Source organism: Heterodontus francisci, chromosome 19 (genome assembly GCF_036365525.1).
Source record: "Heterodontus francisci isolate sHetFra1 chromosome 19, sHetFra1.hap1, whole genome shotgun sequence".
Taxonomy (NCBI): domain Eukaryota; kingdom Metazoa; phylum Chordata; class Chondrichthyes; order Heterodontiformes; family Heterodontidae; genus Heterodontus; species Heterodontus francisci.
The window spans coordinates 77,761,884-78,050,241 of record NC_090389.1 but is presented as its reverse complement, the minus strand read 5'-3'; the positions used below and the strand labels follow the sequence as shown (position 1 = coordinate 78,050,241).

General features: G+C 43.9%; 2 protein-coding genes across 5 annotated transcripts; both read right to left on the bottom strand.

Annotated features, from left to right (window-relative positions):
- Nucleotides 1-70,259: 70,259 nt before the first annotated feature.
- mst1rb (macrophage stimulating 1 receptor b) lies at nucleotides 70,260-201,528 on the bottom strand. Of its 3 annotated transcripts, XM_068052055.1 has the most exons (22): nucleotides 201,232-201,528; nucleotides 187,335-187,359; nucleotides 183,695-185,183; nucleotides 155,306-155,473; nucleotides 139,879-139,995; nucleotides 137,567-137,737; nucleotides 133,002-133,162; nucleotides 117,867-118,005; nucleotides 108,891-109,027; nucleotides 105,758-105,928; nucleotides 101,726-101,819; nucleotides 100,532-100,747; nucleotides 98,559-98,702; nucleotides 97,042-97,198; nucleotides 93,719-93,805; nucleotides 90,987-91,190; nucleotides 83,849-83,929; nucleotides 80,962-81,143; nucleotides 78,209-78,318; nucleotides 76,301-76,466; nucleotides 74,357-74,493; nucleotides 70,260-71,543 (listed from the first exon to the last, which is right to left on the bottom strand). In XM_068052055.1, exons 3-22 carry the CDS (start codon nucleotides 184,898-184,900, stop codon nucleotides 71,336-71,338), a joined length of 4,056 nt encoding a protein of 1,351 aa, XP_067908156.1. In that variant the 5' UTR covers nucleotides 184,901-185,183; nucleotides 187,335-187,359; nucleotides 201,232-201,528; the 3' UTR covers nucleotides 70,260-71,335. The 3 variants fall into 3 exon arrangements, with proteins under 3 accessions (XP_067908156.1, XP_067908155.1, XP_067908157.1); XM_068052054.1 differs by lacking the exon at nucleotides 187,335-187,359; XM_068052056.1 differs by lacking the exon at nucleotides 187,335-187,359 and having other exon boundaries at nucleotides 201,448-201,516.
- Nucleotides 201,529-208,007: 6,479 nt separating this feature from the next.
- mon1a (MON1 secretory trafficking family member A) lies at nucleotides 208,008-239,404 on the bottom strand. Of its 2 annotated transcripts, none has more exons than XM_068052052.1 (6): nucleotides 239,187-239,404; nucleotides 228,164-228,309; nucleotides 221,132-221,584; nucleotides 219,733-220,498; nucleotides 217,704-217,851; nucleotides 208,008-211,839 (listed from the first exon to the last, which is right to left on the bottom strand). In XM_068052052.1, exons 2-6 carry the CDS (start codon nucleotides 228,288-228,290, stop codon nucleotides 211,699-211,701), a joined length of 1,635 nt encoding a protein of 544 aa, XP_067908153.1. In that variant the 5' UTR covers nucleotides 228,291-228,309; nucleotides 239,187-239,404; the 3' UTR covers nucleotides 208,008-211,698. The 2 variants fall into 2 exon arrangements, with proteins under 2 accessions (XP_067908153.1, XP_067908154.1); XM_068052053.1 differs by lacking the exon at nucleotides 239,187-239,404 and adding an exon at nucleotides 233,098-233,184.
- Between the last annotated feature and the right edge of the window lie 48,954 nt (nucleotides 239,405-288,358).

Genomic DNA, 288,358 nt, shown 5'->3' with positions numbered 1-288,358 from the left:
GCAATCTTTATACCCATTTAAAACTGGATGATGCTTACCACACCAGTTGTCCTTAGTCGTCCCTGTCCTTGGGTATTTTCCTGCATACCCATAGTGTACACAAGCTGTTGCACATGCGTTGGGCTCAGAAAACCCTTCTGGTCACTCATGGGGCGTTTGTTCCGCTGGGATGACATCGGGAGGTTCTTGCAGGCAGGGAGGTTTGGACTGTCCTCTGCTGGTGGTGTCTTTCCCCTCTGTTCCTCCTCAAGGGCATTTCTGCTCTCGGCTCCCCGGTGCTGGATTGCGCTGGACGCCTCGCTGCTCTCGGTCTCCCGGAGCTGGGGTGCACTGGGCATCTCACTGGGTTCAGCGCTTTGGGGTTGGGGCGCACTACGTCCATCACAGTTTTCAGTGCCCCGGAGCTGGGGGGGCTTTCTCTTCCAGCTCCTTTGCATTCTGCCGCTTCTTTTACATGTGCTGTCTTTCCGGCCCTTCCTCGTCCGATGAGCAGCAGCTACCGTAGTCTGTCTCAGATGGTAGCCTCCTCTGGCCACTGCTTTGGGTGGTGACCTGTTCCTTTTTTTGAACCTTCTTCTTTGTGGTTTTCTTTTGGGCTACTTGCCAGTCATCCGATTGTCCCACTGCTGCCTCCTCCTCCATGGATTCTGTCTGTTGAGGAGGAGTTTCTGGGCATGCGGTAGGTTTTGGGTCGTTGGTTGCAGCAGCCTCCCCTTTCCTCTCCTTCTCAGATGGATTTTCCTCACTGCGGGGAGGATTGCTGGTTTCCTTCGCAGCGCGAGGCGCATTCACCGTTCCTTCCTCCAGCCTTTCCTTGGACCTTGCCACCTGTGCATAGCTGAGGCATTGTTTGGGGTAGGTCTTGTAGAGGTGGCCTGTCCCACCACACAGGTTGCAGCACTTACTCTGCTTACAGTCCTTTGTGAGATGGCCTTCCTGTTTTCAGTTCTTGCAGACAACTGTGCTGCGGTTGGCCGCCACATGACCAGATTTGCCACAGTTCCGACAAACTCTGGGCTGCCCCACACACACCAAGAAGCCTCAACTTCCCCCGATAGCAAAGCTGGAGGGAGGATGGGTGATGGCTCCATTGGCATCAACCTTCAAGGTCACCTTGACCTGCTGCTTTCTGGTCCAAATCCCAAAGGGGTCGTTGACCTCAGTGTTGCTGCCGGCCACCTCGACATACCTGGCAAGGAATGTGAGCACATCCACAACAGGAACGTGGGGGTTGTAGAGGTGGATTATCACCACTTGGTTCCATTGCGATGGAGGCGTGAAGTGCGGCTCCACTGTGAGGATCGACAGCGGCGCCTGGTTTCTTCTCTCCTTGAACATCTGCAGGAACTTGATGCATCCTGCCACGTTCTTGAATGTCACATCAAAATATCCACTGCTGGGGAAGTCCTGCAGGCAGAAGATGTCCACAGATTGGAATCCACAGCATTTGATCAGGATTTTCTTAATGAAGAAGGTGCAGTCGATAGGTGCAAAACAGCAGCAAAAGAACAACTCTTCAGAAACCTATCAATTTCAGATTTAAGAATGAATATAAAAGCTGGGTAGAAAGCATGAGGCGGATGAGCAAGAAAAGATGTAGAATTTATTGTAGATTTATTCAAAATGGCAGGTGGTTTCAAGATTCCAGAGATATTGCACTATTAATATATTGAAACAATGGCTTGCCACCCAACGTTATGTGACAGCTTCGATCCTTACCCTGAATAAGCCTCATTAATTCCTTTATTTAAATAAATGGAGACCATAGCCTCCTAGGAACAGTTAAATAGATCAGCAACTACTGTCAATTAAGATTTGCACTCAGAAGTAGGCTTCCGTTTTCAGAGGATAAAAATCGGAAGTTTAAACATGTCTTTGAAACTGCCTGTTGGAAATTCCCTCGTGGCGGATGCGAACCAAAAGATTTTTATAACAGCAAAAACTGTGACTGGGAAATATAAAAGGGACTGACAGTGAACCAGAAAGAAATACAGAAGTCCTGCAGAGCTCTGCTACAGCAGAAGAATTGAACAATGTGCATGAAGTAGCTGTTGGAAGACTAAGTTGGAAGCAGGTGAAGATAGTGAAGGAACAACTTTAAAGGAAAATGATTGATCAAGGCTGGCTAAAGGAATCCAACATCTGACCCCACATTGCTTACAAAGTGCCAGAAATGTCCCCCTCCGCCAATGACCAATAATCTACACCACCCCCATTCAGAAAATAATAGCCCCCCCACCCCCCCAAACACCAGTGATCATCAATCACACCCATCCTCTCTCCTATAACTAATGTTAATTGGCCGGCTCTCAACTCTGAAACTTACTAATGAAGGTAAAATCAGCAAACCAGGAGTTTAACAACTTCCGTGGAAGATGTGATCTAGAAGAGCCCAATTTAAATTGAGTAAGCGAGGATGTTTGCCACATGAACATTGAGATCAATGGCAAAAATAATAGCAACACAGTACAATATCTCTCTCCCCCTTTGAGGAAGAACCCTCCTCTGCTAAGCAAGAATTTCCCATCCTCCAGCTGAGAAGTAATGTGCACACAACACCCCTTTTCCAACCATGCCACACCATAGACTGAGACAAACGTACACACCCACCCACATAGGAGCAGGAATCGTAGACCTTCAAGCGAAAATCCCAAACACCTCTGTCCACTGACTAAGAATCATGACCCCACTCAACAAGCATTGTGGACCACTTCCCTCCAAGTAAGAATACATCCTTCCCACCTGGGCAAAGCTCCCCCAACCTTTCCACTAAGATCCACTTAACTTATTGAAGCCAACGCCTCCACTCTCCTTTCCCTATCCTTTTCTCCTCATCTGGCCCCTGCTCCTCATCCTCTCCCCCTCTGTTCTTTTTCATCCCTCTTTTGCTATCTCCTGCCCTCCTCTCCGTGGTCACCTTCCCCTTTTAACACACTCTCTAGTGAAGAGGACATTTCTAATTATAGAAAGTAAGCTGTTTGTTAGCTTGAATGATAGAACCATAGAAAGTTTACGGCACAGAAAGAGGCCACTTGGCCCATCGTGTCTGCGCCAGCCGAAAAACAAGCCACCCAGCCTAATCCCACCAACCAGTATTTGGTCTGTACCCCTGCAGGTTACGGCACTTGAGGTGTATATCCAACACCTTTTAAATGAGGATGAGTAACAGGGGCTTGTGATCTCCCAGAGCCTTACTTGACTGCCTGAGGGGGTCAGAATGGAAATCCAGTGTTTTTCTTAGCTGGCTGCAGTTTTTTTCCCCCCTATATTTACCTCTTCTAGGTGATTGCATTATTCAGGGATGGGTAGATGATGTTCATGATAGCACCATATCTGGATGGGGTGAGGTTAATGGGCCTGATGGTCCTTTCCCAACTTTCTTGGCATATGCTCATAATTTGAAGGTCACGGTATACAAACCTTTTCATTTCTTTTTTGCAGGGCATAGCAGCATAAAGAAACATTACACAGAATAGAAAACAAAACTTTACAGACAGCCCCTAAGAAACCACAGCCCTTCTGCACAGTCTCTCACCCTGGCCATAAAACCAAATTAAATGACACTTGTCTGCTAAGCACTTAATCTGATATACATCAGCCTCTGAAATGGTTTCATCTTCAGAGGCCTCTCTTGTAATTAGTCCAACAGGAGCTTCAGCTTGGTTTTGTACATGGCAATTAAAAGAGGTTTTAAAGGGCTCAATTTTCCTCTGTGCGTGAAGTTTAATGGAAGGTAGGAATTTAAACACATTAAAAGTGGTGAGGCTTTTCTTCCATTTTAATGCCTACTTCGAGACTCTCTACCATGGAAAAATATGTTTATACAAAAAGAAAACAATAGCTTGTTAACAGCTTATTAACACAATTTGATTTCTGACAGCTAAAATTAGGTTTGTCCGTTTATTGTGTTCAGCCCAGTTCAGACATGCACAATATCTTTGACCGTAGACATACAGAGAAGTAAATGACATTACCCCTTCGTTTTTCCCAGGTAGAAACATAATCTTTGTTGTTCCTTTTCAAATCCAACTCTCTCTACAACATGTTAAGAAAAGCTTAGGCTCTATATAGTCTGTTTCTCACTAATATTGTCAGTGCTAATTAATTATGGCATGACAAGTGTTATCATGAATAAGAACACCAGAAAGGAAGTTTTTCCTTCAAAACAACAGATGCCAATTTGTTTTCATCCTGCCTCCATTGTTCCACTTCTTATCACAAAAATGGCTTAGCTATCTGTTCCACAATGTGGTCATGAAAATACATGAATGATACATCCTGCAGTTTTAGCAATCATTTAAAGCACAGTGTCAGCTAAATTGTATCCTGGCACGTTAAACACTACAACATCCTAGGAATGAACAACTCTTAACCATTTCATTTAGTAAAAAGAAACCTAAATCTTTAACCAGATGAGATTGAACCAAATCCTAATCCTGCATATATATGTTTACACAACAAGGGATCTTACACCAGACATAAAAATAACTCCAGCAGATGTGCTGGGGTAAAGAAATTAAAAGTTGAGGTATTTTGCATTCAGACCTATGAGTTAGTTATACGAAGAAGGGACAAGATTGCAGTATTAGACCAAATACATACACAGAAATAAATAACATTAAAAATTAATTAAAGACATAAATATTTATCAAAAAGGAAAATTTAAGGAGCTCTTTAGTACAAGTCCTCAATAGTATTTGCTATCACTGAATAACTCTGACTTGAAATGTATTGACGGAATACTAACAACTGCAAGGTAGAACCGAATAGATGACCGATAAATATTCAGTGGAAATCCAGTGAATGGAACACAGCCATATGTCATACAGATAGTTTCAGGTGCAGTAAGGGAGACTGTTTGCTAGCACAATTGAAATGTTCTGCGATAGGTGATTGTCCATTGTCAAGAGATGTCATTGAATAATCATATAATAAAAGCAAAATACTGCGGATGCTGGAAATCTGAAACAAAAACAAGAAATGCTGGATTCACTCAGCAGGTCTGGCAGCATCTGTGGAAAGAGAAGCAGAGTTAACGTTTCGGGTCAGTGACCCTTCTTCGGAACTGACAAATATTAGAAAAGTCACAGATTATAAACAAGTGAGGTGGGGGTTGGGCAAGAGATAACAAAGGAGAAGGTGCAGATTGGACCAGGCCACATAGCTGACCAAAAGGTCACGGAGCAAAGGCAAACAATATGTTAATGCTGTGTTGAAAGACAAAGCATTAGTAAAGATTAGGTGTGAATATACTGAATATTGAACAGCAGCAAGTGCAAACCTGAAGAAAAACAACCTGAAAAAAACAGTGGGTAAGCAAACTGAACAAACTAAGATGAAATGAAATAAATGCAAAAAAAGATTGTAAAAAATGTAAAAAGGAATGTAAAAAAAAAGGAAGAAAAAATAACTAAAAATGACTAAAAATGAAAGTAAAGTGGGGGGCTGTCATGCTCTGAAATTATTGAACTCAATGTTCAGTCCGGCAGGCTGTAGTGTGCCTAATCGGTAGATGAGATGCTGTTCCTCGAGCTTGCGTTGATGTTCACTGGAACACTGCAGCAATCCCAGGACAGAGATGTGAGCATGAGAGCAGGGGGTAGTGTTGAAATGGCAAGCAACCGGAAGCTCAGGGTCCTGCTTGCGGACTGAGCGGAGATGTTCCGCAAAGCGGTCACCCAGTCTGCGCTTGGTCTCCCCAATGTAGAGGAGACCATTTTGAATAATCATAAATGTCTTAACATTTTAAGGTATCTTCCTTTCACTGTTTCCATAAAAGGTACTATTTGCATTCAACTATATCTGCCATCAATTGTTCACTCTACTAAACGATCCAATTCTTCCTACAATCTGCTGCTTTCTTCCTCAAAGTTTGCCACTTTCTCTAATTTGATATCATCAGGCTACTTCACTATTGTTCCTCTTGTACCAATATCTAAACTAAATTGCAGCACAGATTCCTGGGACACACTAATACCCAACTCAAAAAGCATCCATTTACCTCTACACTTTGCCTTCTGTCTCCTTTCCATCCCTCTAACTCTGTGGCCACATTCCATTTACTACCACGTATTTACTATTTTTGTAACAAGCCTCGTATATGCAACCATATCAAATGCAGTCTGAAAGCCCTTATGTGCAACATCCACCCTGTTCCCTTTACTTATTGTAACAGAGTGAAAGAGGGATGATATGTGAGCCATAGATTTTTGAGAACTCTGTATCTGCTATAGGGGTACAGCTTTAAGAAATTGAATAAAATGTCAGTGACAAAGTAAGGTGGTATAGCTTTAAGAAATCTTTAAAGGCAATTAATGTCAATCAGGGATGATGCTCAGCCTGTTGGATAAAAGGCAGGAAAATAGTTCAAAGTGAGAATATATCTGTTGAAAAGTAATCTTGGTTATTGGCTTGTTTATCTCTAAATAAACCTCACTTGTTTTGAATGTTAAGCTTCAGTTTGCATGCTTAATTGACCATTGGGTTTGCATCAGTTTATTACTCCATGCAATCTGTGTCCTAAGAAAATCAGTTAAATTGGTCAGGAAAGAGCTGCCCTTCACAGCTGCATGTTGACTGTTCCTTATAATCCATACTTTTCTAAGTATTCACTAATTTCATCCTGTCTTATGTTTATCCACAGCCAAGGTAAAAGCAATTCGTTTCTGATTTCCTAACTTATACTTTGCTTCTTTTTCCCCCAACCAGGTGTGCAACAGTTACCATCCTTGAATATTTTAACAAGTCCTGCTAGGATTAGTGGTTTTAGTATATCCATCAATTTTCTGGGATGTATTCTGGCTGATTGTTCCATTAGCTATTTAATATGTTGTATGTTTGAATATTATCTCTAATAGTACATCCTGCTAAAGTATTTTTCCAGTATACCTTCCTCTGACTAATTAAGCATCGCCACTATTTCCTCAAACACAAGTACATTGTTATTGATTTATTGCTATTATTTGTAAAGTGAAAATGTTTTCCTCGCTCCATTGGTGGCTGTGCCTTCAGCTGCCCAGGCTGGATACTTTGAATTCCCTCCCTACACCTCTCTACCTTTCCTCCTTTAAGACACTCCTTAAAACCTACCTCTTTGATCAAGTTTTTGGCCATCTGCCCTAATGTTGCCTTAAGTGGCTCCATGTCACATTTTGCTTTACAATGCTCCTGTGAAGTACCTTGGATGTTTGAGGTGAAAGCTGTTATACAAATGCAAATGGTTTTAAATTTTCTGACTTTGATTCTATCTATTACATCTTTTCCATATTTGCAATCTTCTGGAATACACAAGATCATTGTTTTCTTATAGACATAACATGGGCAACAGATGCTAAATGGACAGGTGCCCCACTGCTGTGGATTTAGCAAAGACTGTCTTGTGGGCTGTGCGTTCTGTTTCTCAAACCCACCTTTTCAGTGTTTCTCAATTATAAATGAATGCAAATCATTAGGAAAGATTAATATTTATATGGCATTCCAGTAAAAATAAAACTGGAGATTCCTGTAACTTCACAGGCAGTACAACATGTATTTCAACCTGATTTAATTTGAATTTTAAAAATTAATTCCTGTTTGCCTTGTAGTATTGTTGCAGTCTACCTCCCAGGATCACCTCATCCGTAATTATAATGCTATTCATCTTTTACTCAAACTCCATGCCAACCAGTGCTGTAGGTCTGAAACGATTAAACAATTATAGTGTATGCATCACTGGGTATGCATAATTTTCAGTGATTTGACAAACAAAGTGTGCATTGCTGCCTGAGGATCAGCACCTCTTTGAACAAGAACGCTTGCAGCCTCCCTTTTTATTCATGAATGCTGACTTTTCTGGGGCATGTCAGCATTTTCTGCTGTTTTATGGAGATATTACCCATGTCGTCTTCATTTCACAGCTACAGGAACAAAGCAGTCAGTAATCACACCAGTTAAATGCTAGTTTAGCATCTTAAATGTCAGAATCGTCAGTACAGGCACCCACTGATTGGCCCGTATCATCATCTGCTAACTAAATATCTGAGTATGGCAAAAACCACACGCACCTGTCATTTTGACTTCTATCCATTTTAACATGAATGAAATAAAAGAATTTAACACTTCATTCATAAAAAGAAGACGAATGGCCTAAGTCCTCAATCAATTGATGGTGTATGGCAGCATTGTGGTGATGTTACTGGTCTAGTAATCTAGAGGCCTGGCTTTGAACCAGAGACATGAGTTCAACTCTCACCAGGACAGCTGGAAACTTTCATTCACTTAATAAAATAAATCTGGAATTGTATCAGTAATGGTGACTGTAATGGAGGCCAATCAAGGCCTTTAAGTGGCCACTTAACAGCCACTTAAGGGCCCTTGCCCACCTCCACGGACATTTTACCTGTGGCAGGCGGGTGTGCTGGGGACGTGAAAGGCCGCCCAGCGATAGCTTCCGGCCTTTCTGCGCACCGGTGGGGGCATGGCAGTCGGGCACAGGGTGCTCAATTGAGGGCCACCCCCACCTCTCAACCCAGCCCGGGACCCAAGACGCCTCCCCCTCCCCCCAAATTACCACTCCAGCCTCACCAGGCACGACGAATCTCACTAGTGAGACATGCCCAACTTACCTTCGCTCCTGGCTCCATGTCATTGGCTGAGCTACAGTCCCAACAGTGACCCCCACTCCCGGTGGATGCAAGTCCCACCCCGAGACAATTAAAGCCCGGGGACACATAAAATGCGGGACGGATGCCCGGGCTAGGCGGAAGTGGGTTCGCCACCGGCTTTTACGTTAGTGGTGAATTCCCGTCCACCTAAGGTAAAATCCAACCCATAGTAACTGAAACTAAACCTAAAACCTTCAGTTTCTGGGGAAACTGAAACTGGTTGGAACTAGATAAAAGGACTTTGAGACATCCAAGCCCAGAGCACACAAAAATGTCAGCAGGCTGAAAGTCAAAATGAAGACTGGATCCAGAGCTGGCACTAGGCAAATACGAGCTGCTGCAGCTGTTTCTGTTATTTAAAGTAACTGATTAACAAGACTCAGCGCACAGTTCATTTGAAGAGCTCAGATACAGGTGTGGATCCATGCCATCAAAACTGTCCTGAGCTGAGGAGGTTCTGGAATAGTGCACCATTTTGGGTGAAGACCGTACTGTGGAGTTTAGCTTGAAGGGGAACCTCTGTCACATGAGAATCGGTGGCTGCATCTCGGACGATGCAGATTCTGGCCATCTGCCTGAGGAAATTCAGTGCTTTGAAAAACTTTGTGGCTGTAATTGGGTGCCATATATGATGAGTGGACTGTCCAGTAAATCAGTGAGCTCTATCTTTCTTGTATCTGATAGTTAATGTGATTATATATATTTACGTCTGTTAATTCAGGTTTGATTTTATTTTGATTTTGGTTTGCTAAAGGAAAAGTGAAATCTTGTCCATTTTAGTTTTTTTATTATTTGGGTTGTTTGGTAAATAATTTTTTTTTGATTTGTTGATCTCCACAGGCATCATAACATGTGTTACAAACTTGCTAACCAAAGGTCTATTTGCACTGATAAAGCACAAATATAAAACAATTATTAGTGCATGCATTTAATATGACCACAGGTGTTGCTGGTTGTCTACCCGTTATGAGATTCCATTTGCTTGATAATTTACATACACAACCTTAAGGCATTTGCAGTTGGCATACCAATGTCGTCGTCATCCATGGATACTAGTCTCTCTAAATTCAATCATGGTTTTCAAAATATCTACTCAAAAAACGGAATGATGTTGTTACTCAGATGGTCCCATTATGCATATAATATTGGAGTACCGCAGTCAGTATACAGTGAAAGTGGCTCTCTTTTTCTCATTCTCTTTTTCTCTCTCTATCTCTCTCTTTCTTTCTCTCTCTCTCTCTTTTTTACCTTCTCCTCTCTCGCTCGCTCTCTCTCTCTCTTTCTCTGTCTCTCTCTCTGTCCCTTTCTCTCTCTCTCTCTCGCTCTCTCTTTTTGTATGTGCATACATGCACACACAAACATATGTCGAGCAAGCAATTAAGAAGGCAAAAATTACATTAGTCTTCAGGTTGGAGTTTGAGTAAGGAAGTCTTGCAACAATTATATAGGGCTTTGGTGAGATCACACCAGGAGTACTCAGTCATATGGCATAGAGAGAGGCCATTCGGTCCATCAAGTCCATGCTGGCTCTCCACATAGAAATCCAGTCAGTCCCACTTTCCCCCCACCCCCCCCCCCCCCCCCCCACTCCACTCAACTTTTTCCCCTTAGCCTTGCAAGTTTATTTCCTTCAAGTGGCCAATCAATTTCCTTTTGAAGTCATTGATTTGTCTCCACTTCCACCATCCTTGCGGATAGCGAGTTTCAAGTCATTACCACTCGCTGCGTTATTTTTTTTTAAAGTTCTTCCTCACATTCCCCCTGCATCTCTTGCACAAAATCTTCAATCTGTGCCCCCTAGTCCTTGTACCATCAGTTAATGGGACAGTTGGAGAGAGTTTGGTATACACGGAGGTGCCAGATAGAGGACAACCAGCATTGTCCCATAGATGGATCTGTACAGAGAAATTCAGCTAAGGTCAGACTTGTAGCTCGGGGATTTGAGGAACGACTAGGCGACCAAAAAATTACAGTGGACTCCCCAACAGCAGGAAAAGCAAGTTTGAGGATTTTCCTAGCCCTTTTAGTGACACACTTGTGGGAATGTAAGTCCATTGACATCAAAGCAGCATTTTTGCAAGGGGAGAAATTTCAAAGGGAAGTATTTTTAAAGCCACCAAAAGAAGCTGGAGATATAGAGGGAAATTATGGAAGCTAAACAAGTGTGTTTATGGGCTAAACGATGCATCCTGGGTGTGGTAGTTTTCAGTTAGGTCAGTCCTACTAAAAATTGGTTGCATTCAGTTAAAAGCGGATCTGACAATGTTTTAATGGTACTATGAAGAAAAACTAGCAGGCATTAGGATCCCAATAAATCGGGCCAGATCCTCAAAAAAGGAAGACTCTGCAATCAAAGAAGAAGCAGACCAGTTAAGGAGCTTAGTCGGGCAATAAACTGGTTGTGCACACAAACTAGGCTGGATGTTTGCTATGATGTATTAGAATTGAGCACCATGCTGAAACATGCTACTGTTGGGGAAGTGCTGAAAGCAAATAAGACATTTAAGAAATTGAGTTTCGACAAATGTACACTCAAGTTTCCAGTGTTGGGTGACCCAGAAGAAATGAAATTAGTTATTTTTAGTGACGCCTCACATGCTAATCTTCCCAATGGTTATTCGAGCACAGCAGAGTTCATTATATTTTTGGTGGGCAGAAATGATAAATGTTGTCCATTAGCCTGGGAATCGAAGAAAATAAAGAAGATAGTTAAAAGCACCTTAGCTACTGAGACACTTACACTGATAGAAGTGATAGATATGGGTATGTATTTATCGAGTATTTTAAAGGAACTCTTATGTAAGGGGTTGACGCAAGTCAGCAGTTGTTGGATTGTTTTACAAAGAGAGGTGCTTGTTCAAAGAAATTGTTGGATGTCCTCGAAGAGGGCCGTCTTGTGTTCTGATGAATTAGGAAAACATATAAATTTTTTAACATTAAGATTGCTTTGTAATTCCTTTTTAAACAAGTTTTTTTTTAAAAAGGGGGATATACAGTATGTTAATGGCTGCTGTTGAAGGTTAATAGTATAATAATGTAAGATACAGAAAAAGATATCATTTTGTCTCTTCCTTTTCGTTTTTTATATATATAAATAAATGTATTTAATTTAAAGAAAAGAAGGGAATCTGTTAGTGGCTAAGTTCCGTTAATGGATGTTAAATACCTAGTAGTTGAAGGTAATGGGGCGAACAGGTGTTGGGTGTTGATTAGTTAATTGTACTCAGCTGTGTATATAAAGAAGCGCCAGCCAGCACTGGATGGGTGGTGGTAAGAGTGGAGAAGTAAGCTCTGTGGCAAGTAATAAACAGTCTCCACCAAAGCATCTTAGTCTCAGTGTCTTCTTCACAAACAGGTGTGTAGGTTTTCATCCTCACTCTCTGCCACTCCTCCAAGTTTGGTATCATTGGTAAATTTTGAAATTCTACTCCTGTATTCCTAAGTCCAAGTCAATTACATATAGCAAAAAATGCTGTGATCCTAGCACTAACCCTTGGGGAGCAGCACTGTCTACCATCCTCCAATCTGGAAAAACAGCCATTCACCAGGACTCGATGTTTTCTGTCCTAAGCCATTTTTTTCCCCCAATTATACACTGACCCTCCAGTTCCATGGGCCTTAAATTTGTTAACAAGTCTTTTCTGTGGTCCTTTTCCAAACACTTTCTTAAAATCCATATAGACAACATTCACCACAATCCCTTCATTAACCAATTGTGTACGGTTTTGGCCTCCTTAACTAGAGAAGGATATATTTGCCTGACGGGGTGGGGGGGGGGGGGTGCTACAAAAGTTTATTAGATTGATTCCTGGGAGAGAAATTGTCTTGTGAGGAGAGATAGGGTTTAAATTCTCTGGAGTTTAGAAGAGAGGTGATCTCATTGAAATGTACAAAATTCTTAGAGGGCTTGACTGGGTAGAGGCTGTTTATCCCTGGTTGGAGAGTCTAGAACTTGGGGTTTTAGTTTCAGGATAAAGGGGTCAGTCATAGGACTGAGTTGAGAAATTTCTTCTCTCAGAAGGTTGTTCTGCCAGTAAGTATTTTCAAGATGAAGATTGATCGACTTTTAGACTCTAAGGCAATCGAGGGATAGGGTAGGAAAGTGGAGTGAAAGTAGAAGATTGGTCATGATCTTATTGAATGGCGGAGCAGGCTCGAGGGGCCACATGGCCTACTCCTGCTCCTGTTCACTTATTAGATCAAACTTTAGAACTGTATGCATTTATAAGGAATGTTGAGAGTGGGCACCAGCAAATGAAATAAAAGAAGAAAATGGAATTGTACGATAAAGGGATGGAGAAACATTGTAAATTTCCATAAAGAACACAGCAAGACAAGAACTGCAGTGTCTGTACAAAATGGAAATGCATCTCATTACTCCAGTAAGGAGTGCACTTCTGAGTATAACTGCAATGTTAAAGTCCAATTAGATCCTTTGAGGATAAACTGGACAGAAATATCATTGCAGATCAAAAAAGACATGTATTTTAAATTAGAGTTTCTGATGTATAATTAGGAATAAATTGGCCTGGATTTGCAAAGCAGTTCCAGTTAAATTGGTCACTGAGGTTAAAAAAATGAATAATGAGGATGAATTTCTAGATTCAGTCAAACTGGCTCAGCATCTGTAGCTTATGATACAGACAGTTCAGCACATGCTATATAGAAATTCAGAGTTTTAAGTGAGTATGTCCCATTTATTAATGGGACAGATTAAGCTTGTATTCATGTATTAGCTGATTCAAGAAAATGATATAAAGTCGACAAGATATTTGGTAATGAAAAATTAGATATTATTAATGTTGAAAGGCCAGAAAAAATATTTATTGCACATAGGCACGGTTGTCACACATGAAGGGCAGCACTGTTAGCGCACTCTAGGGAGTCAAACTTGGGACACTAGCTAACAAATATAGGGGTGGAAAAGGCATAGCTTCCTTTGAGCAGGCTGGATAATTGGAAGAGCCTGTCACTTTTGTCTTTTTCCAACACTTCTTGAATTAATTGGGTGGTGCAACAGCTTATCCTTTCACCTTCTGAGACAGGGGATCTCGAGAACATACCTTTACTTACATGCATCCAGGAGATCTTCTCGTTTCTGGGTAGGCCATGAGAACCTACACACTGCCCCAAACTGGATTATACCTGCATTCCCTATCTTTACTGTGCCTCTACCTGCCTTTGTTTACATTTAAAAGGCCTTCTTAACGATAGGGCTAGAATATAGAGGGGAGGAAGTTTGCTACAGCTATACAGAGCATTAGTTAGACCACATCTGGAGTGGAGTACTATGTACAGTTCTGGGCACCTTAAGATATACTGGCCTTGGAAGGAGTACAGTGCACATTCAACAGAATGTTTCCAGAGCTCCAAGGATTAGGTTTTGAAGAGAGGTTACATAAACTTGGTTTGTATTTGCATGCAATTTGATTGAGGTTCTTAGGATTTTGAAAGGAATTGATTGTATAGATGGAGAGAAACTTATTCTGCTGGTGAGGGAGTCTAGGTCAATGGGACAGAACCTTAAAATCAAAGCCAAGCCATTTAGGAAAGGAGTTTGGAAACATTTCTTCATAGAAAGGGTGATAGAAAGGTGGAACACTCCCCCCACTCCCACTTCCCCCCACACCCCTCCCCCCCCCGCCCCCCACCAAAAAAAGGTAGTAGGTGCTAGCTCAATTAATTATTTTTAAATCGGATGATAGGTTTTTGCTGGACAAAGGCATAAGACGATATGGAGCCAAGGTGGATGGATAGATACAGATGAGCCAAATTCTCATTAATTGACAGGCTTGAGGGGTAAAATGGCCTTCTCTTGTTCCTATTATATGTGGACATTGGATGGCCCCAATCTGACACTGTGCTTGCGATAAGTTACATAAATGGGCATTCACCATCACCAAAGCAACAAGCCCTGCTTTCAGATATTAGCTTCTCAATGACAATGGGTCTATTGCCCACCTAACTTGCAGTATGCATGTGCAGCAGTTGGCAGCAAGATACACAGCATTTACCATGAGTATAATCTAGAATAATAGATATCTGGGAAGATGTTACGATGCTTGGCAATACCCCAGCCCCTTCCCCAATCAACAATCTAGCCAAGATCATGAAAAATTATGTCAAATAAGTTTGGGGAAATTGTTTCTAATGATGCGGTGGGTGGGGGCAGTAAACAGATTTAAGGTAATTGGCTGGAAGGGGTGAGAGGAGGAGAATTTTGGTTTTGCAGCAAGTTGTTCTGATTTGGAACCCACTACCTGTAAAGGCTGGTACAAGTGGTTTCAGCAAAAACTTTCAAAAGGGAATTAGATGTATACATGAAAAGGAAATATTTGCAGAGCTATAGGGAAAGAACAGGGGGAGTGGGACTAATTGGATAGCTCTTTCAAAGAGCACAATGGGCCAAATGGCCACCTCCTGTGCTGCATGAGTCTATAAGATAGGAACTTGTAGAGAATTACAGGCCTATTCTGGAGCATAGTGTTCATTTGAAACCACTGTATGTTTTTGATGGAGCATGGGCAGTGTGCTAGTAGGGGGAGTCGAAAATATTTGTTCAATTTTCAGCAGCAATCAAAAGGTAGTACCGTGTGTTTACTTCCAGAGATCTGCAAACAGTGTTACAATGGCAACAAGGACTGGATGTGCATTTACTTTATACCCAATTATAATTCGCTGCACTTTCAGTCATGAATTCCATGTAATGCCGATTGTCAAATACAGACAGTGTTGGGGTTTGTGCACAACAGGCCTTGTATCTTTGTGGAGCTAACGCGGGATAGCATTTTGTCTTGTACACGAATGCGAAGATAGTTCGGTCTGCTTAAACCTTAGAGAAGAACTTATTGTAGGATTGTAACAACCCACAAAATGTGCATTTCCTTCTTCCACCTGCCATTATTATTTTTGATGTCTGTGTGATTGTGTCTGCGGGACGCTATCCTGGATCCTTGATCGTGCACCATCGCTGCGGTGACGATCAAGATAGCAACGGCTATGCCCTATCGCAATTTGAGGTGCACTCTGAGCCCTCATCTGTGTTCCCACCTTGATAGAAGTGGCTGTGATGATTTGAGGGCATGATGATGGACTTTGGATTTACTGATAAGAGAAAAAAGACCTTACTTCTCCACTATGAAGGCAAAAATTTGGAAAATATTTTTTGAGACATGAACGCCTGCATAGGATGATGACGACTCAGTGAAAAATGCAATAAGAACTTACTTCCATCAGACTGGAAAGTAGCAAATATAACCCCTCTATTCAAAAAGGAGGGGAGGCAGAAAATAGGTAACTATAGGCCGGTTAGCTTGACGTCTGTCGTGGGGAAGGTGTTAGAATCGATCATTAAGGAGGTGATAGCTGGGCACTTAGAAAAACTCAAGGTAATCAGGAATAGTCAGCATGGTTTTGTGAAAGGGAAATCATGTTTAACCAATTTATTGGAGTTCTTTTGAAGGAGTAACATGCACTGTGGATAAAGGGGAGCCTGTTGATGTACTGTACTTGGATTTCCAGATGGCATTTGACAAGGTACCACAAAAAAGGTTATTGCACAAAGTAGGAGCTCATGGTGTAGGGGGAACATGTTAGCATGGATAGAAGATTGGCTGGCTGGCTGGCAGAAAACAGAGTATGCATAAATGGGTCCTTTTCTGAGTGGCAGGATGTAACGATTGGAGTCCTGCAGGGTTCTGTGCTGGGACCAGAACTTTTTACAATTTATATCAATGACTTATATGAGGGGAGCAATGGCATGGTAGCTAAATTTGCAGATGACACAAAGATAGTTAGAAAAGTATGTCATGAAGAGGACAAAAGGAGGTAGCAGACCAATATAGATAGATTGAGTGAGTGGGTAAAAATCTGGCAGATGGGATATAATGTGGGAAAATGTGAAGTTGTTCACTTTGGCAGGAAGAATAAAAAAGCAAAATGTTACTTAAACGGAGAATGACTGCAGAATTCCGAGGTGCAGAGGGGTCTAGGTGTTCTAGTGTGTGATCACAAAAAGTTAGTATTCCGGTACAGCAAGTAATAAAGAAGGTTAATGGAATGCTATCCTTTATTACGAGATGAATTGAAAATAAAAGTAAGGATGTTATGCTTCAGTCATACAGGGCATTAGTGAGACTACATCTTGAATACTGCGTGCAGTTTTGGTCTCCTTATTTAAGAAAGGATGTAAATGCGTTGGAGGTGGTTCAGAGGAGGTTTACTAGATTGATATCCGGAATGAGCGGGTTGTTTTACGAGGAAAGGTTGGACAGACTGGGCTTGTTTACACTGTAGTTTAGAAGAATGAGGGGAGACGTGATTGAAGTATATAAGAACCTGAATGGTCTCGACAAGGTGGATGTGGAAAGGATGTTTCCTGTTGTGGGTGAGTCTTGAACTAGGGGGTGCTGTTTTAAAATCTGGGATGGCCTTTTTAGGAAAGAGATGAGGAGAAATTTTTTCTGAGGGTTGTGCGACTTTGGAACTCTCTGCCTCAGAAGGGGTGGAAGTGGGGTCATTGAATAATTTTAAGGCAGAGGTAGGTAGATCCTTGTTAGACAAGGAAATCAAAGGTTATCAGGGGTAGATGGGAGTGTGGAATTCGAGACAGAAACAGATCTGCCATGATCTTATTGAATGGCAGGGCAGACTCAAGGGGCCGAATGCCCTACTTCTGCTCCTATTTCGTATGTTCATATTTCACGCCCAAGAAGAATGCAGTATACGAAACAATTATTTTCTGATGACCAAGCCGAATGGGAAATCAAAACACAAATAATTGAAGGTTGCTTCTGTAGTCAAAAGCACTCCATAGACAGCTGTCAGAGCTGCTGGAGTTAGCAAGATCACTATCCCTTTCAGAGTCCAGAGTTGCTGAAGTTGAGGCTGCCAACAGCAATTGCCACACTTCAAACCTAACTCCTGTGAACAGTGTTCATGACTCATGTGCCAGGCAACCACCTGCAAAGCAATGATAACAATCTCACAAACAGGATTATGAATAGCCCAAGCAATGATTCCACTGTGGCAGTACTTATCCACACCAAACAGTATTCCCTGTTGATGGCAAACAGTGTAAAGCTTGTGGGAAACTCAACCATTTTACTCGCATTTGCTGCTCATCAGCAGAATCAACTGTTCAGACCAGAACTAGCAAAATGGTGCCATGTACGCATACCACACCAAAAGGGTGAGAGAATGTAGCTCATGTAGAGATAGAGGACCCTGAATGTACTTTTCTCTCCTTCAGACACGGCAACCAGCCACATGTGATAGTGACCATTGGCTGATCAAAAGTAGTTGCTCTCATAGATACAGGAGCATCTGTCAATGTCATGGGAGATAAAACATTCAACAAACTTCAGGATTGCCCCATCCTTTGCAAACCAGGAATACAAAAATTCTTCTACAACATTAATAAATCACTGAAAGCTCTTGGGACCTTTTTGAAATGCCAATCAAGTTCAGTCATGTCTGGAGCAAGTGACACGCTCATCAGTTTCCACACATCCACAGATGTGTATGATTGCAGTCACATAAGCAGTTCGTACGGGTACCAACAACATTCTTGAATGATATGCTGACCACTTCATGGGTATCGGAAAACGGAAGGGTGCTACATGCAAGCTGCAAGTAGATGCCAAGGTGTGTTCAGTCATGCGTCAACATAGACAAATACCATTCCATGTCAGACCCCAACATCATTGAGAATGTTAGGGATGAACCTACCTCTTGGGTCTCACCCATACAAGTGGTCAAAAAAACCCAAGAGCGAGAACAAGATCATAATTTGCATTGCTAAGTAGCCGCCAAACCAAGCAATACAATGAGGAAAAACATTTGATACCAATGATTGGCAAACGTTTTGCTAAAGCTTACTTCAATGCAGGCTACCATCAAATTGAACTTGCAGATAAATCGAGGTCTCTTAGTGTTTTCCACTCACATCGGCTTCTTTCAATAAATAAGCTCAACTTTGGAGTCAACTCAGCAGCTGAGATATTTCAGCACATAATTCAGTCTGTACGACAAGGACCTGAGGGCACACAGGGGGCTGAATTTTATTCGGGCACCACATTCAGCAGCCGCTGAGGAGCCCCCGTGATATTACACTCACGGCTCATTTAAATAGAGGGGGCAGAGCGGCCGCCCCAAATGACGCACAGGCGCTGGCGCCATTTTTAAAGGGCTATAAGCCCTTAGGAGAAATTTAAATTTTTTAAGGTAAATTATGAAGAATTCCATAAAAATTACAGGCATATGGAAGCCCTTTCCCATCCTCCCCAATGTTGTTTTTAAGGGACACCGGCACAAAATGAAACTTAATTACCCACCCGCACGTTCCACCCCACAACCTCTTTACATTTGCCCTACAACCCCTTCCCAAATTCCCCACCTCCACTTAATATTGATTTCCTCACTCATTCACCCCTCCCTCCCTCCCTGAAAATTTTATTACCTCCCCCCCCCCCCCCCCCCCCCCACTCCCCACCAGGTTCTCGTCCAGAACTCGGCCGTAATATCGAGTGGGACAGCCGCCGCCTGCAGGTAAATTTACTTAAATGTTTATTTGCATACTTCGAAGAAGGGCCCTTTGTGACGTCTGTATTGCAAGGACTTGAGGGCACACTGAGGGCTGAATTTTATTCGGACACCGCATTCCGCGGCATCAAAGGGCCGGTAAAATTCAGCCCTGAATATCAGCGATGACATTCTCATCTACGGTTACACTGAAAGCGAACTTAAGACGTACCTACAAGCCTGCCTACAACGTCTTAAAAAGCAACCTCATCCAGAAAAAAGACAAATGTCTGTTCAATGAAAGCAGAATCGAATTCTTCAGTCATATATTCATTGGTGAAGGAATATCACCTGATCTACAGAAAGTCAAAGCCATTGTAAACACTGCTGATCCTACAAATGTGCATGAAGTCTGGAGTATTCCTGAGCTCATCACATACTGTAGTCATTTCACTCCTGACCTCACTAAGCTGTCTGCCCCCCACACAATCTGACAAGACACCACCAAGTGAGAGTGAACTAAATTGTACAAACAGGCTGTACACCAGATCAAACAATGATTGTCAGCAAGTTGCACAATTGCTTACTTCGACCCCGAGGAAAGCACCCAGCTAGTCATGGATGTTAACCTGGTTGGCTTAGGTCCAGTTCTCGTGCAAAAAGAAAAGCCAGGTCACCTATTAATCGTCATGATGGCAAGCAGATTGCTAACACTCATAGAGCAACAATATTTAAAAACAAAGAGCGAAGCACTCTCAATCACATGGAGTATCCTACACCTTCATCTCTATTTGTATGGAAGCAAGTGTTGAAGTGATAACCGATCATATGCCACTAGTAAGCCTGTTCAATAATCTGCATACCAAGCCACCTACTCGAATAGATATTCAAACTACAATGTACAAGTTCCGTCTTAAGTATCAGCCTGGCAAGCTTAACACAGTGGACTACCGTTTGTGCCATCCTTTGGCAACAATCAATCCTACTAGTCGCGAAGAACAGACTGCCAAACAACATCTTAACTAATGTGAGAGTAAATGCAGTGCCGAAGTTGCTAAAATTAACTGACACCAAAGTGGCAACGAAACGAGATGAAGAGTTACATCTATGGAATCACAAAATTGGAAAGGTGTGATTGAGAGAGTGTCTACAAACAAAATTGTTCACAGGTTGGAAGATCTTCACAATGTTTGAAATGTGCTTACAGTTGCAACCACTTCTGATCTCATGTTATGCACCAACTGCATTGTCATTCCTCAGTTAGTGAGAGAATGTGTTGTAGAAATAGCACATGTGGGTCACCTGGTAATTGTCAAAGCCAAGCAACCTCTTCAGGAAAAGGTAAGGTTCCCAGGAACTGACCGCATGGTGAAGGACCAAATCAATCCATGTTTGCCATATCAAGCAACCATAATGTCAAATCTTCATGATCTGCTCAACATGTCTGAGATTCTGCAGGTCCATGAACTGAAGTTAGGGTAGACCTTGCAGAATTGCCCACTGATGGACGCTTGCTTGCTATCACTGATGACTACAACAGATTCCCAGTCATAGAAATTGTTCATCTACCTCAGTGGAAGTTGTCCCAAAGCTTGCCCAGATCTTTGCTTTGTTTGGAATCCCTCAAGCAGTGAGAAGTGACAATAGACTCCCATTCAACAGTGATGAGTTCAGTAAATTTGCGAACTACCTGGGCTTCACACACTGAATAATCACACCCTATTGGCCAAGAGCTAATGGAGAAGTTGAGAGATTCATGCATACCTTGGAAAAATAGTGATCCGTACAACTACTGCTGAGAGAAAGTTGTGGAAGTAGGAGTTGTATTGTTTTCTTCACAATTACAGAGCAACTCTCCCACCACCGGAAAGGCTCAATCTAAGCTCATCTTCACACATCCTGTGCACACACATTTTCCTGAGATACCCTGCAAAACTAATGATCAACATGTACATGAGAATGATCGGGAACAAAAAGGTTGCATGAGAGCAAGTGCAGAGCAAAGCATGAAATTCAGAACTAGACCACTAAACCCAGGAGACAAAGTGCTTGTAAAATGTAATGGTTATGTTGAAAAGCAAACACCCCATGACATCCAACTATTTGTGACCAACACAAAAGGGTCATTGCTAAGTGCGGCTCACAAATCAACACACGAAATATGTCATTCTACAAAGTGTTGCAACCTCCATCTGCAAACGTTGCATCCGATCCAGACATCAACACTTCAGGTGAAGCACTTGAGTTAAATGAGACAACACCTGACGTCGCATGTCGATGTCTTAGTTGTAGTGGAAACATCCTCCATACTTAACTTCACTTTGTAACATAATCACTTATTTCCAAGCAGAACAATGACAGCAAACCATTAAAACACACTGTGAAACGGCTCATTCTGGAAGTTCAAATATTGTATCGAGTCAAAAAACACAAAAATGATATACCTCTCATTTACCCAGAAGGGGAGGGATGTAGGCAATTGTTCATATGAGGCCACTGTACATGTTTGGAGTGTGCACCGTGTGCCAGTAGGAGTCGTCGAAAATAAAGGTTCAGTTTGTGGCAGCATTTGAGAAGAAGTGCTGTCTGTTTTCTTTCAGAGATCTACAAGCAGAGGTCTTACACATTCCTCTGATCTACCCAGAACTCCTGGTGCACTGACATGCCACTGCCTTGTGCCACTTTTTACCGCAGTGAATACCACCCTTGTCACCATAACACATTCAAGAGTACACTCCAATTTTGAATATTTTTTTCTTACTAGTCTTTTTTAATTAGAAACGCACAAGTGCATTTATAATCGATTATCAGAAACTTGAATAGTGGCAGCATTCTTACAATCTAACAAAAATACAGAAAGCAGGTTCCAAAATGAACCTATTACCAAAATTGTATTTTATTTCAGCCTTTTAACTATTTAATACAAGGAAGTATAAGAGAACAAATGGTGAGAGGGTAAGGCTAATGCCCACATCCAAGTTTGTTCCCTTGATACCCCAACCCCCACTCATAGAATAGAGGGTGACTGGGCACAGAAATTAATTTTGTTGGTTACTTCATTGATAACACTAAGACAAAAGTGCAGGATTATTATTATTATTAGAATGAAAGGGGAAGTCAGGAAAAAAAAATCTTTCCACACACACATTAATTAGGATCTGGCAATGCTTTACCACAAGTGACAATTGAGGCAAAACTAGAACACAATTTAAAATGGAATTTAACATTTCAAAATGAAGAATATAAAAGGATACAGGGCGAAGTGCAAGGAAACGGGACTAGATTAGACAACTCCAGATGAAGAACCAGCACCTGCACAAGCTCAATGATTGAATGCCCCCCTCCTGTGCTATAATTTCTATGTTTCCATTGCATGCCTGCTTCTGGGAAGAGGCATATTCCTTGTATCAGTACATTTACTAAATACCATGATTTAATTCATGAATTACTCACCAAATGAGCTCTCAGATCTAATTAACCACAGCTATCTCCTGAGGATATGGAGATCACCCTAGACCTTTTTCCCCCCCCCAACACCAACCCCCACCCCCCCCCCCCCCCCGCTAAGTCAGTAAAACCAGCCCTTAAGTCATATTTTTAAGTATCCCAAAGGTTCCTGAATGGAAGAGCACCGCTTGCCAGAGATGGCATTTGGGGAAGAAGGCAGAAGTTTATTTGATGCGGTTATCGACGTGGAGCTAGCACAATATCTCTTGTAACTTGTCACAAAGTATTCTGACACCAACTGAGCTGAGAATGGAAAGTATTCCCATTGCTCACTAATAAAACAATGAATCTTGTGCTGTTTGGGCCTGCTGTGAAGACTGTCATAGACTCACAGGAATTCAACTTTTTCACTTTGGTACCTAATGTAAAATAAAAGGTAGGGTGGTGGCCTTTTTGACGGGTCCTAATCTATTTTAATATCATATGGCATATGTCCACGGGTACATCTTTTCATATCATCTTGTCACCACATTGACACCATCCCAGCTGGCTACGTCTTGTTGAGTAGCAATAAAGTAAGGTTTTTATTTTGAGCTTTGTGATGAATAATTTCTTCTTTTCCTTGTGTTGGCAGCACAAAAGCACAAGAAACTCTTTCATATGGGGGGGGAAAAAATTGGTGTCAAAGTACAAAACGCTATCTCGTACCTGCTACCCATCCCTCTACACACAGACACACACACACAAACTAAAGCTGGTGACTACACATCAGCAGAATATCTAACCGTGCCACAGGTCATTTTAAATCACAGTGTGTTCCTATTACTGATGGAAAATGATACACTTGTGAATTGCTAGAAAGGTAATTCAATCCATAATAAAACATTTGTCTCCTATGCCACATGGTTTGATTCTTTAGAATTCCATGTGCATGAATAAGGACTAGAATTCTATATAATGATGATGAGCAGCAATTGCTTTGTTTCCTTAGATTCCCCCATAGGATGGAACAAGATAAAAGCTTAATCTGCTTCGCACAAAATTAGCCAGACTCTGATTCAGCAATTTTTTTAAGTTTCTTTTCATGTACCTTCATACATACTGTGTCAAATGGGGTATAATTCAGAAGTTACTATAGAATATTGCATGGTTAGGCTGTCAGCAGTGGGAAAACTATTAAAGACCATTGTCAAGGACAAAATTAATACTCACTTGGAAAAGTATGGGATAGCCAGCACAAATTTGTTAAAGGCAAATTGTGTTTGACGGACCTAATTGATTTATTTGATGAAGTAATAATAGCACAGATAGAAATTAAAGGGTTTGATCAAATAGCCATTACAGAAATGTGATGAAGAGTAACCAAGGTTGGGAGCTAAATATTCCAGGATACGTGACTCCTTGAGAAGATAAGAAAAATGGAAAAGGAGCTGGGGGAGGTAGCCATGGCAATAAAAGAAAAATGGGTTAAGACGGTAGAGAGAAAGGAACTTAACTCAGAAAATCTGTTTGGATGAAGCTAAAAAAAACCAAAAAGGGTAGAAACACGAGTGGAGGTCATTTATAGGTGCCCCCCAGCAGTAGTTGTAGTGTCAGGTAGAGTATAAAGCAAGAAATTAGAGGCACATGTAACAAGGATAATACAGTAGTTATGGGGTGGGGGGGATGGGGTGCGTGCAGGGAGGGGACTTTCATTTTCATATAGACTGGGCAAACCGAATTTGCAGTGCTAGTGTGGAGGACAAATTCATGGAATGCATACAACATAGTTTTCTAGGTCAGTATGTTGATGAACCAACTAGAGAACAGTCTGTTTTAGATCTAGCATTGTGTAATGAAAAATAGTTAATTAACTATCGAGTACTGCAAAGGAGGTTGAGGGACGATCTGATCAAGGTGTACAAGATTATAACAGGTTTAGATAAGGTAGACAAAATAAAAACTGTTCCCATTAGCTAATGGTAGAATGACTAGGGGACACAGATTTCAGGCTTTGGGCAAGCGATACAGGGGGATGTGTGGAAGAACTTTTTTCGCAGTGAGTAGTAATGACTTGGAACTCGCTGCCTCTGGGGGTGGTACAAGGGGAAACCATCAATGATTTCAAAAGGAAATTGGATGGGCATTTGAGGGAAATAAACTTAGAGGGCTACGGGGATAGAGCAGGGGAGTGGGGCTGATTGGATTGTGTTACAGAGAGCCAGAATGGACTCGATGGGCTGAATGGCCTCCTTCTGTGCTGTTATGACTTTATAAGTAACAGAACGATGCCATTAGGGAGGGAGTTCCAGGATTTTGATCCAGCAACAGTGAAGGAATGGTGATATATTTCCAAGTCAGGATGGTGTGTGACTTGGAGGGGAACTTGCAGATGGTGGTGTTCCCATGTGACGACAGCCTTTGTCCTTCTTCATGGAGGAGATTGCGGATTTGGAAGGTGCTGTCTAAGGAGGTGTGGTACGTTGCTGCAGTGCATCTTGTAGATGGTACACACTGCTGCCACTGTGTGCCAGTGGTGGAGGGAGTGATTCTTTAAGGTAGTGGATGAGGTGCCAATCAAACAGGCTGCTTTGTTCTGGATGGCATCGAGCTTCCTGAGTGTTGTTGGAGCCGCACTCATCCAGGCAAGTGGAGAGTATTCCATCACACTCCTGACTTGTGCCTTGTAGATAGTGGACAGGCTTTGGGGAGTCAGGAGGTGAGTTACTCGCTATAGTATTCGTAGCCTCTGACCTGCTCTTGTAACCACAATACTTATGTGGCTGTTCCAGTTCAGTTTCTGGTCAATGTCAACCCCCAGAATGTTGATAGTGATAGATTCAGTGATGGTAATGCCATTGAATGTCAAGGGGAAATGGTTAGATTCTTTGTTGGAGATCGACATTGCCTGGCACTTGTGTGACGCAAATGTTACATGAGGTGTAAAGAAACCAAAAAAACATAAAGCAGGAGAGGCCAACATGCAAAAGAAACATTTCATCCCTGTGCAACAAAAAAATTAAATTATGTTATAAATTAATTAAATTAAATATTAGTATCTCAATGTCATTTCGGAACCCCAGCCTGATTGATGTACAATAAAAATTCCACAGGAGAGCTTAGTAAAAAGTAACGTAAAGGTCACAACCTCATGTATACTCTCATCCTTATAACAAAGCATGTGACTTAAAACCTTAAAGTAGAGGAGCATTTTGCACCCAGGTGCTACTGTTAGAAGACCAGAAAATAAATACCCATTAGCCAGGGTGACCTCCTTATTCATCCAAAAACAATCTCCCTCATCACGTCATCTAATTAGCTCTTGAAAGGTAAGATTTCCACACTTGGCCTTAAGGTCATTTTATTTTTTTTTAATTCCACTTTTAACAGAGGAAAGATCATCTTTTGTCAAACACTGATCTAGATAATTGCCAATTGTGTCCTGACACAGTAACCACATGGGACAGTGAGCTCATTCAAAGCAGAAACATCATTGCATTGGCACTGCCACACAATACATAACCAGTAATAGAAAACATTGTGGTTAGATCTTGACTTTGTTCAACAGTGTAAACTGGGTGATGGAGACTCGGCAGCCTGCTTTACATCTCTCCTCACTTTAATTTCCACTGGCAATGACTTTGGAAATATATATTAAATGGCCCACTGACACAGAACACAAAAGTCCTAGTGTTTCAAGCCTGTATCCTCAGTACCTTACTCTACGGCAACAAGGCCTGGACAACGTGTGTCAGCCAAGAGCGATGTCTCAATGCATTCCATCTTCGCTGCCTCCGGAGAATCCTTGGCATCAGGTGGCAGGACCGTATCTCCAATGCAGAAGTCCTCAAAGCAGCCAACATCCCCAGCATGTACACCCTACTGAGCCAGTGGTGCTTGAGATGGCTTGGCCATGTGAGCTGCATGGAAGATGGCAGGATCCCCCAAGGATGTATTGTACAGCGAGCTCGTCATTGGTATCAGACCCACCGGCCGTCCATGTCTCCACTTTAAAGACGTTTGCAAATGCGACATGAAGTCCTGCGACATTGACCACAAGTCATGGGAGTCAGTTGCCAGCGACCGCCAGAGCTGGTGGACAGCTATAAAGGCGGGGCTGAAGAGAGGCGAGGCGAAGAGGCTCAGCAGTTGGCAGGAAAAGAGACAGAAGAGTAAGGAGAGAGCCAACTGTGTAACAGCCCCGACAACCAACTTCACCTGTGGTGCCTGTGGAAGAGTTTGTCACTCTAGAATGGGCCTTTATAACCACTCCAGGCGCTGCTCCACAAACCATTGACCACCTCGAGGCACTTACCCATTGTCTCTTGAGACAAGGAGGCCAAAAAGGAAAAAAAGGTTTGGGCAAGATTTAAAACAGGCTCCCAATTCATTATCACTTGTTTCACATTATTGCACAGTCAACATCCATTGACGACTTCGCATCTACTGCTGTGCTTTTCTGCTCTGAAATTGTTAGCCATTGGCTGCGTGGGAGAAGCCATTTTGTTTTTTAAAAGACTGTTCTGCAAATCATGTCATTTTCTGGAGTCACCCCTTGGTATACATTGCTCGTTTTGAGGGTTCTTTTAACCTTGTTGTCCCAGTTATTTTTGGCTAACTTGTTTTAGCTTTGTGCGTGCTTGAAAGTGCTTTCACTCACCTTGCTGGAAGAGATATTGTGGCCTGCTCTGGATAATTGACAGAAAACCTTTTTTAAAAAATTGATTGATATAGCAACTTGTCCTATTCCATGCCTCCACTGACTCCCCTTGTCTTCAAAAGATGACAGAATAAGTCATAGTACCTTTTTTTAGGCTTTAACTGCCAATTATATTAAGCATTAGTAAGAGTAACATAATATATCTACTGTCATAGTAATGATGAACCTTTGCTGGCTCTTATAGTATATAATAGTTATAGCTAACAATTTATGCTAAAGCTATGCTATAATTAATATTTTACGCACTAAGTCTTTATCCTTTTCTCACCAACTACAGTTGACTGGCTCAGCTAATTCTCCTCAACAGCTTCCAATCAGATGGCTGCTCTTCAAAGGCTCCAAATCAAACTCACTGGATAAGTACAGGCTGATAAATCCCTTCAAGAACAGTAACTGCAGCCAAGCAAAGTTTAAATAATTATCTGTTAAATTCAGAAAGCTGCCAATTAGACATATATTTGAACAAATTGCACAGTTTGCTTGAATTTGTCTCTTTCCTCAAGAAACCTGCCTGGTGACCAACTGTTGCACCAAGTTAAAGTTGGGTCAATGAAAGAGATAATATAAAAAGAGCTTATAACAAGCATTGTTCACACATTTTGTATTGCTTAGCAATGTTGTAAAGATCAGTTCGCACCGAAGGTGGGTAGGTTTGAAGGGTCTCGGGAAGAGGCTCCCCATGTGGGGAGCTGCTCCTATCAGAACCTCAAATGGATCTGGAGATATGTCTGGACCCCAACAAGCTAGCTCACTCTTGCTTCCGAGCCAGGCTGGGACCCATGAAGATGGGATTTTATTTTCGTAAGTATAACTTCAAGTTAAATATCCATCTTTAGCTCCCCTCATATATTGTTGGCTGCACTCTGTTTTTGAGGGAGGAGGAAACCAACACCTCGTGTTCCCCACACTGCCCCAGCCATCTCTGACAATCTTAAATTGGTTGTCAGCGTAATTCTTATCACGCTGTGGATTATGGCTTACAAAACTCAAAACGCAGTGTCCAACATTAGATGTGATTCCGCGATTGGACAACATTTGCTAAATAATCCACAGTAGGGCTCACAGTGTGGCGCATTTGCGCGTACTAGAAGCTACATATATTAATACTCAGAGCCCTGTTCTTTGCCGACAGAAAGAATATGTACAAACATTGCGCCTGTTTCAACTGAACAAAATAAGTGACAGCCATTCGCTGGTTCGTTCCTCAGGGCAATGCCTTGACCAATCAGAGTCAAGCTGCCTGGTTTAAATTTCAAACAAAGCTTGGCAGTTAACTGTCAGTCACCATAAACTGGTGCATTCTCCATGGCAACGCCTCATCCAATCAGAGTTCATTTGCCAACCAATCAGCACTCTCTTCTCATGCAGTATAAGTTGTTGCTTTCCATTACATTGGTTATTCTTGCAATTGTCCTGATGAGTGCAAGACGAAAAGCTTTGACAACATGTCTCTATTTTCAGCAACACTCAAGTTCTGTACTACTAAATTTGCTATATAATTCTGTACCTTGCTAGTGGCAAGATCACCCACCATTGGCAAGTAAATTAAGGGACCTTCACCTGATATTACGAACCTTAGTAGGGTCTATCTATCAGTAGATCATTCCCAAGTAGTGAGACCTCATAACTTTTGGTTTTCCACAGATCCTGGATTATTCCTGCATCCTGCACTTTGCCCTTGCTCCAGTCATTCCGAAAAACAGTAGTTCAAAATGCACCACAGCTGACGTCAAAATTGAGTTAACAAGTTTTAGTAATTTTAAGAAATGAAAACACCTGAATAGCACAATTAGATATCATGAGTTGCTACTAAACTCTCAGACCTCAGAGACACTCTCCCTCCTTCAGTTATAAATCATATTTAGGTTTTTTTATAGCAACCTAGAAAATTAGAAAAAGCTGGCAAAACAGATTCAAAACTCCTCAGTGCATTTCTCGGGGTTTGGTGACATGCTCACATGGAAAATGTTGAATTATTACATTAAAATGGCTTAACCAATTAATTATGAGCACTTTTTTAATATTTCATATAATTAGTAGATTTGTATTCTTAAAGGAACAAAGCGACATTTGGATTTTCAACTGGCCAGTCAGATTCATCTCTTCCCCCAACAGTTACCTCAACAGTCAATCTTGGCTCCCTCCATCCCAGTACACCGAGTTACTCTATTCTTTCCTGACCCAATCTAGTGATACTGTAGTAACCCTCCACCCTTTTACGCAAACACTCCTGTTCCAACCCTCCCAGTTCATACTCTCATCCTCCCCCTCCATTCAACTTAGCAATCTCCCACCACCCAAACTAGCAGCCAGGGGAGTTGGGGGTCAGAGTTGGTACAATGGCTATATATTTGACTTGGTTACAAGGAAACTGTATCAAAATTTGGAGATGATACAAAGTAGGGAATGTGGTTAACTGTGGATAAGACTGTGAGTGACTTCAGGAGGACATAACAAAATAGTAGATTGAGAAGATAAAGTTTCAGATAAAATTTAATGTAGAGGAGTGTGAATTGATATATTTTGAGAAGAAGGATAAGGGTAGGATATCTGCAGTAAATGGTAGAAAGGAGTAGAGGAACAGAGAGACTTGGAGGCTCAGATATTAATAGTAGAAGGACAAGCTGATAAATTTGTGAAAAATGTGTATGGGAACCAAGATTTTATGAATCGTGGTCTAGAGTACAAAAGCAAAGAGGCAACGCTAAAACTATACAAATCATTGGTTAGGCATCAACTCAAACATTGCTTCCAGTTTTGGTCAGGATTTATGTGGAGATTATTTCTGACTTGTTTTTTTCAAAAAAATATGCTTCACTTTCAAACTGAAGTGAATTAGACACCTTGGGATTATGTTAGCTAATGGGATCATTATCTTTTTTTTATTTATTTAGAGATACAACACTGAAACAGGCCCTTTAGCCCACCGAGTCTGTGCCGACCAACAACTAACCATTTATACTAATCCTACATTAATCCCATTTTCCCTATCACATCCCCACCACCTACCTACACTAGGGGCAATTTACAATGGCCAATTTACCTATCAACCTGCAAGTCTTTGGCTGTGGGAGGAAACCAGAGCACCCGGCGGAAACCCACCCAGTCACAGGGAGAACTCGCAAACTCTGCACAGGCAGTACCCGCAATCGAACCCAGGTCGCTGGAGCTGCGAGGCTGTGGTGCTAACCACCGCGCCACCCCAGAGCTAGTGTGATACTCAACCTTTTCTAATCCAATCTACAGATTAACGCAATGTCTGTCATTGCTCAGTTGGTAGCACTCTTCCCTCTGAGTTAGAAGGTTGTGAGTTCAAGCTCCACTCCAGTGACGTGAGCAGAAAAACATAAGCCAGCAGTACAGTGCTGAAGAAGAGCTGCACTATACTGAGGCATCATTTTCACAGATGAGGTATTAAACCAAGGCCCCTGTCTGCTCTTTCAAGCGGACGTAAAAAAATTCCATGATACTATTTTTGAAGAAAAACCATAGAGTTTTCCCTGCTGTCCTGGCCAACATTTATTCCTCAACCAGCATTACATTTTTTTAAAAACACAGATTACCTGGTCATTATCACGTTGTTGTTTGTGGGAGCTTGCTGTGCACAAATTGGCTGCCGCATTTTCTACATTACAACAGTGACAGCACTTCAAAAGTACTTCAGTAACTTTAAAGCACTTTGGGACATTATAAGGTCGGGAAAGACGCTATATAAATGCATGTCTTTCTTTTTACTTTCGACTGGGGTAGAAATTGGTCCTCATTGTTCTCCAGCCAGCAAACAGATGCAGGGGCAGAAAGGACCAATTCTGCACCGCGAATCAGCAAAATTAATCAGCGTTCGGTAAACTAATTCCATTACGCACAATTAGTAGAGATTATTGAAGCAGAAGAGACAATGGGCAGATGGTGTCTATACGGTTCAGACACTTAACAGCCATCAAATATCTAGGTGTCAAAACACTTCAATAAAGATAGATTGTAATTCACGTAAAGTTGGCAATACTCCTTGATTTCCTTTCTCAGTCTCCAGATGCACTGTTCTGTTGGGTGATATTACAGAAATATGCCCACTTCAGAGAAGAAGGTTTCCGTCCCTCAGGAATGTTGCAAAGGGCCTAAATGGGTTGAAACTAATGGCTCCAATCCTATGATGAGAATACTCAACAGAACACAAACTATTATCAATGCCTACATTTCTCCCTATAACCCCATATCTCTTTCATGACTAAGAAGCATCCACCACAAATCTACTGTATGCTGAGAGAAAAATTTAGATTTTTTTTGTTATTCTTTCATGGGATTTGGGCATCACAGGCAAGGCCAGCATTTATTGCCCATCCCTAATTGCCCTTGAACTGAGTGGCTTGCTAGGCCATTTCAGAGGGTAGTTAAGAGTCAACCACATTGCTGTGGGTCTGGAGTCAAATGTAGGTCAGACCAGGTAAGGACAGCAGATTTCCTTCCCTCAAGGACATTAGTGAACTAGATGGGTTTTTATGACAATTGATGATACTTTCATGGCAACATTACTGCGACTAACTTTTAATTCCAGATTTTTATTAACTAATTGAATTTAAATTCCACCAGGTGCCATGGTGGGATTTGAACCCATGTCCCCATGGTATTAGCCTGGGCCTCTGGATTACGAGTTCAGTGATATTATCACTACGCTACTGTCTCCCATTGCTGTTCATTAATCACTTGGGCTGCTCTCTTGGTGTCAGCATTGGTCATACTCTCTTCTCTTGAATCAAAGGGTTGTGGGTTCAAGTCCCCGCCAGAGACTTGATACTGCACTATTGGAAGTTAAAGCAAGGGACCTTCTATTCTCTCATGGAGATGTAAAATGTCCCATGGCACTATTTCGAAGAAGAGCAGGGGAGCTCTCCCCAGTGTCCTGGCCAATATTTATCCCTCAACTAACATCACTAAAACAGATTACCTGATCATTATCACATTGCTGTTTGTTGGGAGTTTGCTGTGCACAAATTGGCTGCCACGTTTCCTACATTACAACAGTGACTACAGTTCATTGGCTGTAAAGTGCTTTGGGCCATCCTGAGGTTTGAACGGTGCTATATAAATGCAGGTTTTTCATTGCCATTTGAAAGACTTGGTCACATCTCTTAACACATCTGACATATGAGAGGCTGAAGAGCCTGGGAGAATAAAAATATTCAGGGAGATATTATTCCAGTGTTTAGGATACTTGAGGTTTAATTGATCCCCACTGTTGGTTGGTTGGTATCCTTCCATCTACAAAGGGTGATGGACATGCAGCAAATAATCCATTTAGGTGGGGTATCTTCTCTTGGTGCACCTTTGCTCATGGCTATGAAGGCCAAACCTCGAGAGGCAGCTTCTGCCACAAATGTCACATGTGAAGCTGCCAAGTGATGTTGTCAGTTGTTGTTTTTGATGTTGGTGCCTATTACCAAGATTCAGTAGCAACCGGTCATCATGATAGTGCACACCGGTCCGCAGGACGTGTCACCATTTCCCTCTTTCGCCAGCTGATCACTCCCAGGTGTAATAGTCGACATTTAGGGCCTTCATGTCACATTTGCAAGCATCCTTGGACTCCAGTAATATGTTTGAGATTGCTACAAATTCTAGATCCAAAGGACATGGGCTACAAGCTAAAAGGATGGTGCACAAATAGATTTGATTTAACTACTTTCGACAAAATGGTAAACGTTTGGAATGGCCTAACCAAGAAGGCAAATAATGTGGAAAAAATTTAAGGGTGAATTTGAAGAAGTTGGTGACTGAGATGCAATAGTTTTTGGGATCAGCCAGATGGATGAGAAGGTCTTTTGCAGTCCTGTATTTTCCCATGTTCCCTCTTCCCTTTTTCAGTCTATCTTCATAACATTCAAAGTCTTTATGTCCTTTTCACCAGTTAGCACCAGTTTTGTTTACACACATTTTCTTTGACCTCACACAGAAAGACATACTTGAAAAAGTTTCTTGCCTTTATATGGCACCTAAGCGCATGTCTGCACAAACACAAACTAATCACATATTTTAGACTTGCTGTTACAAAGGGGATCATGCTCAGCCAATATGTACACAAGATTGCACAGACAGCAATGAAATTAGTGATCATTTCATCTGTTTATGTCGTGTTGGTTGAGGGAAGGAAGGAGAGCTCTCTGTTCATCTTTGGGGGAAAAATGTCATACGATCACACCGAACAAGGAGGCAAGGCTTCAGCTTAGCATCTCAAAGGTATTAGGGTAGATTTCCCTCTTTACACCTGGAATGAACAGTTCCCGCCACCATTGCGTTGCCTGGGATTTACAGGGGTTCCGTCAGTGGGGGACATTGGACCTGGGCCTGCAGGGATGTAAATGTCACAGGAGGTGGATGTTCCTGGCTGTTTTGCCTCATATTCCTCAATGTTCACCCATGGTATGCCAAAATAGAGGGTTGGCCCAAAGACATGGTGATGGGGCTTGCACCAGGACCACTGAAAGTCTAGAGGGCCTGAAGAGAACACCCCAAAGATTAATGAAGGCAACAAGAAAGCTTTTTTTAGACCTCTTCCATTCCCCCAAGCATGATGTTCCAGCATTAAGATCTTATGGCTGCTTCTCTCTAAGTCTCCTGTTTCCAGCTCCCAATTCCAATGCAAAAGCCTACCATGCAACCAGCCCAGGCGAGAAAAATTGGATGAACTCTTTCTCTTATATGTGCAACACACCTCCAGAACACCGCCAGTGCAGCCAACTAGAGGAAGCTACGCCTCTTTGCTCCTCCTTCCACAAACCATGAATTATCTATCTTAGCCCAGAATCTGACCTATTGATTTAACTTCCAGGGGGAGTGCTCTTGTTTACTGGCTCCCTGACTCTCACAAGTAAACAAGCCAAACTCTAGATTATAAATCCATCCCAAATCTTGGTGCTGGTTTACCATCAGTACATTTCCTTGGTCTGAGCAGCTCAGGGGCTAGGTGATCCCTGGAGTATTTGATTATCTCAGTCCATTCTCCATTTCCCCTTAAAATTCGATTCTCAACCAACTATGTTTGAAGGAATTGGCCAACATAGAATTAATTGTTTCTTGCCAGCAGTCTGTTCCTCAAATCCACTATTCCATAGAAAAAAGAATTTTTCCAATATCTAGTTACACTTGAGACTTGTTAATTCTGTACTTGTTCCAGTTCTACATTCACATTAAACTCCATCATAAAATGCAAACTACTAAAGTGATGTTGGCAGATGGTATTTGTACAGCTCAGACATTTAATCATTTGGCTTCTCCAAATGTGTGGTGAGAAAGGCTTCAGCTATACAGCTAGCTTAATTAATAACTTTAAATCTGAGATCGATAGTTTTGTTTTGCTACCCAAGGGTAATGAGGGTTATGGAACCAAGGCGGGTGGATGGAGTTAGGATATAGATCAGCTATGATCTCATTGAATGATGGAATAGCTTACTCCTGTTCCTATGTGTTTCAGTGCACTGTGGTTAGGTAGACCTGAGTAATCCTGCCACTCAGCTCAGTTAAATTTATTTTACTGATTGTTATGACCAGGTGAGAAAGGTGTCTAGGGGTCCTTTTCAGCCTTCACCTGGTCTTGCTGTAACAGGATTTAATTTTAAACACACCATGTTTTGAGCTCCCCCTTAGTGAATCCTTGTTCCTTGCTTTCCAATTATAAGGCAAAGAAATGAGCAGAAACAGGCTTTCTTAGGTTTAAAGAAGAAAAGTGAAATTCATTAAAACTTAAACTTAAACTCTAATTTGGTTAATGCCTACGGATACACGTCACGCCCCATGCTAGCATGCATACGTGATATGCACATGCAAATAGAGGCAGAAAAGAACAGAAGAAAAATAAAGTGGAGCGGTTTGAGGCTAGCTCTGTTACTGTGCTTCGAGCTCGCTGTAGTCCTTGCTTGTTGGTAGATCTTGCTTTTCGTTGGGGCCCAGTATTCTTCTTAAACCTTGTTCACTGTAGGAGACTTATCTCACGTGTTCACGTGTCTTCAATAGTTTCCAAAGCTGGTGAGAAAGATGAGAGCAGACAAGAGAGACTGCGGCAAGCCAGCCATGAGGGGTCTTTTCAGTCTAGGAGCAAACAGCTTTCTGCCAGTTCAAAACTCTGTGGCAAGTTCAAATTCATTAAACTCAGGTTGCCCAGCAGGTTAGTCATGTGACTAGTGGGGGTGACCACGTCCATTTGTGTATTCAACCATCTTAGCAGTCAACCTGGAATGTGAGCTCCACCGTCTTCAACATCTGGTAATCAAAAGTCCATTGTGAATTGAATGTCTCGGGGAATGGTCTTTTGAGCACTGTCTGTAAATATAAAAATGTCTTTCCAGTCAAATGCCTGGTGGGTTTTTTAAAAACAAGTTCTTTCTATACACCAGTAACAGTTTAAAAATCAATGTTCTTGTGGCAAAATTAATATGCCTCATTCTTGGCAGGTGGTGGCATGCATGACACTGATCAAGAGAGACAGTTCCAGGCCCCAGAACATGGATGTTGGCCTGTTGCTGCTGTAGACATGATCAAAGTTGAGACAAATTTGCCATGAAATAGCGCCTTACCACATCTTTAGTTGTGAAATGCTTTAGGACATCCCAATCAATTAGTTTTGAAGTGTAGCAACTGTTACACTGTCAAATGTGGCAGCCATATTGGGCACAGAAAGATCCCACAAACAAGCAATGAGATGGATGTCCAGTTCATCAGTTTTACTTGGGACTGATTGGCCAGAAGAGCAGAAGTGTTCTACCAAGGTAACTAAGCTCCAGACATCAGCAGAGATTTTATCTGGGTGACGGGTCACAACCACCGGCTAGAGACTCGTGTCGCCTCCTCTGGAGAAGGCCTGCTGGATCAAGTGCCAATTAGGCAATTAAGTGGACAGCAGTGGGTCTTCCCCAGGTTCAAGGACCCCGGCAGCGTAAGTCCCACCTGCTGAGAGCTGTCAGCCAATCAGAGGCCAGCGGTTCTTTAACTGAGCAATGCCACAACAGAGAGTGTACTTGCTGCCAGTACTGGACTTACCCAAGACCCTTTCCAGGCAACAGGTAAGTCAGGGTGGAAGGTATTTCACGAGGTGGGTGTCGCGGGGGAGGTGGGTGTGGGGGGGGTCGGCAGCAAGGACAGGGGGTGGCTCTTGGCAGGCCCCCCCCCCACTTTCCCGATGATGGGTCCCTCAATCAGATACTAATGAGGGACCCCCTCCCTACCACCCCAGCCCCAGCGCTGGCAAGCAACCGGGTTTGCTCAGTGTACTCCCTGTGCGGCAATAGGCCCACCCACCACTGGGCTAATTCCAGCAGCGGGGTGAGGTCCTTAATTGGGAATTAATTTTCCACTTAAGGGCCCCAGTTGGCAGGGCGAGAACGCTGTCCACAGGCCTTCCTGCCCCAGACTTAATTTAGGTGGAGGCGGGAAGATGATGGGTCCCCCACCCCCTCCCCCGCCACTATCCCACCCAATTATATGCACTCCCCGCCTTCAAACCCGACATGGGGGAAAGCAGAAAATTCCTCCGCTCATCACAGCCTTGGTCTAAACATGGACAAAAGAGCTGAATTCTAGAGGTGAGGTGAGAGTGACTGCCTTTAACTTCAAGGCAGCATTTGACTGCCTGTGACATCAAGAAACCCTAGCAAAATTGAAGTCAATGGGAATTGGGGGGGGAAACTCTCCACTGGTTGGAGTCATACCTAGCACAAAAGAAGATGGTTGTGGTTGTATCTCAGTCCCAGGACATATGCTGCAGGAGTTCCTTAGGGTAGTGTCCTAGGTCCAACCATCTTCAGCTGTTTCATCAATGACGTCATAAGATCAGAAGTGAAGATGTTCGCTGATAATTGCACAATGTTCAGTATCATTCGGAACTCCTCAGATACTGAAGCAGTCCAATGCCTGCATGCAGGAAGACCTGGACATCTTTCAGGCTTGAGCTGATAAGTGGCAAGTAACATTTGCACCACACAAGTGCCCGACAATGATAATCTCCAACAAGAGCGAATGTAACCACCTCCCCTTGACATTCAATAGCATTACCATCACTGAATCTCCTACTATCAACATTCTGGGGGTTTATCATTGACCAGGAACTGAACTGGACCAACCATTTAAATACTGTGGCTACAACAGCAGGTCAGAGACTGGGAAGTCTGCAGCAAATAACTCAGCTCCTGATTCCTCAAAGCCTGTCCACCAGCTACAAAGCACAAGTTAGCAGTGTGATGGAATACTCTCCACTTACCTTGATGAGTGCAGCTCCAACAATACTCAAGAAGCTCGACACCATCCTGGACAAAGCAGCTCAATTGATCGGCATCCCATCCACCACCTTCAACATTCCCTCCCTTCATCACCGATGCACAGTGGCAGCCGTGTCTAGCATCTACAAGTTGCACTACAGAAACTCGCCAAGGCACCTTTAATAACACCTTCCAAACCTGTGACCTCTACCACCTAAAAGAACAAGGGCAGCAGATGCATGGGAACACCAGAACCTGCAAGTTCCTCTCCAAATCATACACCATCCTGACTTGGAACGATATCACTGTTCCTTTACTGTCACTGGATTAAAATCCTGGAACTCCCTTCCTAACAGCACTGTGGGTATACCTACCCCACATGGACTGCAGCGGTTCAAGAAGGCGGCTCACCACCACCTTCTCAAGGGCAATTAGGGATGGGCAATACATGTTGGCCTTGCCAGCAGCATTCATGTCCCATGAATGAAACAAAAAAAACTCTCTTCTTTGAATGGTACTGCAAGATCTTTTACCTCCATCTGAATAGGCAGATGGGGCCCTCGGTTAGATGCTTCATTTGCTAAATGGCATCTGTAATTTTGCAGTGCTCCCTCAGTACTAAATTACATGCTGAAGTCTTGGAGTGGGACTTGAACCCACAGCCTTCAGATTCAGCAGTGAGATTGCAGCGACTGAGCCCAGTGGGTCTGAAACCTGGTTGAATTTAGAGAGGAAGCAATGAATTCCATTTTGGAGCAAAGCACTGGCTTCCATGGAGATAAACAGTAAGTTATGACAGTCTTGACTTCAAGCCGTACGACTGGAGTTAGAGCTACATTGCTGTCTATGCACTGGAAAGCCAATAGGAAACCAGCCAGTGAAAGTTTTACAGCTTCTCCTTTGATCTTCCAGGAGTCAAATGTACGAGCTGCCTTGTGAGTTATACTGCCACTTTTGCGTCACTTTGAAAAGAAAGTTGCTGCGCATCAGCGTAAAACTGGCAGGATAACTACCCCAAAGCTAAATTGTAATGTAATTGACTCCCATCTGAGCTCCACATAAATATTTAATCATCTTTAGAATAGAACCCTAAATAAGTAAAAGATTACATTTTAAAAAGGTGATTAAATTTTGTTACCGAGTTGAGCAAGCTCATGGGTCCCGTCTCTCTCAGAAAGAGTTGACAGAAGGAACCCATCAAACATGGGAATAATTTGGCTCAAATGTTTGTCCGTGCGCTAAGGGCACAAAGGCAGGCGCAGGCAAACTATGGTCCTCTCTTGTGCAAAAGGGGAAAATCAGCCTTACCCGTGCTTCTGCATTACAAACCTCACTGATCCAAGTAGCATCTGATAGCTTAATGGACACCACCTCTGCATAGGGAGTATGGCAGTTACAATCAAGGGATGTGGGGGTACAAGTACATGTGCAATTTGAACCCCTCGACCAAATATTTACTACCTTGCAGCAGTTTCCAACCTATATTTTGCATGTAGCATATACCTGAATTATCTGCTATTCTGTATATAGCTGCATACAACCAGGAAAGAGTTAAACACTGACAGTGCTGCTCATTTTCTGGTGCCATATTGCACTCGGACTCCTTTCCTCTGATGCCTCTTCCTCAAAGGTAATTTCCTCGCATCTGTAAGCATTTGTGTTTTAAGTGAAAAGTTTTTGCATATTCCACAGAGTGAATAAAGTATGGATAGTCTGGAAAAGGCTTCATTAAATATTAACTTTTCATGTGAGACAGATGATGGGCATTTTAATAGAATGGGTGCCTTTGATGTCCTTTCTGGTACTCATGAAAAAAAGAGACATCTATATATCACCTTTCACGATTACCAGATATCTCAAAGCATTTTACAGCCAATGAAATACTTCTTGAAGTGTAGTCACTGTTGTAATGTTGTAAATGTGGCAACCAATTTGCATCCAGCAAGGTCCCACAAACAGCAATATGATAACGACCAGATAATCTGTTTTTGTGATGTTGATTGAGGGATAAATATTGGCCAGGACACCAGGGAGAACTCCCCTGCACTTCATTGGAATAGTACCTTGGGACCTTAAACTGAGGCCTGCTCGGGAGGGGATGTTAAACGTCTCATCTGAAAGATGGTACCTCTGACAATGTAGCACTCCCTCAGTGCTGCAGTGGAGTGTCAGCCTTTTTTTTTTGTGCTCAAGCCCTGTCGGGGACTTGAACCAGAACCTTGCGACCCAGAGGCAAGAGTGCTACCAACTGAGCCACAGCTGGCACACATGTAGCAACTTGACGCAATTATATTTTTGGGCAGATTTCTGAAACTTGACTGGACATTTATAACAGACATTGGAAGGGGGTGGTGTGGTGGTTTCGTTGATCAGTTTGTGTTCTCTACTCTGAAGGCTGACCATTTGTGATCTCTTCTCTCCACCTCCCACCCCACCCCCATCAATTATCATTCTCAACCAGCTAGGTAGAGGTTAACTATCCGGCCTGTACACGTATGAATCGACAATAGCAATGACGTTTCTTGGTTGACCCACTAGAAAGATATGCTTGGCTGTGGTGGGGAGAAATGGAGCTGCCTCATACTGAGGAGACTGGGAACTTGCAACATTGGAGATCATGGATGAGAAATTCTCAACCTGCCATTTTGTAGGACAGTATGCACCAGCTGTGGAATTTAGAAAAGGGAACGCCAATTCTCCGACCCAGTGTTTGGCTGCTGTAATATTTAGGTTGCATTTCTTCACCCAGCGAGTGCAACTCACTACCACATGGAGTGGTTGAAGTGAATAGCATAGGTACATTTAAGGGGAAGCTAGTTAGGTACATGAGGGAGAAAGGAATCGAAGGATATCCTGATAGGGTTAGATGAAGTAGGGATGGTGGAGGCTCACGTGGAGCATAAACACTGGCATGGATCAGTTGTTTAAAGCCTGGCTCGGGTATAAAATTAAAACCTTACCCGGGCCCGACCCGACCACAGCCAACCCGAACCCGATCCCTTTAAATTTTTTTGTCATGCCCAACCCAACCCGAATCTCCTTCATCCATTCCGGCAGCAGGCCACTCCTGCAGATAGAGTTGTGGGGAATCATGGGTAAGCCTGATCCCGTGACTTCCTGCAGGCAGTACTGTCTAGCCCGACACGACCCGACCTGACCCAACCCAACCCAACCCGAGCCCGAAAGCTGGACTCAGAATATAGACCCAAACCAACCCGAACCCAACACATGTAGTCAGGTCTAGTCAGCTTCAGGCTGGCTAGCCAGGTTTTCCAGTTGTTAGCTGAATGGCCTGTTTCTGTGCTGTAGCTTCTCTGTAATTCAGTATATAAATGTTGTGTACTGCGCTTGTTGAATGTATAGAAGCTACTTTTATTTTTCTGCAGCTCTGCTACCACTTCTGCTGCACAGCACACATTTAATAATGAAAGATGCATTTGTTCCCTCTTAAAATGCTGTGGTGGAGCTGCAATTTGAGTACATCAAAGTGTATTACAAGACTAAATCATTCCATTCAAACTTCAACAGTGTGTAACGTGATACTGTAACAGAAGTGGATATAATTAAGGAGCAATGGGATGTACACTAAAATGGCAAAGGGTGACTCAACCTTTGCCTTCCCTTTAGGGACACACCTTGCCTCTGATTTGCTTTGTGTAGATGCAGCTGGCCTGGACTTGTATGCTGCAAAAGTCTCAGTGGATGCAGTTCTTCCTCAACCTACCAGGACTGGTTTCAACCCATTTTGTTAAGATCAAATGAGCAGTGATACAACAACTGTAAATTATGTAACCTTGTCCAAGCAAAATCAGCTACAGAGTGTTTCGAACCATTCTTGGGTGAAATATTTCCTCAAATGTTTCTGGTTTACAGCCCTGGGAAAGTGCATGCCCTTGGGTCTGGTTTAAAGTGCTGCCTGTCTGCTAAGGGCCATTAGTTATTAGTGCAGAGTTGACCTGGTCGGTAATATGGGATTAAAAAGGACAGATTCTAGCCAGAAAGCATCTTAAAGCCTCCCTCTGCACAGTAGCTAGTCAGATGGTAAAAATTGCGCTATTTTGGGGCAGTTAGTGACTAGAAGGTCTTTCTTCAACTGGTTTAATGTCAGGATTTAACTTAACCTGTTGCTTATGTGTTACATGTTGTTGCTGGTTCCCATCTGAATTTTATGTTTCTCCGGAATTATGTGTCAGCCGTGGCTCAGTGGTAGCCTCTGAGTTAGTAGGTTGTGGGTTCAATTCCCACCTCAGGGACTTGAGCACAAATTCTAAGGGAGTGCTGCACTGTTGGAGGTGCCGTCTTTCAGATAAGCCATTCAACCAAGGCTCTGTCTGCCCTCTCAGGTGGATATAAAAGTGCCCACTGCACTATTTCAAAGAAGAGCAGGGGAGTTCTCGCCAGTGTACGAGCCAATATATGTTCTTAAACCAACATCACTAAATAAGCATATTTCCTGGCTATTATCACAATGCTGTTTGTGGGAGCTTGCTGTGCACACATTGGCTGCCACATTTCCTACATTACAACAATGACTACAGTTCAAAAATAATTTCATTGGCTGTAAAGTGCCTTGAAATATCCTGAGATCGTGAATGCCACTATATCAATGCAAGTTCTTTCTTTTAATGTGATATCTTTGATATAGCTGTTAGGGAACAGTCTTATATGTTTTGTGGAGAGGTTACACATCCACTCAGTGTTGCATCATAGAGTCTACTGAGAAGTCACCTGTGAGCAGTTTTGTACAGTGGTCCCATATCCGCTAGCAACTGGGTTGAGGCTGCCTCAGCTCATTTACTATAAGCAGAGAGAAGAGACTTTTGTCTCATTGGTTTTCATATCTAGAGTAATCAGCTTATCCAGATATATAATAACACAATGTTCAGACTTGTTTAAATTATTAGGTACCTCCCTCTGTTGCAAATCTCAGGCCTGCAATAGATATTGGCTGAGGTTTAGCATCACTTGTCTTGGCTGTGAGCTGCCCTTGTGTCCCTTGCAATCAAAATCTTGTTAAAGCTTTGATTTATTTATTCATTCATGTGATGTGGGCGTCGCTGGCCAGTCCTGCATTTATTGCCCATCCCTTATTATCTTTGAAGGTGGTGGTGAGTTGCCTTCTTGAACTGCTGCAACTTGTATGGTGAAGGCACTCCTACAGTGTTGTCAGGTAGGAAGTTCCAGGATTTTTCCCAGCAATAATGAAGGGACTTCCAGGTTTCTGTCTTAGCAACAATGAAGGATGAATGATGTGTGACTTGGAAATGGTGATGTCTCCATGCACCTGCTGCCCTTGTTCTTCTAGGCAGTAGAGGTTGCAGGTTCGGAAGGTGTCGTTGAAGAAGACTTGTGAGTTCCTGCAGTGCATTTTGTAGATGGTACATACTGCAGCCACGTTGCACTGAGGGGAGAGGGAGTGAATCTGTAAGGTGATGGATGGGGTGCAGATCAAGCAGGCTGCTTTTGACCTGCCTGGTGTCAAGGTTCTTGAGTGTTGTAGGAGCCGCACTCATCCAGGCAAGTGGAGAGTATTCCATCACACTCCTGACTTGTGCCTTGTAGATGGTGGACAAGCTTCGGGGAGTCAAGAGGTGAGTCACTTGTCACAGAATACACAGCCTCTGACTTGCTCTTAAAACCACAGTATGTACATGGCTGGACCAGTTCAGTTTCTGAGTATTTATGTGGCTGGTCCAGTTAAGTTTACTTCCAACTGAACAGGGGAGTTTTAACAATGAAAGCCCCTTCTTATGTGAACTGGATACAATAGTATCACATGTGCACCTTTGCGCATTCTTTCCATTTTACAAAAGGCAGACTGACAAACACTTTAATGTGATGAGGACAACAATCGTATTTATTTTTCATATATAAACTGACAGTAATGATTACTGTGAATTTCATCTTATTTCATAACAGTCCTTGCAACATAGAAAATAACAAAGCAAGCAACACTACCCTATTAGCAAGCTAAATATACTTTCCAGAGTAGTGCAATTCCTGAATTAGTCAGTGGTGTACTTAAGGAAAGCTCATGCTCACACTGACTGCGCCTAATTCCTTATGGGCTGAATCCTGAACCATATCACTAAAAGCTGTGCATTGTGGATTAAAACTCTGCTCAGCTGAATTTTATTTAAAAGTGGGATCTTAGTATAAATTAGCCAAAAGTCCTCTGAGATTAAGTAGTCAAAAATCCCCAAACCCTGCAACCGCTGGATGCAAGTGGTCCAGTGCAATCCCTCAGTGTGTCACTGCCTCAATCAGCCACCAATGTGAGGCAATAAATGTACAGCAGGCACATCGCAAAAGAGAGGGAGAAGGGCAGAGGACTATGAGCGGACAGGTTATCCAGGAACTGGTTACAGTGTGACACAAGGAAAAGAAGGAACTTGCATTTCCACAGCAACTTTCATGACCTCAGAATGTCCCAAACTGCTTTACAGCTAATGAAGAAGAGCATGGCTACCCTACCCAAACCCAACCAGACCCGAAGACATGTGTCAAGTTCGGGTCGGGTCTCTCTTCCGGGTCCGGCATTCGGGCTCAGGTCAGGTCGGGCTGGGTCGGACATTGCACTGCCTTTTGCTCAGGGAGGGAAAGGTAAGTAAGCTGATCAACCAGAAGTCTTCAATCAAACAGTAACTGCAGATCTGCAATACTGTTGAGTCCTGATCACTATCCAATGAAATCAGCCACAAACTAAAGTGTTCATGTGTGAAAGTTGCGGGAGGGGGGATGTGGTGGGGGGGGGGGGGGGAGGCGTGCCATTGGTGACAAGATCAAGCTCCGATTCCCAACTCCATCTGCACAATTCTGCAGGAAAAGCCTGCTGCCGGAATGGAGGATCCAAGGTAGAGCACAACCTCTTTGAAATAATTAACTTCATTCTGGTGGTCAGGTCGGAACGGGTCGGGTGTGGAAAAAAATTAAAGGACACAGGCCCGGGTCGGGTTCGGGTTGTATGTGGTCAGGTCGAGCCCGGGTCAGGTTTCAATTGCATACCCAAGCAGGCCTTTACAATGAAGCACTTTTTGAAGTGTAGTCACTGTTGTAATGTAGGAAACGCGGCAGCCAATTTGCACACAGCAAACTCCCACTAACAGCAAGGTGATAATGGCCAGATAATCTGTTTGAGTGATGTTGGTTGAGGGTTAATATTACTCAGGACAATGGAGAGAACTCTCCTACTCTTCTTTGAAGTGGTGCCATGGAATTTTTATGTCCATCTGAGAAGGCAGATGAAGCCTTGGTTTAACATAAATTCACCACAATTATTGGTAGAGACCAAGGAGTCGGATGTTTATTCACTGCCTGTCAGACTGGAAATGATACGCAGTAATAGCGGACCTGAAAATAGCTGATAAAATGACCTGGATGAAAATTTAAACCAATAATCCTGATTTAACTCCGGGTGAGGGATAGTGGCTGTGACGCCCACAGTGGAATAGCTGGTCAAATCACACTGTCCAGGCCGATGTATGAATAATGAAGGAGGGGGAGGATCCAGCATCCATGACACCACACTATAACGAGGAATTAATACTTTCAGGAGAGAGCGGGAAGAGTTAATTGAGAAGACTGGTTAGAATACAGCACAAAAACCACATTGAAATACATAATTCAACTAAAAAGTAAAATTATCACTTCAGCAAATTTTAGCTGTTAACAGAGTCAGTCACACACATTGACAAGTTACAATGGATATTTATGCTATTCTATATATACCAATCAGTTGTTGTTAACCTACTTATATTCAACAGATTAATAACTGGTGTGAAAATAACACCAATTGGACTATCTAGGCGGCTGCCTTTATTTATCCCAATCCCACCACATGCTCTATCTATAGTCCAACATAGGAACAGGAGGAGGCCATTTAGCCCCTCGAGCCTGTTCCGTCATTCAGAGATCATGACTGATCTGTGACCTGACTCCACATGCCAGCCTATGGCCTTTATCCCTTAGATTTTTGTTAACCAAAGGTATTATCACTCTCAGATCAATTGTAAATTTTAAATCTAGCGTCAATTGCCGTTCGCAGAAGAGAGTTTTAAACTTCTACCACACTTTTTGTGCAGAAGTGTTTCCTAATTTTGCTTCTGAAAGTCTAAAAATTAAAGACAGACATATGTCTGCTAGTCCTAGATACCCCAACCAGCAGAATTCAGTTTTCTCTATCTACCCTATCTGTTCCCCTTAATACCTTAAAACTTTGATCAAATCATTTCTTGACGTTCCAAAAGGCAGGAAATGCAACCCTGGTTTGTGTAATCTCTCCTCGTAACAACTCTTGGAATCAGGTATCACTCTGGTAAAGCTACGCTGCACTCTCTCTAAGGCCAATATATCCGTCCTAAGGTATGGTGCCCAGAACTGCTCACATTATTCCAGGTGTGGTCTAACCAAGGCTTTGTATAACTGAAGCATGATTTCTGTTCCCCTTGTATTCTAGTCTTGAGATATAAAGGCCAGCATTCCATTAGCCTTTTAGATTGATTATTTTCTGTATCTGTTCATGACATTTTAATGATTCATGTACTTGGATCCTCGAATCTCTTTGGACCAACGTGGGTCCAATTATTTGTTTGTTGTGTTGAGGCCTAGTCACATAAGTGCGCCACCCCTTTAAATCTTTTTGTGCGAACGGGCACCCGTGGTATTTTAAAGGGGACGACTTGTGCACAGCCTGCGTTGTAATTTCCAGGTTGCTGCGTGACTGTGCAGCTTAGGGGAAACACTAACAGTGGACCTCTACTGTTTCGAGCTGTTCGCCATTTAGTAAGTATCCTTTTCTATCCTTTTTAGGTCCAAAGTGGACGACCTCCCATTTGCAGACATTAAAATCCGTTTGCCACAGTATTTCTTCCATTCACTTAATCTATTAGCACCTCTTTGTAATGTTATGCTTCCATCTACACTGCTTACAATGCTGCCTATCTTTGTGTCATTGGCAAATTTGGATATGTGGCTTTCTATCCCATCAGCTAAGTTGTTAATAAATATGATGAATGGCTGAGGCTTTAACATAGATCCCTATGGGACACCACTAGTCACATCCTGCCAATTAGAGTACCTGTCCATTACCCTTATTTGCCGCTCAGCTCATTTCCTAACCAGGTCAATCATTTGCCTTCAATTCCATGAGCTTCAACATTAGCTAATTCTCTTATGGGGGACTTTGTGAAATGCTTTCTGGATGGTCATGCTGAATCCGATCAGCTAAGAATTTCCAAGGTGCTCAGTCACTCTATCCTTAATTATAGATTCTAGTAATTTCCCGACAACACATTAGGCTAACTGGTCTATAATTCCTTGGTTTCCTTCCCTCACTTTTCTTAAATAGTGAAAGGTGCAATTTTCTTTGCAGATGCCCTAACCAAAGCCTTTCTATGTGCTCACCTACTTCCTTTAAAACCTTAGGATGGAAACATGGGGAATTATCACTCTTTAGTTCCATTAATTTCTCCATTACTGTTTCTTTGCTTACTTTAATTTTAGTAAGTCCCTGTCCTTGATTCAATATTAGTTTCCTTGGGATGTTCAGCATGCTGATCTCTTCCTCTATTGTAAATAGACACAAATTTACTGATGCAAAGTAATTGTTCAACATGTCTACCATTTCCTTATTTTGATTTACAACATCACCATTTTCAAGGCCCATGTTGTTCCTAAGCACCCTCTTTATGCTAACAATTATAAAATTTTTCTGTTGCTTTTGATATCCTTTGCAAGTCTTTTTTATATCTGTTCTGTCACCTTTGGCTGTTCTTTGTATAATCTCCCATTTGCCACGATCAGCGCTCGTTTTTGCCTTTTTCTTTTAGTTATATGTTGTCCCTTATCTCTTCAGTCATCCATGGCTTTTTTTTTGACAAGTCGATCTCTTGCTTCTTAGGAATATAAACTGCTTCCGTATCACGTTAAATTCTTTTTTGAACACCTCCCAAAGGTCAGGGGTCGTGGCAGGGGGGGCCTGGAAAATGTTTCTGGCAGCGGCCCGCCATAGCCACTGACGCCGGGAAGGCCCTGCCACATTTTACCGGCAGCGACAGGGGCTTCATTTACATATTAAAATCAATTTAAATAAATGCAGATTAACTTACCTTGACCCGATGGCCGTCCCAAACCAACATTCCGGCCAATGGCCGGAACTCCCGCGCTGAGGCATCACACTGATGGGAGGGGTGAAGTTTCAGGTCGGGGATCGGGTGGGGGGGCAAGTGGTGAAAACCATTCTGATTGGTCGTGTGGATGGTGGGAAGGGGGTTGAGGGTCAAAGGTGCTGAAGTTGGTGGGTGAAAGTTCGGCATAGCAAAAGATGTCTTTTTGGGGGGATTTTTTTATTTTTTTATTTCCAAAATATACTTTATTCATAAAAATCTGTAAAAAATACATTTCCAAACAGTTTCAAACAGCACCAAAAAATAAAAACATTGCAAAGGGAGATCAGTTTCGTTCAATACAATCATGAGTTGCCTCACAACCCTTCCATTTCACATTTGTCATGCCAATTACATTTTTACATTTTACAGCGCACAAAATTTTCACGATACAGTTCAAGGAGTTTCCCATGGGTCCAGCCCCTCAGTTCAGCTTGGTGGGGGAACCTTACACTGTGGTCTTTCCCCATTGAGCCTTTGCTGCGGCTGCCCCAAGCTTTAGTGCGTCCCTCAGCACGTAGTCCTGGACCTTGGAATGTGCCAGTCTGCAACATTCGGTGGTGGACAACTCTTTGCGCTGGAAGACCAGCAAGTTTCGGGCAGACCAAAGGGCGTCTTTCACCGAATTGATAGTCCTCCAGCAGCAGTTGATGTTTGTCTCGGTGTGCGTCCCTGGGAACAGCCTGTAGAGCACAGACTCCTGTGTTACAGAGCTGCTTGGGATGAACCTTGACAAAAACCACTGTATCTCTTTCCACACCTGCTTTGCAAAGGCACATTCCAGGAGGAGGTGGGCGACCGTCTCTTCCCCACCACAGCCAACGCGGGGGCACTGTGCGGAGGGGGCGAGACTTCGGGTGTGCATGAAGGATCTGACGGGGAGGGCCCTTCTCACCACCAGCCAAGCTACGTCTTGGTGCTTGTTTGAAAGTTCTGGTGATGAGGCATTCCGCCAAATGACTTTGACGGTCTGCTCGGGGAACCATCTGACAGGATCCACCATTTCCTTTTTCCGTAGGGCCTTGAGGACATTCCGTGCAGACCACTGCCTGATGGACCGGTGGTCAAAGGTGTTTTCCCGCAGAAACTGCTCCACGAAGGATAGGTGGTGCGGCACCGCCCAGCTGCATGGAGCGTTCTGCGGCAATGTGACCAGGCCCATCCTTCGCAACACCGGGGACAGATAGAACCTCAGCACATAGTGACACTTGGAGTTTGCGTACTGGGGATCTACACACAGCTTGATGCAGCCGCACACGAAGGTGGTCATCAGGATGAGGGCCACGTTGGGTACATTTTTCCTGCCCTTGTCCAGAGATTTGAACATCGTGTCCCTCCGGACCCGGTCCATTTTAGATCCCCAGACGAAGCGGAAAATGGCTCGGGTGACTGCCACGGCGCAGGAGTGGGGTATGGGCCAGACCTGCGCCACGTAGAGCAACAACGTGAGCGCCTCGCACCTGATGACCAGGTTCTTACCCACAATGGAGAGAGATTGCTGCCCCCACATGCCCAACTTTTGTCGTACCTTGGCTACTCGCTCCTCCCATGTTTTGGTGCACGCCCCGGCCCTTCCGAACCATATCCCCAGCACCTTCAGGTAATCTGACCTGACGGTGAAGGGGACAAAGGATCGGTCAGCCCAGTTGCCAAAGAACATGGCCTCGCTCTTGCCGTGGTTAACTTTGGCTCCCGAGGCCAGTTCGAACTGGTCGCAGATGCTCATCAGTCTGCGCACGGACAGCGGATCCGAGCAGAAAACGGCGACGTCATCCATGTACAGGGAGGTTTTGACCTGAGTGCCTCCACTGCCTGGGATTGTCACCCCTCTTATGCTCGCATCCTTCCTAATAGACTCAGCAAAGGGTTCAATACAGCAAACAAACAAGACCGGGGACAGAGGACAGCCCTGTCTGACTCCAGATTTGATCGGGAAACTTTCCGATACCCACCCGTTGATTGAGACTGCGCTACTGATGTTTGTGTAGAGCAGTTAGATCCAATTGCAGATTCCCTCCCCAAACCCCATTTTGGAAAGCACGTCCATCATGTAGGTGTGCGATATCCTGTCAAAAGGCTTCTCCTGGTCCAGGCTGATGAGGCAGGTGTCCACCCTCCTGTCCCGTACGTAGGCGATCGTATCCCTGAGTAGCGCGAGACTATCAGAGATCTTCCTGCCGGGTACAGTACAGGTCTGATCGGGGTGAATCACCAACTCCAGAGCAGACTTGACTCGACTGGCTATGACTTTGGACAGAATCTTGTAATCAACATTAAGCAGTGAGATGGGCTGCCAATTTCTGATTTCTGCCCTCTCCCCCTTCTGCTTGTAAATGAGGGTGACTATGCCTTTCCTCATGGATTCTGACATGCTGCCGGCCAGGAGCATACTCTCGTATACTTCCAGCAGGTCCGGGCCGACCCAGTCCCACAGGGCCGAGTACAACTCGACCGGTAAGCTGTCGCTCCCGGGAGTTTTACTCGTCTCGAAAGACTCGACGGCCTTTGTCAGCTCGTCCAGAGTTAGCGGCTTGTCCAGTCTCTCCCTCGTGCTGTCATCTAAGACCTCTGTGATAGATGACAGGAAGGACTGGGAGGCTGTGCTGTCTGTGGGCTTCGCGTCATACAGCCCAGCATAAAAGGATTTGCTGATCCTTAGTATGTCGGACTGCGAAGACGTTACCGAGCCATCTTCTTCCTTCAGGCTGCTGATAACAGAGCTCTCTCTGTGTACCTTTTGGAAGAAGTAACGCGAGCACGTCTCATCCTGCTCGATGGAGCGGACTCTGGACCGGAAGATGATCTTGGAGGCCTTCTTGGCAAAGAGCGAGGCCTGCTGGCTCTTCACCTCTTGGAGGTCCTCCTTGACCTCGACCCCCATTGACTGCAACCGGAGTAGATTTTTCATAATTTTCTGGAGTCGGGACCGTTCCCTCTGTCTCTCTCTCACCTTCTGAACACCTTTGTGGATGAAGAACCTCTTGATGTTCTCCTTAATCGCTTCCCACCAGTGAACTGGAGACTCAAAGAGGGGTTTCACGGTCCTCCAACCTTTGTAATCCCTTTTGAGTTCCTCAACGTTCTCTGGGGTCAGCAGTGTCGCATTGAGCTTCCACGTCCCTCTGCCAACCCGCTGGTCGTCCTGTAAGTGACAGTCGGCCAGTAAGAGGCAGTGGTCGGAGAAGAACACCGGCTTGACGTCGGTGGATCTGACCGTGACAGCACGGGACACAAACAGGAAGTCAATCCTGGAACGGGCAGACCCGTCCGATCTTGACCATGTGTATCTGCGCTGCGCTCCGTCTGCAGGTTTGCTGAAGACGTCGTGCAGTTTGGCATCCTTAACTGTTTCTATTAGGAATCTGGACGTAGCGTCCAGTTTGCTGTCGTCACTGCCGGATAGTCCAGCCACATCGATGATGCAGTTGAAGTCACCGCCTAGGATGACCGGCCTGGACGTCGCCAGCAGCAGTGGGAGCTGCTGGAAGACGGTCAGCCGCTCGCTGCGTTGTACCGGGGCGTACACGTTGATCAACCGGAGCGGAGCGTTGTTGTACATCACGTCTGCTACGAGGAGGCGGCCGCCCACCACCTCCTTAACTTCGGAGATGGTGAAGTTACCTCCCCGCAGCAGAATACCCAGGCCGGAGGAACGGCAATCATTACCCCCCGACCAGATCGATGGCCCGTAGGACCACCATCGCGACCACTGCCTGTAGGTGCTGAGGTGTGGTATTCCACACTCCTGCAGAAACAGTAGGTCAGCTTTGACCTTGGCAAGGTAATCCAAGGTTGAAACACATCGCGTAGTAGATTTAATGCTACGCACATTAATGGAAGCAATTCTTACACCCATTTTTTACTAAAAATTAGTCGTTGCTTCCCATACCATTTGTCCTCGCTAGTCCCAGTCCTTCAGGATGTTCCTGCATACCCATCGTGTGCGCAAGCAGTTTCACGTTGGTTGGGCTCAGAAACCCCTCCTGAATTTTCATGCAGGGTTTGTTCCGCTCGGGTGACATCGGGGGGGTCTTGTAGGCAGAGGGGATTGGGTTGTCCTCAGCTGCTTCCATCTGTTCCTCCTCGAAAACATCACAGCTCCCGGTCTCCCGGAGCTCAGGTGCGCCAGACGTGTCTTTGCTCCCGGTGTCCCGGAGCTGAGATGCGTTGGCCACGTCGATACGTGTGGGGCATTGGGGTTGGGGCACGCCGGGCCCATCACAGCTTCCAGTGCCCGGGGGCTGGGATGCTTTATCATCCATCTCGGAGTTCTGCCGCCTCTTTTGAAGGGGCTGTCGTTCCAGCATTCCCCCGTCCAGTGAAGAGGAGTTGTTGCAGTCTGATTCAGAAGATAGCCTCCTCTTGCCACTGGTTTGGGTGGTGGCATTGGGATGTTTTTTCTTTGTGGTTTTCCTCTGGACCACTTGCCACTGACCTGTTTGTCCATCTGCTGCCTCCTCCTCCATTGATTCTGTCTGTGGAGGAGGGGTTTCCGGGCGCTGGGTAGGTGCTGGGTCGTTGTGCAAAGACACATTTTTTTTTTAAATTTCCAAAATATACTTTATTCATAAAAATCTGTAAAAATTACATTGCCAAACAGTTTCCAAACAGCACCAAAAAATACAAACATTGCAAGGGGGATCAGTTTCCTTCAATACTGTCATGAGTTTCTTCCCAACCCTTCCGTTTCACAATTGTCATGTCAATTACAGTTTTACATTTACAGCAATTGAGAATATTAACACATAGGTCGTTTTACTTTTACTCATTTACTTTTTACTCATTAACAGATTTGCCCAGTTTTCTGTGGGCGTTGTCTGTCTAATCATATTAAAGTCAGCCTTACCTAAATCTAGAATCTTACCCCACCCCACCATACACTCTATTTATAGTCCCACACCACACACTGTCCCCCAATGACTCAAATTTTCATCGCCATTGTTTAAGCTCCTCCACAATCTTATACTTGTCTATTTCTACAACTCCCTGCAATGCTACAATTCCCCTGAACTCTCCATTCCTCTAATATGGCCTCTTGCGTATCTCCCTCCCTTCACCCAACCATTGGTGGCTAAAGCTTCAGATGTCTAGATGCCGAGTCCTGAAATTCCCTCACTAAACCCTGTCCGCTTTCCCACCTCACACTCTTTCTGTAAGACACTCCGTAAAAACCCACCTCTTTGACCAAGCTTTTGGTCACCCCTCCTAATCTCAATTTTTCCTTATGCCTCCGTTAAGAACCTAATGACATTCTTTTTACATTAAAGGCACGATACAAATGCTAGCTGTTATTACACCTTTCAACCTATGCACTATGAGGCTTGAATCTTCACTTTAATACTTCAACGTTAAAAGGTCCTACAGATACTAGTCTGCATGGATAAAATGTATACCTGACTCTGCTATGTGACTCACACTACAGTAACATAACCTCTTTCTTAAAACGCTAAGGGCAGCATAACATTCCTTGTATAATTTCTGTAAGCATGGACAAAAAAATCCAATATAAATCAGCTGATGTTATTCACAGTATGGGGCCTGGAGCAGATTACAACATTACCCTGGCCTGTCACTTTAAGGCTATTGTTCAGGTACCTCCTATGGTCACGTTATCTAAATAATTGAGGTCAATTAAGGGCTAATTACTTTTGCTGTTGGAAGTTTTTTTCAGTTGCCAATGATTGGTTGCTCCTGTTACCTTAACAACATCTCCAGGTTATGCTAAAGTCAGGAAATAATGACTTTTCATGTACATAGCTCTTTGAGATTGAAGATAATTTCTTATATATTATTGTGCAAAGATGCGACATATGGAGTATGTGACAGGTTCTTTCAAGGTTTTTAAGAGCCTAACACATTGTCCATTGTGTTACTTCTGACAAATTAATGATGGGCTGTCAACACAGGAGCTTTATAGCAAATAAAGAGAGATCAATTATCTTACTGCCAAGGTGTAACTGCATGCAACTTAACCTTTCCCATTAAGGCTACAAACTCTAATTGGTTCTCGGGACATCCCAAAGTACTTCATAGCCAAAATGAAGTCACTCTTGTTTTGTAATAAAGTGCAGCAGCAAATTTCTACATAGAGTTATTATGACTTTGAAGGAGGCCATTTGGCCCATCGAGTCGATGGATTGCCCTACAGAGAGATGGCAATCAGTCCCATTCCCCGCTTTATCCCCATAGCCCTGCAAGTTTATTTCTCTCAAATGCTCAGCCAGTTTCCTTTTGAAATCATTTATGGTCTCCACTTCCACCACCCTCATAGGCAATGGTCATTACCACCCGCTGTGTTTAAAAAAAAAAGTCCTTCCTCACATCCCCTCTGCATCTCTTGCCCAAAACCTTCAATCTGTGTCCCCTAGTCCTTGTACCATTAGTTAATGGGAACAGTTTTTCCATGTCTAACTCTTAGCCTGTCATAATCTTGTACACCTCTATCAAATCTCCTCTCAATTTCCTTTGCTCCAAGGAGAACAACCCCAGCTTCTCCAAACTAATCTTGCAGCTAAAATCCCTCATCCCTGGAACCATACTGGTAAATCTCCTCTGCACTCTCTAAAGGACACTCACATCCTTTCTAAAGTGTGGTGACCAGAACTGGACTCAATACAATAGTTGTGGCCTATGCAGAACTTTATACAGGTTCGGCATAACTTCCCTGCTTTTGTACTTAACCTCTGTTTATGAAGTCCAAGTTCCCATATGCTTTGTTAACTCAATATGTCCCGCTATCTTCAAAGACGTATGCACATGAACTCCCAGGTTCCTCTGTCCCTGTATATTCTTTAGAACTGTACTATTCCATCTATATTGTCTCTCCCTATCCCTTCTGCCAAAATGCATCACACTTCTCTATATTAAATTCCATCTGCCATTTGTCTGCCCATTCTGCTAGCCTATTATGTCCTGTTGCAGTCAATTGGTATCCTCCTCACTGTCTGTTACACCTCCAAGTTTGGTATCATCAGCAAATTTTGAACTTTTACTTTGTATTCCAATATCCAAGTCATTTATATGGATCAAAAAATCAGTGGTCCTGACATCGAACCTTGCGGAACACAACTGTCTACCATCCTCCAATCTGAAAAACAACCATTTACCATGACCCAAATAAAAGCAAAATACTGCAGATGCTGGAAATCTGAAATAATATTGCCTTGGGGTCTTTTATGTCCACCCAAGCCATCCTCAGTTTAACGTCTCACCCAAAAAACGGCGCCTCTGATTATGCAGTGCTCCCTCAGTACCTGCACTGATGTGTCAGCCTGGATTATGTACTCAAGTCTCTGGAGTGGGGCTTTCAGTCTCAGAAGTGAGTGAACTACCAATTAGCCAAGCTGACACTGAGGTGTGTTAACAGCATAATTGCTATGGATGCACTGGGCACAGGACTATGTATGCATATAAAAAGTTACAACATGTAAACAGGTCATGCCATCTATTCAGACTATGCCAGTGATATACAATTATATTTAAAATTCCTTACCCTTCTGTGAAGTATTTTTGGGCATTCTTCTATACCAAAGGTACCATACCAGATGGAAAGGCAGAGTGATACATTATATATAAGACAGATAAATAAAAAAATTCTGAGAGCCCTCATTTAATATTAAATACTCAAATCAGTGCAACCATATTAGGAAATAGTTTATTATAGAACTTTATTTACAGACCTGTTTTAATTGGTTTCCGCTTTCAGTGCATTAATCTCCATACAGCATTCTTACAGTAATTGCAGCTGACCATCACACATCATCTAGATGTAAAGGTTTTTCTTGGATAAAGAGACTACCTTTTGTGTTTTCTGTATGTTCTCAAAGGGAAGTTACCGATGAAGCAGAGTGAGGCATTAGCACCCTCGACTGTGAGATTTTAGAAATGCAATACACAGTGACGGAAGGATTGATATTAGATGGAATTGCAGAACTACAATACACCATACACTGACCGAACTGTCAATAATACATGAAATTTCGGAACTGCAATACACCACACAATGACAGAACGGTTGGCAATACATGAAATTGTAGAACCTAGGAACATAAGAAATAACAGCAGGAGTAGGCTATTCGGCCCTTCGAGCCTGCTCTGCTATTCAATACGATCGTGGCTGATCTCGACCTGAATTTCATCTTCCCACCCTATCCCTATCACCCTTGATTCCCTTAATATCTAAAAATCTATCATCCTCTGTCTTGAATATATTCAACGACTGAGTATCCACAGCCCTCAGGAATAGGGAATTCCAAAGATTCACTACCCTTTGAGTGAAGAAATTTCTCATCTCAGTCCTAAATGGCACCTCTTTATTCTGTGAATTTGACCTTTACCAAAATGAATAATTGCGTACCTCTCGACATTATATTCCACCTGCCACATCTTGCCGACTCACTCAACCTATCTATATCTCTTTGCATCCTCCTCACAGCTTATTTTCCCATCTAAATTTGTATTGTCAGCAAACTTGGATACATTACTCTCGGTCGCCTCATCTACGTGACTAATTAAGATTGTAAGAAGCTGAGGCCAAAGCACTGATCTTCACAGTACCCCACTAGTTACAGCCTGCCAACCTGAAAATGAAGCATTTTCTCCTATTCTGTTTTCTGTCCATTAACCAATCTTCTATCTATGTTAATATATTACCCCCAATCCCATGAGCTCTAATTTTGTGTAATAACCTCTTGTGTGACATCTTAACAAATGCTTTTTGAAAATCCAAATACCCCACATCCACTGGTTCATCCCTATCTACCCTTCTGCCAAACACCATTTCCCTTTCATGAATCCTTCTTGACTCTGCCCTATCAGATTATGATTTTCGAAATGCACTGTTACCACATTAGAACTGCCATAACATTATACAGTGACAGAAAGGTCACTATTCCAAGTTTCTTCCAGTAAATGTCTGAACTAGAATGGTTAAACATTCACCAGAAACTTGACCAAGAATCAAATTGCAAATATTCCTTGAAGAGAGACATCAGTAAGTCCACCTCACAAATACTAAGCAAGTGGGATCTGTTATTTTTCAATTATTAATAACATTCCAAGTGGTCACGTCACAGTAAGTAGGGCTGTGCATGCGTTTTTATAAACACACTCCACACCCTTTCCCACTTTGGGCCTTTGGGCAGGCCCATCTAACATTGGTTTTAAAATATACCCAACCTGGAACCGGAGTCCATGTGAAATCAGTTAAGTGAACTACAAGAAATGATTTAACATTGATATAATCTGCACACTTCACAACACCAGCCAAAATGGACACGGTTTGTGGATCTACCTTAAGATATAGAATTCAGCATTAGATTTACCACACAGCTCCTAATTTCCATTCAGATTGTATTTTAGAAGGTAATAAACTCTGTAAGCAATAAGTTGATTGTTTGGTTGGCATCCTTCCCTCTACGAAAGATGATGGACACGCAGCAAACAATCCATTTAGGTGCGGTGTCTTCTCTTGGTACACCTTTGCTGATGGCTATGAAGGACAATCCTTGAAAGGCAGGTTCCGCCACAAGTGCTGCACGTGAAGCTGCCAAGTGAGGCTGTGAGTTGTTGTTTTTGGCATTGGCACCTGTTGCCAAGCTGCTGTAGGCACTGGTCATCGTGGTAGCGCACTCCAGACCACAGGATGTATCGCCATTTCCCTCTTTCACCAGCTAGTGACTCCCAGGTGCGATAGTCAACATTTAGAGTCTTCATGCCATGCTTGCAAGCATCCTTGAAGCGGGGCTTTGGGTGCCCCACTGGTTGTCTGACCCTGGCTACCTCACCATACAGAAGGTCCTTGGATGTGCGACTGTCTTCCATCCTGCGGACGTGTCCAATCCGCCAAAGCCACCAACACAATTGGGAGCTCCGCCTTTGACAGCACTGCCGCATTTGTGATTTTGTCCTGCCCAGAAAAACCCATAACGCGCCTTGGACAGCGAAGATGGAAATTATTGAGCTTCATTTGCTGGTACTGTATAAGGCCTGTACACAGGCCTTATAAACCATCAGCTTGGTCCTAATGGCCAGCTTGATGTTATCCCATGTGCATTTTGCAAGTCAGCTAAAGGTGGTAGCTGCTTTCCCTATGCGTGTATCGAGCTCTGCATCTAGGGACAGATTGTCTGTCACTGTGGACCCAAGCTAGCAGAATTTGCTAACCACTTCCAGTGGGGTGTTAGTTAGTGTGATCAGAGGTGGACATGCAAAATCTTGTTCCATGACCACGATTTTTAAGGATCAAGAAAACCGTGGTCAAGCAATAGGAAAGCAGTAAAAACTTATTCCATTCATCTTTTATATATAGAACAGAAATCCAAAAAAAAACGGGGTTTCTGTTATTTGTGTAACGTTGACGGGTTTTTATGACCACATGACAACTGTGGTTACGTTTATAAAGGAGCCCCGGAGCACTGTTTAACTGTAAGATATTGTTATGATCTGCAGGGTCCTGTGAGTAAATTGGATGGCATTGCACTAATTACAAAAAAAACTCCCGTGATTTCAATGGTGAGTTTAAAAACTACAAAGAAGGATTGTTGTCCTTCCTGCATTTAAGGCAAAAACATAGAGGGAGGTAAAATTCGACTGACAGTTATGGTAAAATGAACACTAGCACATTGATAGCCCACTTTAGGCCATGCCCCACTTTCTTTTCAATTATTCATGTCATTGGAAAAAGATTATGCGGGTTGGAAAACAGACTGATTATTTGCAATGGCCTGTTTTGCACTATCATGGAAGTTGAATTTCAAACTCTATAATCTCATTAAAAATCCTCAAAGCTTGTAAACCCTGTGCAATCTATAGCCAATACAAATCAACAGATCATAAGATAAATAAGAATCTGATTTTTTTTAAATCCAAATTGGCCCAGCTAAATTGAAGTCATGGTCAGAACTAAGCCCATTTTTCTCCTTTGAATGTGCATGCATTTGACAGTTTGCAATCTGTACCAATCAATATTTATAGCCATATGTTCCTCATTCCTGGGTTCTATTTGCAACTAATTAATTTCTCTGTTTTGGACTGCTATATACCATTTCCTTTCTGTTCAAATTAATTAGCAACCCTGCAGTAGGACTTCGAATAGTTTCAGGATATAGAGATTTTGGAACTTTACAATTCATCCAACAAACACAAATCCAACAACAGAGACAAGCAAGAGATATTTCTCATGATATATTTAAATTTGTTTGAAATTGTTAGTTGACATATTGGTTATAGTCAGACAGTATCTCATTTATACTGCCCATTTGCAGCTGCAATTCTCTTATCAAGGAGGAAGCTTAGTATATGTGGTAGCACTCTCACCTCTAAGTCAGAATGTGCGAGTTCAAGTTCCACTCCAGAGACTTGAGCACAAAACCCAGGCTGATGGTACAGTGTAGTGCTGAGGAAATGCTGCACTGTTGAAGATGCCATCTTTCGAATTAGACTTTAAATGGAGGCCCCCCCGTCTGCCCTCTCAGGTTGGATGTAAAAGATCCTGTGGCATGGCACTATTTTGAAGAAAAGCAGGGAATTTCTCCTGGTCTTCTGACCAATATTTATCTCTCAACCTATACCTAAAAATAGATGATCTGGTCATTATCACATTGCTGTTTGCGGGAGCTTGCTATGTGCAAATTGATTGCCACGTTTCCTACATTACAACAGTGACTACATTTCAAAAGCCTTTATTTCTGCACTCTCAACAAAAACAAAAAAGATGGTCAAAGGGATTCGCTTAGCCATTTTTAAACCAGGTTTGATACCACTGTTGAAATATAGGGGAAGATTACACACTAGTGCAGTCCCAGTGTGGTGCCTTGTTGACATGTTCCACTGACTGGTATAGTTCTGTCCCAGGAAGGTGCAAGTGGAAAATCAACCTTGTACTTTATGCAGTGGCAAATAATCACCAGCAGGGGTCGCACATCTTCTTCTTTGGCCTCCTTGTCTCGGGAGACAATGGGTAAGCGCCTGGAGGTGGTCAGTGGTTTGTGCAGCAGCGCCTGGAGTGGCTATAAAGGCCAATTCTAGAGTGACAGACTCTTCCACAGATGCTGCAGATAAAATTGGTTGTCGGGGCTGTTACACAGTTGGCTCTCTCCTTGCGCTTCTGTCTTTTTTCCTGCCAACTGCTAAGTCTCTTCGACTCGCCACGCTTTAGCCCCGCCTTTATGGTTGCCCGCCAGCTCTGGCGATCGCTGGCAACTGACTCCCATGACTTGTGATCAATGTCACAGGACTTCATGTCGCGTTTGCAGACGTCTTTAAAGTGGAGCCATGGACGGCCGGTGGGTCTGGTACCAGTGACGAGCTCGCTGTACAATGTATCCTTGGGGATCCTGCCATCTTCCATGCGGCTCACATGGCCAAGCCAACTCGGGCGCCACTGGCTTAGTAGGGTGTATATGCTGGGGATGTTGGCCACCTCGAGGACTTCTGTGTTGGAGATACGGTCCTGCCACCTGATGCCAAGGATTCTCCGGAGGCAGCGAAGATGGAATGAATTGAGACATCGCTCTTGGCTGACGTACGTTGTCCAGGCCTCGCTGCCGTAGAGCAAGGTACTGAGGTCGCACATCACTGGTCTCCAAGTCTCTGCTTCAATGTAGGCATCACTGTAAAGCAGAAGTCACTTGATACCAAAACAGAGTGAGAGGGCGACGATTTGCTAGCCAGAGGCCTTTGAGAGCTTTGTATCTGCTACAGGGTTACAGCTTTAAGAAATTGAATGAAACGTCAGAATGACCAACGCAAGGCAGTAAAACTTTAAGAAATCTTTGGACCTTAATTGCCTTCAAACACAAATGACCCCAAACCTGAAAGGATAAATGGCAGGGAAATGGTTTAGTTGGGAGAGGCTGAAATGGAAGGAGTTGAGAGGGAGAACGTGTATGCTGGAAAGTAGTCCCTGTTACTGTTACATTCCTCTCTCTACACTTAAACACACAACTGCTATGGGTGAATAAAGCTCACTTGTTTTGAAGATTAAACACTACTGTGTGTCTAATTGACCACTGGGTCCTGGGTTTGCTTTAGTGTGCTACAACACCTATAGATTCTGAATTAAGCCCTTCTGCCCCTCCACTTTCCCCACCTTATATGATAGATACGTAAATATTAGATAAAGTTTGAGACTGATGCCAAGTTTTGTAGGATTGCTGCATGTTTGGAGGAAAGGTATAAAGTTCAGCCCAGACTTTACTGAACATGCTTTTCACCTCTTACAATAATGGTCTCCTTTGAATGCTGTATGTTCAATGTCTTCAATTACAAATGCTTTAAAACCCTTCCCTGTGTGTACAGAGTGACCCAGCCCCAGTGATTCCTCCAGATTCCATCACAAGATTTAACCTCAGCTGCGGTTGTCTCCATATCCTAAGGACGGGAGAAATTAGTTAGGGTTCCTGCCCCTGACAAGAGATCTCGAAAACTTACCTGGAAAGAGCACATATGTCACAGAATCATAGAATTATTTCAGCACAGAAGGAGGCCATTTGGCCCATCATGTCTGCACTGGGCTCTCTGAATAATGGATAAGGATAGATTCAGCTATGATGCATCTCTGCAGTTGAATACAATGGAAACTTTCAGTTTCAACTCCTAAGCAATCAATGGCTTCTGGCAGGTTATTGAAGAAGGCACCTGTAAATCCACATTGCATCTTCAGGAGAGGAGGGAAGAAAGTTGAGGGACATGGAAAGGTTTGCATTGAGAGCGGACCTCAAACCTTTCTTTCACTCCATTGCAAACTTTTTTTGTCTTCATTATTGATATTACTTCAGTTGTATTCCTCTTTTGCCCCTCTAAATATGTCTTCTTACATGCATTTCCTTCTTTTCTGCATCCTCAACTGTGTTGATACCCTTTGTACCACCACTTACAACTTTCCTGTGGCTTCAAAACTGTGGAGTTTCTCACTCAGACCTCCTATCCTCCGTTCAAAGCTATTTCAATCTTAAGCTTGACACCACGTAACCATCAACAGTGATTTATTTTGTCTTCTCAACTGCTGCTTCCAAGCCCTGGTGCTGTCCTGTACTCAAAGCTTTGGCCTATTATCCCTGTTTCTCACTTTGGATACATAAATTAGTGACAAAAACACAAACAGTATGAACTCAATCACTTGTTTTAATATCAAACAACTCACTTTATTTAAGTTAACATTTATATTTTCAAAAAAATCATTAAATCACATTCATTAGAAACCCTTTCAAGTCACAGGGTGCACTGCCACACAGTGGTACAGTCCTGTATACACTGATCATCTCAAATATTTCTGGACATAAAGTTGAGCATTAGGTAAATACATTTCACCAACAACAACATGTTTTATGGAATTCAGCTTATCAAAAAACAGTACCTTATTTGGAATTTTAAGTTCTATCGGATCCACCCAATGGTTTCTTGAATGGGACCTTTTTTTTTAAAAAAGCAATGCTCCTTTGTTTATAATTTATATTTGAAGTGTGACACATATCTGTTGACTCAAAGGATGACACACAGGGAAATACACAGCCTTTACCCTCCACATGAGCAAATAGTCCTAATCACATTTACACAGACCCTATACCCCACAATCCTTTATCTCCTTCTCCATCATCCATCCCTCACAAAGGTTTGCATAGTTTCGACCTCAGCCAATAACCCAAGAAGTGAATTTCGTATGCCTCACTCCTCTCTGTCCAAAGAAATTTCATATGCTTTCTGTCCTAAATCTTAATTTATTCTTGTATCTGTGGCCCTTTGTTCTCGACCATGGCCTTTAGTCATTGACATGTTGGAGAGTGGAATCCTTTTCAAGCCTTGTGCACAGCATGGACATCAAGCACTCTTAAAGCAGAAGATGACATCAATCAGATGCCAAGTGGCATCAGTAATAATTGCCGCAAATTTGGACCTGTTTTGTATAGCTGGATTTAGTCTATATTCCTATTCTAACTCATTCCACATGTCTGTGACAACCCATTACAACTGTCCCTCTGGATATTCCTGTATATGTACAAACAGATGGGGCCATCTAGCCTCTCAGCAACTACTCAGTTAGTATTCCTCCATGTCATTCTAGTCCTCTCCCAAGATGATTCCAACGATGTGACTCAAAGCCCAAAAGAAGAATTAATACGCTGCTGTGCCACTTCATTCTGTCACTTGTGGCCTCTCTGGAGATATACTGTTAAATTTGTGTGATTTAATACTAAATTTGGATTCATGCTCATTATATACTGCCATGAAAGAGTTTGACTTTCGAATCATAGCATCGTTATAGCACAGCCTTCGTGTCCATGCTGGCTCTCTGCAAGAGCAACTCACCTAGTTCCACTCACCCTCCTTTTCCCCATAGCCCTGCAAATTCTTTTCTCTTCAGATAATTATCCAATTCCCTTCTGAAAGCCACAATTGAATTTATTTTACAGAACACTGGTTTAATCAGTTTCTGATAGTTAATTCAACGACAGCCTGTATTTCTATAGTGCCTTTAACAAACAGTCCCAAAGCACTTCAGAGGAAACTTATCAGACAAAATTTGATACTGAGCCACTTGGAGAGATTCGGGCAGGTGAACAAAAGCTTGGTCAAAGAGGTATATTTTTAAAGAGTGACCTAAAGGCTGAGAGAGAGGTAGAGGGGTCTCGAGAGGGAATTCCAGAGATTAGGGAGCTGAAGAACAGCCATCAATGGTGTAGTGCTGAAAATCGGGTCTGCCCATGAGGCCAGAATTGGATGTGGGCAGACATCACGGAGGGTTGTAGGGCTGAAGGATGGGGAGCTTTCTGTGAAGCAATTGGAGGCTGAGCTAACAACACTGTGCCAGCAAAGGCTGAAGCCACAGATGATGCAGTGGCCCAGCACATTGAAGCGTGCTACTTTCCAGCAACAGGGAGTCCAGGGGGTTGCATAGCAACAGTCATCAGAACTGCTAAGTTCCTGATTTCAGCACAGTGCCATGGTGAGAAGCTGAACAGGCATTGGAAGCTTTTTTTTAAGCAAGACAGTAAATCAAGGGGAGAGTTATTTGTGGCACACTTTTGTATCCCTCACCAGGAAATGCACATGGAATTACATAGAACTCCCAACACAGAATAGGACATTCCGCTCAACGCATCCGTATTGGAATTTATTCTCCATACGAGCAGTGGTCCTCATCTGAAGTGCTCGCCCTGCTTCCCATCGCTCTTTATTCCCCTTTCCTCCAATACCTTGTGAAGTAACACTGGCAGAAGCCTGTCAGCTGGTCACCAGCCCGTACCTTTGCACACAGGTGCTACCTAGCTCAGGAAAACCAGGTAAAAATTTGTACTTTTTATAGAGTCTGGGGAGGAAGAAAAACATAGGAAACAGGAGCAGGAGTAGGCCATTCGGCCCCTCAGGCCTGCTGCACCATTCAACTAGATCAGGGCTGATCTTCTACCTCAATGCCTTTTTCCTGCACTATCCCCATATCCCGTGATATCTTTAATATCTAGAAATCTATCCTTCTCTCTCTTGAATATACTCAATGACTGAGCCTCCAGAGCTCTCTGTGTAGAGAATTCCAAAGATTCACCACCCTCTGAGTGAAGATATTCCTCCTCATCTCAGTCCTCTTATTCTGGGGTGGTGTCCCCTGGTTCTAGACCCCCCCCCCCCCCCCCCCCCCCCCCACCCACCCACCTCATCTCCTCTTTCTCACAGGTGTAAAAACAGTATTTTGACACACTGGGCAGATCAGCTTTGAAATCTCATATCCACTGTGTGATCTAAGTTAGGACATTACCTTCACTATCTCTGCCAAACATCACGCTATGTGATTAACCTGTGCTCCTTGATTGTAATGACTTCAGCATCCAGCAGAGTTAGCCATGTTATTGATTAGCTGGACAATATTGCACACGGCTAGCACCACTTAAAGTGATCCTGTGCTGCTTTAAGGGGAGGTGTATTGTGGCTGCAGCAGGTGCTGGCAGTCATGCAGTAAGTGACTCTGACCTGGGCAACACTGAAGTATGACACAACATGGGAGAGCACGGGCTGCAAGGTTTTTGGTCTCTGCACTGGAGGTCTTTGTGGAGGAGGTGAAAAGGAGGAGAGAAGCTCAGGAAGCTCTCCAGACAAATGCTGAGAAGGCAGTGGGAGCAGATAGCCACGATGCCCCTGAGGACCTGGATGAGGTGTTGCAAGAAATTCAGTGACCTCACACAAGTGGTCAAGGTCAGTGACTGCATCTTCAAATGCCATATCCCACCAACTGCACCAATGGCCTCAGCCACTGCTAAATGCACCCCATCACTCACTTACCAACAATCTCTATCAATCAGGACTCATTCCTTATATTCATAACTTCACCTCACCTTCACACCCTTAGCATTGTTGTAAGCCTCACACCCACAGCTCACTGCATGTACAAACTGCCAGCTGTTCAACCATGACAGCCACATCACTGAAACAGATTGCACCGCACTCACTGACACATTTCCCTCTCTGTTGTAAAACAAGGTGGCGCACAACTGGAGCTAGCAGGGACTAACTTGAGAGGAACAGGCGCCCTCACAAGTCCTAACCCTCTTGGAGGAGATGGTGGTGGCCATCATTGGGGCAGCCATTGCTGAGGCTGTGGCCTGCAGCAGGGCTTGAAACTGAATCTTCCTTCTCACTTCCCACCTCCTCCTCATCCTACAATCTCTTCTGATTTTACAAGCATTCAGCCAGTGTAAACATCCACCTCTTACTTTCCCCCCTCCCTGCACCACAACCTTTCTCTTGTACCACACTTCTTTCAGAAACCCAAGAAGTGCAGAAGTGCCAGGAAGTGATGACACACCATCACTCAAGTTCATACTTGCAGCCACCAGCTCAGATACTGACACAGTGCATAATTTAGAGGATAGCATAGAGGTCAGATATGCACATGGTGAGACACCGGTCATGAGTGGCCAGGGCAGGGGGCAAGGATAGTGCAGGTGGCAACTTCCAAGAGGGGAAGGTCACACACAAGTTCTACTGCAGAGGCCTCAGATGAGCGCTTTGATGGACAACCTACAGAAGGACACTGGGCATGCACAATGAAGTGCTTGGTACATTGGGAAGATTGCCAGAAAGCCTGCAGTCAGGAAATCCAATGCCAGGAGCATGGAGGAGTCCACAACCAACTTGTGCAGAGCATTAAACCCAGCCTTTGTAGCATGGAATTGGTAGCCAACTCCATTCGCACACTTGTGGACCAAACCGTGATGCAGCATCCGATGGCCAATGTCACAGCTTCCATTGCAGCACAAGCATCAGCCATTCAAGGTCAGACAAATGCTGTGGATTACAATGTGCTGTGGATTACAATGTGCAATGGGGCTTTCAGGGTGTCACAGCAGTCCAGCAATCTGTCCTCCAACAGATTACTAGGATTGCCGAGGCACTGCTAGTGCCATTGCTGTTGCCCACTAGCCAGCCAGCCCAGACTGCTGCCCCCCATGGTGAGATGGTATAGTGCGCAGCCAGGCCTTCTAGCACATTGAAGACAGGCACTAAGACAAGTTGACTCTTGAATGCAATAAAGCCTGATTTCATTTCTAAATTTGGTTTCGAGTGTTTGTTTGGCTTTTATCTGTGGCTATGCTGACAATGCGATGGTTGGTGACAGAGTTGGGACTGTTGGCAAATGGAGAATTAGGATTCCGGTTAATGGTGTCACACACTGTTGAGTTCGTCATGGACATCCCAGTCAGAATGAGGCTGTCTAAGTTGCCTTCTCCCTTCCTGTTCCTCCTCATGCTCCTGCTCCTTAGCTGCTCACCGTATAGCTGGTGGCAATGGCTGTCTCCTCATTATGGTGAGGTTGTGCAGCATGCAGCAGATCACCATGAATCTGGACACCTACTCTACTGAGTTTAGCAGGCCTCCTCCAGAGCAGTTCAGGCAGCGGAAGTGTTGTTTCAGCACACCGATAGACCGCTCTATCACATTTCTTGCAGCACCATGGCTTTCATTGTATGCACGCAGTAGGTGTGTGTGTGTGTGTGTTTCACACCGGAATCAACAGCCATGTCATAGGCGGATAGCTCTTTTCGCGCAGTAGCTACCTTTTGGTTTTCCATGTTGGCTCAAATGCAGCTGGCACAGCACATTGCTGTGGAACGAAGGCATCATGACTGATGCCCGATATCTTAGCACCAACCTGCAAGATTCACTGCCTATGGTCACACACCAGCTGGATGATGAGAGTGGAATCCCTTTCGATTCCGGTACAGGGCAGAGTTGACATGTGGTGTCTGCAAAGCCATGTGCGTGCAGTCAGTGACACCATACACCATGGGGAAGCCTGCAATTCTAGTAAAGCAGTGTTCTCGCTCCACTGGCCTGTCTCGAGCAAGAATGAAATGTAGTTAGCGCTCAATGAATAGAGCGCGTCAGTGACCTCCCTTATGTAATCGGGGAGGCAAACTGTGAGATGTTGCTAGTATCTCCAGCTCCAGCCTGGAAGGAGCCAAACGCATAAAGGTTCATTGCCACGGTCACCTTCACAGCCACTGGCAACGCGATCTGCTGAGGTCGCAGTTGTGGCTGTGGCAGGTTTCAGTGAGGGCATCCTTAGTAAAGTGCAGGCATCTCGCATATTATTCCTTGTTGAGGTTCAGGTAGGGGAATTACTCCCTGCAAACATTGGGCAGATAATGCCTCCTGCTGAAAGCCCTTCTCCCTGCTTCCTTTTCCCTCTTCCACCAGCTTGTTCTCCTCTGTATGGCCTCTGTTCATTCTCCCAGTCATGCGCCATTCCGAGGGGAATCCCTACTACTGCACCCATGTCTGGGAGCAACTGGTTTGTGTAGAAGCATTGAAATCAGCAAAAGCTCCTTCAGCACCTGTCACACAACTTCCTGTAGACTTTTGCAACATTAAACACTATAGAAAGCATCAAACACTTGTAGAATTGCAGTAACAACCAGAAAATAAACCACTAACTCACCGTATAGCTGATAATCAGAAGCTGATAATCGCTTTTAAATAATGCTTATGTGGGGTGCAGCAGGGAGGAGGGTGGTCCTTGCTGTTGCTGAACACATGTTTAACTGTGCAAGATTAAGGGAGAGTGTGAGCTGAAGAGTTGAGCTCCGAAATGGCACCGCTGGCATCAAATCAGTGTTGCACACTGATTGATGTCATAATCTGCCTGCTCATCATAATTCTGGTGGCCGTTCACTGTGCATGTGCTAATGACACCTATGTGGTGTCTGATGCAATTTCCCAAACATGTGCGCATCTGCTGCCGACACCATTTTGGACATCTCGTGGCACTCGGGGCACCCAGAAACCGGGGACAAAGGAGCCCAATTCCTCATTCATGGAATGTTGTTCTTGCTGCCATGATTTTCACAAACCAGCCAGCAAGGATTCAGACGGGAAAATGCTGTGCGTTTTTTGAATGGCTTCAACCTTCTTTTTAAATCCATAATTTGGTCCCAGAAAAAAAAAAAGGTACTGTTTCATCAAAACCCATTTATGATACAAGTGCCTCGAAATTAGACTCTTCACACAGTAGTGCACAGACGCTTCATCCACTATTTTAGCACAGGAATTGGCCCATTTATTTTAAATAGGTTGGCATCTCTGCTCAACACCAAATAAAAGAATTTTCATTCAAATTCATTAAGCATACAAGGATCTGAATGTCAAGGCCAAAATTATTATAATTTAAAAAATACAAAAGTCTACAAAAATAAATGCTGCATTGTTACAGCCTGTACATGTCTCACTACTAGAGAATTTCACGAGTTGTACAATTTGATTATTAAATCCATCAACTCCAGATAAAGATGGACTTGATTCCAAATATAATTCTCATCCACGCTTAGGATCTAAACAGTTCAAACTACTTCTCATTCACTCCAATTTCATACAACCCTTTAACCCAAGCAGAATATTTAAATACTAAGTACTTCCGCAAATATCCATACTTCTAACACAGTCCAATCAACTTGTTGTCCAGTTCAAGCTGGAGACAGCAGCACATCTTAGAAATTATAAGCTTCGGTTCAGTGTTTTATCTGCCTTTTCAGATTGATTTTACTGTGGGACACAGATTAGCAAATTGTACAGTGTTACCTGCAACTTAGAAAAACCCTAAACAAAGCAAGAACATCTCCTGGCAAACGAGTTAAACGTTCAGCAGGAGTGAATTGTACTTTCATGTTAAGTGAGAACTTGGATCCAACATATACCCTGGTACAAGAATTGGTGAATATGTAGAGAAGGGCAACAAGACTGATTCCAGATCAATGATGATGAATTAAAAAGGAATATCAGAGAAGCTTAGAAGAAAAGCAGTTAATAGTTAAGATGCATATAATAAATGGGATAGAAAATAAAATTGTATTTCTTTTGAATAGGTAGCAAGAGCAGTACCAGAAGACACCAAGTTAAATGAAGTGAAACATAAATTTAAAACAGACATTTGGGAATATTTCTTCACTCAGAGAGATCAATAATTGCCAGGGTCATCCATACAATAAACATTAGGATGTTTCAAATGCTATATTGGAGAGTTAGGAAACTGCAGGGATTAACTTTGAAGGGCTGAATGGCTGTTTCTCAGCCTGCACCTTTAGAATGTTCATTATTCAAACTGACGAGGAATTGAGTGGTGAGTTAACGAGCTGCATTTTAAAGGGGTTGAGCTCGTAGATATTAGATTGTGGGAGACTGTAGGTGCGTGGCCTGTCTATTAATACTAATCTGCAAACAGCAATGCTCACTGCAAGCATGGGATCATTAAATGGCAAGCTACCACAAATGGTTTTAAACTGCTGCTGACACCTCACCTGCTCATAAAAAGTAAAAGGTGAGAGTCACGCTGATGATTTCTACTTTTTGACATCCATCATATTGTGCGGTGAATGGAAGCGCAGGTTCAATGCTTCCACGTAAACAGGGGGAATAGACTAGATGCAGAGGGCTGTGACAGACCAGTCATCCACTTCATCATGGAAGGGCATGGGTCCAACAATATGGGAGAGAAAAATAACTGCAAATGTTCGATCTTTCTTTCTTAAATCTTATTGGCAAATGGCCTCTTACATATGCTGAAACAGTGGTGTTTTCCAGTTTTCATGAATATCTAATATAGTACCATTGTAAAAACATTAGCAGCCAATTGCTGGCAGCATAATATTGTCAACTTCAAGACTTTTGAATTAATTGCAAAATGTTTCTAGAGAGCGGTACCTGGTGAATGTTTCATTGCTCGGTAATGTTTCATTGCTTGAACAGAATGATAAGCTGAATTTAAACATTGGAAATGAAAACTTAATGGAAGCCAAGTCTTTAAATAGAACTTGGTTTTTGTTTGCATTGCACTTTAGCTGGTCACAATTGGCTCTGTAACAGCTCATTCCTTTCCATTATATTAGGTAGAAATACAACATCTAATTGAGGATGTCATTACACAATTTCTCATCTTTCCTGCAATGCCCCTTTGTTGTCTGTGATTCTTAGGGCAGAAAACTGCAGTGGACCATACAACCCATTTTATTTATTTAGAGATACAGCACTGAAACAGGCCCTTCGGCCCACTGAGTCTGTGCTGACCATCAACCACCCATTTATACTAATCCTACACTAATCCCATATTCCTACCACATCCCCACCTTCCCTATATTCCCTACCACCTACCTATACTAGGGGCAATTTATAATGGCCAATTTACCTATCAACCTGCAAGTCTTTGGCTGTGGGAGGAAACCGGAGCACCCGGCAGAAACCCACGCGGTCACAGGGAGAACTTGCAAACTCCACACAGGCAGTACCCAGAATTGAACCCGGGTCGCTGGAGCTGTGAGGCTGCGGTGCTAACCACTGCGCCACTCCTATTGTCTCATTGTTGCTCAGAACTCTTGGTAAGATTATGTTACTGAAGATAACGTAAAGTGCTCACTGACCTACACTGGTTTCCAGTTAAGCAACGACTCATTTTGAAAATTCTCATCCTTGTTTTCAAATTCTTCCATGGTTTCACCCCCTCCCTATCTCTAAGAAGCCAGCTCTACAACCCTCCAAGATATCTTTACTCTTCCAATTCTGGCCTCTTGAGCAACCCCAATTTTAATTGCTCCACCATTGATGGCCGTGCCTTCAGCTGCCAAGATCCTATTCCTTTCCTAAACCTCTCCTCCTCTCTACCTCTCTTTCCTCCTTTAAGATGCTCCTTAAAACCTACCACTTTGGCCAAGCTTTTGATCATCTGCCCTAAGTGAGGCTCAGTGTCATTTTATTTGATAACCTTCTTGTGAAGCATCTTTGGACTTTTACTATGTTTAAGATGCTATATAAATATAAATATAAGTTGTTGTAGAAAGCCACTACCCTCTACTCTACTAAAAAGGAAGTCATCATTGCCTGGGTTTGTACGGTACCATTAGCTGGTTATGACCAAAACTCGTTGTTGCGAAGATGTATTGACAACTTAGGAGACCCATGTCCTTTCCTTCAGATTGCATTGATCACAGGAATTAGCAGAGACAGATAACAGGGAGGAAAATACAGAAGGAGAAAAAGTAACCTAATTGCAGGAATGACTTCCATTGTGTTTAAAGATAGCATTCTCTTGAAATTCAAGTCAACGTTTTGAACAGATTTATCAGCAAGTGCAGCAAAATGTGATCAGTCTGAATCCAGGTCTTGTTCATCATCAGTGGTGTCCACTGCAGGGTAAGGCTGGTTGTTCCCCAAATTCACATAATTTACTTGCAAGTTGATATAGTGTTCTCCTTGCAACATGGATTGAATCTCTTTGATTTCACAGACAATTTCAGTAAATTTTGGACGCAGTTCAGGCTTTGGATCCCAACAATGCAGCATAATGTCAAACCTGCACAAAAAAGAGGAACATTAAAGTGGGTCACATTACATTTCCAACTCTTTCGGATTTCAGGATGGGGATGATGTGTGAAAGAGCATTCACACCACCGTTCCTGCTGAACCTTCCCAATTCAGCACTCATTAATTTTTCTCCCACCCATGCAGCGGGCTACAGCTGGAGGCTCATTGACTTTGGGGACAAGATTTTCTGCACCGCTTGCAGATACTTAAAATTCTCGTCCTTGTTTTCAAATCTCTCCATGGTTTCACTCCTCCCTATCTCTGCCAGCCCTACAACCCTCCAGGATACCTGCACTCCTCTAATTCTTGAGCATCCCGATTTTAATTGCTCCACCATTTCTCTCCTGTTCCCCAAGCTACAGTGATCAATTCATCTTCAAACCAGAAGTAAAACGCAAGGCTTGGGTTTGGGGACATTTTTAATGCAGAAATTGAAGCAAATTAATGTCAAACTAAAAAACTGTTATAATGGGCTGGATTTTCACAGTCACGTGGAGAAGGGGTTGGAGGGGGGAGGGGGGGGAGGCCAAGAAAATAGCAGGGAGCCGCATCGGGACTGCTCCCCAATGCATTCCCGCCTCCAGAGGACTTTCCCAGGGGTGGACTGGGAACCGGGCTGACTGCCCATTCCACTGGCGGGCTAGCCAATTGGTCCAATTAAGGCCCCACTTGGGGGCCATTTTGTGCCAGCGTGGTATTTTGCCGAATTCAGAGCAGCCCCGGCACCTTTCCCCCCAGCCCCACCCCCGCCAAATGCTGAGGACACCAGCTAAATTGAGGCAGCCTTCCGCCAGCAGGCCAGGGGGCCATCGGAACTGGAGTCTCCTTGCCCCAACGACGGGGCGTGAGGATGAAAGACCGCTGCAGCCCTATAGGCCTGTGGAGGGGTTTCGCCTCCATCCCAATGTCCCTCCTGGCTTCGGGAGTCTTCAGTGCAGCCCTTTTATGTTGACCAGTGAGGCTGCAATGGCTTCAGAGCTGCTGGCCCCCTGATTCAGCCTGCAGCAACAGGAGCCCGCTCGCCCACCACCCTCAATAGGATGCCTCCAGAAGACAGTTGAGATGGTCTCACTGCAGGAAAATGCAGGCTCGGGAGCCCCATCTGGTCCCAATGTCGGGGTCCCAAAGCCCACAAGAAAATCCAGCCCAATGTGTCTGGATTCCAATATATAATGTGTGATTGTTGCAAGTCAGAAAGTCACGAATATTCACAGGAATATACGTGCAGCACAGCAGGGCACTTTAAGCAAAAGATGCCAAACTCACTCTTTCTGAAGCCAGATAGTCCCTATAGTTTTACAGAATTGTTCACAATACTGCTGGCTTTGTCAGTGCTCACAATTATACCATGGGATTAAATGTTCTATCTCTCTGGCTCCGCACACACTGGAAGTTTGTTTGCCCTCTTTATTGGTGTTGCACACTGCGCTAAGGGTAACAGCGAGCTCCCCGCCAGTATCCCAAGATCACTCTCCCTATGTTGTGCTCTGTACTCCCCTCCTGTTTCTCTTGAGCAGCTTTTATATTGATTTTGACATGCAAATCTTGCACAACCAGCATGTGTCAGAATACATTTGTCCAAAGTGCTACGGCTGGGGCTCAGGTAACAATGGGTCATCTCAGCCGCCTGCTGTAGCGAATCTTAACTGATAATTTTTCATGTTGCTGCATGAGACTCAGACACTGGGAGCTGGTGGTAACAATATGGTCCTCAGCAGCTTTACATTTCGATTGTCAATTCATGTTTCCCAGTTCGAAGAGGCTTTGACATTACAGGAAGACAGACTGTTGTCATATTACAACCACATCTTGTATTTATATAGCGCCTTTAACGTAATAAAACATCCCATGGCACTTCACAGGAGCTTTATAAAACAAAATTTGGCACCAAGCCAAATAAAGAAATATGACGGCAGACGACCAAAAGCTTTGGTCAAAGAATAGGTTTTAAGCAGCATCTCAAAAGGAGGAAAGCGAGGGAGAGAGGCAGAGAGGTTTGGGAAGGAAATTCCAGAGCTCCGGGCCCAGGCAGCTGAAGGCACAGCCAGCAATGGTAGAGCAATTCAAATCAGGGATGCTCAAGAAACCAGAATTAGAGGAATGCCGATATCTCAGAGGGTAGTAGGGCTGCAGGAGATAACAGAGATAGGGAGAGCGAGGCATAGAGAGATTTGAAAACCAGGATCAGAATTTTAAAATCGAGATGTTGCTTAACTGGGAGCCAATGTAGATCAGTGAACACAGGGGCGATGTGTGAATGGGGTTTGCTGTGAGTTAGGACACAGGCAGCAGAGGTTTGGATGGCCTCAAGTATGCAGAAGGTAGAACATGCAGGCTAGCCAGTAGTGCGTTAGAATAGTCAAGTCTAGAGGTAACAAAGGCATGAATGAGAGTTTTGCAGCACATGAGCTGAAGCAGGGGCGAAGTCAAGAGGTGTTACAGAGGTGGAAATAGGCGATCTTAGTGATAGCGTGGATATGTGGTCGGAAGATCAGCATAGTGCCTGAAAAATGGGCACAACACAGTCCAATTTCTAGGTGTTTGTCTCCCTTTGCACGTTAGAGCCAACACATCTACAGAGATTGACACCCAACCCCAGTGTTAGAGATAGCACAGAGAATCTGTCTGGGAATATCAATACTTAAATTAGTTGCATTTACAGAAATAGTTTGAGCCATTTGGCAAGGCTAAATCTCACAGTTTAGACTTGGAAAATGTTTTAGAAATGTCATTAACAAAGGAGATGAATTCAGTCTTCAACATTAAAATGAAACAAAGATAAACCATGTATAAAACACTCACAGCTCATCTGGGCAGTATTCTGGTTGAGGCAATCTTCTCCCCTTTAACAAGTATCGTGTAACGTCATAAGGATCTATTTCTGGGTAGGGCGGCGCCCCTCGAGTTAGCAGCTCCCACAGCAGCACTCCAAAGGACCACTAAATATAACAATACCAACAGACAAATCTGTAAATAGCTATAGAAATTACACAAGACCACACTCATTAAAACAGATTGTACTGGTGTGGATAATATAAGTAAGGTCTAATCAATTCCTCTAACCCTCTGCCACTCTTCCAACGTTCTGCAATGTAATTAAAAAATATATTTAGGGGATTAATTTCTTCTGGTAGTGTGCCAGTTAATATGTTTGTGTAAAAGTCTTATGAGTGCTATGTTAATAGTTATAAACCCATTCAGTCCAGTTTAAAATTAGGGGAATGATGTGTTTGAAATGGTTCACCATGGAATTTCACAAAAACATTTTACACACAGGTTCAATCAGGAAATATTCAATTTAGTGAAGACTATTAGAACGAAGGAACACAAGTATAAGTTGAAGAGCGTTGGTTTCAGATTACTGCACTGGGAAGTTGATAAGTCTTTGGAAGAGCTGAGCAAGGGATGTTACAGGGGCAAGTAGCTTAGCTCTTTGATCATAAGCAGGGGAGACTGTGGCGTAGTGGTAATGTTGCTGAACTACTAATCAAAAGGCCCAGGCTAATGCCCTGGGGACATGGGTTCAAATTCCACCACGGCAGCTGGTGGAATTTAAATTCAGTTAATTAATAAAAAGCTGGATTTGAAAGCTAGTCTCAGTTTCACTGTCATAAAAACCCCTTAGGGAAGGAACTCTGACGTCCTTACCCGATCTGGCCGACATGTGACCCCAGACCCACTGCAAGGCAGTTGACTCTTAACTGCTCTCTGAAATGGTACAGCAAGGGCAATTGGGGAGCAATGCCCATATCCCATGAAGAAATGAATTTAAAAATCTCTCCAAGGTCAAATTGGGCAAAGAAGACATGCAGCTTTCAAAGGCAGTCTAGGCAGGTCGACAGTTTTTCCAGCCTTTAGATATTAAATGTTTCTATGAAATGCAAACTCACAGTGTGACACATCTATGCTCTGACCATGATATAATCACAGAGTAGGTGGGTGTTTGGTCATACTCATTGCTCACTACATAATTACTCCGTTATGCAATGAGCAATACAACAGGTTTGTGGTTTTCATGAAAGAATGGATAGAATTGGAGCGCTCAACACACGAGTAGAAACCATACAATCCTGTGTAATAAAAATAGAATTTTTTCAGCCACCAAGCAGCAGTAGTCCTGGCCACGATGTGTACTGGATTTCTGGCAGGGACAGGAGAAAACACGGAGATCGTGATTCTCCGCTTCCCACTCTCCAGGGAATCATTGATGCAATGTTCCTAATTTTAGAGACTTGGAAGCAACTCGTCCACCCACCACATTAGCTGGAGAATGGTGTGTGACATTGGAATACTTTACAGGAGAAGCACATTGTACAATATAAAGGAGGGAACATAGACTTCAATCTCAAACATCCAGCTTGGTGCTGCATCATGTTGAGAGTACACAGATCCGCAGCACTGATCCCTGACACAAGAACAAACAACATGCATTTATGTAGCGCTGTTAATGTAGTAAAACATCCCAAGACACAGCACGTTGATGATCCCAGTTATATCAGCCTAGGGAAGCATCAAATAGAGGGCCAGTCATTCACCCACCAGCATTACCCTGTGTGAGTGAGGAACACAAGCCTGGCAGCAGACTTTCATCATATCAGGAGTTTGGTGAGGAAAGACTCAAGGATGGGAAAAAATAAAAGGTTTATGTGCAACGACACTCAGCCATGTTATTCTCGGAAGTAAAGAAATGCTATTACAGGCTGAGAATATCTGACAGAAGTGCCAAAAGAAGATATGAAAACCTACCACATCAGACTTAGTTGTGAATTTTTGGGTCTGCAAACTTTCAAGTGCCATCCATTTCACAGGTAACTTGGCTTTCCGATGGTTTTGAATGCTGTAATACTCTTTGTCCAACACATCCCTTGCCATTCCAAAGTCTGCCACCTTCACCACATATGACTCATCCAGCCTAAAGCATTCAAAAAAACACAAGTCAACAGTGTGAATCAGCTGTCACCCCACAAACAGGAAATCTTAAAGTACAATTTCAATGGCTGGTGCTTTAAGATTCCTTTCCAAACACTGATTATCCTTTATTTTTCTTGGACAAGTTTGAGAGGGATCAGAAGAACAGGAAATGTATCCAACAATCGACTCAAATATTTGATATTGAAAAATCCGTATTGATTGCTCATGCACATAACTTGCCCTTGTCAAACTTCAGAGCCCTGTACCCAACTTTTTTTTAAAATTCTTTCATGGGATGTGGGCATTGCTGGCAAGGCCAGCATTTGTTGCCCATCCCTAACTGCCCTTGACAACTGAGTGGCTTGCTAGGCCATTTCAGAGGGCAGTTAAGAGTCAGTCACATGTAGGCCAGACCAGGTAAGGACAGCAAATTTCCTTCCCTGAAGGACATTAGTGAACCAGATGGGTTTTTACAACAATCAATGATAGTTTCACAGCACCATTACTGAGATGAGCTTTCAATTCCAGATTTTTTTAAAAATTTTTATTAATTGAATTAATTAAATTTAAATTCCACCAGCTACCATGGTGGGATTTGAACCTATTGCTTCAGGGAATTAGCCTGGGCCACTGGATTACCAGTTCAGTGATATTGTCACTACACCACCATCTCCCCCACCTTTACTGGCTGTTAACAGCCTTCTAACCCAGTTTCTAAACACAAGACAACTATCTGATGTTGATCTCACATTCAAAAGCGACAGCTGCAATAACTTAAATTGATTTTGAAAGGGGTACTCATTATTTCTTTTACTCCCAAGCTAATATTCTTTCTTCATCTCCTAAAGCCACAAATGTTTGCTGAAAATCTAGTTTCTGGCAGGCCTCTGGTAGCTTGTTTAAGAGGCCATTCTTTCATGTAAACCTAATGAGCAGTGCTTGCAGACCATTCAATCACAGAAGGCATCACAGTTGAACCCAATGCTCTTCTCTTCCGAAATGTAAGCATACCTTTCAACAGCAACTTTTCCTCCTTTCCTGGGCAGTGATGCTGAGGTGAAATGGGGGACATCCAAACTCACACCTCAACAAGATCAGCTGACTCAGTACAGACCAAGGACCTTCTGATTTATTTGTATTTGTTCTTGGTGGTACATTTATTGACTAGGCCACCAAAGGAAGCAATGTTATTTTTGTTTTAGGAGAATCAAACGTCATAATCTCAGTGAAATTATTTTGCAAGCTTTATCCACACGATAGAATGTCAAGAGGGTACATGAAAGAGACAAAAGGAAAATAGGCGGCTCAGTGGCGCAGTGGTTAGCACCACAGCCTCACAGCTGCAGCGACCCGCGTTCAGTTTTGGGTACTGCCTGTGCGGAGTTTGCAAGTTCTCCCTGTGACCGCGTGGGTTTCCGCCGGGTGCTCCGGTTTCCTCCCACAGCCAAAGACTTGCAGGTTGATAGGTAAATTGGCCATTGTAAATTGCCCCTAGTGTAGGTAGGTGGTAGGGGAATATAGGGAACGTGGGGATGTGGTAGGGAATATGGGATTAATATAGGATTAGTATAAATGGGTGGTTGTTGGTTGGCACAGGCTCGGTGGCCGAAGGGCCTGTTTCAGTGCTGTATCACTCTATGACTCTAAAATGGACTTGAAAACTAATTGCAAACCACTCTCATCTGACATATGGTAAAATTGGCTTTCAACATTATAATTTACATTGTTTGCTAATGTACTTACATACAGTTTCTTGCTGCAAGATCTCTATGAACAAATTTCTTTACTGCGAGGTATTCCATTCCTTTGGCAACTTGAAGGCCAAAGCCTATTAAATCTTTCACTGTTGGATTCTGTACATAAAAGGGGGAAAATGCAAACACAATCAGAATCAACACTCAAGACAATTATTGGATACAGAGCACCTTTCTGTAATCCTCTATTACTGCCAATTCAAACTCGCCATTATTGGTGCAATACTTCGTAAATATTTATTTTCTCCTAGTTTCTCTTGATCATGGGCTGAATTTTCCATTGGAGGAGGGCTGGCAAAATGGTGGGTGAAGGCATCGGAATCGGAGCCCAACGTCTTCCCACCGCCAAGGCATATTGCCAACGGCGGGAACGTTAGCAGCCAACTGAGCTCCTTAATGGCCCAATCAAGGGCCATCTTCCACCCACACAGGCATTTTGCCCACATCGGGGGGGCCCGTCACCACGTGGGAAGACCGCAAGGTAAAATCTGGCAGCCTCCAAGCAGGTTTCTGGGGGGGGGGGCGGTATCACCTCCTTAATTGGGCACTCAATGGCCCATGGAAGGGATCTCCACCTCCCCCCCACCCCCCTCAACCCCCAGCAGCAATGTCTGCTCCATGTCCAAAGCACAGCCGCCATAACTCTTGGGGGCAGTCCGCCATCCTCAATTGGATGCCCAGCCTTGATGGCAGCCTGTTAATTGGCCACCACTGACAAAATTCCACCCCAGGCTCCTACTGCCCGCCTGAGCAGGGTATGCTCCCGTTTTCGCCCCCGGCATCAGGACTTCAGCCTCCCCTGAAACTTTCTGTCCCCATATGTCTGCTGTGGCTGACAGAGCACCTGTTTTTCAGTCCTCCCTCAATGCCAATCTGGCCATTAGGAAGTGTGGGAGACTGTCCTGGAATGAGTGCCATCTGCTTTCCCTTCCATTAAGATGAGACACCAGCCCTCACTCAGCGGTGTGCTTTAAATCAGGGACACAGTGGAGTGGTGATGAAAAGTACATTATTGAAAACAAACATTGTGAAAGCTGTAAATTTAAAAAAAAACTTCCACTTTACCAAATCAGTTATAAAGCAATAAGGAGGATAACCTGATAGATGATGGGGAGTTTATTACAAGACACAGGAAAGTCAATAAGTTCTGATGATGACCTAACCTGTGCCTCTTCTAAGTCATCAGAGCCTTATGGTCATGTTATTTGTGAACAGCAACACACTTGATTTTTTTTCTTAAATTTTTTGGAAGTGGTTGGCCTTCTCATGGAGTGTAGCACAGATCAGAAGCTGCATGTTCAAGGCTGCATTCGAACGCGCTGTGGCACAACCCGAGTAAGTCATATTTAACTGAGACTATTAGCCGAGTGTACTGTGTTGGAACCTTGTCATCTGTGCCTCATCATTGATAGTAGCAACCACAGCTCACACCCATAACACAGCTAAGCATCCTACTGCAATTTGTAAGCTGAGGTGAGAGAGCTTAAGAACTAAGAAATAGGAGCAGGAGTAGGTCATTCAGCCCTTCGAACCTGCTCCACCATTCAATAAGATTATGGCTGATCTGATTGTGGCCTTAACTCCACTTTCCTGCGCACCCCCCCCCCCCCCCCCCAATAACCCTTGTCTCTCTTTTAGACTAAAATTATGTCTAACTTTGCCTTGAATATATTCAATGATCCAGCTTCCACTGCTCACTGGGGAAGAGATTTCCAAAGATTAATAACCCTCAGAGAAGAAATTCCTTCTCATTTCCATCTCAAAAGGGAAACCCTTTATTCTGAAACTATGCCCTCTAGTTCTAGATTCCCCCATGAGGGGAAACATCCTTGCAGCATCTACCCTGTCAAGCCCCCTCAGATTCTTATCACTTTCAATAAAATCATCTCTCATTCTTCTAAACTCCAATGCTGCTCAACCTTTCTTCATAAGACAACCACTTCAACCCAGGAATTAGCCTAGTGAACCTTCTCTGAACTGCCTCCAATGCAAGTATATCCCTCTTTAAATAAGGAGACAAAAACTGTACATAGTGCTCTAGTTGCAGTCTCACCAATGCTCTGTACAGTTGTAGCAAGACTTCCCTACTTTTATACTCCATCCTTCTTGCAATAAAGGCAATAAAGAGGAAGAATGTAGGGTAGTTGACACCCTACGATATGGTTAAGATGTAGATTTTAAGGTAGAGCTTGAAGGCAGGGAGAGATCTATGAGGACAGAAGGGTTTCAGAGAATAATGCAGATTGAAAGAGTGTGACAGATAAGCACTATAGAGTGACTGCTCCCTAAGTCATGCTCTCAATTTTTCACAAGATAAGCTTTTAGCTTAGGTGAGCAAGAATGGGATTACTGTAGGGTTAGTATAAATGGGTGGTTGTTGGTCGGCACAGACTCGGTGGGCCGAAGGGCCTGTTTCAGTGCTGTATCTCTAAATAAAATAAAATAAATAAAATAAATGCACGGGGGAGGGAAAATAGATGGAGATTTGCAAAGTAAACTTCAGCTGGGGTGCTTATGACCAGGAGAAGGGAACAGGGGGGAATTTTAACTTCCGTCGGTAGTGCAAATTGTTCGAATAACAAATCGGCTGCCCATTAGACACATTGCTTGTTCCGATATTTTGCAGCAATGGTTAAAATTATGCCCAGTGTCTGAAAATGATAGGACAATCGGCTAACCCACTACATCACCCTGTTCCTCCTATCAGTTTATAATGTTACAATTTAATTAGTCATTACTTACTCGTTTCTCCTGGCGGATAAAATGCCGGAGATCTCCATGCTTCATATATGGTAATACTACCAATGGCAACCCTTCCTTAGGAAGGAAAATTCCCAGCAAAGACAGAACGTTTTCATGGTGGAAATCCTTCATGATAATCCCTTCTTTCAAAAACTGCTCCACCTCTTCAACATCTGAAATTCCTAGTGAAATATCACAACACACAAGTATGAATATGCAGTATGCAGCAGACTGTAATTTTGTTCTATAATTTTTTTTTTGGGTGGGAGGGGAGGTTTTGCACATTATGGGCTGAATTTTGTCTGGGTGGCAGAGGGTCCCAAAAGCCAGGACAAACCACACCTCAGTTGTTTGGGGGAACCCTGGCCGCATTTTAAGCCCATCTAGCGACTGATTAGTTGCCATTGGGGCTCCTGTCCCTTTAAGAGACAAAAGTCTGCCTCCAATAGCTGCCAGTCAATCAGAGGGCCGCCAGCACTTCAGTATCAGCCACTGCTGGGACTGTACCCAGTTGAGAGGACGCAGGGATGGATGCTGCCCTCGCAGCTAGGTGAGTGAGGCCGGGGCCAGTCAGGCTGGTCCCAGCAAGTGGGTGTCGGGGGTGGGGGAGGTGGGAATGAAGGCAGGAGATTGGTGCGGACAGGAAGGGGTTGTTGCGGTGGGGGCAGCCATTGCCACCAGGTTAGCCTCTCCATGGGCCACAGAGTGCCCGATTAGGAGAGGCCTCCTCCTTCCCTGAGCCCGCAGGTAGGCTGTCAGGGTTCACAAGACAGTGTCCCCACACAGCGGAGGGGCCACCCTCACAGGAACGGGGTCAGTTGCATAGCCAGGGTTGGCTCAAGGGTGCATCAGTGGTTGCCAACCCAGCTAGAGCTGATTGACCCGTCTAAGGTGAAGCAAGGTTTTCCCAAAGTTCAAATGGACTTAAGAGAAAAATGTATTTCTAAAAATTTCAAACACCCACTGGATCTACTTGGATTAGAGAATCCATTCTGGGATCAACTGCCCTATTCAGTAAAGATTTGCAGTCATCAGAAGGTCTGAAAGGGTCTCATGATGGATTGTCAAAGGTACAAAGGGTGGGAACTTCTCTGGGAAGCCCAAAAACTCTCAACACATCTCCTCGACATTGGGTGGGGTTGGGTGATAGATCACTCAATAATAGCACTTCCCCCAAATGGAATTTAACAGTCTCAAAGAAGCAGATTCCCAGACGGGCCAGGGTCTAGCCCACATCCCAAATATTCCCAGCTGAAATGGCATTTATGCTTTCTCCAATACCAAGAATTTTGAAGCCATTGGGTCTGATTTTAACTCTGTGTAAGTGAATGGGTCTTGAATGAGTTAAAATCTCACCATTGTCTCAACAGGTTTGTTCCAGTGTCTAATCTCAGTGAGGCCATTGAACAGAGGTGCAATTGGAATGAAACACAGGATATCTAGGCTCTGCTAAGGCTGGAAGTGGAGGTGGGCGGGCACTACAAATTGCACCATCAGCCAGTGTGCCAGTTCCCCAGCTCCAGCCCACCCCTGGGCCATTTTTGCAGAGGGGGAATTGTTTAGGGGAGGGAGGCAAATAGCAAGGCTAAACACCCACACACGGCGGGTAGCCAACAGCTCATTAAGGGATTTTCCAGTCAGTCTCCAGGTCCCAACAGGAGGTGGGGGCAGGTTTAACAGATTGGAGGCAGCCTCCCATTGCAGACTGTCTAGTGCTCCAGCCAGGCCTAGAGGCCCTCCCTGCCCGCCTGGGTGCTGCAGCAACTGCAGGCTGCCTTGTAGAGGGCTTACTGCTCCACCCCCTACCCTCCACACCACCCCCCCCCACCCCCCACTCACAGTGGTGACCCAGCTGCAAAAGCCAATTTGTAATTTAAATTTTTAAAAGTTGGAGAGAGGATGCCTCCATTTTGAAACGCCCTCTCCCTAACTTACTTCCATTGCATCCTGCTGCTCCTTTTAAGCTGGACGGCCTCTGATTGGCCCTCCAGCTTTTAAAGCCATCCTTAATTGGATGGCGCACCTGCCCTCAGGCCATTGATTGTGATTTTCCCTGGGGCGGCCAATGTGTGACTGTTTCCCACACATTGAGGCTTCTAGCCCACATTTCAGCCTGACCACAGGGTTTCAGAAGCAACTAGGGAAAATCCTGCCCACAATCTTTATGCTTGTGCTCTATCTGGTGGCTTGCTGAAGAATGGCATTTATAGAGGCCTTCTTGTGGGTCTCTTGCTGACTTCCTTGGTTAGGGAATGGAGTAGAATTATCAGGCGATGTGACGATGAGTAACAGAAAATATTAACATGGGAGTGAAGGTAAGAGATAAGGGAATATCTTAACACTGATCAATGTAAATGAATTACTTCTTTTAAAAAATAGCTCAGCCCATGTAGGATGGTACTGAACCATAAGACTAAGACTCTTACCGTCAAGCTAGGCAGCTCAGGCACAGTGATTGTGTGGATGTTGTAATTGGTCTTAATGTCATTGGGTACAGGAGGAGTAGGGTTAAGTAGATGTCAGGTGAGTTGCCCATCTAGAATGTGCTGGGGGGACAATGGGGACTGAGGTTGAAAGAGTAAAGGAAGACCAGGCACTTTGCTACAGAAACAACTAAATAAGTGGGGAATGGGAGATGGAAAGAGACTGAGTTCAAAAATTGTTCATTCATCTTGGACCACTCTTGCATAACTCAACAGCCAGAGTGCAGAGTAGATGTGTGACAGCCACAAAACAGGTCAAATGTCTGACCTCTTGGATGTGAAATGGGGAATGATACAAGGAGAGCAAAATTAGGGGAACACAGGAGAGATTCTAAAAATATTATGAAGGGATAAAAAAAAACCATGGAACAATGAATGTGTGCCAGTGGTATCCTTGTACATACTATTCAGTGACTTCACAGCACAGTGAGTTTCTTTCTTGTTTGGGTCTTTGTACAGTCCATGGTAAACACTACCAAAGTGTCCTGTAAAGAGAGACAGCATTACTTTAATATTCTTTTCATTGCATTTGAAACCTTTACTAAAAATAGTGCACCTTGGCTCTCCAACTAGATTGTTCAATAAAACAAAATTCAATTTAACTTCTCTGGTAGTTTAGTGGCCAGCTGGGGAGTTGCTGCACATGAAATCCTTCATTGTACAAACCAAGCTACTGCGGAATCCATAAGAGTAGAGTTTCTGTTTGCCTGATTACGGAGTTCACTACGCTCCACCCACTTACGCCCGAGAACCTAGGTGTAAACTCAAGGTTTAGCAACTCCCTAACTGTGCTCATGGATACTGCTGGGGTTTAATCAACCAACACCTTAGCAAAACAGGGCAGGACTTGATTCCACTGCAAGGCATGCCACCTTGAGGTCAACCCTGAATTGGCTTTATCTCTTCCACTTTCGCTGAAGAGAATAGGCATTGATTGGTTAGGTTATGGCTCCATGGCATCAAGTCATAAACAACCATTTAAGGCAAAAGGAAACAAATAGCTCCAAACACACTTTTTAGGTGTCAAATTCAAACTTCAAAGAAATTGGCTCCCAAATGTGCTATCTTAACCTTAACAAAGTCTTTTTTGAGATAATACTTGCTCAGAAATTTCTATTGTAATAGTAATGACCAGGAGCTGTAAACTTCAGCTTTTTTTGGTAGCTCTGTTCTTTAGTTCACAAACAATAGATTCTGATGCAAGGTCTCTTTTTACTGAACTAGATGGGTTGTCTATTATGGTCAGTTCTTTAGTTAAAACAGTAATAGCAGAAATACGAAATAATATAAAAGCTTTTGGTCTCAAAACAAAATCGCATTGACAAATACCAAGTTATAGTTCAAAAAGTAAAATTTATTTAGATGCAAAGTAAAAATAGAAAATACTGCGAATACACAGTAGGTCAATCAGGGTCTGTAAAGAAAAATAAAAACAAGAAATGCTGGAAATACTCAGCAGGTCAGGCAGCATCTGTGGAGGGAGAAGCAGAGTTAACGTTTCAGGTCAGTGACCCTTCATCGGAACTGGCAAATGTTAGAAATGTCATAGGTTTTAAGCAAATAAAGCGGGGCAAGAGATAAAAAATGGCAAGGTGTTGATAGGACAGAGGGTCACAGAGAATTATTCTCTAACATTCTCACAATAGCCAGTTCTGATGAAGGGTCACTGACCTGAAACGTTAACTCTGCTTCACTCACCACAGATGCTACCAGACCTGCTGAGTAATCCAGCATTTCTTGTTTTTATTTCAGATTTCCAGCATCTGTAGTATTTTGCTTTTATCTGTAAAGAAAAATGATGGGTTAGCTTGGGTGTAGACCATTATCAGAGTCAAATGAAATCCGAGAGAGATGTATAATGAGAGTAAAATACTGTGGATGCTGGAACTCTGAAATGAGAATGGAAAGTGGCATGAAATACTCTGTTTCTCTCGACACAGATTTTTTTTCCCAAAGTACACTTTATTCATAAAAGTCTGTAAAAAATACATTACAAAACAGTTCAAAGCAGCACCAAGTCGACAATACAAAGAGTGCAAAGGAGATCAGCTTCCTTCAATACAGGAGTGAGTTGCCTCACAACCCTTCCATTTAATTTTACATGCCATGTACATTTTGCAGCAAACCCATATTTTCTGGATACGGCCCGAGGGGTTTCTCATGGATCCAGCCCCTCAGTTCACTTTGGTGGGGGGACCTTACACAGTGGTCTTTCCCCATTGAACCTTTGCAGTGGCTGCCCCAAGCTTTAGTGCGTTCCCTCAGCATGTAGCCCTTGACCTTGGAATGTGCCAGTCTGCAACACTCGGTCGTGGACAACTCTTTGCGCTGGAAGACCAGCAGGTTTCGGACGGACCAAAGAGCATCTTTCACCGAATTGATGGTCCTCCAGCAGCAGTTGATGTTTATCTTGGTGTACGTCCCTGGGAACAGCCCATAGAGCACAGACTCCTGTGTTACAGAGCTGCTTGGGATGAACCTTGACAAAAATCACTGCATCTCTGTCCACACCTGTTTTTCAAATTCCAGAAGGAGGTGGGCAATAGTCTCTTCCCCACCGCAGCCACCTTGAGGGCAGTGTGCAGAGGGGGTGAGACTCTGGGCATGCAGGAAGGATCTGACAGGGAGGACTCTTCTCACCATCAGCCAAGCTACATCTTGGTGCTTGTTTGAAAGTTCTGGTGGATGAGGCATTCCGCCAAATGACTTTGGCAGTCTGCTCGGGAACCATCTGACAGGATCCACCATCTCCTTATCCCATAGGGCCTTGAGGACATTCTGTGCAGACCACTGCCTGATGGATTGGTGGTCAAAGGTGCTTTTCCACAGAAACTTTCCCTCGAAGGATAGATGGTATGGCATGGTCCAACTGGATGGAGCATTCCGTGGCAATGTGACCAGGGCCATCCTTCTCAACACCAGGGACAGATAGAACCTCAGCACGTAGTGACACATGGTGTTTGCTGGGGCTCTACGCACAGTTTGATGCAGCCGCACACGAAGGTGATCAGCAGGATGAGGGCGACATTGCGTACAGTTTTCCTGCCCTTATCCAGAGGTTTTAACATCGTGTCCCTCTGGACCCGGTCCATTTTGAATCCCCAGATGAAGCAGAAAATGGCTCGGGTGACTGCCACAGCGCAGGAGTGGGGTATGGGCCAGACCTGCGCTACGTACAGCAACAACGTGAGCGCCTCACACCTGATGACCAGGTTCTTACCCACAATGGAGAGAGATCGCTGCCCCCACATGCTCAGTTTATGGTGTACCATGGCTACTCGCTCCTTCCATGTTTTGGTGCATGCCCGGCCCTTCCAAACCATATCCCCAGCAACTTCAGGTCGTCTGACCTGACGGTGAAGGGGACAAAGGATCAGTCAGCCCAGTTCCCACATGGCCTCACACTTTCCATGGTTAACTTTGGCTCACGAGGCCAGTTCGAACTGGTCACAGATGCTCATCAGTCTGCGCACAGACAGCAGATCTGAGCAGAAGACGGCGACATCATCCATGTACAGGGAGGTTTTAACCTGAGTGCCGCCGCTGCCTGGGATTGTCACCCCTCTTATGCCCGCATCCTTCCTAATAGACTCAGCAAAGGGTTCAATACAGCAAACAAAGAAGACAGGGGAGAGAGGACAGCCCTGTCTGACTCCAGATTGGATCGGGAAACTTTCCGATTCCCACCCATTGATTGAGACTGCGCGACTGATGTTTGTGTAGAGCAGTTTGATCCAATTGCAGATTCCCTCCCCAAACCCCATTTTGGAGAGCACGTCCATCATGTAGGTGTGCGACATCCTGTCAAAAGCCTTCTCCTGGTCCAAGCTGATGAGGCAGGTTTCCACCCTCCTGTCCCATACATAGGCGATCGTATCCCTGAGTAGCACAAGACTATCGGAGATCTTCCTGCCGGGTACAGTGCAGGTCTGGTTAGGGTGAATCACCAACTCCAGAGCAGATTTGACTCGACCGGCGATGACTTTGGACAGAATCTTGTAGTCAACATTAAGCAGTGAGATGGGCTGCCAATTTCTGATTTCTGCCTTCTCCCCCTTCCGCTTGTAGATGAGGGTGATGATGCCTTTCCTCATGGATTCTGACATGCTGCCGGCCAGGAGCATACTCTCATATACTTCCAGCAGGTCTGAGCCGATCCAGTCCCACAGGGCCGAATACAACTCAACCGGTAAGCCATCGCTTCCGGGAGTTTTACTCATCTCGAAGGATCTGATGGCCTTTGTCAGCTCATCCAGAGTTAGCGGCTTGTCCAGTCTCTCCCTCATGCTGTCATCTAAGATCTCTGTGATAGATGACAGGAAGGACTGGGAGGCTGTGCTGTCCATGGGCTTCATGTCGTACAGCCCAGCACAAAAGGATTTGCTGATCCTTAGTATGTCAGACTGCGAAGACATTACTGAGCCATCCTCTTCCTTCAGGCTGCTGATCACAGAGCTCTCTCTGTGTACCTTTTGGAAGAAGAAACGCAAGCACGTCTCATCCTGCTGAATGGAGCGGACTCTGGACCAGAAGATGATCTTGGAGGCCTCCGTGGCAAGAGCAAGGCCTGCTGGCTCTTCACCTCATGGAGGTCCTCCTTGACCTCGACACCCATCGTCTGCAGCCAGAGCAGATTTTGCATTCTTTTCTGGAGTCGGGACATTTCCCTCTGTCTCTCTCGCCCTCTGAACACCTTTGAAGATAAAGAACTTCTTGACGTTCTCCTTGATCGCCTCCCACCAGTGAAATAGAGACTCAAAGAGGGGTTTCACGATTCTCCAACCTTTGTAATCCCTTTTGAGTTCCTTTAACGTTCTCTGGGGTTAGCAGTGTAGCATTGAGCTTCCATGTCCCCCTGCCAACCCGCTGGTCATCCTGTAAGTGATAGTCGGCCAGTAAGAGGCAATGATCGTAGAAGAACACCGGCTTGACGTCGGTGGATCTGACTATGAAAGCACAGGACACAAACAGGAAGTCAATCCTGGAACGGGCAGAGCCGTCCAATCTTGACCATGTGTATCTACGCTGCGCTCCGTCTGCAGGTTTGCTGAAGACGTCGTGCAGCTGGGCATCTTTTACTGTTTCGATTAGGAATCTGGACGTAGCATCCAGTTTGATGTCGTCACTGCCAGATCGTCCAGCTGCATCAATGATGCAATTGAAGTCACCGCCTAGAATGACCGGCCTGGACGTCGCCAGCAGCAGTGGGAGCTGCTGGAAAACGGTCAGCCGCCCGCTGCATTGAACCGGGGCGTAAACGTTGATCAACCGGAGCGGAGCGTTGTTGTACATCACGTCTGCTACGAGGAGGCGACCGCCCACCACCTCCTTAACTTCGGAGATGGTGAAGTTACCTCCCCGCAGCAGAATACCCAGGCCGGAGGGATGGGAATCATTACCCCCTGACCAGTTCGATGGCCCGTGGGACCACCATCGCAACCATTGCCTGTAGGTGCTGAGGTGTGGTATTCCACACTCCTGCAGAAACAGTAGGTTGGCTTTGACCTTGATGAGGTAATCCAAGGTTGAAACACATCGCGTAGTGGATTTAATGCGATACACGTTAATTGAAGCAATCTTTATACCCATTTTTAAGTTAGTTGTTGCTTCCCACACCATTTGTCCTTGCTAGTCCCAGTCCTACGGTATGGTCCTGCATACCCATAGTGTACGCAAGCTGTTTCACGTTCATTGGGCTCAGAAACCCCTCCTGGTTTCTCATGCAGGGTTTGTTCCACTGTGGTGACATCGTGGGGGGTGGGGGGGGGTGGTGGGTTCTTGTAGGCAGCAAGGCTTGGGCTGTCCTCTGCTGTTGGTATCTTTCCCCTCTGTTCCTCCTCGAAAAGATCACTGCTCCCAACTTCCCAGAGCTGGAGTGCGCCCGACGCTTCTTTGTTCTCAGTGTCCTGGAGCTGGGATGCGCTGGCCATGTCGCTAGGTTCGGCGCTTTGGGTTTGGGGCGCGCTGGGCCCATCACAGCTTCCAGAGACCCAGAGGTGGGGGACTTTATCTTTCAGCTCCTTTGAGTTCTGCCGCTTCTTTTGCAGCTGCAGTCGTTCCGGCCCTTCCTCGTCCAGTGAGGAGGAGCTGCCGTTGTCTGTCTCAGATGGTAGCCTCCTCTTGCCACTGGTTTGGGTGGTGGCCTGTTCCTTTTTTGGAGGTTTTCCTTTGTACCACTTGCCACTGACCTGTTTGTCCATCTGCTGCCTCCTCCTCCACTGATTCTGTCTGTCGAGGAGGGGTTTCCAGGCACGGGGTAGGTGCTGAGTCGCTGGTTTCAGCTGCCTCCCCTTTCTTCTCCTTCTCAGATAGACTTTCCTCGCTGTGGAGAGGGTTGCTTGTCTCCTTCCCAGCACCAGACGCATTCGTTCCTTCTCCCGGCCTTTCCTTGGACCCTACCACCTGTGCAACACTTACTGTGCTACAGTCCTTGGTCTGATGGCCTTCCTTCTTGCAGTTCTTGCAGACGACTGTGCTGCAGTTAGCTGCCACGTGACCAGATTTGCCACAGGTGCGACAAACTGTGGGCTGCCCAGCGTAGACCAAGAAGCCTCGACTTTCCCCGATCACGAAGCTGGAGGGAGGATGGATGATGGCTCCACTGGCATCAACCTTCAAGGTTACCTGGACCTGCTGCTTGCTGGTCCAAATCCCAAATGGGTCCTTGACATCAGTGCTGCTGCCGGCCACTTCAACGTACCTGGCAAGGAAGACCAGTACATCCACGACAGGAACATGGGGGTTATAGAGGTGAATTGTCACCATCCGGACACGTTGTGACGGCAGCGTGAAGAGTGGCTCCACTGTGAGGATCGACAGCGGCGCCTGGTTTCCCTTCTCCTTGAACACCTTCAGGAACTCGATGCATCCCGCCACATTCTTGAAAGTCACGTCGAAATATCCACTGCTGGGGAAGTCCTGCAGGCAAGTTGGAATCCACAGCAATCAATAAGGATTTTCTTGATGAAGAAGGTACGGCCAACCAGTGCATCTCCTTCCTTGTCCTTCACCACCACCCGAACGGTGTTACGCACTCCCTGGCCTGAAGCTCTAGAATTGGTTACAGCTATTTTGCTCAAAACGTACCTGGAACAGGATCAAAGGCCACTGATCATGGTTTCTCCTGTACACAGATGCTGGAGTATTTCCAGCACTTTCTGTTCTCATTTCAAAAGTGTATACTGGCCAACCGATCTGATATCACCTGTTTTACACAACCATTCACAGTCAAAATGACCTCCAAGGTTATTCCTATAAAACTGTCAATGTAAAAAAGCATGACTCAAATTGTGGCATAGAAAGTAAGGAAGCAGACACATATCATGATTTATATGACAGAGGCAGACAGCAGACGGAGACAGACTATACATTCATGCAGCCATATTAAGAGCAACTGCTACTAATTTGCATTAAGACGTTCACAGTCGTTGGAGATTGGGGAAATAAAGTTGTAATTTTATGCCCTGTTGGACAGCACTGTATTGAAAAGGGACCGAACAATTCCATGAATGTTAGTAAATCAACGATCGAGCACATACTAACCTTTGCCAATCACCTGGTCCATGTATGCAGATAAACATTCGCTTGGGATCAGAATATCTTTCACTTCTTCCAGCAGCTCAGGGCTCAGGTTCTGTGACTTTATTTCTTTAGGACTTAGTAACGGAACCACTGAACCATCAGTGCTGCCTTTATAACCCCTAAACGTGATTCCACTTGATCCAGACGTCGGGGTGGCACAGATGTCTGATCAACAAAAAATATAGTTTTTAAAAAGGCCAGGTACTCTCAGCTTCAGCATTTCCTGAAGGTTAACAAATGAGTAATTGTTAGGACGTGTTTCTAAAATTCTTTGTGGCTCTGCCAGATATACTGCCATGGTGTTAGTTTCAGTGTATAAGACAGTGATCGTTTCAGCAGGAGTGAAGGGAAAGCTCCAGGTAGTTCCATTCTGCATTTGTAAATTTTATTGTGGAAGTAAAAAAAGGAGAAAGACTTGCATTTAGATCGGGCTTTTCACAATCTCAGGATGTCCCAAACCGCACGACAGCCAATTGTAATGTAGGAAATGCAGCAGCCAGTTTGCATACAGGAAGATCCCACAAATGGCAATCAGATAATGACCAGATAACATGCTTTTTTTTTGGCGATGTTCATTGAAGGATAAGTATTGGTGAGAATATTGGGGAGAATAACCCTTCTCTGAAATAGTGCCATGTGAAGACAGATTACAAAAAAAAAATTGGAAGAGAGCATGCAATGGAATGCAAAACATTGCTGTTCGAGTGTGGCTTCAGTTGTTATTAAAAAAAAAAAGTCACTCTCCGGGAGTTTTCCATAGGGGCCTACGTAGGAACGGAAAAAGCACACTACATAAAAAATTCTTCACTTTCAACAAGCATGTCAGTTGCGGTCAGTCAGAAATATCATTCAACTCAAGAAAATTTACCTATAGGTATAGGGGCGTCCAGGTACATAGATCATTAAAATGTCATGAACAGGCACAGAAAGTTATCAGAAAGGCTAATGGAATTCTAGTTTTTATTTCTAGAGGACCAGAATACAAGAGGGTAGAAGTCATGCTTCAGCTATACAAAGCCCTGGTTAGACCACACCTGGAGTTACTGCGAGCAGTTCTGGGCACCACAACCTTAGGAAGGATATATTGACCTTGGAGGGAGTGCAGTGTAGATTTACTAGAATGATACCTGGACTCCAAGAGTTAAATTATGAGGAGAGATTACACAAACTAGGGTTGTATTCCCTGGATTTTAGAAAGTTAAAGTGTGATTTGATCAAAGTTTTCAAGGTATTAAGGGCAATAGATAGTTGGAGAGGAACTATTTCCACTGGTTCGGGGTCTTGGAATAGGGGGCATAGTCTAAAGGTTAGAGCCAAACCTTTCAGGAGTGAAATTAGGAAATGCTTCTACACGCACAGGGTGGTAGATGTTTGGAACTGTCTTCCACAATCGCTCAATCAATTGTAAATTTTAAATCTGAGATTGATAGATTCTTGTTATCCAAATGTATTAAGCGAAATGAGGCAAAGGAGGGTATATGAGTTACATTACAGATCAACCATGATCTCACTGAATGGTGGAACAGGCTTGAGGGGCTAAATGACCTACTCTTATTCGTATGCAACACTCACTAATTATCCCAACCTAGTGTGTTTCATATAGTGGTTAATTGTGCAATGCTTCACTCCTGGCACAGAACCTTGTTATCAATGAGCACGGATTCGAAACTCTCGGACTTAAACCTTGTATTCAACTAAACTGTTCAATGCATCAGCAATACAAAATGCTCCTGCTTTTGCAGAAGGGCTGTATCTGTTGGTGCACTGAATACAACTGCGGTTAATTAGAATTCTACTTCAATGCAGTGGGAAAATTGAAGGAGATTTCAATTGTCGGCTTTGAGTTTCTTACGCGGCCCAAGAGAACTTGCCCAAGAGAACTCTTGTTACCTAGCTTTTCCAATGAAGAATGGCCATTGGACAAGGTGCCAGAGGACTGCCAGCATTTGTGGAATTGTATCCCAACAAGTGTCTGTGGGACAGATTGCCTGCTATTGCACCTCGGCTATTGGATTGGCTGGGTTGAGTGGTTGGCAGGGAGGAAGGATTGCACCTCCATAAGGAATCCTGATCAATACTCTCCACCCATTTAAATGACTGGAAAATCCAAAGGGCTCCATTACCAGCGTGCGATCATCTTCCCCACCTAATTTCCCTCATTGCACTATGTCCAAGCTGTCCAATACTCCCGGATGCAATGACTGGGAAATGTGCGCCAGGAGAGGATGGGCGAAAATTAGGGCAGAGTAAAAAGTTATCCAAGTGCATTAACCATTTAAAACACAAATCCTCTTAGTTAGAACTGCAATACACCTTAACTTAGCACTAATTACCAGTGTCATGGTTCTCCCAAATAAAGCATACAATGTAAAAAGATTATTTAAAAAAACATATGAATTACAAGCAGATATCACTCTTGCTCCTTCAGCAGGGATGCTGCTTTTCAAGTGGGTAGACTAAACAAGCTACGACCGTGAGGTCCTCCCCTCTGACACTCACCCACTCCCACCAACAAGCACAGGATAGAGCCAAACCTGACAGGGTGTGAGTCCTTAAAATTAGATTGGCAATTTCTTCCATCTTGAAGAATGAGGCCGCGTTGCATTTGCAAAGGAATTTAAAAATAAAATTGCAAATTAAAAGCAAACTGCTCCTTTTATGAGATCAGAAACTGACTTCATACTGGGACTTACGAGTATAATCGGTGGGAACGGATGGTACTGTATTGAGAGACATCATGTTAACTGAAGCCTCAAAACGGTTCAGTAAATCTGCATGCTCTGAAAAATAAGATATATTTTTTGTCAGCTGGCTTCTTAAGTCATTATTAAACTCTTAATATAAATAAACACAGTGAATCATCATTAGGTAATGGAAGTAGCATTGATATGTGTATATCAAGGGGTGATTAAATTAATTGATATATCTCACATCCATTGTACATTGAAAATTGCTCAATGTCAGAAAAAAGCTACTGATTGGGTTGGATCCATGGAGATTGGGGTCATAAAGTGCCTCCCAGTAAATCTAGCTTCCTTAACCCAGCAGCAGAATTGTACACCCAGGCAAAACATGGTCTCTGAGACTAAGACCAGGACAAGAGAGCCAGAATTAATCCTGCAAACACCAGGAGCTGGGCGGCAGACGCCAGTTTGCCTAACTAACCTGAAGCATAACAGTGGCTTAGGAAAGAAAATTGAGAAGAAAAAGAACCATAAGGAAGGAAGAAAAAGAACTTTCATTTCAATCGCACTTCGCACAGCCAATAAATTACTTTGAGATGGAGTGATGTTTGCATAGGTAGGAACAGGAGTAGGCCATTCAGCCCTTCGAGACTTTTCCAACATTCAGTTAGATTATGGTGTTACGACCAGATGAGAAGGGGTCTAGAGGTTTCCTCCCAGCCTTTGCCTGGTTTGACTGTAACAGGGTTTAATTTTTAAAACATCATGTTTTTAGCTCCTCCTCAGTTCACTGCTCTCCAATTTTAAGGCAAAGAGATCAACCAGACAGATTTTCTTAGATTTAAACAAGAAAGGTGTAAGTTTATTAACCTTAAACCTCTAATTCGGATAAAACTACTGCGAATACGTGACGCGACCATGCTAGCATGCATACGCAATAAACACACACGCAGATAGAAACAGAAAAGGAGCAAGAATAAAGGGGAAAAGTTTGAAGCAATAGCTGGAGGTCATTTACTGTCCTTCGAGTTCAATGTAGAGTCTTTGATTGCAGTTAGATCTTGCCATTTTATTGGGGCCCAGTGCACAATTTCAAATCGTTTTGATGTAGGAGTCTTCTCTCTTGAGGTTTAAGTGGCTTCATTGGATATGGAAATTTGTGATAGAGAGATAGCCAGGGAGAGACCTTCCTTCTCTGTTGTCTTCAAAGCAGTCTCTGTCCTCAACCTGTCCAGTGAGCACAATTCAAAAACCCTGGGCCAGCAGGCTAGTCATGTGACTAGTTGTTTTTTCAACAAACTTTCCTGCATTTTTATGGATTCCTTTCATCGTAGCAGACACCCGCAGTGGGGGGTATTGGGGGGGTGGGTACGGTGTGTGGAAATGGAATACTGGCTTGTTCCACTTTCAGTGTCTGCTGATCAAAATCCATTTGGGTTAATTGGATCAGGGAGCAGTTCCATTGTCTTTTCCTAGGCAACTGTCTCTTCGCATGCAAATTTTTCCAGCCACTGCTGATCTCTTCAAACAATTCATCTCTTCAGTCCAGCAACAGTTTAAAATTAATGTTTCATATGATGAAATTAATATGCCTCATTCGTGGCAGGTGGGATCTTCATGACAACGGCTTCATTCCATCTACTTCCCTTAGTTTCGTAACCCTTAACACCTTTAACGTTGTGTTCTAGGTAAACGTGGAAGCTATTTTGCACACAGTCAGACCCCACAATCAGCAATGAGATGGGCAATCTGTTTTTGACAGTATTGTTTGAGGGATGAATGTTAGTCATAACATGGGGTGGATTTCCTCCCCTTCTTCGAAAAACAATGTGAGATTTTTTTCTGCCCACCTACACCAGTGAAATGGGCAGGCAGGGCTAATAACAAATCAACAATTGGTTCAACATTGCACATGCTCAGTGTGGCATTGGAGTTCTCAGTTTGCACTGCAAGCTTAAATGGCTAATATGGGGCTTAACACCATAACCTTCCAATTCAGAGACGGGAGTATTAACAAGTGAGCCACACTGACATACAAAGGGAGAAGAAAATTCAAAAAAAGCAGTATGTGGGGGGAGGAAAGGGGACTAGGAATTTGTTCCCTTGAAGTTTAGTAATGGAGTCAGGGGAAGAAAGAATTAGAAGTCCCAGTGTGGAAAAGAAGTGACCTTACTTTATGTCATTTCAGGAGCTTTCCTGCACCATTATAAAAATAGTCTAACTGTAAAATAATAAACGACAACAACCTGTATTTATATAGCACCTTTAATGTCATAAGAACATCCCAAGGTGCTTCACAGGAGCGTAATCAAATGAAATTTAGCACTGAGCCACATAAGGAGATATTGGGACAGGTGACCAAAAGCTTGGCCAAAGAGGGAGGTTTTAAGGTCGAGGCTTTCTGATGATAGGTCATCAGCCTTAAATATTAACTCTGTTTTTCTCTCTCTACAGATGCTGCCAGACCTGTTTAGTATTTCCAGAATTTTCTGTGTTTTATTTCAGATTTCCAGCATCTGCAGTATTTTGCTTTGGAATTGCAAGTTTCATTCCTGATCTGTCAATCTGAAGCAGCACTCAGGGGACTGCAACTCTCTGTTTATATTGTATTGTAGGACAGTCTGAGTGTCTGTGTCTGGCAAAAGAAGCAATGGCAACATGAGGAAAATGTTTTTACACAGCAAGAGGTTAGGATCACTGCCTGAGCGTGCAGTGGAACCAGATTCAACTGAGGCTTTCAAAAGAGAATTAAATAATTATCTGAATGGAAAAAGGTTGCAGGGCTACGGAGTGGGACCAGGCGAGTTGTTCTTGCAGACAGCAGGCACAGACACGATGGGCCGAATGGCCTCCTTCAGCGCTGTAACTGTTCTAGGATTCGATGAACAGCCCTTCAATCAGCATTGGCGCTCCAGGATTAGGGAGGGAAATTTTAAAATGAGATAATTCGCCAGAGCTTCTGTTTGTAATCTTTATCAAATAACCCCAGCAGGAAAGAATAGGATTTGGTTTGACTTGTGATGCCATCACAGTCTAATAGCTTGTCAGCATTCTATCTGGACTCACACATAAACAACAGGCAAATGGCACTTTTACAATTAAACTGCTTTTATAGTCTTCCTCTGATGATATAAAGTGAGGTCAGCTCTTTTCCAGCGTGGAATTTTTATTCCTTCTTTCTACCACCCGTCCTCCCTTGACCAAACTGCTACTGAACAGCCTCTTCCCACCCCCTTCCTGCCACATATTGACTGAGGTACGGGAGATTGGCTGGTAAGCCCGGAACGGTAGTCATGGATGAGCCAGTGCTGTCAGAAAAAGAAGAGAATTACCTTTACTTTTCTTCTTGTATATCACCAACACAGCAAGCAAAACCACTGTCGCCAGCAAAAACACAATGGTGCCAATGATAATTCCGACATTTGTATTGACACTTTCATCAACGTAGATGACATACCCAATGAAGTACTCCACATTATTCACCCAGAGCTAAGGGTACGAATGAGAAAAGAACAATAAGATCAAACAGAGTCTTGACAGAGCATTTTAAATGCTAAATTTTCCACCCACGAGCTCTGAATAGTTGGAGTATTTGACCCGAAACGGTCGGAACAATCTCTCAAGCAATGCAGCAGCAATGAAAACATCAGGGTAGTTCAACTTTTACATGACACAAAATTACATAGAGTTTACAGCTTAGATCCTGTCCATTTGGCCCAGCTGGTCGATGCCAGTGTTTATGCTCGACATGAGCCTCCTCCCACCCCTCTTCATTTAACCCTCCCAACATATCCTTCTATACCTTTCTCCCTTATGTACTTATCTAACATCCCCTTAAAAGCTGGTCACCTCAACTATTCTATGGCCGGAATTTTACGCCGCCCCAGCGGGTCGGATGGTGGCATGGGGGGGCAGAGTAAAATTGAGCGGCAATCAGCGGGCCGGCAGCTCACTGAGGCGGGACCTCCTCCCTCAAGTGGGTGGAAGTCCCGCCAGGGGACAATTAAAGCCCGGGGATCCGTAAAGTGCGGGACAGATCCCCGGGGTAGGCGGAAGCGGGTACGTCACCAACATTTACGTCGGAGTCCGGCTCCCGTCCGCCCACTATAAAATTCCGGCCCACGTGGGAGTTTCATATTCTAATCACTCTGAGTTTGCTTGTTGCGGAGTTTGGTACCAGAGCCATGAGTTCTAGGTGCCTGAATGGACTTTTTTTGCAACCGAAGTTTCTTCTTGCATTCTTCAATTGGACTCCATTACCCAAACATAGAAATGAAAGGATTTAATCTATTCCTGATAATTCCGACATATTTTCTAATTTTGCACTAAGAAAATTCTGGTTGTTCGATAATTTGATTTAATCAATGTAAATAATACTGTGCTAAAATAATTGCATTATCAGATAATTTGAACAAAATTGCTTTGAATTATGAGCGGATTGTAACAACTGAGTTGAAGCAACACCATTTGAGGACATCTTGGCCAAGAGGCAGGTGATTGGCTTGCTTCCCATAATGCTGCAGTAACAGCGACTATAAAGAAACCGAGTAGCAGCTCGACCTCTGACCTTCCTTGCTTTACCCCTGGAGGAGGGTGCAGAGAATGAACCTGACCCCTCCTATAACTGCATGACTGGGGTCATGAAGAAATTACATGGAGAAACCAGAGGTGTCAGAGCCCGAACACATTATGACACCATACATCGTGACATGAGAGGCAGATTTCCCTTGTAGCCTTTCGTGAAGCATAATCATGAACATGTCTATGAAGCAGATGCTTTAAATTTCCCTACAAAAGGGATAGTGGGAAATATGCCTCTGTAAAATGTTAGATAGTTCAATATGCAAACCTTGACTGGAAGCCCTCCCCTGGGGATCTGTTCAGGTTGGACCCTGCAGATGATCTCTTGCATGAGTATTCTTATTTCACAGTCCTTGCCTCCCACAGTAAGAGATACATTCAAGCACTCCTTCAGCTGATGCAACATTACGTGCTATCTCCATAGAAACAAAAGAAAATCATGTTAAAAGGAAGTTGCCAAACAGTTTGCCTTTCAATCTTCTCCCACACTGTCAGCAAAATGAAAATCCACTATTGAATAAAGTACAGGAATTTATCTTTTCCCCATCTTCAGCTCCTTGTTCGAAATAGCCATTCTGGGAATTACTAACAAGTGATTTAGTTAACACCCAAGGCCAATGACAAACATTTTTTATCTTTCTGTTGCTTACTTAATCATGTTTCACTAAATAGCTCTTTAGAAAGGTATGGGGCGGGGGGGCAGGGAAGGATTTAATTGAAGTGTTTAAGATAGAGTTATCGGGTTAGATTTTCACTTTGGGGGTGAGAACCTAGAGCCAGGACCATTTCCATATCCTCAACATGCCCCTGGGGGCAACTGACACTGGTTGGAATTTTGAGCTGGCAGCTCTTCAATTGACATGAAGACAGGTTCCCTGTCCAATTAAGGGCAGTAGGTGGGCTCTCAAAGCTGGAGGGTCAATCAGAGGCCTTCTAGCTTCAGAGGAGCAGCAAGCTGCAGTAAAAGGTAAGTAACTGAAAGGGTGCTTCAATAAGAAGGTGCCCTCTCAGCCACTTTTTAAAAAATCCAATTAAACATTATAGAAAGCAGCCAGGCCACCACGATGGGTGTTGGTGGCGAGTGGGGGAGCCACTCTACAGAGCAGCTTTTGGCTGCAGCTGCACCCAGGCAGGCAGGGAGGGCCTGTAGGCCTGACTGGAGTACTAGCACCCCAAACTGCCACTGGGTGTCTGCCTCCAGTTAAACTGCCCCCCTGTCGCATCGGGAAACTGCAGGCAGACTGGAAAATCCCAGTCGGCGTCCATTACTTACACTTAACGAGACTCAACGAGCCCAATTGGCTGCCCGCCTCATTGTGGGTAAGCGGCCTTTCCGGGCCTCGAACCCGCCTCGGCCGGGAATGGGGTTGGGAAAGCGGCATGCTGGCCAGTTCCAGTATTTCCAGGCCCCATCTGCCCCCATTCCTGACCTCAGCGGAGCTCGACAGTCCTGCCCTTAGAGTCATTAAAACTCAGAAGGAGGCCATTTGGCCCATTGAGTCAATGCTGGCACTATGTAGAACAATCCAGTCAGTCCTATTCCCCCGCTCTTTCCCCTTAGTCCTCAAGTGCCCATCCAATTTCGTTTTGGAATGAACTTTTGAAAAGATGATTTAAAAATTTGATAGGGTGGTCAGAGAGAAACTTTTTCCTCTGGTGGGGAAATCTAGAACTAGATCAGGGGTCGGGGGTCACATAAACTTAAAGTTAGAGCTTGGTCATTCAGGGATAATATCAGGAAGTACTTCTTCACATAAAGGGTAGTGGAAATCTGGAATTTTCTCCCAAAAAGCAGTTGAAGTGGTGGGGGAGGGGGATCAGTGAAAAATTTCAAAATTACAATTGATAGGTAATGAGAGATATGGGGCGGCTGCATTTTGTGTTTTGGGTTGGGTCCCTCACGTCAGGGTTAAATGGGGGTCCCGACCCATACTGTTCAGAGACAGGTTCAAATAGTTAGGCAACTCACCCATGCAGCTCCAGCAATGTCACTGTTGAGCCATGTACTGGGTGATGTGTGAGTAAACCCCACATATATGCACCAGTAGCTTTCTATGTAACACTCGTTATTTCTTGTTGTATTTCTTGTTCACCTATATGATATGCATAGTCGTGAACTTCAAAATAAAGTTTCGTTCTAAGAAAGCGACCCAAGAGTACAGATTAGCAATTTAATTTGTAAACCTCTATATAGTTTACACATTTTCTCATGGGAGTGAAGAACCAAAATAATCAACTCACATGCAACTCAATCTCATCTTCATCCTTCGTCAACTTGTAGATCTTCTCCTCGTTTTCAAATGGAATAACCTCATAGTTGGGCATGTATTCCATCTGAAATGGCATCAAGTTCTGTACACCATCCATAATCACAATAAGATTTCCTTCTGCTCTATCGTCGGAAACCGGAGGTGTCTGGCAGGTCATTGTCTCGGCAGAGTCTGGTTCTTCACATGCCTGCAGTCAAGAGGAGGGCTATTTAGGATTGAGCAAATATTAACACATAAGAGTGCGTAGAGATGTTGAGTGGGGGAAGCAAGGGAAAAGACAAGATCGCCAATCCGGGACTGCAGAAGCTTTTATTCATTTCAAGCTTTATGGGAGAGAGAAAAAGAGCGAGACAAAGAAAGAAAGGAGATGGAGAAACAGAGAGAGAAACAGGGAAAGAAAACAGGAAGCGAGAGAAAGAGGGAAGGGAGAAACCTGTTTAGTTGTCTTTAATCTATACTAGCCATTTTACAGCCTTGGAGGCAATGCCAAATTTCAATGCTTTACAGCAAATTGCGCTGCATTTGGCTTGGGAACAAGTCACAGGACATGACACTGAGTCAAATCACCAAGCTCATATTCTCTAACCATATTCTCTAAGCATTGTCATTACTAAGTTTATTTCTCCAGCAAAAGACTCAAAGCAGTTTGGAATGCTAAGAGTGCACAATTCTTGCTGCACAAACGCCAGCAGCAGATCCACATGGAGCTCCTCACAGTGTCGGAGATAACAATATTGCTACACAAAGATGGGGCTGAAAGGTGAGGGCTGAAAGATTTCAGAAACATTTAATTAGGTCCTGTAAAATCTGGTCCTATTCTGAAGTTATTATAATCAATGGACTTGGAGAAAAGTAAGGCCTCAGCTGGGTTACACAGCCCTGGGGATACGGCAAACAACGTAACAGGTATTGAGTATTATTTCCTCTTGGATTTAATGCTGCCAGGCACAAATTTATTTTGTTTCTCCAATCTGAAAATCAGGATTTGTCTTTAAGCCAACAGACTCTTTCCACACTGACAATAGAGCTGGCGATTCACAAGGTAAATCGTGACTTTGTTGTTAAAGCTCTGCCCAACTACGTATTAGGAGGAAGAGTTTAGGGGAGAGGGAGAAATATATGGGGAGGATGGCTAGAATAAAATATTTCCAACCTAAAAACCTACCTTTTCAAACTGTTTGTTATTCTCGTCAGTAAATACTAGCTTCGGTTGATACACAGAGGTCAGATTGGTCCCACTTATTGTGATGTTGAGGCCGCTGTGGAAACAGTAGCATTCACTGTCAGGAAGCCCAGTGGATTAAAGTATCTTAAGGGTGATTAGATACTTAATACATGCATGAAAGAGAGAGACTCACAAACGCAGCACACAGTCAGCTTTACCTTGAGAAATGTTTCAACAAAAACCCAAATTTAAACCAGGCAGCTTGACTTTGATTGGTCAAGGCATTGCCCTGAGGAATGAACCAGCGAATGGCTGTCACTTATTTTGTTTAGCTGAAACAGGTGCAATGTTTGTACATGTTCTTTCTGTCTTCAAAGAACAGGACCCTGTGTATTAATATATGTAGCTTCCAGTATGCACAAACACGCCACACTGCGAGCCCGACTGACAATCTTAAATTGATTGTCAACGTAATTCTTAGCGCACTGAGGATTATTTAGCAAATGTTGTCCAATCGCGGAATCACATATAATGTTGGACACAGTGTTTTGAGTTTTGCAAGCACGGGCTGGTTGGGTACAGTCTGTACCTTGCCCGTTGCGAACAACGGAAGGGACATGTTGTTTGATACAATTTGCCAGTCTTTGGAACGTACAGTCTATATACTTAGTACCACACTGGCACTGAAATTCATATATCTCATTACTCATTTGTGTGACAGGCAGGATATATTTTTGGCTCAACGGCAGCGTCCTGTTAGTGACGAATGATGTGATTCCGCGATTGGAAAACATTTGCCCACTCACACAACTTGTCCAAATCACACTCCAGGAAATCCTCCACCACAGTATTATTGCTAATTTGGTTTGACCAATCTATATGCAGATTAAACTCACCCATGATTCCGGTTGTACCCTTATTGCCTGCGTCTCTAATTTCCTGCTTAATGCCATCTCTTACATCTCCACTACTGTTTGGGGGCCTATAGACAACCCCCACCAACATTTTCTGCCCCTTGTTTCTTAGCTCCACCCATACAGATTCCACATCATGATTTTCCAAGCCAATATCCTTCCTCACTATTGCATTGATTTCCTCCTTTACTAACAACGCTACCCCTCCTCCTTTCCCTTTTTGCCTGTCATTCCTAAATAATGAATACCGCGGATGTTCAGTTCCCATCCTTGGTCACCCTGCAGCCATGTCTCCGTAATCACAATTATATCATAACCGTTTATATCAATTTGCGCTGTTAATTCATCTACCTTATTGCGAATGCTCCACGCATTAAGACACAATGCCTTTAGACTTGTCATTTCAACATTGCTGGTCATCTTAGCTTTATTTTGCACTATGGCCCCATTTGTTTCTCACTCTTGTTTTCTCTGTCTTCCACTTTTTCTTCTTACCTTTCTGTCTTTCATTTCTATCCTTGTTTCCCCCTCCTCTGTCTCCCTTTTCAGATTCCCATCCCCCTGCCATTCTAGTTTAAACCCTCCCCGACAGCACTAGCAAACACCACCCCCACACCCCCGAGGAAATTGGTCCCAGTCCTGCCCAGATGCAACCCATCCAGCTTGTCATTTGCTATGAAGGGCCATTTTTTGGAGAAACCAGTAGGATAGGAACGGATAAAAGCAAAATACTGCAGATGCTGGATATCTGAAATAAAAACAAGAAATGCTGGAACCACTCAGCAGGTCTGGCAGCATCTGTGAAAAGAGAAGCAGAGTTAACGTTTCGGGTCAGTGACCCTTCATCGGAACGGAGTTGGCCATTTAGCCACTCGAGCCTGTTTCGCCATTCAATGAGATCATGACTGATCTGTGACCTAACTCCATATACCCACCTTTGCCCCATATCCCTTAATACCTTTGGTAAACAAAAATCTTTCAATCTTAGTTTTAAAATTAACAATTGACATAACATCAATTGAAGTTTCACTCCTGAAAGATTTGGCTCTAATTTTTAGGCAACGTCCCCTAATCCTGGACTCCCTAACCTGTGGAAATAGTGTCTCTATATCTACCCTATCAGTTTCCCTTCATATCTGAAAACTCCGATCAAATCACCCCTTAGCCTTCTAAATTCCAGGGAACACAAGCCTAGTTTGTGTAATCTCTCCCCGTAATTTAATCCTTGGAGTCCCGGTATTATTCTGGTCAATCTACTCTCCAAGTAGACTTGCACTCCCTCCAAGGCCAATATATCCTTCCTAAGGTGTGGTGCCCAGAACTGCTTACATTATTCCAGGTGTGCTCTAACCTGGGCTTTGTACAGCTGAAGCATGACTTCCACCCCCTTGTATTCTAGTCCTCTGGATATAAAGGTCAGCATTCCATTAGCATTTTTGATTATTTTCTGTACCTGTTCATGACATTTTAATGATCGATGTACCTGGACCCCCACTGTTTCTGGCTTTTCACCATTTAGACAGTACCCTGTTCTATCCTTTTTAGGTCCAAAGTAGATGATATCATATTTACCTACAGTGAAATCCATTTGCATAGTTTTGCACATTCACTTAATCTATCAGAATATTAGACTCAAAAGCAAATCCAAGACGTTAATACATAGGGAAGACTGTAAGCTAAATACACAAAAGGACTAATAAAAACAATTGACCAAAAATAATATGACATTGCAATGCAATGATGAAATACAAACTACGGGCAGCCTTGTTTATTCTGGGCAAGGCAGCCATAATTAATTCAGTAAAGAACTTGACCTTGTGTGAGAAACTACCTTATGAAGTGTGGTTACAATCTCAATAAGCTTTTTAAATGTACTACGCCATTAAGTCAGTCTTAACAGATGTCTTCGCAGCTCTCGACATGCTACATTTGTGAAAGTTATGCAAGTGTCCAATTCTTTACAAGGCACAGTGTAGATAATTCAGCATTTTAAATCTAATGAAATGTTCACTTAACACAACGCAACAGCATTTTTCACTCTTGGTCAGTCAGTCAGAGTTCATTCCTGCACTGATGTGCTGCACTGTGGAGTGACGGGACACAGGGCTATACCCACAACTCCCTGCATAACAATTTCCATCCTTCTTTCTCCAAATACATGCATCAATTTTCATTGCACAACACACACACACACAAATGAGATCCGGTAACACAATGGGATTTTTCCTGACTTTGTGTGATAGCGTAAAACAGTTAATGGAGAGTAAACAGCCCATCTTACATCTCTCCCCTTTTTTATTTCCATTTGGAAATTCCCCATTTCACACTAACGCACAAAGTCAAGATCTACCCCAAATACATGGAATTCGATAGAATAGACAGCATAGAAACAGGCCATTTGGCCCAACCAGTCTATGCTGGCATCTATACTCCACATCAGCCTCCTCCCATCCTTCCCCATCCAACTCTATGTGCATAATCCTCAATTTCCATCTCCCTTATATGCTTATCTCACCTCCCCTTAAATGTATCTATACTATTTGCTTAAACTACTACCAACAGTAGCAAGGTGGACATTCTCAACACTCTCTGGGTAAAGAAGCTTCTTCTACATTCTCAATTTGATTTCTTGGTAACTATTTTATATCGATGGCCTCTAGTTTGGTTCTTCCCCCCACAATTGGAAACATTTCCTCTGTGTCTACTCTATCAAAATCTTTCATCATTTTAAAGGCCTCTATTCAGTCACCCCACCAGCCTTCTCTTGCACAATGTGCACATATATTGTAGTTATTATGACCCGACTGTACCTTTTGGCTTCCCTGATGCAAACCAATCACTGGCATGGAAACCCCCTTCCCCTCAATATACATAAACCTTCTGTTTAAGGCTTATGGAACCAAGGCAGGTAGATGGAGTAAAAGATACACATCATCCAGGATCGAACGGAATGGCGAAACAGGCACGAGAAGCTGATTGGCCTGCTCCTGTTCCTATGTTCTACTCAAGTAATTTATCATGGCGTTCTTACAATACTAATAACAGCTGGTAACCTTCTGTTACCTCATTGCGTGATCAAGCCACTTGCACAAGACTCGGCTAAATGGTTGTGGCTTACCTTGCAATGCTGCAGCGTGGGGAGATGTTGTGGATGACAGGGTTCCCTCGGTATTGGAACGTGAAGTTGCTCTCAGTTGTTACGTTTGCAGAGTCTATCACTACAATAGGAGGCACTTCCCTCAACGAATCCATTTTTGGAGTTGTGCATTGTATAGAAGTACTTTTTTTTCTGGCAAATAAAAGTAATATGTACAAAAATAGGATGAGAAAAGTGGGCCTTTTGATAAAGTTAAAACAATACATATTTGTCTCAGGACTTCTGGTCATTCGACAACAACAGAAAAATCAATGGACAATCTTTTTTCCAGATGTTACACAGTAGAAAACATTACAGATGTCGTTCAACACTCCAGAGAACTGAAGAGTTCATGTGAAGTTCACGCTATCTCTTCATCAATCCACCACCCTCCCACATTCTGGAATGTAGAACTCTCCCCTTCTAAAAGCTGTTGAGGCACAGTCATCTGTAAATTAAGAACTGAAACTAATAGATTTTTTATTTACGCAAAGATTGTAAGGGTTATGGAACCAAAGCAGGAGATCAGATACAGATCAGCCATGATGTAATTGAATGAAGGAACAAGCTCGAGGCCTAACTCTTGTTCCCATGTTTTGCTCAAGTAATTTTTCATGGACATCTTCCAACACTAACAGTAGAGTCTTTTCCTGACAAGGGAGTTCCTGCAACTTCAAGGGCCTGGATTCTTGATAAGATGAGAAAGGAGATGATCAGAAACCTGCACACCTGTGCCCGCTAAAACAAATGGGTATATTTTGAACTGATCAAACTTTGATATGTTCCAAACTATCTCTGTTGAGGTAAATCACAACCAACGACGGGGTAAAGCTTCCATTACTCAATCTCAACAATTCACCATAACTTCAAACTCATATGACTATCCCTCCGATCCCTATTATTATACCAATGTCAATTGTGTCAAATATGGTGCCATTCCCGTTGCCTTCCCACCCCACTACAATATTATGAGCGGTGGGGGAGGTGGCAAACAGCCTACCTGCCCCAGGCCAATTAACGCCCTTAAGTGGCCAATTAATTGCCACTTAAGGGCCTCCTCCCACCACCGCTGGCATTTTACCAGTGGCGGGTGGGCCCTCCGCCACGTGAGGAGACCACCAGGTAAACCCTGGCAGTCTCCTTGTGGGCAAGGGGGTGGGGTCCTCCTAATTTGGCATCCTGTGCCCCACAGAGGGCCGCCCCTTCATGGCACAAGCCACTTACACAGGAGTAGCTCCTCCCAACCCACCTCGACTGACCACCCTCCACCCCAACTCGCCGGGGCTCAGCTGATTGTCCCCAGCAAGGCCCCAGGCACTTACCTCAATTCTGGGACCTCCTCCAGTGCTGCTCCTCTCACTTGCTGCAGTCCCAACAGTGTACCGCTCCTGGTGGTGCTGCTGGGATTGAAGAGCTGCCAGCCCCGCTGATTGGCCAGCAGCTCTTGGAGGCGGGACTTCCTGCCTCAGAGGAGCGTAAGTCCTGCCCAAGGCCAAATCAGGGCCTGTGCCACGTAAAATCATGCGTGGCTTCTGGGCCCAGCGGAGGCTGGCTCTCCCCCAACTTTTAGGCCGGTGGGCGGGCCTCCGCCCTAACATAAAATTCTGGCCATATTGTTTTTGACACTAAACTTCTGTCTTCCGACCTCAGTTAAGTTCCAGCTCTTTCAGTAGTACATTGTCCAGAATATTTAAAAGTTAGAATGCACCATGGTCACAGTCACAGAATATGTGATTGCTGACTGGTTAAGGCCCTTTTGGTGAAAGGGCAGAAACTTAATTGGAGGGATTCAAAGGGAGTTGCAGGATTGGAGAGGTGGCAACATGTTCAATGGCCTTGAGGAGGAAAGGGAGATATGAGTTGGGAATGTTGGGAATGTAATTCCTTCTTTGTAAATAGATGGGTGTACTGTGAAGTAAACTCAGTCACGTAATTATTATCTCCCTCACTCATTACTAAATAACAAAGAAATATTTTACATTAAAAGGTTAGAGCTGGGGAGGGTGGAATTGGGCGATTCAGTAGGTTATGTACGACCTCATCATCTCTGGAAGCAGACAGATGGAATGAGAGTTGCCTCTGTAATTTGACTGTAAAGACCTATTTACGAGATCACGTTAAGCAGTTTGTAACCTGTTCTGGAGCCAAGGCAAAAACTGCACCTCAAATTGACATTCGCATTCAGGAGGCAGGTGTGTGAAATGGGAAACTGTCATGCTGGTGCAATAGGACACCCTCTTTCAGACTGGCGCCGAAGCACACTTTTGGGGCAGCATAGAGGGAGCCTTCCTGTGTATACTATACCTGAACTGGGTGTGCTAAGTAGCCATCTAAAATGTTACGTTCTCCATTCATTAGCACAGACGTCCTCCGCCTTGACCAACACAAAAATTTACACGCGGGGGAAGAAATTGTTATGCATTGCACCCATTTTTTTGGGCGTTAAACGGGTGCAACGCCCACCAGTTTCAGGGCACTCTGTCCCAGGCCCAATTCACCCAAAAGTGCAGCGAACGAGAAATTGGATTTAGGCGTCTGGACATCCACCTGAAGCAGACGCTTACATATACTAATGAGGGTTCTGGGACCCCAGCCGAAATTGGTCAGAAAACAATGCCAAATTTTTTCAGGGTCTACAGCAGCATTATAAGCAGTCTTGCCCAAGACAAGATGAATAAACCTTCAAGAGGTGCTCCATACCAATGCTGCTGCCTGCATTCGCTCCCCTCCTGTTCACCTTTCCCTCCCAACTCTGGACCTACCTAAGAAGGAGTCTGTTGGCCTCTGAGATGGTCAATTTTATGCAGAGTTTGACAGGCAAGCTGTATCAGAACACCTTACTGGTCAAGGACTAACCAATCTGTCGCTAACCGATTTCTCCCCTGCAATCTTCTTAAATTATTAAATACTTGTGCCATTGCAGATGCCAGGACTGCTATAGTGCAGAAACTTATAAGTTTTTATGCTGGATCCAGGATCAAGGATCCAGTCCAAATCTAACACTGTAACTGTCCTCTTTAAAATCTGATATTTTTAATCAATTTGGAACGAGATGTTCCAAAGTCAAAGGTTTAAATAAGCGACTGTGCAGCTTTCCGCTGTCCGAATCTCTTACCTCTTTATGGTGCAGTCTTTCCCACCGATTGTCACCTTCTGGTTATTGCCAACTGTCAGATGTCTCCCGAGTAACGTTACCAAAGTCCCACCAGCTAGAGGGCCATATGTCGGAGTCACGCGCGTTATGACAGGTTCCTACAAAAAAAAATGATTCTGTGGGTTCAGAGCTACCCAACAACCACTAACATCTGCAGAAATTACAGATTCCACCAATATTCAAATATATTAGAACCACGGGCTTAGTAAGTGTATAGCTTGCTCCGGGGCTGTGCCAAACAGATGGGAACAATCCCAGGTCCCAGGACTTTATTGCAAGGGGGATGGAGTATAAAAGTAGGGAAGTCTTGCTAAAACTGTGCTGGGCATTGGTGAGACTGCACCTAGAGTACTGCGTACACTTTTGGTCTCCTTATTTAAGGAGGGGTATACTTGTATTGGAGGCAGTACAGAGAAGGTTCCCTAGGTTGATTCCAGGGCTGAAGGGGTTGTCTTGTGAGGAAAGGTTGAGCAGGTTTGGCCTATAGTCATTGGAAGTATAGACAAATGAGAGGTGATCTTGTTGAAACATAAGATTCTGAGGGAGCTTGACAGGGTAGATGCAGAGAGGATATTTCCCCTCCTGGGGGAATCTATTACGAGGGAGCACAGTTTCAGAATGAGGGGTCTCCCATTTTAGACGGAGATGAGGAGGAATTTCTTCTCTCAGAGGGTCGCTAATCTTTGGAATTCTCTTCCTCAGAGAGCAGGGGACGCTGGGTCACTGAATATATTCAAGGCTGAGTTAGACAGATTTTTGATCTACAAGGGAATCAAGGTTATGGGGACAGGCAGGAAAGTGAAGTTCAGGCCACAATCAGATCAGCCATGATCTTATTGAATGGCGGAGTGGGCCCGAGGGAGCAAATAGCCTACTCCTGCTCCTATTTCTTATGTTTTTATGTTATGTTAGGTTCATTCCTTCATCTGTGCAGAGCTAAGTGATTCCAGCAGAGGGCAGCTGTAATGGAACTGCAATTGGCTTTATACCCCCTGATCGGAGGAAAATACAGGGATGGAGTGAGTTATAGAAAGATACAGCACCGAAACAGGCCCTTCAAGTCCGTGCTGACCATCAACCACTCATTTATACTAATCTTACATTAATCCCATTTTCCCTCTCACATCCCCACCTTCCCTCAATTCTCCTACCTACACTAAGGGCAATTTTTTTTAAAACAATGGCCAATTTACCTATCAACCCACTAGTCTTTGGCATTTGGGAGGAAACCGGAGCACCCGGAGAAAACCCACGCAGTCACAGGGAGAACTTGCAAACTCCGCACAGGAACTACCCAGAATTGGACCCGGGTTGCTAGAGCTGTGAGGCTGCGGTGCTAACCACAGTGCCACTGTGCCACCCAGTTCCTACTTCTGATCACCACCCAGGGACTGGTAAGCACATAAGTGAGGATAAGGTTGCATATGGCTGTGACACACTCCTCCTCATTGTCAAACTGGCTCCTGATACAACCCTTATACCAAAGAATAGCCTCTTGAGTCAAGGTATTGGAAGGTGAGCAGGAACACCTGAAGATTCTACCTTTTACCATTTGAGACAAAAGCAGCAGTTAGGTGAACTAACATGAATGGGCCAAGGTTCCAGTTTGTCCATCTATTTGCAAGATACTGCATTAACTCACCCACATACATGATACTGCAGCAATAAATTCTTCCATTAGGTCACAGAGAAGGGATGGCGGTAACTACATGCGAGGGTCAACTTGAGAGAACAACTACTTCCCTGCTGTTAACGTTAAGGCTTCAACCATATAAGGCCTAAGGCTCTGGAATTCCCTCCCCAAACCTCTTTGCTTCTCCAACTCTCTCTCCTCCCTTAAAACTCTGCTTAAAACCTTCCTCTTTGTGCCAAGTTAATAAAAGTAAAATACTGCAGATGCTGGAAATCTGAAATAAAAACAAAAAATGCTGGAAATACTCAGCAGGTCTGGCAGCATCTGTGGAGAGAGAAGCAGAGTCAATGTTTCAGGTCAGAGACCTTTCATCGGAACTGACAAATATTAGAAATGTAAACGGTTTTAAGCAAGTAAAGCGGGGGTGGGGCAAGAGATAACAAAAGAGGTGTTGATAGGACAGGGTCACAGAGAATAACTGACCAGTAGGTCATGGAACAAAGGCAAACGGTATGTTAATAGTGTGCTGAAAGACAAAGCGTTAGTGCAGAGAGGGTGTTAATTGACTGTAAAATGAACAGCCCTGGCTCCAAGCACAAACATTTAACAAAAATCAGTGGGTAGGCACAGTAGAAACAAACTAAACAAACTAAAATAAACAAATAAAAAAAGAAAAAATAACTAAATATAAAAAGGGCGCCCCATCATGCTCTGAAATTATTGAACTCAATGCTCAGTCCGGCAGGCTGTAGTATGCCTAATCGGTAAATGAGATGCTGTTCCTTGAGCTTGCGTTGATGTTTGCTGGAACACTGCAGCAATCCCAGGACAGAGATGTGAGCATGAGAGCAGGGGGGAGTGTTGAAATGGCAAGCAACTGGAAGTTCGGGGTCCTGCTTGCGGACTGAGCGGAGGACGATCCTTTGGATGTGGAGGCTGGTGGGGTGGAAAGTGAGGGCAAGGGGAACCCTGTCGCAATTCTGGGAGGGAGGGAAAGGGGTGAGGGTAGAGGTGTGGGAAATGGGTCGGACATGGTTGATAGCCTGTCAAGCACAGTGGGGGGGAATCCTTGGTTGAGGAAAAAGGAAGACATATCAGAAGCACTGTCGTGGAAGTTAGCATCATCAGAGCAGATGCGTCGGAGATGGAGAAACTGGGAGAATGGAATGGAGTCCTTACAGGTGGCAGGGTGTGAAGAAGTGTAGTCGAGGTAGCTGTGGGAGTCGGTGGGCTTATAATGAATATTAGTAGACAGACTATCCCCAGAGATAGAGACAGAGAAGTCGAGGAAGGAAAGGGAAGTGTCGGAGATGGACCATGTGAAGGTGAGAGAAGGGTGGAAATTAGAAGCAAAGTTGATGAAGTTTTCCAGATCAGGGTGGGAGGAAACGGCACCGATAGTCATCAATGTACCGGAAAAAGAGTTGGGGGAGGGGGCCTGAGTAGGACTGGAACAAGGAATGTTCGACATATCCCACAAAAAGACAGGCATAACTACGACCCATGCGGGTACCCATTGCAACATCTTCTACTTGAAGGAAGTGAGTGGAGTTGAAGGAGAAGGTATTCAATGTGAGAACAAGTTCAGCCAGGCGGAGGAGGGTGGTGGTGGATGGGGACTGGTTGGGCCTCTGTTCAAGGAAGAAGCAGACAGCCCTCAAACCGTCCTGGTGGGGGATGGAGGTGTAGAGAGATTGGACGTCCATAGTGAAGAGGAGGCAGTTAGGGCCAGGAAAGTGATAATTGTCAAAGTGACGTAGGGCGTCAGAAGAGTCACAGATGTAGGGGGAAGAGACTGGACCAAGGGAGTCAAGATAGGAAGAAATAAGTTCAGTGGGGCAGGAACAGGTTGAAACGATGGGTCTGCCAGGACAGTCCTGTTTGTGGATTTTGGGAAGGAGGTAGAAGCGGGCTGTCCGGAGTTGCGGGACTATGAGGTTGGAAGCTGTAGAGGGAAGATCTCCAGAGGAGATGAGGTGAGTGACAGTCCTGTGGACAGTAGCTTGATGTTCGCTGGTGGGGTCATAGTCCAGGGGGAAGTAGGAAGAAGTGACTGAGATTTGGCGCTGAGCCTCTGCAAGGTAGAGGTTGGTACGCCAGATAACAACATCACCACCCTTGTCTGCAGGTTTTGATGACAATGTCAGGGTTAGACCTGAGAGAACGGAGTGCGGCAAGTTCAGAGGGGGGCAGGTTAGAGTGAGTGGGGGGGGGGACAGAGAAATTGAGACAACCGATGTCTCGCCGACAGTTTTCAATGAACCGATCAAGAGGGGGTAAGAGGCCAGGGGGAGGGGTCCAAGTAAAGGGAGAATACTGGAGGCAGGTGAATGGGTCTGCTGGTCGGGGGGAGGACTCCTGGTCAAAGAAGTGAGCATGGAGGCGAAGGTGACTTTGACCAAGTGTTTGGTCACCTACCATAGTGTCTCCTCCTTTAGCTCTGTGCCAATTTTCTGTTGCATTTCGCTGCTGTGAAGTGCGTTATGTGAGTTTCCATTGTCACAAAGAGTTTTGTTTTTTTATTTGTAAGCTTAGAATTCTGTGTGTTTTTAAAAGACTGTGAAAAGGATTTTCTGTGAACATTGAATGCTGAAACTTGGTGTTTGAATTGAGTGGGACAGACTGCATTGTGGAGACCAGTAAGCTGACAGGCAGGAGGCAGAACAAACTGGCTGGGACCTGTTTTTTACAGTCCAGAGAAAAAGACCTCTCCCTTGAAAAGAAGGCTTGCCTCTCTTGTAAAAAGAAATTCTACATTTGAAGTGGTTGCTGTGGTCTGCCTGGAGAGAGAAAAAAGACCCCTGGAGAGGAAAAGACCCAGGAAAAGAGGAGTTGCTGCTCTCTGTGAAGCAAGGCTCCTTTGCTGAGAGGAGGCCCTGCGTTTTTAAAGGTAGCAGATTCCTACTGCCTCCCGGCTTTGAGAAATCCCTGCCTCAGGAGTGATTCCTGTTGCCTCATATGTTTTGAGAGATCCTGAAAGCTCGAGAAAGCTTCTATTACTAGTCTGCTATTTCAAAACCCAAGTCAACCTGTTGCTACACCCTTTGCTGAAAGATCTGTGTGACGCCTGCTGCAGGCTAAGTGCCGTGACCGCCTACCCATCACAGTCTGTTCATCAATCTTGCCTGGACAGACTTCGAGTGGAATCCAACTATTCGACTCTGGGACACTCTTCCAACCCAGAAATATCCTACCAGAACGTGACAACCTAATTATTTTATTATTCCTAAGAAACAGTTGTAATCCGAAAACATCCTTTTTTCCCAATTAACTGGTTTCTTTTTGAATATATGTGTGTGTGTGTATGAGGGTTAGGAAGAATAAGAAGTTTAAAAAAAAAATCTTTTCACATATAGAGTTATCTCATTATTGTTTAAGACTTAGTTTATTAATAATTAGTTAATTTTGTTGTTATTTAAAGAAAACTGGTTTGGTGTGCTTTATTCTGGGGGACAAATAAAGAGTTTGATTCGGTTACTTTCCGGTAGGTGGGAAACTTTACTAATATACTATGACCTGTGAAGTAGTGGGACTGAATTAACAGTGCATTACTCCCGCCTTGGTCATAACACCATTTTGTGTTAAAACTTGGGAATGTATATTTTTAAAAACTGAAAAGGATTTCATGGACATTGAATCATCTGGATATTGCTGTACTTCGGGTGCCTTTTTTTTAAAAGAAAGGTGAACAAAAGGTTGACCAGTAAACAAGTACTAGAAAACATGTGATTTCAAGTAAACGTAGTGGGGGGAAGTAGCCGGGGAGGGTAGTGTTGTGATAAGACAGAATTCATGATTATCATAAGACTTTCCTGGAAAAAGTTTGGTTTCATTTTGAACTGTTAAAAGCCATCTGGTTTTTGGACTAAAAGAGGCAGTTGGAGATCTGCATATTGACCTGCCAGGAGATCGGAAGAAAAACCAGACAACAATTACTTTTCTTTGAAGAATCTCTGCTATTGAAAAGCAAAAGCCTGAATGAAGTTGTATTGTTGTCTCCTGTATTTTTGAGACATCCTGAATGTGTGCAGAAACCTTGCATCTTTAAAAGGACTTTGCATCAAATGTGTGAGAACTGAAACCTGTGTTGCTGCACACCTACTATTACACCTATGTGAAACCTTTTTTTTTGTCTGGTTAACTGGTTTTTAGATGTATGTGCGTGTGCGTGAGAGCTGGGATAAAAAAAGGGGCTTTAATATTTCAATTCGCGTATATGTTTACTTCATTACTGGTTAAGACTTGATTTATAATAAACAGATAATTTTGTTGTTTATTAAAGAAAGCTAGTTGGGGTGCTTTATCCTGGGGACAAATAGAGTATCTAATTGACTGTATCAGAAGTAGGAAAATTTATTGATATGTTGTGACCGGTGGAGAAGTGGGACTGAGTTAACAATGCACTCCTCCCGCCTCAGTCGTAACAAGTGCCTTGGGACGTTAAAGGCCCTCTATAAATGAAGTAGCTATTGTTGTAAGTTGTCTCTGCATTGGTTAATGCAGGCTTTAGTATTGTCACTTGGAGCCAATTAAATCATCCAATTCCAATTTCCCAAGCTGTAGGGAACTATCTCACCTGTCACCATGTCTCCTTGGAGTAGTGCAGAAAATTTGCTTTCACTGGCTGGCGAAGATCAGTGGGACACTGATGGGAGCAGGATCAGTTCTAAAGAGTGTGCAGGAATGGAGGGATCTGGGGATGCATGTACAATCATCTTTGAAGTGGCAGGATATATTGAGAGAGTGGTTAGTAAAGCATATGGGATCTCGGGCTTCATATATAGAGGCATTGAGTACAAAAGCAGGGAAATTATACTGAACCTTATAAAGCTCTGGTTAGGCCACAATTAGAGGAAAACAAAATAAAAAGTAAATATCAGATGGAAAACCAGCCCACTGTATGTATGGAAAGGCTTAGAGCAGAAAGAGCAAAACAAAATTATAATACTAAAAAAGATCACTAGGTTTGTGACCAACTACGAAACTAAATTAGATCTGGAGATGGGGAATTTTGTCTCGATGTTCAACTGTGAGCTGGGTTTTCCTCCTAATCTATTGCTTAGACCATTCTTGCATCTCTGAAAACAATGTTTGCCTCTGTCCCTGCCTCTCCCTCATCATTTTTGAAACCTTAATCCATGCCTTTATTACCCAGACAGTCTCCTTGTCTCCAACAGCTACCACTTATTTAGAACACTGGCCTCTACTATCAGCCTGGGCAAGCTGCGCTGGCTCCCAGTGTCCCAGCTAATCGCTTTTAAAATCCTCATTTTCAATCCCATCCATAGCTTAGTCCCATTCTACCTACGCGATCTGCTCCAACCACATAACTTTGCATTTTGCATGTACTGGTACTTCATATTCCCCATTCATTCCATTTCCTACAGTGACTACCCTTCAAAAGTACTTCATTGGCTGTAAAGCACTTTGAGACGCCCAAGGTCCTGAAAGGCACTATATAAATATAAGTCCTTCCGTCTTTCATTCCAACATTGGTGGCCATTCTTTCAGCTCTAATACCAGTGCCGCCTGAAACTCCCTCCCTAAATCCTTCCACTTTAACACCTTTCTTCCCTACTTTCCAAACTCTCCTCTCTGGGCAGGATTTTCCCTGCGGGCTTCAGAACCCTGCCGTCACGGTCAAGTGGGGGTCAGAAGCCGCACTGAGTGGGGAACAGTCACCAGGCTGTGATTTTCCCCAAATTAGCCAATTAATGGCTAGAGCGCTTGCTGTCCAACAAACATCAGTGGGTGGGCTTTCAAAGCTGGAGGGCCAATAGGAGGCCCTCGAGCACTGAAGAAGTAGCAGTCTGCCTTTTCGGGTAAGTGAGATAGAGGGCAAGATGGAGGCACTCTCTCTCCAACTTATTTAACTTAAAAATGACTGCAGCAGCCAGGGATGGCCTCTAAGTCTGTCTGGAGCAGCTGGGACCCTGGGCTGCTATAGGGAGGCCACCTTTTTTTGTCCTCCCTCTTTGTTTATGGGATGTGGTTGGAGTCACATGTAGGCCAGACCAGGTAAGGACAGCAGATTTCCTTCCCTAAAGGACATTAGTGAACCAGATGGATTTTTACAACAACAGTTCCATGGTTAACATTAGATTAGTTTTTAAGTTGCAGATTTATTAACTGAATTTAATCTTCACCATATGGTGCAGTGGGATTTGAACCCATGCCCTTTGTGCTTTAGCCTGGACTCTGAATTACTAGTCCAGTAGCATTACCACTATACCACCACCTCCCCTATACACTTCCTCAAACCTACACTGTTCCCTGGCAGCTCTGGGAACCTGGAGGCCGACTGGAAAATTCCAGCCAGCGGTGCAAAATTCCACGTCTGCAGCCTCCATGCCTGCCCCATGGGGGTCTAAAAATTCAGCCCTTTATCTCTGCTTTCCCTCTTCTCCACTTCGGATTTTCTTTCCTCTGATGCTCAGCATCCACTTCATTTTCCCTCCCTTCCTTTAAAGGACTCGGAGGTGGTTTTCTTTACTTTAATGGGTGCTGTCGAGATGCCACTTGTACAACAGCCTGGACAGCTGAACCCAAACCTCGGCTGCACTGATTTATAACACAGCAGGCAAAGAGCTGCTGGAAATAGAGGCCAGTGAGCTCTGGGCACAGTGTTATTTCAGGGCCATGAAATTAAGAATGTTTTAATGAAACATGATTCACTGCATACCAATGATAACGTATAACATTGCAAAAGCCAAGAAAACGAAAAGGAAAAAAACTGAAAAGCTAGAAATCGGAAATAAGCTGATGCTGATTCACCAGAATGTTCTGTTTCTCCGACATTGCATTCACCAGTGGCTAAGACACATATTTAGAGGTTTCCTTACATCTTCTAATTATAAGAGTGTGATTTATGCATTAGATCTTATGACATTTTAGTTTTCAGAGTTGTTAAAGGTTGTGAAACAGTTAGGGGTGAAAATTACAATAAGATTGAGACAGATCACAAACCCATTTCACTACATGGAGGTGTGCAGATTTTTACACCAAAACGGCCGTATATTAAACCCAGTTGAGTGAGTTGAGCTCCAATTGCCAGTAGACAGGTGTGAGCTCTGCACAGTTCTTTTCCCATTGTTATGGGTGCTGTGGATCTTGTCTCAATATAAATGGGGTCAAATTCCAGAGCAATAAAAACCCTGGAGGACTGAAGGATAACTTTTACATGAGGTGGTTCTACAATCTAAAGGGAGCATCTTAATAACAAATTTAGCACTCAAAACCTGCATGTGGGAAAAAAAATAAGCGAATCACAAATGTTAACGATCACAAGACTGTAGGAACCTCACCACAAATTCAAATCCTGCGATGGAGGTGGATCCACTGATGGAGAACTCGCCATTATGGTTCGGCTCTTGAATAGTGATATTGATCTCTGTCGAAGTGTTAGGCTGATGTATTCCAGTGATTTCCAGTTTACACAACAACCTGCCAGAAAACATAAGACCTTTCTATTCCCAAATTAAAATTGAATTAGGCATGCATTTCATTCCAAACAAGAAGGAAGGGCTGCAGCTCAACATTTTAACCCTCTCAACATGCTGCATTACACAGTATTTCAGAACGCAGGCAGACCTCCTCCCTCCCCACGCTGCCCACCTCGCCAATGACTCAGATGGATTGAAGCTGTGATTATCGGGGCCACACAGATCAGGAAGGATCTCAGTTCAATCCAGTGTCTGTATCAAGTCGGCTGATCTGAGCTGCGGTGGTGATAAGGGCAGCATGCGTGCATGCAAAAGTGGGGAGGGTAGTCAAGGTTACCCCGTGATGCCACCTCAGTGAATGTACTTGGTAATGGTCATGGAGGCTTGATGAACGGACACTCGAGCGAGGTTCTGTAGAGTACCAGTGCCTATGTACCATACTCCAGGAAAGAGTTAACACTTTAGGACGAGGAAAGGAGGGAAAAGAAAGACTTGAATTGACCTCAGGATTCCCAAAGCATTTTATAGCCAATGAAGTCCCCTTGATGCATAGTCACTTATAATGTAGGGAATGCAGCAGCCAAAACTTGCACACAGCAAGCTTCCACAGAGTATTAATAATAATTTGTTTTAGTGATGTTGATTTCAGTGAGAAAACTGGCAAAAAAAGTTGAAGAACCAACAAGAATACATGAAGTAAGACGGACAAGCGACAAATGAGCCTTTATCATCCTGGAGGAGGAAAATTCTTTTCATTGCAATGATGCTTTTATCTCTTCCATATTTTGGAGGAATTCAGTTTAATCGTTACCCAGACTTCTAGAAATAGCAGAGATTTTAAGTCAGAAAGATGCTAATATCGTGCTGTCTGTTGAGGTCAATGGCAGGCTCGATCAGCAAGCATCTCCAATAAACAGAAATGGATCAGCAGCCTTCTCCTTCCTGAAGCAAATGCACCAACCCAACAGCAGAACCTGCACGTACCTGGCTGAAGTTTACCAGCCCTCTAGGGACATGCTGGGAGGTGGGGGCAGGGTGTGGGGTGGCGGTGCATAAAATGACAAGGGAATGCAGGAGGTGGAGTGCTCATTGCCTTCCCGATATCATGGAATTTTGCCGGAGGTCAAGGATGGCCTTCCCACCCAGAGGCCGTGAGGCCAAAAATTGGCCACTTAAGGACCTCTTCTCGCTGCTGCTGCTGCTATTTTACCAGCAGTGGAGGGAGTAGGGTCGAGGGCCTTCCGCCATCTGAAAGCTGGCAGCCTCCCTGCGGGCTCGGGGGAAGGGATGCCCAGCTGAAGGTCCACCCCTGATGAAAGACACCCCCCCCACCTCCTTGATTCTGGGGCCTCCTCATGCTGGGTGGTCTGGGTCTGCTGCAGTCCCAGCAGTGGCCAGCACTGCTAGGGCTGAAGAACTCTCAGCCCTCTAACTGGCCAGCAGCTCTTGGAGTTCGGGCCTCTACCCTTCAAGGGATGGAAGCCCACATTGCAGGCAGTAAACTGCCTGATTAACATTGAATTCCATCAGGGCTTCCGAAAATGACTGACGCAGGGTTGCCGCAGCAACCAGTCAAGCATCAGGATCCTCACTGCAGGGACAAAATCCAGTCCACTGTATCAGGAATTGTGTGGAATCAGGTTGCCTGTACTACCCTATTTTAGCAATCTATAGTAAGATCATGACCTCTTCTGGTCATGCACAGTATCATTGCTCTAGCCCTCATCCCAAAGGAATCTCTCCCCATTAGACAGACAGTTGGTGATATATAGCCTGAGGGTCACCACTCCTCAAGCATGGGGTAAGGTGAGGAGGCAGGCCTCCATGAACTACCACAGCCAGTATGGGGATTAAGCCTGTGATGTATGGCATCTTTCTGCATCGCACGCTAGCCAGCTGAGCTAACCAACCCCCCGATAGTATCATTACCATTAAACAAAACAGTAACTACACCTGAAAAGTAATTGATTGTAAATGAGGTGCTCTGAGACATTTCTGAGTAACAAATTAATGTGCAATAAAAATAGAAGCCTTTTCTTTCTTTACCACTGAGCATGGTGCTGAGTAATTTTTAAAAAATTATTTTACAATAGTGAAGTAATTTACACTGATGCAGTCCTAAACTGTACAATAGCTGAGACCTGGCCCTCCGAGAATCCACAGGCAGATTCCTGATAGGTTGTGAGAGGTGGTTGTGCCGGAGGCAATTTCTGTGAAACCAACAATGAAGCACCACCTGTTTTTAGACAGATTACAACACAACACTGGGTGTTGTCATGGGAACAATTAGTACAACAGAACTACAGAACAGTAAGTTTCTCTGATAAGTAAGGTGGTAATGACCGTACAATAGAAGTTTCCTCTTAAAATTTTATCTCCAATCATTGGAACATCGTGACAGAAGCCATTCAGCCCCTGATGCCTGTTCCACCATTCAATTAGATCTGTATTATAACTTTGTCTACCTGCAGACAGGACATTTTAGATGAAGTTTATTCTCACCATGGTAAAGGAGACAGGAAAATGGAACACAGTGTTCAAATCTTTTTGCCCAATCCAACGTCAACAGAAATGTTTAAATATGCTTCACTACAGAGTGGCAAAATGCTGATACTACACACACCTAAACTTCTTGCACCAATAAATGTACCCTAAAATTCCACTCAATTGTTCACATTGGTATAAAAGTGGGAGCAGAGAGACTTGCTCTCGACAGGAAACAAAATAGGAAATAGAAACAGAATCATAGGTCGCAAGGACTCATTTTAAAATTCTATCCTAATTTGCACTCAAATTTTGAGCCAAATCTCAGTATCCAAAATCGAGGATAAAATGAATTTATCCAGTATATCAGTATGATTTGAAACTGTTTGGGAATGATGGAGGAGGAGGGAGCTAAGAATTCAGTGTAATATTGCTTCACAGATATTTTGAATTGTCACCTTTTTACTCTAGATGTATTTCCAACTTCAGTGTAGCAGACCGCTCCCATAAAAAAAAGTGCTCGCTTACTACAATCTGGAATGTGCCTTTACATGCCCAATGTCTGGCTAATTTGTAATCAAATTTGCAATGTCAGTTGTGGCTCAGTTGGCAGCATGCTTACTTCTGACTCATATGGTTCTAGGTTCAAATCCCACTCTCCAGATTGAGCACAAACATCAAGGCTAACACTCCAGTGCTGCATTGTCAGAGGTGCTGTTTTTCGATGAGATGTTAAACTGAGGCCCATCCACCTGTTCAAGTGGATATAAAAAAAAATCCCCTGCTGCAATTTTGAAAAAGAGCAGGGGACTTAGCCCCAGTGTCCAGGCCAATAGTTATCTCTTAATCAACGTCACAAATAACAGATCACATTGCTGCTTGCGGGAGTTTGCTGTGTGCATACCAACTGCTGCACTTCCTGCATTACAAAAGTGATCACACTTCAAAAAGTACTTCATTGGCTGAAAAGTGCTTTGAGACATCTGGTGATTGCGAAAGGCACTGTAAGTCTTTCTTTCTTACTTATATTTATTCATTTTCAGGATGTGGGTGCAGCTGGCTGGGGAAGCATTTACTGCCCATCGCCAATTGCCCTTGAAAAGGTGGTGGTGAGCCACCTTCTTGAACCACTGCAGTCTATATAGTGCAGGTACACTCACAGTGCTGTTAGGGAGGGAGTTCCAGGATTTTGACCCAGCCACAGTGAAGGATGGTGTGTGACTTGGAGGGCAACTATCAGGCAATGCTGAGCCATGTGCCTGCTGCCCTTATCCTTCTAGTTGAGTGGTTCTCAAACATTTTTGGTTGAAGAACAGAATCTCTCTGGGCTATCTACGTCTTGCTGATGATTTCAAACAGACTGCCTTGCAGGAACCAGGCAAGCTGAGAAATACTTTGCAAAATTTGATTGTGGGGAAAGGAAACCTAAGTACGTGTCTTCTCAACTCAAACATATAGAAACAAAACCTTTAAGGTGCTTCATATTTAACATATTAACATAAAGGGGACAACTCTAAAGTGGGTGCAAGAGCAGAGGAACCTGAGTGTATATGTGCATAAGTCATTGAAGGTGGCAGGACAGGTTGAGAGAGCATACAGTGTCCTGGGTTTTATTAATAGGGGCATAGAGTACAAGAGCAAGGAAGTTATGTTGAACTTGTATAAGACACTAGTTCGGCCTCATCTGGAGTATTGCATCCAATTCTGGGCACCACACTTTAGGAAAGATGCGATGGCATTGGAGAGAGTACAGAAAAGATTCATGAGAATGGTTCCAGGGATGAGGAACTTCAGTTATGAAGACAGATTGGAGAAGTTGGGACTGTTTACCTTGGAGAAGAGAAGGCTGAGAGGTGATAGAGGTATTCAAAATCATGAGGGTTCTGGACAGAGTGGATAGGGAGAAACTGTTCCCACTTGTGAAAGGATTGAGAATGAGAGGGCACAGGTTTAAAGTGATTAACAAATGAAGCAATGGTGACATGTGGCAACTGGTTAAGGTCTGGAATGCACTGCCTGAGAATGTGGGGGAGGCAGGTTCATTTGAAGCATTCAAAAGGGATTTAGACAGTTATATGAAAAGGAAGAATGTGGAGTTATGGGAAGAAGGAGGGGAATGGCATTAGGTGAATTTCTCATTCGGAGAGCTGGTGCAGACACGATGGGCCAAATGGCCTCCTTTGCAATAACAATTCTATGATTCTGTGATATTTGAATTGAATTACTTTGTCCTCCCTCAGATACCTGCGGTAAAAAAAAAATCCCATGGCACAAATTTAAAGAAAAGCACGGGAGTTCTCCCCAGTGCCCTAGCCAATATTTATCCACCAAACAACATCAGCCTCCGATACCTGACCAGATAATGGGGGTGAATTTCCCCAGGAGGCTCTCCGACTTTTGTGACATAACTTTAGTGGAGGAGTTGTGAATCAAGGGCATTAACATTGTGTTTCTGGCATTTCCATGGCTTTTCCACCAAAATTATGCCTCACCATCGGGGGAAATTAAACCATCGAGCGTCAACATCTGACATGTGGGAGTCTTTCAAACGTCAGCTGATTAGAATCCAGGACCAGCATGTTCCTGTGAGGAAGAAAGACAAGTTTGGCAAGTTTCGGGAAGCTTGGATAACACGGGATATTGTGAGCCTAGTCAAAAAAGAAAAAGGAAGCATTTGTAAGGGCTGGAAGGCTAGGAACAGATGAAGCACTTCAGGAATATAAAGACAGTAGGAAGCAACTTAAGCAAGGAGTTAGGAGGGCTAAAAGGGGTCATGAAAAGTCATTGGCAAACTGGATTAAGGAAAATCCCAAGGCTTTTTATACATATAAAGAGCAAGAGGGTAACCAGAGAAAGGGTTGACCCACTCAAGGACAGAGAAGGGAATCTATGTGTGGAGCCAGAGGAAATGGGCGAGGTGCTAAATGAGTGCTTTGCATCAGTATTCACCAAAGAGAAGGACTTGGTGGATGATGAGCCTAGGGAAGGGAGTGCAGATAGTCTCAGTCATCTCATTGTCAAAAAGGAGGAGGTGTTGGGTGTCTTGCAAAGCATTAAGGTAGATAAGTCCCCAGGGCCTGATGGGATCTACCCTAGAATACTGAGGGAGGCAAGGGAAGAAATTGCTGGGGCCTTGACAGAAATCTTTGCATCTTCATTGGCTACAGGTGAGGTCCCAGAGGACTGGAGAATAGCCAATGTTGTGTCTTTGTTTAAGAAGGGTGGCAAGGATAATCCAGGAAATTATAGGCCGGTGAGCCTACGGCAGTGGTAGGGAAACTATTAGAGAGGATTATTCGGGACAGGATTTACTCCCATTTGGAAACAAACAAACTTATTAGCGAGAGACAGCATGGTTTTGTGAAGGGGAGGTCGTGTCTTACTAATTTGATTGAGTTTTTTGAGGAAGTGACGAAGATGATTGATGAAGGAAGGGCAGTGGATGTTATCTACATGGACTTTAGTAAAGCCTTTGACAAGGTCCCGCATGGCAGACTGGTACAAAAGGTGAAGTCACACGGGATCAGAGGTGAGCTGGCAAGATGGATACAGAACTGGCTCGGTCATAGAAGACAGAGGGTATCAGTGGATGGGTGTTTTTCTGAATGGAGGGATGTGACTAGTGGTGTTCCACAGGGATCAGTGCTGGGACCTTTGCTGTTTGTAGTATATATAAATGATTTGGAGGAAAATGTAGCTGGTCTGATTAGTAAGTTTGCGGACGACACAAAGGTTGGTGGAGTTGCGGATACTGATGAGGATTGTCAGGGGATACAGCAGGATATAGATCAGTTGGAGACTTGGGTGGAGAAATGGCAGATGGAGTTTAATCCGGACAAATGTGAGGTAATGCATTTTGGAAGGTCTAATGCAGGTCGGAGGTATACAGTAAATGGCAGAACCCTTAGGAGTATTGAAAGGCAGAGAGATCTGGGCGTACAGGTCCACAGGTCACTGAAAGTGGCAACGCAGGTGGATAAGGTAGTCAAGAAGGCATTCGGCATGCTTGCCTTCATCGGTCGGGGCATAGAGTATAAAAATTGGCAAGTCATGTTGCAGCTGTACAGAACCTTAGTTAGGTCACACTTAGAATATTGCGTGCAATTCTGGTCACCACACTACCAGAAGGACGTGGAGGCTTTGGAGAAGGTACAGAGGAGGTTTACCAGGATGTTGCCTGGTCTGGAGGGCATTAGCTATGAGGAGAGGTTGGAAAAACTCAGATTGTTTTCACTGGAACAACGGAGGTGGAGGGGCGACATGATAGAGGTTTACCAAGTTATGAGCGGCGTGGACAGAGTAGATAGTCAGAAGCTTTTTCCCAAGGTGGAAGAGTCAGTTACTAGGGGACATAGGTTTAAGGTGCGGGGGGCAAAGTTTAGAGGGGATGTGCGAGGCAAGTTCTTTACACAGAGGGTGGTGAGTGCCTGGAACTTGCTGCCAGGGGAGGTGGTGGAAGCAGTTACGATAGCGATGTTTAAGAGACATCGTGACAAAGACATGAATAGGAAGGGAATAGAGGGATATGGGCCCCAGAAGTGCAGAAGGTGTTAGTTTAGGCAGGCATCAAGATCAGCGCAGGCTTGGAGGGCTGAATGGCCTGTTCCTGTGCTGTACTGTTCTTTGTTCTTTGAGGGACTGTGTGGGGGGCATTTTCCAACTGGCCAACTACCTATGTTTTGCCTGGAAAACAAGTGGTCAACAATTTAAAAGTCTTTGCAACTTGGTCACCCCATTAACAGCCACGACCTGCCTGATACAATTTTCAAATTGGCCTGCAAAGGGGCCAAGCAGCCTCTCTACCTGAAACAGACTGGAGGCTGCTTAAATTTGCAATTCATTTGCAATTTTCGGTTACGAATGGCCAGCGTGCACACGTGGCCATTTATACCAGGTGTTTCATGGCCTAACCAGCACTCCTTAAAGAGACCTCTGTAGACCACTCAAAAAATGACACCGATAGATTTATTTTTGGGGGTCGAGGAGGGCCTCACACCTGCAAGAACAGGTGGGCACAGCTTCCACTGCACTGCCTTCGGACTCATTTTGGCCGCTACTTTAAAATCACTCCCTAAATGTCTATATTTTGAGCTAGGTGATTTTCTGCAACAAAGATAAGAACTTGCGCCTTTCACAACCCTGTATGTCCTAAAGCCATCCAAGTATTTTTGCATTGTAGTCATGCTTGTAATGTGGGAAACACTGCAGCCAGTTTGCACACTGCAAGCTCCCACAAACAGGCCTGTGAACGGCCTTCCCGCCCCGCTGCCAATTGAGGCCCTTAACTGGATAATTAATCCTTAATTAAGGGCTCTTCCCACCACAGCCACAGTTACTCGTGTGGTGGGCGGCCCTGCCGCCGCATGGGAAGCACGGCATGAAAAACCATGCGGGCGGCTTCCCGGCTGCGGGGGAGGGGCGGGGGCCCTCCTTCAAAGGCACTTCATGCCTGAATGAGGGACCCAACATCAGGAACGGGGGCTCGCAGAGGGCCACCCCCAGCCCTTGCTGCTGAACCCTGCCCCCCCCCCCCACCACCCCCTTCCCTCGTAACCCCACCATGCAAGACCCCTCCCGCTGTGACCTACTTTAAGCCTGGCTCCAGTGCCGCTCCTCAGTGTCTGGTCGCTGCAGCTACAGCAGCAGCCACCACCTCCGCGGTGGCGCTGCAGCTGCCGGCTTCTGATTGGCCGTCAGCTCTCCAAGGCCGGGACTTGCGGCGACAGGATCCTGAATCCTACAAAGGCCTGTCACTGTCAAGATTGGTATTAAATTCAGATTGCCTTCCGTACAAGAGGAGACATGGGGATGCCGCCGTCAGTTTCCCACAATGTCGAGACCACTGCCGCCAGCATAAAATTCCATCCAGGGAGTAAGACCTATCTAACAGTTTGTACAGGTCACATTTATGAATTGACCAGTAATCAAAGGGCTGTGATCTATAGATGAATATTGTATCATTGTAGTATCCCTAGGAGTAAAATAAAAGCTGTGGAAACACCAGGCTCAGGATTGCCAGACTTTTCACACCGTTTTTCTAATATATAACAGATGGCATAAGAGTGACTGTTAAATCAGTGGCTTAACCACAGCATGGCGCGGTCAAGACAGTCCTGCCCGACTTCAGTGGGAGCTTGTTTAGTTTCTTGCCACTCCCACCACAAGCATTAAATAGTCTGCTCCCCACACTCTTTATAAAACCTGTCTGATTTCGCCCGGCAGATCAATCACCTTCCCCGTGTTGCAGGAAGTAGACTGAAAGGAAAACTGTTGGACTGGCAAAAAGGGCAAGTGTAAAGAGAGAGTGAGGGAGGGGGGAAATGGGAGGGAAAAGTAAGGGAGGAGAGAGAAAAAAGTGAGGGAAAGGGTAGAGACAAAAAATACATGGTGTAGAAGTGAGGCGAGCAGAGGCAAAAGTGAGGAGGGAGCCAGAAACACTTTGAAAGTGAGGGAGGTGAGCGAGAGAGACACATATAAAACAAAGGAGAAGGTGAGAGCCATGTAAATGTGGAGGAAGGTAGAGAGGGGAAAACAAAGTAGGGAACCAACACAAGAAACAGAAGTAAAGAAAAACACACAAAACAAAAGTGTTCATGAGAGAGACACTGAAGGGACGAGAAACAGAAGTGCGGTAGTGAGAGAAAACAGATGGAGGAGAGAAAGAGAAAACCAGAAATGGAGTGGGAATATGAAGACGCAGTCTGACAGAAAGAAAATGAAGAGCAAGCACAGAAGTGCTGCAGGAGATTGAGAGTGGCAGATTGAAGGAACAGAGCTGGATAAAAGGAAGAGAGAGAGAGACAGAGAAGAGGGAAAGGCAAGCAATGCAGATGAATGGAAAAAAAAGTTGAGGTAAAACAGATATGTTTTACACAAGGGTGTGAGAAGCTGATTTTTTTTTGTGGTGCTCAGTACAAAGAAGCTTGAGACGAGTGAGTCAGATAGTTTTGTTCAAACTTGTAGTCAAGAATGATGATTTGCCGAGCGAGCCTTGCATGACGGCAAGTGGGTGAGCCTTCAATATCCCAATCATCACTTTGTTGGTGGCTGTCTCAATATATGAAGTAGCAGAGTTGGGGAAGAATTCTTCTGTTCATCATTTGTTGTGACATCATTAGCGTGTGTATAAAGAAGGCGATGACAACTTTACTACCAATAGTGAACTGAGGAATTCTTACATCACCATTTAAAAAAAATAACTGTATACTTCACGTGATTAGACATGCGATATCTGTAGAGACAGATCACTTATTACTAGGGGAGGCGGTGGTGTAGTGGTAACGTCACTGAACTAGTAATCCAGAGGCCCAAGCCGATGCCCTCGGGACACGGGTTCAAATCTCACCACAGCAGCTGTTGGAATTTAAATAATGAATAAAAGTCTGGAATTGAAAGCTCGCCTCAGTATTGGTGCTGTGAAATTATCATCAATTGTCATAAAAACCCATCTGGTTCGCTAATGTCCTTTGGGGAAGGAAATCTGCCGTCCTTACCTGGTCTGGCCTACATGTGACTTCAGACCGATAGCAAATATGGTTAACTTTTAACTGCCCTCTGAAATGGCCTAGCAAGCCACTCAGTTGTCAAGGGCAATCAGGGATGGGCAACAAATGCTGGCCTTGCCAGTGACGCCCATGTCACATAAAAGGGTAAAAAAAAACTTATGTGAAGTTTCCAGCACTTCATGGATTTAGCATGAACACTTTTCTGCCTTCCTGTCCCCAGCTTAACTGATGGTCCCCCTGTGTGGAACATTGGTCTCCATCCACCTATGCAAGGGAGATGAAAAAATGCCAAATCTATCAGGATTCCAATTCTTGTCACTCAGTGTTTGTGCATAGAATGTTCAGCACAGAAACAGACCATTTGACCTAACTGCTCCATTCCACTGTGTGTGCTCCACATGAGCCATCTCCTCCTACCCCTCTTCTTCTCAGCCTATCAGTATAACCTCCTATTCCCTCCTCCCATATGTTTATCCAGCTTCTCTTTAAATGCATTGAATGCTAATCATAAAAATCATAAAATATGACCTCTATGACTGCGAGTTCCACATTCTCACCACTCTCTGGGAATTCAGGAGTCATGTCTTTACCCAATCAGATTTATTAGTGACTATCTTATATTTATGGCCTCTTGTTTTGGACTCTTCCACAAGTGGAAACATCGGGCTGGATTTCCCTGCAAGCTGTGAACCCCGCCATCAGGCTCAAATGTGGGTCAGAAGCCCGCACTGTGTGGGAAACAGCCACCCACTGTGATTTACCCCCAGGCAGCCAATTAATGGCCAGAGGGCAGGCTCGCTATTCAATTAAGAATGGCGGGTGGGCTCTCGAAGCTGGAGAGCCTGTCACAGGCCCTCCAGCTTGAAAGGAGCAGCAGGCTGCAATGGAAGGTAAGTATGTAAGTGTCCTCTCTCCAACTTTTTAAAATTTAAATGAATTAAAAAATGGCTTTTGCAGTCCTGTGGAGGGGGTGGGCAGCCGGGAGGGGGGCCTCTACAGTGTGGCCTGCAGCTGCCCAGGCAGGCAGGGAAGGAGGGCCTGTAGACCTCCCGGGAGCACTGGACCCCTGATCTGCCTCTGGGAGGCCGACTCAAAGTAGTTACCTGGCCGCCATCGCCCGGGGGAACCCCGAGGCTGACTGGAAAATCCCCTTTAATTGGCTTCAAGTGGCTCTTAATGAGCCAGATCAGCTACCCACCATGTGTGGATGGATAGCCCTGTCACTCCCCCATCCTACCTCAGTGAAAATGGCGTTAGGACGGGATGGAGATGGGGAACAGGCCCACAGGCTATTTTAGCGCCTGCCGCCTCCAATCCCAGCCCCAGTGGGGCCTAAAGTTCAAGTCCATCTTCTCTGCATCTATCCAGGGTATTCTAACCCCCACCATCCCCCAAGCTCCGCCAGACAATAATAACCCATCAAACACTCACAAAGAACAAAGAACAGTACAGCACAGGAACAGGCCATTCAGCCCTCCAAGCCTGCGCCGATCTTGATGCTTGCCTAAACTAAAACCTTCTACACTTCCGGGGACCGTATCCCTCTATTCCCTTCCTATTCATGTATTTGTCAAGATGCCTCTTAAACGTCGCTATTGTACCTGCTTCCACCATCTCCCCCGGCAGCAAGTTCCAGGCACTCACCACCCTCTGTGTAAAAAACTTGCCTCGCACATCCCCTCTCACCTTAAACCTATGTCCCCTAGTAACTGACTCTTCCACCCTGGGAAAAAGCTTCTGACTATCCACTCTGTCCATAGCGCTCATAACTTTGTAAACCTCTATCATGTCGCCCCTCCACCTCCCTCGTTCCAGTGAAAACAATCCGAGTTTTTCCAACCTCTCCTCATAGCTAATGCCCTCCAGACCAGGCAACATCCTGGTAAACCTCTTCTGTACCCTCTCCAAAGCCTCCACGTCCTTCTGGTTGTGTGGCGACCAGAATTGCACACAATATTCTAAGTGTGGCCTAACTAAAGTTCTGTACAGCTGCAGCATGACTTGCCTATTTTTATACTCTATGCCCCGACCGATGAAGGCAAGCATGCCGTATGCCTTCTTGACTACCTTATCCACCTGCGTTGCCACTTTCAGTGACCTGTGGACCTGTACGCCCAGATCTCTCTGCCTGTCAATACTCCTAAGGGTTCTGCCATTTACTGTATACTTCCCATCTGCATTAGATCTTCCAAAATGCATTACCTCACATTTGTCCGGATTAAACTCCATCTGCCATTTCTCCGCCCAAGTCTCCAACCAATCTATATCCTGCTGTATCCTCTGACAATCCTCATCAGTATCCGCAACTCCACCAACCTTTGTGTCGTCCGCAAACTTACTAATCAGACCAGCTACATTTTCCTCCAAATCATTTATATATACTACACCTCGGCTCACTTCTGACTGCTTATGCAAGGGCAGCTGATAGAACGATAGCCTAACATGAGCTTACCACAGAATTACACCATGTACCACCTGAGCCACTGGTGGGGCATAATGCAAATTTAAAAAATAAAATTAACTACAGGTTTATACACTTGCAAGTATAAACTATAAGATTTTAAGCTGCTGCTGCAATGTAGGAAGGGAGTTGCACTGCATTTTACATTATGTCACATAAATCCCTCAATTAAGTAATTAACATATAAGATTGCTCTGTGGCCACACACTCTCATACAAACAGCAAACATTACAAATGCTTCACTGTTACTTTCTAAAAACAAGACTATTGTGAAATTGATTCACCAGTGTAAGTAGGAGGTTGTATACACCTTGAAGGCTCTTTGCTAATAGATACAGAGGGACAGCCCTCAGGAAAGCTGTGCTTGACTTGATCTGTGCTTTTTTAAGATTAGACCATGTAACTGGATCAGAGCTGGTATCTGATCTACCTGCTCAATTATTTCCTATGCAGAAGTTCTCTACAGGGAAACACCTTTAATCAATTACAGGCTATTTACTGTGACTGAAGAAAATTTGCCCTTAAAGGGAATATACCAGAATAGCTACAATGCCTTTCTCTCCTGCAGAAGGGACCAGTTTATGGAGGTCCCAATGCTGTAGTTTGATAACTACTCTATGTGTCTAACTGCTCTCCTTTCGGGGAGGGGTGGGTGCGGGGACAAAGGGACACAGAAAGAGAAAGCTTGCGTTTCAAAAGCACCTTTCACAACCTCAGTACATCCCAATTGTTTCATAACCATTTTATGCACTTTTGAAATGCAGATACTTGTAATGTAGGGGAATGTATCAGTCAATTTGTGCACAGCAAGCTACCACAAACAGCAATGAAATAAATGACAACATCATCTCTTCCAGTGAGATTGGTTGAGGGACACCGGGAAAGCTCCCCATCAGTTTATCAAACAAAAAGACATTTTAGTTCTTAATCAAACTCCAGAGCTCAATACAAAAGCAAAATACTGCAGATGCTGGAAATTTGAAATAAAAACAGAAATTTCAGCAAAGACACAGCCTGGCAGCATCTTTGGAGAGAGGAAGAAAGTAAATGGCCGGAATTATTCGACCCCCCACCCCACAAAAGAGCGAAAAGCTTGGGGGGTGGGGGGGAGGGCGGCATAAAATGGAGTGGGAGGCTCGGGGTGGCCCTTCCCGACCTGCTCCTGCCTCCGCCGCCACTTTATGCATGGCGGCGGCAACGGAAAATGGCCTGCCCACCCCAGGACAATCAAGGCCCTTAAGTGGCCACTTAATGGCAAAAGCAGGCAGCTTTCTGATGGCTTGATGAGTTGGCGGGGGGGGTGGTGGAGGGGGCCTTCATGATCAGGCACCCTGTGCCCGACGGAGGGCTGGCCCTGTTGCCCCAACCATCCCCAACACCCAGCATACACCCCCCCAACCCCCCCCAATCAACAACCCTTGCCTTGCCGGGGACTGACCAATCACCGCCAGCGAGGCACCAAAAACTTAGCTTCGTTCCAAGGCTCCCCGACATCTTTCTTCTGATGGCTGAGTTGCAGTCCCAGCAGTGGCCACCGCTTCCGGTGGCGCTGCTAGCACTAAGTCCCACCTCAGACCAACATGCAGTCTGGATCCCCAGGCCTGGCGGAGGCGGGTTCCATCCACCGAGAGAAAAACTCCGGCCAATGTTTCAGGTCTGTGACTTTTCAAACGTCACAGATCTGCAACATTAACTCTGTTTCTCTCTGCAGAGTTCAATGACCCCTGATGTCATGGGAATTCACTTCTGGAACTCAACTGTTCTCCTCCCTACCCACCCTAAGAGAATCAACAAATATACAAAACAAAGAAGGTATTATGGCTGATTTTCTACCCCCACCCCCACACCATTCCTCACCCTCAGCCCCTCTTCCTGGCACTGGACTCTTCCCCAATGACTTTGTTGTGGGAAGAAGGCACAAGAAATTTGAGCATAGCTGCCAACCTCTCTAGCCCGAGATTGGGGCTTTCCGGCTGCTGTTTGGGGATCGGCAAGCAGAGGTAACCTGTAAACATCCTGGAGTAGGTAATTTTACATTTTAAAAAACCTACCTGTCTTTAGCCTGCCTCTAGAACACCATCAGACCTTCCAGTTGTCAAGGGCCCAGGGACAGGCAATAATTCCACGTTTCACTGGAGCTATCCCCCTACATCAGGGCACTCAATCACCAATAACCAAGGAAACTGAGGCAAGGGAATGAACCGCACTGTACACCTCATTCAAGTCCAGTGCCTCACATTCCTCCTGCAGGGAAGCCACAGAAATCCTAGGATGTGAAAATGACAGAAACAGGGAAACAGATCTCTGCACGTATTTTCTGCCAGAAACAGGCAATCCCTCTGGATCAAGAATTGGGAAAATTGATCCCGTTCAAGTCGCTTGTAAACGGCAGGTTCAGTTTGTATGGTTGCAAGCAGCTACACGGCCAAGTACAGAGCAATAGTAAGACTTTCCCTTCGAAAAGGGAATCATCACAAGGAGACTCTTTAACTTAAACATGTACTTATGAAAATTTTAAACGGGCAAGAATAAAATGTATGAACTTACTTCCTCGCACTGCTGTTTTCAGGAATGACTTTGCAAGGTCGGGTTCCCACTTGAACCACATGGGAGGTTGGTGTTATTGGGGGACCATTTGGAGATTGGAAATCCCAGCCACACAGGGTCAGCGTGGTCTCTCCATTAACAGGCGCACTTTTGGGAAGAAACTGAAATTTGAAGGAAATGGGAGAAGAAGTACAATGAGCATTCGTCAGCACAATGAACAGAATATGGCATGACAACACGCATCACTAAACTTTTAGTTTCTTTTGAAGAAAAGCTAAGTTTAGTTTTTCTCTTTTTGAAATAAGGACACATCAGAGATGGCCATGAAGCCACAGGAGGAGAGATCTTCAGAACAGATGCAATGTCTGTTACAACAGGTATGAGCGAAACCATGGGAAAGCAGTGCACGGGAGGAAAATGTAGCGGCAATGTCACTGAACTGGTAATCCAGAGGCCCAGGCTAATGCCTTGGAGACACGAGTTCAAATCTTACCATGGCAACTGGTGTAAATTTAAATTCAATTAAGTAATAAAAATCTGGAATTGAAAGCTAGTCTCAGTAATGGTGCTAGGAAACTATAATTGATTGTCATAAAAACCCATCTGGTTCACTAATGTCCTTTAGGGAGGGAAATCTGCCGTTCTTACCTGGTCTGGCCCATATGTGACTCCAGACCCACAGCAATGCGGTTGACTCTTAACTGCCCTTTGAAATGACCGGGTAAGCCATTCAGTTGTCAAGGGAAATTAGGGATGGGCAACAAATGCTGGCCTTATCAGCAATGCCCACATCCCATGAAAGAATTTTTAAAAAGAGAAAAGGGTCAAAAAGATTATTTTTTCAGAGATTAATACCGAAAGGCAATGGACTTTAGAAGTTTTCAAGATATTAAGCGAAACAGAGAAGGGTCGATTGGGAGAAACTATTTCTGCCAATGGGGTCATAAAGGACTAGTCAAAAAATTAGAGCCAGACCTTTCATGCAAAGGGCAGTAGAAGTTTGGAACACTCTTCCACAAATGGCAATTGATGCTAGATCAATTGCAGATTTTAAAACTGAGATTGATAGATTTTTGTTAACCCAAGGTATTAAGGGATACGAGGCAAAGGCATGTACATGCAGTTAGGTTACAGGTCAGGCATGATCTCATTGAATGGTTGAACAGGCTCAAGGAGCTAAATGGCCAGCTCCTGTTCCTATGATCCTATAATGGTCAATTTCTCAATCACATGTCTACCTGGTGTTAAACCACAGGTCACCATCTTTCCCATCTCTCCCCCTAGCATTTAGTTCACCGCTTTGCATCATAGTTACTTTTCTCCCCAGCTTTATTTTCAATTTCCGTACCTTGGTCTCCAACTTGCTCCTCTCTAAAAAAAAACTAAGAATTTATACATTTTTTTAAAAACTTACTTCCTGCATGGCCAATTGCAACTGAGGTCCTATAATCTAACATCCTGTGAGTAAGAAGTTCCAAGATGTTACCGCTGGGGTTAAATATAAATTTGTTAATTTGACTCACTTTTTCCATTTAGTCATATACATTTTTATAAACAATATATGAAGTAATGGCCTAATCCATTTGCAAATCGGATATTCACTGGTTCTAGTGCAAGAGCAAGTGTAAATAGAGAGCTCAAGTGGTTCTTATTCAGACATTTGTTCTGACTTACATATCAAATACCTTGTATTTTCCATATTGATCTTAAAAGTAAATTATAGAAGAGGAATCATTAGAGCCGAAACACACACACATGTACAAACGCATATGCCCGCCTTTGTTTTGCCTGCCTTCTAATGTCACTTGATACTTTTCTACCTCCTGTTACCAACTTTACTTCCTTCCAATTTGATTTACCCCTCAGGTTCCCATCCCCCTGACAAGCTAATTTAAACCCTCCCCAATAGCATTAGCAAATCTCCCTGTGAGGATATTAGTTCTGGTCCAGATCTCTCCATGAGTGCTTACAGAGACAGAGTTTGAGAGGTGAGAGCCATAAAGCAACATGTGGGCATTTTAAGTTGGGAGTTGAAGCAAGAAAGTCCAGGAGGAATTGCTCTGTCATTGTTAGCAATATCACTTATTCATGCGGGTATCCAAAATCAAAGAGGTGTTTTGGGAGTTGGAGGAAATTGAGAGAGTTGGAGGATTGCCTCACTGGATGCTAGCGGGAGAATCCCCAGGAGATCTCATACCTCAGAAGACAGCTCAGAAACTAAGGGAAATTGAAGTGAATTCCTAAGAGCTGTGGTACACTTTGGATTGATCCCAGGAGAAGTGAACAAACCGTCAAGATGCTGTAACGTATAGGGGAATTCTTGGGGTGGAAGTAACAGTCAAACAGAAGTGTTTGTGGTGAGATTTAGAGTTTACAGTTTTCATGTTTTGTTAAGAATTGAAGTTGGAAGTATAAGTGTTTCCCAATTGTAGTGTTAGATTAGTAGTGTTTTGCTTTGTTTAACTATTGTACAGTAAAGTTTTTTGTTTAAACTGTGAAATCTTGCAATGTAATTCTTTCAGTAATAACTGGGAATTCAACTTCCTCTTTTTACAAGTTACAAACTTGTAACGGGATCGTAACAGGTTCAATCATTCAATTCACTCAGTGGTGAGAATGGAGATATGCCAAACCACAATGCAGAATCTCAGACGACTGCCATTATATAAAATTTGCAGTCCTGTGCAATCTCTAAATGTTCAAAGTTCAATCTTCAGCAGACAAAGCACAAAGTTCACTTGGACACAGTAGGGCGGTGTTAGGTGTCAAATCACTTTCACATAAAATAGGTTAATGTTGATTGCTGTTGGCTTTACGCTTAGGACAAGCTGCTAGAACAGTCAGTCATTCAACAGTTTAAAAATTGGCCACTTATATCTGTGGTTTATACAAACCCTAATCTAAGTAGAACTCATCTGAGACGACCAATTACAACATTCTACCATGCAACTTTACACCTAATAACCTGTACATTTATGCTGGTGCCGTGCCTGGATCTCCACACACTCTCAATAGTTTGGCTAATAGGTTTTATTCTCGATCCTCTTAAAGGTATTTACTCATCTTCAGTTCTTACTCCCATCCTCTTTACCAATCAATCTTCCAGCACTTCATTCAAGTGTGAGCATTGGCAGTGAGTGTCACCAGGTCATATCACATTATAGCCAAGCACAATTCTGTCATGTCCAACGTGCAGACATATACACTTTCAACAGGATTTCCAAGTGGGAATCTTAGCGGATCTTTTCCTTACTAATCTTCGGGCATCCCGGCCAACTTTAGCACTCATACTGCACTCTAGCTGAGATCAGCACAGGCTAGGAAAAGAAAGAAAGAAAGAGAGAGGAAGACAGAGAATGAGAAAGAAAAAGAGGGGGGGCAGGATTTTATCCCAGCGACGGGTGTCCCAGTGACAGGCGGGAAGACAGGGGGAGAACCTGCCTCTGCTCTCCATCGGACTCCCATTGCAATTTAACGGCAAACAACCAATTAACTGCCCGCCGTCAGGGATGCCGTCACTTTAAGGGATGAGCTTCCGTCTCCAGAGCTGCCAGTCAATCCAAAGGCTGGCAGCTCTGCAGTACTGGCAGTGTGACTGGGAGCGGTGACCACTGCTGGTACTGCAGGCAACCTGCAGTGAACAAGATGACGGAGACCCCGGGACAGGTGAGTAGGGTCGGGGTTACTGAAGCCAGTCAGGCAGGCCCCGGCAACGGGATTGGGGGGGGGGGTGGCGGTTAGTGAGGATGGGAGAGTGCTTCCCGGGGAGGCAGCCATCTCTACCAGGGGGCCTCTCTGTGGGCCATAGATTGCCCCCAAAGGAGGAACCACCTGTAACCCCACTAGGAGGCGGTCAGGTCTCATCTGGCAGTGTTTCCATGTGCCATTGGGCCCCTCCATCCTCCATAAAATTGGAGTGGAAGCAGGAAGAGGCCCTTAAGTGACCATAAATCGGCCTTCCCCGCCCAGACTAAATGACAGGACGTCAGGAACAGCACCTCTAACTATTTTGTTTCCCCTCCACCGCCTCTGTTCCCGTCTGCAAGAGTGAGATAAAATCCTTCCCAGAGAATGAGAAAGAGAAAAAAAAATAAGAGAGAGTGAGAAAGAGAGAGAGAGAGAAAGTGAGACCTGCATTTATATAGTGTTTTTTAAGCCAGTCCCAAAGCGCTCTATAGTCAATGAAGTACTGTTGTATTATTGTATTCACCACAATTTGTGCACAGCAATCTCTCACAAACAGCAATGAAATAAATGACCAGATTAATTGTTCTCGTGTTGGTTGAAGGATAAATGTTGTATAAAAAACTGGGAGACCTCCCCCGTTCTTCTTCAAATGGTGCTGTGGGATCTTTTACATGCACCCAAGAAAACAGATGTGTCCTCAGTGTAACATCCGATCTGCAAGGCGACACCTCCAGAGGTGCAGCACTTCCTCCATAATAAAAAAAGAGTTGAATTCGTAGAAAGCCTTTCACAACATCCCAAAGTGCTTTACAGGCAATGGAGTACTGCATTCAGCTGAGATTATGTGCTCAATTCTCTGGATATTTTTAGAAACCTACCTCAACAACAACAGGTGAACAAGTAACTGGCAACCACGTTTTCTGACATTCCTGCTGCCGGGTGCATGATCCATCACACCAACCACACTTCATAAAGGAAGGTGCTATTTGACATGCTTTGCAGGTAAGGAAGTGATGACAGCCTGGTCCATCGACTGGTACTTGGGTCACCTGAAATCAAGAAAGGAGATTCACATATTTCCTTTGTGTGATGTAACAAAACGTTTTTCAGAAGAAATCCTCAATTTAATCACAAAATCATTATGAATTAGATAATATATTAGCTGTGCTGCATGAGAAGGGGTAACCCATATAGAGGTGCATTTGAATCCCCTGATTTTATTACATCCTTGAAATACATTTCCAGCTCACGTCAGTCTTCATAAAATGAACAGTTGAACCTAAGAACTGGCTGATTATTTTTGTTTTGCACAAGTTCCTCAGTTTTTGTTAGCTTGCAGATACATTATCAGCAGAAAACCCAGCTCTTTTTCTGCTTTCGATATTCTAAATCAGCCAATAAGCTACATTAGTCCTAAAGGAGGACATATTTTTCAGTGTCCATGGCAACAAGAACAAGAACTTGTACTTACATAAGCACCTTTATTGTAGAAAACTGTCCCAAGGCACTTCACAAATGCGCAACCAAAACAAAAATGAATGCTGAGCCAAAGGAGGAGATAACAGGAGAGCTGACCAAAAACTTGGTCAAAACGATGAGCTTTGGGAGCGTTTTAAAGGAGGAGAGGGACGTGGAGAAGCAGAGGAGCATACGGAAGGAATTCGTGAGCGTGGAGCTTAGACAGCTGGAGGCACAGCCACCAAAGGGAAGTGGAATACACAAGAGGCCAGAATTTGGGAACAGAGTGTTTAGTGAGAGGGGTAGCTCGTAGGGCTAAGGAGGTTACAGAGATAAGGAAGGGCAAGGTTGCACAGAGATTCAAACATGTGGTTGGAAATTTTACATTAGAAGCAATGGGGAACATAGAACAGGTTAGCACGCATAGGGGTGATGGGTTAGTGGGATTAGTGCAGGCAGCACAGTTTTGGATGAGCTGTAGTTTACAGAGCAGGAAGGATAGGAGCTGGTTAAGAGAGCACTGGCATAGTGAGGTTGAGAAGTGGCAAAGGCATGGATGAGAATTTCAGTCGTAAATGGGGTGAGGTAAGTAAGGTGAAAGTAGGTGGTCATTGTGATGGAGAAGTTATGGGGTTAGAAGCTCAGCTCGGGGTCAAATAGGATGCCTAGAACCTATTTAGATTAGATGTGTTGGAAAGCATCATGTACGGTTAATTATATCTCAGGAGGAACGGATATTTATTGGTCTGTCCAAAATTCAAACACCATCTTGTAAGAATTTCATACAACCTCTGTCCCATGTACATAGCATTTGTCATCAGCAATATTTCACAATATATTTCCAAATTTTTTAGACTTAAAAGATTTGAGAACCAGGCAAGGAAAGGTCACAGGATGTTGATGCACCAACATGTTGTATTACAGACTATTAGCTCATGAGTTTCTTTCTATTCCTGGCCTGTTTCCATCTCAGCTGTTCCCCTAAAGAATATGCCAAACAATTTTCTACATCAGAAAGCAGACAATTTAAAAAAATATAAGCTATGAGTTAGTTTTATTTTAATTTGTTCATGGGATGTGGGCGTCGCTGGCCAGGCCAGCATTTATTGCCCATCCCTAACTGCCCTTGAGAAGGTGGTGGTGAGCTGCCTTCTTGAACCACTGCAGTCCATGTGAGGTAGGTGCACCCACAGTGCTGTTAGGGAGTTCCAGGATTTTGACCCAGTGACAGTGAAGGAACGGCGATATAGTTCCAAGTCAGGATTGTGTGTGGCTTGGAGGGGAACTTGCAGGTGGTGGTGTTCCCATGTGTTAGCTGCCCTTGTTCAACCCAAACCAGTTACTTACAGATGATTCAAGAATAACTCTGGTAGAGATTTAGGTCATTAAATTAATTTCTTGGTCAAGAATAGTGTTATGAGGTAAAAAGAGGGGAGCAAAAAGAAAAAAAAGTAAACAGTGAAAGGACACATGTTTTAATTTCTGGAAACATTTCTTAATGTGTTGTTCTCCAAAGTCTATATCCCCAACAGCAACTGCAATGCAAAACTGCATTCTTCCTGATAAAAACACTACATATATAATTAATCTTGAGTCTCTTTTGGAACACAAAAACTGGAGCTTGGAAATGGAAGGTTGGTTATTTCAATGACATCTGGGTTTCTGGTTTGTTTATGAACAATTCATGACACTCTCATAAACTAACAGCAGACTCTTCTTCCCCAATTCTTACCTTTTTTCCAGTGACAAACAGCAAAGAGTCATCCAAACGGGCAACTTTTCGGGAAACGGGGTCTGACTCACTCAAGCTGAAGTTCGCATGTGGTCTAAAGGATCTTTGAATAATCACCTGCAAAAAGAAAGGACTCGAGAGCTTTACAGGAGAGTTTCTAAAACTCAAATATCAAAGCAAAGGCTGCTAAGAGCAGAGCATTTCAATAACATACATTTAAGTTGCATTTTCATGACTGAAGTGTCTCCCAATTATAGTGCTGAACAGCTGAAAATTTAGATCACATTCAGTATTTCAAAGTCCTGATTGACAATCCAGTTTGGGTGAGAGTTACACCTGCAGAAGGATTGTCCCCCTTGACAACTAATGTTGTACACTTTCCAAAGTTCAACTGGTAAATCAGAACTGTTACGACCGAGCTGGGAGGAGGGCACTGTTAAATCTAGTCCCACTACTCCACAGGTCACAACATATATTTAAAAATTTTCTCACTTACTGATACAGTCAATCATATACCCTATTTTTCCCATAATAGAACACACTAACCAGGTTTCTTTAATGAACAACAACATTATCAGTTTATTATAGAACAAGTCTTAACTAGTAATGAAGTAAAGCACAAACAGACAGATAGAAATTTTTTAAGTTCCCTTTTTACCTTAGCCCCTCATACTCACATCCATACATACATACACCGATTAACCAGAAAAATAAAAGGGATTTTTTTATAATTCAGAGCTCTGTTACAGACAAAAAAGCACTTGGGCTGATTACTTGCTCATTTTTGAAGAAAACAGCAGATGAGATATGCTGTTCCAAAACTGGCATACAGGCTAGCCTCCAAGTACACGTAGACAGGTCACTAGGATCTTTTAGAACAGTTCTTTTCAGGTGGCGTTGAGAATTATTTTTGGCAGGCTTTCTTCAAAGACAAGAGACAAGATGAATTGACACAGCGAACTTCTCAGGGTCTTTTAGAGATGCTGGAAAGCGAGTTGGGTCATGGTCTTCTCTCCTTCCTTGACTTCATCTTCAGGCTAACTTTATCAGCTGCTCACTCCAGAAGGTAAAACACACACACCCCGCTACAACCAAAAGCCTGCGAGTTTTCTGCTCTCTCAAGTGCGCTCTGCTGCTGCTGGACTTGTCAAATCAAGAGGCGCAACTGATTCTCTACCCACATTTTCCCCTGTCACCAGGGTTTCTGTTCTATTTTTAACTTGAGTTATGTGACAACCAGTAAACATTGTTGCCAAGTTAGTTCTTTCAGTGTCCTCTTGAAAAAAAACTGGTCCAACATTTATTCAGTTTGACTATGAATTCCTTAAAAAATATTTGAACCAAAAAAAAATCATTTCCATAACAGAACACAAGTGGTGATTTAAAATGGAACCCTCTCACAAGGCTGGTACAGTGGTTAGCACCACAGCCTCAAAGCTCCAGCAACCTGGGTTTGGTTATGGGTCCTGCCTGTGTGGAGTTTGCAAGTTCTCCCTGTTACTGTGTGGGTTTCTGCCGGGTGCTCCGGTTTCCTCCCACAGCCAAAGACTTACAGGTCGATAGGTAAATTGGCCATTGTAAATTGCCCCTAGTGTAGGTAGGTGGTGGGGATGTGGTAGGGAATATGGGATTAATGTAGAATTAGTATAAATGGGTGGTTGTTGGTTGGCACAGACTCAGTGGGCTGAAGGGCCTGTTTCAGTGCTGTATGACTAAGGTGGAACTGTTATTGGTAACCTTAGCAACAGTACTGGTTTCACCAATAACAGATAATTACTATTTAAAGATACTTTTTTTTAAAGATTTATAGTTTGTCTCTATACCCAACTTGTCACCAACTTGTAACTAAGTTAGAATGGGGAATTATAGTTCAGCCTTCTTCTTCCCCCTCTGTGTAACCATTACCACATTGTGGGCTCATAGATATCTCGGGCGAGAATGAAAGATCATTGGGTTGTCACATATTGAGAGTATCTTATGTTAGTGTTCTCAAACTGGTCCCAAATTTCCTCAGAGCTTGAATAGACAACCTCTCCCCAAGGCTGTACCCCAGACAGTCCATAACGTCTGGGCACTGTTCAACCCGATGCATACTTCCATACCCACAAATGTTGTTAATCTTTGACATTTCCACCATTGCTGAAACCTTAAGATTTGACTTCTCAAATACACTCCTGCCAATCTCCATTGGTTCTGTCTCTTTTCACAATCAAATTCAAATTTGTTGTCCTTGTTTATGAATCCCTTAATGGTGTTGAACCCACCACCCCCTCCCAGCCCAAAACCATCACCACCACCTCCCCTTCTCCAACCCCTTCTTGTCCACATGACACAGTCTCCTAGTCTGTCCTCATGTGCACCTACCGAGCATTTCAAACTCAGTGGCAGGGATCTATCCACCATCTAGATCCTACCAACTGAACCTCCCTCTCCAAATCCCTTCCATTCACTATTCCCATCCCCATTTCTGAAAGTCTCCTGGAAACCTAGCTTTTCAACTCCACATTTGGTCAGCTCTCAAAACTTGCCTACAACTGTTTTTCCAATTTTTAATATGTGAAGTGTTTTAGAATGTTTTGTTAAATCAAAGGTGTCATTCTAGTGAAGCTATTGCAGAACAGTGATGAACATTTGTCAACAGTCAATGTACTTCAAAAATAACTCCGCATGTGATGTTTTGAGAGGTTTCAAAGATTCACTATATAACACAATTTTTTTTTATTAATCTGAAGGCTGTACTTTCAATATTGTGACTGGAAGATGATCATGAAATTCCCTCCAAACATAAATTCCCTTAGACTCAGAGGAATTGAAAACAGGAGGGGGAATGTTGCCATCAGACGCAAATGAAAAGGTCTGCTGACCTAATGTTCCATTTCACTCCATTAAGTTGCCTTTGCAAAATCAAGGAAACAGATTGGGGAATTAGTGCTTCTTTTTAATGCTAAATATTCACTGAAGAATCGGACTGCTAGGAAGTGCCTCTTACTCATACTGGTACGCTGGGAGGAATGCCAAGAGCCAGATTAATCCAGGTTAAAGAATAAAGATTAGTGGCAGCACAACTGAATGAGGTAAGTTCTTGATGTGCATCACTCAGTTCCTGTGAGGTAAACAAATGTTTAGCCCAAAACCTCTATTCGCTTAAGGAATTTACATAGAAATTTCAACATGGAATTTGGACAGGGAGAGCAAGATCAAAAAATTTCTGTTGGCTGATTTCTAGCGTGCCATCTGAATATTTTCCAAAATGCAGACCATTTGGTACAGTTAATACTTTTTCTGGCAAATAGCAGAAATAACACAAGTCATGCAGTTTATACGGAAAAGGTAACTGTGTGTAATTGAAATAAAACATGAAAGGAGATTCGCTCAACTGCACGTTGAAAATCTGAAGAAACAGGACATGACAGTGAGATGCAAGTCCACTAAATATTCGTTTTGTTGCATTTACTAATACACTGGTTATCACAATTAGGTATGCCACAGTAAGAATTAATTCTCTTCAAAACAGTTACATGATGAACTGGCATCTTAAGGTTCAATTTCTTTCCAATTGGGGCTAAACTGTAATGGCAATTACAACCATATGGTTGCAACTTGATCTACTCTAGTTTCCATGTCCTGTCTGCATTTGGACTATAGGGGAATATCACATATCTTACAATGCTGGTACCAGAATAGGGGCAGACATGTAATAAGTTCATTACACCCAAAGACCATTGTGTAATGTCTCAGCAAGAAAGCTCAAAATCAATTGTACCGTCTCCTGGAATTCCATAGGCACAATTGCACCAGTAGCAGTAAAATGTTATGATGGCACTCAATGTTTTAGCCACAGGCTCTTTCCAGGTAAAGATCACGGATGACCATTTTCAACAAAGCTGGTAAATAGATATATTAAAAAGCGTAACACCATGCAGTAGAAAAAAAGACTTGCATTAATATAGACTTTCACTATCATAGGACGTCCCAAGGCGCTTTACAGCCAATGAAGTACTCCTGAAGTGGAGTCACTGTTGTAAAGTAGGAAATGCAGCAGCCAATTTGCACACAGCAAGTTTCCACACAAACAGCAATGCAATAATGACCAGATAATATGTTTTTGAGGAATAAATATTGGCCAATATACTGGGAATAACTCCCCTTTGAAAATAGTGCCATGCGATCTTTTGCATCCAGCTAAAAGGGCAGACAGGGCCTTAATTTAATGTCTTATCTGAGAAACAACACCTCTGACAATGTAGCATTCCCTCAGTACTGCACTAGAGTGTCAGCTTTGATTTTTGAGCTCAAGTCCAAGAGCAGGACATGAACCCACCACTTTCTAACTCAGAGATGTGAGTACTACCAACTGAGCCATGGCTGACACCAAAGGCCATTTCTAAGGTATAGGGCACCACTATCAGAACCCATATGGCAAGTCATCAAGCATCTGTGCAACATCCCATTGTGTTCATCAATAGAAATGACCAATTGAGATCTATCCAAATGATAATGCACTATCAATTCATAGCTTCACAAGACTTCCCATGACAATCATTTGATAAAAGAATCATGAGTTTCAGGATGAAGACAGGTTGAATAGTTGGCTCTTCAGAGATCTGGATAACCCACTTGATACATGACACCAATACATACCTCGACAATGAGCATATAACACATACATTCAAAAAGGTAGGGACATGCCAAGAAAAGACATACAGTTATGTACATCTGAAGGGCAGAAACATCATAACACAGGCATTTCAAGCAATGGATTTGCTGTCTGGATCCCATTTGAGGTGCTGTTCAAAATGCCTGAAGACGATAATGATGATGTATAATGATGATGCAATACGCAGCCATCAAAAAAGCAAAAATACCTTTGTCTGAACTAGCAGCAGCCATAAACCATAAGGAATGGTTAACAGAAGCCCATCAGCCACTGCTCGGAGCAATACAGATTCCCTAGGTTCCACCTAAACAGCTCTTTCTTTGAATTCTGTCTTTATGTTTCAGTTACATTTTTCTAAATATACATTAGCCTTTGTTCAATGGCATTGAATAGTACAGCACAGAAGGAGGCCTTTTCAACTTGGGGACACAGATTGAAGGTTTTGGGCAAGAGTTGCAGGAATAAATATGAGGAGGAAGGTTTATTACGCAGCTGGTGGTAACAACCTGGACCTCGCTGTCCGCAAGGATGGTGGAAGCAGAAACAATCAATGACTTCAAAAGGAAATTGGATGGCCACTTCAAGGAAACAGACTTGCAGGGCTACAGGGATCGAGCGGGGGATTGGGACTGACTGAATAGCTCCATGAAGAGCCAGCATCGATGAGCCAAATGGCCTCCTTCTGTGCCGCAAATGACTCTATGACTCTAACTAGCTACTCTTAATCTCATTTCCCTACCATTTCCCTTTTATATTCATGCCTCTCAAATAAGTGTCTGATTCCATTTTAAATGATCCTATAGTCCCTACCTCAATTTCCCAGTGATAGTCAAATTCCTTGAGATTTGGTTTGGAGTGGACAACGCAGAGGTGATCCATGAGGAACTCTGCTATTCTCAGTGTCTGTCCCTGCCCTGTGACTTTGTGAATCTGGTGCCAAGTCATTGAAACTTTCTGCAAAAAAGATCTAACTGATTCACAGAATCAGCTTTGAGGAGTTGCTAGGTTTTCATCTTGTCATGCAGGCCCCATATGCCAAGAATGAGGCACACATTATTTCGCCACATGAACATTAAAACTTAAAATTGCTGCTGGGAAGAAAAGAGGGCCTATCACAAGGAATTGTCAGGCCCCTCGCTGGAAAGACCTTTTTTGCATACTGACAGACAGTGTTGGAACAAAGGACCCAGTCCCTGCTTCTCCAATACATCGAAGACCTGGTCGGGCCAGTTTAGCCACATGACTAACGAGCTGTTGGAGTTTTTTTGAATTTGAACTTGGCACAGAGTTTTAAAACTCAGAAAGCTGTATGCTCCTGGACTGAAAAGATCTCTCCCCTGTCTGCTCTCATCTCACTCTCACCAGCTTCGGAAACCACTGAAGACATATGGAGCCCAAGAGAGAAAAGTCTCCTACAGTGAACAAGGTTTAAGAAGAATACTGGGCCCAACGAAAAGCAAGATCTACCTACAATCAAGGACTACAGCAAGCTCGAAGCACAGTAACAAAAACCCTCTTCAGAGATTGCCTCAAACCTCTCCACTATTTTTCTTCTGCTCTTTTCTGTCTCTATTTGCATGTGCGTATTGCGTATGCTTGCTAGCGTGGGCACAGCGTGTATCCGTAGGCATTAACCGAATTAGAGTTTAAGTTTAAGTGTTAATAAATTTCACTTTTCTTCTTTAAACCTAAGAAGGCCTGTTTGTGCTCATTTATTTGCCTTATAATTGGAAAGTGGTGAACAAGGATTCACCAAGGGGGAGCTTAAAAATTAAATCCTGTTACAATAAGACCAGGTGAAGGCTGAAAGAGACCCCCAGACACCTTTCTCACCTGGTCGTAACAATCTTCAGATATTTAATAAATATTTTTGTCTTCAGATATTTCTAATCTTTCTATGCAGCACACAGAGGACACTAACAAAGCTTTACTTTGATTTAGTTGATTCATTGTAGCCAATAATGAAGTATACTGGGGCTCACTAGCGGCTTATAACATTGATTGATAAGTGTCAGCATACCCTTCACGTTGTCACTATATTGCCTGATAGCACCTCGAGGAAAGTGAAGAGGTCATAGTTTGGATTTCCAGATGCTGGTTTTGAGGATTCCAGATTGTTTCCTGTCCCTTTATCACTCCTGTTGCTGTTGGTCTTTGTAATCGTTGCAGTTAGCCTCTTCCATGCAGTCACCTTCACCTCAGTCTGCTCTTCAGGTTTCTTGCTGGCTAGATTTGCCCTCTGGATGGTGAAGTCTTCTTCAAAGAGAGCGAAGCTTCATGTAGATGCTGGGTGAGTTCATCCACAACGGGTATAAGTGACATAATACTTTTGCTGAGAGTAACCAGGGGACTCATAAAAGTGAAGAACTTAAGGTAATTGAAATCAGCAGAGAAAAAGTATTGGAGAAACTTGAGAGACTGAAAGCTTGACAAATCCCTAGGACCTGATGCCCTACACCCTAAGGGTTCTAAAAGAGGTAGCTGCAGAGATAGGGGATGCATTGGCTATGATTTTCCAAAATTCCCTAGATTCTGTAACGGTCCTAGTGGATTGGAAGTTAGCAAATGTAACACCACTATTCAAGAACGGAGGAAGAAAGGAAACAGGGAACTACAGGCCTGTTAATCTGACATCAATCATTGAGAAAATGCTGGAATCTATTATAAACAAGTCTTAATGCACTTAGAAAATCATAGTATGATCAGACTATGCCAACATGATTTTGTGAATGGGAAATTGTGTTTGTCAAATTTATTAGAGCTTTTTGAGGATGTAACTCACCACAACCTTCTCAAGGGAAATTAGGGATGGGCAACAAATGTTGGCCTTGCCAGTGACACCCACATTCCATGAATGAATTTTTTAAAATAACTAGTAGTGTAGACAAAGGGGAACCAGTGGATGTGGCATACTTGGGCTTCCAAAAGGCATTCATTAAGGTGCCACACAAAAGTTTACTGCGCAAGATAAGGTGGGGGGTAATATATTAGCATGAATGGAGGGTTGATTAATGGACAGGAAGTTCTTCTTCTTCTTCTTCTTTGGCCTCCTTGTCTCGAGAGACAATGGGTAAGCGCCTGGAGGTGGTCAGTAGTTTGTACGCCTGGTGTGGCTATAAAGGCCAATTCTCAAGTGACAGACTCTTCCACAGGTGCTGCAGATAAAATTGGTTGTCGAGGCTGTTACACAGTTGGTTCTCTCCTTGCGCTTCTGTCTTTTTCCTGCCTTTGGCTGGGCTTATAACCCGTAACTGCTGCCTTCCGTGTTGTTTCAGTCGCTGTGAGACGACTATGGAATGACCAGGAAGTAGAGATAGGGATAAACAGAGCATTTTCAAGTTGGCAGGCTGTGACTAGTCAAGTGCCACAAGGATCAATGCTGGGGGCTCAACTATTTACATCTAAATAATGACTTCGACAAAGTCACCTAGAGTAATGTATCTAAGTTGCTGATGATACAAAGTTAGCTGGGAATGTAAGCTGTGAGGAGGACACAAAGAGGCTGCAAAGAGATATGGACAGATTAAATGATTGGGCAACAAGATGCCAGATGACTTACAATGTAGGGAAGTGTGAGGTTATTCACTTTGGTAGTAATAGAAAAGCAGAATATTTTTTGAAAGGTGTGAAACTTCTAAATGTTGATGGTCAGAAAGACTTGGGCGTACTCGTACAAGGAACACAAAAAGTTAGCGTACAGTTACAGCAAGCAATTAGGAAGGCAAATGGCATGTTGGCCTTTATTGCAAGGGGATTGGAGAACAAGAATAATGAAATCTTGCTACAATTGTACGGGGCTTTAGTGACAGCACACTTGGAGTATTGTGTGCAGTTTTAGTCTCTGTATTATGAAAGGATATACTTGCATTGGAGGCGGTACAGCGAAGGTTCACTAGCTTGGTCCCTGGAATGAGAGGGTTGTCCTCGGATGAGAAATTAAGTAAATTAGGCCTAACCTCTTTGGAGTTTAGAAGAACAAGAGTTGATCTCACTGAAACACACAAGATTCTAAAGAGTCTTGAAGAGTAGGCACTGAGAGGTTGTTTCCCTTGGCTAGGGTAACTAGAACATGGGTGAACAGTCTCAGGATAAGGGGTCAATAATTTAGGACTGAGATGAGGAGAAATTTCTTCACTCAGAGGCTTGTGAAAATGCTCCATCGTTGAGTATATTTAAAGCAGAGATAGACAGATTTTTGGTGTCTCAGAAATCGAGAGATATGGGGAGCAGATGAGAAAGTGGAGGTGAGGTAGGAGATCAGCCATGGTCGTATTGAATGGCAGAGCAGATGTGACAGGTTATATGGTCAACTCCTGCTCTTATTACTGGGATGCTGTGTTAGCTGGGTATAACATGTGGTACTATTTTTGCACTCTGTCGTTGTGTGAATGAATTCCCAGCACTTGAAACATTGAGAAGCCACAGCCAGAATGTGCAGCCCACCCACTTTGTAGTGGCCAAATTAGAAAGTGGAGCAGCTTTCAACCAATTTCGGGGTCCGCTCCGGATTCTCAAGGGTCAGTCTGATAAGGGTAAGCTGGTTTTATGGCTCACTATTCTGTTGAGCTGTTCTATTCCATTAGACACTACTTTTCAGCCTATAGGACTGTCTTCACCTCCTCCACTAGTGTTATAGTGTTGATGCCCTTAGTAATCACTTGCCACACAGCGCATGGCTATTCATCCAGCTGCTGGTAGCATTTTGACACAGCTGTAACACAGCTGCATCTTCTGGCCAGGGTTTTTGAAGGGAATTGGGCAGGAAGCATTTAATTACAATGCGTATACCAGGTTGACACCGCCTTGGTTAGAGCCATCTCAGAGGCATAAATTGACCAACCAAGCACTTAAATAATATCAGGGGTTTACAGTCCGAGCTGCATGGTTGCTGGTTTTTTGTTGCTGTCTCATTCTTTTCCACCTCAGCTTCCCATGGACTAACCTACAGCTTGTGATTGTTGTTCCCACGATTGACGTCTGCTTCAGCTGTATCAACACCCAGCAGATTTGCATGTGTCGTTGATGGCCAGTGTCAGCCTACCAAACCAGGCAAACCAGTTGAATATCTATTCTGATGAATCTCTCTTCAACGATCTCTCCCCATAGCCAGCAGGCAACAATTAATTATTTATTACTATTATGTATTTATTAATTATGTAAGGCAGTTAGTAAACTTTCCCTCCTCATCCTTCTCCACCTGTCTGCAGCCTTTGACACGGTTGACCACACCATCCTCCTCCGACGCCTCTCCACTGACGTCCGGCTGGGTGGGACTGCTCTCACCTGGCTCCATTCTTATCTAATTGTAGCCAGAGTATCATTTGCAACAGCTTCTCTTTCTGCTCCCACACCATTACCTCTAGTGTACCCCAAGGATCTATCCTTGGCCCCCTCCTATTTCTCATCTACATGCTGCCCTTCAGCGACATCATCCGAAAACAGAGCATTAGTTTGCACATGTACTCCGACGACACTCAGCTCTACCTCACCATCATCTCTCTTGACTCAGCCACCATTGCTAAATTTTCAGGAAGCTTATCCAACATCCAGTACTGGATGAGCAGAAATTTCCGCCAATATTGATAAGACTGAAGCCACTGTTTTCAATCCCCACTCCAAACTCCGTTCCCTAGCTACTGACTCCATCCCTTTCGCTGCAGCAGTCTGAGATTAAGCCAGTCTGTTCGCAACCTTGGTGTCACATTTGACCCAGAGATGAGCTTCCGACCTTATATTCATAGCATCACCCTAAGACCGCCTATTTCCACCTCCCTAACATCGCCCAACTTCGGCCCCTGTCTCAGCTCATCTGCTGCTGAAACCATTGTTTATGTCTTTGTTACCACTAGACTTGACTATTCCAATACACTCATAGAATTATAGAATCATAGAAAGTTTAAAGCACAGAAAGGCCACTTGGCCCATCGTGTCTGTACCAGCAGAAAAATGATCCACCCATTCTAATCCCACCTTCCAGCATTTGGTCCGCAGTCCTGCAGATTACGGCACTTGAGGTGCCTATCTAGACTCCTTTTGAATGAGTTGAGGGTCTCTGCCTCAACTGCCCTTTCAGGCAGTGAGCTCCAGACCCCCGCCACCCTCTAGGTGAAAAACCTTTTCCTCATCTCCCCTCTAATTTTTCTACCAGTCACTTTAAATATATGCCCCTCATCACTGACCTCTCTGCGAAGGTGAATAGACCCTTCACCTCCACTCTATCCAGGTCCCTCAAAATTTTATGCATTTCAATCAGCCTTCTCTGTTCCAAGGAGAACAACCCCAGCCTATCTAATATTTCCTCATAGCTGCAATTTTCCAGTCCTGGCAACATCCTCGTAAATCTCCTCTGGACCCTCTCTAGTGCAATTACAGCCTTTCTGTAATGAGGTGACCAGAACTGCACACAGTACAAAAGTTGTGGCTTAACTAATGCTCACTCCAATTCACTCCTGGCTGGTCTCCCACATTCTACCCTCCGTAAACTTGAGGTCATCCAAAACTCTATTGCCTGTGTCTTAACTCACACCAAGACCCGTTCCCCTATCACCCCTGCGCTCGCTGACCTACATTGGTTCCCGGTCAAGCAATGTCTTGATTTTAAAATTTGGATCCTTGTTTTCAAATCCATCCATGACCTCACCCCCTCCCTATTTCTGTAATCTCCTCCAGCCCCACAACCCTCCAAGATATCTGCGCTCCTCTAATTCTGGACTGTTAAGCATCCCCAATTTTAATTGCTCCACCAACAGTGGCTGTGCCTTCAGTTGCCTAGGCCCTAAGCTCTGGAATACCCTCTCTATCTTTTCTCCTTTAAGACACTCCTTAAAACCTACCTCTTTAATCAAGCTTTTGGTCATCTGTCCTAGAGAGATACAGCACTGAAACAGGCCCTTCAGCCCACTGAGTCTGTGCTGACCAACAACCACCCATTTATACTAATCCTACATTAATCCCATATTCCCTACCATTCTCCTACTGCCTACCTACACGAGGGGCAATTTGCCTATCAACCTGCAAGTCTTTGGCTGTGGGAGGAAACCAGAGCACCCAGCAGAAACCCACATGGTCACAAGAAGAACTTGCAAACTCTGCACAGGCAGTACCCAGAACCAAACCCAGGTCACTGGAGCTGTGAGGCTGCGGTGCTAACCGCTGTGCCACCCTGATGACTCTTTATGTGGCTTGGTGTCATATGTTGTTTTTAACGCTCTGTAAACCACCTTGGCACGGTTTACACATTAAGGGCACTGCATAAATATATGTTGTTGTTGTATATGTGGCAGAGTTGCCAATTCAGCAGCATTCTTGCAGCTGCTTTGCAAAAGGTCACTCACTCGTGTGCTTATTTTATTAACTGCTCACAAATGTCCCAAAGTAATAGAGTGAAGTAAGTGATGTATAAAAAAAGGCCAAACCTTCAACTCCCATTTAGTGCACTACCTGCAAACTAAAAGTAATTTTGCTGCTTTCAGGTGTCAATTTTCAAAAAGGGTGATAAGACGGATACAACCAACTGCATACCCATCAGTTTTTCTTCAATACCAGGTAAAATAATAGAACAAATGAATAGGAGTAAACCTGAGGATTACCTGTATGACAACAGTCTAGGAGTGCAACAGTTAAAAAGTATTCAGATGAGCAGTTGAAACACCTTAGCATACAAGGCTATGGGCCAAGTGCTGGAAAATGGGATTAGAATAGATAGGTGCTTGATGGCCGGCATGGACATGATGGGCCGAAGGGCCTGTTTGTGAGCTGTATAACTCTATGACTCTATGAAGAATGCTCCTCTGGCCCCCACAAGTAAATATTAGGCCTCCCCTGCTGAGGAAATTCCCCCACCCCACCCAAGTTGGCTGGCAGCTTATAAATAAAACTCAAGAGACTAAAATGTCCCGTTTCTGGAGTCACAGGTGAATTTCTAACTCACCTGCCCCAAATTGACCTGAATTAAAAACTGGCCAATACTATCTGGTGCAGTTGTGATTAATGCAGTATCACATTTAACCGAGTTTTCCAATCAAGCCATTTTCTGCTATTCCACAAACCCCTTTAGTTCAGTTTTTAAAGGTTTAGTTATTTTCGTCTTCATTACAACCAGATGCTGAAATCTCTAAGCTTGGGCTCTGCATGGCCCAAATCGACAAGACCCAACCTTATTTAAAAATAACAAATCTGTTTGCAATACTGTAGACTAATCACTATATAATGGTCTCTCTCCGCTTGCCCATGGATTCCCACGGTCTGCCTGATTCTCATTTAAACAACATTTATTTCAGCCACTAATCAATGAAATAAAGCATTTTGCATTTGCATTGATCAGTCAATTTCCTTCTTCATTATTTCAGCCTCGGTGTTTTTCTTCCTCCAATTGTTTTTGTTTTTCTCTTTTATCATTCACCATTCAGAAAATAACACCAAAAAAAAACTTTTCCACCCAACCATATTGCGGCATACAAAAGAAGTCTTCAAGGTACAGGAACCACAACATCCCCTCAGACAGAAGAGAAAGCTTTTGACTTGCTTTAAATGTTTTCAATTCTGAGCAACAAAACGACAAAGAGATTACGACACAAAGCTAGAGCTCCAATAACATGGAGATGTTTGGGCCCTTTAAGATGTCAGACATGATTTAAAGAGCCCAGAATCCCATTCTCCGTTGTTCTTAAGCCCACCTGTGCAGCCTTCCTGGACCCCTGTGTTTTAATTTCACCACCACTCTCTTCCCACTCCCCCATCCCCTTTAGCACATCCATTCTAATTGCTCCATCTCTGGTTCTATTGAATTTCCCTAACCTTTTTTAAAAATCTTTTACAGGGGACCAAGCAGGTCAGGGGAAAATGCAATGTAAAAGGACAACCTTGATATTATTGCAGCAAGAAGGATAATGTTGACTGACAGCAGGAATATTAGTGTGTACATCTTTAACTATCCTAGATGGATGGGCTAATATCCCCATTATACCCCATTTAGAACAGAAGCAAGAGCAACTTGTACATTCACAGGGGGAGGAAAAGCGACCAACAAACTACACCAAACAGTTCCAACAGCTCGTGAAGCCACTGCAATTGCAAGTAGCAAAAGCCTTCACAAAGGGGCGGCACAGTGGCGCAGTGGTTAGCACTGCAGCCTCACAGCTCCAGCGACCCGGGTTCAATTCTGGGTACTGCCTGTGTGGAGTTTGCAAGTTCTCCCTGTGTCTGCGTGGGTTTCCTCCGGGTGCTCCGTCCTCCCACAAGCCAAAAGACTTGCAGGTTGGTAGGTAAATTGGCCATTATAAATTGCCCCTAGTGTAGGTAGGTGGTAGGGAAATATAGGGATAGGTGGGGATGTGGTAGGAATATGGGATTAGTGTAGGATTAGTATAAATGGGTGGTTGATGGTTGGCAAAGACTCGGTGGGCCGAAGGGCCTGTTTCAGTGCTGTATCTCTAAACTAAAAGCATACATGTTTCAGAAATCCTCAGCTAGAGTCATCCAAAATTCACTGAGCTCAAATAAGACAATGAGTGAGGACTTCACCCACTGAATTGTTTAATTAAAAATAAACACAGATGGAAAATCTGTCCCAAGTAAGTCCGTGTGCTTTACATAACTACAGACTTGGAAAAAGGGTCAGAAACATTGCAGAGCTTCCTGTATTTGGAACTACTTAATCCCAAAGAGTAAATTATTGTATTTCATGCAGAACAATAACAAACTCCCACACTGAGGGCAAATACTGAAAACCTCTTCACACCTCTTGGTTCAGGTATAGCTGCAAAACCACCATTACTTTGCAATGTCAAAACTTGCCATTATCTAATCAGTAACAATAAGGGTACTGTTATGGTACTGGACTAGCAACTTACAAATCACGAGTTTAGATCCCACAAGAGCAAATCGTGAAAGGAAATTCAATAAACCTGGTCACTGCTCAGCTAGCAGCAGAAAAATAACCATGAAACTACCAGATCATATTAAAAACTCAGCTGGTTTACTAAAGAAAGAAAGCTTTTCATTTCTATAGCACCTGTCATGAGCTCAGGACATCGCAAAGCGCTTTACATCCAATGAAGCATTTTTGAAGTGGAGTCACTATTGTAATGTAGGAAATGCGGCAGCCAATTTATGCACAGCAAGCTCCCACAAACAGCAATGTGATAATGAATGATCAGTTTTTTATTAGGTAAGGGATAAATATTAATCAGAACACCAGGGAGAAATGCCCTACTCTTTTTCAAAATAGTGCCAAGGGATCTTTTATGTCCACCTGAGAGGGCTTTGATTTAACTCATCTCATCAATAAGACGGCACCTCTGACAGGCCAGCATTCCTTCAGTACTGCACTGAAGTGGCAGCATAGATTTTATAACCATGTCTCTGGAGTGGCACGTGAACCTTCAGATGCAGAGGCGAGAGTGCTATGGCTGATCTATGGCTGACACAGCTAACATTCTTCAGGGAAGGGATCCAGTCAGCCCCACCTTGTTCTGGCCTACACATGATGCCAGCTGCACAATATTTTCAGGTTGAGATTTCTGGAGCTCTGGGCAGCTGCAATGACTAATAGATGATTCCCGCACATGGGAAAATTTAATGTTTGACTTAACTGCCAACCAAACTATTGTAGCAAGTGGGTTGTGTCATTCAGAATGAAACTGAAGTGAGACAAAGGGCGAAATGCATCCTTTCAGATAAAGAGTGCAGCTACTTCCCTAACTCTGTACCAATGATCAGAGGTTTATTGCTGATACAGAGCCCCACTCCTGCTTTCAAAACACCTTTTACCTGTAATATTCTTCCATCTGATGTTCCAAGGTGACCCACTGTGGAATTTCCTATTACGGATACAATGATGGATGTCAGTCTGGTATCATCCAGTTCACCATCAAATCGATCCATTCGGGGGAAGACTTGCGAGGTCTTCGTTGGCTTGTCCCAACACTCTCTCTTATTCTGAAAAAGGGAAGGCAAGGCAAAAATAGATTATTGTAATTGCGGAAATGGAGCATCAACCTAAAAGCTGCTGAGAAAGGGATATTATACTTCATCTGGAAGAATGTGGGCGGAAGAGCACCAAAAATTGGTATATACTTTGGGAAGACCAGCAGATCTAATGTTGCATAAAAGCAAAATACTGCAGATGCTGGAAATCTGAAATAAAAACAGAAAATGCTGGAAATACTCAGCAGATCTGGCAGCATCTGTGGGGAGAGAAACAGAGTTAACGTTTCAGGTCTGTAACCTTTCATCAGGTCTGATGTGACATTGCTTACAGTGAGTCAGAGATTATCCTGACCTAGTGTTTGTTTGAGTGTGGAAGTGGTAGAGTGATGTACCTCCGGATTGTAAGAATTTAGACAGACTTTTTTATTATTTGTTGAACTGAGTGGCTTGCTAGGCCATTTCAGAGGGCATTTTAAGAGTCAGCCACATTGCTGTGGGTCTGGAGTCACTTGTAGGCCAGATCAAGTAAGGATGGCAGATTTCCTTCATCGGACGGGGTTTTGAGTACAAGAGTTGGCAGGTCATGTTACAGTTGTATAAGACTTTGGTTCCGCCACATTTGGAATACTGCCACATTACCAAAAGGATGTGGATGCTTTGGAGAGGGTGCAGAGGAGGTTCACCAGGATGTTGCCTGGTATGGAGGGTGCTAGCTATGAAGAGAGGTTGAGCAGATTAGGATTATTTTCATTAGAAAGACGGAGGTTGAGGGGGGACCTGATTGAGATGTACAAAATCATGAGAGGTATAGACAGGGTGGATAGCAAGAAGCTTTTTCCCAGAGTGGGGGATTCAATTACTAGGGGTCACGAGTTCAAAGTGAGAGGGGAAAAGTTTAGGGGGGATATGCGTGGAAAGTTCTTTACGCAGAGGGTGGTGGGTGCCTGGAACGCGTTGCCAACGGAGGTGGTAGACGCGGGCACGATAGCGTCTTTTAAGATGTATCTAGACAGATACATGAATGGGCAGGAAGCAAAGAGATACAGACCCTTAGAAAATAGGCGACAGGTTTAGATAGAGGATCTGGATCAGCGCAGGCTTGGAGGGCCGAAGGGCCTGTTCCTGTGCTGTAATTTTCTTTGTTCTTTGTTCTAAAGGGCATTAGTGAACCAGTTGAGTTTTTACAACAATCGACAATAGTTTCATGGTCACCATTAGACTGGATTTAATTCCAGATTTATTAACTGAATACAAATTTCACCATCTGCCATGGTGGGATTCAAACCCACGTCCCCAGAGCATTAGCCTGCACTTTGGATTACTAGTCCAGTGACACTACCACTACACCACCACCTCCCCACAAAGTAACAAAGACAGCAAAGTATTTTTGACCATTTCTCAGGAAATAGCATTGCCCTTGGAACTAAACTAGTCCAAAAGTTTCCTTAAAGTACAACGGTTCCCCTTTAAGTATATTAGCTTAGTTGTAAAATTTGCATTACCACAAGGGCATCTCAGTAACTGATTCATGCTCCATTGCTTATAGTGGACTATCAGCTTGGGTGTTGAAATATCAAATCTGTAAGCTCATGGTTTACGAACAATGAACTATTACTGAACCCAGCATTCTTTTTGATGTCTACAAATATACATCACATGCCATACACAGGCACTCAATCAATGACGTTGAAATTATCCTCCTTTCCCTAACTATAAACAATGGATTCCTGCACTCTTCCTCAGGCAGTGCAGGTCTCCGTCTCCATCTCTCACCCATCCTATTCAGCATACTCTATCAGAGCAAAATGTTCCTGAGAGTCTTGCACTAGTCTGCAATACAAACACCAGACAAACCATCTCAACAAAGATCTCACTACTTCATAGAACAGAAAATGTTTTATCATTGTGCACAGAGTAACCTTCCATGATTAAAAAAAACTAAGCTAAGATGGAATATGGAATAAACAAAGCACCACAGGTTTCAGTAGTTTACATAAACCAGCAACAAAGTTTGGCACACATATGATTTACTGTTCAGTAAAATCACTAAGCCCCATTACATGTGCAAGTTGTATGGATGGAAGGCAGAAATTATAAAGGGGCTTAGACAGAGTGGGCAAAACTGTGGCACTGTAGGGAGGGATTTGGGAGCCCAGGTATGCAATTCACTGAAAACTACTGCACAGGCGCATTATGTAATCAAAAAAGCTAATCGAATGTTGGCCTTTATCTAAAGGGGATTGGATGAGTAGAAAACTATGCTTCTGTTGTACCGGAATACTGCATTCAACTTTAGGTACCGCACCTAAGGAAGGATACCTTGGCCTTGGAGGGAGTACCGTGCAGGTTCACCAGAATTATACCAGGGCTAAAAGGGTTAAATTGTAAGGACTGGGTTTCATAAATAAAAGCAAAATACTGCAGATGCTGGAAATCTGAAATAAAAACAAGAAATGCTGGTGCTGCCAGACCTGCTGAGTATTTCCAGCATTTCTTGTTTTTATTTCTGGGTTTCATAAACTTGGCTTGTATTCCCTTGAGTCGAGAAGATGGCAGATCAGCCCTGATCCAACTGAATGATAGTACAGGCTTGAGGGGCTGAACAGCCTACTCCTGTTCCAAAGTGAAAGCTCCCTGATGGTTCATGGATAAATGCATTGCATTGTACAGCTTGTGAATCATGCAGGCAATGAGGGTCCCAGATTCCATCACCGCTGTGTCTCCTAGGTGAGAGGAGGGGACAAAATCGCCAGCCAGGGTTCCTGCTGTTGATTATTACTTCAAATCACCCTTGTTGGTGAGTTTGAACAAGTTTTTTTTTAGTTTTAGAGATACAGCACTGAAACAGGCCCTTCGGCCCACCAAGTCTGTGCCGACCATCAACCACCCATTTATACTAATCCTACACTAATTCCATATTCCTACCACATCTCCACCTGTCCCTATATTTTCCCTACCACCTACCTACACTAGGGGCAATTTATAATGGCCAATTAACCTATCAACCTGCAAGTCTTTGGCATGTGGGAGGAAACTGGAGCACCCGGAGGAAACCCACGCAGTCACAGGGAGAACTTGCAAACTCCACACAGGCAGTCCCCGGAATTGAACCCGGGTCGCTGGAGCTGTGAGGCTGCGGTGCTAACCACTGCGCCACTGTGCCGCCCACTGTGTAATGTTGGTTAAGCCAGGGATAAAACTAAGCTTCAACACCTGCATGGTTGAAAAGCCTAAGAAGCTCATTCTCCAGGTTTACATAAAAGGATCAGCGACATGGACAGTCTACCATTGGGGCTGCTGCCTCCTACGGAACAATAATTCATTCACCATCTTTAAGGGAAGAGACTATCAGAGGGATTTTATTTTTTAAAAACAACTGAAATTCTGTGACGAAGAGAGCTGGGATGAAGATGCATGCAAGATCTCAGAACTACAAAACTGATTAATAGTGAAAAGTGGAGCCAGTCTGAGTTGGAGTAGGTTTGCTACCGAAACTGTTTTACTTTGAGGACCAGGGGTGGGGATGGTGTCAGGTTCCCTTCTTCTTTACAAACAAGGTACAACAAACCGATAAAAGCCCCAGGATTTAACAACCAATCAACACCGGAGAATGATTTCAGGACTATAATCCAATTGAGGGCTTGAGTGAGTGTCAGACTTTCAGACCAAAGACTTCAAAATTTGTTAACAAAACCTCTTAGTAAGATTTAGCTTCAAAATTATTCACTGATATCTTATTGCATCATTCTATTTTAAGAGGTGGAAGGACACAAGGAAAGAAGGATTTATTCTGTTTTCCCATCCCTTTTTTAAGTGTAAGCATTACTTGTCTACGTAGACAATATGAAGTGAGCTTTCAGATATCATTTATTTTCTATCTTAAGATCCTGAACATCCCACTTACAGTACAGCATTTTAACTCATGCCTAGGTGTCCACAAATTGGGGGGGTGCGTAGCTTGTGGCAAAAGTGGATGAAATATTCTGTACAAGGCAATACTATTAATGATGAAAGGTCACAGACCTGAAACGTTAACTCTGCTGCTCTCTCCACAGATGCTGCCAGACCTGCTGAGTATTTCCAGCACTTTTTGTTTTTATTTCAGATTTCCAGCATCTGCCGTATTTTGCTTTTATTTTACTATTAAAATATATATGGACATGCACATACACACATGGTATAATGTTCGACACTAATATGCACTGAATTGAAACTAGGTATTGGTTATAGTTCAGCTTCATGGTACAAAGATACTTTGGTTCAATCACACGACTCACAGCTTGTAACATACTGCCGTGCACTATTTATTTATTTTGTAATTGTTCAGCTGGGTTCCGGCTTTATGCAATCCACGACTATGAGTTATCCTCTCAGGAATGCATCTGGAAGCTCTGAAAGAGTTAAAAGAAGCTTTCTACAACATCAACTTGCATCTATATAGCTTCTGTAATGCAGTAAAAAAAAAGTCCCAAGGTGTTTCATGGAAGCATTATCAAACAAAATTTGACAACGAGCCACAGAAAGAGATGTTAGTACAGGTGACCAAAAGCTTTAGGTTTTAAAGAGGTAGAGAGGCGGAGAGGTCCGGGGAGGGAATTCCAGAGCTTAGCTGAAGGCATAGTTGGAAATGGTGGGGCGATTAAAATCAGTGATGTGCAAGAAGCCAGAAGTAGAGGAGTGCAGTGATCTCGGAGAGTTGTGGGGCTGGGGGAGATTACAAAGATAGGGAGGGGCGAGGCCATGGAGGGATTTGAAAACAGGGATGAGAATTTCAAAAGATGAGCAGGAAATTACTTTATAAGTAGGAAAAGAAACTTAATGTTGAAATTTCTAAAAGCATCTGGACATGTGCCAGATCAACACAAGACAGCTAGAGTTTATAACTTCATCATAGAGTTTTTACACTGAACACAGCAATGTAATTTCAGCATAAAATTATAGTTTACAGCAACCAAGTCTGTCTGAGCTTCCAACGCACCACATCCATTGAGACCCAGCAATAGTGGATGAACAGCGCACCTGCTCCTGTATAACCATTCTTTTGCTGACAATATCCCAGAATGAACACGCATTGTGACACTTGATGAAACCATCCTGCAGCTAATTACTGGTTTAATTTATGTAACACATTAGAGCAGGAAGCAGATTTGGATGTAGGCGTAATTGAATGACTTAGGCTGAGAAAGTGAATGTGCTTCAATTTTCCTCGAAAGCCAGGCCATTACTGAATGCAGGCAGACACGTGTATGTGGCACAGTGCACACCAGTCAGTACATGCACACACTATCACTTCAATTTACTGAGCTCCACTATGTGTGGGTCACATAACCTGGTAAGCAGATTTGAAGTTTAATTGACCTACACCAACACTGACTCCCAATGGAAACATACACACATTAACCCTCAAGTCCCAAGAATTAGGTACTTCAGCAACAAAAACATACCAAATACAATCTTTCATAATTAAACAAAGTTGGAAATGAAAGGGTTGTGCCTGTCCGGTTTAGCACCTTGAAGGGGGACGGAGAAGGTGGTGGTTTTAAGTGTCACGTGGTACTGGCACCAAAGAAGCAAAGCACAACAAACCAGCTGGCTGATAACAAAGGGAAAGTTAATTAAAATAAGCTGTACTGTAGCAATTTTTTTTGGTGGGGGGGGGGGGACGCAGAGGGTGACTGGGAGTGAGGAAAAAGAGTGAGGGAGAGAAGAGAATGGATACCTGAATGCATAAGAGATCAAAAAAAATTAGAGGGGAAAAAGAAAAGAGAACAAGACTGAAAAGGAGAGTCGCAGATACAGGGAGAGAGGGAAACAGATAGGGGAAAAAAATATTTTCAGTTGCCTGCTGGCTGAAAGGAGCTTTTCCACTGCCAAAATAACAGGCTAAATTTCCAAATCATTTGTCCAGCCCCACTAAGATACCAAATATTTACTGATTCCCAGTTGGACAGTTAAACACTCATGTGGTAAACTTGTGAGCTAAAAAAATAAATTGGTTATCGTCCCTCGTGTCTGTCACCTTAACCCTTTGAAGAAACACTGCACCACCAAGTTACAGTCTTGTAAAAGCATCTAGTGATTATCTCAAGGACAATGACATCAAAGTTTTACCAGTAAAATACCAGTCTGATGTGTGAGTTGGGTAATGATGATGGCAGGATTTTCTTTTGAAGGTGGGAGAAGAGATAAGAGAATTATCCTGAGAAATATAAGAGCACAAGAATAAGGAGCAGGAGTAGGCCATTCAGCCCCTGGAACATGCAACACCATTCAATAAGGTGATCTGATTGCAGCCTCAACTTCATTTTCCTGCCTGCCCCGCCCCCCATAACCCTCAACTCCCTTGTAGATTCAATGCTGAGTTAGACAATGATCCAGCCTCCACTGCTCTCTGGGGAAGAGAATTCCAAAGATTAACGACCCTCAAGAAATTCCTCCTCAATTCCATCTTAAAAGGGAAACTCCTTATTCTGAAACTGTGCCCCCTAGTTCTAGATTCCCCAGGAGGGGAAACATCCTCTCAGCATCTACTCTGTCAAGGCCCTTCAGAATCTTATATGTTTCAATCAGATCATATCATTTTCATATCCATCCACAATTTAAGTTACTTCATTTAAAGTATTTCAATATTTATATATTTAAATAGAAAAAGGACAAAGACAAATTGCACCTTAAATGATTTGCAGGACTACCTACTGGTTGTTGTAATCACTACAAAGGCAAGTGTCAGTGTGATCTGAAAGAGGGGATAAAAGGGGAATGCCAGTATGAAATACAGGAGGTAAAAAAAGAGGGAGACGAGTGCCCACCAAGAACTGGGGAGGAAGAAAGAAGAGATAAATTGAATTTTCAGCATGAATTTGGAGTGGGAGCAAGAGTATCAACATGAATTGAAGGAACAAATGCACCAGAAAATGGAGCCGAAGGGCCAAAGAATAGTAGGATACCAACCTGAACTGGGGAGATGGTGGTATATGGTAATGTCACTCCAGTAATCCAGTGGGGTCATGGGTTTAAATCCCACAATGGCAGCTAGTGGAATTTAAGTTCAATTAACTAATAAAATCCAAAATTGAAAGCTAGAATTTTTTATTCTTTCATGGGATGTGGGCATCACTGGCAAGGCCAGCATTTGTTGCCTATTTCTAATTGCCCTTGAACTTAAGTGGCTTAATATGCCATTTCAAAGGCAGTTAAGAGTCAACTACATTGCTGTGGGTCTGGAGTCACATATAGGTCAGACCAGGTAAGGACAACAGATTTCCTTCCCTAAAGGACATCAGTGACCCAGATGGGCAACAGCTGCCATGGTGGGATTTGAACCCATGTCCCCAGGGCATTATCCTAGGCCTCTGGATTACTAGCCCAGTGACATTATCACTACACCACCATCTCTCCTATAGTATAGTCTGAGCCATGAAACTATCATTGATTGTCATAAAAACCCATCTGGTTTACCAATGTCCTTTAGGGAGGGAAATCCGCCATCCTTACCTGGTCTGGCCTACATGTGACTCCAGACCCACAGCAATGTGATTGACTCTTAAATTGCCCTCTGAAATGGCCTAGCAAGCCACTCAGTTGTCAAGGGCAGTTAGGGATGGGCAACAAATGCTGGCCTTGTCAGAGACACCCACATCCCGTCAAAGAATAAAAAAAGAGTTAGGCGTCACTGTGACTCAATGGGTAGCACTCTCCTCTCTGAGTCAGAAAGCTGTGAATTCAAATCTCACGCCAGTGTCTTGAGCACAAAGCCTAGGCTAACACATCATTGCAGAACTGAGGGAGTGCTGCACTGTCGGAGGCTGCCGTCTTTTTGGTGAGAAATTAAACCGGCCTGCCCTCACAGATAGATATAAAGACTGCAAGTCTTTCATTTGTAAGTTAGCGTTTTCAGTGGAGCAGGTGGGTGAAATGAGGGTGAGAGAAGATAAACGCTGACACATTTAATACAATGTTGAATCATTATGATGACATCATTGGATGCAGATTGGAAAAACACAGGCATACCGATACACTCACCACTTTCAGTGATAAGTGTGTGTGCAGGCACATATTTTTGGACACTCCTTTGCATTCCACCAATTCCATTCACCTTCATCCAATAAGAGAATAGTTTACCATCATCTTAAAATGATAGATATTACTGGAGGGTGTTTTTGGCAAAGTTCTCTGGAACACTGAATCCTGTCAAGCTTCACCTCCACTATCTAAGTAGGACATGGAATGAGTTTGGAACAGTGTTTCATTTCCCACTGATTCCATAGAACAAAATTGCTCAGTTGGCAGACCCACTCACCGAGGTCACTAGGATTGATGATGTAAATTGTTTGATGTTTGATAAAGCACATTTCTGGGATGAAACTTTATTCTAAATTTCACATTTCACTGGCTCCATGAATCGCCTTAGGACCTTTCTCTCCATTAAAGTTGTTACTCTTCATCCAGAACTGTGTTCATCCTCCAGCATGGTAACCCCTCATCAAATATTCACATTGCTTCACCCATTCTTCATCCACCTCTCTTCCAAAACTCAAAAGAAATGCATTCTTTCTAGAAAGACGATTTAGTTCAATTACTTCACTGGTCCGTCGACAGCAGGTATAGCAATTGGAAAACTATGTACTCTGTATTGTGGTAACTATCAAACCTCCTATCCTCCCATGTTACAGTATTGAATTAAAAGGCTTGTGAACCCATACAACACTGCACCTGGCAAACAGTTTCACTATAACATCCAAAATTCACAAGATAATTACAGACGAAGAAGGTCCGCTTAACCTGTCCAATCAGGAAGATCATTTATTTCCTCCCCCTTGCAGCATCTAATTGGATCTTAAACACTTTGAAGGCTTTCACCTCCACTACTCTATCCAGGAGTGCGTTCCCTGTGTTAATCACTCTTTTCATGAAGAATAACTCCTTGATACCTCAGCTCTAAATTTCCCCTTTTAATTAATTCGTTTGAATCAGTGGCCCCTTGTCCTAACTTACAATTTAAAGTAATTTTCCAAACAGTTTCACAATCTTCTATACCTCAAGATCACCACTCAGGCACCTTCTGTCAAGGTTGGAAAATATTAAGTTTCTTGAGTTAACAAGCAACAACAACTTGCATTTATATCAGGCCTTTAACGTAATAAAATGGCCCAAGGAGCTTTTCAAGAGCACTAGCAATCAAAATTTGACACTCAACCACAGGAGCTATCAGGACAGATGGCCAAAAGGTTGGACAAAGAGGTGGGTTTTAAAGACTGTCTTAAAGGGGGAGAGACAGGTAGCAAGTCGAAGAGGTTCAGAGAGGGAATTCCAGAGTTTCAGGCTTCAGCAGCTGAAAGCACAACCACCAGTGATGGAGAGATTAAAATCAGGGATGTGTAAAATGCCAGAATTGGAGGAGCACAGAGAGGGTTGTAGGGCCAAAGGAGGTTGCAGAGATAGGGAGCGGCAAAGCCATGGAGGGACAACAGGCATTTGTCCTCAGAACTGCAGACACTCATGATTTTAGGCCTGTTCTCAATCTCACGAAAAGTTTCCCAACACCAGTTGTACTTTTTAAAGCATCTCTGTTCCTTGTAATGAGTGTGCTTTAATGCATAGCTATATGTTCAAACCCATTTTTTATATTTAGCAACTTTGCTGCGAAAAGCACTAACAGAGCTCACAAAATATTTGCTTAAGATGCATTTGTTCAAAGACAACAGAGTGAACACCGTGGCTAATCATGTCAATGAAATTAAAACTGAAAATGCTGGAAACACTCAGCAGGTCTGGCAGCATCAGTGGCGAGAGAAACAGTTAACGGGCTGACTTTTACCCTAGGCAGACGGGAGCCGTCCACTGACTGAAAAGTTGGTGGCGATCCCGCCTCTGCCTGGCCTGGGGATCCAGCCCACATTTCACAGTCCCCAGGGAGTGGTGGCCGCTGGTGGGACTGCAACCCAGCCAACGGAAGGAAGATGTCGGGGTGCCCTGGAACGAAGGTTACGTTTTTGGTGCCTAACTGGGGGTGATCAGTCGGGCCCCCGTGAGGCAAGGGTGGTCGACTGGGGGGATAGGGGGCGTGTTGAGTGTTGCAGGGTGTTGGGGCATCGGGGACGGCCCTCTGTCAAGCACAGAATGCCTTGATTGGCCTTGGGCGAGCGGGCCGTTTTTTGCCACCACCGCCCTGCTTAAAGTGGTGGCGGAGGCGGGAGCGGGTCGGGAAGGGCCCCCCAAGCCTTCTGCTCCATTTTACGCCCCCCACCACACCACCTGCCTGCTCTTTGGGGGGGGAGGGGGCGTAAAGTTCAGCCCAACGTTTCAGCTCAATTACCTTTTGTCAGAACTGGGAAAAGTTCCTGTACTAAGATTCTTCTTACAAAGTAATAAAGATTAAATCAGCAGATCTGGCAGCAGCAGTGGAGAGAGAAATTACAGACAAATTACAGCCACCATGGGAGTTAAAATAAAAATATTGTAGGCGTGGAAATTCTGACACAAAAGACAGAAAAGTATTGGAAACGTACGGGAGCTTCTGTCAGCATCTGTGGAGAGAACAGACATAGCTGAGGTTTCGGGCACAGGCCCTCCTGCAGCATTTCCTCTTTTTGTTTTCAGGTTACTGTGGTGTTCTAATGCTATCGAGATCTTTGTGCCAGGTAATTTGAAGTCGGCTGGGTGAACAAAAGGCGAGAGGCAGACGGCAACAGGACACCAGATAATCTGACTGGACGTCAGCAAAATACACACTTCACATTTGACTAAAGTCTGGGGATCACATCCATTTGACCTTCAACGCCGCCAACAATGTATCAAATATTTGGCAAAGGTGCTCAAGCTTTTATTCTTCATGGGTTGCAAAGGGGCCACAGAGCCTCAGGGAACACGTTGAGTCAGTAATTCTGACTCCACATAACAAGTATGGAGCCTCACCTGCAGCCACGTACAACAGGAAGTCAAGGACACAGCACGATTGCAGAAACGTGCTCCTATTTAAAAGTGAAGATTCACATTCACATTAATGGATGAGACATTAAACTGAGGCCCCGCCTACCCTCTCAGGTGGCCATAAACGATCTCATGACATTATATTGAAGACGTCCTGGCCAATCTTTATCCCTCAACCAACATCACAAAAATCAGATGTTCTGGTCATTATCACATTGCTGTTTGTGGGAGTTTGCTATGCACAAATTGGCTGATGCGTTTCCTACATTACAACATTGACTACACTTCAAAAAGTACTTCATTGACTGTATATTGCTTTGGGAGCTCCTGAGGTTGCGAAAGGTGCTATATAAATGCAAGTTCTTTCTTTTTAATTCCCATCTATCGTAAGCTCCTGATACCAACAGATCTTGGACTTTTGATTCATTCAATCCTGAGGCAACAGTCCTCATCAAACCAACAGGAAATTTAAGTGGTCAAACCAGCAAATAGGAAATATTAGCTGAGATAGGACCATTACCTGGGCTGAATTGTCAGGGCTCAGGGTTCCTGTCTAGTGGTGCTGATAACGACCCACCCCACTGATGTCAAACTGGTCTTTCCTGCATGATTACCTCATTAATGACACAGAGCCTAATGCAATATAATTTATTACAGACAGCCCAACCCTGTCTGTGCAAGTGCTCACTGTTAGCTTAGTAACTAAACAGAAAGCACCTTTTGCTAACAATAGTAAACACGTGGCAAACATTCTTGCTTCACAGACCTATCTCAATTCCAAAAGGGACACACACGTGGCTACTTCCCACAGTCTGGGAAGAAGCTACAAGGCAGAGGACATTTCTAAAATCTTAACAGTAACTTGAATTGAAGTAGACCAGAGGAAAAATCAAAAGGTGAAAGTAGGTTTGAGAGATACCCATACCGCCCTGAAACCCAGACAGGGCATTGGTTCACAAGAAAATCGAGGGTTTATCTGAAGTTATGATTTCTATACAACACAGATGATAAGCTACATGTCTAGACTCGGCCAGGTAATTGTTTCCAATCAATCATGCCTTGGCTCAGTTGGTATCACTCTCACCTGAGTCTGGAGCTTGTGGATTCAAATCCCACTCCAGAGACTTGAGCACAACAATTCAGGCTGACATTCCAGTGCAGTACTGAGAGTGTGCAGCACTGTCAGAAGTGCAATGTTTCGGAAGAGACATTAAACCAAGGCTCCGTCTGTCTGGTGGATATAAAAGATCCCATGGCATGATTACAAAGAGCAGGGACGTTATCATCAGTGTTCTGGCCAATATTTGTCCCTCAATCAACAGCAGAAAGAAAAACGACTACCTGGTCATTATCACATTGCCGTTTGCTAGAGCTTGCTGTGTGCAGATTTCCAGCTGCGTTTCCTACATTACACAAGTGACTACATTTCAAACAGTATTTCATTAGCTGTAAAGCACTTTGAGACAATTGGTGGTCTTTCTTGTCTCTTTTTCTAAACTGATCAAGATCATTAAAAATTTGATGATTTACAGAAGCAACGATAGAGACTGATACCATACAGTGCAAATAGCAATTCAAAATACAACTGGAAAGTCCACTTGATGTCCCTCCTGAAATGGGCAGCACTTATTGTAATACACAAGAAGCTACTTACAGGCTTTGATACATCAGATCGTATATATATATTTGATGTTTTATTTCATTGAAGTAAAAGCAATCACTTTAAAGATCGTTCGTAGCAGCCCACAATGATCCACATCTGACAAAGTAGTAAAGCGACACTCGACGGCATTGCTGTTTGTCACAGAAATGGTGGGCTGTCGATATCATAAAAACACACCTTGGCTTGATATCAAAAAGTTAACAATCTTCCTACTAACAAAGCTCCAGGCACAAAACTGTGAGCTTTTCATCTGACACAGCAGCAACTCGCATTCATATCTCAGATGCAAAAAGATACACAGGCTACTTGGGTTTAATAATTAGTTATAGCGTATAAAATCAAAGAGATCTTATAAAATTATAACATCACTGGTTACACTTTAGCTGGAGTATTGTGGACAGTTGTGAGCTCCACACTCCAGGAAAGGTGTAAAGGCTTGGAAAGGGTACAGAGGAGGCTTACCAGCATGTTTACAGCGATGGGGGACTTCTGTTATGAGGAGAGGTTGGAAAGGTTCAGACTGTTCTCCTTGGAACAGAGAAGGTTAAGAGGTGACCTGATAGAGGTCTTCAAGATGATGGGAGGTTTTGATAGAGAAAAAGGATTCCCTCTGCAGGTGAGTGGTTCAATAACCAGAGGTCATAGATTTAAAATCATTGGCAAAAGATCCAGAGGGGAGATGAGGAGAATTTTTTTTTTCACTCTGAGTTATCAAGAGCTGGAACATTCCACCTGAAAAGATGGTGGAAGCTGATTCCATAAATAATTTTAAAAGGGATTCGGACAGGTATTGGAGGATGAGGAACTTTCCGGGTTACAGACAAAAAGCAGGGACGACTGCTCTTTCAAAGAGCCAGCATAGGATTGATGGGCCAAATGGCCTCCTTCTGTGCTGTCAGTTTCTATGATTCTATCGCAAATGATTACTTGTATGTAAATACAGCTGCAAATACACAGAGGCCTGACAATTCATCGAAGCTTTCTCTCTGACAAGACCACGGCAGTGCAAATAAAGATAATGTTTCAAAGTTCACATCATCAACAACTTGTGAACTGTCCACTGTGAAAACCGCCCTTACTCCAACCAGCCCTCATTATGTCAATGCACTTAGAACAACATAAAAACCCTTAAAGATATACATCGGTTGCAGGAGGCTGACACCGAATAGCTATAATGCAGCGCTCTCCTCTGTCGAAGCTGTCCTTTGCCTCCCCTGTCCATTAGGCTGACTGGAGGCTGATCCTGGAGAGAGAGATCTGGTTTCCACTTTCTGAATTGGCCTTCACAACGTTTTTCAGCAAACAAAACAGTTTAGACAATTCTCACCCTTCAAGTTAAAATTCAAGTGAAGCTGTAAGCCTGGAAAAGTGCATCGTGAACACTCACATCATGATCTCAACACTTGGATACACTGAACCAACCCAGCACATTCAGCAGCACACCGGTGCACACTGTTTTGCATTAGCAACAGAAGGCCAGACACACCAAAATTGCAAATTAATACTGTGCTATGTCATCTTTATCTCCAGTCCTGCCAAACTTGGCAGCCACGCCCGTCAGCAAGTAGAGGCACACACATCACTTAAAACAACTTTACATTCTGGCAGTTACGGGGAATATTGTGGCCGTCACATTTGCCACCTTGCTCTCCCATCGCCGACATATCCATCACTAAACCACCGGACATATGCGGCCACCTTCGCCAACAGTGAGGAGTTGCCAGTGATTATGGCGAGAGCCACATGCCCAACTGAAACAGAGACAGAACAGAGATATACATCTGTATGTCAAATCTGGAACAAAAAACCATCGTGATCAACAACTTTTCGCCTGAAAGAACTCGGTCATTCACCTGAAAGATTGGACTGGATTTTCAGGCCCCGATGGGGCCGAGCACAGAGGCAGGCAGCTGCAGAATTTTGTGTTGTCAGCCAGCATGTCGGCACCATCCCCCCCATCGAGCCATTTTCCCAGAGCTGTGTTGTGGGGGGGGGGGGGGGGGGTGGTGGGGGTTGGTTGGGAGATGGCAAGGCTACCCACCCACAAGTGGCAGGCAGGTAGCCAATTAAGGCACTTTAAAGTCCATTTAATGCCTATTGTCAGAGGCCAACTGGAATTTTCCAGTCAGCCTCTGGGCCCCGGAGGTGTTGGGGACTAGGCCAGCTGACTGAAGCAAGCCTCCCAGCGGCAGACCAGATGGCCAGCAGCCCAGGCAGTCTTTGAGGCCCTCCCCGCCTGTCTGGCTTCAGCTTCAGCTGCAGGCCGCCTTGTGGTGGGGCTTCCCCTCCACCGTGAAGGCCTGGCAGCTAAGGGCATTTTATATTATAAGGTTTTAAAAGTTGGAGAAAGGGTACCTCCATATTGGGCCTAACTTACCTAAAAGGGCAGCCTGCTACTTCTCCAGTGCTGGAGAGCCTCCTATTTCCGAGCCTGCCTACTGTCCTTAATTGGACAGTGAGCCCACCCTCTGGCCATATAAATACCGTGGCTCCAAGAGCAGGTCAGAGGCTGGGAATTCTGTAGGAAGTAACTCACCTCCTGAACCTCCAATGCCTGTCCACCATCTATCTACAAGGCACAAGTCAGCAGTGTGATGGAATACTTTCCACTTGTCTGGATGAGTGCAGCTCCAACAATACTCAGGAAGCTCGACACCATCCAGGGCAAAGCAGACTGCTTGATCAGCAAGTCGGAACCTGCCATAAATCCCCAAAGTTCGGAAACCGCTGTTCCTGATGTCAGCACCCGTCAGCTGTGAAATTGACTTGCAATTTAAACAAAAACTGACCAACCACAAAGCTGCTGTGCTAAGCGCTCTCTGCAACTGTCAAGCAGAGAGAGATGGTGGGAAACTGAGAGAGAGAGAGGGACAGAGAGGGGGAGGACAGAGGGGGTGGCGAACAGAGGGGGGGGCAGAGAGGGAGGGGGGACAGAGAGAGGGTGGACAGAGAGAGGGGGGGACAGAGAGAGGGGGGGAACAGAGAGAGGGGGGGGACAGAGAGAGGGAGAGCAGAGAGGGAGAGGGGGGGCAGAGAGGGAGACAGAGAGGGACAGAGAGCAAGGATGATACTAACAGGGGCGAACAACGCAGCGAGGGAGGAACAGAGAGTGGGGTCACAGGGAGAGAGATAAACAGTGAGAGGGAGAGAGAGTGATCAAGATCACTCCTGACAAATGGACATCGATCTGGAATATTCCACATCGCTACATCAAGTGTGCGGACAGACATTGACTACTTCTGCAAGCAAAATCAATACCAGGTACCTCACTAAATCAGTGTCCACAATAGTGACGAGAAATCAAGTCACTAAATTAACCTTCTTATTTAAAGCTTCTTCACAAGAATGCACATACATTGTTTTGATTAATAGTAAGATACATTTTTAGTGCCTTTATCTTTCTGAAATTGTCTCACCGGCCCCCTATATAAGATAAAAATTGTAATATGACCCCCCCCCCCCCCCCACCACTCCCCACATGAAAAGGGTGAACACCCCTGTGTTAAACTGTTTCAGAAGGTTTCTGGGTAAACTACTAAAAGTGAATTATGAAGATTTTAGTCCTTCAGCTGTCTTTGAGCTGATGCTAATATATTATCTCATGTCCAAAGAAAATGACAGTCTATCTGTCTGATACATCCCCAGGCTCACTCATAGTTCATATCTCTCCAGCTACTGGCTACTCTAGCTCTTCTTGGACCCGAGGCGAGGTCAACTTAATCTTCAAACTTAGAGGCACCTCTTTTTCATTCTTTATAACAATGTTTGCATCTTTAATTGATGTATTTATTTCACATTTTTCCTCAGTGACGACAATGGCAATAATCCGAAGTATGGCTTACTCTAACTGGATGATCGGAAGTCAGTGCTTTCCCCACAGATCCGAACCCTGAGCTCCAGCACGTTCTTTTCCCCTCATTCTATCCCCCCAACATTCAAACAAACTTCCAACTGCTTTCAATAGTCTGACATATACAGACCTTACCTTCACAGACTGCTCACACGCAAACATACTCACAACGTCACAAACATTTTCTTAAAATGCATTCTGCTGCTCGAGTGAGAACAGCATCTTGAGCAAAGGAATTGGTTAATAAATGTTGCCTCAAAGGTCTTCTCATGTGCAAGGGTTGTGAAGCAGAAACATTCTCTGACCCTTGGAGAGCACTTCACCAGAATCCAACTGTGGCCTCCTGCTCTAAAGTCCTTATTTATTCGAAAGCCATAAAAGGAGAATGTATGCACAGCCTAGTCAGTTCAGCAATGTCTGAAGTGTGTACGGGTGGAATGCTTCAAAATATTTTCAGTACTCAGATTAACGGTTGTTTAAATGTCCTTTGACAACATAGGGTGTTCCATTTCAGACATTGTCACTCCTTAGTAAAAGCCAAACTATCCAGATCATTCACACTATACTGAAACGTATTGGAAAGTAAGGCCCCAATACTTACTCAAGGCTGGGAAGAAAGCAGGGTGGTGAGGGGCGGGCGGGCGGGGGGGTGGGGTAGAGGGGGAAGGTTACATTGTGTGGAATTTTCGGATGGGAAACCCAGAAGTAAAGGTTTCCCCCACGTCCTGCAGGAATAAACCACAGGGCGTCTCTTAAACTTTTTCAACTGCTTCCCTCCTGACTGACAGGCTGGGTGGGAAAGTGGTCGGGGGCTAAGGAGGTTGGGGGGGCAGGGGCGGGGGTGGTTAGTCAGCCAATCGCGAGTGTCTGATCACGTGGAGGTAAGCTTGTTGGGCCTGGCGGAACCAATGATACTCTTTCTGGCCCACATGCAATGCACTGATGGCACTTACCTGGCTGAACTTGTTCGCACATTGAACAACTTCTCCTTCAACTCTGCTCACTTCCTTCAAGGAAAAGGTGTTGCTACGGGTACCCACATGGGTCCTAGTTATGCCTGTCTTTTTGTGGGATATGGTGAACATTCCTTGTTCCAGTCCTACTCAGGCCCCCTCCCCCAACTCTTTTTCCAGTACGTTGATGACTATCGGTGCCGTTTCCTGCTCCCGCCCTGAACTGGATAACTTTATCAACTTTGCTTCTAATTTCCACCCTTCTCTCACCTTTACATGGTCCATCTCCGACACTTCCCTTCCCTTTCTCGACTTCTCTGTCTCCATCTCTGGGGATAGGCTGTCTACTAATATCCATTATAAGCCCACCGACTCCCACAGCTACCTCGACTACACTTCTTCACACCCTGCCTCCTGTAAGGACTCCATTCCATTCTCCCAGTTTCTCCGTCTCCAACGCATCTGCCCTGATGATGCTACCTTCCATGACAGAACTTCTGATATGTCTTCCTTTTTCCTCAACCGAGGATTCCCCCCCACTGTGGTTGACAGGGTCCTCAACCGTGTCCGGCCCATTTCCCGCACCTCTACCCTCATCCCTTCCCCTCCCTCCCTGAACCACAACAGGGTTCCCCTTGTCCTCACTTTCCACCCCATCAGCCTCCATATCCAAAGGATCCTCCTCTGCCATTTCCGCCACCTCCATCGTGATGCCACTACCAAACGCATCTTCCCCTCCCTTCCCTGTCAGCATTCTGAAGGGATCGTTCCCTCCGCAACACCCTGGTCCACTCCTCCATTACACCCACCACCTCGTCCCCTTCCCACGGCACCTTCCCCTGCAATCGCAGGAGGTGTAATACCTGCCCATTTACCTCCTCTCTCTCACTATCCAAGGCCCCTAATACTCCTTTCAGGTGAAGCAGCAATTTACTTGTACTTCTTTCAATGTAGTATACTGTATTCGCTGCTCATAATGTGGTCTCCTCCACATTGGGGAGACCAAACGGAGACTGGGTGACTGCTTTGCGGAACACCTCCGCTCAGTCCGAAAGCATGACCCCGAGCTTCCGGTTGGTTGCCATTTCAACACCCTCCCCCCTGCTCTCATGCTCACATCTCTGTCCTAGGATTGCTGCAGTGTTCCAGTGAACATCGACGCAAGCTCGAGGAACAGCATCTCATTTACCGATTAGGCTGGATTGAACATTGAGTTCAATAATTTCAGAGCATGACGGGCCTCCCATTTTACTTTTATTTTTAGTTATTTTTTCTTTTTTCTTTTTAAATTTTTTGTGTGTTTATTTTATTTTATCTTAGTTTGTTCAGTTTGCCTACCCACTGTTTTTTTCATGTTTGTGCTTGCAGCTGTTCAGTTTTCTGTTCACTAACACACTATCTGTACTAATGCTTTGTCTTTCAACACACCATTAAAATATTATTTGATTTTGCTCCATGACCTTCTGGTCAGTTATTCTCTGTGACCTTGTCCTATCTACACCTTCTCCTTTGTTATCTCTTGCCCCACCCCCACTTTACTTGCTTAAACCCTTTCACATTTCTAATATCTGCTAGTTCTGAAGAAGGGTCACTGACCTGAAACGTTAACTCTGCTTCTCTCTCCACAGATGCTGCCAGACCTGCTGAGTATTTCCAGCATTTCTTGTTTTTATTTCAGATTTCCAGCATCCGCAGTATTTTGCTTTTACTTACCTCATAGGTCCTGCCCTTCCCGCCTCCTTTAACCAGCTGGGATTCCTGAAGCTCAGCAATCCTGGCCTCCACAAGTTAAAAAATAAAATTGCTGTTAGATTGGAGGCACACTGCCTCTTTAAAAGATTTCAGTGACTGGCTCCCGCAAGTGGGTTGGTCACCCACACCCCAACTCCGACTGACCTCTGTTAAAACCCGAAGTGGACAGTTAAAGGCGGGTTGGGGTCAGATTTAAGAATTTAAAATATGTTGCCTTCCCACCCACCCCCAACCCATCAGTCCTTGAGGGTTAAATATCCCAACGTGTTAGTTTAGAATTTTAAAGATTCCTAATTTTCTGTATTAGTTCCTTGTTGATTATTAATGTTGATACAAAAGCAAAACAGATTACTGCATGGCACAGGGCAGAAGAGTGTTTAAGGACCTTTTATAGTAACAAGTTGAGCTTTAGGAGGCCAGTCTGGGAGTGCTACTCTCCCAAATTTACACCAGCAGTCACATTCCACCACCTGTCAAGCACGGGACAGGGGTGCGTTTACTGGCATCATGGCATCGGCATGTGAAGTGCCAGCAACATTCGGGGAGTTTTGCCTTTATCTGGCCGTTAGCTATAGCAGACCAAGGCCAGCAACCAGAGACTTGTACATAAACAACTGCAGAACCTTGTTGGTTAGGGGATAAGAAAAATAACAACTTGGATTCCTATAGCACCTTTAACATGATAAAACATCCCAAGGCGGGAGACAGAGGGCTCAAGATTCAATGTCTGTACTTCCCTCTCCATTTGGAATATGACTCGGACTGCCATAGCATCTACAGGCACTTTCATCGTTCACATGTCCGGGGGTGGTATTCATGAACCAGCAGCAGGCATACAGAGGAGGAGATGGTGGCATAGTGGTAATGTCACTGGGCTACTAATCCAGAGGCCCAGGCTAATGCCCTGGGGACATGGGTTCAAATCCCACCATGGCAGCTGGTGAAATTTAAATTCAGTTAATTAACAAAAATCTGGAATTGAAAGCTCAGTAACGGTGCCATTAAACTATCATGCATTGTCATAAAAACCCGTCTGATTCATTAATCTCCTTTCGGCCTGGTCTGGCTTATTTGTGACTCCAGACCCACAGCAATGTGGTTGACTCTTAACTGCCCTCTGAAATGTCCCAGCAAGCCACTCAGTTGTCAAGGGCAATTAGGGATGGGCCAGCAATACCCACATCCCATGAAAAAGTAGTTTAAAAAAAGACCCAGTCTGTCTGGGTTTATTTGAACAGGTCTATCACTGAGATAAGGGAATATGATTCAGCAGAATAAAATTCAAGAGCAGGCTCACGGCTGCCAGTCTTTCCAAATCCAAACTAAAACAGCAGAATAAAAAGCATAGTGGCAATGTTAATAGACTAGTAATCCAGAGGCCCGGACTAATGCTCTGCAGGCACGAGTTCAAATCCCACCACAGAAGCTCATTAAAAGCCTGTCTGGTTAACTCATGTCTTCAGGGAAGGAAATCTGCCATCCATACATGGTCTGGCTTACATGCAATGTGGTTGACTCTTAACTGCCCTCTGAAAAGGCCTAGCAAGCCACTCAGTTGTATCAAACCGCTACAGAAAAGTTGAAAAAGAATAAAACCAGACAGATCACTCAGCATCGAGCGGGGCACCGGAAACGACAATGGCACATCCTGCCCAGTCGACCCTGCAAAGTCCTCTTCCCTAACATCAGGGAACTTGTGCCAAAATTGGGAGAGCTGTCCCACAGACCAGTCATTCAACACCTGACATAGTTATACTTGCGGAATCATACCTTACAGACAATGTCCGAGACTCCTCTATCACCACCCCTGCTATGTCCTGCCCACCAGAGTTGGCAGCACAGCGGTATACAGTCGGGACAGAGTGTTCCTGGGAATCCTCAACATTGACTCCGGACCCCATGAAGTCTCAAGCCATCAGGTCAAACATGGGCAAGGAAATCTCCTGCTGATTACCACCCTCCCTCAGCTAATGAATCAGTGCTTCTCCATGTTGAACACCATTTGGAAGAAACACTGAGGGTGGCAAGGGCACAGAATGTACTCTGGGTGAGGGACTTCAATGTTCATTATCAAGAGTGGCTCAGTAGCGCCATTACTGACCGAGTCCTAAAGGACATATCTGCCAGACTGGGCCTGCAACAGGTGATGAGGGAACCAACAAGATGGAAAAACCTACTTGACCTCGTCTTCACCAATCTACCTGTCGCAGATACATCAGTATTGTTAAGCGTGACTAACACACAGTCCTTGTGGAGATGAAGCCCTGTCTTCACATTGAAAACACCCTCCAGTGTATTTTGTGGCCATGCTAAATGTGATAGATTCAGAACAGATCTAGAATCTCAAACTGGGCAAGTATGAGGCACTGTGGACCATCAGCAGCAGCAGAATTGTATTCAACCACAATCTGTAACTTCATGACTCCGTATATCCCCCACTCTATCATTACCATCAAGCCAGGGGATCAACCCTGCTTCAATAAAGAGTGCAGGAGAGTATGCCAGAAGCAGCACCAGGCATACCTAAAAATGAGGTGCCAACCTGGTGAAGCTACAACACAGGACTACATGCATACTAAACAATGGAAGCAGCATGCGATAGACAGAGGTAATCGATCCCGCAACCAACAGATCAAATCAAAGCTCTGCAGTCCTGCCACATCCAGTCGTGAGTGGTGGTAGACAATTAAACAACCAACTGAGGAGGAGACTCCACAAACATCACAATCTTCAATGACGGCGGAGCCCAGCACATCAGTGCAAAAGAAAAGACTGAATCATTTGTGACCATCTTCAGCCAGAAGTGCCGAGTGGATGATCCACCTCAGTCTCCTCCAGAGGTGCTCAGCATTACAGATACCAGTCTTCAGCCAATTCTGGCATAGTCTCCTGAACTAGTTGTTCCAGTAAAGCTTCAACACTGGCATCTACCCAATAATGTGGAAAATTGCCCAGGTATGTCCTGGGTACAAAAAGTAAGACAAATCCAATCCGGTCAATTACTGCCCCATCAGTCTATTTCAATCATCAGCAAAGTGATGGAAGATGTCAGCGATAGTACCATCAAGCACCACTTACTCAGCAATAACCTGTTCACCGATGCTCAGTTTGGGTTCTGCCAGGACCACGTAGCTCCAGACCTCATTACAGCCTTGATTCAAACATGGATAAAAGAGCTGAACTCCAGAGGTGAGGTGAGAGTGACTGCCCTTGACATCAAGGCAGCATTTAACCGATTATGGCATCAAGGAGCCCTAGCCAAATTGAAGTCATTGAGAATCGGGTGAAAAACTCTCTGCTGGTTCGAGTCATACCTAGCACAAAGGAAGATGGTTGTGGTTGTTGGAGGTCAATCATCGCAGCTCCAAGACATCACTACAGGAGTTCCTCAGGGTAGTGTCCTAGGTCGAACCATCTTCAGCTGCTTCATCAACAACCTTCCCTTCATCATAAGGTCAGAAATGGAGATGTTTGCTGATAATTGCACACTGTTCAGTACCAGCTGCAACTCCTCAGATACTGAAGCTGCCTATGTCCGCATGCAGCAAGACCTGGGCAACATTCAAGCTTGGGATGATAAGTTGGAAGTAACATTTGTGCCAGGTAATGACCATCTCCAGCAAGAGAGAGTCTAACCATTTCCCTTTGACGTTTGACAGCACCCTCCAAACCCGCGACCTCTACCATCTAGAGAAAGAAGGGCAGCAGATGCATGGGAACATCACCACCTGCAAGTTCCCCTCCAAGCCACACAATATCCAGACTTGGAACTAAAGGCCTGCTACCCGACCCAAACCCAACGGGACCAGAAGACATGTGTCGGGTTCGGGTCGGGTCGGGTTGCACTTCTGGGTCCAGCATTCAGGCTCGGGTCGGGTTTCCTTCGCAGATATTTACTTGGAACTACATCGCCATTCCTTCACTGTCGCTGGGTCAAAATCCTGGAACTCCCTTCCTTACAGTACCTACACCATTTGAACTGCAGCAGTTCAAGAAGGTAACTCACCACCACCTTCTCAAAGGCAATTAGAGTTGGGCAATAAATGCTGGCCTAGCCAGCGATACCCACATCCCATGAATGAATAAAAAAAAGTGTTTAAACAGAAAATCCTGGAAAAGCAACAAAAAGATCTGAACTAAGAAGAGAGAAACGTTACTGTTGTCGATAAAGACCCTTAACTACCGCCATTAATTTTCCACAATGGTGGGTGTGGGGGTAGGGGGGAGGTTGGCGGGGGTGGGGGTCAGGTCTCCTGATCGAAGTTCAGAGGAAACCCCAGTGAAATTAAATAAACAAAGTTTACACTTTTCTCCAGGGTTTCTGCTGAAATGATGCAAAAATCAGGGACCCCAATGGGAATTGTACCCCTACTCGTATAAGGTAAATCGATTTGTTACATCTGCAGACTTTCAAACCCATTAGAGGTTGCTTTGAGGTATCAGATAAGCGTAAACATATTCAAATCCATTACCAATTGTTCCTCCTTCCCTTTGTTCTTTGCTATGGTCATTAAAGGGACTCACCTGTTTTTTGTTCAAAGGATCTATACCTTGAACAAGAGTTTCCACAACTGGGATTATCAAGGGGCAGCTAGGAGGATGGGCTGGCCAAAAAACAAGACACACCGCCTCACTTCACCAAAAGAGGTGCATTACAGGATAATTCCAGATCAATCTGGGTGCTTGAATCCCTGCTTATTTCCAGAAGTGGGCACTGGACCTATCAGAAGCGCTTGCGCTGCATCGTAACCGATGACTGTCGCACCAGAAGCACCTCTGATCAGTCCAATGTCAATTTCTGGAAATCAGCAGCGATTCAAACATCCTCTTCTGTTTGGAGATCACTGTCAATGGCTCAATGGAACCTAAAAATAATCCAGGAGTGGAACTTGGTGGATTTAATACAAGTGAAAAGATCAGTAATGGAGAACATAAATGACATAAGGTAGACAAATCTCCAGTACCTGATCACTTCCACCCAAGGGTATTAAAAGAAATAGATTGATAAATTGCATATACATTCGCTGTCATTTTACAAAGTTCTCTAGATTTAGGAATTGTGCCGTTGGCTTGGAAAATGTCACTCCATTATTGAAGAAGGAATATAGGGAGAATTCAGGTAACTACAGACCTGTCAGTTTAATGTCATTGTGGGAAGTTACTGGACTCTATTATCAGGGAGAGAGTGACTGAGCACTTGAGCTCAAGCATGAGCTGATCAATAAGAATCAGCGTGGATTTGTAAAGGGTAGGTCATGCCTAATCTAGTTGAATTTCTTTTGAAGAGGTCAGTAGAATGCTCGATAGGGAGGTGTCTGTGGGCGTTGCCTATATGGACTTCCAGAAGTCATCTGATGATGTTTCATTTATTAGCAAAAATGAGCAAAAATAGAATTGAAGATAATCTTGTGAGCAGGAAGTTACAAAGGGACATAGACAGTCTAAATGAAGGGCAAAACTATGACAAATGGAGTTCCATGTTGGGAGTGTGAGGCCATTCACTTTGGATCTGAGAAAGACAAATCAGAAATTTATTTTTTGAATAGAGCAAAGGAAAGTAGGTGCCATGTACAAGTCACTAAAAGCTAGTGGACAGATACAAAAGGCCTAATGGAATGTTGGCCTTTATATTAAAGAGGCTTGGAATTCAAAAGTGAAGGAGTTACTCTTCAGTTGTTATAGAGCTTGGTCCGACCTCATCTGGAGTTCAGTTTGGGCACGGCACCGCCTGATATATTGGCCTTGGATGGAGTACAGTGCAGATTCACCAGAATAATACTTAAAAGGTTAAATTATGAGGACAGGTTCCATAAACTTGACTTGCATTCCCTTGTGTTTAGAAGGTTGAAAAGTAATTTAAAATGATAAAGTGATCTGATAGGATAAAATACGGAGAAAGCATTTCCTCGAGTGGGAGAATCCAAAGCAAAACATAAAGAGCAGTGGAAATTGTGAATTCTTTCTCCCCCAAAAGATTGTGGATGCTGGAACAATGGAAAGTTTCAAGACTGAGATCAATTGATTTTTTTGTTGGGCAAGGGATCAAGAGATATGGAGCAAATGAGAGTAAATGGAGTTGAGGTACAAATCAGCCATGAATGGTAAAACAGTCTCAGAAGGATGAATGGCCTACTCCTGTTCCTATGTTCCCATAATGCGACTATGTGAGGCTGCTTCAGTTAGAGTAAGACATTTCTGTGACATCTGCTGACTTCTGCATGAAAGTAGAAAGTGTTGAAGCATGATTGGAGGCAGGGTGAGCATTTTCAAATTCTCTAATTTTTGTTAACCAACAGGAGTGAACTCTGCCATCTTTCTGGGGACTACAAAACACTGCGTGATAGGAAAGGGGAAAGGGACGTGAATGGGATACAAGTCTCTGAGAATACTGGGGACTCAGCAAAAAGGTTTGGGAGTCTCCAACTTCAATATTACCCTATATTTTCTCTTTCTTTGGACCCAAAAGTTATCTCCAACATTATTTGTTTTTATTTCGGATTTGCATTTTTATTCTTTTTAATCTGTGCCAGTATTCCTGCCTTGTGTGAGATTTAGCAGATTATTTATGGGCAAGAGATTGGAAGTAAAAATGGATGCAATTCACGCAAGTGCTGCACATTTTTTAAAAATGTGATTGAACATCCTTCAGTTAACAAGCTTGATGAAAACCTCACAAGCGCAAAATTGGTTATCAGATGACATTTTTAAATGCAAGATATTTTCCTGACCTTCCTCATTAGTATCTAGTTTAGTTAACAATTTACTCCAAGTGGCTTCCCCTTCCACCATCTCATGAGTAAATGTACTGCAACTCGCTGGGAAAAAACTCCCCATAATTTTCCACATCCAAATGTTTGAATGATTGTAGCATACTTGAGTACATCATGCAAAAACCTGCAAACAGCATCACTGTAAGGAAGTTAGACAACCAATATCAAAACAGCCTGGAGGGTAGGAGATTTAATGAATATGCAAGTTATATCGGAGCATAATGTTACGAGAATGCTTCTATTTTTTTGTAAAATATGTTTTAAGGACATACAGTTGAATTATAGATGTTGATTCATCTGGAATCTTGAAAAGATGGTGAACCTTATGTCTTTTTAAAAGAAGTCACCAGAAGGTTCCTGGACTTGGCTTGTAAACTAGTCTTACTGGAAGGCACCTATCTGTGGATAATCACCCAGCAGGGGTTGTTTTTTACTTGGGGAGATGTTTACAAAATGTGACAGGCCCAAATTTAAAGAGGTCAGGAGACTTGACTTCTGAAAAGTTTTAGTTTCAAATTGAATTTGACAAAAAGACAGTTGGTTTTGCCTGCCATGAAGACCCAGCTCATTTCTCACTCTTGAAAAGAAACCCTGTATATCCAGTGTGTCAGATTCCTATTTCCTCCTATTTAGAAGAAACCCAGTGTATTGAATGTGTGGGAACTGAAACCCTTGTTGCCACATTCCTGCTGTAAGAACTATTTGAAGCCTCTGTAGCTGTATTTCTTGGAAAGCCTACCCAAACTGATCTTCAACATCGCCTGGAAAGAACTGTTCTAGAGAGATCCCAGTGACATACGTATATATGCATTTGGGACACCAAACCAAAACCAAGGACAAATATTAAGCTGAAGTGTTTTTATTTGTTTTCTTTGTAACAGCGCTACACACAAAAATCCCTTTTATTTTCCCAGTTAACCGGTGTGTGTGCGTGTATATGTGTGTCTGTGTGAGGGGCTAAGATAAATAAGGGGCTTTAATATTTCAATATGTGTGTATGCTTGCATCATTATTGGTTAAGACATGTTTTATAATAAACATAATTTTGTTGTTTATTAAAAGAAACCTGGTTGGTGTGTTTTATTCTGGGAAAAATAGAGTACATGATTGGTATTGGTAAGTGGGAAAATTTAAATATATGTTGATACCTGTGGAGAAGTGGGACTGAATTAACAGTGCACTCCTTCCATCTCGGTCATAACAATAAGGAAGTATGAAATAGCAAAGGGACATTTCATCGATTTCTCCCACTTCTTCCAAGAGATCAACACATTAATATCATCAAGAATTCACCCCAACTTAAATCAGTCTTCTGAGTATATGATAGCGTTGTGGTTAAGGTAGTGAACAAGAATCCCAAAAGTGCTGGCATTAATTTGATTAGTCACATTCTACCAAATTTGCTGGCCTGTCCTTCAGCTCACCTAATGGCTATCATGAGAAACAGGACGTCTTCCCTCTGGTGCACTTGCTGCAGTCAGATTGCAATTGACTCCTCTTTGAAATTGGCTCTATACCTCTGCCAGAACTGCTCTCAGACGTTTTCTTCAACTGTTGCTACAGAATCAAGAGCTACTATTTAAAAAACAATGTTCTTTAAACTGCTGCAGACCTTTAAGATCTGCAACAGCACACTTATTCCAGACACTTATTCAACAAGCACTGAATCAAAGACAGTAGCCTGCCTGGAATTTACTGACATTAATCCCGTGTGATTAAAGATAAATCGGGCTCAGTGTGAGGTTCAAGTGATGTAAAATGTGCACCACCCGCCCTACACTGGGGCAATCAGTCCATGTGACTATAGGTCCCATTGTAGAGTTAGCTTGGTGATAACACTGGCTACAGAAAACAAAATTAGGCCAATGGAATGGTTGGCACCAAGTTCAAAAGTAGAATAAACAGAAAATATATCTTCCATTCCCCAACAATAACATCCTTCATTTTGACCAGCCCATAATATAATCCCTCTCCCCACCGGGTATTTTAAAAATAAAATGTCCTATAAATTGGGCCATGGCCATTTTTGGGTGCACGGGGTATAGTTCATGCCCACCCCTCACTCAAAAGTTGAGACCTAAGGCTCCCTAGATATGATCAAGACCTAAGGCTGTAAGACCTAAATCTGTCATTGAGCGCAGCCCTCTCCCCCCAGTCATATTCCCACAATCACTAGTCTTGTATGAACTGCAATTCAAACTTAATGTAAAGTCTAGTTAAGCTCCAATCTTCCTCTTGTATACACATCTGAGGGTAGTGCAGATAGGTGGGGATAGAAAGAAGAAAAATAGAGGGAAAGAATTCTGTACTCACGTTTTGAGGACAGTACTCCACGTCCTGGTAAAACTTTAGTCCCCTTTCCAGGGATTCCTCTGATTGCTGACAACAAGCTTCCATCCCAACTTTTATTATCTCATTGATTGTTTTGACTGGGAAAGTACATAGGGCCGATTTCCTGAGCAAGACTTTGCTTTTGGGCTCACTTTCTGCAAAAACTCCAAACAACACATCATCTGTTTCTGAAACATCAAGCTCTTTGGCAAGATCTGCACCTGGTTTAGCCAAATAAGCAGCTTGCAATATGTTGTATAGGGTGTCCCCAGCCCCAGTTGTCCTCCTTCTACGTCTTGGCTCAAATTGGCACTCCAGAACAAGCTCACGGTAATTTCTGACCTCATAGTCTCCAAACTTCAACCGAGCGATTCTAGTGTGATAGTTTTTTGAAGTTGTGCTTTCCTTTTGAACAGTTAGAAAATAGACATAATCTTCAGAGCTAAAGGAATAAATATAATCTATAGGGTAGGAGTCTAGAAATTCATCCAGCACAGTTAAAGAAGATTCAGTATTAGAAGGGAATTCAAACCCAACCATTGATCCCAACAGTTTCTTCATTGATATTGACTTTGGACTATAAGATTTTGCCACTGTACTGTTGACTGTGGCACCGATGAACAAATAGGTGACAAATGATTCTTCAAGAACATGCACTTGGGTTCCCAAAGGGCTCGCCACACAGTCAGGACAATGGTCAGGCCTATTGTTTTCCCTCTTGAATAGACACATGACGTCACTTAGATTACCTTGTGCAATATTGTGCTTATAGCAGATGCCATGTTGAGAGCTTCCGCAGTTATATAATAACGGTTCAAAAGTATCAAATACAAGGACTACATTGTCATTATCTTCCATGCCAACTACTGGCTCCCAGTTTGTTGCACAACTTTTGCACATGGCGCAGTCCGGGCTGCCAACCGGACCAGTCTGCAGTTCAGATGTCTTTTCAAGAGTTAAATTTAAAGCATATAACCGGTTCCTCACAGCTAAGTAGATACCTCGTGGATTAGAATTGTGCACCACTATATTCTGGATTGGTTGCTCTGCAGTAAAATTTGTCAGGGTGTACTGGACATCAAAGTTTAGGTGCTTGGGCGCCCTTGCACACTTGTGAGTATCGCAGAATGAAATATTTGTCAACACCCATACAGCTAGCCAGAGGAAGATTTCCGCCCCAAATGTCATCCCGTTGCCAGATGCCACTTCAACAAGGGTGGAGCAGAGGTGAAGAGATCAGCAATTACCAAATTTTCAAATGATCAAGAAAAGATTCTTAACTTGTGAGCAGTCCTGCTTCAATTCTGCTTCAATTCATGACAAAGTAACGAAGAAAATGAGGTTGTAATAAGTCGATGTAGGACAATTTGTCTGCACTAAAGATGAGGTAAAAATCGTGCAGGCCAGACTCAAAACTCGTATTCTCTTCACAGCTGTTCTCTTCCTGCAGAAACCTCCCAGATGGGTATTACTACACCAGAGAGAGAAAAAATAAGAGTTAGACAGCTGAAAATCAAGGAAGGTTGCAGACTTTTCTCCCCTTGTTAAGTGTGAAAACCCCTAAATAACAATTAAAACACAAGCACAAGGAACTTAACAGAACATTCCTTCAGCTGAAGAACTCAACACCTTACACTTGAAAGCACATTCAATCCTTTCATAAAAACAATCATCGCAGGGGAAGTAAAGTCAAAAGAGATTTCATCACCTTGTAATTATATTCATTGCCTTCTGATCCACTCTTCAGAAGTCAGAATTAAAAAATAAACCCTCACCCTTTCATGTTACTCTGAATTGCCACAAAAAGTCTCCCCCACCACCACCACCACCCCTCCCCCTCAACCCCGGTGCCATACATTGTGTTTATCATGAGTATTTTTTAACTTATGCATGAAGACTTTTCCCTTAGAAGACCCTGTCGTTTTCAAGGTCGCTTGCATCCTGCAGATGAGATTTCCTTATAATATTCAATCATCCAACCTTTTTCATTTGAGTTCCCCTGTTTGCATTCCATCCTGGAGTTTTTAAAGAAATCTGCAGTTCTCTCCACTCCCCACAGTGTGATAATGGCCAGATAATTAGTGATGTTGGCTGAGGGATATATATTGGCCTGGACACTGGGAACTCCGCCCCTGCTCTTCTTCGAAATAGTGCTGTGGGATCTAAAAATGCAGAGGTCAATGCTGCGTAATACAACATCCTTGATTGTTGTCACTGGATATCATCTGGATTACTGGTCCCAATTCGCTATTAAAAATAACACACTTAAAGACAACACACTATAATGTTGTCATGTTCAATTAATCACCTGAAATCACTCCCACAATGAATACCAGGTCTGTGATCGAGAGTAATTCACCTTAGCTCAATGCACTCGCCCCAAACACAACCCAAGTTTGGAAGGACAAAGTGCGTGATCCAATCACAGCGATGAGTGTTTATTTGCAGCACAAGTACGAACAATATGAGCATCCTTCAATTCACTTTATTAAAATGCTAAAGGACATTTTTTTTGAAAGGAAGCTAGCCTTACCCATTAATAAAATATTTGGAAGCTGGCATTTCTGCAATTTTCTCTGTAATTAATGAGTCATTGATGAAAGAGGCAAATTCCAACTTTTTCATTTAAAAAAAAGCATTTTATCCCACAAGCCCCTCTCCCTGGCAATGTAGGGTCCTACATCACATGAAACTCACTGAAACAGGTCAACAAATACTAAATGTGCTTTTAGCATTAATGGCTTCCAAAAATATTTTTCCCATTTAGTCTTTTAAATTCAATAACCTCTGTATGATATTAGATGGTAATTATTACCTGAAAGGATGTACTCCAATCTCAAGATTCATCCAAACCTGAAAGCATTTGCGTTTTATTGTGATTTGTGATAATACTTTAGCCCAGTTAGTCACTGTGATTACTGTTGTGCGATAAACTGAAAAGCATCCTATGTCTTCTACACATTTCCTGTATGAGCTAACATTATCACACGCCATCACTTGGTCACTTCATGGGCTTGGGAAGGAGGAGCTATTAATTAAAATACAGCAGAGGATACGATTGGCCTAGAACTCAACTGCAAACCATCAGTCACTGCCAGTCTGCTGCAAGTTCTCTGTGGCAATAGTTCCCCTGAACACTTATGCCCATATGCTTTCCTCAGCTCCTCCTCTCCTTGTTTTTCCACTGTGCAAACAGAAAGCAAAACTTCCTTGGGCCGAGGGTAAATGAGTCATTCAGAGAAGAACAGAGCAACTTTTTAAAAAATTCAGTCACAGGATGTGGGCATCACTGCAAAGCCAGCATTTATTGACCATTACTGATTGGCTTGTTGGCACATCACAGAGCAGTTAAGAGTCAATCACATAGCTGTGGATCTGGAATCAAATACAGGCCAGGCCAGGTAAGGGCAGCAGATTTCCTTCCTAAAGGACATTAGTGAACCAGATGGGTTTTTTACAACAATCTAGTAGTTACATGGGTCACCATGACTGATATTAGCTTTTTATTCCAGATTTATTTATTAAGTGAATTTAAATTAGATTACTAGTCTAGTAATAAAACCACCATGCTACCACTATGTAACATCCACCAGGGATGGCCATTTGTACTGAGTTAGCTCACCTCAGCTCAAGCAGAAACAGGGCCACTGCAAACATCACGAGGTTTGGGTGCGTGGGAAAGAAAAGGAAAAGGAAAATTAGTTTGTACTGTCATTCCTGATGGCTGCCCACTGATTTCCTGCTGAAAATATATGCACAAACATTGGATGAGAAAAGGAGCATAATTAACAGTGATGGTCCTCAACCCAATGGTCACTCGGGGTACGACAGAATAGTGGTAATGCGATAACAACTAAATCGTCTGTTTCTTTTGGCTGTTGCTTGACGGATAAATATTGAACTAGTACAATGGGATCTTTCAAGTCTACCTGACACTCTAGTACAGCACCTGAAGTACTGCATTGTTGGCGAGGTTTGCTCTGGATGTGATATTGAACCCAAGCCCAGCTCAGGCACAATGGGCCAAATGTCTTCCCTCTGTGCTGGAATCACTATGATTCTTAAGATTACTGTCTGCATGTGATCCACGTGGACATTACAGATCCCATGTTATTACCTGAAGAGCAGTAAGTTCTCCTGCCAACCCATCTTCCCCCCTTCAACCAACAATGCAAAATAAAAATTAACCAGTCATTCACCTTGTTGCTATTTTGAGCACGTTAGTGTGTGCAATATTGTTGTGCTTTTTTTGCCTACAGTGACTGCACTGCAAAAAGTGATTCACTCAGCAGTGTTTCACTATAATGATATGATGCTACATAAATACAAACCTCTCTTTCTTCAAAAGGTTTATTATTTGTTAATAATTTGTGATCGTCGGTCACATGTCAGAAAATCTCTGGACAGAAGCTAAACTGAACATCTCACATGAAATTATATTACTTCTTTTTGTTTTCCTTTCTATCATTTTATCCAAAACTCAGCAAATTATAAACAAGCCTGACGGAAAATGTGTACTAATAGATGTCCTTTCTCAAATTCATTGGCTTTTCTGAAGGAGTTGTACAACAGGCTTCAGTGACTGTCACCCTGATCATTATCCAGTAACTTCTGCACAAAAGGTATACACATATAGATGTTGAGCAAGAACAGCATGATCTTTGGCTGTAATGCTCTCTGTTATCGAGCAACCTACTGACGTTTAACGTTGGGGTTCACACATGAAGAAGAGCCACTTGGCTAAGATGTTTGAGTGCTTAGATACCTGTGACCTATACCAGAACAAGGTGGTCATTGTGGTTCTGTTGATAGCAGTCCCACCTTGTGTGCCAGAAGATTGAGAGTTCAAGCCCTGCTCCAGAGACTTGAGTAGAAGACAATCCAGTGTATTAATGAGGGAGTGCTGTACTGTCAGAGGTGCTGCCTTTTGGATGAGATATTAAACCAAGGCCCAATCTGCCCTCTCAGGTGGATGTAAAAGATCCAATGACACAATTTGAAGAGTGGGGAGTTCTCCCCTGTGTCCTGCTTGACATTTTACCTGTGTCCAACGGCACTAAAACAGATTATCTGGTTATCACCACATTGTTGTTTGTGGGATCTTGCTGTTCCCAAATTGGCTGTTTTGTTTCCTACACTACAACACTTTGGCTACACTTTGAAAGTTCATCGATGGTTGTAAAGAGCTTGGGGATGTTCTGAGGTTGTGAAAGGCGCTATATAAATGTAAGTCTTTCCTGTAGCAATATGGATCAGATAAGGAAAGATACTTGTGACTGTCAGGACATAACACCATCACCTATGTGGAAGAAATTTTGTACTGCAGGGGAATTCATTAAAAGATAGGGCATGTCAACTTCAATCCCCTTTTCATACCTGCCTTACACTTCCGTTTAACGTGTAATTGGACATGGCTGGTTGATTGGTAGTGAGATACAATAATAATTATGTCCTTTTTTGCTGCACTTTGGAACTGCTTGCTCCGACAATGCCATTTCATTTTGTTGCATTAATAATCAGAGCCTCATATACTATAACAGTTCTGTTGTTGAACATTTGTAGCAATATTGAATCATTACTCCATTCACTGTCATTAGGAGAAGTCACATCCTAAAGAGATGCATGCTTCTTCAATCCTCCAGGCAAATCAGTCTGAAACCAAAGAGGAAATGAGATTTGTGGGAATAGTTCCAGGGATGAAGGACTTTGGTTGTGTGGATTCATTAGAGAGGCTGGGGCCGTTCTTCTTGGAGACGAAAGGGTTAGGAGGAGATTTGATGGAAGTTTTCACGATCATGAGGGATGCGGACGGAGGGAATGGGGAGAGGCTGGTTCCATTGGTGGAAGGGTCAAGAACCAGAGACACCTATTTGGGGTGATTGGCAAAAGAGCCAGAGGCAACATGAGGAATAAACTTTATTGCGCAGTGCGTGGCTGGAATCTGGAGCACACTGCCTGGGAGTGTGGTGGAGACAGATTCAATTGTGGCTTTCAAAAGAGAACTGGATACTTATCTGAACAGAAAGAAAATGTGCTGGGCTATGAGGAAAGGGTGGGGGAGTTGGACTAGAAAGGCTGCTCTTGCAGAGAGCTGGCACAGACACAATGGGCTGAATGGCCTCTTTCTGTGCCATAACCATTCTATGATTCTACCCAGGTGCCAAAGATTCCAATAGATGCTTTGCCAAATCATCCATGTCTCCCAACCACCTGCTCCCATCAACAGGTAGCTGCAGGATTTGTTTTTGCAATTAATACAAAGCCAGAGCAGTAACTTCCATTTCAGATGTTTTAAGAAGACACCATATGCTTCTTTCACCCTTTCAAAAGAGGAAAGGGCTTGAAAAATGACGCATAAAAGAAGCATGTTAAAGCTTACTTCCAACTCTTTACCATGCTGAGTAAATTACCCACAGCTTTAAAGAAGGGGAAAAGTCCCCACCAGTTATTCTGACCCGATGCACCCATTTTTGATGTAATTAACCAGTGATTGGATTAGCAATGACACACCACTGTCTATGTCAAAGCAGAGCCCCTGTATTCCTTTTTAGCAGCTCCCCTGTCACCCTCTTCTTCCAGCTAACATAAATATATACACATGGCTCTTTCACTAAACATGGTGATAACTAGCAGTGTACAAACCTGGAATTTCACCTTTAAACACAGCACCCACAAAACACAACTTTGAGCTTCAAATTTGCCCTGCAACTTTTTTTTTTAATAAAACATGTTATTTTGGCTCTTACTGCTCATGAAAAAAAAGTTTCCTGGATTCCTCCCCTCTCCCATGGCCAAAGTATACACCAATGCAAACATCAGTTCTTGCAGAAAGTTAACTCATGTCTGGTAGCCTGGCCAGACTGAAGGTCAGGACTCCAACAAGTTCTGGAATCACTAAAAGTGGCAAAAAGAATCAAGTGTTTTCAATTTTACTGAACCTATTTTACATCCAAGTTGATGCGATCTGAAAAACATCAACTGCAATCCAAAATATAATAATAACCATGTCTTTCTTCAGAAAGTGCATGATGCAAATCTACTGAAGCAGGCTTTATATTGGAGTCAGACTTCCCAAAAATTACAACACAACAGCTCAGAAATGCAAAATAAAGTCTATTTAAAAAAATCAGGAATCAATGGTAAATCCAAAAAGTTTGCTCAATGTTTTACAACAAACATTTCCGTACAGAATCGTTCCCACTTTACGCCATTTAACATCCCTCATTCTGAAAGAAGTGAGGTGCCAACAGGTAATTGTCATTCCCATTTATTGCACTCAAAAAGATTCAATTTTACTTAGAGTCTGTAGTATATTTTGTGAATCAGGGATTTCATTATTTTTAATCAGATTTAAATGAGTTGTAAACAGAAGTGATCCAAATATTTCACAACAAAAACAATGAAATGTAGTGAAATAGAGAGAGTACCAAAAAGTACATGGATCAAGGGAGTGTTGGTGGGTGGTGGGGGCGGTGGGGGCGGGGGGGGGGGGGGGTGTGGCGGTGCAGTGGGGGTGAGGACGGGGAAGGTGCTGGTGGTGATGTTCAGGTATGGCACAGTCAGGAGTCAGTAAATAGGTACACAGGTAAGTCAAACTTCATTTTTTCACCAATTCTGCCAAAACCTAAAAGCCTGAGCCTCTACTGAGATAACTCAATGAATTGAGACATCATACTAGTGGCACTCATGGAGTTAAGTACTTTGATATGAAGGTGCACCATACATAAAATGTTTTGAGGACTTGTGTTAACAATTATGGGCATTGGTTCATTTGGAAAACTGCAAAGATTCCATGGATGTGGTTTTCTTTACAAGGGCCACTGGGAAGACACTTGAGCTTTGTGTTTAAAAACAACCTTAGCTGGATGTCACATGTCTTAAGCTAAATAAACAGCAGGAAACTTGGTAGCCAGGGGAGTTGTTTACAGAGATGTGACATGGCAAGAGTTATGGTGCTCAAAAGTGGGTTTCATTTTTGATTACTGTTTTGAGTCAGTTGGGTTTGTAGCCTGCTGAAAGAAACACCCAGCTTGCCTTTCTCGAAGAGACCCTGGAAAATCCAGTGTGTTATAGCTAAAACCCATGATGCCGCATTTCTCCTGAGAAACTCCTGGAAAGCCTGTCAGGTTAATTCTTGACGCCGCTTGAAAAAAACTGCTCCAGAAAAGATCCCAGTGACCCATCTCCGTGTACCTAGACACTAGACCAAGGACAACTGATATCCTTCCATATCTTCTCCTTTTCCTTCAAGAACGAACAAGTATTTGGCCAAAGTAATTTTTTTTTTGTCTTTTTATAAAGTGAATCTCTGCAGAGAAAACTTTTTATTTAATCTATCTTTTATTGGTGTGTGTGTGTGTGTGTGCCTGTGTGTGTGTTGGGTATCTAGAAGGGAATATCTATTTATATTCATATTTCAAACTGTGTGTTAATGCTTTGCACCTTTACTGGGTAAGTTTTGTTTTATAATAAACTGATAATTTTGTTGTTTATTAAAGAAACCTGGTTGCTGTATTTTATTCTGGGATAAACAGTCGAGTCTATGATTGACCATATCGGTAACTGGGTAAGCCTTTAAATGTTTGTTGTGAGCTGTGGAGAAGTGGAACTACAAAAAGACAGTACACTCCTCCTACCTCGCTCGTAACAACATAAAGAACGGAATGCCGATTTCCAAGACATATTCTAAAGCAAACGTGCAAAATTCAACAATAAATGATTAGCATTCAGATTTACAATGTTACGTCCATAGTAATTTTAGTTTGAAGCAGAAGTGTCATTCTACTAATTCACCTCAAGTGCTATCCAGTCAGGACTCTACAACATGTCAATATGTAGTGCCTTTAACATAGTGTCAGGCAAACCCCACCCCCCCCCCCCCCCGCCACCCCCACCACCTGCCAAGACTGAGGCATACATGATTTTGCCACATGAGCACTAAAATTTAAAATTGCAAGCCCTTGACTGGAAGGACATTTGCATAGTACTAACAGTCATGGATTCCCCAGTACACAGAAAAAGTGGTCAGACCAGTTTTAGTCACATGACTAGCTGGCTGTTGAGATTTGAACTTCCAACAAAGGATTCAAACTCAGAAAGCTCCTGGCTCCTGGTTTGATAAGACCTCTCTCCTGTCTGCCCCCATCTCACTTTCACCAGCTTCGGAAACCACTGAAGACACGTAAACTCAAAGAGAGAAAAAGGCTCCTACGTGAACAAGGTTTAAAAGGAACACCGGGCCCCAACGAAACGCAATACCATATCTTCAATCAAGGACTACAGCGAGCTCGAGAAACAGTAACAAGATATTGCTTCAAACAATTCTACTTATCTTTGCTTCTGCTCTTGTCTGTCCCTATTTACATGTGTATCGCGTGTGCAAGCTACCGTGGGCGCGTCGTATATGTATAGGATTTAACCGTATTAGAGTTTAAGTTTAAGGTTTAATAAATTTCTTCTTTCTTCTTTAAACCAAAGAAAGCCTGTTTGTGCTAATTTCTTTGCCTTATAATTGGAAAGTTGTGAACAAGGATTCACAAAGGGGGAGCTCAAAATACAGTGTGTTTAAAATTAAACTCTGTTACAATAAGACCAGGTGAAGACAGTAAAATACCCCTAGACACCTTTCTCAGCTGGTTGTAAAAATAGTAAAATGTCCCAATGTGCTTTGCAAGAGCATTACCAGACCAAAATCCATAGCCACATAAGGGGAAGTAACTAGAACTTGGACAAAATAGTAGGCTTTATGGAGAGACAGAAAGGAAAGGAGTGAGAGGGATAGAGGCGAAGAGGTTTCGGGAGGGAATTGCAGAGCTCAGGGTCTAGGCAACTGAAAGCACAGACGCCAAAGGTGAAGTGAAGGAGATGCACAGGAGGTCTGAATTGGAGGAGCACAGAGATTTCAGATGGTCTGCTAAAATTGCTTTAAAAATTATCAAATCAAAAAAAAATCTTGCTTCAGATTTTCTCTCTCTCTTCTAGGTTTTATATGCACTCCACCCCAGTCAAAGCAACTAAACCTGCTCCCAGGCTGGCTGCTGAGAATCACAGCTAGGAAGATACAGTAGCCCATGTTTTAACTCAGCCTTACATTTTCCATCATGGCACAACTGGGCCTACCGGGCAAGGATCAGCAGACAGAGACCCACATAGTAACAACATTGTAAACAAAAAGCATAGCCATATACAACACACACAACTGTTCAGTGCACGGGAATTTTAACATCCAAGTACAGATTTACAAATTCTAATATTTCTTTTAACCTTAGAAAATACCTGTCACATGTCTTGCAGAGACAAGAGCTAAGGAGTGCATTTTAAAAATTGAAATTTAAAGGAAAACATATCTTCACTACCTGACTGTTTCAACAATGAATAGCTGTATTAAATAGACCAAGAAGGTCCCTGGTTCAGTTTGGCTCCGAGTTAGATGATCTCAGACAGAGTGGTTGCAAAGGACATTATAAATGGCCCCAATCCAACTGGGTGATAGCAGGGAGAAAGAAGGCTCCCATTCCTGAGCACTATCCAATGACCCTGCTAGATGTGAGGATATTGTGCAATGGCAGGTCCGAGTTGAAACACTCGCCTCCTGTAATTGAATACCCATCTAACACTCACTATCCATACTCACAAAAAATAAGGGCCTCAAATAAGGTAGCAATGGACAATTTCATGGGAACATAGGAACAGGAGTAGACCATTGAGCCCCTTAAGCCTGCTCCACCATTTAATCAGATCATGAATGATCTGTACAATGACAATCTGTCCCTTGCTGCAGAGCTCGATACACGCATGGGGAAAGCAGCTCCCACCCTCGGCTGACCCGTGAAACATGCATGGGCTAACACCAAGCTGACTCTTAGGACCAAGCTGATTGTTTATAAGGCCTGTGTTCTCAGCACCTTGCTGTATGGCTGTGAACCATAGAAACCATAGAACCATAGAAAATTTACAGCACAGAAGGAGGCCATTCAGCCCATCGTGCCTGCACCGGCCAAAAAATAATAGCCACCCAATCTAATCCCACCTTCCAGCACCCGGTCCGTAGCCTTGCAGGTTACCTCACATTTCTCTGGATTGAATTCCATTTGCCACTTTTCCACACACTCAACCAAACCATTGATATCTTTCTGGAGTCTGTGGCTATCCTCTTCACTATCAACTACACGGCCAATTTTTGTGTCATCGGCAAATTTCCCAATCATGCCTCCCACATTTATGTCTGAATCATTAATATATACCACAAACAGCAAGGGACCCAACACTGAGCCCTGTGGAACGCCACTGGAAACCACTTTCCATTCACAAAAACATCCGTCGACTTCTATCCTTTGTTTCCTCATACTGAGCCAATTTTGGATCTAACCTGCCACATTCCCCTGTATCCCATGAGCTTTCATTTTTCTGACCAGTCTGCCATGCGGGACCTTGTCAAATGCCTTATTAAAATCCACATCTACTGCACTACCCTCATCAATCCTCCTTGTTCCTTCTTCAAAAAATTCAATCAAGTTAGTAAAACATGACCTTCCCTTAACAAATCCATGCTGACTATCCCTGATTAATCCGTGCCTATCTAAGTGGCAATTTATCCTGTCTCTCAGAATTGATTCTAACAATTTGCCCACCACCGAGGTCAGACTGACCGGCCTATAATTATTTAGACTATCCCTCACACCCTTTTTAAACAATGGTATAACGTTCGCAGACCTCCAGTCATCTGGTACCTCACCTGTATCTCATGAGGATTTGAAGATGATCATCATCACATCCGTTATTTCCTCCTTGGCTTCCTTTAACAACCTGGGATGCAATCCATCTGGCCCTGGCGATTTGCCCACTTTCAAGGATGTCAGACCCTCTAGTACTTCCCCTCTCATTATGCTTATCGTATATAACATTTCACACACCTCTTTAACTACAATGCCTGCATCATCCCTCTCCTTTGTGAAGACAGAGACAAAAAACTCATTAAGAACCCTGCCCACATCTTCTGCATCCACACATAAGTTCCTTTGTACATCTCTGATAGGCCCTACCCTTTCCTTAGTTTTCCTCTTGCTCTTAATGTACTGATAAAACATCTTTGTGTTTTCCTTGATTTTATCTGCCAATAATTTTTCATGTTCTCTCTTTGCTTTCCTAATTTCCTTTTGTACTTAACCCCTGCACTTTCTATACTCCTCCAAGCTTTCTAAAGTATTAAGTTTTTTGTGCTCGTCATAAGCTTTTTCTGCTTGAACTTATCTTGTATGTTTCTAGATAACCAGAGGGCTCTAGATTTGGCCATACCACCCTCTATATTTGTGGGGACATGCCTACACTGTACCTGCAGAATCTCGCTTTCGAATGCCTCCCTCTGGTTCTCCATGATTTTCCTTCAAGTAGCTGCATCCAGTCCACTTTTGCCAGATCACCTCTCAGTTTTGTAAAATTTGCCTTCCCCCAATTTAGAATTTTTACTCCTGTTTTATCTTTGTCCTTTATCATAGATAGATACAGCACTGAAACAGGCCGTTCGGCCCACCAAGTCTGTGCTCTCTGTTTCCTGTTCGCTAGCCAATCTTCTATCCATGCCAATATGTTACCCCCTACATCATGAGCTTTTATTTTCTACAATAACCTTTGATGTGGCACCTTATCAAATGCCTTCTAGAAATCTAAGTACAACACATCCACTAGTTCCCCTTTACCAACAGCACATGTAACTCCCTCAAAGAAATCCAATAAATTGGTTAAACATGATTTCCCTTTCATAAAACCATGTTGACTCTGCCTGATTACTTTGAATTTTTCTAAATGTCTTGCTATAATGTCTTTAATAATAGCTTCTAACATTTTCCATAAGACAGATATTAAGCTAACTGGCCTGTACTTTCCTGCTTTCTGTCTCCCTCCCTTTTTGAATAAAGGAGTTACATTCGTTAATTTCCAATCTAATGAACCTTCCCCAAATCTAGGGAATTTTGGAAAATTAAAACTAACACATCAACTATCCCACTAGCCGGATGATCTCATGAGCTGGATGGACTCCTCCATTCTCTGCCCATGACCCCGCACTTCCTCAGGGAATTCTTTTCCATGATTATGTTAAAATTAACTGTATCATGGTCACTATCTCCAAAATGGTCACCCACTACTATTTCATGCACATGCCCAGTTTCATTACTGAAGACTAAATCTAGAATTGCGCCCCCTCTTGTTACATGCTGGCTAAAAAAGTTCTCTTGAATGCAGTTCAAGAATTTTGTACCCTGTGTCCTTCACATTGTTTATATCCCAGTTGATATTAGGGTAGTTGAAATCCCCAACTATTATTGCCCGAGAGTTTGTGCACTCAGAAATTTGCCTACATATTTGTTCTTCTAACTACCTCTCACTATTTGGGGGTCTATAGTACACTCCTAGTAGTCTGGCTGTCCCTTTCTTATTTCTGAGCTCAACTCATGTGGCCTTAATTGATGATTTATTTAGCATATCATTCCTCCTAGCTGTATTGATTCTTTAACCAAGATTGCTACAGCCCCTCCTTTTTCATTCCCCTCTGTACCCTGCCTGAAAACTGTATATCCAGGGATGTTGAGCTGCTATTCTTGCCCCTCTTTAAGCCAAGTTTCTGTTATTGCAACGATATCATGCTGCCATGCGTCTATCTGTGCCCTCAGTTCATCGGTTTTATTTACTATACTCCTTGCATTTAAATAAATACCTTTTAACACTGCCAAATTCCTGTGCTGCACACTTTCTCATATTTCCTTTTTCTGTCTTTCAGAGTCACTCGCTAATTTTCTGCCTCCCGATCCCTGTTCTGAAATTGTCCTATCCGAAACTGCCCTCAGGTTCCCATCCCCCTGCCAAACTAGTTTAAACCATCCCCAACAGCACTAGCAAACCTTCCTGCAAGGATACAGCTACCAGGAAAAGAAGCTCAATAATTTCCATCTTTGCTGTCTGCTGTGCATTATGAGTGTATCCTGGCAGGACAAAATCAATAATGCGGCAGTCCTCTAAATGGCAGAGTTCCCAAGTGTGTTGGTGCTAATCAATTTGGTGGATCAGACACATCGGCAGGATGGAAGAACAGTTGCATACCCAAGGACCTTCAGTATTGTGAGGGTAGCCAGGGCCAGACGACCAGTGGGGTGCCCAAAGCTCCGCTTCAAGGACGTTTGCAAGAGTGACATGAAGGCCCTAAATGTCGACTATCACAACTGGGAGCCACTAGCTGGTGAAAGAGGGCAATGGCGACACATCCTGTGGACTGGTGTGCACTACCATGACAACCAGTGGTGACAGCAGCTTGGCAACAGGTGCCAATGTCAAAAAACAACAACTCACAACGTCACTTGGCGTCTTCATGTGTGGCACTTGTGACAGAACCTGCCTCTCAAGGATTGGCCTTCACAGCCAAGAGCAAAGTTGCACCAAGAGAAGACACCCCACCTAAATGGATTGTTTGCTGCGTGTCCATCATCTTTCATAGCTGGAAGGATGCCAACCAACAATCTGTACCTCAACTCCTTTTACTCACTGTAGCTCCATAGCCCCTGATATCCTGACCTAACATAATAGTTATAAATCTCAATGTTGCAAGTTCCAATTGACCCAACATCCATAGCCTTTGAAGGAAGGGAGTTGCAGATTTCCCCTAACCTTTTGTGTAAAAGTGCGAGGGGGGACGGGTTGCGGGGAATGGGGATGCGAGGGGGAGGGGTGCAGGGGGAGGGGATGGGGGGAACGGGGTGTTGGGGGAAGGGCTTTTTCAAGTGAATTTAGAAACTTATGTAACAGCTGTGGATAAGAAATTCTGTTAGTGTTGATGCGCGGGCAGCCCTTCTGCTTGGAGTGATGCAGCTTCTTTGGCTTGAGTCTAACTTTGCTGCAAACCGGGGAGTGGTCAGTGTCGCAGTCCGCACTGTGGAAGCTGCATGTGATTAGGACACTGTTTAAAGAGGCTCGCCTAGTGATGATGAGGTCCGGCTGGTGCCAACGACGTGATCTTGGGTGCCTCCATGAAACCTAGTGACAGGGTCTAGTGTGAAAGAACGAGTTGGTGATGCAGAGGTTGTGATTGGTACACAACTCCAGCAGTCTCTGTCCATTCTCATTCATCCTTCCACATGAAGTCCTGTGACATTGATCACAAGTCGTGGGAGTCAGAACTGGCAGACAGGCATAAAGGCGGGGCTAAAGAGTGGCGAGTCGAAGAGACTTAGCAGTTGGCAGGAAAAAAGACAGAAGCGCAAGGAGAGAGCCAACCGTGTAACAGCCCCGACAACCAATTTTATCTGCAGCGCCTGTAGAAGAGTCTGTCACTCTAGAATTGGCCTTTATAGCCACTCCAGGCGCTGCTTCACAAACCACTGACCACCTCCAGGCGCTTACCCATTGTCTCTCGAGACAAGGAGGCCAAAGAAGAAGAAGTCTAAAGTGGATGACCTCACATGTGCCCATAGTTTTTCCACTCACTTAATCTGTCTGTGGCCCTTTGCAACTTGCTGCTCACATCTGCACTACTTACTATCCCTCTTAACTGAGTGTCATCTGCAAACTTCGATATACACTCTCTATTCCTTCATCCAAAAAAGTTGAGGCCCCATAGCAGATCCTACTGGTCACATCCTGTAAATCTGAGTACGTGCCCTTTAGTCCCATATCTACAATTTCCAATTCAAACCAAAAGGCTATCTTAAATTCCATGTGCTCTCATTTTTGCCAATAATTTTTAGTGCAAAGTCATCTTTCTGGAAGTCCATATTGATAACATTCATAGACACTCCTTTGTCTGCCTACTAACAATAACCATTTCCTCAAAGAAAGCAACAAAGTTAGTCAAACATAACTTAGCTTCATGCTGGCTCTCTCTGCTCATCTCACATTTGCACAAGTGCTCACTCGCTTCTATTCTTACTGATAGATTCTGTTAACTTTCTCACAACTGACTTTACATTTCCAGCTATGGAACTGTATCTCATCACGGAATCAGATCTTTCAGCAGAGGAGAAGGGCAGGGAAGAACATTGATAGAACAAGACATTAAAAAAAACATAGGCACACCTTCTCAACAGGCACATACACACAGAGCATAAAAATATTTAGTCCTCTCTGCGATTGCCAGTTCCAGGAATGTACAGTATTGCACAATTGCGTCATTGACATTTGCTTGTTATCCCTGGATTCTGATCAAAATAGAACTGGAACTCCCAGGAAGGGTTAAAGACACACACCACAAATACCATAACTAACCACTACTGCAATAAAAAAGCTTTAAATATCTCAGTAACTGACTGTAGCAGGGAAGAGCATAAACTTGCGAACATTATAATTACAAATGCAACAAAGGAAAGTGGCTCACTCACTTGGTTAATTCTTTTTCAAAAACAAAGCACAAGCATTGCCACATACTGCCCCAGCTTCCTCCTGCGATAGGATTTTGGGAATTGCACAACAAGATATTTCATTAAGTATTTGCCTTAAAAAGTATTGTGCATTGTGCATCTCGATTTCCAGTTACATTATGAACATCAAAATTATTCCTACTGATAAACATGATGAGGGTTTACCCTCATCAGACAGCAGTGAAAGCCAAGAGAGGAGCAGAGGCATCAAAAATAGTTAGTGTTCTCAAAGGGTCACATGCAGCCCAGACTACCCAACACAAGACAGGAATATACTAACAGATCTCCCAGGACATCATTCACAGTAAAGCAGTACAGATGCTGTTTTACAAAGATTAAGACAATACGTATTATTCTGCCATGGGGAGGGGTGGGGCGCTGTGGGTAACTGGCCTGGCCCTCTAAAGCTACTGAGATCAGTTTTCCAAGGCAACACTGACTGCCAAACAATTACAGATTGGTTGCTGCCAAGGAGGGGAGATTACAGATTGATAGATGCTTGCAAATTTCTGGCTCCATGTCAGAAACAACCAGCATAAAATGATCACCATTCTGTCCATCCCCCCCCCCCCCCCAAACTAAATAATACATACACACAGGCACACAAGCCACAGTGGGGTCTATTCCGGAATGATGCCTTATTGGAATTTCCCTATGCTGTTAGGGGCCAATGTTTTTGGCTTTGGTGAATGATCTCAAACTAAAGCAAAAATATTCTGTGGAGAGTCTCCAGAAGGGTACAACGTGTGGTTTAAGTACTCGACAATATTCGTTCTCCCCTATTTTCCCATCATTTCCATCCCCCTACCCCTCCAGAATTACAGCTAGTCCAGCCCGCTCTTTTTAAGAGGGAAAAAAATTGGGGAAACTTTTACTTTCAGGTAAATCTTTCAATTCTTTGCCACCTGAATGTCTTAAAGTTGGTTACTGGGTCCTGTAACTCCCCATGCCCTAAGGATTTGAGAATGGAGCATGGAATTTTCAGAGTTTTTTTTTTAAAGCAAGTATTCTTCCTGAGTTTCGGCCTTTTTATCAAAGATCCTTGTTGCTAATTAACTTCACAAGTATTTCAGGGAGGAGGGGGTGCTTTATAAAGCTGTTTGAGGAGGTGAGCCTCACCTGCTTTGAGCAACTTGCTCAGGGTCTTCCGGAACCGTCCAGGTAACTTGCGCCTCAGGTATGAAGAAGCTTCGAGAAGAGCGTTTAATGCGGATCAGCAACTCTCCAGTGCCAAAAGTTTCTGCCTGAAAGTTTGTGCCCTTCGCCGCTGCTGTTTAAACATTAATCCCGGGTGTTTGCTTGTCATTAAGGCGAACCTGTCCCTCTGCCACTCACCTGGATCCAAAGTAGTACCTGTGCTCCGAGAAGGAAGGTGTATATTTGCTGGTGGGGATGATGCAGCTCCGGGAACGTGCGGCGTGCTGACACTGCAGTGGGTTGGGCTGAAGAGTTTCGACTTGAACCCAACTTTCCACCCAAAAAATGTTTAACTTTTCTCTCGTCTACAACTTCAGGACAAGTCTCCCTCTTGTGGCAACCACTTTGCACAAAATATCTCTACCCATGTACATGTCAGTGTACATGTATATCTTCAATGAGACATGTATTTCCTTATGAATCATATCTTATATGCATGTTTAATTCCTCATGTGTGTGTAGATATGTATTTCCTTGTCTGTATCTATTTGGGGTAAGTATATCTTATTAGAAAAGGATTTGAGAAGCCATTTTGATATGAGGTGAAGGGACAGTTACCTTCATCTTGTTACCTGTCATGACGAACCATGGTTTTTTTTACTTGTTTCATGGGATGTGGGCGTCGCTGGCCAGGCCAGCATTTATTGCCCATCCCTAATTGCCCTTGAGAAGGTGGTGGTGAGCTGCCTTCTTGAACCGCTGAAGTCCATGTGGGGTAGGTACACCCACAGTGCTGTTAGGAAGGGAGTTCCAGGATTTTGATCCAGCGACAGTGAAGGAACGGTGATATAGTTCCAAGTCAGGATGGTGTGTGACTTGGAGGGGAACTTGCAGGTGGTGGTGTTCCCATGTATCTGTTGCCCTTGTCCTTCTAGATGGTAGCGGTTGCGGGTTTAGAAGGTGCTGCCTGAATAGCCTTGGTGCGTTTCCACAGTGCATCTTGTAGATGGTACACACTGCTGCCACTCTGCATCAGTGGTGGAGGGAGTGAATGTTTGTGGACGGGGTGCCAATCAAGTGGGCTGCTTTGTCCTGGATGGTGTCGAGCTTCTTGAGTGTTGTTGGAGCTAAAGGCCTGCTCAGGTTGGGAAAAAGAACCCAACCCGAACCACAGCGGACCCGAGCCCGACCCAGCCCGAGTCCCTCCAATTTTTGCCCCGAGCCCGAGCTGACCCGAGCCCAACCCCGACTCAACCCGACCCAACCATTCATTTACTTCCCTTGCAGATTCCTGTAGAAAGCTGCAGCGCATGTGTGATGACGTCACAGTGACATCACTCGTTCACTGCACAGACTCAGTTTCGTCCTGGACTCCCAGCTCAGGTAAGTATTTTAATTTCATAGAAACATAGAAAATAGGAGCAGGAGTAGGCTATTCGGCCCTTCGAGCCTGCTTCGCCATTCATTATGATCATGGTTGATCATCCAACTCAGTAGCCTGTTCCCACTTTCGCCCCATACGCTTTGATCCCTTTACACCCAAGAGCTATATCGAACTCCTTCTTAAAAATATACAATGTTTTGGCATCAACTGCTTTCTTTGGTAGCGAATTCCACAGGAATTTCAATACTTACCAGTAGAGCACTTATCGTGTGTGTCCGGCCTGATCCGGACTCGGCCCGACCCGATCCGAACCCGAAAGCCAAACCCGGAAGAGGGGCCTGATGATCAAGAGTAGTCTGAAGGAGTGGTAATTGATCAGGTTGGATTTGTCCGGCTTTTTGCATACAGGACATGCCTGGGCAGGGAGATGACAGTATTGTAGCTGTACTGGAACAGCTTGCCTTAGGGTGTAGGTCTTCAGCACTATTGCCAGAATGTTGTCACGGCCCGTAGCCTTTGCAGTATCCAGTGCCTACAGTCATTTCTTGATATCACGCAGAGTGAATTGAATTGGCTGAAGTCTGGCATCTGTGTTGCTGGGGACTTCAGGAGGAGGCCAAGATGGATCATCAACTTGGCAGTCCTGGCTGAAGATTGTTGCAAATGCTTCAGCCTTATCTTTTGCACTGATGTGCTGGGCTCCCCCATCATTGAGGATGGGGATATTTGTGGAGCCGCCTCCTCCTGTTAGTTGTTTAATTGTCCACCACCATTCACGGCTCGATGTGGCAGGACTGCAGAGCTTAGATCTGATCCGTTGGTTATGGGATCGCTTAGCTCTGTCTATCGCATGCTGCTTATGCAGTTTGGCATGCAGATAGTCCTGGGTTGTAGCTTCACCAGGTTGTCACCTCATTTTGAGGTATGCCTGGTGCTGCCCTTAGCATGCCCTCCTGCACTCTTCATTGAACCAGGGTTGATCCCCCGGTAATGGTGGAGTGGGGGATATGCCGGGCCATGAGGTTACAGATTGTGGTTGAGTACAATTCTGCTGCTGATGATCCACAGCGCCTCCTGGACGCCCAGTTTTGCATTGCTAGATCTGTTCGAAATCTATCCCATTTAGTACGGTAGTAGTGCCACACAACACGACGGAGGGTATCCTCAATGTGAAGACGGGACAAGATTCTGGCAATAGTGCTGAAGATCTGTGCTCCAGAACGTGCTGTGTGGTCACTCCTGGCCAATATTTATTCCTCAATCAACATAACTAAAACAGATTATCTGGTCATTATCACTGTTCAACTGACCACGGCAAGTGTTTTATTATTAGGGTCTAACCCCTTGATGTTTTATTTTTCAAATAAACAGACAGTGATAGGTTTTCTTGTAGATTTAGAAAACAGAAAATCAATTGTTTATTGATCAATAAGCCTTACCCCAAAATTGTCGCAATTGCATTCACTCACTCATTTGCTTGCACACACACACACGTGTGTGCACACATGCACAAGCGATAGTGAGGGTAAAAAAAGAAAGTGAATTTTTTTAGTGGGGGGGAGGGAAGGTCACGATAAACCTGTTGAATTCTCTTGGAAATCGAGTTCTCGTTGGGTGCAGGTCTGAGATGATTGTAGATTTCTCTCTTGATTGAAAGTTCAATTGAAGATGGTGGATCAGTTCTAGTTCACTGCTGTCTAGTGTAGATGTAGGATTCTACAGCAGGGCACGTGCCTTCTGGCTTGCTGGAAAACAAGTTACTGGATGTTGCTTCTCTCTGTCTGGCTCTCTGTCTCTTCAAGCTGTTTTTTTTAAGGTAAAGCTGTGTTAGTTCTCACCCCCTATTAGGAGACATTCTGATCTCTTCGCCATGATGAATCAGGACGTGGCTACTTCACACCTTCTTTGTTTCAGGAGAAGACATTCAATTCTGGAATATTTTAGGACGAGTGCAATTGACTCCTCTTAGTTTTTGAAGGTTTGTCCTTTGTCTTTGTCAGACAGTTTGAATACACAAAGGCCAATCCCTTTCCTTCGGTGGCCATTTTGTACCATGTTCTTTTTTTGTAAATAAAGGTTCATTTTTAAAAGTCAGTCAGTTTTTCATAACTCTTCAGAGTTAGTCTATAACTTGTATCATCACGCTTCCAGTGTGCGTGACACCAAGATAAACTTTGAGAGACTCCCAGAAACTTCATAAGAAAAAAAAGACTTGAAAACAAAGATGAGGATTTTAAATTGAGGTGTGGTTGGACAGGGAGCCAGTGAAGGTCAAAAAGCCCAGGGAATAGAGAGAGATTCAGCACCGAAGCAGGCCCTTCGGCCCACCGAGCCTGTACCAACTATCAACCACCCATTTATACTAATCCTATGTTAATCCCATTTTTCCCTCTCACATCCCCACCTTCCCTCAATTCTCCTACCACCTACCTCCACTAGGAGCAATTTTTTACAATGGCCAATTTACCTATCAACCCACAAGTCTTTGGCATGTGGGAGGAAACCAGAGCAGCTGGAGTAAACCCATATGGTCACAGGGAGAACTTGCAAACTCCGCACAGGCAGCACCCAGAACCGAACCCAGGTCGATGGAGCTGTGAAGCTGCGGTGCTAACCACTGTGCCACTGTGCATGGGTGAATGAGAATTGGAGTGAGCTAAGATATGGGCAGCAGAGCTTTGGATGAGCACAAACTATTTAGGGTGGCAGGTAGGAGGCTGGACAGGGGAGTATTGGAATAGTCAAGGCTTGAGGTAACAAAGGCAAGGATGAGGATTTCAGCAGCTGTTGAGCTGAGGCAGGGACAGAGTCGGGTGATGTTATGGAGGTGGAAATAGGCAGTCTTGGTGATGGTGAAGATGTGTGGTTGAAAACTCATCTCCGGGTCAGATATAACACCGAGGTTGCAAACGGTCTTATTCGGATTAAGAGAGTTGCCAGGGATGGAAATGATGGACAGGGAACAGAGTTCAGATTCCTGAGACATTGGGTCCAGTCTGTGGCCTCTTCAAGATGGACAGGTTGCACCTGGACAGAGCTGGGACCAATATCCTTGCGGGCAGATTAACTAACATTGTCGGGGAGCATTTAAACTAATTTCGGCAGAGTATTAAAAAGTAGAAACAAGGGGCACAGAGCAGTGGGAGAGACAGGAACAGGCCTATGTGTTTTTGATAAACAGTAATGACTTGGACTCAGGGTACAGGACACAATTCTGAAATTTGCAGATGACACAAAACTTGGTCCATTTACATGCACATTTTGACTGCTGCACTGGACATCCACTAGAGAGGACAAGACATAGATAGGCTAGCAGAATGGGCAGAAAAGTGGCAGATGGAATTTAATACAAACAAGTTTGAGGTGATGCATTAGGCAGAAGGGATTGGGTGAGGCAATATAGATTTAATGGCACAGTTATAAAGAGGGTGCAGGAACAGAGGGACCGGATCTTTGAAAGTGGCAGCTGGTGGAATTTAAATTCAATTAATTAATAAGAATCTGGAATTGAAAGCTAGTCTCAGTAATGGTGCCATGAACTGATCATGATTGTCGTATCGCCAAGTCACACTGTATACTAAATTGAAAGGGAAACACCTGATTTTTTATTTAACCTCCTCTCTTCTTACCATCCAAGGCCTCAAACACTCCGTCCAGGTGAAACAGTGATTTACGCCTATTTCTTTCAATTTATTATACTGTATTCATTGCTAACTATGTCGGCTCCTCTACACTGGGGAGAGCAAATGCAGACTGGGTGACTGCTTTGTGGAACTTGTCCATTCAGTCCATCAGCGTGACCCCAAGCTTCCGGTCACCTATCATTTAATTCTCCACCTTACCCCCTCTCTGATCTTTCTGTCCTTTCTGTCCCTGCAGTGTTCCAATGAAACTCAATGCAAGCTCGAGGAACAGCACCTCATCTTTTGACTGGGCATTTTACAGCCTTCCGGACTCAACATTGAGTGCAATAATTTCAGATCGTAACCTCTGCCTCACTTATTCCGGAGACGATCAATGATTTCAAAAGGAAACTGGATGGGCGCGTGAAGGAAATAAACTCGTAGGGCTATGGGAATCGAGCGGGGGAGTGGGACTAACTGGATGCTCTGCAGAAAGTCGGCACAGACTCGATGGGCTGAATTTTTAAATTTGCCTCCTTCTAAACTCTAAACTCTCTGACTCTAAGTACGTGGCACCAGTAAGCAACTCAAATGAGCTTTAACAATCCTTGGTAAACAGGTTCAGGACAAGCCAGGGTCCCTGCGCAGCCAACCTCCACCACTGGTTCCTCAGTACAAACCCCTTATGCATTTGCGGAGAGACACAAACAATGCTGTACATTACCGAGGGGTGTCCCCTCTACAGACTAAGTGGCAGACCAATCACCTTAAATTCAGCATATGAGGGGGCTGTCACTTGGCTCCAGGGATTTGCAATCACTAAATAATATCATAATCTGAATTAAGTAACAGAAATAACACAACAAATGCAATGTTTATATAATTGAATTATCAGATAATTTAAATCCCTTTCATAGCCTCATTTTTCCCTATCTCTGAAACCTCCTCCAACCATCTGTTCCCCACAACCCCACCCCCCACCTCGAACTCTTCATTCCTTTGGCTGTTATATTTTATGCAGCCCCATCCCCACTCCCCCCCCCTCCCCCCCACCACTGACCCCACAACTATTGGCAGCTGTGCTTTCAGCTGTCTGGGCCCCAAGTGCTGCACCCACCAGCACAATTACAGCTCTCAACAACTTCCTTCACAGAACGTCACCACCTGCTATCCAACAGTCAAGGGCAGAGGAATGAAAAAGAAGAGAACAGAGACAAAAGCAAACAAAAAACAGACAGGAGTAACAGAGATCAAAGTACATTGACAGAGATAGTGACGGAAATGCTAACATGAAGACAACTGGGGCAGATGTGTGTGTGTGTGTGTGTGTGTGCGCGCTCCTGTGTCCCTCTGAAGTGGCGTAGCAAGTCACTCCTTTACATCAAACTCTGGATAGCCAGAGATGGGCAATAAATGCTGACCTTGCCAGTGACGTCCACACCCTAAGAATGGGAAAGAAAATCCAGCAGGTAAGAAATCAAAGCACAAATAGCAGCCGAGGCTTCACTGGCTGTATTTTCCAGAGTGCAAAAGCCTCTGGTGATTCACTGCCTGTCATTTGCTCCAAACCTCCCTGCAACCACCCACCTTTTGCTTAGCTCTCCTAATTATTCCAACTCCTGCCCAGTAATCACCCTTCCATTGGCGACAAGCCTTTGAGTATTTTGCTATGTGCAACGTGTTTAATAAAAGTTGTCATTTTTTTTTAAAGTATGTCACAAAAGAATTGAAGGGAAAATGAATGCTATTGATTTCTTTCCAGCAATCGTTTATTTAAGTTACAATTTTCCCCCTCATTTTTCACAAAGTAATAATCATAAATTCAAGCAAAATAATAAACATCTGTATCCTCCTTAATTAGTTATTTTCAACATGTCCCAATTTACAGAAAGTGTAATTCTTGTCTGTTACAGGGGGAGCATTTCTCCACAGTCACCAAGGACCTCTAAAAGTTGACACACTACTGTAACATTAGATTTCTTCCAGTTTTTGTATATCTTTAAATAGGAGTCTAGAAAACGTGTGTATAATAACAGCATGTATTTTAATACAATCTTAATATTCTGCAGGCAAACGTCCTGCTCCCATAAGCCCACCCACTCCACGGTCAGTTATGCACCATTGAGTCCCCAACAATTGTAATTGAAAATTAAAGATTCTGTCTGGTACCAATGTTTGTTTACCTTGAGATCTCAGCGTTTTTCACAGTGTTAAATAGTTCAGGCCTGCATCGTTTTTAGTTTTGGAAGCAGTGGCCCAAAATGCTCTGTAATGCCAGCTATCAACAGCAGGTGGGAGCAGAGAGCTATGAAACTTGAGTACCATCTTCTGACACAAACCAATACTGCAACATTTTAAATTAATCCATGGGTCCCAGCTTTTTATAAACCTGTTTCTGCAGGATTCTTCACCACCACCAACACGCCCCACCACCCCCACCCTCCTCACCACTATCCCAAAGCCTGGGGAATAACCTCTCTAATAAAACATACAAAAAATTATAGCAAGCCATGGCACATTTAAGCAAGAAACACAAGCTTGCTACAATTTGCTGTAACTACTGGCTAAAGCCACATTAGCCGAGATTGGCCTAAATCCACCATACAAACAATGGAGAATTCTGATTCCTCCCGATCATTCCCATTGTTCAGAATTGGCTCATTCTTGACAAGTGGCCAGGAGGCAAAGGTCAAGGCAAGCAGGTGATGGCTGACCCTTGCATCCAGTTTGTGAGTCTGTGAGTTCCAGTGGACCCTGATGACAGGAAGGAAGAGATTGGAACTGGAATTCTGGGTCATTTCCCAAGCCCTTCATTTCAGCACAGTCTCTGGACAACAGACAAGCTTTCTATGGCTGTACGCGATAGTGTTAACAACAAGAAATGAGTACCTGGGAGAGATGCAAGATTCCTTCTGGGCTATTTTTAACAGTGACCAACAATTGCCTCTCTACTGCTGTAATTTGGCCAGAAAGTGTGATGGAAACCCTGGTAAGGTGGTGAAGTGGGGGCAGCTCCAAGGAAGCTCCAGACTGTTGTGTTTAACTCAGTGACAGCTGAGGAACAATTCCACCTTTTGTTTGCTGGTTTAAAGTAACCCAGGACTGTAGAGAATACTGTCCATTCATAATGAATCCTGTACACTTTAGGAATTCTACATTTCTCTGCAATATGTTATCTTTAAACTCAAAGGGTTCAGGTTATGGAATGAAAAGTCCTCTTCAGGAACGTTTGTTGGTTCTTAAACATCCTCTCACCTGCTGACACTTCCCACACCTTTCAACCATCTGAACAGCTGCTCCTTACACTCTGCTTGAGAGAGTTCTTGAATCTGTGCTTATCTTTTAAATAAATGTCTTTTTATTTGCCAAGAGAAATGCTTACTATTGGTTCCAATGTAACTAAACCGGCGGATGCATTTCACACTGATTGAATTTCCATCCATTTATAGTCATTAGGACAGAAAAGAGGCCATTCGGCCCATTGAGTCCATGCCAGCACTCTGTAGAGCAATCCAGTCAGTCCCATTCCCCCACTCTGCAAGTTTATTTAACTCAAGTGCCAATCCAATTTCCTTTTGAAATCTTGATTGTCTCCTCTTCCACCACCCTCGTAGGCAGCGAGTTCCAAGTCATTACCACCCACTCAGTAAAAAAGCTCTTTCTCACATCTACCCTGCATCTCTTGCCCAAAACCTTACATCTTTGTCCCCTAATCCTGGTACCATTCGTTAATTGGAACAGCTTTTCTGTGTCTACCTTACATAAACCTGTCATAATCTTGTACACCTCTATCAAATCTCCCCTCAATCCCCTTTGCTCCAAGGAGAACAACCCCAGGTTCCCCAACCTAACCTTGTTGTTAAATTTGTTCATCCCTGAAAACGCTGGTAATGCCTATAGGTCTCAGAGACAGAACAGAAATTAATTTATTCAGTCAGTTTATTGTTTATTCAAACATTTAAAATTCTCAACCTTGTTTTCAAATCCCTCCATGGCCTTACCCCTCCCTATCTCTATAATGTGCAGTCCTACAACCCTCTTGAGATATCTGCACTCCTCCAGTCTGGCCTCTCGTGCATCCCCAATATTAATTGCTCCACCATTGCCAGCCAGCTGCCAAGGTCCTAACCTCTGGAATTCTCTCCCTAAACCTCTGCCTCTCCGCCTCTCTCCTTTTAAGATGCTCCTTAAAACCTACCTCTTTGACCTGTCATAGTATCTCCTCGTGTGGTCTGGTATCAAATTATGCTTGATAATGTTCCTGTGAAGCACCTTGGGATATTTCACAACATTAATGGTGGTATAGGAATGCAAAGTGATGTTGTCATGGACAAAATATTAGCCATATCATCTATTAGGGCAGATTTCCCTGTTGTAGGCTGGGCACAGAGTATAGATAAAAATCGCACAGGAGGGATCATAAACTCATTTTGGATACTGTCTAGTTTTCCACTGATTTTAATCAACAGAAACTCCCTCCGGTTCCGCCACAAGTTTTGCACCAAACACTACAACAGTTCAGCAAATACTGGCATTTTGGCGATTCCCTTTGTTTTTTACTATTAATGTCCTTTTTTTTAACATTGCTTTTCAATAAATGATTTATTAACCATCAGAATTTACACAGATTTACTTTTAAGGTATTATGTACCACTGCAAGTGGCTTCTTATCAGTGAAGAGAAAGTTCAGGCCTCTTGTTTTTAACGTAAGTTTATGTTGAAATGGAACTTACAGTAAGGCCCTCCTCTTAAAAAGAAATCTCTGCACTTTGACGGAACAAGCTTGTGGGGCTGAATGGCCTGCTCCTATTCTAGGACCCACCGCACAGGTTCCACCAGACTTGGCTTCACTCCCCGTCTCGGGTTTCACTGGCTCAGTCCTTGCTGAAGTGCACTGGTCCAGGATCGGGAAATTCACGTCCAATTTTGTGACAGTTTATGCATAAAAAAAAATTGGAGGTTTTTGCTTTGGCCATATGGATCAAGTTTCAGTGCAGGGTTTTGTAACTGCTGGTGATAACCCTGAGCCCCACCAGTAATCTGCATTGTCCCAGGAACTCTGCACCAACTTGAAGCAATGAGCATTTCCCATCAGTACAGCAAATCCTATGGGATTGTTTATTGCCCCACTGAATCCACTGAACCTCCAAACATACCCTGAGACTTCAAGGCTGTATAAGATGGAGGCTCAGGGGGGGGTGGGGGTGTGGGGAGGGAGGGTAGCAAACTCTTAATGGCAGGGACAGCTAATTGGTGTAAAGTTTTTGAGTTGGAAGTAGTGTTTTTATAAGTGGAAAATGTCGTGTTTCTCACACTTTGTTTAAAAACTCTGCGACAAACATTAGTGATCTTTACACTTTCAGTTCCCTGCGCACAAGTTCTCACTGATCAGACAGTTCATGTTTTTAGTAGACAGGGAGTCAGTCGATCGCAGCCACTGTCTCAGTACGTCACTGGGTTGAGGATGAAGAGTTTGTCTTCTTCTTTCCTGATCCACTTCATTAGTTTGGTAATGGCACCGACAGCAGTAGCTTTCGTTCCCAAAGGACTAAAACACATGTAGAGTTCAAATCCACTCGTAACCTGGAACGCGAGTGAGGGACAGGACGGGAGTTAGGAAACAGAAAACTCTCAAAATTCAGTCTACATTTGCTAAGATTTTCATTGATTTCAACTTTTTCTTTCCCCCTACTACTCCTGAGGTGAGGGGTGTTCAGGGAGGACCCAGCAGCCTGGAGTTTCTGATGGACATTACTTTGACTCCAGCAGTAACCCGTTCGATATAAGTAGCTTTGACAGTTTTTCTCAGTCTCAAGCGATGGCATTAAGCATTTCCAGCTGAGGTGGGCATGAAGAGTTGAAGGCAGCGTGAAGCTTCTTTTCAACTATCCCATCAAACACCCTCAGCTCAAGGTGAGTAGGGATTAAATACAAAGAAAGAGACCTTCTTCACTGACTCCATCCACTGCTCCCAGCTGAGGCACCATTGCAAGTCAGGTGCAGAAGTGTTGTCTTGATACTGCCCACCAAACAGCCTCTGCTTTGATGTGCCAAATAGCTCACTCTACCTCTGTAATCCCAGGACAGATACGACGCAGATTGGCTTCAGAGTTAAGTCTCTCTACATTTACCCATCCAGCATTCCTAGATCAAGTATTGCACGGGCTAGGTGCAGGGTAAATCTTGTTTGATGTTGCCCAGTCGATTGTTCATGGGGCAGCTTTTACCGCAGGCCAGATTCAGAGTAATGCTCTCTTTACTCTCCCTCAACAACATGCTCCATTGCATCCTTAAAAGAGTGCCATTTACTGCAGTAGAATCACATTTCCATTTTCCACACAACAACTACCTTTGGGGTCCAATTGATATTTTTACTTTAATAACAATTGATGCCAAACTGTGGACTCTTCACTGGTAATGTTACGAGGTTGTATTTACAGAACAGAGCCTCCGCTACCAAGATCATAAGATCATAAGAACTAGGAGCAGGAGTAGGCCGTCCGGCCCCTCGAGCCTGCTCCGCCATTCAATAAGATCATGGCTGATCTTTTTGTGGACTCAGATCCACTTACCTGCGCTCCCACCGTATCCCTTAATTCCTTTATTGTTCAAAAAGATATCTACCTTAGCTTTAAAGACATTTACTGAAGAAGTGTCAACTACTTCACTGGGCAAGGAATTCCATAGATTAACACCTCTGGGTGAAGAAGTTCCTTCCTAATTCAGTCCTAAATCTGCTCCCTCTAATCTTGAGGCTATGCCCTCTTGTCCTAGCTTCACCTGCCAGTGGAAACATCCTCTCTACTTGTATCTTATCTGTTCCCTTCATGATTTTATATGTTTCTATAAGATCCCCCCTCATTCTTCTGAACTCCAATGAATATAATCCCAATCTACTCAGTCTCTCCTCATAAGCCAACCCCCTCAACTCCGGAATCAACCTAGTGAACCTCCTCTGAACAAAGAACAAAGAACAAAGAAAATTACAGCACAGGAACAGGCCCTTCGGCCCTCCAAGCCTACGCCGATCCAGATCCTCTATCTGAACATGTCGCCTATTTTCTAAGGGTCTGTATCTCTTTGCTTCCTGCCCATTCATGTATCTGTCTAGATACATCTTAAAAGACGCTATCGTGCCCGCGTCTACCACCTCCGCTGGCAACGCGTTCCAGGCACCCACCACCCTCTGCGTAAAGAACTTTCCACGCATATCCCTCCTAAACCTTTCCTCTCTCACTTTGAACTTGTGACCCCTAGTAATTGAATCCCCCACTCTGGGAAAAAGCTTCTTGCTATCCACCCTGTCTATACCCCTCATGATTTTGTACACCTCAATCAGGTCCCCCCTCAACCTCCGGCTTTCTAATGAAAATAATCCTAATCTACTCAACCTCTTTTCATAGCTAGCGCCATCCATACCAGGCAACATCCTGGTGAACCTCCTCTGCACCCTCTCCAAAGCATCTACATTCTTCTGGTAATGTGGCGACCAGAACTGCACGCAGTATTCCAAATGTGGCCAAACCAAAGTCTTATACAACTGTAACATGACCTGCCAACCTTTGTACTCAATACCCCGTCCGATGAAGGAAAGCATGCCGTATGCCTTCTTGACCACTCTATTGACCTGCGTTGCCACCTTCAGGGAACAATGGACCTGAACACCCAAATCTCTCTGTACATCAATTTTCCCCAGGACTTTTCCATTTACTGTATTGTTCACTCTTGAATTGGATCTTGCAAAATGCATCATCTCGCATTTGCCCTGATTGAACTCCATCTGCCATTTCTCTGCCCAAATCTCCAATCTATCTATATTCTGCTGTATTCTCTGACAGTCCCCTTCACTATCTGCTACTCCACCAATCTTAGTGTCGTCTGCAAACTTGCTAATCAGACCACCTATACTGTCCTCCAAATTATTTATGTATATCACAAACAACAGTGGTCCCAGCACGGATCCCTGTGGAACACCACTGGTCACACGTCTCCATTTTGAGAAACTCCCTTCTACTGCTACTCTCTGTCTCCTGTTGCCCAGCCAGTTCTTTATCCATCTAGCTAGTACACCCTGGACCCCATGCGACTTCACTTTCTCCATCAGCCTACCATGGGGAACCTTATCAAATGCCTTACTGAAGTCCATGTATATGACATCGACAGCCCTTCCCTCATCAATCAACTTTGTCACTTCCTCAAAGAATTCTATTAAGTTGGTAAGACATGACCTTCCCTGCACAAAACCATGTTGCCTATCACTGATAAGCCCATTTTCTTCCAAATGGGAATAGATCCTATCCCTCAGTATCTTCTCCAGCAGCTTCCCTATCACTGACGTCAGGCTCACCGGTCTATAATTACCTGGATTATCCCTGCTACCCTTCTTAAACAAGGGGACAACATTAGCAATTCTCCAGTCCTCCGGGACCTCACCCGTGTTTAAGGATGCTGCAAAGATATCTGTTAAGGCCCCAGCTATTTCCTCTCTCGCTTCCCTCAGTAACCTGGGATAGATCCCATCCGGACCTGGGGACTTGTCCACCTTAATGCCTTTTAGAATACCCAACACTTCCTCCCTCCTTATGCCGACTTGACCTAGAGTAATCAAACATCTGTCCCTAACCTCAACATCCGTCATGTCCCTCTCCTCGGTGAATACCGATGCAAAGTACTCATTTAGAATCTCACCCATTTTCTCTGACTCCACGCATAACTTTCCTCCTTTGTCCTTGAGTGGGCCAATCCTTTCTCTAGTTACCCTCTTGCTCCTTATATATGAATAAAAGGCTTTGGGATTTTCCTTAACCCTGTTTGCTAAAGATATTTCATGACCCCTTTTAGCCCTCCTAATTCCTCGTTTCAGATTGGTCCTACATTCCCGATATTCTTTCAAAGCTTCGTCTTTCTTCAGCCTCCTAGACCTTATGTATGCTTCCTTTTTCCTCTTAGCTAGTCTCACAATTTCACCTGTCATCCATGGTTCCCTAATCTTGCCATTTCTACCCCTCATTTTCACAGGAACATGTCTCTCCTGCACGCTAATCAACCTCCCTTTAAAAGCGTCCCACATATCAAATGTGGATTTACCTTCAAACAGCTGCTCCCAATCTACATTCCCCAGCTCCTGCCGAATTTTGGTATAGTTGGCCTTCCCCCAATTTAGCACTCTTCCTTTAGGACCACTCTCGTCTTTGTCCATGAGTATTCTAAAACTTACGGAATTGTGATCACTATTCCCAAAGTAGTCCCCTACTGAAACTTCAACCACTTGGCCGGGCTCATTCCCCAACACCAGGTCCAGTATGGCCCCTTCCCGAGTTGGACTATTTACATACTGCTCTAGAAAACCCTCCTGGATGCTCCTTACAAATTCTGCTCCATCTAGACCTCTAACACTAAGTGAATCCCAGTCAATGTTGGGAAAATTAAAATCTCCTATCACCACCACCCTGTTGCTCCTACATCTTTCCAGTGCACCCTCTCCAGTGCCAGTATATCCTTTCTCAAGTAAGGAGACCAAAACTGCACACAGTACTCCAGGTGCGGCCTCACCAGTACCTTATACAGCTGCAACATAACCTCTCTGCTTTTAAACCCAATCCCTTTAGCAATGAAGGACAAAATTCCATTTGCCTTCCTAATTACTTGCTGTACCTGCAGACCAACCTTCTGTGATTCGTGCACAAGGACACCTAGGTCCCTCTGCATAGCAGCATGCTGCAACTTTTTACCATTCAAGTAATAATCCTTTTTACTGTTACTTCTACCGAAATGAATGACTTCACATTTATTAACACTGTATTCCATCTGCCAGACCTTTGCCCACTCACTCAATGTATCTATGTTCCTCTGCAAAGTTTCACAGTCATCTGCACACTTTGCTCTGCCACTCATCTTAGTGTCATCTGCAAACTTTGACACCCTACACGTGGTCCCCAACTCCAAATCATCTATATAAATTGTAAATAATTGCGGTCCCAACACCGATCCCTGAGGCACACCACTAGTGACTGATTGCCACCCAGAATAGCACTCATTTATCCCCACTCTCTGCTTCCTGTTAGTCGACCAATCCTCTATCCATGCTAATACTTTACCCCTAACGCCATGCATCCTTATCTTATACAGCAGCCTCTTGTGCGGCACCTTGTCGAAGGCCTTTTGGAAATCTAGGTACACCACATCCACTGGGTCCCCATTGTCCACCTTGCTCGTAATGTCATCATAGATGGCTTGTTGGAAATTCACATACCGCCCCCTTGACAATTAAAATTGGGGGAGGGGTGAAGGAAGGTTGGCAAAATTGCTGCACTTCTAATAGGTGAAGCTCATAATATTCCCCATTTTGTGCTACAGATACGTGCCTTTTATGAACTGTATTGATAATGCCCGCATTTCACTCTGAAAACATTAACTGAGAGAATAAAAGCAAAATACTGCAGATGCTGGAAATCTGAAACAAAAACAAGAAATGCTGGAAATACTCAGCAGGTCTGGCAGCATCTGTGGAGAGAGAAGCAGAGTTAACGTTTCAGGTCAGTGATCCTTCAGAACTGGCAAATGTTAGAAATGTAATAGGTTTTAAGCAAATAAAGCGGGCGTGGGGCAAGAGATAACAAAAGGGAAGGTGTTGATAGGACAGAAGGTCACAGAAAATAACTGATCAGAAGGTCATGGAGCAAAGGCAAACGGTGTGCTGAAAGACAAAGTGTTAGTGCAGGGAGGGTGTTAACTGACAGAAAAAAGAACAGCCCTGGCCCAAACAGTGGGTTGGCACATGGTAAAAAAAAAGAATGATGAAGCAAACTAAAATAAAATAAAGAAATAAAAAAGAAAAAATGACTAAAAATAAAAAGGAGGGGGGCCTGTCATGCTCTGAAATTATTGAACTCAATGTTCAGTCCGGCAGGCTGTAGTGAGCCTAATCGGTAAATGAGGTGCTGTTCCTCAAGCTTGTGTTGATGTTCACTGGAACACTGCAGCAATCCCAGGACAGAGATGTGAGCATGAGAGCAGGGAGAGGGGGGCGGGGTGGGGGGTGTTGTAAAGGCAAGCAACTGGATGCTCGGTTCCAATTCCAAATCCTATTCCAGAGGCAAAAATATTGGAATCAACCCCAATTTCCCGTCGGTCTGTTCAGTCCCCCAGCAATCATTTTATTTAAATAATTACAATTTTAACAAATTATTTGTATTAATGTACATATGGCTGTTAAATTAGATCCAGCAAAGTCAGTGAGAGGCATCTAGTGGGGCTCATTTTCCTGTAATTTCTTTTTGTGAGGGGTCTGATTAAGATTCTTGGGGTCTTATTGAGTGAGATGAAGAGGAGTGGGAGGAGGTTTGTGTGAAACATAAACACCAACCCAGACCCGTTTTGCCGAATGGTCTGTGCTATGCTATAACTTTGATGTAATGTACTAGAATGTTACAAGCCTCTGTTCTTACCCATGCTAATAGGTTCTCCCTGTTTCCAGCATAGTAGATGTACTTTAGAGGCCTCGCAGAGTTGTGAATGCGGCTATACAAATACTGATACAGTTCCAGCAACCTTTCCTGTTCTTCCTCGGCTACGTAAGGAGCTTCAACTTCTGGGCTACAAAGAAAAAACGCACAAAACATTTATGTCATCGCTGGATCCAAAAATGCCAAGACCGTTTCAGGTAAGACATAGCAAGAATGGGACATGCTTTTCTCTGTGTGAGTTTCCAGAAAAATTCTTCCACTAAACTACCAAATCCATTTTGGAGAAAGAACTTCTCTTTTTTGAGAAAAACTTTGTACATCATCATCTCATTGTGGGGACTAGCTGTGTGCAAGATGTTTATCTACATTAGAAGTAACGAATTCACTATGAAGTGCAACGAGTGGTGCAATAGGTGCTAAATAAATATTCATTCATGCTTACCAGTAGACTGACCAAAGTTGTCTTGGAGTGGGGCCAAACCTACTCAAAACTTCAAAAGGACGTTTCTGCCTGCTCATTTCAGACAAATATAACAACGTTCATTTTGGAACCTCTCAAATGTCTGGTGCTAGTGGCTCTCCCATGGTACTGCTCATCAAAGGTCAGGGCTAAGCAAATTGTCCCCATGCTACTGGTGATGCTAGAAGTATGGAGATCCGCTGCAAATGTGAGGGGAAGTGGAAGAAACAGAAGCAGAATCAAACTGCTAAAGAGCAGAGAAGCCAGCAGGCAGACAAAAGAGTCAAGAAAAGTTTAAAAACAATTATTCATAATGGGAAGACTTTCAGAAAAAGAAAGATACCCTGGATGGAGGGAATGGAGAGAGAGAAGCCTGCCTAATTAAATTGGGGGGAAACACTCAAAAAAGTTTTGTGTGTTATTTACTCAAACATAATAGGAAAAAAGCAAGGGAAAATGAAAATGGTGCATAGTTCTCCCTGACCTGCTGTTATCCCGGAGGATAATCCAGCAATCTTGCTGATAAAGTAACAATGAAAGCACTATGCTTTGACTAACCCTGTAAAAAAGTCATTACAATGCCAGTTCTACTCGACAGCAAATCTGTTTCATGCTTCTCAATGTGTCTTTGTGGAGTCCTTACAATTTCATATTTTCTTGCATTGATAGTCCATTAATGTTAATCTAAAAGCAATTTTTCACTGGGGAACTTGCATTAACTCAGTTGGACTGAGGCTGCCCAAAACCCATTTCAATATCTATTGCGCCATCGGATCTGAGTTGTTTAAAGATAGCACACTTGGATGAGAAAAATAATACCCCACTTAATTTATACTTGCTCGGTGGGTAGCACTTTCACCTCTGAATTGAAAGGTTGTGGGTTCAAGCCTCACTCCACGAACTCAAACACAAAATCTAGGCTAACACTCCAGTGCAGTACTAAGGTGGTGCTGCACTGTCGAGGGTACCATCTTTCAGATCAGACATTAAACCAAAACCCCACCTGCTCTCAAGGGTGGACATAAAAGATGCCACGGCACTATTACAAAGAAGAGCAGGGGAGTTCTCCCTGGTGTCCTGGCCAATATTTATCCCTCAACTAACCTCATTAAAACAGATTACCTGGTCATTATCACATTGCTGTTTGTGGGAGTTTGTGTTAATGGTTGATTATGTTGTTAAAGGTAAATGGTTATGTTAAAAATAAACAGCTATAAATAGAATATAAATCGAGCCTGCTGGACACAAGGGGGATTGGTGAACAGAAGGCAGAGATGTGTAATGCTGTGCTCTGTCAATAAAGTGCTTATCAAGAAAAGGATCTGCGTCTAATTTTATTCTTCACTGTTTGGCTTGGATCCATTTGACAGTTTGCTCTGCTCACATTGATTGCTGTATTGCCTGCAGTGACTACATTTCAAAAGTAACTCATTGGCTGTAAAGCACTTTGGGATATCCTGTGGGTGTGAAAGATTCTATGTAAATGCAAGTCTTTCTTTTATATAATTTCGATAACTAGGTTTGTGGTGCAGAAATGAACAGGTTTCCTACCTTGTGAACAGACCCGAGCTTCTTGATTTATAGATGAAGTGCCTCAGGTCTGGTATTCCCACTTGAGAAACACTGTAGGATGGAGTCCACAACTCTTCCAGCAATGTCTGGAAAGTATTCCGTCTCTTCATGCGCTCCAGAAATTTGTTTTTACAGTTTGAGATGGTGAAGAAGTGCTCCCGGTCTGTGGAGATGAGGAGCAAACACAGGCTGCTTGCCTGATCAAGGTAGGAGATGTGGGCATGAAAGAAACCGCTGGAGTTGAACTTGGGCAGACATATCGGAGTCCAGACCTCTCCATCCCGGAAGGAGGTGGATGCACTGATGAGGTTGAAGAGAAGATGGAGATCGATGGGATGTAGAAATTGGTCTTTTTTCCTCACCAATGTAACTAGTTGGTTCTGGGCAACCAGAATAGAGAAGACGAGACTTTTGTCTTTGGCTTGCTGCAGGCTGCTGCTAATCACATCTCTCAGGGAAGAAGACAATGGTAAGCATCGCACTGCACACGTTAAGAAGCTGGGATCTTTGTGCATGAGATTGAGGAGGTGATCCGTTATCCTCTCAGATCCCGAGAGTAGCCGGCGGAGATCATAGTTCTTTTTCTGCTCAAAGATGCGGTTGAGCTGTGTTAAAGTCAGGAGACTAACAATCTGGTAGTAAACGTACAGAAGCTCTTTAGCCACTTCCTGCTCTGATTGGCGGGTACGGGCAACAGCCACGAGGACCAGGGGGCTTCGGCGGACAAAAACCACCTTGTAACCCTCTGTAAAAGATAATGTAGAATTGATCAATCCACTATGCATTGTTTTGATTAAGGCAAGGATTGTCAGCTCTGGGCAACTGTACATAAATAATTCATTTGGATAAAAATGGCAAAAGACTGCTCAACATCCCCAAAATTCCTGCTGCCAGTGTACTGCCTGTAACTAAAGCCTATGGTACTTGTGAAGAGAGGTGCTGGCAGTGATGTTCCTGCGAAAGGTGCTCCTTCTTTAGAAATACAGACAACAGATCTGGCTGCCATTGCCTTTGTTTCTGGTTACCCAGCCCTCACAGGTAGTGAGTGTCTCTCTATTCCCCACTGACATGCTCAAGTGCATGAGCCACACAGACAACTTTGGTTAGTTTAGGGCACAATTAAAATACCGTCTCCAGTTCTTGGTGTTTTACTTTACAGAAGGTGTTCAAGCCATGAGGAGGGTGCAGAAGACATTCAACAACATTTTTACAAAGGATTGAGAGGATTTAGGTAAGGATATGGTTTCATCACCACTTTCGCCCACTCCTCTTTTCTGCTGGGTCCAGTACATGAGAATAGCAAGAATAAGCAGAGGAGATACAAATTCAAACGGAAGAGTGTGACCCAACAAAAAGTAATTGAAACTGTTCAACGTACCTGCATGGATGGACTTGATTACATTTTTGCTTGCCTCAATGACGGACACAAGTGCTACCATCACTCCCATTATGGAGGAAAGAGATTCTTCTGTCCCATAACGGGAATAAATCGGCTTCCCGGCATCGCTGAAGACAAAGATATGCTTCCGGTGCTGCCTCCACGAATCAGTTGTTATGTCTTCCTCCTTCTCCGATAGCACCGATTCTCTGCGCGACCTCCCGGATGACCCTTCTGCCTCTGCGTCGCTGTCTCTCATCTCCTTATTTACGTCCATCACAACGCCAGTCAGTTGTGTGCTCAGCTCATTGAAATCTTTGCTGATCTCTTCAATTTGGGATTGCTCTGTGGCAGCCTCGTCAGTGCTGTCCAGACACCTCTTCACTTCATCATCTGCAGTCAGATCTTCATATGATCTTGTGTAGACAAACATTGAACTCTCTTGTCCAGCACCTAAACAAAGAAATATGTCTATATAAATAAATGTCTGGTACCTGCCTTGTAGTTTCCAGTAGGTAATTAATAATAACTAACTGGGCATGTGTTTCAGGCTATCTTGTAACTTGAGGTTCAAAAGGTTGTTAGATATAGAATAATATCTATCTAGGAATGAGCTACAGACTGTAATCTTATCATGGGATTCAGGTGAATTATATATAGGACACTGGACACCTGGAGAAATAAACAATAGTTTCAAATGTGGTCCTTTTAATTAATGCATTAATACATCTTGCATAGAGTTCACAGGTCGAGAAGCAGAGGCCCAGAAGTCAAAGAGGGGCCAGGTACGAAAAGCCAGTGTATATAAAAAATAAAAGTGGGATTGAGTTATGGGCTACAATCTTATTAAGCAGTTCAGCTGCTTTAGTGAAGCACTGAATATCTGGAAGAAAAGTGTAAGGCTGCAATAAATTTTCCTGTTAAGCATATATTGGCTATCAACAACAACTTGCATTCATATAGTGCCTTTAAGATAGCAAAAATGGCCCAAGGCACTTCACAGGAGGACTATCAAACAAAATTTAACAACAAGCCACAAACGGAGATATTGGGACAGATGAACAAAAGCTTGGTTAAAGAGGTAGGTTTTAAGGAGCATCTTAAAGGAGGAAAGAGAGGTGGGTGGGGGGGGGGTGGGGGGAAGAGGTTTAGGGAGGGAATTCTAGAGCTTAGGCCCTCGGCACCTGAAGGCGTGCCCACCAACAATGCAGCATTTAAAACTGGGGATGCTCAAGAGGCCAGAACTGGAGGAGCGCAGAGATCTCGGAAAGTTGTGGAGCAATGAAAATCGAGGATTGTCACTTAATAATCTGGCGGTGATCATGTGGCAGTTAACAATTCTTCGGTGCAAATAACCTCACACATCAACAACAGAAAGACATTACTCTGTAAACAACTGGCTTGAAATAAATACTTGTGTGCACACATGCAAGATGCACTTGTTAATTGTATAATAATAATTATGTTTAATTGTATGCAGGTGGAGGGCATTAACTAGGGTTTCACTTAAGCACATTTAAAGAGACCCTTATTGAAAAAGTGGAGTTAGGAGGTGTATGCTTGTAATGTTTCACTCTGTAAATAAATGTTAGACAGAGTGAAGACTGGCTCCAGTACTATCCTTCACCAACGGCCTTCTGGAATAGAAAAGCACTTACACTCGGGATCTTATATCCATAGACCATTTGGGTGCATTTTTATTTAGTTCATATTTTGGGTTACGCATTGTGGTTGTTAAGAGGAAGAATATCAATTCTGGGAAGTGAAATATTTTCCTCGCCTTGTACCCAGGGTAAGATCCAAAGGCAACTTCACTCCACCAGCTTCAATTGTCCTGTTCCCATGATGGCTATCCCTTATGACATTAAAGTGAAATGTGGCATTTCAGTGCCAAATTATTTTAAATTATGGACAGTTGTGTGGTGGATTAGTATCTGCTTTTTTTAAAAATACAGTCATGGGATGTGATTATCACTGGTAAAGCCAACATTTATCAGCCTTCCCCAATTGCCCTTTGAGAACACTCTTGATAACGGAGTGTTAGCTGGCCATTTCAGAGAGTTAAGTATCAACCACAGATAGAGCTTTTAGAACAGTCCAGTTACATACTGATACCAGCTTTTTAATAAAAGAAATCACATTTATTTAATTAACTGAATTTGAATTCCCCAGCTGCCTTGGTGGGATTTGAACTTAGGCACACCAGAATCATTAAAAATCCCATGGCATAACCACAATACTATTGGACCTATCATGGGATTTAACTGTGGGATTGAGATTGGCTAAACTTACTTCATGTGGCAATATGACACCAGTCTCTGAATCAAACCTGGGTTGCAGAGGCAAAAGGACATTATCCACTCTGCACTCCCTTACTACAAAAATATTTCTTAACTAATGATATCTGAATGTAGTTAAAAATCATTGTTCTTCTCCTAGTTGCACCAGACCTCTACATAAACAAACCACGAACCAGCACCCAACAGAGGGGCCTGCTTCTAGGCTTCTGCCAGTATCATTTTATAACCAAATACTAGAAGGTGTACAAGGTACTGCAGTCCTTCAAAGGTTCTCCTCCATCTCCCATTGTTTAAATGTTTTCAGATAGAGGATCTGGATCGGCGCAGGCTTGGAGGGCCGAAGGGCCTGTTCCTGTGCTGTAATTTTCTTTGTTCTTTGACTCTGATAAATCGACTTATCCGCATATGTTATTAAGCAGGGAGATATGAACCAATGTGCCCTGCCCAGCTGTAGTTACTTGTACTTGCTACAGGAACTTTGTCCTCTGGAACCAACCAGGGATATTAGGAGTCAAGGGCGTGCACTGCTCAGTCAATAGCTGACTGTGTCAGCACTTTATAAATTCAGCATATGAGTTTAAAATAAATTGTAGCACAGCTGGATGTACATATCATTTTACTTGAAAGTAAGGATGACATTTTTTGACACAAGATTTTCCATTTGGGTACTTGCCAGGCTGTGATTTTTTTCCCCCTTTCATTCATTTTATCAGACAAGAAGTTTGTGAGCTACTGATTGCAGCCAATATTTTGTTAGGCAGGTTTAAACCACTTTTCGTTATCTGCAGCATTTTATGCTTTTATTTCAGGTTTTCAGCATCTATGGGGGAACTTTAATGTCTATCCTTGGATAAATTAATTCCTGTCTCTATCTGCTCTGAAGTCTCAGACAGTTCGACTGCTAGAGAACAAACTTCACTTCCGGTCGACGAAGTGGAAAACTACCACAGCAAGGAAAACGGGGACTAATATTAATTGTGTATTTAAAAACAAGAAATGCTGGAACCACTCAGCAGGTCTGGCAGCATCTGTGGAAAGAGAAGCAGAGTTAACGTTTCGGGTCAGTGACCCTTCTTCGGAACTAGCAAATATTAGAAATGTCAAAGGTTATAAGCAAGTGAGGCGGGGGTGGGGCAAGAGATAACAAAGGAGAAGGTGTAGATTGGACAAGGCCACATAGCTGACCAAATGGTCATGGAGCAAAGGCAAACAATATGTTAATGGTGTGTTGAAAGACAAAGCATTAGTACAAATAGGGTGTTAACGGACTGAAGGTTGAACAGCAGCAAATACAAACATGAAAAAAAAACAGTGGGTAAGCAAACTGAACAAACTAAGATGAAATGAAATAAACATGAAAAAAAAGTTGTAAAAAATGTAAAAAAGAAAAAATAACTAAAAATAAAAGTAAAATGGGGGGCCCATCAGGCTCTGAAATTATTGAACTCAATGTTCAGTCGGGAAGGCCGTAGTGTGCCTAATCGGTAGATGAGATGCTGTTCCTCGAGCTTGCGTTGATGTTCACTGGAACACTGCAGCAATCCCAGGACATAGATGTGAGCATGAGAGCAGGGGGGAGTGTTGAAGTGGCAAGCAACCGGAAGCTCAGGGTCCTGCTTGCGGACTGAGCAGAGGTGTTCCGCAAAGCGGTCACCCAGTCTGCGTTTTGTCTCCCCAATGTAGAGGAGACCACATTGTGAGCAGCGAATACAGTATACGACATTGAAAGAAGTACAAGTAAATCGCTGCTTCACCTGAAAGGTGTGTTTGGGGCCTGGGATAGTGAGGAGAGAGGAGGAACCTCAACACTTCAACACTCCCCCCTGCTCTCATTTTTTTTACATTTTTTACAACTTTTTTTTCATGTTTATTTCATTTCATCTCAGTTTGTTCAGTTTGCTTACCCACTGTGTTTTTTCATGTTTGTACTTGCTGCTGTTCAACCTTCAGTCTGTTAACACCCTATTTGTACTAACGCTTTGTCTTTCAACACACCATTAACATATTGTTTGCCTTTGCTCCGTGACCTTTTGGTCAGCTATGTGGCCTTGTCCAATCTACACCTTCTCCTTTGTTATCTCTTGCCCCACCCCCGCCTCACTTGCTTATAACCTTTGACATTTCTAATATTTGCTAGTTCCGAAGAAGGGTCACTGACCCGAAATGTTAACTCTGCTTCTCTTTCCACAGATGCTACCAGACCTGCTGAGTGGTTCCAGCATTTCTTGTTTTTATTTCAGATTTCCAGCATCCGCAGTATTTTGCTTTTATTAATTGTGTATTTGTTGTGGCTCAGTTGGTAGCACTCTCACCTCTCAGTCAGATGATTGTAGGTTCAAATCCCACTCCAGGACTTAAGCACAAAAATCTAGGCTGACACTCCAGTGCAGTACTGAGGGAGTGCTGCACTGTCAGAGGTGTAATTTTTGGATGAGACTTTAAAATGAGGCACTGTCTGCCCTTTCAGGTAGCTGTAAAAGATCCCATAGCACTACTTCGAAGAAGAGCAGGGGAGTTATCCCCGGTGTCCTGGCCAATATTTATCCCTCCGTCAACATCACAGAAAACAGATTATCTGGTCATTATCACATTGCTGTTTGTGGGAGCTTGCTGTGCACAAATTGGCTGCTGCGTTTCCTATATTACAACAGTGGCTGCACTTCTAAAACAGTACTCATTGGCTGTAAAGCATTTGAGACATCCGGTGGTCAGGAAAGGCAGTACATAAAGGGAGAAAGAAAAATTTGCATTTAATAGCCCCACATCCAGTGCCTACCTCCTACGCCCTGCATTCCTTCATTCAACATAAGAGCATAAGAAATAGGAGCAGGAGTCGGCCATTCGGCCCCTTGAGCCTGCTCCACCATTCAATAAGATCATGGCCTCAACTCCACTTTCCTGCCTGCCCCCCATAACCCCCGGCTCCCTTGTAGATCAAAAATCTATCTAGCTCAGCCTTGAATGGTTTCAATGACCCAGCCTCCATTGTTCTCTGGGGTAGAGAATTCCAAAGATTAACGATCCTCGGGTAAGAAATTCCTCCTCATCTCCGTCTTAAATGGGATGTCCCTAATTTTGGGATACAGTGGGCTGAATTTTAATAGCGCGCCGCAAATTTGAAGTTGGTGGTCTTCTGGCGCGGATGCACCGTCGCTGAGCCCCTGCGATACGTTGTGCGGGTGCTCATCTAAATGGAGAAGGCAGAATGGCCACCCCGATGATGTCGAGGGGGCACCCCCATCGTCCCCAGCAACAGTGTCTGTCATCACCGCGCTGGCACCAGCACCATTTTTAAAGGGCTTCAAGTTCTGCAGTTTAATTTAAATTTTTTAAGGTCCCGCTGGATGAAAATTGTATATAAAATGTTATTTAAACTTTGAATCCCCTTTCACACCCCCACCCCCAGTGAGTTCACCATAAATAAAATGACCTATCCCCCCTGAAAATCACTTTTTACTATGCTTACCTTTCACCTCTCCACCTTCAGCACCTTTGACCCTCAACCCCTTCCCACCATCCCTACAACCAATTGCAATAGTTCTCCCCATTCCACCCCACTCCCTGAAATTTTCACTCCTCCCCCTCCCACCGGTATCACGCCTCGGAACCCCAAATGGAGTTCCGAGGGCATGGGAGTTCCGGCCGGCTGGAATATCGGCATGGGACGGCCATCTCTACAAGGCAGGTAATTATTCTTTCATTTTAATCTCATTTGCATATTAAGATGAAGGCCCCGCTGCCAAGCAGCAGGGGGCCCGCACCAAGGCCTCACCACCGCCAGTAACATACAGCGGGGCCTTCTCAGCGTCGGAGGACATGGCGGGCCTCTACTGGAAAAATTTTCCGGGCCCACCCCCGCCACAACCCCCAACACCGGAGGGCTCATAAAATTCAGACCAGTAAGTATTTTGAGACATGACATGTGGTAAGCGCAGCATGCTTGGCTGAGGGACAAACAGATGACTGGACCTATGTTTCCCAAAGCTTTCCACCACTGAGGTTTTCCTCACCTTATGTTGACCGAGACTGATTGCTATAATTAGTCAACAACTCCATTATTGTTGCATCATGCAGCTACCTGGATGGTAGAAGATGAACTAGATGGATCTTGGTCTTATCTTGTCTAGCAAGTCCTATGTTCCTATTTAACCGGGGTGCACCTACAGGCACTTTAAAGAAATTAATTTGTCAGCAGACGCAGAATAATGAAGGCATACAGTCCAAGAAGGTCCCTGGTTCGATTCTCAGTGTTGCTGGATTAGCCTGTCTCAGTTGGGGCAACACAATTGACTCTGATTAGGGAGGGAGACAATCAATGGCTTCCTGCTCCTGATTGTAATCAAACAAGCCCTGCTGGACTTGCAAGTGTGTGGATTTAGGGAGAGAGTCAGGCTCTGGTGCAATTGCCCAACGCTCTCAAGAGTCACGATTAGAATAATGGCCAAATTAGGCAACATACAGGAAAGCGAACAACAATGGCATATGGCGGGGGTGGAAGGGAGAAAATGAGTAGAAAGAAATTATTCTCATATGACAATTCTCTTCAGGTTTTGATGAGGTGTGCAACAAAAATGCATAAAGTAAACCAACAAGAACCTTCTTCAAAAGAAGGGTTAGAAAGTACAGTTTTAACTGTCAGACACAATCCACATTCTCAAAACAAGAACCTTGACTGCTCTCTCCATCTCTCTCTTGCTCATTCTTTTCCTTGCTCGAGATAAGAATTTCTTACCTGGCTCTGTGCCTTCCACCAGCCCAGGTGTGGGGCTCTCCGATCTGTTACTGCGCTGGAGCTCAGCTGGGGCCAAGGAACCATTGACCTCCCAAGGTACTTTCCTGTTGTGAACATCGGCCTCCATATTCTCATTCCTTGGGTGACTGTAGACAAGCAAAAGGACATCAGCTGTTAAAGGAAGAGTTCATTTATATAATAAAATTAATTAATAAGCATGGAAATGATGAGCGTTCAGAGCTAGAAAGGTCAGATACCACATTAATGACAAAGAGGTGATGGAACTGACTGTAATGGGGTCATATTCCACTTAAATCGCTTCTGTAGCTCGTCTGTATTCCAGCATTATCCCAGAGATACTCAGTTAAATCTACAGGGCTCACATAATTCTAAATGTGATATGATGAGAGACAGGCACTGCCCATTCTCTCCTTACTTTTGAGATGACTCAAGCAAAACTTCATGGCATCACTACTCGGATTTCAATACCAATTGACTGCTCCCAGAATAGCTCTGAGCATCAATTTTAAAACATGCAATATAGCTACAATGAGAATGTGGGTACATGTATGTCCGTTTTATAAACTTTTAAGGTTATGTACCAATTTGAATAGATAGAGTCCTATTTTTTTCATTTAGACAATTCAAAATCTGCATAGAGATGCTGAAGAAGGGTTAAGTTTCTTGATTTATTTGTGTATGGAAAATGTATTAGTTCTTTTTACCTCAGTAATGCAACATTTTTCTCCAATATCAGGGAATCATTTGCTCACCAAAATGAAAAGATGTAAATTTACACATCAAGTTCTCCCAAGTATGGGTGAATTGCAGAGTAAACTGCCCCAACAATTTTCGTCAGCCCCTTTTACACCAGTTTTCAGTTTCCACACACTAGACAAGGCTGCCAATTTAGTGGCAATTATCACCAAATTTGGGGCAATTTTGTGCCTTGCTCCTATGGTCAGTACAAACTGGATTAAAATTTTAATCTGGAAGTTCACATTGTACTGTTCATTGAAAAAGCAAATGGCCATGTTGGAATAACTGGGTAATTATATTAGGCATCTCTTGGTTTTTTGAAGAACAATTTGTGTGGTTCAGTAAGCATCACCTGGTGTGGCACTGCTCCATACAGACCAGTATCATCACCGGTTGGATTGTTGGTCTATGTTGACCTCTGCCATACATCCAATGAATATGCTGGTCTCAATAACCCTGGAGCAGGAAAAGGAAAACCTAAACATCCAGCCAGGATTCCCAGTCCAGTTTGTTCTCCAGTTAGCGCTGCCAAAACTACAAAGGCAAGGAAAGGGTCAGACCCACTGTGATGGACCCATGGTCAAACAACCAACAGATATTCCCTATTCAGACATGCACAAGAATAAGAACATGACCAAGGACCACTGTGCCCTGTGGAACCATCTCTCAACACAAGTTGTTATTCTCCAGCACGAAGGAGTAAGGGAAGAAGAAAAATACCACGTTACCATTTCCAGGACAACACTTATTCTTCTTTGGCCTCCTTGTCTCGAGAGACAATGGGTAAGCGCCTAGAGGTGGTCAATGGCATGTGGAGCAGCGCCTGGAGTGGCGATAAACGCCAATTCTAGAGTGACAGACTGTTCTGCAGGCGCTGCAGATAAAATTGGTTGTCGGGGCTGTTACACAGTTGGCTCTCTCCTTGCACCTCTGTCTTTTTTCCTGCCAACTGTTAAGTCTCTTCGACTCGCCACTCGTTAGCCCCGCCTTTATGGCTGTCCGCCAGCTCTGGAGATCACTGGCAACTGACTCCCATGACTTGTGGTCAACATCACAGGCCTTCATGTCACATTTGCAGACGTCTTTAAAGTGGAGACATGGACGGCCGGTGGGTCTGATACCAGTGGCGAGCTCGCTGTACAATGAGTCCTTGGGGATCCTGCCATCTTCCATGCGGCTCACATGGCCAAGCCATCTGAAGCACCGCTGAGGCAGTAGGGTGTATATGCAGGGGATGTTGGCCGCCTCGAGGACTTCTGCGTTGGAGATACGGTCCTGCCACCTGATGCCAAGGATTCTTGAGGCAGCGAAGATGGAATGAGTTGAGACGTCGCTCTTGGCTGACATACGTTGTCCAGGCCTCGCTGCCATAGAGCAAGGTACTGAGGACACAGGCTTGAAACACTCAGACCTTTGTGTTCCGTGTCAGTGCGCCATTTTCCCCACACCCTCTTGGCCAGTCTGGACAGAACAGTGGAAGCCTTTCCCATGCGATTGTTGATTTCTGCATCTAGAGACAGGTTACTGGTGATAGTTGAGCCTAGGTAGGTGAACTCTTGAACCACTTCCAGAGTGTGGTCGCCGATATTGATGGATGGAGCATTTCTGATGTCCTGTCCCATGATGTTCTTTTTTTTGAGGCTGATGGTTAGGCCAAATTCATTGCAGGCAGCCGCAAACCTGTCGATGAGTCTCTGCAGACACTCTTCTGTGTGGGATGCTAATGCAGCATCATCAGCAAAGAGGAGTTCCCTGATGAGGACTTTCCGTACTTTGGTCTTCACTCTAAAGATGGGCAAGGTTGAACAACCTGCCATCTGATCTTGTGTGGAGGAAAATTCCTTCTTCTGAAGACTTGAAGACGTGTGAGAGCAGAAGGGAGAAGATCCCAAACACTGTTCACCCTTCGCCGGCTACAAGAGAAATGCCACAAACAACAGATACCCCTCTACATTGCTTTCATTGATCTCACCAAAGCCTTTGACCTCGTCAGCAGACGTGGTCTCTTCAGACTACTAGCAAAGATCGGATGTCCACCAAAGCTACTAAGTATCATCATGACAATATGAAAGGCACAATTCAGCATAGCGGCACCTCATGACAACTCTACAATGCGCATAAAGGTCTAAGTTTCTGATGTATCTACTCTTCCTGTCAGCTGAAGGCTGTTGGAGGTCTTATTTTTTTTATAAACTGCTGGACACTAGGGTAACATTGGGCTGAATTTTATGGTCCCCTGAGGGAGCCATAATGGCCACTTCATGGCCTCTTCCCGCCTCCACTTCAATTTAATGGAAGGTGGAAGGGGCTGCCACTGCGGGGTGAGGCCACCAGGTAAAACCTGGCAGCCTCCTAGCAGGTTCGGGCTGGGGTCCCTGCTTTAGGGGAAATACAGAGCCCCCAGAGGGCCCCGCCAGCGGCAATTGCCGCCCCCACCCCCTCACCTTCAGGAAGATACCACCCACTCCATTGCCAGGGCCTGCTTGACCCCGCGCACCTCTCCCGGATTCTCCGATGTCCTCAATGCTGCAGGGCCTCCTGCAGTACCAGCAATGGCCACTGCTCCCAGTGGCCCTGCCAGTGCTGCAGAGCTGCCAGCCTTCTAATTGGCCGGCAGCTCTTGGAGGCAGAAGTTCGTCCCTTAAAGGGACAGCGTCCCCGAAGGCAGGCAGTTAATTGCCTGCCCACCGTGGAATTGCAACAGCGGTCCGATGGAGGGCTAAGGCAGGGTCTCCCCCAATCTCCTGGCCTGCCGGCGGGACCCCCGAAACCAGAATAAAATTCAGCCCATTGTGTCTGCCTCAATTAATTGTTTTTTTTTCAGTGTTATGCATTCAAGTTTCACTCCAGGATTTAAGCAAATAATCTAGACTAGCACTTCCCTGTAGTACTGCATTGGGGGAGTGCTGCATTGCTGCATGGACTGTTCTCAAACTAAGATATCAAACAAAGGCCCTGTCTGCATGTTCCATTGCACTATTTCAAAGATGAGCAAGAATTCTCAGGTGAACTGGCCAACATATTCCTTCAAACAACAACACCGATCACCACCCCTGCTGCCCACACCCAAGAAAAAACAGATTAACGAGCTATTAATTTTGTTAGTTTGTGGGGCCTTGCTGTGTGCAGATTGGCTGCTGTAATCACCCACACAGCAAGATTAACTTCTCTTTAAAGTAATTAATTGCATGTTAACAACTTTGTGACAACCTAGATATAAGGTTCTTTATAAATAAATTATCTGTCTTTATATTACAGCTTTAATTGAGGCTAGGAATTATGTTGGTTGTATTTTTCTTGCAGCAAAGTGGCGCAGTGGTTAGCACCACAGCCTCACAGCTCCAGCGACCCAGGTTCAATTCTGGGTACTGCCTGTGTGGAGTTTGCAAGTTCTCCCTGTGTCTGCGTGGGTTTCCTCCAGGTGCTCCGGTTTCCTCCCACATGCCAAAGACTTGCAGGTTGATAGGTAAATTGGCCATTATAAATTGCCCCTAGTATAGGTAGGTGGTAGGGAAATATAGGGACAGGTGGGGATGTGGTAGGGATATGGGATTAATGTAGGATTAGTATAAATGGGTGGTTGATGGTCGGCACAGACTCGGTGGGCCGAAGGGCCTGTTTCAGTGCTGTATCTCTAAACTAAACTAAACAAAGGAGATTGAGGGGAGATTTGACAGAGGTGTACAAGATTCCTACAGGTTTGGCTGGGCAGACAAAGAAAAGCTGTTTCCAATAGCTGATGGTACAAGAACTAGGGGACGCAGATTTAAGATTTTGGGCAAGAGTTGCAGGTGGGATATGAGGAAGAACCTTTTTACACAGCGCGTGTTATTGACCTAGAACTTGCTGCTTATGAGGGTGGTGGAAGTAGAGACGATCAATGATTTCAAAAGGAAATTGGATGGGCATTTGAAGAAAATAAACTTACAGGGCTACAGGGATACAGCCAGGAAATGGGACTGATTGGTTTGCTTTGCAGACTGCCAGCATGGACTCAATGGGCTGAATAGCCTCCTTCTGTGCCATTATGACCCTATGACTCTATCAGTTAATGTTCCATGCGAGATTCTTCCCTCAGCTACTTTAATAGAGTTAAATAAATGAATTAACACCTCAATTAAAATAGAGGGCAGAGAAATGTAATGTGAACACTTTAACAAATTGTTTGATAATACCTCACAACATAATGTCCAGGTTCTAGTTTTTTGATTCGAGGCTTATCATTTGTGACAAATGTTGGGAATTACAGCTCACAGCACTTCCATGGCGTCAGCAATCGCTCTGCGTTGTCAGGAAACACAGTATTACTTCAAATGCCCTTAGGGAAATACATTTACTTCGAATTTTGTTCCAAATCACAGAACTCTGCAGATACATGTCCACCTACTGGCATCAAAGGAACAAGTTCCTACAACTGCTGAATGCAGTCTGTCACAAGAAACTTTACCATAAAGTAGGCCTGTTAAATTGGCCCCTATGGGAAATCAGAGCTTCAAATACCTGTGAACTATTTTCGATTCAGGCTTCATATTTCTAATATATCTGCAGCAATCGACTCGACTTGTGCCAAATGATGTCATTACATAACCTGTCACAATCTCGGCGGGTACGGTGGTGTAATATAATGGTAATATTGTTCACTAGCAATTCAGAGGCCTGGACTAATAATCTAGAGAAACTCAAGTTCAAAACTGCACATCACTTTACGGGGATCTGCAGCAGGAACCCTGACTGATTTCTTTCCTCCCCCTCCCGAGTCCAGGAACACTTGATGGCAACAGACCAGGGATCAAACCTGAGAACTTCCTGGTTTGATTTGCTCAGTATAATACCAAATTGTATTCAGAGCTGTGCTTCTGTGTGCTGCAGTAATAAATCATTTTTTTAAGCATTCTAAGTTTAAACACTAACAACAGAGTCTGTACTGTATACAGGTACTTAAATATGTGCTACAAAATGGTAAGGGATAAACAGCATGGGATGGGAAAAATGAATTTATCTGGTGTGAAAATAACAAGATTCCCTGGCTCATACACTCATATTTATGGCACAAAATTGCACAGAAGAGGTGGATGTTACAATGAGACAGGCATCTTTCAAACAGACCTTAGCAACCAGACAGATGAAGGGCAAATGGCTTTTAGAGAAGTGTAATCAGTGCTAAAAAATAGCAAAGATGATTACACAAATGAAGGACATATAAACAAAACACAGCTAGGTGTGCTAGTCACTTAAATATAGGAGTCAGCCCACTGTCGGTCAGCTATTTCTATGGCTACTGAGATAACATTGGCACCACTCTTCAAATATGTTTATCATTGTTAAGTTATGAAAAGACAGGGACATTAGAAAGGTGTCAAAGAGTGGTAACTCCAGTAACACCCATTATCCATGCATGCATAAACACACACATTCCCAACAAGGATCTCTCTATTGCAGTCAGAAATGGCAACTCTGCCCAATTTTCTCTTTCCTAACAAATGGGTGCTGAGGCTAATTGTACTTACCTTCCTCCCCGCAATCCTTTACACTGAGTTAAATCATGCAACTTAGCAGGAGGCAAGCATAGGCCTTAGAGGCAGTGATGTTACCTCTGAGCCACCTGGACAGTACAGTATTTCTAATATATTCTTGGTGCTTTCCGATGAATCAAAATAAGTATTTTCCCTAGAATTTTTTTTAATGTACTGATAAATTGCCCACGGTGTTGCCCGTGGCTAGTTGTTGATTTTTTTTTGATGTAGATATAAAAATAGCACTTGGAGAGATTTTAGAGAAAGTTGTGCCACAGAGCCATGTAGTGGTCCGACTCTGCAGCTACACCATTGACGCAGTAAATCCAATGCAAAATAAAATGTTGGCAGCAAAATGTGACCTAGAATTATGGCAACAGGATGTAAGGTTCATGGGCCAGAAGTATATGCCCTAAGTAAGGTTTATAATATGGTATCAATTAATTTTAATATGGTATCCATTTATGATAATCATCATATGGATGTGGCATTAGCATCTTTGTGTTCCAACAACACAAGACCCTGTGACCCACTGGGTGAATTCCCAATCTCAGCGAAGCCACCTTGAAAAGGCAGCACTGAATGGGAGCCAGACAGTGAGAAAAACTCCACACTTCTCTTGTGCACCTGCAGACCACCAGCTCAAGTGCAGCAATGGTAAAATCCCAGGACTAGACACTCTTCGTCCTCTCAGTTAGCAGTATGTGCCTTGGTAGAGCCTCACATGGCAGGAATAGAAAGTGGAAAGCAAGAGAGAAAAGTACAATTTTCAACGAGGGACAGGAAAATGGAGTGAATGTTTATACGGTAATGCAAAGACTATGGAGCAACATCTAGTTAGTTTCCAAGTGATTGAATGTTGCATCATAAAGAGTGTTAGGTTTCTACTGTTAAACAACACTTCATTGTGTCACTCTACAATGAAATTATTGATCAGGTACATAAACTATTGGGGAATTCTGCCACAGGTCAGCATCATTTTACTTTCAGCATCTTTATCATTGCTGTAGTTCTGCTGCACCTTCAGACAAATATTCCATTATGTAGTGCTCTACACTTGTTAAGACCGAGGGGGGGGTGTGTACTGTTAATTCAGTCCCACTTCTCCACGAGTCACAGCTTATCAACAAATCTTCCCACCTACCGAAAAGCAGCCAATTACATACTCTATCTGTCCCCCAGAATAAAGCATACTAACCCAGGTTTCTTTAATCAACAACAACATTAACTATTTATTATAAAAACAAGTCTTAACCAATAACAAGATAACTCTATATACGAAAAGCTCCTTATTTCCCTAGCCCTCATACACACACACATACATTCAAAAAAACCGGATGACGGGGTGAAAGGATTTTTGGTTTACAGCTGTTTCATAGGAATGAAAGGAATAATAAAATAACTTATTGTGCACGTTCTAGTAGGAAGTTCTTTGGTTTGTTGAGGTGTCCCTGAGTCGAATAGTTGGTTGTCACTCGATGTTTCTCCAGGTGAGGTTAATGAACAGTCTGTGATGGGTAGGCGTTCAAGGCAATCCAACTGCAGCAGGCTTCACATAGTCTTTCATGAGGGGTGTAGCGACAGGTCTTCTTCAGTTTTACTGCAGCCGTCTAGCAGTAGAAGATTTCTTCAGATTTCAGGATTTCTTAAAACACAGGAAGCAACAGGAACCACACTTGATGCAGGGATTCTTCAGAGACAGGAGGCAATAGGAATCTGCCATCTTTGAAACACAGAGTTTCTTCTCAAGAGATGCAGGATTCCTTTATAGAGAGAAGTAACACTTTTTCTAGGTCTTCCTCTCTGACCTCCAGGCAGGTCAAAAACCAAATTTCAAATTCCTGCTCTTTGTCCAACTCACTGGCTTTTTAAAGGGTCCAAAGTGAAAGCAAACCTTCCTGAACAGGTCACATGTCCAGACATAGAGTCTCCCTTGTCATTCAAAGTGTTGCTCTGAGGAGGTCAAACCCCTTTCTGGTTTCCTTGAAATTGCCTGCTTTCCTGTCCTTGTATAGCTTCAGCTTCCTTTCAAAACATCCAAAAAATTCAGCTATTTGCAGGTGCCTCAATGTCCACTGAAAAATCCTTTTTCAGTTTTTTTAAAACACACAGAATTCTAAGCTTTTAGTACAAAAAATAAAAACCTTGTAACACACTACATCTTTTTGTAATTCATTTATGGGATGTGGGCATCGCTGCATTTATTGCCGATCCCTAAAGTGAGCTGCCTTCTTAAGTACAACTAAGTGGCTAGCTAGGCCAATTCAGAGCGCAGTTACGAGTCAACCACATTGCTGTGGGTCTGGAGTCACATATGGGCCAGACTGGGTAAGGATAGAAGATTTCCTTCCCTAAAGGAGATTAGTGAACCAGATGGGCTTTCACAACAATCCAGTAGTTTCACGCTCACCATTACTGAGACTATTTTATTCCAGATTTATTTAATTAATTGAATTAAGATTCCCCAACAGCTGTGATGGGATTTGAACTCATGTCTCCGGACCTTTAGTCCAGGCTGCAAGGTTACTAGTCCAGTAACATAACCAATATCTTGCCACTGTAGAATGCATTGTGTCTACACCCCACCACATATCATTTTTCCTCAAAATAATTTGATGTTATTTGAAATAAAGGAACTTTATGCATCTGAATTGGATTTCGTCTTTGTTATTCTGTCGCCATTGTAGGATCAGAGACCTCCTCTTTGAGTGTACAACAGTGCTTACTACAATGTGAAACCGTTCATGCCCATCGTGTCACACTCTCCCCATGTGATTAAGACTGCCACCTGCGAAGAAGGATGAGAGGTGACTTGATAGAGGTGTACAAGATGATGAGAGGCATAGATAGAGTGGATAGCCAGAGACTTTTTCCCAGGGCGGAAAGGGCTGTCACCAGGGGGCATAATTTTAAGGTGATTGGAGGAAGGTTTAGGGGAGACGTCAGAGGTCGGTTCTTTACACAGAGAGTGGTGGGTGCGTGGAATGCACTGCCAGCAGTGGTAGTAGAAGCAGATACATTAGGGACATTTAAGCGACTCTTTGGATAGGTACATGGATGATAGTAGAATGAAGGGTATGTAGGTAGTTTGATCTTAGAGTAGGTTAAAGGGTAGGCACAACATCGTGGGCCGAAGGGCCTGTACTGTGCTGCACTGTTCTATGTTCATGCAAACCAACACTGAGACAGGGGAGGTGTAGTAGATGGAGTTGGGTCACAGATCAGCCATGTTCTCAGTGAATTGCAAACAGCTCATGGGGCTAAACAGCCTACTCCTGTTCCTACCTTCCAATAAAAGAAACAGTGCATGGATATAAAAAGGTCAGTCCCTGCAAAAATGAACATTGTTGCTTGTTCTTGCACACAGCAATTTTTGTTTAAAGTACAACAATTTAGTGGTCAAAATTATGAGGGGTTTTGATAAAGTAGATAGGGAGACACTGTTTTCACTGGCAGGAGGGTCGGTAATCAAGTGACACAGATAATTGGCAAAAAAAAAGCCAGGGAGAGATGAAGAATTTTTCTAAACTCATCGAGTTGTTATAGTTGAAATGCACTGCCTGAAAGGGTGGTGGAAGCAGATTCAATAGTAACTTTCTTAAGGGAATTGAATACGTACATAAAAAGGGAAAGAGCAGGGTAGTGGGATGAATTGGATAGCTCTTTCAAAAAGCCAACATTTGGACGATGAGCTGAATGCTCCCCTTCTGTGCTGTAAGATTCTATGAATAAAAAAAGATGATGGCGTAGATTTCTGTCTTCACGCCTGGGTGGCAATCTGTCGCAGCAGGGTGCTCTTTATAAAGGCCTAGTATTCAGATTACTGGCCAGGGAAATGAAGATGAAAATCTATCCCAGGGTAGTCTCTGTGTGGCCACCCTCCAGAACCAGCACAGGTGGTCACTTAATGGTGGCTGCTCGGCATGGACTGAGTTGCTAACATCAGCCCCAGATATTCTAGGGTGCTACCAAGTAGAGGTCAGGTACTTCCCTCACAAGGAGGAAGTTGGTCGATAAAAATATAAATCAAAAGGAAATCACTCAAGCATATCTGTAGCTGCTAGTTACAGAGCAACATTACATCCCCCACTGCCCGTCCTTTCAGCTGGGAAATGGTACGTAGCATGAGGGAACCCTAAAGGGGGAGAAAAAACGTTAAATAATAATAGACAAGAAATAAGGAGACTACATCTTTCTGATCTTCACTCACATGCAGTTCTGGTCCTGGCACTGAGACATTGTGGATGAAGTGTTATCAACTCTCAGTTCCTCTTTCCAGCATAATACTGGCGGCTAATGCTAGCACCATATGCTTTGATTATTTTGAATCAAAAATTCCAATTACAGGTGGTTTATCCTGACTCCCCAGTCCAGAAAAGTAGTTGTGATTACAAACTATCAATAAACCAAAAATGGTCACTTCCCCTATGTGATAAGCACAACCCCAACCATCTACTACTGATGGGCAGGTGTACTCTCTCACACTCTCTCCCCAGCCAGACAGCATACATGCAAATTACAACAGGGACTTCACTAATACATGAAAATATTTACAATGCAATATTAAGGTTGATATAATTGTCCTTGGAAATTGTGCCTACACTATTCTGTTCCATCGACAATGTTGAACACGCAATGACCAATACGATAATATTTAAAGGAAACTTTCTTTCACCTTACTGATCATTAATCATTAATTGCCGATGATATCATTCTCTGAGACAATGCAGTCCGTTCCTACTGTAACAAACCTGCTTAATCTTCAGGCCTTTTTTGCAGATGCTGGGAGGAAGGACTGAGGTTTTGTTTTATAAATGTTGTTGCTTTTTTCTCTCGCCCTGTAATTTCTTCTCCTCCAGTTCCTCGCTGCTTTGTTTTGGTGGTTTTGTTCAGTTTTTGCAGTGTGCAGGTCCCGCTTTCTGCTTTTTGCTTTTTGCGATGTGTCCAGACACAAGAAGGACGTCTTATGCCTCTCGGAAACTTGCATCATAAAGGTCAAAGTCAGCTTCGCAATGAGGAAGAGCCTATCTCCCTCCCCCTTCTGCAGCAGCTTGCTGGGACTTGTAGTTTACAGCCCACGCCCTCGACCCAGAACAATAGGGAACAGTTTACATTGTTGTTCCCCACATTTTCAACCTACCTCTTTTCCTTTCTTCCCAGGGAACATTCCTGTGTTCTTAAAGTTAGAGCTAGTCCATTCGGGAGCAAATTAGGAAACACTTTTTCAGACTAAGGGTGGTAGAAATTTGGAAATCTCTGCCCCAAAAGAGTTTTCAGGACTGAGATTGATAGAATTTATCTGTTAACTAATGAAATCAAGTGCTATAAAGCCTCATACATGTATATATAGGGCACATCCCAAAGACTGGCAGACCGTATCAAACATGTCCTTTCCGCTGTTCGCAACGGGCAAGGTCCAGGCCGTTCCCAACCAGCCCATGCTTGCAAAACTCAAAACACAGTGTCCAACATTAGATGTGATTCTGCGATTGGACAACATTTGCTAGATAATCCTCGGTGTGCTAGGAATTACACTGACAACCAATTTAAGATTGTCAGTCGGACACGCGGTGTGGTGCATTTGCGCATACTGGAAACTACATATATTAACACACAGGGCCCTGTTCTTGGCAGACAGCAAGAACATGTACAAACGTTGTGCCTGTTTCAGCTAAACAAAATAAGTGACAGCCATTTGCCGGTTCATTCCTCAGGGCAATACCTTGACCAGAGTCAAGCTGCCTGGTTTAAATTTCAACGAAAGCTTGGCAGTTAACTGTCAGTCACCATAAACTGGTGCATTCCCCATGGCAACGCCTCTACCAATCGGAGTCCACTTGCCAACCAATCAGCACTCTCTTCTCATACAGTATAAATTTGTTGCTTTCCCTTACATTGATATTCTTGCGATTTGTCCTGATGAGTGCAAGATGAAAAGATTAGACAGTTTCCCTGCTCAAAGGGGGGTTATTTTGACTTTTAGGGGGTGACTGGTGGAGCAGCCAGACCAGCAGCTCAAACTGGTGGTGTAGAGGCAGCTGCAATTTCAAGGTTTCATACTGGCTTTTCTGGCATATGTTGGATATTGTTAATTGTATTTTGGAGCATTGTGATGGACATGAGCATTGTTGGGTACAATGAGCAGGGAAGTTGTTTGTTACTGTAATGCTGATGTTCACTGAGCGTTTGCGAGGATGGTGTGGGATTGTTGAATGTAATTCTGAAGATTTCCAGAGCAAATATTTATTCAAATGCTGTCTTACAAAAATGATACCCATTCTCTTTTGCTTCACTCTGCCAGATAGTGCAGAGAGAGAGAAAAAATACTTAAGTGGAAACAAGCTTCCATTTGTGGAATCATAGAGTCGTACAGCATAGAAACAGGCCCTTCGGCCCACTGCGTCCATGCCGACCATAATGCCTATCTATACTAATCCCACCTGCCTGCGTTAATTCAATATGGGCGGCACAGTGGTTAGCACCGCAGCCTCACAGCTCCAGGGACCCGGGTCCGATTCTGGGTACTGCCTGTGCGGAGTTTGCAAGTTCTCCCTGTGTCTGCGTGGGTTTTCGCCGGGTGCTCCAGTTTCCTCCCACATCCAAAAGACTTGCAGGTGATAGGTAGATTGGCCATTGTAAATTGCCCCTAGTGTAGAGAGGTGATAGGGAATATGAGATTACTGTAGGGTTAGTATTAATGGGTGGTCGTTGGTCGGCACAGACTCGGTGGGCCGAAGGGCCTGTTTCAGTGCTGTATCTCTAAATAAAATAAAATAATATCCCTCTATGCCTTTCTCATTCAAGTACCTGTCCAGATGCCTCTTAAATGTTGCTACTGCTCCTGCCTCCACCACCTCCTCTGGCAGCTCATTCCAGACACCCACTATTCTTTGTGTGAAAAATTTACCCATTTGATCCCCTTTAAACCTCCTCCCTCTCACCTTAAATCTATGCCCTCTAGTTTTAGTCACATTTACCACAATGTCCCACTACCAGATTTGCCCCAGGGCTGCCTACTTAGAAGTCACACCCCAGCATCTTGCACAACTGAGAGATATCTGCTGCCTCATCCCAGCCACTCTCTTCACCCTTTGTCAATCTTCCAGTGATGATTAGCCATATATTCTGCATTTATAAAGCACTTCATGTCACATCATAGCCACAAATTAAGCGTGTAGTCTTTGTTTTATGAACATAAAAGCAGGAGAGATGATGGAGGTGAAGATCTAAACTACTTTGAGGCAGCTTTTACCTTCCACCTCAATCCCTCAAATGGAATACAGTCTTGTCATCATTCCTAGCTTCTACTCATTCATGTGGAAACCTTCCCAGCTCTTTAATTAAACTGGAGTCTACAATTAATACAAAAGCAAAATACTGCAGATGGGGGAATTTTAAAATGAAAACAGAAAATGCCGGGAAATACTCAGCAAGTCTGGTCGCATCCGTGGAGAGAGAAACAGAGTTAACGTTTGAGGTCGATGACCCTTTATCAGAACTGGAAAAAGTTAGAAATGTAATAGGTTTTAAGTAGGTCAAATGGGCAAGGGTGGAAAAAGAACAAAAGAGAAAGATTGTGAAAGGGCGGAAGATGTGAGACATTAAATTACAAAAGAGTTGATGGGTCAGAGCTAAAGGGATGTCACTATGAGTATACGCTGTTCTCTAATCGCTGCTCACAATGACGTCTGCTCTACATTGGTGAGACAAAATGCAGATGCTCAATCCATGTCGCTGAGCTTCCGGTGGCCTGCCATTTTAATTCTCCAGCTTGCTCACATGCTAACATCTCTGTCCTCAGCCTAATGCAGTGTTCCAATGAAGCTCAACGCAAGCTCGAGGAACAGCACCCTATCTTTCGATTAGATGCCCTCCATTTTATTTCCGTTTCTTTGCTTGTTTCAGCCTTAATTTTGTTTTCTCTTGTTATGCTTTTGGGCAGCAGCTGTTCATTATTCTGCCATTCACACCTCCTCTGGACACAGCTTTTGTCTCATTACTCCCCACATTATTATTCCCTTTGGCTCTGTCCCATCAACTCTCTTGTCACTTAACATCTCCCATCGTCTGCCCTATCACAGACCTTCTCTTTTGTTCTTATTCGCATCCTCCCAAATTTGACCTACTTAAAACATATTACATTCCTAACTTTTCCCAATTCTGATGAAAGATCATCGACCTGAAATGTTAACTCTGTTTCTCTGCACAGATGCTGCCAGACCTGCTGAATATTTGCAGCATTTCCCGTTTTTGTTGGAGTCTACAACTGATTCCCTAAGGTCCATTGTTCTGTGTATAATTTCAGTAGTGTCTTTTTATTAATGTCCTGTGCTTGTCTTTCTGGTGCTATGTGTAATGTTATTCTGAACAATAGTTCTATTGTTGCAGCCAAAGAGTTAATTTGCATTTGACATGGACGTCATTAATGTTTATTTTAAAACAAAGAAATATATTAAAATAGCAGCCAGAGAGAACTGTTCAGAAGACTGCAATGAGAGATCACCAAATTAATGCAACATACCATAAAGAACGTTTGAGCTACTGTCAACCTTTGAAAAAGTGTGAACACTTTGGTAAGAACTACATGTAAATACTGGAGGTGTTATAGAAATGCACACTGAGTCTGTGTGAAGGGAGAAGTTGTTTTTACATTATTTATTTTGTTTTCCGTTATTTTTATTTGGTTTCCTTATGCTTTTTTTAGTAAGGCATGGTGCCTCTTTGGGCAAGATGTCAAGCAGCTATGTCCTAGGCTCCTGCTTATGCCGTTCAGTGAGAGATATTTAGAAATTGGGTCACGCACACTGATGTGGCTTAGCTTGTCGCACAGTGCCATTGTTCGCCGCACTTATTCAAATCCCTCCATGACCTTGCCCTTCCCTGGCTGTGTAATCTCTTCCAGTCCTACAACCCTCTGAGAGATCTGAGCTCCTCCAATTCTGGTCTCTTAAGCATCCCTGATTTTAATCACTCCACCATTGGCGACTGTGACTTCAGCTGCCTCTATCTCCACTTTTAAGACACTCTTAAAACCTACCTCTTTCACCAAGCTTTTGGTCATCTGTCCTAATATCTCCTTATGTAGCTGGATGTCTTTTTTTTTGAAGTGCCTTGGCACGTTTACCGCATTAAAGGTGCTATATAAATGCAAGTTGTTGTTGTATGCTTTCAGGAAATATATTTTAAGCACCTCTTCCTCACAGGATGAAAAATTTTAGAGCTTATATTGAACACATCCTGACATTTAGTTACAGAGTAACATTCGCAGAGGTCAGGGAACACTCACCTGTTTGACCTTTCTACTGCTTTATGTTTTGGGGAGGCACTGAGGGGTTAACAGAGAGAAAAACAGAATATAACTTATAATTGTCTATTTGTCTCAGATCTTGCAGAAGCCAAGTGGAATAGCCATGAGATCGTGAGGTAACAGCCTCAGTGTTCAAATGTCTGATCATCAAACCATGTCCAACAATCCTATTTATGGAAATATATCACACCCAGAGACAAAGAGCAATGCTGGCGCTGGGGGGGCAAATAAAGGAGAACAAGTTAACTCAAACATCGAGGGAGGCATCAAAAGGGCAAAACACGCACCATTGAAAGAAAATCCTGCTGCTCCCAGTCAATCGTCCAAATGGCCAAAGGGGAAACCCATTTTTGATGTTGACACTACACCTGGAAGAACACAGTTGCCACAGAATATGGACAATTTAGGTAAAGTTTTTTTTGTGTTTGCACTAATTATTACTATCCCTCTTCCATTTTAGTTTTCCTTGGGTCCTCTTGTTCTGTGCTACACACCAAGAGGACGAAAGCAGACAAAAAAGGTTGCTCCTAGGCATCTGCCAGTGTCGCTTTACAACCTTTTGTGTGACATGAGTTGATGCCCCAACTGTTCTCCAATGTCCCTCCTTGCCCATGTTGTAATGGAGGATACATCTCAGGAAACCACTGGATAAATATTGCATTCAAAGGGTCCTCAGTTTCTTTTATTTTTACACCACGGGTAGTAACTTTTATGTAAATAAAATATTTATAGAGTGCCTTAAAAGTTAATTTAAAAATTCAAGTCTGCCACACATAATATGGATGAATTTGATGCAATGTCATCATGAAGCTACATGAGTAGTGGCTGGTACCATGTTCTTATTTTGCTGATTTGTGTGAAGAGAAGGACTGGCATGCCCACACCTCAGTGGTCTATGTGACAGCAGAACTTGTCATGTCCTCATATAGAGCCAGTATTAGGCATTAAGGTCACAATATGGTGCCAGGGGTAGAATTGGGTATCTGACCACACCCCCTCCCCCACTCCTGCAAACGCCAGAAAGAAATTCTCGAAATCAGCTACTGAAGAAAAACACAGGCGCTCATGGTGTTTTATTATTTTCCACTGTATTTCTGACCAATTTTTAATTTATCCTGACAGACTGTCTACCATCCCAGCCAGCACGGACCTAGCCTATGGGCATCATCAATGTTCTGAAGTTGTGAATATGAAAGTTTGCATATTTATTTCCAGATCAATATGAAGCAAATCAACAGATAAGACTTCGGCAACAGGGATAAGTACAAAATGCTTATTTTCCCATTCCATAGAGGTTTGGAGCCACAGAAGGAGACCAATCAGCTGTCTAAAGCCCACATTTCAGAACTCCCTCCTTGTCCCCACCTCTTCACCTCCCTCGCTTCCTTCAAGAACCTCCTTAATACCCACTTCTTTGACCAAGTATTTGGTTACCTTTCCGAATATCTCCTTGTTTGACTCAGCGACTATTTTTCTCTGATTACGAACATACGAACTGTGAGCAGGAGTAGGCCACTCGGCCCTTCGAGCCTGCTCTGCCATTCAATAGGTTCATGACTAAACTGATTACTCCACATTTCCACTGACCCCCGATAACCTTCCAACCCCTTGCTTATCAAGAATCTATCTACCACTGCCTTAAAAATATTCAAAGACTCTGCTTCCACCGCCTTTTGAGGAAGGGAATTCCAAAGACACTCAACCGTCTGAGAGAAAAGATTTCTCCTCATCTCTGTCTTAAATGGGTGACCCCTTATTTTTAAACAATGACCCCTAGTTCTAGATTCTCCCACAAGGGGAAACATCCTTTTCGCATCCAACCTTTCAATCAAGTCGCCGCTTACTCTTCTAAATTCCAGCGGATACAAGCCGAGCCTGTCCAATCTTTCCTCATAAGACAGCCCACCCATTCCAGGTATTAGACTAGTATACCTTCTCTGTACTGCCTCCAATGCATTTACCTCCTTCTTTAAATAAGGAGACCAGTACTGTACACAGTGCTCCAGATGTGGTCTCACCAATGCCCTGTATAGCTGAAGCATAACCTCCCTACTTTTGTATTCAATTCCCTTCGTGATAAACAATAACATTCTATTAGCTTTCCTAATTACGTGCTGTACCTACATACTAACCTTTTGCGATTCATGCACTAGGATACCCAGATCCCTCTGCATCTCCGAGCTCTGCAGTCTCTCACCATTTAGATAATATGCTTCTTTTTTGTTCTTCCTGCCAAAGTGGACAATTGCACACACTCCCACATTCTACTCTATTTGCCAGGTCTTTGCCCACTCACTTAACCCATCTATATCCCTTTGTAGCCCCCTTATGTCCTCTTAACAAGTTACTTTCCTACTTTTCTTTGTGTCATCAGCAAAGTTAGCAACCATACCTTCGGTCCCTTCATCTAAGTCATTTATATAAATTTTAAAATGTTGAGGCCCCAGCACAGATCCCTGTGACAACTGTGAAGTGGCTTGGGACATTTTTTGACATCTAAGTTGCTCTATAAGTGTGAGTTGTTATTTATTCCCTGTCTGGGTGACATCTGGATACAAAGCTGTCCTTTGAGGGAGACTTCCAAGACACAAAAGGGGCAGTTTTTCCTGTTCTTGTGCCTTCGCACATTGGATTGCCTTGGTGCTGCACACAAAGAGGAAGCAGGCAGAAAGGATCCCAGGATGGTAATGCAGTCTGCCCACTTTTCAGGTAATTCATATTATGGTATTGAAATTCTTACAACTTGATAGCTGTAAGATAGACCTCATTCCATCACAGGAGAACTAGGGAATAGAGACCTTAGGGTACATTGGCACGCTCTGTGCTGTGGAGATGCCAAATGGGGGTCTTCAGCAAGGGAGGAAAATTTGAAAAGTCCATCATCCAAAGCTGCTATCATGCAACTTCAGGACACAGTCATGGTGACTAGACCTCTGGTTTTCCTTCTTTGCCAGTGAAGGTGCACAACATGGGGTAACTTATAGAGCACCTTAGAGCAAGAGTTCACTGGGAAACAGTGAGATCAGAGCAGGGTATAAAGAGCCTGGGAGATAGAGATCAAGCAGGAGTTCACCCGGAAACAGCGAGAGAGGAGCGGGCATAAAGAGCCTGGGAGAGAGAGAGCGAGTGAGCGAGCAAGAGTTCACCTGGAAAAAGCAAGAAGAGAGGGGCATAAAGAGCCCAGGAGAGAGAGAGAGAGTGAGCGAGTGTTCACCCAGGAACAGCAAGAGACGAGCGGGGCACAAAGGGCCCTGGAAAGAGAGAGCGAGCGAGAGTTCACTGGGAAACAGCGAGATCGGAGCGGGGCTAGCTGCTGCTATTGCTACTGCCGCCAGCCTGCTGGCATTTGGAAAGAAAAATCAAGGTGTGACATCACAAGGGAGCAGGTAAGTGATTGGCTGGGTGAGACCTCGGAGCTACAAACAGCACGAGAGGGGAGAGAGAGCGGTGAGGGGCAGGGAGCTAGTCGGTGAGTATCTGGTGGGTATTTTCTTATTTACTTTTTTCTGCTGCTTTTTATTTTTTCTCTAACATTTAAGTCCATCTACTAAGTAGAAGCTAAAATACCAGTAGTCGGTAGGTGGTTACTCATTTGTTCATTCTATTTATAACCATTTTATTGTGCTGATTTAACTTCCAATTTTTGTGCAGTAAATAAATAATTTGAGGCATGGCAGGACTGCTCACACCTGTGGAATGCACATCCTGTGCCATGTGGGGACTCGAGGACCCTACCCATGTCCTGGAAAACTACATGTGCAGAAAGTGCCACCAAATGCAAAAACTCGAGCGCCAAATCTTGGAACTCGAGGAGCAGCTGATGTCACTGAGGTGCAGTCGCGAGGATGAGATATACGTAGGTAGCTTGTTTCAGCAGGTGGTCACCCCACAGCTTAAAGAGAGTGCAGGTAGAGAGGGAGTGGGTGCCTGCCAGACAGACAAGAAGGACAAGGCAGGTAGTGCAGCAGTCCCGGAAGGCATCTCACTTTCAAACAGATATTCAGTTCTAAGTAGCGATGGGAGAGAGTGTACCTCTGGAGAGTGCAGTGAGAGTTATGACCATAGCACCATGCGTGGCTCAGCTGTGCAAGGCAGGAGGAGAAAAGACAGGAAAATAATAGTGGTAAGGGATTCTATAGTTAGGGGAACACACAGGCATTTTTGTGGTCGCAGACGTGATTCCAGGATGGTATGTTGCCTCCCTGGTGCAAGGGTCATGGATATCACCGAGCGGCTACAGAGCACAGCCAGAGGTCATGGTCCACATTACTACCAGTGATATAGGTAGAAAAGGGATGAGGTCCTGCAGGCTGAGTTTAGGGAGTTAGGAAAGAGATTAGCAAGCAGGACCTCAAAAGGTAGTAATCTCCAGATTACTCCCAAGGCCACATGCTAGTGAATATAAAAATAGGAGAATACACCAGATGAATGCCTGGTTGGAGAGATGGTGCAGGATAGAGGGTTTCAGATTTCTGGAGCATTGGGACCGGTTCTGGGGAAGGTGGGATCTGTACAAGCCAGACGATCAACACCTGAACAGGACTGGGGCGAATATCCTTACAGGAAGGTTTTCTAGTGCTGTTGAGGATGGTTTAAACTTGATTGGCAGGGGGATGGGAACCTGAGAACAGTTTCAGTTAGGACAAATTCAGAGCAGGGAACAGGAAGCAGAAAATTAACAAGTGACTCTGCAAGACAGAAGAAGCAAAGGTTAAAAAGTGTACAGTACAGGAATTTGGCAGTGTTAAAAGGCATTTATTTAAATGCAGGGAGTATAGTAAATAAAGCCGATGAGCTGAGGGCACAGATAGACACATGGCAGCATAATATCATTGCTATAACAGAAACTTGGCTTAAAGAGGGGCAAAAATGGCAGTTCAACATCCCTGGATATAGAGTTTTCAGACAGGATAGAGAGGGGGATAAAAAAGGAGGGGGTGTAGCATTATTGGTTAAAGAATAAATTACCGCTGTGATGAGGGATGATATGAATCATCAAATGAGGCCATATGGGTTGAACTCAGAAATAAAAAAATGGGCAGCCAGACTACTAGGAGTGTACTAAAGACCTCCAAATAGTGAGACGGAGATGAAGAACAAATATGTAGGCAAATATCTGAGTGCAAAAACAATAGGGCAATAATAGTTGGGGATTTCAACGACCCTAATATCAACTGGGATACAAACAGAGGGCACAAAATTCTTGAACTGCATTCAAGAGAGTGCATCCATGAAAGTGGATTGGATACAGCTACTTGAACAAAAATCAGTGGCAAACTAGTGGGAGGCATTCAAAAGCAAGATTCTACGGGCACAGTGTAGACATATCCCCACAAAGACAAAGGGTGGTACTGCCAAATCTAGGGCTCCCTGGTTATCTAGAAGCTTACAGGGTAAGATAAAGCAGAAAAAGAAAGCTTATGACAGTCACAAAAAACGTAATACTTTAGAAAGGCTAGAGAAGTATAGAAAGTGCAGGGGTGATGTTAAAAAGGAAATTAGGAAAGCAAAGCGAGAACATGAAAAATATTGGCAGGTAAAATCAAGGGAAACCCAAAGATATTTTATCAGTACATTAAGAGCAAAAGGATAACTAAGGAAAGGGTAGGGCCTATCAGAGATATTCAAGGTAACTTATGCGTGGATGCAGAAGATGTGGGCAGGGTTCTTAATGAGTACTTTGTCTCTGTCTTCACAAAGGAGAGTGATGATGCAGACATTGTAGTTAAAGAGGAGGGTGAAATATTATATACGATAAGCATAGTGAGCGAGGAAGCACTGGAGGGTTTGACATCTTTGAAAGTAGATAAATCACCAGGGCTGGATGGATTGTATCCCAGGTTGTTAAAGGAAGCCAAGGAGGAAATAGCGGATGCTCTGAGGATCATTTTCAAATCCTCACGAGATACAGGCGAGGTACCAGACGATTGGAGGTCTGCGAACGTTATACCATTGTTTAAAAAGGGTGCGAGGGATAGGCCAAATAATTATAGGCCCGTCAGTCTGACCTCAGTGGTGGGCAAATTATTAGAATCAATTCTGAGAGATAGGATAAACTGTCACTTAGAAAGGCACAGATTAATCAGGGATAGCCAGCATGGATTTGTTAAGGGAAGGTCATGCCTTACTAACTTAATTGAATTTTTTGAGGAAGTAACAAGGTGGATTGATGAGGGAGTGCAGGTCCCACATGGCAGACTGGCAAGAAAAGTAAAAGCCCATGGGACACACAGGAATGTGGCAAGTTGGATCCAAAATTGGCTCAGTGACAGGAAACAAAGAGTAATGGTCGACAGATGTTTTTGAAAATGGAAAGTGGTTTCCAGTGGTGTCTCGCAGGGCTCAGTGTTGTGGCCCTTGCTGTTTGTGGTATATATTAATGATTTGGACTTAAATGTGGGAGGCATGATTGGGAAATTTGCAGATGACGCAAAAATTGGCTGTGTAATTGATAGTGAAGAGGTTAGCTGTAGCCGCCAGAATGATATCAATGGTCTGGTTGAGTGGGCAGAAAAGTGGCAAATGGAATTCAATCCGGAGAAGTGTGAGGTAATGCATTTGGGGAAGGCAAACAAAGCAAGGGAATACACAATAAACGGGAGGATATTGAGAGGGGTAGAGGAAGTGAGAGACCATTTGAGTGCATGTCCACAGGTCCCTGAAGGTGGCAGGACAGGTAGATAGAGTGAAGAAGGTATATGGATTGCTTTCCTTTATTGGCCGAGGTATAGAATACAAAAGCAGGGATGTAATGCTGGAACTGTATAAAACACTCGTTAGGCCACAGCTGGAGTATTGCGTACAGTTCTGGTCACCACATTACAGGAAGAACATAATTGCTCTGGAGAGAGTACAGAGGAGATTTACAAGAATGTTGCCAGGGCTTGAAAATTGCAGCTATGAGGAAAGATTGGATAGGCTAGGGTTGTTTTCCTGAGAACAGAGGAGGCTGATGGGTGACTTAATTGAGGTGTACAAAATTATGAGGGGCCTAGATAGAGTACACAGGAAGAACCTGTTTCCCCTAGCAGGGAGGTCAATTACCAGGGGGCACAGATTTAAGATGAATGGTTGAAGGATTAGAGGGAACATGAGGAAAAACCTGTTCACCCAGAGGGTGGTGGGTGTCTGAAATTCACTGCCTGGGATGGTGGTGGAGGCAGAAACCTTCAACTCATTTAAAAGGTATCTGGACCTGCACCTGAAGTGCTGTAACCTGCAAGGCTACAGACCAGAGCTGGAAGATGGGATTAGAATGGATGGCTAGTTTTTTCAGCCGGCACAGACACGATGGGCTGAATGGCCTCTTTCTGTGCCATAAATTTTCTATGGTTCTAACTTCCTAGGGGAGAATGGAAAAACTATGAAAATTAATGAAAACAAAATATATTAATGAATATTACCGTTCAGTATTGTAAAATCTCAGGTAGAAAGGATTAGTGCTAAACCGAGAGGCAGGCTTCAGTTACTGCACAATGCATTCTACTCCTGTACTTACAATAGACCTCGAAGCTGCCATCCGGTTCTCCTTTGTCCTTGAACTTGATGTACCCTCATTTACCGTTGCTTTTAAATCCTCTGTCTTCCAGGTCTCCCAAGGCCAAGCTGCATTTCAAATTCAATCGATGGAGGGGCACTGAAAAGCGCATCCATGAATAATTTTAGATTAGTGAGTATCTGTTATCGTCCTCCGATTTCATAACAAATGTAAAGAATACGTGCCCTGTTTGTCCTATGCTTCCTGGTAAAGTGAGCAGCTTCTGGCTCCTAAAATAAGTACAACCTTTTATATTTGTGGGATTTTATTTGCCACCCACTGCCAACTTCCATCTGATTTTCCCCCACTGCTCTCCTCTTCTGACTCATGCTGACATACATTCAGTGGGTGCCTGGGGTGCTAATTCTAAGGCGCTAGCCTTGGTGGCATTCTTGATTCCGAGTCAGTAGGTTCTTGGTTTAAGTCCCACTCTAGAAACTTGAGCATCTGACCCTGAACATTGAACACTGACACAGCAGTGAAGTGATGAAGCAGTGCTGCACTGTCAGAGGTGCTGTCTTTTATTTCAGACATTAAACCCCATCTGCCCTTTCAGATGGACACAAAAAATCCCATGACACTACTCGAAGAACAGCAGGAGAGTTTTTCCTGGCGTCCCTCAATCAATATCACTAAAATGGATTATTTGGTCATTATTGCGTTATTGTTTGTGGGATCTTACTGTGCAGACATTAGCTGCCGCGTTTCCTACATTATAACACTTCAAAAGTACCTCATTGTTTGTAAAGCACTATGGGGCATCCAGAGGTCATGAAACTGCGATATAAATGTAAGTCATATTTTTCTTTTGCCTGAAGCTTTTCAGCCAGGTTATCCTTCTTTGTGTGTGAATCAGAACAGTTGGTGGCAGTAGGCCCTGCAACAGTGAGATGCATCATATTAAGCCCAATTTTGTCTTCACTTGACATTTACACCGTTTTCACATGTACGCTGACAACACCCAGCTCTACCTCACAGCCTTGGTGTCATATTTCACTTTGAGATGAGCTTCTGACCGCATATTTGCGCCATCACTAAGATTGCCTTTTTCCACCTTCGTAATATCGTCCAACTTTGCCCCTGCCTCAGGTCTGCTGCTGAAACCCTAATTCATGCCTTCGTTACCTCTAAACTTAACTAATCCAATGCAGTCCTGGCTGGTCTCCCACATTCTGCCCTCTGTTAACCAGTTTCCATTCACCCAACATCCCTGTGCTCACTGACCTACATTGGCTCCCGGTCAAGCAACATTTTGATTTTAAAATTCTCATCCTTGTTTTCAAATCCCTCCATGACCTTGTCCCTCCCTATCTCTGTAATCTCCTTCAGCCCCACAACCCTCCAAGATATCTGCGCTCCTCTAATTCTGGCCTCTTGAGCATCCCGATTTTAATTGCTCCACTATTGGTGGCCGCATCTCAGCTGCCTCAGTCCTAAGCTCTGGAATTCCTTCCCTACACCTCTCCTCCTATCTTGCTTTCCTCCTTTAAGACATCCCTTAAAACCTACCTCTTTGACCAAGCTTTTGATCATCTGACCTAATATCTCCTTATATGGCTCAGTGTCATATTTTGTTTTATAATGCTCCTGTGAAGCACCTTGGGACGTTTTATTACATTGAAGGCGCTATCTAATATAAGGTGCTGTTCTTGTGCACATTTCCTCCAGCCCAGAATCACTTGAGGTCAGAGCCTTCAACATTGGCCGAGCAGAGGTAGCACACCATGCAGTACACTTTTTAAAAATTATTTTTAAATACATTTTCCTCTTCTAAATAGTCTTCCCCTTCCCCAAATCCAGACATTGCACCCAACTGAGATACAATATGCTCCAAGGCCTCCATTAATACTGATCCTTTTTCAAGCTCAAGCCAGTAGCTGAGGATGAATTCCCTCCTTCCCTTCACGACTTCCTCACTCTCCATGACAGTCGGACCAAAATTGGGAATCTACTATGTGGGAGAATCCTGCATGTGAACCTACAGCCAGGCGCAGGCCAAGATAGATAGTAGCTCCTGTGACAGAAAGATATGTGAGGCATTCTCTCCATCCAATCAACCTGATCGAATTGCAGGATTTCACCTTGTGCCTGTGACAATCAAACTTGAACTATGCAGATGGGCAGCTTGGACACACAGCATGTGTGTACGTGAGGGATGTCATTGAATATTTGGAGATCTGCTTAACTACCTATGGCTCACACCATCAAAAACATACCTCTCAGCAATCCACAGACAACTGGATCATAGAATTATAAGCAAAATATTGCACATCATAGAATTATGTCTGTCTCGAAGAAACAAATGCTATTAACATTTTTTCCACTGCTTCTTTTCCAGATACTCAATCAGCTGCTACAGGCCAAAAGAAAACCTGCTGGCAAGTATTGAGGCAACTGTTACTCTTTTTTTTAAAGTTCCCCTCCTATGCTGCTGGCACTGACTGAAATGGAGGGAGGGAGGGGGTGTTCCCTGGGTGTCAGGTACCCTCCAAGACCTTGCCCAAGTTGATACTCTTCATATGGAAGCCTAAATAAAGCATGAAGACAGGCTGTTAGATCATGTGAGGTTCTCACAGCTGAGTCCGATCCTGTCCTCATTGAAGTTTTTTTTCATTCTTTCGCAAGATGTGGGTATCGCTGGTAAGACCAGCATTTATTGCCCATCCCTAACTGCCCTTGAGAAGGTGGTGGTGAGCCACCTTCCTGAATACAACTGAGAGCCTTGCTAGGCTATTCCAGAGGGCAGTTAAAAGTCAGCCACATTGCTGTGGTCTGGAGTCACATATAGGCCAGACCAGGTAAGAATGGTAGATTTCCTTCCCTAAAGGACTTTAGTGAAACAAGTGGGCTTTTATGACAATCCAGTAGTTTCATGGTCACCATTACTGAGACTGGCTTTTTATTCCAGATTTATTTAACTAACACAATTTAAATTCCCCAGCTTAAAAATTCAAATAAAAAATAGAAAAAGCCGGTGATGTGAGGGAGGAGTAATTCCTTCTACATGGCACCCTTTGACTGAACCCGCACCCAGCCGTGCAGTGGGGGCTTGTAGGGCTGCCTGGAGCACTGCCGTCCACCACCCCCACCCCCCCCCCCCCACCCCCACCAGCCTGCCACTGGGTGTCTGCCTCCGGGCAGTTGAACTGTGCCCCTGTCACATTGGGAAACTGGAGGCCAACTGAAAAATCCCAGTCGGCCTTCTTTAACTGCCCTTAATAAGGCTCCTAATTAGCCTAATTGGCTGTCTGCCTCATGGGGACAGGCAGTGCTGCCGGGCCCCAAACCTGCCTTCCTTAAAATGGCTGACTCTGTGAATAGGGTCAGGAAACCGGCAACCAGCCAGTGCCGATTTTCTTGGGCTCCGCCTCCATTTCTGACCTCAGTGGGGCCTGAAAATTCTGCCCTTCCTCTCTGTGTTTGTCCGTTTGCCCTTTTTCCCTCCTCCCATCTCCATTTTGATTCTACTAATGAAACTTGCTCATCCCTTATTTTTCAGTTCTAAAGAAGGATATGAACCTGATTGACTTTCCATCCTCTCAACAGAAGTTGACTTGATGTGCTATGTTTCCATTCTTATCTGCTTTGATTTCAGATTGGGCATATTTTGTTTCTTTTTTTATAAGTGTAAATATCCCCTGCATTATTTTCAATGAATTAAATGATACAAGGTGAACCATTCGGATGTTCAAAGTGAAGGATGCAGGGCTACGCTGCAGCATTTGCTCCTCAATATTTTATCATCCAATTTGAAACTGTAACCTATTTCCCAATACACAGTAAAAATGACCTTTGAAGCGGACATCAGGCTTTTTATAAATGTAACTGGTCTTGAATTAAAAAAGTAAACCTTTATTTTTCAGCGAAAGCTGATTCCTGGGTAGTGCTGCTATCTGATCTCTGTTTGAGCAGCTGGGGGGTTGTGAGGGGAAGGGGTGGCTATGAAAATCTATCAAAGTGCCATCGCCGATTGATTATTTGTGGATCCCCTGCTGCAAGGTGCCCCTATTTGGAGATTGGGTCAGGGCAAAATTATGCTCTGCTTTGATATCCTGCACAACTGATATCCTGCTTTGATATCCTGCACAACAGCCTGCCATAAAGAGAATGATTATTTGGGTTTAGTTAGCTATGCCATCCCTTACCACGATATAGAGGGGTACGGGGGCAGGAGAGGTGCAGGAAGAAGGAAGAAATTTGAAACAAGAAAATTTGTATCTAAATCACAGGAAAAAAATTTTTTTAATGAAATTTTTCTTTGTTTTTTTCCAATTCTTTTGCAGAATTTAATCAACGCGTTCCTAAACCAAAGGGCCCACGCCCTCCACCAGCAGCATGGGACAAACCAGCAATCTGAGCAGCAGGAACACTTGTCCTCGATGAAACTTCAGCTATGGATGTGTATTGATGTCAGTGAATCATAAGACATTTTATGAGTGCATTTTATAAGTAAATATTTACTGACCTTGGCTGGCCTCTTGCCCTTGTGTTTTTTATTGGTATTCTGATATCTGGGTCACTCTTAAGGTAAATTAACTGAATGTTTCACCAGTATTCTTCTCATTCTGATTTAACAATCTGTCAGGCAAACCCCTCCCACCTGCCAAGACTGAGGCACACATGATTTTTGCCACATGGACACTAAAACTTAAAAAATTGCAAGCCCAGGGCTGGAAAGACACTTGCATTGTAACAGACGATGTTGAAACAATGGGGACCCAATTGTTTCCCCAATGCACAGAAGTGGTCAGACCAGTTTTAGTCTCGTGACTAACTGGCTGTTGCAGAGATTTGAACTGAGAGTTTTAAAGTGGAGAAAACAGTACTTGAGATCAGAAAGCTCCTGGCTCGAGAAGACCTCTCCTCTCCTGCCTGCTCATCTCTCAGGGAACGGAAACCACTGAAGACACATAAACTCAGAGAGAGAAAAATCTCCTACATGAACAAGGTTTACAAAGAATACTGGGCCCCAACGAAACACAAGACCATATCTTCAATCATGGACTACAGCGAGCTCAAAAAACAGTAACAAGATAGTGCCTCAAACTGTTCTACTTATCTTTTCTTCTGCTCTTTTCTGTCCCTATTTGCTTGTGTGTATCGCGTGTGCATGCTAGCGTGGGTGCGTTGAATATCCGTAGGCATTAACTGTATAAGAGTTTAAGTTTAAGGTTTAATAAATTTCATCTTTCTTCTTTAAAGCAAAGAAAGCACATTTCTTTGCCTTATAATTGGAAAGTTGTGAACAAGGATTCACAAAGGGGGAGCTCGAAACACAGTGTGTTTAAAATTAAACCCTGTTACAATAAGACCAAATGAAGATAGTAACAGACCCTTAGACACCTTTCTCACCTGGTCGTAACAAATCCCTCTATCTTAATGAAGTGCTGCGGGATAAACTTGTAGTCAATTTTATTAAGCATCTCCCTCTCTTTCTCTCACATACACACATAGTCCTCTTAATTTTCTCTCCCTTCTCCCAAAATTGCTGACTCATGTCGGGGTTCAGTTCCATTGGTGACGGTCACCCTCTCGTACCTTGTGGCTATTTCTCACAGTCTAGGCAACTGTGCAGCTGAGCCTAGTCCTTGTCTCACCTGACATCCCCACGTATGCAATTTTGGCCAGGTCACTCATTACCCCTGAAATAATCAGGAGTGCCAAGCCTGCTATACTCTCAGAACTACATGAACTGCTATGCCTGTGCTGGGACGAGGGAGCAGTACCTCAGGACATGCGCGATGCCAATATCATCACCCTCTATAAAAACAAAGGTGACCGAGGTGACTGCAACAACTACCGTGGAATCTCCCTGCTCAGCATAGTGGGGAAAGTCTTTGCTCGAGTCGCTCTAAACAGGCTCCAGAAGCTGGCCGAGCGCATCTACCCTGAGGCACAGTGTGGCTTTCGTGCAGAGAGATCGACCGGTGACATGCTGTTCTCCCTTCGTCAGATACAGGAGAAATGCCGCGAACAACAGATGCCCCTCTACATTGCTTTCATTGATCTCACCAAAGCCTTTGACCTCGTCAGCAGACGTGGTCTCTTCAGACTACTAGAAAAGATTGGATGCCCACCAAAGCTACTAAGTATCATCACCTCATTCCATGACAATATGAAAGGCACAATTCAACATGGTGGCTCCTCATCAGACCCCTTTCCTATCCTGAGTGGCGTGAAACAGGGCTGTGTTCTCGCACCCACACTTTTTGGGGTTTTCTTCTCCCTACTGCTTTCACATGCGTTCAAGTCCTCGGAAGAAGGAATTTTCCTCCACACAAGATCAGGGGGCAGGTTGTTCAACCTTGCCCGTCTAAGAGCGAAGTCCAAAGTACGGAAAGTCCTCATCAGGGAACTCCTCTTTGCTGACGATGCTGCTTTAACATCTCACACTGAAGAGTGCCTGCAGAGTGTCAACGACAGGATTGCGGCTGCCTGCAATGAATTTGGCCTAACCATCAGCCTCAAGAAAACGAACATCATGGGGCAGGACGTCAGAAATGCTCCATCCATCAATATTGCCGACCACGCTCTGGAAGTGGTTCAAGAGTTCACCTACCTAGGCTCAACTATCACCAGTAACCTGTCTCTAGATGCAGAAATCAACAAGCGCATGGGTAAGGCTTCCACTGCTATGTCCAGACTGGCCAAGAGAGTGTGGGAAAATGGCGCACTGACACGGAACACACAAGTCCGAATGTATCAAGCCTGTGTCCTCAGTACCTTGCTCTATGGCAGCGAGGCCTGGACAACATATGTCAGCCAAGAGCGACGTCTCAATTCATTCCATCTTCGCTGCCTCCGGAGAATACTTGGCATCAGGTGGCAGGACCGTATCTCCAACGCAGAAGTCCTCGAGGCGGCCAACATCCCCAGCTTATACACACTACTGAGTCAGCGGCGCTTGAGATGGCTTGGCCATGTGAGCCGCATGGAAGATGGCAGGATCCCCAAAGACACATTGTACAGCGAGCTCGCCACTGGTATCAGACCCATCGGCCGTCCATGTCTCCGCTTTAAAGACGTCTGCAAATGCGACATGAAATCCTGTGACACTGATCACAAGTCGTGGGAGTCAGTCGCCAGCGTTCGCCAGAGCTGGCGGGCAGCCATAAAGGCGGGGCTAAAGTGTGGCGAGTCTAAGAGACTTAGTAGTTGGCAGGAAAAAAGACAGAGGCGCAAGGGAAGAGCCAACTGTGTAACAGCCCCGACAATCAAATTTTTCTGCAGCACCTGTGGAAGAGTCTGTCACTCTAGAATTGGCCTTTTTAGCCACTCCAGGCGCTGCTCCACACACCACTGACCACCTCCAACCACCTGCAACCCATTGTCTCTCGAGATAAGGAGGCCAAAGAATTAAGAAGAATTACTCGATAGCAATAAAAAGTATCTGATTTTTTTTTTCCCATTCAAGTCAAAGGGTTAGTGATTCCAATTCTGTTACCCCAGCTGCTGTCCTGTTGAAACCAGCTAATTCACGTCAGATCAAGGGTCAAACACGCAACTTTCCTACTCAGTACAGCTCAATCCCACAACTGTTCGGGAGATTTTGCAGGCATCCCTAATATCCTACAAGCTACTGTTCTAAGCATATAGAGAGAAAGAGATGCAAATTTCAGATTCAATATTTGATTGAAGCTTACACATCTCTTATGTTAATGGACTCTTAGTTTCTCTTTCACATGTGTAAAACTGCACTGTGTGATAGAATTAATGCATTTACCAAATATATGCTGATGTGTAGTAATTTTTTGTTATTAATGGAATGGTTTCTAACATTTGCTCATACTCTAATAATTACTGCTTGTGTAATGCATATTAACACACTGACCCTGCATAAAATGGAAACAATTGAAAGTTTTCTGTCTAAATCCCTGAGCCAGTATGATGGGTTGAAGTGTGTCTATTTTAACGCAAGAAGTGTCAGGAATAAGGGTGATGAACTTAGAGCATGGATCAGTACTTGGAGCTACGATGCCTCCCTTTATAAATAGTAGGGTTACATTATCTACCCTCCAATCTGTCGGAACTGTTCCAGAGTCTATAGAATCAATAGACCACCAATGCATCCACTATTTCTAGGGCCACTTCCTTAAGTACTCTGGGATGTAGATTATCAGGCCCTGGGCAGTTATCGGCCTTCAATCCCATCAATTTCCCCATCACCATTTCTCCACTAATACTGATTTCCTTCAGTTCCTCCCTCTCACTAAATCTTGTGTTCCCCAACATTTCTGGTATGATATTTGTGTCCTCCTTTGCTTTGTTCCTTCTGTGGACAATGACGTCCTCAAGTAGGTTGAGCGTTCCCGCAGCATCCGACAAGACTGAAGAAATGATCTCCTGGAATGTGCAAGGTGCTGAACCTAGTCCATGGGGCATTCTGTGGTACTGAAGTAACAAAAGCTCTAAGGTATTGGTTTTGTTCTTAAGTACGCAGAGATTGCAGAGCATCTTTGGAAGCTACTGCATAAAGATGCTCAATGGGAATGGATAATTGCATAGTAATCGGCGTTTGAAACATAAAGGCAAAGATAACATCTCCGCCAGTCCTAGCACATTTCAGCTGATATGCGGAAATGTACGTCACAACAGATGAGTTGGGAACTGCAATTGGAGCCCTACTCTCATAGTCCACTGAAGGAAGTGAATGATAAATTGCTTATGTGTCATGCCTGTTATTGGAAAGCAAACGCAAATACTCTACTGGAGAGCGGGAAGCACTCCCCTGCAACTATGCATAATAAAAACAAGAAATGCTGGAAATACTCAGCAGATCTGGCAGCATCTGTGGAGAGAAGTAGAGTTAACGTTTCAGGTCAGTGACTCTTCTTCAGAACTGGCAAATATTAGAAATGTAAAAGGTTATAAGCAAGTAAAGTGGGGGTGGGGCAAGAGATAACAAAGGAGGTGTTGATAGGACAAGGTCACAGAATAGCTGACCAGAAGGTCGTGGAGCAAAGGCAAACAGTATGTTAATGGTGTGTTGAAAGACAAAGCATTAGTACAGATAGGGTGTTAACGGACTGAAAATTGAACAGCCGCAAGTACAAACATGAAAAAAAAGTGGGTAGGCAAACTGAACAAACGAAGATAAAATAAAATAAAATAAACAAAAAAATTTGAAAAAAAGAAAAATTAACTAAAAATAAAAGTAAAATGGGGGGCCCATCATGCTCTGAAATTATTGAACTCAATGTTCAGTCCAGCAGGTTGTCGTGTGCCTAATCGGTAAATGAGATGCTGTTCCTCGAGCTTGCATTGATGTTCACTGGAACACTGCAACAATCCCAGGACAGAGACGTGAGCATGAGAGCAGGGGCGGGGTGGGGGTGGGGGGGGGGGGGTGGTGGGAGGGAAAGTGTTGTAATGACAAGCAACCGGAAGCTCAGGGTCCTGCTTGCGGACTGAGCAGAGGTGTTCTGCAAAGCGGTCACCCAGTCTGCGTTTGGTCTCCCCAATGTAGAGGAGACCACATTGTGAGCAGCGAATACAGTATACTACATTGAAGGAAGTACAAGTAAATCGCTGCTTCACCTGAAAGGAGTGTTTGGGGCCTGGGATAGTGAGGAGAGAGGAGGTAAATGGGCAGGTATTACACCTCCTGCGATTGCAGGGGAAGGTGCCATGGGAAGGGGATGATGTGGTGGGGGGTATTGGAGGAGTGGACCAAGATGTCATGGAGGGAACGATCCCTTCGGAATGCTGACAGGGGAAGGGAGTGGAAGATGCATTTGGTAGTGGCATCACGCTGGAGGTGGCAGAAATGGCGGAGGATGATCCGTTGGATATGGAGGCTGATGGGGTGGAAAGTGAGGACAAGGGGAATCCTGTCGCAGTTCTGGGAGGGAGGGGAAGGGGTGAGGGTCGAGGTGCGGGAAATGGGCCGGACATGGTTGAGGAACCTGTCAACCACAGTAGGGGGGAATCCTCGGTTGAGGAAAAAGGAAGACATATCAGAAGCGCTGTCTTGGAAGGTAGCATCATCGGAGCAGATGCGTCGGAGACGGAGAAACTGGGAGAATGGAATGGAGTCCTTACAAGAGGCAGGGTGTGAAGAAGTGTAGTCGAGGTAGCTGTGGAAGTCGGTGGGTTTATAATGGATATTAGTAGACAGCCTATCCCCAGAGATGGAGATAGAGAAGTCGAGGAAGGGAAGGGAAGTGTTGGAGATGGACCATGTAAAGGTGAGAGAAGGGTGCAAATTAGAAGCAAAGTTGATAAAGTTTTCCAGTTCGGGGCGGGAGCAGGAAACAGCACCAAGACAGTCATCAAAATACCGGAAAAAGAGTTGGGGGAGGGGGCCTGAGTAGGACTGGAACAAGAAATGTTCGACATATCCCACAAAAAGAAATGCATAACTAGGACCCATGCGGGTACCCATAGCAACACCTTTTACTTGAAGGAAGTAAGTGGAGTTGAAGGAGACATTGTTCAATGTGAGAACAAGTTCAGCCAGGCGGAGGAGGGTGGTGGTGGATGGGGACTGGTTGGGCCTCTGTTCAAGGAACAGGCGGAGAGCCCTCAAACCATCCTGGTGGTGGATGGATGTGTAGAGCGATTGGACGTCCATAGTGAAGAGGAGGCGGTTGGGGCCAGGAAACTGGAAATTGTCAAAATGACGTAGGGCTTCAGAAGAGTCACGGATGTAGGTCGGAAGAGACTGGACCAGCAGAGAAAAGATGGAGTCGAGATAGGAAGAAATAAGTTCAGTGGGGCAGGAGCAGGCTGATACAATGGGTCTGCCGGGACAGTCCTGTTTGTGGACTTTGGGAAGGAGGTAGAAGCGAGCTGTCCGGGGTTGTGGGACAATGAGGTTGGAAGCTGTAGAGGGAAGATCTCCAGCGGAGATGAGGTCAGTGACAGCCCTATGGATAGTAGCTTGATGTTCGGTGGTGGGGTCATGGTCCAGAGGGAGGTAGGAAGAAGTGTCTGAGAGTTGGCGCTGAGCCTCTGCAAGGTAGAGGTTGGTACGCCATACAACGACAGCACCACCCTTGTCTGTAGATTTGATGACCATGTCAGGGTTAGACTTGAGAGAACGGAGTGCCTCAAGTTCCACATGCATCTATGCATGTGAGCATTGGCACATGTATCTTTATGGTAGAAAGTTCACTCTCCGCACCAATCACCAAACGCTGACGACATTGTTAGCTATGTTAGGAGCAGGTTATATTGACCTCTACGCATCTACAGATGGTCTGATCATCTTCATCAGTATAACTTTGAGGTTGAGCATCTTGCAGGTTCATGCAACCAAGTAGCTGACATGCTTAGCTGTACTAGTATTGCAGACAGCATTAGTGATAGCGAAGCAACTTGCAACATTGAAGACTACATGATCGTGGTAATTTTACACACGACCACGAATCTTGTTACTAGAGAGGAGTTGGAGGCAGCGTTGGCAACCGACAGCATATTGCAGAAAGTAAGTAAGTACCTAAAAAACGAGTGGCCTCGTGAAATAGGGGAAGAACTGACCCCGTATTACAGAGTGCGCAACGAACTCATATTGTTTGGAGATAATTGTATTGCATGCAGAACTTGAGCCGTTATCCCAAAGTGCTACAGCAACATGTATTGCATCTTGCTCATGAAGAACATCCAGGTGAAACAACGATTCCTTGAAGCAGTCTGGTGGCCAGGAATAGATTGCTGTATAAAAGAGTTCATTAGGAACTGCATAGCTTGCACACTCAGTGAGAAATCTGTTAAACCGTGTCCCACACCTCGACAACTGACCCCATGACCAACAAGACCATGGCAACAGCTCTAAGTTGATATTTTTGGAGAAGTGCAAACAGCCCCTTGGAATCAACGGTTTTTGCTTGTTGCTCATGATCTACAACAAATTCCATAACAACCACTTTAGACATTGATATTCTTGACAAGTTGTTTACAAAATGGGTTGGTGGAGACTATCACCAGAGACAGAGACAATGGACCACAGTTTGTTTCCAGTCAGTTCACGGAGTTCCGAGCAAGTTACGGAACTCCTCACCATCTGATGTCACGCTACAACCCGGAATCGAATAGTGGCATTGAACGATTCAACTGGGTGATAAAGGACAGTCTGAGAGCTAGTATGTCGGAGGGGAAAACATTTGAACAATCCATTCACATCCTACTCTGCACATATCGATTCACCCCACGCTCTCTGACCAGAAAGACACCAGCCAAACTTCTGATAGGCCGTACCTTTCGCGTGCCATTCTGAAGCCGTCACTACAAGTTAACAGGAATGTTAGAGTGAAGGCAGATGAAATCACAAAGCAAAAAGGTAAAGCAAAAGCATACTTTGACAAACGTACAGGCGCAAAGGAAATACGATTTGAAGCTGGAGATTGGGTTTGAATCAAATGGCCAAATTGTGACCACAAACTTGCTTCACCTGTATCAGGTCCAAAGCAGATCAAGTGGTTGCTAGGTACCAATGCTCATCTGTTAGATGACAACATCTAGTGGAATGCGAAACGTTTAATAGCAAACAGGCCAGGATATTTTGAGAATAGTGGTTATGAGGATACATTTCCTTTTCCTATGAGTGATGTTGATCATTCACCTCATCAAGTTGATCACGCAGAACCACAACCTCAAATTCTTAAATCTAATCACAGACCTAAGAGGCCTTCGTATCTCAAAGACTATTTCTGTACTTAGAGAAAACAGACAAGTTGAACTCTAAGAAATTACTTGATGTATATGTTTGTTGTTCAGAATGATTTAATTCCAAATAATGTTTTTAGTTAAAAGGGGGAAGATGTAGTGTGTTCAATGGTTTAATTGACTTATGATTGTTTTAGCCTGTTCATTGATTATGTTCATTGTGCTTAATTGCTTAATCCTGTGGGTGGGGCTAAAAGGTTAAGGAACTGACTCCATAGAGAAGGTTCCAGAATAAACAGACCAGGGTTCTGGTTAAGACCACGTGTAGAAATCTTGTAAGTGCTGAGATATTTTAAAGTACTGTAAATAAACCTGTTGTTGACTTAGAACTAGTGTCATCTCTGCATTGCTCGGAGATAAATCAGATATATAAATATCCAGCAAACCAGTGAATATGTAACAGTAAGGCCAGCATTTATTGCCCATCCCTAATTGCCCTTGACAACTGAATGGCTTGCTAGGCCATTTTAGAGGGCAGTTAAGAATCAACCACATTGCTGTGGGTCTGGAGTCAGAGACAGGCCAGACCAGATAAGGATGGCAGATTTCCTTCCCTAAAGCAGAAGCTCTCAACCTTTTTGCTTCAAAGACCCCCTCCCATGTTATAAAAATTCCCGGACACCCTGTAATGTGCTTTTTCTTTATAAAAATTAATTATACAATTAAGCACATACATTTATTATTATTTTTGTTTTACTTAATGTGAAAATTGTTGCTGATGCTGAGTAACAATTTTGTCAAGACCTGAAGGTATATCTTTGACCGGCACACACACGCAGGTTGTCGTCACTGTTCATCCTGACTTGGTACTTTGTTTGCATTATGGCATTGCTGAAAATCCACTTCACGTCAGTAGGTCTTACTGAATGGGACCAACGCTTCCACTACTGCAGAAATAATGGTGTATTCACTGGCGCATTCGCACCAAAATGCCTTCAGCGGCATTTCACTGAACTTAGTTCTGAGCGAGCTGTCTTGATGAAGTATCAATGAGGGAATGGGAGGTGGCTGTTTAGCTTCAATATTCTCACTAAAACGGTTTGTAACCCACAGGCGTGTAGCAGATTGTTCCGTCGTGAGTTGTGGAAAATAATTGTTAAATTTTTTGCGTACACCAGCTGTGGTTTGATTACATTCAAAGTCAATGGGTGCAAAATTGATATCCCTAGTGCCACTGTAAGCCTCCTGGAGGTGAGTGCTGTGCCACCTGCAGCTTCTGGCATAGCCCACACGGTTTACCATCTTGAGAAGGGCGCTCATGTCGGTGTTTCCTGCATGCCAGAAACAGCTGAAAGCATCCTATCATGGCATCACCCAGCCCTACTGGCTGACATGACACTCACTGCCGTAATCTTGACCATGCAGGTCCATTCAACGCATTTGTACGCCATTCACTGTGACTAAGTGTTCAGCTGCAAGAGGAACCTAGCACTAGCCTTAGTTCGAGGGCCAGTCACCCAACTTGCAGGTAAGATAAAATTTGAATAAATTTGTCTGGAAGTCCTCTGGTGTGTTTTTGGAGTTGGTTTCTGAGAGCTAGTACTTACAGTCAGGGAGGACGGAGAAGTACCTGACTCTGGTATAGGGCCTGTGGTGACAGTGCTTCTTGGTTTACAATATGAGCAGGAAATGGAGCAAGGGATGAAGAGAGGGGAAGCTCTGCAAAGAGGGAGGAGAAAGTACAGGAGGAATCATAGAATCATAGAAGGCAACAGGAAGGAGGCATCCTGGCCCCCTTGTTACCAGACGGGCTATCAGAGAGCGAATTTGCATCCTCGGTTTTTGGTGATATAACTTCCCCTGCCCAACATAAGCCCACCATTCCCCACTGTTACATCCATCTGAGAAGTCCCATCACAGCGTCACCTTGGCTACCATCCAACAATAAAAGTCACCAACAGAAAACCTCACTTAACTTTATCCAACAACACATACTATTATATCTTGCGGGTGCCTTTGCCTGGCTTAAAGCACCTACGCAATGTTATCCCAGTGGCTGCAGCATGGCTGGTGGAAGGCGACTGACTTTCACTGGGGGAGACTGCAGACGGCCTTGCAGGACATCCTCGAGCAGCTCTGGGTCTTGAGGGCCCAGTTTTGGTCTGCACCATCTTGGCATGGGAGGCAGCAGTCTGAACTGGCTGACCGGCAACAGCAAGGACACTGGCAGAGTGGCAGTGGTGGTGATCATCCTGAGAGAGGACAGCAGGTTCGTGCTGCACTTTGCATCTGCCATTCCTACGGGCGGCACCTCAGCAATTCTAGTTGTTGTGTTTGAGTGCTCAGTGATTGATTGCTGTGTGCTGTGTTTGTAAGTCTTCTCATTATGCTGTCAGTCAACCCTGCGGAGCGTGGTTCCATAAAGTGAAACTCAGACAGATCCCGGCCAGCCAGCTTGAATAAAGTCTACACACACAGAAAGTGTGAGTCTAGTTTCTTCATGCTTGGAGTATGAAACATAACATATGACGACGAAGATGGTGAGTAACTTAAATTTACCGGCCCAGTGCCTTTCCTCTCATCACCAGGAGATCCTCCCATTCGATGGGACAGATGGATTTTTGGGTTTAAAACCTATTTGTTCACTATAGGTATGGACAGTACAAAGCTAGCAGCGACCTGCAAGAAGGTGATACTCATGCATTGCCTCAGAGCAGAGGGCCAGCTTACATTCGAGCAGCTATTGGATGATACATCTATGTTCAATAAGGCGGTAAGTGCTCTCGAGAAATACTTTTGCCCGAAGAAAAGTGTGATAATTGAATGATACACGTTCTGCCAGAAATGCCAGGGAAATAGTGAGCCCATACAGCAATATGTGGCAGTGTTGTGTCAATTGGCTTCTACATGCAAATTTGGCATATTAACTAATTGTGACCAAATAATTGAGAAAACTTCAATCCCATGAATCAGGGAACACCTACTCATGAAGGATAATGGTTTGGCTTTGGAAAAGGCTGCGACCTTGGTGTCCAAATCGAAGCCGCCATGTTAGATTTTTTTGTAATTATTCTTTTACAGGATGTGAGCGCCACTGGCAAGAACAGCATTTATTGCCCATCCCTAATTGCCCTTGAGCTGAGTGGCTTGCTAGGCCGTTTCAGAGGGCAGTTAAGAATCAACCACATTGCTGTGCATCTGGAATCACATATCAGCCAGACCAGATAAGGACGGCATATTTTCTTCACTGAAGGACGTTAGTGAACCAGATGGGTTTTTACAACAATCGATGATAGTTTCATGGCACTAGCTTTTAGTTCAAAGATGTTACACAAAAATACACCCTCAGGCTCAGGGTCGCGGACACAGCTTGCCCAATCATTACAGACAAAGCATTACAGACAAAGAGACCTTAGCAGGCTCATCAACACTTACCCTATCACAGTCAGGCACCCTCAAAAATGTGCCCAAATTGTGGGGGAACCCATGGATTCAAAACACCATGTCTGGCATGAGGGAAAAAGTGCAACTCATGCTCAAAGGTGAATTACTTTGCAAACATATGTAGGTAGTCGAAGAAGAACATACGAACTATGAAGCAGGAGTAGGCCATTCGGCCCCTCGGGCCTGCTCCACCATTCCATAAGATCATGGCTGATCTGTTTGTGGACTCAATTCCATTTTCCTGCTTCCCCCGAAACTCTTTGACTCCCTTATTTGTCAAGAATCTGTCTACCTCTGCCTTAAAAATATTCAACAATCCTGCCTCCACCACTCTCCGGGGAAGAGAGTTCCACAGACTCACGACCTTCTGAGAAAAAAAATTTCTCCTCATCTCTGTCCTAAATGGGAGACCCCTTATTTTTAAACTGTGCCCCCTAGTTTTAGTCTCTCCCACAAGGGGAAACATCCTTTTCACATCCACCCTGTCAAGTCCCCTCAGTATCTTATATGTTTCAATCAGATCACCTCTCCTCCTTCTAAATTCCAATGAATACAGACCCAACCTGCCCAACCGTTCCTCATAAGATAACACTCTCATCCCAGGAATCAGTCGAGTGAACCTTCTCTGAACTGCTTCCAATGCAATTATATCCTTTCTTAAGTAAGGAGACCAAAACTGTACACAATACTCTAGATGTGCTTTCACCAATGTCCTGTACAACTGTAGCAAAACATCTCTAATTTTATATTCCATTCCCCTTGCAAAACACAATAACATTGCATTTGCCTTCTTTAATCACTTGCTGTACCTGCATACTAACCTTTTGTGTTTCGCGTACTAGAACTTTGTCAGTTTGACACATGGAGGAACCTATCCCTGAGAGCGAAGGAGGTTAAGTGTATACTATCGTGGACAGTAAAGCCCCCGGTTCAAGGATTGCACAGTTGTGATCACGGGCACTTCAGTGTTACTTCTCATTGATGTGGGTACAAAAGTATCCACATTGATCAAAGAAGTCTACTGTCGTTAATTTTCACAATTTTATCTCACTTCCACAACAGACACTTTTCAAGCTTACAATGAGTCAATTACACAAACAAGAAATGCTGAAAATAATCAGCAGGTCTGGCAGCATCTGTGGAGAGAGAAGCAGAGTTAATGTTTCAGGTCAGTGACCCTTCATCAGAACTGGCAGATACTAGAAATGTAAAAGGTTTTAAGCAAGTAAAGCAGGGGTTGGGGCAAGAGATAACAAAAGAGGTGTTGATAGGACAAGGTCACAGAGAATAACTGACCAGAAGGTTATGGAGCAAAGGCAAATGGTATGTTAATGGTGTGCTGAAAGACAAAGCATTAGTACAGAGAGGGTGTTAATGAACAGAAAACTGAGCAGCCTGGCCCCAAGCACAAACATGAAAAAACAGTGGGTAGGCACAGTAGAAACAAACTAAAAGAAAACAAACATATAAAAAAGAAGAAAAAATAACTAAAAATAAAAATAAAAAGGGGGGGGCCCATCATGCTCTGAAATTATTGAACTCAATGTTCATTCCGACAGGCTGTAGCATGCCTAATCAGTAAATGAGGTGCTGTTCCTCGAGCTTGCATTGATGTTCACTGGAACACTGCAGCAATCCCAGGACAGAGATGTGGGCATAAGAGCAGGGGGGAAGTGTTGAAATGGTCAGCAACCGGAAGCTCAAGGTCATGTTTTCGGACTGAGCAAAGGTATTCTGCAAAGCAGTCACCCAGTCTGCATTTGGTCACACCAATGTAGAGGAGACCACATTGTGAGCAGCGAATACAGTATACTAAATTGAAAGAAGTACAAATAAATTGCTGCTTCACCTGAAAGGAGTGTTTGGGGCCTTGGATAGTGAGGAGAGAGGAGGTAAATGGGCAGGTATTACAATTACAGGACTCAATTATCCTGGTCTTTGGAACGATCACAGTTCCAGAGCGCTACAAAAATGCTAACCTAGACAAGTTCACTTTTTATGTAGCCAAAGGCAGGACCCTTATGGGGATAGACCTGTTCGATAAGCTTGGCTTCAAACTTTCAGACCCCACTGGAGCACACATTGTGATCGATGATACAGACTAGGCACAACAGTATCCTTCCTTATTCACAGGATTTGGGGAGATTAAGGGGTACTGTCATGCTGCTCATGTCGACATGTCAATTCTGCCTGTTTCGCAAAATTTGAGATGGTTGCTGTTGACAATCTGCGCCGAAATGTCATAGAATCTGAAATGACTCGAAGCTGATGGTATCATTGAGCGAATCCCCATGGATATCGAATCTAGTCATTGTGTGATGCAAAAATGGAGAACTTAAACTATGCGTTGACCTTAAGTCAGTCAACGAAGCAATTATTCCGGACAAGCACCCACTCCCTACAACTCAAGAACTACCGGCATCATCCACAGTCTTCAGGAAGCTCGACATGCAACGGAACTATCTTCAGATACCACTAGCGGAGTGAAGCAGACAACTTGCAGCCTTTGTTACACACGACAGTGTGTTTCAGTACTGCAGAATGCCCGATGGACTAAGTTCAGCACCGCGCACATTCCAGAAGATTGTCTCTTCAGTCTTGTCAGATGTTGAGGGGACACTCAACCTTCTCGACGACATCATCGTCCATGGAAGGGGCAAAGCAGAACACAATCAGCAATTATCCATGGTGCTCACTCGACTCGCACAACACAATTTGACACTCAACGAGGACAAATGCACATTCGTGGCATCTGAAGTTGACTTTCTTGGGTACAAAGTAACAGCGGCTGGAGTAAAGCCTATGCACAACAATGTCAAAGCCATTCATACGCTTCCGACCCTGGCTAACATGGAAGGGTTGGCATCGTGCCTCGACACTACCAACTTTTATCACAAATTTGTGCCCCAGTACGCAGGGATCACGGAGCCTCTTTGAAAGCTAATGCACAAAGATACACAGTGGAAATGCACAGCAAAGAGCGTTTGACATGTTAAAGATGAAAATAGCATCTCCGCCCATCCTTGCACATTTCAACCCACTAGCGGAAACGTACATCACAGCAGACGCATTAGAAAATGCAATCGGAGCTGTACTCTCACGATACATTGCAGGAAGTGAATGACTGATAGTGTATGCATCGGAAACTGAACACAAATACTCCACTGGAGGGTGGGAGGTACTAGCCTGCATCTACGCTTGTGAATATTGGCACATGTATCTCTATGGTAGGAAGTTTACCCTCCACACTGATGGCCAAGCATTGACTACATTGTTAGCCAAGTCAGGATCTGGTCATCGACCTCTACGTATCCACCAATGGTCTGATCATCTTCAGCAGTACAACTTCGAGGTCGAGTATCTTGCAGGTTCACACAACCGAGTAGCTGACCTGCTTAACTGTACAACCATCGCAGACAGTGTTAACGAAGCAGCTTGTGGCATTGAAGACTACGTAGTCATGGCAACCACAAATCTTGTGACACGAGGGGAGTTAAAGGCAGAGCCGGTGGCAGACAGTGTACTGCAGAAAGCAAGTGAATACCTAAAAACCTGATTGGCCTCGCAAAATAGAAGAAGAACTGGTCCCATACTACAGAATACGCAATCAGCTCGCATTGTTTGATGACAACTGTGTCACACGTGGACTCAAGCGGTTATCCTGAAAGCACTGTAGCACTGGGTGTTGCATCTTGCCCACGAAGGACATCCGGGTGTGGTTCAGATGAAACAACAATCCTGTGAAGCAGTCTGGTAGCCAGCAATAGATCGCCACATGGAAGAGTTGGTCAGAAACTTCGTAGCATGTACACTCAGTGAAAAATCTGTTAAACCGTGTCCTGCACTTCTATAACCGATCCCGTGGTCAACAAAACCATGGCAACAACTCCATAGAACCATAGAAAAGTTATGGTACAGAAGGAGGCCATTCAGCCCATCGTGTCACCGCCAGCAAGTAGATTTTTTTGGAGAAGTGCATGCAGCCCCTAGGAATCAACGGTTTTTCATTGTTGTTTATGATCTACATAACAAGTGGCTGGAAATCGCTACAACAAATTCCATAACCATCACTTCAGTCATTGACATTCTAGATAAGTTGTTCACCAAGTGGGGTTTGCCGGTGACTTTCACTGCGGACAACAGACTGCAGTTTGTTTCCAGTCAGTTCACTGAGTTCCTAGCAAGCTAAGGAAACCACCACCACCTGAGATCGCAATACAACCCACAATCGAATGGTGATGTTAAATGTTTCAACAGGGTGATCTAGGATAGTTTGAAAGCTAGCATGTCAGAGGGGAAAACGTTTGAACAATCCATTCATATCCTACCGCGCACATATCAATCCCACACTCTCTGACTGGAAAGACAACGGCTGCACTTATGATTGGTCACAACACTTGCATACCGCTGACCATTCTTCAGCTGTCACTGCCGTTCAACGCGAATGTCAGAGCAATAGCAGAAGAAATCGCGAAGCAACAAGGCAAAGTAAAAACATACTCTGATAAGCGAGTAAGCACAAGGGAACCATAAATCGCAGTCGGAGATTGGGTTTGCACCAAACATCCAAATCGCAACCTAAGCAGATCAAGCGGATGCTCGGTACCAATGCTTATCACTTGGATAACAACATCAAATGGAACACAAGACACTTGATTCCGAGCAGACATGGGAATTTTGATAATGTTGACGACAAGGATACATTTCCTTTTCTGTTTAGCGATCATGATGTTGATCATCCACCTCATCGAAATGATCGTGTTGAAACACAGCCATGTCTTTGCCGATCTCATCACCATTCTAGGAGACCGCCATATCTCAAAGAGTATTTGTGTACTTAGAGGAACAAACAGACTTGAATAAATTACTCAATATATACCTGTTTGATGCTTATGAAGGTTTAATTTAAAATAAGCTCCTTAGTCTACAAGGGGGAAAGTATGTTGTGTTAGATTGCTCAGTGATTGATTGCTCTGTGTAAAGCCTGGCTACCCGACCTGAACCCGACTAGACCTGGCTACATGTGTCGGGTTCGGGTCAGGTCGGGTTGAAATTCCCAGTCCAGCAATCGGGATCGGGTCATGTCCGGCTGGACACTGCTTCCGGGAAGTCATGGGATCAGGCTTACCCATGATTCCCCATAACTCCAGCTGCAGGAATAGCCTGCTGCCGGAACAGATGAAGGAGATTCATGTTGGGTCGGGTGGGACGCGAAAAAAATTAAAGGGCTTGAGTTCAGGTTGGCGTGGTCGGGTCGGGTTTTAATTTTATACCCGAGCCAGGCTTCAGCGCTGTGTTTGTAAGACTGCTCACTAAACTGTCAGTCAACCCTAAGGGGGGGCGTGGTTCCAAAAGGTGAAACTAAGGCAGATCCTGGGCAGCCAGCTTGAATAAAGCCTACATACACAGAAACCGTGAATTTAGTTTCTTCGAGATTGGGGTACAAAACATAACACTAGTAATCTTTTGGAGGACAGATTGCTGGACTACCATGAGGGCCTGCATGCCCCTTTAAGGACTGAGATCCACACCCAAGATGGCAGCAGTCAGAACCGGCATGGCATCAAGCTGGGCTTGCATTCCATCAAGCATGGATCTCATGACCTCAGTCTCAGCTTCCACTGCAGCACTGAGACATTGGGTGGCTCCTGCCTGTGCTGCAGTGGAAGCTGAGACAGCGGCCACCAGATGTTCCACCATGGTTAGATCTGCTGGTGCTGCCATGGAGTTGGCCACCACATCCACACTGGAAAGAATGGCTCCAAGCTCTGTGTGATGCCCTCTGCCATGTTGGAGCCTGGCTCCTCTTTGACAGTGACAGAACGCAGTCTGGCAGGCCTGCCAATGCATCAAGCATCTCTGTGCGCATGCCCATTAGCCTACTCCTTTATGCCACCCTGTTGAATTCCTCATGAGTCCCCTGCAACAGAACTGGTCTGCCAGCTCATCTGTTCCTTCGTTCATGAGATGTGGGCATCGCTGGCTAGGCCAGCATTTATTGCCTATCCCTAATTTCCCTTGAAAAGGTGGTGGTGAGTTGCCTTCTTGAACCACTGCAGTCCTTGCAGTGTAGGTACACCAACAGTGCAATAGGAAGGGAGTTTCAATATTTTGACCCAGCGACAGTGAAGGAATGGCGATATAGTTCCAAGTCAGAATGGTGTGTGGCTTGGAGGGCAGCTTGCAGTTGGTGGTGTTCCCATGCATCAGCTGCCCTTGTCGTTCAAGTTGGTAGAGGTTGCGGGGTTGGAAGGTGCTGTCGAAGGAGCCTTGGTGAGTTGTTGCAGTGCATCTTGTCGACAGTACACACTGCTGCCACTGTGCATCGGTGGTGGAGGGAGTGAATGTTTGTCGATGGGGTGCTAATCAAGCTGGCTGCTTTGTCCTGGTTGGTGTCGAGCTTCTTGAGTGTTGTTGGAGCTGTACCCATCCAGGCAAGTGCACAGTATTCCATCACACTCCTGACTTGTGCCTTGTAGATGGTGGACAGGCTTTGGGGAGTCAGGAGGTGAGTTACTCGCTGCAATATTCCTAGCCTCTGACCTGCTCTTGTAGCCATGGTATTTATATGGCTACTCCAGTTCAGTTTCTGGTCAATGGTAACCCCCAGGATGTTGATAGTGGGGGATTCAGCGATTATAATGCCTATGAATGTCAAGGGGAGATGGTTGGATTCTCTCTCATATAATATCTCTTGTTGGAGATGGTCATTGCCTGGCACTTGTGTGGCACGAATGTTACTTGCCACACATCAGCCCAAGCCTGGATATTGTCCAAGTCTTGCTGCATTTGCTGCCAGGTCCTCGGGGGACTATGGACATTGGCCGACTTGCAGCTTGCTCCCATTCCCTGCGCAGAGTCTGGTGTGAAGGGTTTTGAGCTGCCTGCGGAAATATGGCCTCTATCCTTGAGCCAACCTGCATGACTAGTGCCTCCAGCGTGGTGTCAGTAAATCTTGGAGCCCTCACCTTGAGCTGGTGCTCCATTTTGCTTCACCTGCAATCTTGCAAAATTACTTTCTGTTGGCCTTCAATTCTGCAGTGCAACTTCCCTTTCAGATGGACAGACTGCCTTTAAGAGCTGAAGGCTAGCTGGAGCCCATGCTAGCCTCAGACGCTATTAGACCCCCTATTGTGTGTGTTGCCAACCAGCCAGCAGCACAAATGAGAAGGCATGTATGTGCTGCCTGCCTCCACCAGAAATAGCATGGGCAGGTCACGAGTCCCATCTCCCACACCAGAGAAATGCTGCAAAGCAATTTCTAGCCCAACTTTGTTTTCTCTTCAATGAAAGAATGGAAGAGTTAGAACACATACATAGTTTCCCGCCCCCACATAACGCCCCACCCCTCCCTCCACTGACAAGAACTTTCCAGACTTGCAAATTCCTTTTGAATGTGCCAATTCTTTCTCACTGGGCAAAATAAAAAATCTTGCATAGTTTTAATCAACTCATTCAATTTCACTGATTATTTTTGTAAGGTAATCCAGTTTCTGTCCCTGACAGAGACTGCTGGAGTTGTGTACCTATCACAACCTCTGCATCACCAACTCATTCTTTGATACTAAACCCTGTCACCAGGTTTTTTGGAGGCACCCAAGATCACGTCGTTGGCACCAGCTGGACCTCATCATCACAAGGCGAACCTCTTTAAACAGCGTTCAAATCACATGCAGCTTCCACAGTGCGGACTGCGACACCGACCACTCCCTGATGTGCAGCAAACTTACACTCAAACCAAAGAAGCTGCATCACTCCAAGCAGAAGGGCTGCCCATGCATCAACACGAACAGAATTTCTTACCCACAGCTGTTACATAGGTTTCTAAATTCATTTGAAAAAGCCCTTCAAAACACTCCTACAGGGGATGCAGAGACAAAGTGGGCCCACATCAGAGACGCCATCTATGACTCAGCAATGACCACCTAAGGCAAACGTGAGAAGCAGAATGCAGACTGGTTTCAATCTCACTTTGAAGAGCTGGAACCTGTCTTAGCCGCTAAGCGCATTGCACTGTTGAACTACAAGAAAACCCCCAGCAAGTTAACATCCGTAGCACTTAAAGCAGCCAGAAGCGCTGCCCAAAGAACAGCCAGGTGCTGCGCAAATGACTACTGGCAACACCTATGCAGTTGTATTCAGCTGACCTGCAACACTAGAAACATCAGAGGAATGTATGATGGCATTAAGTGAGCGTTTGGGCCAACCATCAAGAAGATCGACCCCCCCCCCCCCCCCCCCACTCAAGTCTAAATCAGGGGACACGATCACTGACCAACACAAGCAAATGGACCGCTGGGTGGAGCAATACCTAGAACTGTACTCCAGGGAGAATGTTGTCACTGAGACCGCCTTCAATGCAGCCCAGCCTCTGCCAGTCATGGATGAGCTGGATGAACAGCCAACAAAATCGGAACTCAGTGATGCCATTGATTCTCTAGCCAGTGGAAAAGCCCCTGGGAAGGACGGCATTACCCCTGAAATAATCAAGAGTGTCAAGCCTGCTATACTCTCAGCACTCCATGAACTACTTTTTGCCTGTGCTGGGATGAGGGAGCAATAGCACAGGACATGAGCGATGCCAATATCATCACCCTCTATAAGAACAAGGGTGACCGCGGTGACTGCAACAACTACCGTGGAATCTCCCTGCTCAGCATAGTGGGCAAAGTCTTTGCTCGAGTCGTTTTAAACAGGCTCCAGAAGCTGGCTGAGCGTGTCTATCCTGAGGCACAGTGTGGCTTTCGACCAGAGAGATCCACCATTGACATGCTGTTTTCCCTTCGCCAGCTGCAGGAGAAATGCCGCAAACAGATGCCCCTCTACGTTGCTTTCATTGATCTCACCAAAGCCAATGACCTCGTCAGCAGACGTGGTCTCCTCAGACTACTAGCAAAGATTGGATGTCCACCAAAGCTACTAAGTATCATCACCTCATTCCATGACAATATGAAAGGCACAATTCAGCATAGCTGCGCCTCATCAGACCCCTATCCTATCCTGAGTGGCGTGAAACAGGGCTGTGTTCTCGCACCTACACTGTTTGGGATCTTCTTCTCCCTGCTGCTCTCACATGCGTTCAATATTCAGAAGAAGGAATTTGCCTCCACACAAGATCAGGTGGCAGGTTGTTCAATCTTGCCCGTCTCAGAGCGAAGACCAAAGTACGGAAAGTCCTCATCAGGGAACTCCTCTTTGCTGACGATGCTGCAGTAACATCCCACACAGAAGAGTGTCTGCAGAGACTCATCAACAGGATTGCGGCTGCCTGCAGTGAATTTGGCCTAACCATCAGCCTCAAGAAAACGAACATCATGGGACAGGATGTCAGAAATGCTCCATCCATCAATACCGGCGACCACGCTCTGGAGATGGTTCAAGAGTTCACCTACCTAGGCTCAACTATCACCAGTAACCTGTTTCTCGATGCAGAAATCAGCAAGCGCATGGGAAAGGCATCCGCTGCTATGTCCAGACTGGCCAAGAGAGTTTGGGAAAATGGCACACTGACACGGAACACAAATGTCCGAGTGTATCAAGCCTGTGTCCTCAGTACCTTGCTCTATGGCAGCGAGTCCTGGACAACGTATGTCAGCCAAGAGCAACATCTCAATTCATTCCATCTTAGCTGCCTCCGGAGAATCCTTGGCATCAGGTGGCAGGACCGTATCTCCAACACAGAAGTCGTCAAGGCGGCCAACATCCCCAGCATATACACTCTACTGAGCCAGCGGCGCTTGAGATGGCTTGGCCATCGTGAGCCACATGGAAGATGGCAGGATCCCCAAAGACACATTGTACAGCGAGCTCGTCACTGGTATCAGACCCACCGGCCGTCCATGTCTCCGCTTTAAAGACGTCTGCAAACGCGACATGAAGTCCTGTGACATTGATCACAAGTCGTGGGAGTCAGTTGCCAGTGATCGCCAGAGCTGGCAGACAGCTATAAAGGCGGGGCAAAACAGTGGCGAGTAGAAGAGACTTAGATGTTGACAGGAAAAAAGACAGAAGCGCAAGGAGAGAGCCAACTGTGTAACAGCCCCGACAACCAATTTTATCTGCAGCACCTGTGGAAGAGTCTGTCACTCTAGAATTGACCTTTATAGTCACTCCAGGCGCTGCTTCACAAACCACTGACCATCTCCAGGCGCTTACCCATTGTCTCTTGAGACAAGGAGGCCAAAGAAGAAATCCAGTTTAGCTAGCTGCATGTCATCATTCAACAGCTCGGCAAATTCAGGTTTCTTATCAGCTAAGAAAGTACCTACCTCTTCCCTGAGATGAAATATACGGTTAAGCATTCTGCCTTGAGATCGTCATCTCACCTCTCCGCATGGATGAGCATGGAACTTTGTTCTGCACCCATGTCCTCACAAACTGCAATAAAACGGCTGGAAGTTGCTCTGAATTTCATAAAATTATCGAGTGTTATCGCTGTACTGAGAACACCATGAAGACCTGGTTCCATTTCATTCTCAGCAAGCACCTCTCGGCTAAAAGCAATGTGTTCAATTAGCATGTGGTGCAGAGGTTTTTATTTTTTGCATAACAACAAAATGCTTTCCAGTCATTGCTGCAGCCCCATCCGTGCAGAGCCCAATGCAATCTGTCCAGCTGATTTCTGTAGAAGTCACAAAATCTTCCAGCAATTCGAGAATATTGTCTGACTTTGTTGTTATCTTGAGGTCTTTGCAAAACAAAAAAAATTACATATACTGAACATAGGCAAATGGGACATTTAAGAAATGTCTGGATTCATCAAGTTGTCCAGCAAAGTCATTGCCATACAGCCGATCAATGCCCTGCAAAAATATGTCTTCTGATATTAAATCAAACCATCGTTTAACAGTGTCATTTGACATCAGTATTTTTTCCGGTTCCTTGGCCTTCTGCTCTCCAAACCTTTCCCTTGCGATTTTAAAGGCAGACAGCATTATCAGCTCCTCAACAATTGTGTGAGATTTTTTTGCTTTACCAATTTTCTGCGTTACTAAGCAGAATGAGACCACAAACTTTGTATCAGTGTCCATTGTGGATTTCATTCCTGCTTTAGTATCGACTAGTTCCTTAGCCTTTCACTCAAAAAACAAATATTGTTTGTCCTTATATATTTCATACTTGGTAATTAGACGTCCCCATAATTTGGAGAGTTTCAAAGATTCATTGGGCAGTACAAATAAAACTAGAATTCAAGTAGCTGTCTTTGTGTTTCCTTAATTTTCCAAGGTTAATGGCAACTTTCCACTATTTACTCACACCTCACCTCCTTGGTGTTCTTCAGCCCTAACAGTGGAACTTGATGAAGGAACTTCTGTATCATCGCTATGTGGATTCTGTTGTTTTAAAGCTGATGGGTCACATTAATAATTTATCCTTATCTGGTATTTGAGTGCATTTACAATGATTTTTCTTCTTCTTGATAATTTATTTCAGTCCCACTGAAATAGTTCTATTACACTTTACATAAAGAAAAAGTTGTCCTAAATTTACATTATTTGCCCACTTACTGCCCATGGTGTACTCCACCCAATCAACCACTTACTTAACAAAGTGATTCCTGACAACGCAGCCGGCCACTGACGTCATCAGGCTGCGTCAAGGTGCGCACATGCGCAGACGGTCTCCTGGTGCACTGTGTTCCGACTTGCCAGGACTGGTTAGCGCATGTGCCGATGATGTCATCGTGTGACGTGTGCATCTTCCGGCAACGTGCCTGGTCGGCCTCTGCGCATGCGCTTTACGCGTACAGCAATGCAACGCTAACCGGTATTCACCCATGCGTCAAGCTCCGCTCCCCCACCCACCCCGCTGCTCTCTCCGGCCGCTCTGCACTTTCGGCCGCTCCGCTCCCCCCCTCGCTGCTCTCTCCGGCCGCTCCGCGCCCCTCCTCGTTGCTCTCTCCGGCCGCTCCGCTCTTTCGGCCGCTCCACTCCCCCCCTCGCTGCTCTCTCCGGCCACTCCCCTCCCCGCTCTCTCCCCCCGTCCCTGGCCCGCTCTGCTCCCGCCGTGCCCCTGTCCCCGGCCCGCTCCGCGTCACCCCCCCACCCCCGTCCGCGGCTCGCTCCGCTCCCCCCATCCCCGGCTCGCTCGCTATCACCATCTCGCCATTGTGTGCTGCCATGTGTTTAGGTTGCCTTCATGTGATTATTTGAACAGTGCCATCTTTAGTCCTGGCAGTTGCCTGAAGTCGCAGACTGTGGCACATGCTGCAACTGCGCATGTGCCACTGCAGCGCCACCTAGTGGTAGTGTTGTCAGCAAACGCAGCCAAAAAAGAAAGACTTGTATTTATACTGCATCCCAAAGCATTTTACAGCTGACAAAGCTGTTTTGAAGTGTAGTCATCATCGTAAAGTTAGAAACGCAACAAGATCCATCAAACAGCAATGTGAAAATGATCAGATAATCTGTTTTAGTGATGTTGGGTGAGGGCTAAATATTGGCCCGTGCACCCAGGAATACTCCCCCACTCTTCTTCGAAGTAGTGCCTTGGGATGTTTTACTTCCAAGTGAGAGGGCAAATGGGGCCTTCATTTAACATCTCATTCAGAAGCTGACAACCCCCTCAGTACTGCACTGGAGAGTCAGCTTAGGTTTTGTGCTCAAGTTCCTGGAGTAGGACTTAAACCCACAACCTTCTGATACAAAAATGAGAGTGTTAGCAACTGAATTACAGCTGGCACAGAGGACTAATACAGTACTACAACATTCTGTTAATATGTTAACCTTCTACTGCAAGCAATCAGCACAGGACAGCATGCTGCGAATTGCCAAAATTTACTACATTTACTGACAAACTTGACTGATAAGAGCAAAATAATAACTTTACATATATCTTGATTTTGTACCCAGCACGCAAATTTAATATGAATAGCATTATTTGAATAGCACATACCTTATGTTGAGGCATGTTACATGATTTCATCATGAAGGTTTTTGAAAGATGAATTACCTGTACTCTGAGTTGGTGCATTTTGTACACAAGTGAAAAAAACAAATTGGTTAACATTTCAACTATCATCTCATTTCTAGTAATACAGCATCCCCTCAGAACTGCACTGAAGAATTAACTTAGATTCCAAATTCCTAACAAGGCGTTCAATCTACAAATTCATGACTCACAGGTAAAAGTGCCACTAACTGAGTCAGGGTGTGTTGATCCTTCACGCCCTTTATTATGTAATAATAATTGTATGTTTACTGTAAAATAATCCGTGTTAGGTTAAGCAGCAGCTCCAGCTTACCTTCAGCATTAAAGTTAGGAGTAGTGAAAACACTGGCCATGTTTTGTGGTCATGTTTTCCGATCAGGGTATTTTTAGATTCTATTTTGTTTTAAGGTTACGATTTACTAGAAGCACCATCTAGGAAAGCTTGGTGCTTTCATGGGTATTGACAAGGGTACTGTTTAGGAGGTGGGAGGTAGGAGACAAAGAATAGCAATAATGGGTAAGTACTTAAATTGGCAGGTTCTACCTAGTGGTGTCCCCTAGGGATCTGTACTTGGGCCTTAGTTTTTCACTATATTGATGAATGGCATGGATAAAGGAGTAAAGAGCTGTATATCAAAGTTTAGGAACATAGGAAATAAGAGCAGGAGTAGGTCATTCGGCCCCTTGAGCCTGTTCCACCATTCAACTAGATTATGAATGATCTACCTCAACGCCATTTTCCATAACTATCCCCATATCCCTTGATATCTTTAATATCTAGAAATCTATCGATCTTTGTCTTGAATATACTCAAAGTTTGCTGATGACACCAGGTTAGGTGGCACAGTAACTTGTGTAGATGTGAGCAGAAAGTTGCAAAGTGACATTGATAGATTAAGTGAGTGGGCAAAACTGTGGATGATAGAATTCAATGTGAGAAAATGTGCAGTCATCCACTTTGGACCTAAGAAAGATAAATCAGAGTATTTTCTAACAACTTATACTTATATAGCGCCTTTAACATAATAAAACATCCCAAGGTGCTTCATAGTAGCAATATAAAACAAAATATGACACGAAGCCACAAAAGGAGATATTAGGTCAGATGACCAAAAGCTTGGTCAAAGAGATAGGTTTTAAGGAGTGTCTTAAAGGAGGAAGGTGAGGTGGAGAGGTGTAGGAAGGGAATTCCAGAGCTTAGGGCCTAAGCGACTGAAGGGGGAGCCACCAATGGTAGAGCAATTAAAATCGGGGATGCTGAAGAGGCCAGAATTAGATGAGTAGAGATCTCAAAAGGTTGTGGAGTTGGCGGAGATTATAGAGATAGGGAAGAGAGAGGCTATGGAGGGATTTGAAAACAAGGATGAGAATTTTAAAATCAAGACATTGCTTGATTGGGAGCCAATGTAGGTCAGCGAGCACAGGGGTGATCGGTGAACAGGACTTGGTGCTAGTTAGGACACAGGCAGCAGAATTTTAGATGACCTCAGGAGAAGTTAAGACCTGTGAAGCATCAGAGATTTAGGGGTTCAAGTACAGAAATCACAAGCTAGTGGGCAAATGCAAAAAGTAATTAAAAAGGCTAATGTAATGCTGTCCTTTATCTCTAGGGGCCTGGGATACAAAGTTATGTTAAAGTGATATCAATTTCTAGTTGGGCACCATTTGGAGTACTGTGTTCAGGTCTGGCACCACATATCTGGAAGGATATATTGGCCGTGGAGGAGATGCAGTACAAATTCAACAAATGTTACCAGGGCTAAAATGGCTAAATTACGAAGACAGGGGCATTAACCAGGTTTGTATTCACTTAAGTATAGAGATTAAGGGGAGATCAAATTGAAGTGTTTAAGACGATTAAAGTATTTGATAGGGTAGATAGTGAGAAACTATTTCCTCTTGTGGGGGCATCCAGAAAAAGGGCCGTAATCTTAAAATTAGACTTAGGCTATTCAGGGATGATATCAGGAAGCACTTCTTCACATAAAGGGCAGTGGAACACACTCCTATAAGAAGTAGTTGAGGCCAGGTCACTTGAAAATGTCAAAACTGAGATTGATAGATTTTTGTTAGGCAAAGATATTAAGGGATACAGAACCAAAGCAGTTAGATAGAGTTAAGATACAGATCAGCCATGATCTAACTGAATGGCAGAACAGACTCAAGGGGCTGAATGGCCTACTCCTGTTCATTTGAAGCTAAATATCCACCCTTTTCATCACCAACGTTCTATAGATGAAGTCTGCAACATCTGTTGGATGCACTGTAGCAACTCCCTCCCATAACCGCTACGACCAGAATGTCATAGGAACATTATCACTTTCAAGTTCCCCTCCCAGTCACACATCATCCTCACTGAGCCTTATATTGCTATTCCTTCACCATCCCTCAAACTGCCATCAGCAGACAAGGACTGCAGAAGAAGGCCCACCACAAAGTTCTCAAAGCAGCTAGGGATAGGAAGTAAATGCAGCTTTGTCCATGTCAGTCATACCCTGGGTACAAATAAAAACAATGGAGACATCACAGTAAAACTCAATCCTATCACCAGTCGATGTCCAAAACACATGTATTCCTCATCAAGTTTTTTTTTTATTCATTCATGGGAAGTGGGCATCACTGGCTATGCCAGCATTTATTGCCCATCCCTAATTGCCCTTGAGAAGGTGGTGGTGAGCTGCCTTCTTGAACCGCTGCAGTCCATGTGAGGTAGGTATACCCACACTGCTGTTAGGAAGGGAGTTCCAGGATTTTGACCCAGCGACAGTGAAGGAATGGCGATATAGTTCCAAGTCAGGATGGTGTGTGACTTGGAGGGGAACATGCAGGTGGTGGTGTTCCCATGCATCTGCTGCTCTTGTCCTTCGAGGTGGTAGAGATCGCGGGGTTGGAAGGTGCTGTCTAAGGAGCCTTGGTGCGTTGCTGCAGTGCATCTTGTAGATGGTATACACTGCTGATACTGTGCGTCAGTGGTGGAGGGACTGAATGTTTGTGAATGGTGTGCCAATCAAGTGGGCTGCTTTGTCCTGGATGGTATTGAGCTTCTTGAGTGTTGTTGGAGCTTCACCCATCCAGGTAAGTGGAGAGTATTCCATCACACTCCTGACTTGTGCCTTGTAGATGGTGGACAGGCTCTGGGGAGTCAGGAGGTGAGTTACTCGCTTCAGGATTCCTAGCCTCTGACCTGCTCTTGTAGCCACGGTATTTATATGGCTACTCCAGTTCAGTTTCTGGTCAATGGTAGCCGCTAGGATGTTGATAGTGGGGGATTCAGTGATGGTAATGCCATTGAATGTCAAGGGGAGATGGTCATTACCTGGCACTTGTGTGGCACAATTGTTACTTGCCACTTATCAGCCCAAACCTGAATATTGTCCAGGTCTTGCTGCATTTCTACATGGACTGCTTCAGTATTTGAGGAGTCGTGAATGGTGCTGAACACTGTGCAATCATCAGCGAACATCCCCACTTCTGACCTTTAGATTGAAGCAAGGTCATTGATGAAGCAGCTGAAGATGGTTGGGCCTAGGACACTAGTGATCAGTAAGCAGAATCATGGCCATGTTTACCTTCCCCAACACTATCTCGTGACTCCACCAAAACCCTACTGCAATCATCTTTTCTTTTTAAGGTTTATTTTCGTCCATCTTTGCTTTATTCTAGCCCTATCATCATTCGCTGATTATGCCATTGTGGAGCACCTTGCAATGGTTCTGGATATTAAAGGTGCTTACATAAGTGCAAGTTGTTCTTGTTATTGTACTAGGAGATCTTTACAAAGGCTTATCTTCTTGATTTTCTATCTTACTGTGTCAAGAGCTTTTTGAATATGAAATCACACATTCCACTTCATGTTAAAAAATGATTTGGAGCACCAGTTAGCTTTTGTAAATTCATTTTAAGTGTTCCAATATGACATTTTACTTGCTGACAAAAAAAGAAACATTTATTAAATTAAACAACAACAGCGACAACTTGTATTTAATATAATAAAATGTCCCCAGGCACTTCACAGGAGTGATATAAAACAAATGTTGACACCGAGTCACATTAAGAGATTATATTAAGGCAGATGATAGAAAGGTTGGTCAAAGAGGTTGGTTTTAACCAGCATCTTAAAGATAGAAAGAGAGGTCGCAAGGCGAAGAGGTGTGGGGAGGGTAGTGGAGCTAGAGGAGATTTCAGAGATAAGGGGGAGTGAGGAATTTGAAAATAAGTACGAGAATTTTAAAATCAAGATGTTGCTTAATCAGGAGTCTAATGCCCAAGTGCCTCATGTCATTTTCAGAAAGTTATATTGCTTTATACACTCTCATCGTGATTTCAGATAATACTGAGATGATTCATTTCCAAAACATTTTCACAAATGGGAATATTGCTGGTATGACAACTTTGAAAATTATCTGTCAATTAATGTTAATGCACTTGTAACTGTTTATAAAAGGTTTGCATTAATGGGAAATTGTAACCGTGAAACAGTTGATAGAAAGTTTTAAAAAAAAGATTTTATCTGATGGGATGTTAAAACAATTAAACAGTGGACAGAAATAAAAAGGAAAAAAAACTGCAAATACTGGAACCAACAGCAAGTAGGTTAACATCTGTAAAGAGAAAAGTCAGGTTAACATTTTGGATGAACTCTTCCTCAGATCTTTAGTCATCACATAAATTAATCATAGTTTGGAAGATAACTCTGCTGTGTTATTGATTTTATTATTATAGTTACTTCCATTAGTTTGTCTCAAAAAACAATTTGGTTGGGCCACCCGTCTTGGAAATTTTAATGATGTTGCACCTTTAGTCTAAAGCCATAATAACACCAGCCAACTTTAAAATAGGACTTTTTCTTTAGATCAGGGGAAGGGTAAATCAGCCAAGCCAACTCTGGAGAATCCATCACAAGAGATGCCATTTCTAAACGACAGGGCTCTGTAATCTTGTGATTTTTGACTGAGGTGTCGTATCAGTCCTTCTGCGCACGCCTGGAGCCCAGGCCTGAGCTATGCCTGATCCCCACCCTCTCTCCACACTCCAGCTTGGTGTGGCGGAGGGGTGGGGCGGTGGCCGGGCAGCTCTGTGTTGGTGCTGGGACCCCCCAGCAGGGGTCTGGACTGCAGCTCAGGCTCCATGCCAGTGTTTCTCAGTCTGGCTCCAACTCGGCTGCCTCCATTACCTCCCTGGCTGGCAGCCAACGAGCACAACACTGCTAGTGAATGCTGCTTCTGGTGCCTGATTTTGCAAGAACAAGTTGTTGCTATTGTTGACTCAGAGCCAGTGAGTGAGCAGGAATTTGAAATAATAGAGGAAAAACAAGAAAACACCTTCAAAAACAAGACAGATACACACAAAGAAATTCACAAATAATAATAGAAATACTGACATATGCATTGCTAACTAACAAAGCTGTACACAAATTCCATTTAGAACTGACAGAGATAGACAAATGCACCAATCAATAACACACAGATAAGTACATTTATAAATAAAACATGCAAGTAAAATACTTTTAAACCAATAAACAGATATATACAACTGCATTGATAAATCACAGATCAATTTAAGTATATTGATAACTAACATAAATTCTCAGATAGACAATAAAAATTAATAGTTACAGCCCAATTCATTTAAGTGTATAAGAGATACATCAACCTAACGAATAGACAATTTAAAAAAATTTGTCCATGGGATGTGGGCATTGCTGGCAAGACTAGCATTTATTGCCCATCTTTAATTGCCCTTGAGAAGGTGACAGTGAGCCGCCTTCTTGAACCGCTGCAGTTCACGTGGGGTAGGTACACCCACAGTGCTGTTAGGAAGGGAGTTCCAGGATTTTGACCCAATGACACTGAAGGAACAGCGATATAGTTCCAAGTCAGGATAGTGTGTAATTTGGAGGGGAACTTGCAGGTGGGAGTGTTCCCAATGTGCCTGCTGACCTTATTCTTCAGGGTGGTGGCAGTCGCGTGTTTGGAAGGTGCTGTTGAAGGAGCTTATTGATTTGTGTTTGATATGATTTATATATCAAAGCTCTTGATTTTTAAGAGTTTGTGTCATGATTTATGAGGTAGTGGGATTGACATTACTGGTGTATACAACTTAGCATTTTTCTCAGTAAGGTGTAAAATATTCTAGGCTTTGTTTATTCCACTCCAACATCACTGAATCGTAAATTTAGGATAGATAGCTGAGAGTTCTTCTCCAGGCAGAGAATTATGGATATTTGAAATTAAATTCTAGATAGTGGAATTACAATTATTTGAGGAACAAATTAGCCGCAGCAATGAGTAAACTAAGTTTTTTTCTCAATGCATTGGGGTATATGTGCACAAATCATTGAAGTTTGCAGGGCAGGTTGAGAAAGTGGCTAATAAAACATATGGGATCCTGGGCTTTATTTCTTTCTTTCTTTTGGGCCTCCTTATCTCGAGAGACAATGGATACGCGCCTGGAGGTGGTCAGTGGTTTGTGAAGCAGCGCCTGGAGTGGCTATAAAGGCCAATTCTAGAGTGACAGGCTTTTCCACAGGTGCTGCAGAGAAATTTGTTTGTCGGGGCTGTTGCACAGTTGGCACTCCCCTTGCGCCTCTGTCTTTTTTCCTGCCAACTACTAAGTCTCTTCGACTCGCCACATTTTAGCCCCGTCTTTATGGCTGCCCGCCAGCTCTGGCGAACGCTGGCAACTGACTCCCACGACTTGTGATCAATGTCACAGGATTTCATGTCGCGTTTGCAGACGTCTTTATAGCGGAGACATGGACGGCCGGTGGGTCTGATACCAGTGGCGAGCTCGCTGTACAATGTGTCTTTGGGGATCCTGCCATCTTCCATGCGGCTCACATGGCCAAGCCATCTCAAGCGCCGCTGACTCAGTAGTGTGTACAAGCTGGGGATGTTGGCCGCCTCGAGGACTTCTGTGTTGGAGATACAGTCCTGCCACCTGATGCCAAGTATTCTCCGGAGGCAGCGAAGATGGAATGAATTGAGACGTCGCTCTTGGCTGACATACGTTGTCCAGGCCTCGCTGCCATAGTACTGAGGACACAGGCCTGATACACTCGGACTTTTGTGTTCCGTGTCAGTGCGCCATTTTCCCACACTCTCTTGGCCAGTCTGGACATAGCAGTGGAAGCCTTTCCCATGCGCTTGTTGATTTCTGCATCTAGAGACAGGTTACTGGTGATAGTTGAGCCTAGGTAGGTGAACTCTTGAACCACTTCCAGAGCGTGGTCGCCAATATTGATGGATGGAGCATTTCTGACATCCTGCCCCATGATGTTTGTTTTCTTGAGGCTGATGGTTAGGCCAAATTCATTGCAGGCAGCCGCAAACCTGTCAATGAGACTCTGCAGGCACTCTTCAGTGTGAGATGTTAAAGCAGCATCGTCAGCAAAGAGGAGTTCCCTGATGAGGACTTTCCGTACTTTGGACTTCGCTCTTAGACGGGCAAGGTTGAACAACCTGCCCCCTGATCTTGTGTGGAGGAAAATTCCTTCTTCAAAGGACTTGAACGCATGTGAAAGCAGCAGGGAGAAGAAAATCCCAAAAAGGTTGAGAAAGTGGCTAATAAAACATATGGGATTCTGGGCTTTACAGATAGGGCCATAGAGTACAAAAGCAAGGAAGTTCTGATAAACCTGTAAAAAAAACACTTATCGGCCTCAAATTGTGTCCAGTTCTGGGCACCACACTTTTGAAAGGATGTGAAATCATTAGAGAAGGTGCAGAAAAAATTCACGACAATGGTTCCAGGGATGAGGAATTTCAGTTACGTAGATAGGTTGTAGAAGTTGGGTCTGTTCTCCTTGGAGAAGATTAACAGAAGATTTGATAGAGGTGTTCAAAATCATGTGGGGTCTGGACAGAGTAGACAGGGAGCAACATTGGCGGAGCAGTCAAGAACCAGAGGACACTAATTTAAGATGATTGGCAAAAGAAGCAACAACACGCGGAAAAACTTTTTTTACACAGTGGTCAGGATCTGGAGTACTGCCTGACAGTGTGGTGGAGGCAGGTTCAATTGTGGCTTTCAAAAGTGAACTGGACAATTATCTGAAGTGAAAAAATTTGCAGCGCTAGGGGCAAAAGGCAGGGGAGTGG

What these genes read in the sequence shown, in the direction of transcription:
- mst1rb (XM_068052055.1), bottom strand. Translation starts at nt 184,900, where the DNA reads ATGACATTTGGGGCGGAAATCTTCCTCTGGCTAGCTGTATGGGTGTTG. An exon ending in ATACAAGAAGAAAAGTAAAG is followed by an intron (nt 93,806 to 97,041) that starts GTAATTCTCTTC and finishes CTTATTTTTCAG; the next exon opens with AGCATGCAGATTTACTGAAC. An exon ending in GAATACTGCCCAGATGAGCT is followed by an intron (nt 71,544 to 74,356) that starts GTGAGTGTTTTA and finishes TTTTTTGTGCAG; the next exon opens with GTTTGACATTATGCTGCATT.
- mon1a (XM_068052052.1), bottom strand. Translation starts at nt 228,290, where the DNA reads ATGGAGGCCGATGTTCACAACAGGAAAGTACCTTGGGAGGTCAATGGT. An exon ending in GGTGGAAGGCACAGAGCCAG is followed by an intron (nt 221,585 to 228,163) that starts GTAAGAAATTCT and finishes TTCTTTGTTTAG; the next exon opens with GTGCTGGACAAGAGAGTTCA. An exon ending in AATCAAGTCCATCCATGCAG is followed by an intron (nt 220,499 to 221,131) that starts GTACGTTGAACA and finishes TATCTTTTACAG; the next exon opens with AGGGTTACAAGGTGGTTTTT.